General features: G+C 46.1%; 4 protein-coding genes across 6 annotated transcripts; 3 read left to right on the top strand and 1 right to left on the bottom strand.

The window, feature by feature from the left end:
- The first annotated feature begins 21,037 nt into the window (after window positions 1-21,037).
- PLCXD1 (phosphatidylinositol specific phospholipase C X domain containing 1) lies at window positions 21,038-84,276 on the top strand. Of its 2 annotated transcripts, XM_073541442.1 has the most exons (6): window positions 21,038-21,157; window positions 52,324-52,460; window positions 69,239-69,364; window positions 72,498-72,653; window positions 73,836-74,016; window positions 82,203-84,276. In XM_073541442.1, the coding sequence occupies exons 1-6, from the start codon at window positions 21,046-21,048 to the stop codon at window positions 82,457-82,459; spliced, it is 969 nt and encodes a 322-aa protein (XP_073397543.1). In that variant the 5' UTR covers window positions 21,038-21,045; the 3' UTR covers window positions 82,460-84,276. The 2 variants fall into 2 exon arrangements, with proteins under 2 accessions (XP_073397543.1, XP_073397544.1); XM_073541443.1 differs by lacking the exon at window positions 69,239-69,364.
- A 7,059-nt stretch (window positions 84,277-91,335) lies between these two features.
- LOC141046817 (putative GTP-binding protein 6) lies at window positions 91,336-167,503 on the bottom strand. Its single transcript, XM_073541439.1, has 10 exons — window positions 167,152-167,503; window positions 164,712-164,849; window positions 162,175-162,245; window positions 139,310-139,440; window positions 126,162-126,232; window positions 113,594-113,752; window positions 113,270-113,478; window positions 112,057-112,205; window positions 108,746-108,895; window positions 91,336-91,644 (listed from the first exon to the last, which is right to left on the bottom strand). Exons 1-10 carry the CDS (start codon window positions 167,501-167,503, stop codon window positions 91,521-91,523), a joined length of 1,554 nt encoding a protein of 517 aa, XP_073397540.1. The 3' UTR covers window positions 91,336-91,520.
- A 20-nt stretch (window positions 167,504-167,523) lies between these two features.
- Window positions 167,524-170,021, top strand: MRPL43 (mitochondrial ribosomal protein L43). 2 transcript variants are annotated; one of them, XM_073541441.1, is made up of 3 exons: window positions 167,524-167,726; window positions 168,802-168,908; window positions 169,660-170,021. In XM_073541441.1, the coding sequence occupies exons 1-3, from the start codon at window positions 167,524-167,526 to the stop codon at window positions 169,887-169,889; spliced, it is 540 nt and encodes a 179-aa protein (XP_073397542.1). In that variant the 3' UTR covers window positions 169,890-170,021. The 2 variants fall into 2 exon arrangements, with proteins under 2 accessions (XP_073397542.1, XP_073397541.1); XM_073541440.1 differs by having other exon boundaries at window positions 167,524-167,795.
- A 12,609-nt stretch (window positions 170,022-182,630) lies between these two features.
- LOC141046816 (uncharacterized) lies at window positions 182,631-217,959 on the top strand. Its single transcript, XM_073541438.1, has 8 exons — window positions 182,631-182,897; window positions 200,238-200,356; window positions 207,153-207,213; window positions 207,421-207,488; window positions 208,856-208,958; window positions 212,829-212,947; window positions 215,907-216,052; window positions 216,576-217,959. The coding sequence occupies exons 1-8, from the start codon at window positions 182,834-182,836 to the stop codon at window positions 216,676-216,678; spliced, it is 783 nt and encodes a 260-aa protein (XP_073397539.1). The 5' UTR covers window positions 182,631-182,833; the 3' UTR covers window positions 216,679-217,959.
- Window positions 217,960-264,292: the final 46,333 nt, after the last annotated feature.

The raw sequence follows: 264,292 nt of genomic DNA, 5'->3' as shown, positions 1-264,292 counted from the left end.
CCCTGTACACGAACCCGTTAGCTACAATTAAAATTAATGGATTGCTCTCAGACCCCTTTCAGATTCATAATGGAACGAGACAGGGGTGTCCTCTCTCGCCCTTGTAGTACACGGTGGCAATGGAGCATTTAGCGGTAGCGGTGAGGAATAACCCTAGCATATGGGGTATCAAGATAGGTCAGAAGCATTATAAAACATCATTGTATGCAGATGATCTTCTTTTATACATCTCTCAACCTCACATCACCATACCTGCACTAATGTCCGAATTCAAAAAGTATGGAGAGGTCAGTAATTTTAAGATAAACTACACCAAAACCGAGGCACTTAATATCACTTTACCATGGGGGGATGTGGAGAGGGCAAAAGAAAATTTCCCATTCAAATGGCAGACGGGCGCCATTAAATATTTGGGCATACTGGTCCCCTCAGACCTAAACAAATTATACACACTAAATTATGAAACCCTACTGAATAAAACTATAAAGGATCTAAAAAAGTATAATCAGAAAATGATTTTGTGGTTTGGCCGTATAAATACAGGCTGAGTTACAGAACATTGACGAGACCTAAATCACATCTGACTTCCAGATTTAGAGACATACCATCAGGCCTCACAATTGATCCATCTTTTTGATTGGCATTACAGACGGGAGACCAAACAATGGGTTGGACTGGAACAGGAGGGATACCTAGTTCCATTATGAAATCTACCGTGGATAGTGACCAGAGATGGGGAGAAAATAGGGGGGGGGTTGTCGGGATATGATGGCTGGCGAGATTCTTAAGAGTTGGGACAAGCTAAAATATAAGAAAAAATTAATGCGCGCAACTGTTCCATTGTCTCCTATATTCGCTAATCCTGATTTTCCACCAGGCATTCAATGTGAGAGGTTTTTGCGATGGAGGGTGGAATCCGATCAAAGAATATATCAAATAATCTCGCAGAGGGGACTTTCCTCCCTCAACGAGTTACAAGACGATTACCCCACACATACACTATCTTGGTTGGAGTATGAACAATTAAAATCATTTGTCAGAAGAACTTCTGGTGGAGAGAGATCACCACCTTCTCTGACACAGTTTGAGAAGATGTTCGCCCAACAGACACCCCCATTGCACCAAATTTCTCTTGTGTACAAATTACTAAACGATGATACTCCAACAGTAATCCCGGGATATATTAGAGTATGGGAGGCGGAAATGGGGTGCACATTTACTGAGAGGGAAATCACATCGGCATACCGCTGCGCTCATGGGATGTCTCCGGCTAGCCATGCCCAAGAGAAGAATTTCAAAATTCTTACTAGATGGTACCAATACCCTGTGAGGTTGCATGCCATATTCCCCTCGGTGGCGGATGGGTGTTGGCGCTGTGGGAACGCAAGAGGAACCTTGATTTATATTTGGTGGCAGTGTCCAGGGATAGAGAGTTTCTGGGGAGAAGTATTCTCGACTTATAATAAAATATCAGGAGATGATATAAACCCCACTCCACAGATGGCCATCCTGTCCATGTTACCGGGACCAATTGCAAAACAAAAAAAATAGCATCCTGAGATTTTGCCTGACGGCAGCCCGCATGGTTATACCTAGACATTGGGGTACAACGAAAATCCCGTCCATGATTGAATGGCTAACAGAATTCTCACATATCCACCATATGGAGGAATTGTTTGCACAGGCTTTGGGTGATAACTCGAGGTATTTACGGACATGGCAACCATGGATTTTATTCAGAGACTCTGGGAGTTTCGGGGCTCTCATGGAGAAATGGGAAGGACTTTCCCGGTAGTGTGGTTTCTCTTCAGTACTCCTGGGCTGGTTTCAGAGGGCAGTGGATGCATTGTCCTTCCTTTCCTTTCCCATTTTTTCTTTCCTTTTCTTCTTTTCTTCTTGCTCTCACTTTAATTCTGATGTAATAACATAAGCAATCATAACTGCTTTCAGGGATAAATGATGATAAATTGGGCGGATACTATAGATAATTATAGCAATTGGAAATAGATTTCCGCTTAACGAAATAAATATCGAAATGAAGCAACAAGTGGTGAAAACTGCGAAATGCTAGGAAAGAACAGAAGAGCTGAGCAATAAACCTATACAGTACTAACCAGTAAATATGATTCTTTGACAACACCATATTTGCGTGAAGCAAGATGCGCATTATTTTGAGAAGTCTTGTCACTACTTTAGTCTATGTGTATGTATCAGGGGCGTAACTACCGGGGTAGCAGCCGAAGCGGTTGCTTTGGGGCCCGGCCCATATAGGGTCCCCGGCTCCAATCGGTGCTACCCGGGTAGTGCAATATAAACTACACAGCTTGAACTCCTCCTCCTAGCATCATAGCATCGATGTGACTGTGACATGTCTCTTGCAGCCCCGGGCCCCATGCTCCATCATGATCTAAAATTCTCAGCGGCGCCCGCTCATTACCTATGCGCATAAGTAATGAGCGGCTCATTACATATGCACATATGTAAAGAGCGGCACTGGCGGCTCCCTGGCTGGCTGTCTCCAGCGGCGGCGGCGGCTCCTGACTCACTGTGTCTGGTCTCAGGTGACGCACTGACGCCGGCGGTGGTGGTGAGCCACTCTCCTGGGCCCTGACCGCTGCGTGACCTGGCTGGTCCTTCTCTGCTGTCTGCAGACAGTGGTTCGCGCGGGCGGTGAGTCACCGTCCCGGCCCCGTGGGCGTTTCTTTCCTCTCCTCTCTGACTGTAGCGATCCCCTGCTGCTGCTGTGCTGCTGCTCCCGCTCTGTCCTGTCCAGTCCTAGTGACAGTGTCCTGTCACTGTGTGTGTCTCAGTGCCTGACAGACTCTGACTGTGTTACCGTACCGCATCCCTGAGCGGCGCCGTGACTGAGCACTCCACTCCTGTCAGCGGGTCCGGTGAGTACCATGACGTGAGTGAGTCACACTACTAGGCCTAGCATAATACATACTGGCTGCGTCTAGTCCAATGTCCTCGGCTGATGGCTGTGTCTGTGTGGTGATGGGTGGGGGACTCTCTCTGCTCTGCCGGCTGTGTGGTGGTGGTGGACGGTGGTGGTAGACTCTCTGCCAGGCTCCCTGTCTGACTCCTGCAGCCCTGCGGCCTGCTCAGTGCGTCCAGTGTCCTCCTCCTCGGTCATGCAGCTCTGCCGGCTCCCGACTACCGCTGTCCTGCAGTGCCGGACAGTGCCAGACCGGCTGTGTGGTGGTGGTGTTGTGTGCTCTCTGCCGGCCTCCCTGTCTGACTCCTGCAACCCTGCGGCCTGCTCAGTGCATCCAGTGTCCTCCTCCTCGGTCATGCAGCTCTGCCGGCTCCCGACTACCGCTGTCCTGCAGTGCCGGACCGTGCCGGCCTGGCTGTGTGGTGATGTGTGATTGTGTGCTCTCTGCCGGGCTCCCTCTGTCTGACTCCTGCCCTGTGGCCTGCCCTGTGCAGAGCTGGCTAGCCTGGTGTGGTGAGCTGCTCTGCTGTCTCTGCACCCTCCCTGGTAATCGGGCCCCAATGAGAGGAAAAATAGGTTTCTGGGGCCCCACGCTACGGTGGTCGCCCCTATGCTGTGTTAATAGTACGTCACCATCCTCCCTGGAAGTGCCGGCTACCTGATGGGGTCCCACTGAGAGGAAAAATAGCTTTCTGGGGGCCCATGGTTGTCGCCTACGCAGTTTAATAGTATATCATTCTCGTCACCATGCTCGCTGGAAGCTGTGCCGGAGCAGAGGAGGCCATAGTATGCTGCATGGAGGAGCACGGGGGCCATGATGTGCTGCATGGAGGAGCAGGGGAGGCCATAATGTGCTGCATGGAGGAGCAGGGGGGCCATAATGTGCTGCAATGAGGAGCAGGGGGGCCATAATGTGCTACATGGAGGAGCAGGGGGCCCATAATACTGTATGAAGGAGCAGGTGCCCCATAATGCTGTATGGAGGAGCATTATATGGGGCACATAATACTGTATGGCGGACTATGAGGAGCCCATAATACTGTATGGCAGACTATGTCGGTGCTCATAATACTGTATGGTGGACTATGTGGTACCCATAATACTGTATGGCAGACTATGTGGTGCCCATAATACTGTATGGCAGACTATGTGGGTGCTCATAATACTGTATGGCAGACTATGTGGGTGCTCATAATACTGTATGGCAGACTATGTGGGTGCTCATAATACTGTGTGGTGGACTATGTGGTGCCCATAATACTGTATGGCAGACTATGTGGTGCCAATAATACTGTATGGCAGACTATGTGGAGCTCATAATACTGTATGGCAGACTATGTGGTGCCCATAATACTGTATACTGGACTATGTGGTGCCAATAATACTGTATGCAGGACTATGTGGTGCCCATAATACTGTATGGCGGACTATGAGGAGCCCATAATACTGTATGGAAGACTATGTGGTGCCCATAATACTGTATTCTGGACTATGAGGTGCCCATAATAATCTTAATCATAATAATCTTAATCCTAATAATCTTTCTGCAATGGTGTTTGGTATGTTAACAAATCTATTGAGTTCTAGAGGTGGGTGAATGTAATAGAAAGGACATGCCATGTCCTTTCTCTGGGCTGTTTCACACAGGTGATTTTACCGAAGGGGCTTGTGTTGCTGGTATTTTACAGAAATATCTCGGCCCAATCAGTTCTAGTTACGCCTCTGCTGTTACTTAATGTGACTCTAGTATGCATTATCGGTAAGGGGGTGTGTCTTGAAGGGTGTGTGTCTTGAAGGGTGTGTGTCTTGAAGGGTGTGTGTGTTCGAGGGGGCCCCATTTAAAAGTTTGCTATGGGGCCCAATCAGTTCTAGTTACGCCCCTGGTATGTATGTTTGTATTTGTGATATGTTGTAATGTTTTATCACTTTAATAAAAAGAGATTAAACATAAATTAAAGTTATGAAAATCTGTCAGTTGTTTTAGATGCTAGACAATATAAGCATCATCAATGGAATATCTGTGGAGATTTGAAAGTGATTGGTCTGCTAATGGGAATGCAAGGAGGTTTCACAAAATATTGTTGCTTCTTGTCTTTATGGGACAGTAGAAATACAGTACAGCATTATGTTCGTCGTGATTGGGAACAGAGAAACATCTATGCTCCAGGTAGAGACAATGTTCAGCATAATCCTTTAGTTGCTAAAAAAAAATCTTTCTTCCGCGACTACATATAAAGTTGGGATTGATTAAAAACTTTGTGAAAGCCATGGCAAAGACAAATTCACAAGGGTTTCAGTACATTTCACAGAAATTCTCCAGCATTTCACCTGCAAAACTGAAGGAAGGGGTATTTGTTGGTCCTCAGATCAGAGAGCTTATGAGAGATGATGTGTTTGAAGGAACTCTAAATGATAAGGAATTGAGATCTTGGAAAAGCTTCAAGTGGATCTGTGAAAACTTCTTAGGGCTCATACTCACTTGCGAGAGACTTGCACGATTCTCGTGCGAGTCTCTCGCATGAAAACCTGGCACAGCCCACGGCACTGGAACCGGAGTGTGCGGCTACATGTATTTCTATGCAGCCTCACGCTCTGGTCCCAGGGCTGGTGGCAGTGCCGGATGTTCATGCGAGAGACTCGCACGAGTCCAGCTTTCCAGCAAAAGAGTCCAGCATCATGAGTGCAGCTCTACACCATAGCTGCCACTCCACCAAGCCATGCAAGAACTCCTTGACTGACACCATAGCTGCAACTCCACCAAGCTATGCCAGCCCTCCTTGCAGACACCATAGCTGCCACTCCAGGACTCTCACTGAGCTGCCCGGGACTCTCCTTCTGCTCCATCCTTCACCCAGGCTTGCTTGTAACTGAGGACTATTACCAACGTGAGTCAGAACAACTGACACACCTTTATTGTGTTAGTGATTCCCGTGCAATTGCACTAACCACCACCGGGGGCAAAACTATCTCTAAAAGCACCAGTGCAATGACCATTCTGGCCACCGGTGGAAAACTATCTCTAAGCACAAAGCTTAGAGAGAGGAAAAAAAAAGGTTACCAGTATTCTTATCTGACATGATCCCGCCTGGATCATGACAGTACCCTCCCCTTAATGAGGGGCCTCTGGGCCCTCAAAACCGCTCCTCATCAGGAGCTACCCACAGAGGGGATGCCCAGATCCAGAGTTCCCACCAGCAACCACCTGCACTTCAGGTTTATGACAAACGCACCTCTGGTATTGGCAATATAAGTTCTGGAGGCACCACACATTTCCAAAGCGCCGTCCTGGAGAACGAGTTATATATGTGTATGTTTGATATGAGCTGGTAAGACTCCACAACACACTCCCACTAGGTTTTTTTGGTGGGACCCATACACACTCGTTCACACACAGGTCCGGACCTGAACGTTTATTGCCACACATTCGTTTGTCAATAATCGGGGAACTCTCTCTGGGATTGACAACAGAGGCGTCCCCCTGTGTCACCACACTCACACCCTCGCACTCCACCAAGGGGTACACCACCCCCCAACCCTTTCCACCACGAGGTCTGCGCCTCCAGGGTTGGCTAATGGCGAGGGTAGAGACTTGCCCCTTCCTCCCCTGCAGCACACCTGCTGCTCACACCGGTGAGGGAGGGGCCTGGGATATGGAGGAAAAATACACTCCCTGGTCGCCTTCCTCCACATGACCAGGAGGGGACGGCTTCTTCGGTGGTATGGAAGATTTGGCGTGAGCCCCACAGACTAAAACACCAGTCTGCTCACTACCGGGACGTACCCCTTCACCTCGGGGAACCCCAGACAGCACCATGGGGACACCAACTCCACCCACCTGTCTGGGTGCGTCCGCCTGTATAAGCAAGTCCCGCTCCCCAGCAGCGACTCTAGGGGGCTTCATTGCCAGCCGCTATTTGATTTTCCAGTTGAGTCAGAGGGAAGGCCCCAGACCCTGATTACTGCTGCTGGAACTGCTTACACACCATGCAGCTCCTCACTCACCTCAGTGAGGCCCAGCAGCAAATGCTCACAGGTCTGAACATGGCCCGAGGCTCACCAGAAAAAAAAAATGTAGTGGTTGGTGATAATGTCATGGTCACGTGTGGCTGGACACAGCACCTCCAGCAGGGCGGATTTAGATGACACGCGTGACCCTGGATACACCGCCTCCAGTTGGGCGAATTTAAATAATAAAACGTGCAGCTGGATACGCCGCCTCCAACAGGCGAATTTCGGAAATACACGTATGTCTGTAAACCCCGCCTCCAGTAAGGCGAATTTAAACAATAAAAGGGAAAACCTGGATAACAATGGTGGCCCTGCGATAGGGAACGAGGAAGTGGAGACCTCCTGCACTCCCCTGAGTCAGTGTCTCTACACTCCTAACGTTCCCTAGGCCGGTTCCGCACCGGTCGCCGATCAGGAACCTAAAAACCCTGACTCGCCATGCACCTAAACCCTCACTAGTGAAGTGGACGGTGCGGAAACTAATCCCACCACTGCACTAAAACACACATAAGGAAAAGTGACAAAAGAGGGAAACACCACTTAGCTTTGCTCTGTTGCTTACGCTCCCAGCAACAGAGCCCACCACCTGCGTGCATCTTTTCCTCCGACCGGATCCAACACCATAGTGCAGCCTTGGAGCAAATAGAGTCCACCACCTGCATGCAGCTGTCCAGAAATAGAGTCCAGCATATGAGTCCAGCTTTCCAGCAAAAGAGTCCAGCATCTTGAGTCCAGCTTTCCAGCAACTGAGTCCAGCATCATGAGTGCAGCTCTACACCATAGCTGCCACTCCACCAAGCCATGCAAGAACTCCTTGCTGACACCATAGCTTCAACTCCACCAAGCCATGCCAGCCCTCCTCAGACACCATAGCTGCCACTCCAGGACTCTCAATGAGCTGCCCGGGACTCTCCTTCAGCTCCATCCTTCACCCAGGCTTGCTTGTAACTGAGGACTATCACCAACGTGAGTCAGAACAACTGACACACCTTTATTGAGTAAACACACCTGTTAGTGATTCCCGTGCAATTACATTAACCACCACCGGGGGCAATACTATCTCTAAGCACAAAGCTTAGAGGGAGGAAAAAAAAAAGGTTACCAGTACTCTTATCTGACATGATCCCGCCTGGATCATGAAACGCAAGGCAGAAAAATAGACTGAGCAAATGATGGGGACCACACTGACTAGACTAGACAGGACAGGAAAGACACTGTCTGCAATCACGCAAAAAAACCTGCAAAAGTCCAACACGTCTGATGCAAAAAACACTGAAGTCACACGACTTCACCCCCCACTATATCAGCACTTTGGTGTATTCTGAAAGCAAAGCAAAAAGAGACCAATATAAAAGGGGACAAAACAAACTGGAACATGCAGTAACATATGGGCGGTGATTCAGCACAGCCCCAGCCGGAGCTAGATGACCCGCACAAAGCAGAGATAAACAAAACCAGATCAAATGCAAACAGAATAGCAAATGAACCACTTAGCTGAACATGCAGGGAAAGAGCAGGAGACATCAGACCTCAGGAGGCACAAGAAGAAAATCACCAGCAGGGATAGAGGGAGTCAGCTGTCTTAAATCCCAATCAGAAACCCCAGATCTCCAATCGTCTTCCTCATTATCAGGTGGCAAGCCTCTGTCAATCAGATCAGCTCCACTACCTCCAGTAACCACCAGAGGGAGCCCAGAAAGAGAACTCTCAATCTGACCAGCTCCACTATCTTCAGTAATCACCAGAGGGAAGCCAGAGAGAGAATTCACAAGTCTCCCCCTTGTTGGAGACGCCTGATTATCGTGTGTTCTTCCAGCGCTAATCCTGGCCGTGTTGTACGGGTTTTTTTCCCTACAACTTCCATCTTGTGCTCCTTGCTCTGTCCTGTGCTCCTGGTCCGTCCTGTGCCCCTTGTTACGTCCTGTGCTCCTTGCTCTGTCCTGGGCACGTCCTGTACCTATTTTCCCGTATCCAGTGTCCCGCGCTCTGTCCTGTTTCCATCGCCCTGCCCCTGTTTCCCTGAGTCTCATTCATCACTGGCTGTCTGATATACAGTACTCTGATCTCCATCCAGTACCTCCCGCTCTGTTCTATATTCCTTGTCCCGCCAGTAGCTTTCTCCGGTCCCTTGAGCAGCCCCTCTTGGTTCCAGCTATCGCAGTATCTGTCTTCCGAGGGCCTGCCCCTAACGATCCCTGTATAGGGGTCGGTTCCACCTGGCGCGCTCACCCTCGGGAGCTCCAGTTCCGCGATCCAGAGGGTCCACTCTTGGACGTTGCCTTCCCTGGCCATCACAGCCTGATTCAGGAGAAAAGGCAATGGTGGTGGCCCCAGCATCTTCACCTTCAGAAGTATCCTGGGGAATAGGGTGAGCTAGGGCGACAAACAGCATAGTGCCCTGCTGGCCGAAAAGAGTGCTTTTCCATGCAGCTTTCTCAAGGGAGAAATGCAAAAGTGATCCGGCCAGCTTCAATGGTGATCCAGCCAACTGCAAGGGTGATCCAGCCAGCTTCAGAGTGGCGCGAGCATGCTCTAAAGTATAACCTTTTCCCACCACTCGGCCCTAGGCAGCAAACTGTACACTAGAAATAAAGATCCCTATTTTATTGAGAATGGAGAGGATAGATCTTATGATGGATATGTCCTATGATGAGTCTGTTCAATGAAGGGTACGTTGTACGATGGGTCCATCCTTTGACGGATGGATATGTCTGATGATGCCTCTGTTGTTACGGGTGTGTCAGTTGCGACAGTTATCCAGGATTCAGCTGTAGAAGGTCTTTGCGATTAGCTCAAGCACCTTATTGATTTTTGCATCTCTATTATGGAGCGATATCCTTCTCCCGCTAGGACCCAACAGTTACCTCCACCTTCTGCTGCTAATTACACACCTGTGCTGTAGGTTTAAATACATTCAATTGCTGCAGCATGGTGCTGATGTTAGCTCTTACTTGTCTCTGTCTAGTTGGAAATACTAACAGTTGGTTAGTTCCTTCTCAGGGGACTCTTGGAGGATTGCTGGCGTGACATCTTTGTTGTTTTCTCTGCATTTAGTCGTAGTGGGGACAGATTAGTGCCTACCCCATCCCCTTCCTTACCAGGGATGATTAGTAGGGCAGACAGGATGATTTTAGATTTGCCTAGGGGTCTCCACTCCCACTTTCCTAGTGTTTGGGCTCCTCCTTCTCCCTGTTGTTGTGCACTTGTCCTTCACCCAGTGTCACATTCGTCCTATAAAGGATCTGTCCTATGAATGTTCTATGACGGATGTGTCCGTTACATCTTATGAGGTGTTTGGCTTCTGTCCTGGAGATGCCAAATTTAACTCACCAGTGTTATGGCAAACATGGTGCATGTCCCGTATCATCTATGGTTAAAGAAGGACACTACCAATACATCACTAATAAGTTTCCCGTGCATCACTCTGCAAGGAGTCTGTATGTTCTCCCCATGTTTGTGTGGGTTTCCTCCAGGTACTCTGGTTTCCTCCCACACTGTAAAAACATACTGATAGAGAATCTAGATTGCGAGCCCCATTGGGGACAGCGATGATAATGTGTGCAAAGCGCTGGAAAATATGTTAGCGCTATATAAAAATAAAGATTATTATCACTTTGACAATTCTCCCCCACAGCTTAGATGCCTCACGCTGGAAATCCCCCAGTGTGTGCACAGCTGATTTATCCCCACCCCCATGCAGACGTAATGCACAGTTCTTCCTCTTTTGCTACAATAGACACTCTACCGGGTTGATCCATTGTTCGGTTTCTTAGGGGGAGGACCGTTGACATCCTCCTGTATTCTAGAACCACCTCGGTGGAATGAGGGACCGGTGCACGGACCAATCGCTCGTGTGGTGGGCGGCCCCTGTGAGGATGGCTGTGGTGCAGTCCAGGCTCCGGGATGTGCCGGGGCAGAGGCTGAGAGCAGACAGCTAAGCGGCGCTGTGTATCAGGACAGCCTGGCAATGGCCGCGCAGCCCTCACCGAGGTGACTGTGGCACCTGCCGGCTCCTCATCCTGGGCACTCAGCGTTACTTGTTACTAGATCCCTGGTCACACTGGGCTCTGTGCAGTCAGGAGTTGCCACAGTCATACTCTGTGCCAGACACTTGGATTGCTCTTGGTGATGGCAGATTAGTTCTCAGATTAGCCCCATGCTACACATATAGAAGTAATCTGCATTTTCTGGCCCTGATCTGTGCACATAGTGGGCATGCTGCAGGTGATAACATCTGTAAAACCAAGTTCACACCATGAGTATTTGGTTCATTTTTTTCCACAGCTCATTTTTGTGTGCAAAAAACCGCAGCGTCTCAGGCCGTGTGCACATGGTGCGTGTTTTCTGATGCACACGGTGCCGATTTGTGACTTTCAGATCTAAATCTGCAGCTTATTCTTTCACTGTCTTTGCTGCAGATTTCACCAACACTAATGAGTGGAGGGAAATATGCACCAAAAATGCAAGTAAAAGCCGTAGGTTTCTGCCTCTGCGGTGTTCCTGCCAAGAGATGCAGAAATTTCTGCACCAAATATTTTACATGTGCACCTATCCCTATAGTTCCAACAAGGTGGATGGGGGTTTCTCACAATCTTATGCTCACTGTGCTGTAAACTGCCCGGCGGTGGGGTAAACTGCCCGGCGGTGGGGTAAACTGCCCGGCGGTGGGGTAATCTGCCCGGCGGTGGGGTAATCTGCCCGGCGGTGGGGTAATCTGCCCGGCGGTGGGGTAATCTGCCCGGCGGTGGTGTAATCTGCCCGGCGGTGGGGTAAACTGTCCTGCGGTGGGGTAAACTGTCCTGCGGTGGGGTAAACTGTCCGGCGGTGGTGTAATCTGCCCTGCGGTGGTGTAATCTGCCCTGCGGTGGTGTAATCTGCCCTGCGGTGGTGTAATCTGCCCGGCGGTGGGGTAAACTGTCCTGCGGTGGGGTAAACTGTCCTGCGGTGGGGTAAACTGTCCGGCGGTGGTGTAATCTGCCCTGCGGTGGTGTAATCTGCCCGGCGGTGGTGTAATCTGCCCTGCGGTGGTGTAATCTGCCCGGCGGTGGTGTAATCTGCCCGGCGGTGGTGTAATCTGTCCTGCGGTGGGGTAAACTGCCCTGCGGTGGGGTAATCTGCCCGGCGGTGGGGTAATCTGCCCGGCGGTGGGGTAATCTGCCCGGCGGTGGGGTAATCTGCCCGGCGGTGGGGTAATCTGCCCGGCGGTGGGGTAATCTGCCCGGCGGTGGGGTAAACTGTCCTGCGGTGGGGTAAACTGTCCTGCGGTGGGGTAATCTGCCCTGCGGTGGGGTAATCTGCCCTGCGGTGGGGTAATCTGCCCGGCGGTGGGGTAAACGGTCCGGCGGTGGGGGTAAACTGCCCTGTGGTGGGATTTTGAAACCTGCAACGCAGTTTCTCTTGTGGTTTTATGTGTTTTCTTTGTGGATTTTCTCCATAAACTTGAGATACAGAAAATCAGCATGAAAAAAAGCGCGGTCACGTGCGTTCTGCTAACAGCACTGCCACCATAGAATACTCACAGCGCGCAGCGTGATGTGAGGATTCACGTGTCTGCACATAGGCTATAAGTCTGCAGTCACCCTAAGGCCAGACGATCCCTTTTAAGGGAACCTGTCAGCAGGATTGTGCACAGTAACCTACAGACAGGTCAGTTCGGCGCCGTTATACTGACTACAATGATACTTGGTGATGAAATCAGTCTTGTGGTTGTTGTGTAATCTTTATTTTCAGTTTTGAGTTTAATGATATGCTCGTGCTCTGGGACGGCCTGTAGGGGGGTCTCCATGTGATGCTCTGATTAGGTATTAAGACTGCTGAATGCTCACTGACTCACCCCCTAATTTACATAATGAATATTATAAATATATCTTGGGGGGTAAAAAAACCCTTCTTCAGGCTGGCACTGGAGATTGATGGCATATGCAATTTGTTTATAATTTCTTTGCTGTTCTCCTGATACTCCTAAAAATAAAAAAATTAAAAAAAAACTGTTTGAAAATGGCGCTGGCCGCAGGTGATCTGATAGCTGCTGCTGTGCCATCTTGGAGGAGGAATTTATTTTTTTTCTCTAGGAAGATGACGCAGCCTGTGCAGTAGCAGCTATCAGATCACCTGCGGCCGGCGCTATTTTCAAACAGTTTTTTTTTCTTTTGTTTTTTTTTTTAGGAATATCAGGAGAATGGCAAAGAAATTAACTATAAACACATTGCATATGCGATTCGGCTGCAGCGCAGGCACTGCCGCCACCTGCCTGCAGAAGGGTTTTTATTTTTTCCCAAGATATATAGAATATTCATTATGTAAACTAGGGGCCAGATGACTGATGGAGCAGTGACCTGTCAGAAGCCATACAGATGAATTCCTAATCTGAACACCACATGGAGACCCCCATAGGCCGCTCTGGAGCACGGGCATATCATTCACTCAAACTGAAAATAAAGATTACACTTACACAACAACCACAAGACGGATTTCATCACCAGGTATCATTGTAGTCAGTATAACGGTGCCGCCCTGAGCACAATCCTGCTGACAGGTTCCCTTTAACTTGCATAAGTGCTGTAATGTGAGCCGAGTAGCTACATGTCTAGCTTGCTACAATCCAGTTGTATCACATTCCACTATGTTTTTCTTTCTGAAAGAAGGAAAATTAAATTTCCACTCTCAGGCCAAGTTCATAAATGTGTATACAAATCAGCTGGTTTTCTTCCTGGAAAAAAATGGTTTAGGCTATTTGCACACGGTGCATATTCTGTTTAGGAATTTTCCACGCAGAATTCACTAAATCCGCATGTCAAATGACCTGCATTTTTCCTGCGGATTTAGTGCATTTTTTCCTCTTCGCCACGACAGCACCCAATGAGAGAGGGGATCCGCCCCTAGGAACAGGAAACCTACAGAGAGATAAATAGGGCGGTCCCCCTCGCTCCCTCAGTTTGGTTTCCTGTTCCTAGAAGGGAACTTACAGAAGAGGATGCCTGGTCTGGAAGCCACCCGCATGCATAATATGAGCAGCAGGGGCCCCAGAACTGGAAGCAGCGTCGGGCGGAGAGGAGGTCCCCGTATGGCTGGTAATGCAGGTGAGGCCGCGGTAATGAGTGCCGAGGCTCACTGTTTCATGGGGCAGGCTAAGTCCCCCCCCCCACCTTGGAGCTGGACAGACGCATTACTTAAGCGCGGCACCGGGGAAGGTAGCAACGCGCCCCCCGAGACAGCGAGGCCGGGGGAGAGCAGTACCCTGAGATCGTGGTGTAGGTGCCAGCAGCGCTAAGAGGGCGGCATACCTGGGGCATCATATGGCCGGGCGTGGAGGAGATAGCGACAGGCAGAGCGGGAGGCGTCAGCGCTCCCAGCCAGAGGCGACCCGGAAGTTCAGCAAACAGCTTCCGGGGTCAGAGAAGGTAGAAAGACAGCGGTATCACGGGAGCAGGCGGCCGCGCATGCGCAGTACAGAAAGAAGGGGAAAAAAAAAAAAAAGGGGGAGGAGGCGGCACCAGGAAGCTGCATAAAAAGCACCAGTGATAATGTAGAGGTGCGCAGCCATGTCGTCCATAAACGACCCGGTTTCGCTCCCGTTAGTTCAGCCAGGGGAATCCCCACAGCAGCAGAATGAGCGGTATTACAAGAAGGAGCAGCAGCACCAGAAGGAGTAGCAGCTCCAGAAGAGAGTCCAGCGGGCATTCTACGCAGAATGAAGCCTTGGAGAAGAAACGGAAAGAGAAAAAATCGTCCCTCGCCTCAGCCCGAGTCGCAGACCCCGCAGCCGATATTTTTCTGACGAGATTCACGGGTGAGTGTTTTTAGTCAGACTTACAGCTGATGGCGTTTTTTCTGGTCCATACCCTTTTTTAGGCCAAAAGAACGGAGAAGGCGAAAAATAGATAGTGTGCTTTATGTTCTCAGCCCCTCCCAGACGGCCACCCCAAGAGATTGTGTCAGTCTTGTATTGAAAACACCTTACAGGAAGAATCCTCAGGGAAAAAGGAGGATATCCGGGCTATAGTTAGAGAAGAGCTATGAGCCTTAGGCAGCTCCGGTAGTTTGGGGGGTCACTCCTCTGTCAGAGGAATAGCTTCACTGGCATCGGGATCGCCGTCAGAATCTGGGGAGCTAGGCTCGGATAGATCCCAAGAATATTTGTCCTCAGATGAGGAGGAACAAACATGTTTTCCTACGGACAGTGTTAATAACTTGGTGAAGTCCGTCCGGAATACTATGGGGCTCCCTGAGACTAAGGACCCCAAAACTCCGCAAGAGATGATGTTTGCGGGCATTTCCCGGAAAAAGATACGGGCCTTCCCAGTAGTTCCAGCTATAAAGGAGCTGGTGAGGAGGGAGTGGGAGAAACAGGGTCAGAGAACCTTCCTCCCCTTAACGTCAAAACGTAAATATCCGTTTGATGACGAAGATTTGACGTCTTGGTCGAGAGCCCCCAAAGTAGACGCGGCAGTGGCCTCCACGTCTCGCAGATCTTCCCTGCCGGTGGCAGATTCAGGGACACTGTCTGATTCGTTGGATCGTAAGACAGATACCTTCCTTAAACGATCTTGGGAGGTGTGCACAGCAGCTTTTAAGCCAGCAATAGCAGCCAGATGCACAGCAAGGTCAATGTTGATATGGTTGGATGACCTAGAAGGAAAGATTAAAAGTGGAACATCCAGAGATAAGCTCCTTTCCTCCATTCCCTTGATTAAAAGGGCAGCGGCCTTCCTGTCCGATTCCTCAGCGGACTCTCTCCGATTATCTGCTAGAGCAGCAGGGCTAACCAATTCAGGCCATCGGGCCTTATGGTTAAAAGGATGGAGAGGAGATACACAAACAAAGACTAAGCTTTGTGCTATACCCTGCCAGGGTAAGTACCTATTTGGCACGGAGCTGGATGAGATCCTAACCAAGGCGGGTGAGAGGAAGAAAGGTTTCCCTAACCCGTATATTCCCTTCAACAGGAGATCCTTCAGAAAACCTCCGTATGGGAAAAAGGATTTCAAACCTCAAAACCGCTGGGGCAGTAAGGATCCCAAACAGAGAGGAAACCTATTTAGGAAGCGTCCCTTCAGGCCAGGGGACAGATTCCGGTAGCACCAGTTCACCGGTAGGTGGCAGGCTGTTAAAATTCAGCCACCAATGGGGCAAAATTACATCCAACCCCTGGGCCATTAATATCATTTCATCGGGCCTAGAACTAGATTTTGTTCGGCATCCACCGAACTCCTTCCTATTGACTTCTATGAAGTCTCAAACGCAGCTGGAAGCATTGGAGATGGAGATTACAGCGCTGTTAGCCAAACAGGTTCTGATAGACGTCCCAGAGGACGAAAAAGGAATGGGCTTCTATTCTTCCCTATTTTTAATCTCTAAACCTGATGAATCCTTTAGGACAATAATTAATTTAAAAAAGCTTAATACATTCTTGAAGCTGATACCGTTTAAAATGGAGACAATACGTTCAGCAAAGGATGCCTATTACCATCTCCCCATACACCGAGGGCACCAGAAGTTCCTGCGGGTAGCAGTCTGGTTCAGAGGTCGGATTCAACATTTCCAATTTACGGCGATGCCGTTCGGGCTGTCTATGGCTCCTCAAGTGTCTATGGCTCCTCCAAATTAATGCTGGAGGTGATGTCATATATGAGGCTGAAGGACACCCTAGTGGTCCCCTACTTGGACGACCTACTCATAGTAGGAAACTCGGTCTCCCAATGTCAAAAAAGGATAGCTGATATTGTCTCATCCCTACAGACACTAGGCTGGCTGATCAACTGGGGGAAGTCCAGGCTACAACCGGTAACCTGTCAAACGTTCCTGGGCCTCCAAGTAGACTCCGTAAGTCAGAAATGCTTTTTACCAGACACTAAGGCGCAGGCCATAGTTAATAAAATACGGAGAATTACAAAGAAACCCAGAATATCATTAAGACAGGGTATGTCGTTGTTGGGGTCCCTAATATCATGCATTCCGGCAGTACAATGGGCCCAATTCCACTCCAGAAAATTGCAGTGGGCTATTTTGCAGGAGACGGATAGACTGGGAGGACGGTTGGAGGGAAATATGTCCCTATCGCCTGAAGTAATTAACTCCCTGGATTGGTGGTTAGACCTTAATAATTTGTCAAAGGGGGTTCAATGGTGGGTTACTCCCTCTAGGGTAGTTACCACAGATGCTAGCCCCTTAGGGTGGGGGGCCCATCTAGAGGAGGAGATGGTGCAAGGCCAGTGGTTGGAGCATGAAACAGAAAGCTCCTCTAATATAAAGGAACTAACAGCAATTTATTATACTATGTCCAAATTCCTCCTGCAGCTAAGAGGAACCCATGTAAGGATCCAATCAGACAATACCACGGCAGTAATAATAAAGTAACTTGGCACTCAACTGAATAATCCTTTGTAAATTGGATTTATTTTATAATTTATTGCAGTCCAGGACTGCAATAAATTATAAAATAAATCCAATTTACAAAGGATTATTCAGTTGAGTGCCAAGTTACTTTATTATTCACTTTGGTCTGGGTAACCTACTTGCGCACCCTGCGGTAGTGCCACGCTATATTTGACACAATACCACGGCAGTGGCATACATAAACCGGCAAGGAGGCACACGATCAGGACCATTGATGTCTATCACGGAAAAAATCTTAGAGATGGCCGAAAAGCATCTCCACTCCTTATCTGCACTCCATATAAGAGGGGTGGACAATTCTCGGGCATACTACCTCAGCCGCCAAACCTTATATCAGGGCGAGTGGGTCCTCAGCCGGCACATCTTCGAGATGATAGTGGCAAGATGAGGCAGACCGGAGATAGACCTGTTCGCAACCAGAGCCAACAGACGCGTAGAAAGGTTCGCTTCTCTTTACAGAGCAGACAACCCAAACATACTAGACGCCCTCCAAGCATCCTGGACATTCAGGCAAGCCTATGCCTTCCCTCCGATGGTTCTGTTACTAACAGTGGACAGGAAAATAAGGCAGGAGAAGGTGAGAGTCATCTTGATAGCCCCGTTTTGGCCCAAGAGGCCGTGGTTCTCGTGGCTGAGAGCCATGTCAATAACCGATCCATGAATTCTGCCACTACACCAGGACCTTCTCTCGCAGGAACCCTGTTACCATCCACAGGTCAAAGCCCTGCGCCTAGCGGCCTGGAATTTGAAAGGCAGCTATTGAAGCAGAGAGGCTTCTCAAACAACCTGATTAACACCCTTCTACAAAGTAGGAAGGAATCCACAACAAGGATCTACGCTAAAGTGTGGAGGAAATTCCTGGCCTTTCACCCAGCTGGATTGTCCGAGGAAGTACCCATTACGGCCATTCTAGAATTTCTTCAGAGAGGCCGAGAATTGAGGCTCTCAGTGAATACTCTAAAGGTCCATGTGTCGGCCCTAGGAGCCTTGTTTAACCACAATGTGGCAAGTAATAAGTGGGTGACCCGGTTCATTTCAGCCTGTCAGCGGTCAGATCCGGTCCACATTCCTCAGGTACCAACATGGGACCTTAGCCTCGTCTTGGATGCCTTCACACAGGCCCCGTTCGAGCCAATAAATTCAGCATCAATGAAATGCCTTTCATTAAAAACTGTCCTGCTAGTAGCCTTAGTATCGGCAAGAAGAGTAAGCGATCTTCATGCCCTATCGGTAGATTCCCCCGTTCCTGTCAGCGACCCAGGACAGACCAGTATTGAGAACGGACCCATCTTATCTTCCCAAACGGGCTACTAAGTTTCATAGGTCTCAAGAGATCTGCCTACCCACCTTCTATGTGAACCCAACAACACAAGAGGAGGTTAAATATCACACCTTGGACGTAAGGAGAGAAGTGCTAGCCTACCTAGATAGGACAGGCCCCTGGAGGCAGAGTAGGTCTCTTTTTGTCTACTTCCAAGGAAACAAGAAAGGGGCTAGAGTTACGAGAGGTACGCTGTCCAGGTGGATCAGAGATGCGAACACGATGGCTTATTCGGCAAAAGGAGAAGACCCTCCACAGGGTATTAAGGCGCACTCTACCAGAGCCGTATCATCCACCTGGGCCGAGAGGGCGAACGTCCCAATTGAGCAAATATGTAAGGCTGCAGCCTGGTCTTCTCCGTCTACCTTCTATAGTCACTATAGACTAGATTTGTCCTCTACAGAGGATTTGACCTTTGGTAGATCAGTCCTTAACACGGTGTGCCCTCCCAGGTGATTATCTCTGAAAATCTCTCAGTGGGTACTGTCGTGGCGAAGAGGAAAAACCGGATTACTTACCAGTAATACTCTTTTGTAGAGTCCACGACAGCACCCGCTCACTTCCCGGCCAAAAGATTTCACGAGTGGTCCTTCTTGGTGGTGGAGGTTTTAAAGTTAAAAATATTATGTAAATAACTTTAGCAAGCATAGAAATATATTTATCTCTCTGTAGGTTTCCTGTTCCTAGGGGCGGATCCCCTCTTTCAGTGGGTGCTCTCGTGGACTCTACAAAAGAGTATTACCGGTAAGTAATCCGGTTTTTGTGCGGTTTTCCCCTGCGGATTTCTAGAATGGAGCAGCTGGAAAACTGCAGCAAAACTGCAGAAAAGCAGTCACATGCTGCAGTTCTCATTCCGCACCAAATCCTAACGGAAAAAAATGCACCATGTGCACAGCAGATTTTATTTTACATAGAAAAGAATGGCACTGTACATCACATGCAGTTCTGCTGCGAATCCGCAGGGCCAAATCCGCTGCGGATCCGCAGCAGAATCTGCACCGTGTGCACAGAGCCTAACTGTCATCTGTATTGTCATCCATGTTGTCAAACATATGGTATCTGTGTTTAAACATCAGCTGTTGTGAAAATTTGCAAGAGCAAGTACAGTTTCTTATGTTAAAAATTGCAATTTATTTGTAAATATCACGTTACAAGGTCGATCCTCCCCTGTGGCTTCAGCCTCCTCCAGGTGATTGACAGTTCCCTCCTCGTGTACACACAGGTGGGAGAGACCTGTCAACCATCTAGTCTTGTCTCGCCATGTGGTCACTGGCTGGATATTTAGACTGTATTTTGTCGGAATCGCCGGAGTGCCAAACACGATTGATAGCCAAGATATGGTAATATAAAATTGCACCTACAAGACCGGTGGATGCATGTAACTGCACAATGCAAAAAAGCACCAGACGATGTATATATGAGTGTGTGTCTGCCCCACTCACTAGCATACCGGGTTCTCCTACTGGAATCCCTGTGCTATTGTTTCCATGTTTCTCGCTAAGTTATTTTTACTTGTCTTGATGATTTTTTAGGTCCGGTGATGAGTCTGTCATATGGATAGAAACATGTTCTGTCGGGACAGCGATCTTTATATGAGACATGGTATGGACTATTTGACTGGGTCAAGTTTTCAGTTTGGGGGCCCCCACACAAGAAGGCAGTAACCAAAGGTAGGAACTAAGAGGAGACGAGCCATTGCTTACCAGGGAGGACCATGCATCTTGATGAGCCCTTAACATATACTGCACCCTTAGTGACGTAGCGACTTGACCAGTAAGGCTGGGTTCACACCGGCATATATCACGGTCCATATATAGACCACAATGTATGACTGGTGGCGGGTATCCAAACCTGAAATTACACCTTCATATGTGTCTATAAGTTTAGGTTAGGAGACCCATGGTCAGTCTGGTCATTGCGGTTCATAGGTGGAACATGAATTACACTCTTGTGAACTTTGGCCTGAAGAGTGACCCAATTGGTGTTTATTCTGCACTGTTGTGTTCTTTCATTCACAACACTTGAGTGACATTCTGAATTGTTATCGCCACTTTTAGATATCTTCTGCTCTCAGTGCATGTGTACATGACGAAGACTTACCCTGTATACGTATGTCATTTGGTGCTTATGATCCTTTCTTTTTTCTCACCGTGGAGTTACAGGCGTCCGCCAGTTTTGCAGATGTGAGTTTATACACCCACCTTGTATTGTAGGTATCAGTACATGTGGTTTACTGCATATTTGAGTAAAAGTTAAGGTTTATAGTCCTCAGCCAATCACGTGCTTTTTCTGGGCTGACCTGGTGAGTTGAGGCTACTCTTGTGGTATCCATAAGCCTTTTTTTGTATCATTATTATCTCCTATGATTTCAGGCGTATTAGAAATGGAAAACTGTTACATTTCTGTAAAACATCAGATGGCTGAAAACCAACAATGGATGTCCAATCTGAGTGAAGAACTGTGGGATGTTCCCCTGTATAAACTATCAATTCCAGGTATGATTTTGTGTATCTCTGATCTTTGGCTTCATTTTCTATTTGTAATGTGGAAAATCCATCTTTTACCCTAGGGGAAGACCCACCATTTAGCATTTTTGAGGAGTATTTTTAGCTGTCGGAGAGTCCATAATTTGTAATGACTTCCAACAGCAATGTATAGGAATATACAAGCTTAGGAGCTTGCTAGTTATGCAGAAAAACATTCCTACATCTTGTAACAATGCTTCAATGTCTTACATAGAGAACTGAGGCAATTCTAAAGCTACGTTCACACTTTGTGCTTGACTTACTCAAAGCACCCGGAAAGTTCCTAACACACACACTAAATGGGTATATAGCCCAGTATACTGCCAAAAATAGGTATGTAATACTGCAGTAAACTACACTTTTCATCCCATGGGGTCCAATTAGAAAAACATTAAACAAATGGGCACCAATTTATCAAGAATGGCAGTTTTCTTGCCAGTCTTGATGAGTGGACTTGGAGTCACATGCTCCTAATTCATGCTGAGGTGCACGACTCTTCATGAATCTGGAGCATCTGATGAGTGGCGGGCGTCTCCGTGTGCTATACCTGAAATTCCACTCCAGTCTGGCACCATCATGATGTGATGTTTTTTTGGCTGCAGGGACCGGGAAAAAGGTCTGAGTCAGGGAAAAGATGGATGGTAGGACATACAGGGATATTCTAGGGCAAAACCTGTTTCAGTCTGTCAGTTATTTGAGACTGGGACTGAAGTTAGCCCTCCAACAAGATAATGACCCTAAGCATACTGCTAAAGCAACACTAGCGTGGTCTAAGGGGAAACATGTAAATCTTTTTGGAGTGACCTAGTCAAAGGCCAGACCTTAATCTGTGGTCAGACTTGAAGGTTACTGTTCACCAGAGGAAACCATCTAACTTGGAGGAGCTGGAGCAGTTTTGCCTTCAGGAATAGGCGACAATCCCAGTGGTCAGATGTGGAAAGCTCATAGAGACTTATCCAAAGCGACTTGCAGCTGTAATTGAAGCCAAAGGAGGCTCTACAAAGTACTGACTTTAGGCAGGTGAATAGTTATGCACACTGAAATTTTCAGTTATTTTGTTTGCTTCACAAGAAAAAGTAAACCAAATGTCCACAGTTGAAGACATGTTCTTTACATGAACTGATGCAGACTCTCTCTCAGAAAGACAAACCGTGAAATTCCAGGCTGTGAGGTAGCAAAACGTGAAAATTGCCTAGGGGGATGAATACTTTCACTAAGGCCAGCGCCTAGCTGTCATGGTATTGTATACGTTGTGGGTGAAGGAGAGGTTATGGGAATGAACACACACAGAGATCATATCAGTTAAATGCTGCTATCAGACAACAGCCATCAAAACTAACTCTGGTTGCTGCAGGTAGAGGAACAATCAGAGGAAACGTAGAATAGAAACACGTCACCACTTCTGTATTTATCACCCACTCCTGATGGCATGTTCACTATGACATGCTCCCTTTAAATAAAAGTAAGTCCGAACTCTTTATTCAGTTGTTTAATTTTCCACATCTTTCCATGCAGTCATGGAATGGAAGCACACTTTATATTCAGAGACTAAAATCTTGCCCTGAAAATCTGATGTACTGTCTTGGTCAGCAGTTACGATGTAGTTTTTGCCTCTTAATGTAAACAGTTATGTCATCTGTGTGTGGTGGCCAGCTTGCTGACTGTTTCCTATTACAACCAGGAGCTGTGACCGAAGCGTCAGTGCACTGTATAATGCAGTTGTATACAAAAGAACCAAAAGGAGTACAAGACACCTTATAAACCTTATAATTTATTAAATATTAATTTTACATATAATTTTAAAAGAATTCTGTGAATAATGTAACAAAAATGAAGGACATAGGACAATGAATGTGACACACTCACAATATAAAGATAAGGACCGGGGCTAATAAGACCAATTAAAACATAATATTACAGACATAATTGCAATAAAAATTGTTATATCAATATACAAATAGCATTAGACCAAAAGTAGAGATAAATGTATCTCTCTCATTCTAAGTACGGTATAGAGTATAAAACATGCCACTTTGAGATATATATATATATATACAGTGGGGAAAAAAGTATTTAGTCAGTCAGCAATAGTGCAAGTTCCACCACTTAAAAAGATGAGAGGCGTCTGTAATTTACATCATAGGTAGACCTCAACTATGGGAGACAAACTGAGAAAAAAAAATCCAGAAAATCACATTGTCTGTTTTTTTTTTCATTTTATTTGCATATTATGGTGGAAAATAAGTATTTGGTCAGAAACAAAATTTCATCTCAATACTTTGTGATATATCCTTTGTTGGCAATGACAGAGGTCAAACGTTTTCTGTAAGTCTTCACAAGGTTGCCACACACTGTTGTTGGTATGTTGGCCCATTCCTCCATGCAGATCTCCTCTAGAGCAGTGATGTTTTTGGCTTTTCGCTTGGCAACACGGACTTTCAACTCCCTCCAAAGGTTTTCTATAGGGTTGAGATCTGGAGACTGGCTAGGCCACTCCAGGACCTTGAAATGCTTCTTACGAAGCCACTCCTTCGTTGCCCTGGCGGTGTGCTTTGGATCATTGTCATGTTGAAAGACCCAGCCACGTTTCATCTTCAATGCCCTTGCTGATGGAAGGAGGTTTGCACTCAAAATCTCACGATACATGGCCCCATTCATTCTTTCATGTACCCGGATCAGTCGTCCTGGCCCCTTTGCAGAGAAACAGCCCCAAAGCATGATGTTTCCACCACCATGCTTTACAATAGGTATGGTGTTTGATGGATGCAACTCAGTATTCTTTTTCCTCCAAACACGACAAGTTGTGTTTCTACCAAACAGTTCCAGTTTGGTTTCATCAGACCATAGGACATTCTCCCAAAACTCCTCTGGATCATCCAAATGCTCTCTAGCAAACTTCAGACGGGCCCGGACATGTACAGGCTTAAGCAGTGGGACACGTCTGGCACTGCAGGATCTGAGTCCATGGTGGCGTAGTGTGTTACTTATGGTAGGCCTTGTTACATTGGTCCCAGCTCTCTGCAGTTCATTCACTAGGTCCCCCCGCATGGTTCTGGGATTTTTGCTCACCGTTCTTGTGATCATTCTGACCCCACGGGGTGGGATTTTGCGTGGAGCACCAGATCGAGGGAGATTATCAGTGGTCTTGTATGTCTTCCATTTTCTAATTATTGCTCCCACAGTTGATTTCTTCACTCCAAGCTGGTTGGCTATTGCAGATTCAGTCTTCGCAGCCTGGTGCAGGGCTACAATTTTGTTTCTGGTGTCCTTTGACAGCTCTTTGGTCTTCACTATAGTGGAGTTTGGAGTCAGACTGTTTGAGGGTGTGCACAGGTGTCTTTTTATACTGATAACAAGTTTAAACAGGTGCCATTACTACAGGTAATGAGTGGAGGAAAGAGGAGACTCTTAAAGAAGAAGTTACAGGTCTGTGAGAGCCAGAAATCTTGATTGCTTGTTTCTGACCAAATACTTATTTTCCACCATAATATGCAAATAAAATGAAAAAAAAAACAGACAATGTGATTTTCTGGATTTTTTTTTCTCAGTTTGTCTCCCATAGTTGAGGTCTACCTATGATGTAAATTACAGACGCCTCTCATCTTTTTAAGTGGTGGAACTTGCACTATTGCTGACTGACTAAATACTTTTTTTCCGCACTGTGTATATACACTCACTGGCCACTTTATTAGGTACACCTGTCCAACTGTGTGTTAAGACTTAATTTCTAATCAGCCAATCACATGGCGGCAACTCAGTGCATTTAGGCATGTAGACATGGTCAAGACAATCTCCTGCAGTTCAAACCGAGCATCAGTATGGGGAAGAAAGGTGATTTGAGTGCCTTTGAACGTGGCATGATTGTTGGTGCCAGAAGGGCTGGTCTGAGAATTTCAGAAACTGCTGATCTACTGGGATTTTCACGCACAACCATCTCTAGGGTTTACAGAGAATGGTCCGAAAAAGAAAAAAAATCCAGTGAGCGGCAGTTCTGTGGCCGGAAATGCCATGTTGATGCCAGAGGTCAGAGGAGAATGGGCAGACTGGTTCGAGCTGATAGAAAGGCAACAGTGACTCAAATTGCCACCCGTTACAACCAAGGTAGGCAGAAGAGCATCTCTGAACGCACAGTGCGTCGAACTTTGAGGCAGATGGGCTACAGCAGCAGAAGACCACACTGGGTACCACTCCTCTCAGCTAAGAACAGGAAACTGAGGCTAAAATTTGCACAAGCTCATCGAAATTGGACAGTAGAAGATTGGAAAAACGTTGCCTGGTCTGATGAGTCTCGATTTCTGCTGCGACATTCGGATGGTAGGGTCAGAATTTGGCGTAAACAACATGAAAGCATGGATCCATCCTGCCTTGTATCAATGGTTCAGGCTGGTGGTGGTGGTGTCATGGTGTGGGGAATTTTTTCTGGGCACTCTTTGGGCCCCTTGGTACCAATTGAGCATCGTTGCAACGCCACAGCCTACCTGAGTATTGTTGCTGACCATGTCCATCCCTTTATGACCACAATGTACCCAACATCTGATGGCTACTTTCAGCAGGATAATGCGCCATGTCATAAAGCTCGAATCATCTCAGATTGGTTTCTTGAACATGACAATGAGTTTACTGTACTCAAATGGCCTCCTCAGTCACCAGATCTCAATCCAATAGAGCATCTTTGGGATGTGGTGGAACGGGAGATTCGCATCAGGGATGTGCAGCCGACAAATCTGCGCCAACTGTGTGATGCCATCATGTCAATATGGTCCAAAATCTCTGAGGAATGCTTCCAGCACCTTGTTGAATCTCTGCCACGAAGAATTGAGGCAGTTCTGAAGGCAAAAGGGGGTCCAACCCCTTACTAGCATGGTGTACCTAATAAAGTGGCCAGTGAGTGCATATATATATATATTAGTGGTGTAGTGACCACTGTGTCCACTAGGGGGCGCTGTGTGGAAGTCCCAAGAGAACGGATGAGTGGCAGAATCCTGAAGGATGGTAATGTATCTCAAAGTGGTTTGCCTTGAGATGGAGACTTGTGTATGTGTGATCAGCAATATCATTGCTGAGGTGTTGTTTCAAAGTGTAGGGGAGAAGTCTTCAGGTAACTAGAGAGATGGGCGGGTTCTGGTTACCTACAAATCCACGCAGGGGTGTGTCTGAAAATGCCTGTAGTAAAAGGCTATGTGAGTGTGTGAAGGACCGGTGGGCGTGGCTATAGACCATATAATGTGGCCAGGGTAGGTCACATGTGGTGAATGCAGGGACCCGGTTGGTCCAGAGTGGAAGGTCCCGTGCGCAGGATTGTCTCCTGGCTAACAGGCTGTGTGTAATGGCTGCCAGAGCCTGAAAGTTCCCTGGAGGGATATGGACGTCTGCAGCATGAATGCCGGAACCATGTGGAGACCCTGACGTGGGTGAGATAATTAGGAAGGCTGAAGAGCCTGTGTATGCTGGACATTGCTAACAGAGGGAAACTGTGTAATGGACGCTATGCTGGTAATGCTGTTAAGTGAACTTTCTGTTGCTGCTGTGGTTTATGAGGCGTGAATAAACCGCATGGACTGTTTTGATTTGATGAAAATCCTGTGCCTGATGTGATTTTTTTTTTTTTGTGGCTGCAAGCGAGTATCCCCTACTAGATGACAGCGCTACCTCACATTTGGTGGAGAAAGCTATGGGCATTGTTGTAGCCTTGTTGCTGGGAGTAACGGAAGAGGACTGCAAAGTCGGTTGCTAAGGGCAACGCTGAGCCAGGAAGGCTGACGGTTGGGGAAGCCACTGCCCGGCTGTGGTTCTGGAACCGTGGGGCGGCCTAGTGAGTAAAGGCACTGTCCGAATCAGTGAGCCCAGTGCTGCCGTTTCCTCAGGAGAAAGAGACTGGTGTTTACTAGGATACCTCTGCTGTAGAGGGGTCCGAGAACCTGCGCGGCCAGCAGGTGACGGTCGTGAAAAACGTGTTTTACTGACCAGGATCAGTGAGAAAGAGACTGGTGATTGCTATGGGGTGCCTCTGAGGAGAAGAGGTATCCGAGGACCTGTGTGGCCGACACAGGTAACGGACAGGTGTTCGGGTTGTACTGACCTGGGTCAGTGGGAAAGACTGTGTTCCTGGAGGGTTTAGTGAGCAAGGTCCTGGAGGGTCAGTGTTGGGCAGATCCCTGGAGCACGTGGTATGACCTTGGACCTGGTGAGGCGTAAGTGTTGGGCTGTCTCGGGCCGAGAAAGATGTCCTGAATAACACCCGCTAAGCCCCTGGACCTGGTGAGGCCGGTGTGTTGGGAAACCCTGGGAGGAGGGTCGCTCCCTGAATAGCACCCGGTGCGCCCTGTGTGTTGGACGGTCTCAGGCGGAGACGGTACGTCCTGAATAGCACACAGAAAGAACACGTGAGTTTTTGGAGTTTTTTTGTGTGGTGTTTTTCCTTTCTTCTTTTCTCAACTCAGCCTGCGGTGGCTCAGTGGGGGCACGAAGGTGACAAGCGGCTTCCGGTAACTCGGCGGGGTTACGAAGGTGACAAGCGGCTTCCGGTGGATCGGCGGGTCCACGAAGACGGCACAGCAGGAGCTGCAGTGACTCCAGCCGCTGTGTGTGTGAACAGCAGCCGGTGGTGTTGGTGATCGGTGACAGCAGGAGCTGTGGTGGTGCCAACAAGGACTTGTGTGGTATCGTTAAGACATAAACTGTGTTGTGTGAACTGTGGTCTGAGAAGACCGGTAAAACGGACATGGGGAAATCCCGAAAGGGGGCGGTGGCCCAAATCGGAGTGGAGTCCCAGAAGGGGGCGGTGACCCAAATTGGGGTGGTAACCTAAAAAGGGGTGGAGTCCCAGGAGGGGGCGGTAACCCAAATTGGGGTGGTTCAGGAAATGGCAGCACTGGTTGCCTCAGTGGATATGTCTGGAGTACCGCAGTGTATGTGTATGTCTTGGGAGGAATGTGGGATATCCTTTCCGGGTAGTAACGATGGGCCGCAGGTGTGTACCGTGATGCTGTGCCTGGAAGGAGTCCCTGGTAGGCTGGACTCAGAGTCAGGTGACTGACAGGAACTCCGCTCGTTTTATCTCTGACCAAGAAAAACGTCAGAGTTCGCTGCGTCCACGGGGTCGTTGTGAATTATAAGGTGGACAGAGTCCTGATTGAGATTACAAGGGGGGGGAGTGCCAAGGCGGTAGAATGCCACCAAACTTAGGGACTCGGGACTATGTCATATTTGATGATGTGGGGCAGGAGGGTAGAGACGTTTCTACTGTAGGACTAGCATACACTGAGACGCTGACGCCTCCTAACGTGGACAGGCCAGACGTAGGGGCGACTGGAGAAAGAATGACGTCCGACGAATTTACTGACCTGACGTCACCTGAAGAGTACAACAGTGTGAATGAGAAGGGTGTGATAAACAAAAAGAGCGGAGCTGACACACGGATAGAGTGTGTCTTGGGGGTTCACCGTATGGTGTGGTGTGACTGTGTGACGTGTTGTTGCCAGTAGCCACCCATAGGACAGAATCTAGTGCTGTGCTGACTGAAACTCGTGACAGGCCTGATGGTAACCTGATCGAGAAGTTAACGGGAGTAGAGACACAGAAGGTAACTGGGGGGTTCACGCGACTGACGGGACTAACCCAGGGGTACCCTTTGACGATATAATTAAAGAAATAATGGTGCAACACATGCGGGCCAAAAGAGAACAAGAGCAGGAGATACAGTTAATAAAAGACAGTGAAGGAACATCTCGAACGAGAAAGTGTGATGAGAAAACGGCCGAGCACAGAGTGGAGGAGCTCGAGAAAGAAGTCTTGAAGCTCAGAGGTCACCTGTCAACGTGGCACAGCGTGAACAACACCTTAAGAGAGGATGTGGTAGGGCTTGAGAAAGAAGTCTTGGAGCTCAGAGGTCACCTGTCAATGTTGCAAAATGTGAACAAGACCCTTAGGGAAGAGATGGGGGAACTCAGAGGAGTAGTTAAAAGTCTTCTGCGGGAGAAGCTGGACGAAGACTTACCGCGGGTGTGCGCAAGTGATAACCGGACAGAACGGCCAGTAGCCCTTGTGGCAAAGGGTCATGAAGTGATCAAATCGTGTTGTGACGGACTCAGCTTCTGCTGAGCCCATCTTCCTTTTTAGAGTGGATCCTCTGGGCCGTGGCACCCACCCACCTAGGGCGAGCTGACCTAGTGAGAACCCACCCCCTGTACAGAGAGTGTCAGGGGCAAGACCAAGGGGGTGAGCCACCACGACTGATGGGACCAGACGGCCAGCTCAGGGGGACACTACTGGAGTGTCTGACGACCAGGGACAGGCAGGAAACAAGACAAGAGGTAAGTGCAAGGTATCTTCATTAAGATCTTCAGGATCACATTCAGTGTAAAAACGTGAGAACAAGCAAAACGTGCAAAGTGCGTGCGTGGGCACGCCAAGGTCCATAGCATGGTACGTGCCAGGTGGCACGCCTAGGTACAGGTGAAGGCACAATGGCATCGGACTCCGGACCGCTGCCAACGATCGGCATGATCAAGGCATCAGGCTGCGGACATCAGCTCCGGACATCAGGCCGCAGTCATCTATCTTACGATCTCTGGCAGCGATCGGCAGGTTCCGGGCATCCGGCAGGCAAACCAGGGTTCAGGCAAGGAGGCACGTCAGATATCCAGGCATTGTGCGTGTTAGGGAACACGCCAAGGTCCAAGGCTAGGTGCAAGGCTAGGTGCGTGTGTAGGGGACACGCCGGTTCAAGGCTAGGTGCAAGGCAAGGTGCGTGTGTAGGGGACAAGCCAGGGTTCACAAAACGAGAAAGGGAGCGTGTGTAGTGACACGCCAAAGCACAAGGTAAGACAGAGCGTGTGTGTAGAGGCACGTCAAGGCACAAGGTAACAAAGCAGAGTCCTGCGCGTGCAAAGAGGCACGCCAGGGTCAGGCGAGGCAGAGTCCTGCGCGTGCAGAGGGGCACGCCAGGGTCAGGCGAGGCAGAGTCCTGCGCGTGCAGAGGGGCACGCCAGGGTCAGAGTTCCAGGACAGGGTTAGGCCTGTGCGTGCAAGAGGGCACGACAGGGGACATGGCAAGGCCTGCGCGTACTTTTACAGAAGCACGGGGAGGTATGCCATGGGCAGGCGAGGACCTGCGCGTGCTTTAGAGAGCACGCAGAGCACAGTGCGGAAACAGCGTGAAGTGCAAGGGAGCACAGAGGGCACGGCTGGGGCACTGACTAGCTGATCGGGCTGCGGCACTGACAGACGGGCAAGACTCCAGCGAACCCGGCTGAGGCATGGCAGGCGACACAGCTGTCACTGACCGACGAGCACGGCTGAGGCACAAGCAGGCGGGCACGGCTAGGGCAGGCACGGCTGAGGCACAAACAGGAGGCTAGGAAGGCCAGGCGCATGCAAAGGGCACACGAAGAAAGAGCAAGGGAAGACAAGACGAGAAACAAGACAGAGCTTAGGCAGTGTACGGAACCAGGAACGGAAGCATAGGCAGAAACACGGAATCAGGTCAGAGCAAGAACAGAGCTAGCAGCGGAGCGTAGGCCGAAGCCCAGAGTCGGGCCAAGGCAGAGCCTTGGGACTAGACATGGAAAAGAGCTCAAAAAGTAAGAGAGGAGGAATGGTGCGTGTGCAAGGCAGAGCAAGCAAAGACAGAGACCATATGGAGGAACAAGGCCGAGCATAGCGAAGGCAAGACATTTCAAAAACAGGCAAGGCAGAGAATAACAGAAGGACTACAAGTCCAAGCAGCACAAGGACGAACATGGCACAACGGACAAACATAAGACAAGGCACGGGACAACAGATGGAGTACGAGCACGGAGCGTGTGCAGAGATGCACGACAGAGCAGAGTGCAAGGGCACAGAATAGAGGGAGCAACCCCACAGACCAAACAGCCATGCAGAGAAGCAACACAATCCTCAGGCCCTGAGCATAGGAAGGGGCGGTCTAATATAGGGCATAGCACCTCCTCTTCCGGGTCAGGACCAGGGGAGAACTTCCTAGTTCAGATGCGCCAGGATCACAGAGCGCAGTCACATGATCAGGGTTTCAGACATGACGAGATGATCACAGAACCAGACAGTGCAGGATCTTAGGAAACGTCACATGATCAAGGTTTCAGACATGACGAGATGATTGCAGAACCAGACAGTGCAGGATCCTAGGAAAGGTCACATGATCAGAGATTCAGACATGACGAGATGATTGCAGAAGGCAAAGCAGAAACGCAGGCATCTTGCAGCTCAGCAGACATGAGGTGAGTGTGCACACTGCTCTAGGGAACAAGCAGGATAGCAGACATGAGATGCACGTGCACACCGCTCCAGGGTCATGAGGCAAAACAGACATGGTGAGCATGACACGTGTGAAGTTCGTGAGTTAAGAACTGAAGAAGACAGTCACCCGGTCGGCTCAACTGTAGTGAGGGAAGTGTCCATGGTAAAGCTAGAGCCTTCGGTCCAGGAAGAGAGCAAGACCACAACCTTCCAGTTTGTGATTGATGTACCAGAGGACATGCAAGAAGCCTGTGCAGAGGAAGGTGTGCATGAGGCTTTCAAAGAAGCGGTCAAAGCGTGTAAGGTGCGCTGGGCACCTGAGACTCGGCAGCTGGTGCTAGTATCGGACAGAGAAGATACATCAAACAGAGTAGCTGTCCTGAAAGAGATGCATCTACAATGTCTCCCCACCAAACAGCGGGTCAGGCAGAATAATGTGAAGGCTGCTCGACGCCTAGAATTAGCAAGGGAGGCTATGGATCAGCTGGGTTTGCGGAAAGATGTGGTGCCGGTACCCAAAGCTCTGATTGGGAGAATCATTGCAAGATCCGGGAAGGTAATGCAAGACCTTGTGAATATCTCCGGTGTGGTGAGAGTGAGGATCCCTCCTGATGAAGACCAAGTATCCAGTGAAGTGGATAGGATTCCCATCCTGGTGGTTGGCTCCGTAGAGAGCCTGAGAGACTTTCGGATGCTCTTGGAGTATCGAGTGGGGTACCTGCAAGAGATTGAGCAGTTGAGGCAGGACCGCTGGCGAATTAATAAAGAAGTACGGAATACCAGGTGGCGGCCGCCTGCAACCCAACAAGATGTAAGGACCCGAGGAGTTCCGCCAAGAAGTGACAGGGCAGATGGCCGAAGAATGTCAGCAAGTGGTAGTTCGACTGGCAGGATGACGTTGAGAGACCGTAGTTCCTGTGAGACCCTAAATGAGTCAGACTCAGGCCAGACAGTAGGCCTGTTTAAGACTGATGACCGTACCAACCGGGGGAGCTGGTCGGGGAACGGAACAAACAGAGAGAGGAAGGTGGTGACTAGACAGTGTCTGACAGTGTCAGACAGACTGTAACTGGAGGGTCAAAGAGCAGGACCGATATTCTGACCGCTGGGGGTGGGGGAGGCCTAACGTAGGGAGGAGGCAGTATGACAGTTGGAAAAGGTTCTCTCGACCTGTGGGGCAAGGTGTGATGAGTGCCCGGTCTCGAGAGCCTGATGTAATGTTGTGTGTTCAACCCCGCAAGTTTGAACAGAGGGGCGAGGTATGTGGTGTAGTAACCACTGTCCGCTAGGGGGCGCTGTGTGGAGGTCCCAAGAGAACGGATGAGTGGCAGAATCCTGAAGGATGGTAATGTATCTCAAAGTGGGTTGCCTTGAGATGGAGACTTGTGTATGTGTGATCAGCAATATCATTGCTGAGGTATTGTTTCAAAGTGTAAGGGAGAAGTCTTCAGGTAACTAGAGAGATGGGCGGGTTCTGGTTACCTACAAACCCACCGAGGGGTGTGTCTGAAAATGCCTGTAGTAAAAGGCTATGTGAGTGTGTGAAGGACCTGTGATGAGGTCATAGTCACGTGACCCGGTGGGCGTGGCTATAGACCATATAATGTCGCCAGGGTAGGTCATATGTGGTGAATGCAGGGACCCGGTTGGTCCAGAGTGGAAGGTCCCGTGCAGGGCCAGACTGGGACTAAAGTTCAGCCCTGGCATTTGAAGTTACACAGGCCCATTAGTCACATGGTGACTATATAATATTTTTGTACAGATGTAGGTTACAAGAAGTGAGAGAAGATTAACACGACTATATAACATGTAGTCAGAGCTGTGCCCAGTATTTCAGCTCAGTCCTATTTATTGCTTTTAGGTACAGTACTCCTCCTAAAGCTCTGTCCCCTTTTGTATGCACGGTGACAGAATTCCTGGCAGAACTGCTATCCATTGGGCAACCAGACCCCCTGGTCATAGCTGCCCCTATCATACCTCCCAACTTTTGAAGAAGGGAAAGAGGGACGCCGCTGCAAAGTTTAGGCCACGCCCGGCCACACCCATTTCACAACTAGTCACACCCATGTCCACGCCTAATCGCACCCATTTAGCACTGCTAATCACACTGACTGGTACTGAGGGCACAGTGGCTGGCATTATGGGCACACTGACTGGCACTAAGGAAGAGAGAAAACAGAGAGAGAGAGAGAAAGCACAGAGAAAGAAGAAAGAACAGAGAGAGAAAGAAAGAGGGGAAAGAAAGAACAGAGAGAAAATGAGGGAAAGACAGAACAGAGAATGAGAAAAAGAGAGAAATAAAAGATTCTATAAAGATACTATAGCAGCCCGGCTCCCATTGTAGTAGTGCCCACATGAGCCTCCCGATGCAGGACATATCATGATCCGCTCACATGGCCAGCATCCCCGATTCCAAGGCGATCCTGCTGTCTGCGCTGTCAGAGGAGGACACAGTGATGGATCTGAAGCATTCCTGGTTCCGTCACAATCTCCTCAAGAAATTATCTCATTTCCGGTTAGCTTCCAGCACATCACTTCAGGTGGAACATCATGTGTGTGTTTTAAAATGCTCCTCGGGGCTCCGCCGTGTACTCCTGTGTCCATGGGAAAAGCCCGCTTTGTATGCTTCGTACACACTTGGTTCCGCTCCGTACATCCCGTACACATATGGCTCCACTTGCTCCAGACACCTCGTACAAGCGGCTCTGTTCCGTACACCTCATACACACACGGCTCCTCTCCATACACTTCATACACACACGGCTCCGCTCCGTACACCTCGTACACGCGGCTCCGCTCCGTACACCTCGTACACGCGGCTCCGCTCCGTACACCTCGTACACGCGGCTCCGCTCCGTACACCTTGTACACGCGGCTCCGCTCCGTACACCTCGTACACGCGGCTCCGCTCCGTACACCTCGTACACGCGGCTCCGTTCCGTACACCTCATACACACACACGGCTCCTCTCCATACACCTCGCACACACACGGCTCCTCTCCATACACCTCGCACACACGGCTCCTCTCCATAAACCTCGCACACACACGGCTCCTCTCCGTACACCTCGTACACACACGGCTCCGCTCCGTACACCTCGTACACACACGGCTCCGCTCCGTACACCTCGTACACACACGGCTCCGCTCCGTACACCTCGTACACACACGGCTCCGCTCCGTACACCTCGTACACACACGGCTCCGCTCCGTACACCTCGTACACACACGGCTCTGCTACATCTACCCTGTAAACCCCTCCTGACCCCACACATACTTAACTCATCCAGCACCATGACAACAGCACAGCAGAGTCTTGCATACTTCAGATTGCATCATAGTGCTTCATATTACTTCATGGTAATTTATAGTACCTTCACAGTGCTTCAGAGTACTTCATGGTACTTCATAGTACTTCATGGCGCTTCATTGTACTTCATAGTGCTTCAGACTACTTCATGGTACTTCATAGTGCTTCATGGTACTTCATGGTACTTAATGGTACTTCACATTGCTTCAGAGTACTTCATGGTGCTTCATGGTACCTCATGGTACTTAGTGCTTCATGGTCCTTAATAGGGCCTCATATCACTTCAGGATGCTTCATGGTATGATATGGTACCTTCATAGTGTGAGGAGGAATACAGTCAAGAAGTCCGATATCTACCGCAGAGAGAATCCTGCAGAGAGCCAAAACACACCTGTTGTCCCTATTGACCCATTTTTTCAGGGTAATAAACACCTTCAGAGCCTGTTCCTGGTTGCTCTCCATGTCAGAGGAGTGGACAACTCCGAAGCACACCTCCTCAGCCACCCTACCCAACATCAAGGGGAATGGGTGCTCAGCCAGTGCATCTTCAGGATGATAGCGGCTATATGGGGCATGCCGGAGATAGATCTGTTCGATACATTAGGCGGGTTGAAAGGTTCGCTCCACTGTACAGAACAAGACAGTTCGGATGTACTCGCCGCCCTTCTAAACCCTTGGACGGTTCACCAGACCCTCTGATGTTATGATCGCCAGTTGTTACCAGGATGATGAGGTAATAAGGAGCGAGAGTCATCTTAATAGCCTGTTGGGCCAAAAAGCCGTGGGTTTCATGGCTGAGAGCCATGTCATGGGTTCTCCCTCTGGATCGGGACCTGCGCTCACAAAGACCCTGTTACCACTCTCAGGTCAAAGTTCTACGCCTCACGGCATTTAATTTGAGAGGCAGTTACTGAAGCTAAGGGGATTCTCAGATGACTTAATTGGCACCCTCTTGCAGGAAAAACTTTAACTTTCCATTCAGCAGACCTTTCCGGGGAGGGTCTTTATCCTTGCCATATTAGAGTTCCGGCAGGAAGGGCGTGAGTTCGGACTTGCAGGTAACACCCTAAAAGTCCAAGTTTCGGCTCTGGAGGCCAAGTATAATTATGACGGGCGGGCAACGAAGGGGTAGCTCGATTTTTCTCTGCTTGCCAGCAAGCAAACCCGGTTCACATCCTTCAAAAACCACCTTGGGACCTTAGCATAGTCCTAGATGCTATCACGCAGGGACCATTCGGGCCCATACACTTAGCCTCAATAAAGTGCGTTTCATTGAAAGCCGCCTTATTGGTAGCTCTAGCCCTCCGTCAGGCGCAATATAGATTCTCCTCAGTTCATGCGCAATGTGCCTGACAAGCACAGGTCAGAAAACCACCTATAGTAGCTATATATTTCAATTTCAGGACTATAGAAGTAGTCAGTGACCTTCATAGGAATGTATTAAAAGAGATTACACCAAATCAGATGCAAAAAAAAACATTTATTAACCATAAACTTATTAAAACTAAAAGTACCACTTTTCGGTAGTACCGCCAAATAGGCTCCAGTTATCTTTACTTAACTATTGCTTAAATATAAAATTATGGAAAAAAACTTAAAGGATATTGCACTTAGATGTTACTTAATTATTTTCTACTCATCTTCAGTGGTTTCAATTGCAGCAGAAGCAGCACAGGTACACTTAGAAAAGCAAGGCTGGCAGACGAAAGTTGCATGGGAAAGGCAGATTGATTCTTTACATATTTTGCAGTCATATTTAGAAAGCCTTCTGAAACCAGATACAAATGAGCAGGTAGTACAACTGCGTCTTTTAGAAGGTGGTAGAGTCGGTGTTTGTTCTGGAACGTCCTTGGGACGATATCTCTTCAACCGGTGTTGCAGGGCAAGGGGCATTCCAACCGTCTTTGTACTTCTTAGGCTTAGCTCTCCACTCACCAGTTCATTAGCCAATTGTTTTAGGTACATTCTTCTGCGCATTTGTTTAAGTTCATTACCGAGGTAAATTACTTGTGAGTTGATGCCACCCACATTCAGCATTGTAAAGAAGATTACCATCGGCCAGCGTTTGGTATTTCGACTTACATTGAAATTGCCACACATTTGGTCAGCAGTGTCAACGCCGCTTTTGGTCAAATTATAAAAAGTTATGATTTCTGGTTTCCTTAGCTCCCCAGACTCTGGATCAATGGTGTAATCATTATGTAATGAAGAGACCAAAATCACATTTTTCCTCTCGCGTGGGATGTAAGAAACTAAAATCTTTCCATTACTGAACCCAAACATAGTGCTATACTGTTGTTTGCCTTTTGTATATAGAAAATCTGGCGGCAACTGCCTTTTGTTTTTTCTAACAGTTCCCACATATGACAGCTTTTTCGTTTTTAAAAAATCAATCAGATCAAAGTCAGTAAACCAGTTGTCAGCAGTGATATTTCGACCAGATCCAAACATTGGCTCAGCAATTCTCTTTACCACATCACTAGGCTTGTTGCTCACATTGAAAGGACCTGGTGGCTGTCTTCCACAATAAACTTCCATGTTCATAGTGTACATCATCCTTGCATCAACCATGGCAAAAATTTTAATTCCAGATTTGTTTGGCTTTGATGGTATATATTGCCGAAAACCACATCTTCCACGGAAACCTGGAAGCATCTCATCAATAGTGAGGTTTTGCCCCGGGCAATAGCTTTTTTGACAATTCATAATAAATTGTTGAAATATGTCCCGAATTGGTGCAAGCCGGTCATAACCTTTTCGTTCTGTCCGGGTACTTCGATCATCGAAACGGAGGCAACGGATCAGGACTTTGAATCGTTTCAGATTCATCACAAGGCTGAATTTTTCGATGCCATCACCGTCTGTCCCCCACAGCTCCTCCAAACTTTGCCTATTTGCTCTGAAAGCACCAGCTAGGTATAACAAGCCAATAAATGCCTTGAGTTCAATCACATCAGTGTTTTTGATGTCCCTCTCTCTGGAGAATTGCTCTTTGATTGTGTCAATATACTGGTTAGTGAACCGAACAATAGTTTCCAACATGCTATCTGTAATTAGATTACTCCAACATTCCACTGCAGTTTTAGCTTTTCTAGCACTTCCAATAACTCGAGGAAGGTGTGTAATAATATTGTGGGATTCTCTGCGCTGTTTGTTCTTGGGTGCCTTTTTGTTCCACTTTGTATTTTTATCTTTGCCCAAATAATAAGCTAGATCTGTGTCTGTTTCCTCTGTATCAGTGTCATCACCATCCTGCTCTGTTCCAGAATCAGTGTTACATTCTGCTACCTCATCTTCAGATGAAATGTCACTAGATTCCTCTAAATCCTCAGTTACTGCTGGTTCTTCCTCATCATCTTCTAACAAAAAAATCTTCATTTCTTCTAAATGAAGGGGTTTAGATGAATCATACTGTTTTCTGGCCATTGCAGCAGAAAATCTGAAGCAAGAGAGAAAGAGTATGTGTTAGGGCGCAATGTGCCTTAGAAGCCACCCTCCTTTTGTCTAAGAAAACAGTACTTATGTACACTAACTTAGCATTAATCCTTCATAAAACAAGCTAAATACACAATCGTGATGAATAAAAAAAGAAAATACTAACCTTTCAATTTGTGTTGAAATCAGGCGCAATGTGCCTGAGAAGCCAAAGTGTTGATATCTGCTCACTAGAAGGTCTGCCGAGTCACTGTGATATCAGGTTTCACAGAGCCTCTAGAGTCAGGAGATAACTAGGAGGGGTGGGGTTTTCTGATAAGTGGGCAAGGAGAGAGAAGTGAAACTAATTACTGTGTGCCTGTCAGATCTATTGCGCCTGACGGAGGGCTAGTATCGGCAAGGAGGATGCATGATCTCCAGGCCCTGTCAATAGATCCTCCTTCCTGACAATATTTCAGGGCAGAATAGTGTCAAAGATGGACCCGTCCTACCTCCCTAGAGAGGCTGCTAAATTCCATAGATCCAAGAAAACTACCTTCCCTCTTTTTTATGATAGCCCGGCAACACCGGAGAAGGAGAGATAACATGGCCTAGACGTAAAAGGGGCCATATTAGTCTATATAGATAACTCTAAGTCCAGGAGGCAGAGCAGGGCTCTTTTTTGTCTCTTTCCAGGGTAACAAGAAGTGTGGATCAGAAACGCAATTACATTGGCATATTCGGCAAAAAGGAGAAGGCCCGCCACAGGGCGTGAGGGCACATTCTGCATGAGCCATATCTTCTTCCTGGGCCGAAAGGACGGATGTCCCAATTGAGCTAATATGTAAGGCCTCAACCTGGTCTTCTCCTTCTGGCTTTTATAGTCACTACAGGCTAGATTTGTCTTCTTCCGATGACTTGGCCTTTTGTAGATCTGTCCTTAACACGGTGGGCCCTCCCAGGTGATTATCTCTGAAAATCTCTCAGTGGGTGCTGTTGTGGCGAAGAGGAAAAACCGGATTACTTACCGGTAATACTCTTTTGTAGAGCCACGACAGCACCCGCTCACTTCCCTCCCTTGATATATCTACATGTGGTTCACTCTGGTGGGTGAAGGATAGAAGCTGTATATAAATATGTGAAATGTAGCAAAAGATATAAGTATATATGCTAGAATCGCTCACTGAGCAAATTGACTAAAGCATGTGTGGCAGTTCCTCTTGTTCTCTGTAATCCAACTGAGGGAGCGTGGGGGACCCCCCCTTTTATCTCTCTGTAGGTTTCCTGTTCCTAGGGGTGGATCCCCTCTCTCAGTGGGTGCTGTCGTGGCTCTACAAAAGAGTATTACCGGTACGTAATCCGGTTTTTGATTTGATGAAAATCCTGTGCCGGATGTGATTTTTTTTTTTTTTTTGTGGCTGCAAGGAGTATCCCCTACTAGATGACAGCGCTACCTCACAATATATAAAAAAAATATATATATCAAAGTGGCATGTTTTATATTCTATACCGTACGTAGAATGAGAGAGATATGTTTATCTCTACTTTTGGTCTAATGCTATTTGTATATTGATATAGCAATTTTTATTGCAATTATGTCTGTATTATGTTTTAATTGGTCTTATTAGCCCCGGTCCTTATCTTTATATTGTGAGTGTGTCACATTCATTGTCCTATGTCCTTCATTTTTGTTACATTCACATAATTCTTTTAAAATTTATATGTAAAATTGATATTTAATAACTTATAAGGTTTATATGGTGTCTTGTACTCCTTTTGTATACAATTTTATTTGGAGTATACCTTTTATTTGTGGTTATTATAATTTTTTAACTCCCTTTTTTCTGGAATTTTATCACTGTATAATACAGGCTGTAATTCATTACTCAGTAGTAATATGATGTACACACAAAATTACTCACCATTACATTGATAAACTGTAAGTTGGTGTCAATGGTGAATAGGACCAGTGCTACTGTAATATATGGCCAGCCCAGTGGTTAGCACTGTAGCCTTACAGTGCTGGGGTCCTGGTTCATGTATGTTCTCCCAGTATTTGCGTGAGTTTCCTCCGGGTTCTCTGATTTTTTTTTTTTTTTTTTTTTTCCCAGACTCTAAAGATATACTGATAGGTAAGCTAGATTGTGAGCCCCCATGGGGCCAGTTAAGATGATGTCTGTAAAGTGCTGTGGAATTAATGGTGAGTAAAATAAAAAAAATTAAGTAAAATAATCGTCTCAATAATATCTCAGAAAAAGGGTTATTATAATGACACAGCGCAAAGTGTATGATAATTACTGAAGATTAAAAAAAATTACCGTATATACTCGTATATAAGCCGACCCCCCCCAATTTTGTCACACAAACTGGGAAAACTTATTGACTCGCGTATAAGCCGAGGGTGCACAGTGAGTGGCCCCAGATAATGCTGCTAGTGAGTGGCCCCAGATAATGCTGCACAGTGAATGGCCCCAGTTATGCTGCACAGTGAGTGGCCCCAGATAATGCTGCACAGTGAGTGGCCCCCCCAGATAATGCTGCACAGTGAGTAGCCCCCCAGATGGCCCCAGTTATGCTTGCACAGTGTGTGGCCCCTGTTATCTGCACAGTGTGTGGCCCCAGCTTCGCTGCACAGTGAGTGGCCCCAGTTATCTGCACAGTGAGTGGCCCCAGCTTTGCTGCACAGTGTGTGGCCCCATCATATTGCTGCTGCTGCCGCTGCCTCCATTACAAAAAAAAACAAACTGCATACTCACCTCCATAGCTGCCCCCTGCTCATCAGCGTTGCCGGCTCTGCAGTGACTGTGCAGGTAGAGGGCACGATCGCGCCCTCTGACCTGAATGTCACTGCAGAGGACGCAAGACAGCAGAGCGCAGAGACAGGTGAATATGCCTCCCCCTTGTTCATACTCACCCGGTCCTGGCGCTTGTCTCTGCAGTGCAGCCCTTCTTGTTCCATGTTGTCGGCGCTGCTCTTCCTTCCTGCTTCAGCAGTCGTGTGGTACTGCTCATTAAATATGCGCATATTTAATGAGCGGTTACACTTGACAGCTGAAGCAGGAAGAAAGAGCAGCGCCGACAACGTGGAACAAGCGGGGGGCTGCAGAGGGTGAGTATGATCTCTGACACTCCCCCTTCCCCCCCCCCCCCCCGGTATATGACTCGTGTAAAAGCCGAGAGGGGGACTTTCAGCCCAAAAAAATGGGCTGAAAAGCTCGGCTTATACACGAGTATATACGGTAATAGAAATCCCTGAGCGGCAGGCAGGAAAGAATGTGACCTACATTTAGATCCCAGTGCTGACTGTTCTAGCTAATCTCAGTCCCATCTTGTCTGAGACCTGAGCTATTTCTTATAACTGAAATTTAATTCACAATAAGTAGTCTGAGAATCATTGTTCTTATGATTTTTAACATACAGACTGTGATATATATATATATTATTGTAATTATTTCCAACCACATTTCTTTAACCCCCTTCCCAACATGTGACTTACATTTACATGACGCTTTGGGTTTGGGTACATGGAGTGGGATCGGGAGCTGAGTCCATTCCATACTAAGCAAGTGCCAGATGTACCTGCCTCTAACTGCAGTGCAGAGACCAGAATTAGTTTTGATCGCTGTTGTCTGATAGCGGCATTTAACTGTTATGATCTGTGTGAGTTTTTGTTCCCAACAAACCCCCCCCCGACAATGCATACCGTACCATATCTAGGGGCTGGCTTAAGGCCATGTTTGCCACCATCTTCCTGCATCCTTGGCTCCCAGACCCAACCTCCTTCATAGGAGATCATCATTTTTACTGTATAATACAAAATGAAAATATTGCAGCATGTAATAAAATCAAAGGCTCAAGTCCCCAAGTGGACAAAAAAAATTAAAATGGTTTTTAAATGTTGTTTTTTTTTGTTTTACCATTTGTAATCTCTTTTTTACTAATCTGCAAATAAGGAAATAAGCATATTTTAGGTTGTTGCTTTCGTAAAATTGATCTATCAAAATACAAAATTAATTAACCCATTTCATAAGTTCTGTAAAGAAAAAAACATGAAACCAGAATTAATGTATCACTGTACCAACCTTAAAGAATGCAATAAAAAGCAACTTGGCTCCTGTAAAAATCATACTACCCCAATTCCAAAAAAAGTTGGGACGCAGTGTAAAATATAAAGTACAAAAGATTGCAATCATTTAGAAATCTTTTTGCATTTCTTTTGTAAAAAAATAGCTAATATAGAAATTGATGGCAGCAACACGTCTCAAAGAAGTTGGGACAGGACCATGTCTACCATTGTGTCTGGGAAGCGAGGAGACCGATTGCTGGGAGTTTTGGGAGAGGGATTGTCAGGGGTTTACTGCAACAGAGAGGGGCCAGAAGACCGCAGCATCAGATTTTACATACTCTTGCATTGATTAGAAGAACTTCTTCAAATTAAACAGTGCAGTTTTATGTTAGCAGTGCAAGGGTTAAACTGTTCAGCTTAGCGTCTCTGAAGCCTTCCTGCTTGGATGATCTCAGCTGTTCAGTATTGGCCACTCCTCTCTCCTATATATACTGGTCTCTAGCAATCTGGATTGCCAGCGTTAGTCTAAGGCCGTGGTCACACTAGAGAGGAATACGGATGAGTTAGAGGCGTTAAAAGCATGCATTACACACAGACAAATGATTCTCTATGGGGCAGCTCCCATCAGCCGTATATTTCTCGTCTATATTCTACGGTCCGTGCCAATCGCAGCATGCTGCGATTGTCAGCGTACTACGCCTGTAGTACGCCAATGCAAGTCTATGGGTGCGCTAAAAATAAGCATTACACACGGACCAGATGTGTGACTTGCGAGAAATACGCACCCAGTGTCCTTTAGAAAAGCCGGCAATTCAGTGCGCGATACAGTATAATCACATTGACAGGTTTTATAACACAAACGAAAGAATAGATACACATAGAATATATATATATATATATATATATATATATATATATATATATATATATATACGTCATTGACACACACATATATATAAAGCAGAATAGCCGCTAATTCATTGACAAATTACCGCGGGAGCCCACACATTTTTTTTTACAACGAATTAACCCCTTAAATTAACACCTACACCTCCCAAATTTTACACATCAGCCCTCATCTAATTACTAATGAAAGACATACAAAACAAAACATGAAATGAAATGGTTTACTGTATGTAAACCATGTGTCATTTCATGTCGGGTTGGGGAATGATTTGACAAAAGCCGGCAATTGAATTAGCGGCTATTCTGCTATGAAGAACTCTGTGAAATATATAATATATATATATATATATATATATATATATATATATATATATATATTGTGAGGTGCCAAGGGGAGAGGTACTAGAAAACAGGTATATTTCTCCCCGTTTGTATGTGTGTCTCAATGACGTGTGTGTATATATGTATATATATAATGTATTCTATGTGTCTATATCTATTCTTTCTTTTGTGTTATAAAACCTGTCATAGGGCTCCATTATATGTCCATTTTGCAAGCCGTCGAGAAAATCTCAGCATACGGATGGCATACGGATTACATACGGATGCTTACATGCGCAAAATACGCGACCACACCTTGCTTACGGATGACATACGGAGCACTATTTAGTGGTCATTCATCCGTATTACGCCTGTAAACTACGGACCGTATTTTGCGTCGGTTAGTGTGACCCCGGCCTTATACTGCCTGGTGTGGAGTGGAGGTGTCGATTGTTAGCAGAGGCGTTTGGAGTGTTGATCTCTGACTGCTTGGTGTTTCGGCTGTGTTCAATTCCTAGTCCTCTCCTATTTGGTTTTCCTTCCTTTTCTCCTCCAGTGTTCCTCTCTGTTGTCTCTGACTGCATATTTGTATGTTTGATATTTTCATTTATCTCTGTACGTCCGCCCTTGTTAGTCTGGTTTGTGAATATACATACACTATTCTTCCCCGCTTTCTTGGGTGGGGTAGGGAGACAGATATAGGGCTGATTCCGGAGTTCAGCAACGTATGTGGCCTTGGCATCTTCACCATCAGAAGTAATTCGGAGAGCAGGGATAGCTAGGGCGCCTCTAGCATTAGGTACAGGAAAGGAACCCCTGGCCACAGCAGGTATTCCGACAACAGAGTTGTCAGGGATGTTGGCTGTTATGATTAGGTAACCAAGGAGGATAGCAGGTGAATGGGCTAGGTAACCAGATAACCAGAGAGGTTGGTAGCTTAGCGGATTGCAGACCCCTAAACTGACGACACAACTAGGATTAGCCGTGGGACATACCTACGATGCCCTAGACGCCTCGGCACATCCAAAGAATTAACTAAGCCTAAAGAGAGAAATGAGAAAGCTAAACTGCCCCGGAGTAGAACCCCAAAGGAATAGATAGCCCCCGAACATATATTGCCGGTGAGACAAGATGAGGCACAAAACACAGCCAGAAAATAGAGTAAGCAAATGATGGGGCCCAAACTGTCTAGATAGAACAGGACAGAAAAGGATACTGTCTACAATAGGGTGACCGCAAAAAATCGATGTCGCAATTTTGTCCGTCTGGACCCCACAAAACGATTCCCCTTTCCATCAGAGCACGCTAGGGTTGTAAATCCAAAAGTTAGGAAAGAAAAATTAAAAGAGGTAGGAAGTAACCGACTTTGACGACCTTCTGATAAAAGATGAAGAACAGAAGCAATATGTCCTGCAAGTTGTAAGCAAATGCCGAGCATTATATTCTGACGTTTCAAAAACTACTTTAACAAAAGCTCTATAATAGATAAGATAACTATGTAAAATTATCAACTCATGTAGGTTAGCGTGCTCTGATGGTTCATCTGTGCTACTGAGCAATTTATTAGCCATTAACAACTTTTCATTGTCTGTAATGTTGGGATCAAAAAACGATAATCCCACCAACTCTGCATTCAAATACCACAAATGGTTCGAAAATTTGGTCAGGGCTATTTCTGCAATGTTGTTGTCACATTCTTTATAGTCTAACAGACTATGCAAAATACCTAAATCTTAAAATACCTCAATTTGGATTTTTTCAAACTTTGAGCAACGAGCGGCATGGGTTAACGTCGTTTGATCGAGCTGAAATTTTGGCTATCTCAATATCTGGAAAGGGGAATCGTTTTGTGGGGTCCAAATGAACAAGATTCTGACATTTTTTTTCCCCCCCATATGAGATCCGGTCACCCTAGTCTACAATCACGCAAAAAACCCTAAGAAAAATCCAACAAGTTTGATATGCAAAAATACTGAGGCCACACGACCTCTCCCCCACTAAATCAGAACTCTGGTGTGATCTGGACGCAAAACAAAGATACTGATATAACAAGGGATTAGAGATACAGAAAAGACTGACACAAGCTGTGGCATATGAAACAGAGTCTAGCACAGGTCCCAACAGGGAACCCGGCTGAACTCACACCAGCAGAGCAAAAATCAGAGAACAGCAAAAATGAATCAAAATGCAAAAAAGATTCAAGCAGACAAATAACTTATCTGAAAGATGCAGGACGGAGCAGGAGGCAAGCAGACTTCCAAAATGCTCAGGAAGCAAACCAAATCACCAGCAACAACTGAGGGAAGGTTGCTCACTTAAATCTCTCCAGTCTCTCTCAGGTGATTGACTTCTGTCAGCCAGACAAGCTCCATTACCAGCAGCAACCACCAGAGGGAACCCACACTCAGAAGCCAGGCCAAAGGTGTTCACAACAGTTGGCCCATTCTTGTCTGATGTGGGATTCTAGCTGCTCATCAGTCCTGGGTCGTCTTTGCCAAATTTTTTGTTTCATAAAGTGTTTTATATTTATTACTCTTTACTGATCGTGGGGGTCTTTGCAACCTTACTTACACCATTTGAATGTTCTGAAGTGTCTCTGTGACTGACTAAAAGTTTTCTAAACTTTCAGTTTTACTTAAGCAATTAAATAACAGTCTGTCCTTGTGTTTCTATTCATGCAAATTGGAAAAGATTATCACTTTGTATTTATTCGGTCTCCCATGACAGCACCACGAGAGAGGGGATCCGCCCTTCAGGGACAGGAAACCTACAGACATAAAAGGGCGGCACCTCTCTCCCGCATTAGTTGGTTTCCTGTCCTTGAACCTCTTCATGCATACCTGTGAAGAAGGTAAAAGATAGAAGTCATACCCAGGCCTGGTCGGTCGGCTCAGGCAGCGGTGGTCCCCTCCCTCGGCTGGTCCAATGCCCTGGAAGCTCCACAGTTGGTCCAGGGGGACTGCACGTTGAGCGGTAGCAGGCAAGTGGTGTCCAGGTAGGATGACTGGCTTGGGCGTGGTCCAATGCTCAGGTGCAGGTAAATATGCTCAGGGCTGGCGGCGGTGTGTGTGCTAAGGGACTGCGGTTCTGGCGCACGGTGGTGGTACCGCTAGCGGCCGAACAGGCCTGGGTGGCGGTGGCTGGGTGTGCTGTTATAATGAGTCACCGAAGGAGGAAAAAACAAAATACTAGCTAAGTCCAGAAAAACCAGAGAGGTTGGCAGCTATTGGATTGCAGACCCCTGAACCTATCCACAACAACTAGCAGTAGCCGTGGGGGGTTCCTACGGTGCCCTAGACCCCTCGATCACAGCCGGAGAACTACATAGCCTAAAGACAGAAAGGGGAAAAACTAAACTGCCTCAGAGCAGACCCCAAAGCAATAGGCATATAATGACGGTGAAGCAAGATGAAAACACTAACACAGATAGAAAGATAGGTTGAGCAAATGATGGGGCCCAAGCTAACTAAAATAGGACAGGATAGGAAAGCTGCTGTCTGCCATCCGCAAAAACCCTATCCAAAATGTGCCAACCGACTGATAGGAAAAACAGGCCCTGAAGTCGCTAAGCTTCAAAAGAGTAAATCAGCACTCAGGTATATTCTGAAGACAGAGCAAAAGATCAACAGATCAGAGACAAAAATGGAATTCAGCTCACCCCCGGCCGGGGATGGCAGAACTCCCAAAAAACAAGGCAAAACAAAAACAAAACTGAAGTGTACAAAGCAGAGCAGAAAAACTTAGCTTTGAGACGCAGGAATCAGACTGGTCTCCAAGAATCCAGCAGGATCACCAGCAAGGCAGAAGGGCGTCGGCTGCCTTATATCTAGTCCTCAATCCCAGCCACCCAGTCATCATCTAGCTGCCCAGGTGTTTGGTAATCAGCCTCACTACCTTCCTTCACCATAGGAGGGAGTTCATCAGACCTCAACGGTGAAGGGAAAAATGAACTCACAACAGTGTGCCCCTTGTGATGTGGCAGGGACACGTCCTGTAACAGGGCTGGGATGCACCCCCTATGACGCGTCTAGGGTTCCCGAGGATGCGGCAGGTTGCCACGGCTGTAAGTCTGTAGAAGGACGCGATTCCTGGGGCTGTGGGCATGCGCGTCCAGGGGCAGGTGGCGCGCCGGTTGGGGCATGCGGGTCTGGAGCATGGGACCGGAAGGGGGTGTCACCGGCGGTGGGAGTGCCGGGGGGGCGATTGGAGGGTCACGGCCTGCAGATCCCAGGGGAGGAAGCAGTTGGCAGGCCACGTGGAGGACTGTTATGAATGAGTCACCGTAGGAGGCAAAAACAGAAATACTAGCTAAGTCCAGAAAACCAGAGAAGTTGGCAGCTATCGGATTGCAGACCCCTGAACCTATCAACAACAACTAGCAGTAGCCGTGGGGGGTTCCTACGGTGCCCTAGACCCCTCGATCACAGCCAGAGAACTAAATAGCCTAAAGACAGAAAGGGAAATCTAAACTGCCCCAGAGCAGACTCCAAAGCAATAGGCAGCCCCCAACATATAATGACGGTGAAGCAAGATGAAAAAACACTCACACAGATAGTAAGATAGGCTGAGCAAATGATGGGGCCCAAGCTAACTAAATAGGACAGGATAGAAAAGCTGCTGTCTGCAATCCGCCAAAAACCCTATCAAAACAAGAGCCAACAGACTGATGGGGAAAAAAGCCCTGAAGACGCTAGGCTTCAAAAAGACTATATCAGTACTCAGGTATTTTCTGAAGACAGAGCAAAAAGGAATTCAGCTCACCCCAGAAGGGAATGGCAGAAATCCAGAAAAACAAGGCAAAACAAAACCAAAACACAAATGCAAAAAGCAGAGCAGAAAACTTAGCTTTTGAGGAGCAGGAATCGGACTGGTCTCCTAGAATCCCTCAGAGAAATCACCCGCAAGGCAGAAGGGCGTCGGCTGCCTTATATCCAGTCAGCAATTCCAGTCACCCAGTCATCATTCTGCTCAGGTGCTTGGTAATCAGCCTCACTACCTTCCTTCACCAGAAGAGGGAGTTCATCAGACCTCAATGGTGAAGGGGAAAATTAACTCACAACAGAGGACCTTCTGACCCGGTAGTCCGGGGGTACCAGATTGGGGGAGTGGCCTAGGATATTTAAGGCAGGCCAGGGTGAAATCAGGTGCTTCTAAGCCCATAATCCCAGCAAGGAGTCATGGAGTCACCAGAGGAACAGGTGCAGCGTTCACCTGTACAGCAGGAGCCCCACTTGAGAGTGACCAATCGACGGCCGCGTAGCAACGCAGGAGGTGGTCTTATGGGTGAAAAGAGATCCAGTCAGTGAAGTTCCAGCTGACTGGATGAGGTTCCAGCCCCTAAGCAGGATTTTTAGATGTGAGAAATGTCCCCCGCGGATTCCAATACCATTCAGTTACGCTTCACTGGTAAGTGATCTTTGTGATATTTTGCTCGGTGAAGTAGTCTTCCCCTTGCCTCTCCCAAATTTCTGCTGGTGAAAGAAGTGTACCACTAAAGCCAAGCATAAGGAGTGTGCAATTTACAGGGCCTTACTGCCAGATTCCTATGGGAAGAGACTGTGCTAACCATGCATTCAACAGACAGTAGCGGAAGAGACATCAGACTTTGCGTCTAGCCTGAGGGAGGTTGTTAGGGCAGAGGTTAGGGAATCGGTGAGATCTCTTTCCCAGGAATGTGTCAGTAAGGAAAAGATAAGGAAGGCCTAGATCCCCGGTGTCGGACAGTGATAGTGACTGATGAGATTGTTTTGGCCTCCTCTGCTTTGACTTCATCGTCTTCGGTTGCCCGGTCAAGCCGTTCCTGCTTCCCTGTTGACCGGGTGAATAGGCTGGTAAAAGCAGTTAATAATACCATGGGGATTGTTGAGCCCTGGCCACAGAAATCCATGCAGGATTTAATGTTCAGAGGTCTGGATCAGAGAATACACAGGTCCTTTCCGCTGAACGATAAAATCTGCTCTCTTGTTCTACGGGAATGGAAGAGACCAGAAAGGAAAAGCTATTTCCGTCCTTCAAAAGAAGGTATCATTTTGAGGAGTATCCTTCGTCTTTGTGGGATAAAGCCCCGAAGCTGAATGCGGCAGTCGCTAAGGTACCTAGGAAAGCCTCGCTACCATTTGAGGACATGTGAAATCTAAAGAACCCACTAGATGGCAGATACCTTTCTAAAAGGCACCTGGGAAATGTCTGCGGGGTCCCTTAGGCCGGCGGTGGCAGCCACCTGTACAGCCAGGTCTTTAATGGTCTGGCTGGACCAGTTAGTCACAATTAAAGGACAATGCATCCAGAGAAGGCATCCTGACTACTCTCCCCATGATGCAAGGAGCTGCAAGTTTTCTGTCGGTCGTAACGGCAGACTTAATCAGGTGAGCCACTGCCCATTCTAATGCAGCTCGAAGGGCTTTGTGGCTAAAGTGTTGGCCGGGAGACATCCAGGCCAGGTTGAAGCTTTGGGTCATCCCTTGTGAAGGGGAACACTTGTTCGGACCAGTGTTGGACAAACTCCTGGAAAAGGCAGGGGACAAGAAAAAGAAGTTCCTTAACCTGTCGGGCCCTTCTTACTGACGTTCCTTCAATAGAAGATTCAGCTGTAGAAAGTCTTCCAGGGATAAAAGCAGATGGGACGACGGGAAAAGCAAAGGTAGAGGATACATGTTTGGCTCCTCCCGGAATAACAGGAAACAACCCCAATAACTGCCGCCCCAGGTAGGGGGAAGGCTGCCGGATTTCTACCTGACCTGGTCAAAAATATCAAATAGCAGATGGATCCATAATCTGATCAGTTCAGGACTAAGGTTGGAGTTCTGTTCAGTACCTCAGGACAAATTAGATGGTATTCGACGTCAATTTCTGAAGGCAGTGAACAATCCATCTATGTCCCTTAGGAGGACTATGTCCTTTTTTAGGCTCACTCACTTCCTGTGTTCCGGCTGTTTGGTGAGCCCAATTCCATACTAGGGCTTTAGTGTGGGATGTATTACGTAACGACCGCCAGCTTGGAGGGTGTCTGGAAAGGAAAATCTCTGTCCCCCTCTACTATACAGTCCCTCCTTTGGTGGTTAAATTTATCCCTGGGTAAACCATAGCTCCCGGATTGTCACTACAGATGCCAGCCCCATGGGTTGGGGGGCTCATTTAGGGGAGGTGTGGGTCCAAGGGAGGTGGACAAGCAGTGAGCAGGCTGGTTCGTCTAACCTGAAAGAGTTGTTGGCAATGGATCTGGCAACAATAAGACAGCTCCTTATGTCCTTACAGGGTCAACACGTCAGAATACTTTCCGAACATCGGGTAACTATCCTACATCAACCACTAGGGGGGACCCGGTCCACGTCTTTGATGGAAGTGGCGGATCGTATATTTCAGATGGCCGAAGCTCATCTGCTGTCATTAACTGCCCTGCACATAAGAGGAAAGGAGAACATTAAGGCCGACTTCCTAAGCCGCAACCAGTTCAGGCAGAGAGAATGGGTGGTAAGCCAAACTGTCTTCACCCGGATTGTGCGTATGTGGGGATGTCCAAACATAGACCTGTTTGCCAACAGAGGGAACAGGAAGGTGCGTTGGTTCTGTTCTCTAAACCCCAGAGAAGGTCCACAAGCGGTAGATGCTCTGTTGATTCCGTGGAACTTCAATCTGGCATATGCTTTTCCTTCGATAGCCCTAATTCCGTTGGTGTTGATTAAGATCCGGGAGGACAGGGCACGTGTTATCCTAATCGCCCCCTTTTGGCCTAAGAGGCTGTGGTTTTCCTGTCTGAGGAGGATGTCCATCACCAACCCATGGATTCTTCCAGAACTCCCAGCCCTCCTTTCCCAGGGACCAATCTTCTATCCACGAGTGTCTAGTTTACATCTGATGGTGTGGAATTTGAGAGGACGCTATTGATAGGGAAATAGTTTTCTCATAACCTAATAACCATTTAAGAGTAGGAAAGCATCCACAACAAGAATATATGCCAGAACCTGGAACAAGTGTCTCCCTTTGAGCCCATTGAGGTAGCCCCAATAAAAATTCTTTCCCTTTAAATCTGCCCTTCTCGTTGCATTTTACATCAGCCCGTAGGATTAGTGACATTGAGGCCTTGTCCAGAATTCCACCATATACTCAGTTTTGGGAAGATATGAGGAATCTGGCTTCAAAATGACCCTATCTACCAAAAGTAGCCTCTAAGTTTCACAGACTGCAGGAGATAGTTATTCCTTCCTTCTGTGCCAACCCCGGGATTCAAAGGGAAGAGAGACTCCATTCACTAACTGACACTTGTTAAAAGGAGAATTCTTTGTCTCCTTTCAGGGAGCTAGAACGGGGCTTAATGTCTCTAAAAGCACTTTAGCTAGGTGGATCAAGGAAGCAATTTCTTTGGCCTATACAGCAAGTGGCAAGGCAGTTATAGAGGGTCTGAAGGCTCACTCCACACGAGCCGTGGCAACTTCCTGGGCAGAGAAATCTGAGGTGTCGATTGAGGAGATGTCATGGGTGACCGAATAAATGCTTAGTTACTTACTGGTAACGGTGGTTTTCGGAGCCCATGACAGCACCCTTGTATTCCCTCCCTTCACGTATGGGTGAGCACTTCCTTTTTTTTTTTTTTAGCATATTCACGTGGGGAAAGTTATTTTATGTACGGAATAATGTATATATATATTGCTACTAACATGGGAGGTCCTCTCGTGCTCTGTAATCCAACTAATGCGGGAGAGAGGTGCTTCCCTTTTATGTCTGTAGGTTTCCGGTCCCTGAAGGGCAGATCCCTTCTTTTGTGGTGCTGTCATGGGCTCCGAAAAACATAATTACCGGTAAGTAACTAAGCATTTTGTTGCCATTTTATAATTCATGTTCTTAATAAATTTTTTTGTCTCCATTTCAGGAAGTCATGACACTATGACCTATTGCTTAGATAAAAAATCGCCAGTCGATCCTAGCTCTCCTAAGCTGCTGCTGTTTTTAGAGAAATATGTGCCTAATTTCACACGTGCCTTTATTTTGAGATGGAGCGCTACACAGGTCTGTAAGCAGAATTGTTTTTTTTCTTTACAATACTTTTAATGGGGTGTTTTTTTTTTTGTTTTGTTTTTTTTGAACAAATGTATTGTAACAGTTGCTAGTATAAAAGTATTAGGCTAAGTGCACACGTTGCAGAAATTTTCTGCTCAAAAACCTGAATCCCTTCCCAGAAACCGCACCTATTTTTCCGCTTGCGTTTTTTGCGCAGTTTTGATGCGTTTTTGATGCGGTTTTTTTCTGCAGCGGTTTAAAACCGCATGGAAGAGGCCTAAAACGGGGAAAATCCGCAAAATTAATGAGCATGCTGCGTTTTTTACCGCGATGCGTTTTTTTCGCGGTAAAAAATGCATCAATGTGCACAAAAAGTGCAAAATGCATAGAAATGACTGTGCAGCTTATTTTTTAGCGATTTTATAGCGAAAACCGCTAAAAAAACGCTTTGTGTGAACACAGCCTTACAGATTCAGAGCCGCATGGCCTTTTTAGGGTGCCCAACCTAACATTAAATGTGTATTTTAAAGGGAACCTGTCAGGTCCCCCATCCCCCTCCAAGCTTTTTCACCTATGATTAAACTCCCTCCCTAGCCAGCCCTCTATAACATAATTCAGTTAAATAAGTGCTTTAAAAAACATTTACAATGTCCCCATTTGCTATGCTAAAGAGGGCTTTGACTAGTGGATGGGGCATTAGTTGCTGCAGACTAGTGAGCCCTCTTTACATGTTATCATGCCCATTTGCAAATCCCTTGCTCATTTGGACTGCTCATTTTGGCAGCATCACTGCGTCTCTGAAGCCGGGAAGTGTTATACCGTTGCTGGTTAGGCAGGGAGTTTAATCATACATAGGTGAATGCTGCTGGGTTGGAGGGCATGGAGGGACTAGACAGGTTCCGTTTAAGCTGTTTCTTTGCACTTTACTGTTATCACTTTATCTACTGGATATACGTTCTATTTCAGAAAATAAAATATGAAAGGAAAAAGGTGAAAAAGAGAAATAAAAACGCAGCTTATACAATAAAATTCCCGTTTTTTAACCCCTTCATGCCACCACAGTCTGTTTTCACCTTCATGACCTGGCCACTTTTTTTAAAGTCTGACCAGTGTCACTTTGAGGTAATAACTCTGAAACGCTTCAACGGATCCCACTGATTCAGAGATTATTCCATGACATATTGAAATTCTTCAGTCTAAAAACTGCACCCCTCAAGGTGCTCAAAACCACATTCAAGAAGTTTATTAGCCCTTCAGTTGCTTCACAGGAATTAATGGAATGTGAAAGGAAAAAAATGAACACAACTTTTTTCACTAAAATTTTATGTTGGACCCAATTTTTGCGGGCCTTTTATAGCCGTGCGCTTCCGGCACCCTCCAGATCTCTGAGATGGACCAATCAGATCAGGAGAAGGAGGACCTGAGCACGTGACTCCCGATCTCCACTGGGAGATCGTCTCGTGAGCATGCCCAGTAGCGCGGCGAGAGGACTTAGCCTCTGGAGTGGCTTGCTGCAGAGCAGGCTACGCTACTATTGCTGATCCAGAGGTGGCAGCAACAACCAGACCCAGAGAACTGGTCTGAGCAGGGCGTCTGGATCGCCGAGATTGCTGTGCAGGTCCCTGAGAGGTCAGAGGGGAATGGGAGACCGCTGGCTGCATGACTCTGGATTCCTGCTGTGCAGCTGCAGGAACCCGACGCCTAACACTGAGAGTGCGACGTCGCAACTGCGGACGCCAGTATAGACGCTGACTTCAGTGTGTAGAGCACGTGCACTGTGGCGTGCTGAACCACTGGTGGAGACCAATGCCTGTCACTGACTCTGACCTATGTACACCTAAGCCTGGGTGCTTAACAGGCTAGGCTGCACAACACATGCGTACCAACGGTAGGGGTTCTTAATGAGGCATTCACCAGAGACATTCATACATGCATAAGACACACACTCTTGATAGTCAGCTAATGCAGTCTATACTAGAGCTTGGCCGAGCGGCCATGCAAGCCTTTTATAGCCGCGTGCTTCCGGGACCTTCCTGGCCTTTCGGATGGACCAATCCTAGCTGGAGAAGGACCTGAGCACGTGACCTTCGATCTCCAATGGGAGATCACACCACGGGCATGCTCAGTGGACTGCAAGGAGGACTTAGCCCCTGGAGAGACTCACTGCTGGCGAGCCTGCATTGCTAAAGGCAGCAGAAAGCAAGCCCACAGTGCTGGTCTGAGCAGAGCGCTGGGAACGACAAGTCTGCTGCGCAGGCTCCTCTGCGGCCGAAGGAGAATGGGAGACCGCCGAGTGCAAGGCTTGGGATTCCTGCTGTGCAGCGGCAGAAACCCGACGCCTAAGGCTAGTTTCACACTAGCGTTTTGGAGCGCAGTGACGGCCTGCGCACGGCCGCCGCTAAGTCCTGCCCCCTGCCGCGCCTCCGCTGGTAGCTCCGCCTACCGGCGCATGACGCTGCATGAGTCCTGCGTCCCCTATCTTTATCACTGGGGGCGCAGGCCGTGCGCAGTATGCGTTTGGCAGCGCATGCGTCCTTTTGACGGTGCGCCGACCTGCGCCAAACGCAACCTGCTGCAGTTTGGTTGCGCCGGCGCACCGTCAAAAAGGCACATGCGCCGACAAACGCATACTGCGCACGGCCTGCGCCCCCAGTGATAAAGATAGGGGACGCAGGGCACATGCAGCGTCATGCGCCGGTAGGCGGAGCTACCGGCGGAGGCGCGGCAGGGGCGGGGCTTAGTGGCGGCCGTGCGCAGGCCGTCGCTGCGCTCACAAACGCTAGTGTGAAACTAGCCTAACACCGCCCTTTCCTGATCTCCAAAGATTAGGGCCTTGATCACTACCTCCAGGAACTGAAGCGAACAGGAGGAGAACAAGATGATCAAAAAGCCCAAAGTTTATAGTGCAAAAAGTAGCATCTTTATTATTTAATAGGCATGGGGGTGACGCAACATTGAGACACATAAAATCACTTGCAAAGGACTTGTGGAACCCACATGAGCAGCATATTTGATAGCTAGCACATACAAAGATGGTAAATAGAGATATCACCAAAGTCCCACAAAATTAGAGTATATGTAATTTAGACATGGTGTCAAAGGGACCCTAGGCTACCAATGCTGATTAATCCCTGTATTCTGGTGTAGGTAAGAACCACACCATGTATTAATTGATTTAACAGCAGTGCCCTATTTATATAGTATTCCATGTCAAAGTGCAGCTATGCAATAGTGTATCCATAGGGCAAACATCAGATAATCTGAGCACACAGGAGAACAAAAGAAGGGGTTAATGCCTAAAAGGTAGTACCAGTAGGGGATCATGGGGTCTGCTTGTCCGCCTTGATCACTACCTCCTGGAACTGAAGGTACGACATATCTGTCTGGCATGCACATCGTGATAGCACAAAAAAGTGTTGTACATTGCCATTTGTACAATGTGCATGGCCAGCTTCTTGCACCACACCTTGGCCTTTCTCGTGGCACTATACAGCTGGAGGAATTGATCAGCGAGATCAACTCCCACCATTTTCTTACTGTACCCCAGTACATAGACCTGTGTAGAGGTACCTAGTACAGTACTGGGGGTACTGCTGTCACCATGTACGGTGGTCAAGAATAGGGCATCCCTTTTGCCCTTGTACTTGACCACCAGCATGTTGTTGCTACATTGGGCTCTGCTCTCGCCCTTCCTGAGCAGCTGCCCAATTAGCGCCTTAGGGAAGCCTCTCTGATTTTGGCGGACAGTACTGCAGGCTGCTGTAGCTCACGCAGAGAGGGTCTTGAACAGTGGGATGCTGGTATAAAAGTTATCTACGTAGAGGTGATAACCTTGATCCATCAGTGGGTTGCACCAAATCCCACACAATTTTCCCACTTACTCCCAGGACAGAGGGGCATTCAGTGGGTTCACTCCAGGAGTCCTTCCCTTCATAAACCCTAAACTTGTGGGTGTACCCAGAGGTACTCTCACACAGTTTGTACAGCTTAATTCCGTAACTGACCCTCAAAGTGGGCAGGTATTGCCGGAATTTGAGCCTCCCCTTGAAATAGATTAGAGACTCATCCATGCAGATGTCCTTTTGGGGCATGTATACCTCATCTAACTTGATGCTGAAGTGACCGGCCGAACTTTGAAAAATTGGTCAAAGTTGGGGTGACCTCAGGGAGGACATTGTGCATTATTATAATGCAAGAATTTTTGGATGACCTCAAAACGTTTATTGGTCATGGCCATTCAGAACAGTGGCGTGTTATACAAAACATCAACACTCCAATATTGCCAAAGATCTGTCTTCTTCAGGCTTCAAAACGTCATAATTTCTACTGCATCTACAGGAGTACAGTTAAAACATGATGACAGGCAGTTTTGTGACAAATTGCTAGGCGTACACATATGTTTGGCCCACTATGAGGTTTAAAAAATTGAGAAAATGATTTTGAAATATTCTATTTCTCTATCGCCTTATTGGGGGACACAGGAACCATGGGTGTATGTTGCTGCCACTATGCACAAAAAAAGTTAGCTCCTCCTCTGCAGGGTACACCCCACCGACTGGCTCTAGGCTACTCAGTTTAGCTTAGTGTCAGTAGGAGGTGGACATGGGTCTTTCATTAGACCCATATCTACCTCAGTGTGTGTCGTTCCTTTTCAGGTACCAGGAGGGATACAGTGTGAAAGGTCACTACTGTAATCCCACATAGAGACTGAGTACGGCGTGTACTGCCACCCCGTATCCTCATAAGTCTAGCCGGCAGGACCCGAACCTCTAGCACAGAAGCTTGCTTAGGTGATCCAGACCCGGTCCTGGCCCATCATCTCCCACCTACTCGCCCACAAGAGCCTGTTAGTTGGATGAGACGTGACTTCCTGCAACATTTCTTTTCCGGATATCTATCATCACCGGGATGGAGAGGTACCTTCTTTCCTTTTTCCCTAGGTCCCGTCATAAGAAGATGGTCAGGAAAAGTTGAATGGTCTTGGGGACCCCCCTTGTCACCGTTTAGGGACCGGAGCAGCCTCCCACGGTCACCTGTTTAATCTAGGCCCTGTCTTATATTCGGGCCTAGTCCTCCCCTCGTCCTGGCCGCTCTCCTGCCGCACATGTTGGGAGCTCACCTCTCGGCCCCCGGCCGAGTGCCGGCAGATCACGCGCTACAGGCTTCCTCCTACTGGTGCCCTATCCAGCAGACTAGGCCACGGTGGGCAGCAGCCTGCTCTCCTCAGCTCGGTGCCCCCGCCCCACTGCTCCGCTCCGGCTACCTTTCTGGTAGGATCCGGCAGATAGCTCTGGCGATTTTCGGGCTTCCGCACCGCCCCCCCCCTCCGTTGCCGGTCTCCGGGGACTAATCTAGTCCCCGGCTTCTATTGTGGCCTAGTTTCCTCCGTGGCTCCGCCCCCTTCCTCTGAGTCCTGGGATGGGCTTTTCTCCCGCCTGTCTCCCCTCCTCTTCTGCTTTTTGGTCTTGGTGGCTAGCTCCGCCCACTCCACCCAGCCTCAGCAGACAAGGGGCGCAGGGAAGGAAATATTGCCGCCATCTTTCTGCCCCCACACCTGGCGATTAGCTCCGCCTCCTTTCCACCGTTAGTGAGCTGGCTTTTCTGTGCAGCCCAGTCGCCTGCAGAGCGCCCTTTTCATAGCTGACCTCCGGCATCCTCCCTGCGGTCGCCTTTTTTCCCATGTGCGATCCCGGATAGTGGATTCTCTTCTGGACCTGCTCTTCTTCAGCAGCCTATACAGCCTGATAGCAGTCGGACAGGATATTGTGAGTAGCTCTGCTCTGCAGTCTGACTTTCTCCTCTGTTTCTCTCCTGTCCCCTAACCCACTGGCACTCAGAGGGTCTGCTCATCATGCCTAAAGGAGAGTGCTGTCACTCTCCTACCTCTTCCTCCTCCTCTTCTTCTGCTTTGGTCCGTCATTTTGTATGCTCTTCGTGTAAATGCAAGTTTCCTTCGGGTCAGTCCTCTCCCCTCTGTCAGACCTGCAGCATCCCCACTGTATCCACCGCCCAGGAGCCCCTTTCTGTCCCTGGCATCACCGAAGTCCCTATTCCAGGCTGGGCTGCCTGTCTCAGTCTGTGGCGGACCTCATCAAGATATCACAGACCATGGTGTCTGTACTTGACAGGTTGCCCCCTCCTACGCCCGCAGCTGATACTGAGTCACAGGAATTACTGGCCGGGCCTTCTAACACGGGCCGCAAGAGATCAAGGCAGGAGTGCCTTTCTAGGTCCTCTTCTCGCTCCATCTCACCCTGGCCCTTCCCAGCGGTCTGCCTCTCCCCGATCTTCCTCTCCTGAGTCAGGCGAAACTGTTATGAATGGGTCACCGAGGAGGAAAACAAGACCCAAGCCAAGTCACAGAAAACCAGAGAGGTTGGTAACTACGCAGATTGCAGACCCCTGATCCTAACCACACAACTAACAGCAGCCGTGGAGCGTACCTGCGATGATTATAGACCCCTCGTCACAGCCGGAGAACTAAATAAGCCTAAAGCAAGAAAAGGGGAAATCTAAAGCTGCCCCAGAGCAGACCCCAAAGGAATAGACAGCCCCCACACATGTATTGACGGTGAGACAAGATGAAAACACAAACACAGGTAGGAAAATAGGCTGAGCAAACTATGTGGCCCACACTAGCTAGAAAGGACAGGAAAGGAAAGATTCTGTCTGCAATCACGCCAAAAAACCCTGCAAAAATGTCCAACACTTCTGATAGCAAAAATTACCCTGAAGTCACTAGACTTCTCCCACTATATCAGCACTCTGGCATATTCTGAGAATAGAGCAAAAAGAGGCCAATCTAATACGGGACAAAAAGCAAACTGGCACATACAGTGACATAAGAGTGGAAATTCAGCACAGCCCCAGCCGGGGCCACACAAAAAACTGAATAGACCAAACCAATTCAAATGTGAACATTAGCAAAAACAACTTAGCTTGAGAAGGCAGGAACTGAGCTGGAAACTAAGACCTCAGGAGGCAGGAAAAAATCACCAGCATGGGAATAGGGAGTCGGCTGTCTTAAATCCAGTCTGAGACTCCAGATGTCCAATCCTCTTCCTCATTATCGGGTGGCAGGTCTCTGTTAATTAGATCAGCTTCACTACCTCCTGCCACCACAAGAGGGAGCCCGGAAAGAGAACTCACAACTCCTCTGTCAGCACAACCAGCTGCCTCACCAGAAACAGGCAGACCAGAAAATGAGTTCACAACACGAAACGTTCTCGGACGCGCCACTAGAGGATGAATTGGATCTGGATTCGGACCAAACCTCTAATATGAGAGATTTGGTCCAGAGCCTCATTGTGGCGGTCAACCAGACCTTTAACATCAAGGACACCTCTACAGAACCCATAGATCAGGCATTTTCGTTTAGATGGTCAAAACCATCTGCCAAGGTCTTTGCCCCCTCATGGAGAATTTGAGGAGAAAGGGAGAACCTGACCAGACTTTTTCAGAGAGGAAAGCACCTCAGAGTTTTATCTCTTTTCTCCTGATCTCTCTGCTAATTGGACAACTTCTCCAACCATGGGACCCGCCAGTGTCCATACTATCCACCAGCACAGTGCTCCCGCTGGCTAATGGTGCGTCCCTCTAGGACTCTAATGACAGATTCATAGAATCCTTGGCAAAATCAGCTTTCGAAGCGGCCACTTCAACTTTATGTAAAGCTTTTGCTTCCACCTGGGTCTCGATGGCCATTGCCAAATGGGCCAAACGGCTCTGTCATGGCATTCGTGCTGGAGCTCGTCCGGATGACTTGGCGGATCTCGCGGACCAGACTTCGCATGCAGGAAAGTACCTGGTCTCTACCTCCCTGGATGCCGCTTCTTGCACAGCTCAGGCGTCTAACAATATTGTGTGGCTATTCGCCAGACTGTCTGGCTTAAGGCCTGGCAGGCGGACTTATCTTCAAAGAAGTCACTTACCAGTTTGCCTTTTCAGGGATCTCATCTGTTCAGCTCACGACTGGACCAGATTATTAAGGACGCCACTGGGGGCACGAGTTCTTCCCTCCCCCAGTCCAAACCCCGTCGGCCACCTCCGAAGCGGCAGTTTGGACCCTTTTGTCGTTTTGCTTTGAGAGAAGCCTTTTCCCACCAACAGAGGCCGCAGGCTTGCCATGAGAGGAAGACTGTTTCATTTAAAACCACCCCTTCCTGAAGTTCTCGTAGCGCCCAGGGTAGACCCACCAGGTCTAGACCTGGCAGATCCTCCTCGACATGACTAGTGTCAAGATTTCAGCGTAGGCCCCAAGCTGGGCGGTCGTCTTCTCTTTTTCAAGGACGCTTGGCTAGCTTCGGTGGAAGACGCATGGGTCAGGGATATCGTATCCTCGGGATACAAAATAGATTTTGCTTTGCAGCCCCGAAATCGATTCTTCGAATCCCGTCCTCCAAGGGACCCTTCCCTGGTCTCGGGTTTCTTTGCAGTCATCGCCTCCCTTCTCAGATCAGGGGTGATTGTGCCCGTCCCGGACAGAGAACGCTTCACCGGTTTCTATTTGAACCTGTTGGAGGTGCCGAAGAAAGACTGCACGGTGCAGCCCATCCTGGATATCAAGTTGCTGAACAGGAGAGTCCACCTGAGACATTTTAGGATGGAGTCCCTTCGTTCTGCAGTTGCCTCCATGGAGGCGCAGGAATTCCTGTGCTCCATAGACATTCAGGATGCCTATCTTCATGTCCCTATCTTTCCAGGGCATCAGAGGTTCCTGCGTTTTTCAGTACATCAGCATCATTTCCAGTTTGTCGCCCTGCCGTTCTGTCTTGCAAACGCACCGAGGGTTTTCACCAAGATCATAGCAGCATTGATGGCCATTTTGAGAATCAGAGGTCTTGTCCTCATCCCGTACCTCGACGACATCCTCTTCGAGGCTCCATCCGTTTCTCAGGCCCAAGACCGTCTCGCCATCGTTCTCGACACCCTTTCCTGTTTCGGGTGGCTGGTCAACATTAAAAGGTCTTGCCTTGTTCCGACTTAGCGCCTGATCTTTCTAGGCATGCTGTTCGACACCCTCCAGACAAGGGTCTTTCTCCCCAAAGAGAAAAGAGTAATCCTCCAGCAGGGAGTTCGCTCTCTACAAAGTGCTCAGCTTCCTTCCTTCCGTTCAGCCATGAAAGTTCTAGGGAGGATGGTGGTTGCGTCAGAAGCGATCATCTTTGCCCAGTTGCACTCAAGACCTCTTCAGCGCGCCATCCTTTCACAGTGGAACAGGTCTGTTCTCTCCCTGGATCGTACGTTTCCACTCTCTTACCAAGTCAAACGATCGCTCAGATGGTGGCTGGACTCCGCTCTCATCCTCCAGGGCAGGTCCTTCCTGCCTGTTCACTGGCAAGTGGTGACCGACGGATGCCAGCCTTCTCGACTGGGGAGCAGTATTCCGTCATCTATCTGTCCAAGGACGTTGGTCAGTGAAGGAATCCTCTATACCGATCAACATCTTAGAGCTGAGAGCTATTCTTCTGTCCCTCCTCCACTGGGAAACACTTCTTGGGAGCCTGCCAATTCGCGTTCAGACTGACAATGCCACAGCGGTGGCATATGTCAATCACCAGGGAGGGACCCGATGTTCCGCGTCAATGGCCGAGGTAACCAAGATTCTTCACTGAGGCAGAGGCTACAGTTCCGGCAATATCCACAGTGCATATTCCCAGAGAGGACAACTGGGCCGCCGATTTTCAGTCGTGAGGGTCTCGCAGCAGGAGAATGGTAACTGCATCAAGAGATCTTCCACCAGATCTGCATTCGATGGGGGACGCCGGACGTGGACCTCATGGCGTCTTGACTGAACAGGAAGGTCCCACGGTTCGTCTCCAGGTCCCGCAACCTACTCGCGGTGGGTGCCGATGCTCTGGCCATTCCATGGTCCGAGTTTGCGCTTCCCTATCTGTTCCCTCCCCTTCCCCTCCTTCCCGGGCTGTTGAAGATCAAGGTGGAGGGGGGTGCCGGTCATACTGATCGCATCGGATTGGCCCAGAATGTCTTGGTTCGCGGACATCGTCAACCCTCTCGCGGACACCCCCTGGAGGCTCCCAGACAGACCAGATCTTCTGTCCCAGGGTCCAATCTGCCACCAGAATTTTCGGTCGCTCAGGTTAACGGCGTGGCTGTTGAAACCGCAGTACTAAGAGCGTCTGGTCTTTCTGATCGGTGATTCTCACTATGATCCAGGCTAGGAAGCCGTCATCTTCCAGAGTCTGTTATTGCACCTGGAAAGCCTTTTTCTGCTGGTGTGAGTCTCAACGCATTCTGCCCATGTCCTTTTCTCTTCCTTCCATTTTGGCTTTTCTCCAGGTGTGATTGGACGTTAGTCTGGCCTTAAAGGGTCAGGTGTCAGCACTTTACATTCTTTTCCAGAAAAATCTATCCTCCCGCTCTCAGGTCAGAACCTTTCTTCAGGGGTTTGCACATGCGGCTCCCCCGTACAGGACACCAGTGGACCCCTGGGACCTCAATCTAGTTCTTGAGGCTTTGAGGAACCCTCCCTTTGAACCGCTCTGAGAGGTTTCCCTGTCTTTTCTGTCTTGGAAAGTGGCGTTTCTGGTGGCCATCACTTCCATTAAGCGCGTTTCGGAGTTGGCGGCCCTTTCCTGTCGCCCTCCCTTTTTGGTTCTGCACCAGGATAAGGTGGTTTTGTGGCTTTCTCCTTCCTTCCTTCCCAAGGTGGTGTCTGCCTTCCACCTAAATGAGGATATCGTCCTCCCTTCCTTTTGTCCGGCTCATCCTCTGGAGTGTTCATTGAACAAGCTAAACCTGGTGAGGGTCTATCTAGCCAGGACCACCCCCTTTAGGAAGACTGACTCTTTTCGTCATTCCTGATGGTGCTTGAAGAGGTCTTCCGGCCTCTAAGGCTATAATTGCTCGCTGGATCAGAACGGCGATTTTGGAGGCTTACCGGGTCAAGAACAGAGTGCCTCCCACTGGGATCAGGGCTCACTCTACCCGGGCAGTGGGCACCTCCTGGGCGGTGCACCATTGGGCTTCCGCCCTACAGCTTTGCAAAGCAGCAACTTTGTCTTCCATCCACACGTTTGCCAAATTTTACAAGGTCCATACCTACGCTTCAGCGAATGCCAGCCTAGGCAGAAGGATCTTGCAGACGCCAGTGGTGAGTTCTCCGACCTGAATGAAGCTTCATTTTCCCTCCCAGGGACTGCTTAAGGACGCCCCATGGTTCCTGTGTCCCCCAATAAGGCGATAGAGAAAACAGGATTTTTGGTTGCTTACCGTAAAATCTGTTTCTCAGAGCCTTCATTGGGGGGACACAGCACCCTCCCATGTTTAACAACTCTTGTTCTTTCTCTTTGTGTTCTATTGTTCTGGTTTGAGTTGTCTGTTTGTTCCTTTTATCTAGTTTTCTCCTACTACTTTCTCACTAACTGAGTAGCCTAGTGCCAGTCGGTGGGGTGTACACTGCAGAGGAGCTAACTTTTTTGTGCATAGTGTCAGCCTCCTAGTGGCGGCAGAATACACCCATGGTTCCTGTGTCCCCCAATGAAGGCTCCGAGAAACAGATTTTACTGTAAGCAACCAAAAATCCTGTTTTCTGTGAGGCCAGTGGTGTCAAATTTGATTCCGGATTACACCACAAAATCAGGAATTAGTGGCTTATAGTGTTCAAAGGTGAGGTCCACACAGGGTCAGAAACGATGGGTGCTGGTGCAGTTTCTGTCCTGGGGTGTCTACGTGGATGTTTGTTATCAATTGAGGCAGAGGATGGAGAGGAAAAATAAAGGAAGGTGGGATCCTCTTCCTCACTGTCCGTGTCGTAGGCCAGGAACGCGTATGCCTCCTCTGCTGAATACCAGGTTTGGAACGAGCAGGAAATTTTTTTTATGTATGTGATGTTTGCTTGAGTACCAAATTTTATTAGTGTGTATGTGCTGGGTGTAAACTTTCATCTTTTTTCTAAATATAAAATGCACGGATGTGGTGCAAAAAGTGCATTAAAAAAAGGAAAAAAAAAGTCCTTGCCAAGAATGAGCGCTGTGCTAATCAGTGTTGTACACCTGATCAGCAGCACGGTGGCTGTAGGACGCAGATACAGACTAGTGCAAAGGGGAGAGGAAAGGGGGTGAAAAAAGTCAGTGGAAAACAGCGCAGTCACTGATCAGCGCTCGACCGCTGCAGGATGCATGAAAATGGAAGAAAAAAAAAGCCAAAACTCATGCGATCAACAATTGCTCAGTGCTTATCAGCAGAGGAGAGGTGGAGAGGGGGGACAGGTGTACATGAGGTGGGGAGAGGGGGTTTGGGGTGGATGAGGAAAGATCAGGCAAGGATTAAGGATCCTCTTCTTACTTCCTCTTTCTTATTACTTTCTTGAGCAGGAGCAACAGCATCCGCAGCAGAATCTGTGATGTCACAGGCTTCTGTGGCACCACAAGGCCCAGCATTGCACAGACGAACAGAATGACCGTCATATACAAAGCCGAAGCTAGATTGACACTAGTCACTTACAGGTCACTGTGGGCCTGTGCGCTCTAATGGTACGATCGATGTCATTGAGTGCACCAATAAGAGCTGGCCCTGGTGATCCTAGCGTTGCCAGGCCAGGACATCAGTGTTTCAGGCAATCTGAATGCCTGAAACACAGAAACTGTCACGGGGTTACCGTGACAGAGAGGAGGCAGAACACCACAGCATCTGATTGCTCCTACTCCTGCGCTGAATAGAAGCATTTCACCTTTTTAAACAGTGTAAATTTCTTTTGGCAGTACCGTTGTTAATCTGTCATGCTGAGAGCTACAGGTGCTAAGGCTCTCAGCTGAGCACGGTTAGCCACTCCTTATCCCCTATATAATTTGGGGCCTGACTGACGCACATCGTCAGAACTAGCTAATTGTTGTGAATTCGCTTTCTGGCCTCCCTTTGGTTATTACTGAAGGTAGTGGAGCTGGTCAGATCGACAGAGGGGTTGCGAGTTCTCTTTCTGGGCTCCCTCTGGTGGTTACTGGAGGTAATGGAGCTGATCTGATTGACAGAGGCTTGCCACCTGATAATGATGATGGCGATTGGAGATCTGAGGTTTCAGATTGGGATTTAAGACAGCCGACTCCCTCTATCCCTGCTGGTGATTTGCTTCCTGTTCCTCCTGAGGTCTGATTTCTCCAGCTCTGTCCCTTCATGTTCAGCTAAGTGGTTTATTTGCTATTCTGTTTGCATTTGATCTGGTTTTGTCTATCTCTTCTTGGTGCGGGTCAGCCTGCTCCGGCTGGGGCTGTGCTGAATCACCGTCCATATGTTACTGCTTGTGACAGTTTGTTTGATCTCCTATTAGATTGGTCTCTTTTTGCTCTGCTTTCAGAATATACCAGAGTGCTGATATAGTGGGGGGCAAAGTCGTGTGACTTCAGTGTTTTTTGCATCAGACGTGTTGGTCTTTTTGCAGGGTTTTTTGCGTGATTGCATACAGTGTCTTTCCTTTCCTGTCCTGTCTAGTCAGTGTGGGCCCCATCATTTGCTCAGTCTATTTTCCTGCCTGTGATTGTGTTTTCATCTTGTTTCACTTACAATATATGTTTGGGGGCTATCTATTCCTTTGGGGTCTGCTTTGGGGCAGTTTAGATTTCCCCTTTCTTGCTTTAGGCTCAGTTAGCTCTCCAGCTGTGTCGAGGATCATCGTAGGTACGCTCCACGGCTACTGCTAGTTGTGTGGATAGGATTAGGGGTCTGCAATCCACTTAGGTACCAACCTCCATGGTTTTCTGTGGCTTAGCCTCGACCTGCTCTCCTCCAGCATGACCCATTCATAACAGCTAATGCTACATGGCTGGGAAAATAGTAGTTGGTGGTTATGATTAGGCGTTTGGTGGATTTGTTGGTAACAGTTGCTTGAATTTGTGAGTGTGGTAATTCTCTTCCTTCTCATACTTTGGTTTTACCCCATTCTACACTCCTCGATTCATTCCTCAGATATAGTAGTTTATTTACATGCCTGGTATTTTCAGTTTCCTCTGTTCGTGTTACCTTGTTCGTCTGATTGGCGTACTACAGTGCAGTGCTACTCCCCTCTTTACTGGGTGGGGGAAGGGTACAGACAGAGGGCAGATTCAGGAGATAAGGCAAGGTGCATGGCTGAGGCATCTTCACCTTCAGAAGTAACCCAGGGAACAGGGAGAGCTAGGATACCCCCTAGCGTTAGAGACAGGGAAGGAGCCCCAGGCCCCGGGTCACCCAACTACAGAGTCGTGACCCAAACGCTGCGACTGGCTGTTCATTAGTTACGGGGGGCGTTGCTACCCCCAGGGATGACTTAATGTGCCCATTTTCAAGGTGGCACCTGAATTTTAATACTAGCACTGCAGTTGTGATGCCGCATTAAAGATATGACATATCCATACGTGCAAGGTCGCTAAGTACCAGGCAACCTGGACATCTTGATAAGTCTAAGGTCGGAAAGGGGTTAACCCTTCTAACATTGTAACAAAATAAAACGTTTGAAAAGTGATGATGACCTAAAGTAGGCATATGGGAAATTTTCTTTAACTATTTTGCATAGTATGTCTGTCTGGTTTAAGGATATAAGTATTCCAAGTTGAAAAATTTGCAATTTTCATAAAACTTCAACAAATTTCAAATGTTTTCACAAATCGAAAATTGTATCATCCTAAATTTACCTCTGACATAAAAGCACAATGTGTTATGAGAAAAGTGTTAGAATCACCAGGATATATAGAAGCATTCCAGAGTTATTGCCACATAAAGTAACATTGGTCAAATTTTGAAAAATTCTGTAATGCTGTAGATAAGCCCCCGATGTAACCTGAAAGAGAAGAAAAACTAGTTATATTATACTCACCCAGGGGCGGTCCGGGTCCGATGGGTGTTGCGGTCCGATCCGGCGCCTCCCATCTTCTAGCGATGATGTGTGCAGGCGCCGGGAAAGGTCAGAGAGGTTCTCGCCTGCGCACTACAGTACTCTGCTCTGCCCTCGACAGGGCATCAGGGGCTTATCTACAGCATTAGGCTAGTTTCACATTAGCGTTTTGATGCGCAGTGGACGCTCGCCGTCAAGCTCCACCCCCTGCCGCGCCTCCTCCGGGTCAGCTCCACCTATGTGCGCATGACGCTGCATGCCACCTGCGTACCCTATCTTTAGCATCGGGTACGCAGGCCGTGCGCACGTATGCTTTTGACGGTGTGCCGGCCGCACCAAACTGCAACACGATGTGTTTGGTGCCGGTTGGCGCACCGTCAAAAAGGACGCAGGATCAACCCTCCTAAACTGTATATATGGGAATCCAGGTCATAGAAAGCTGAATAAAATTTTACGTTGATATCTGCGATCCAATGTCTCATTCCAGAGAAATCCACTTTCTGTGATATGTAAATGACCTCTTCCAGGCTATGGGGACCGGACACTGATGTCATACTATACCAATATGTCTGACTATACGGATTACCAGTTTCAGAACACAAAGAGGAAACTGTTACGAATGATGAACCCCTGATATAATATGAACATCATAGTGTTGGGCTTCATTAATTTTATTGGGCACATCCTATGACCGATCCTAGACTGTGGATGTGAATTTAGCTTCAGTAAGATGCAAAGTAAAGACCTTTTTATTTCCAGCTTTTGCATTTAGCTCCCACTTAGCATAAATGCTGCATTTAACAACTGAGGAAAAGTGTATGTGATTTAATAAAAATTCCTGCCCACTGTGTTCAACAGTGGTTCCCCGTGTATGTTGACAATTCAGGGGATGAGCATGCATCATACTGAGCATTGGATGGCCTCTTACAGTAGCCACCATAGCTGATCTGCACCCTCTGCTGATAGCCTATTAATGTCGCTGTCAATCTCTAACATTTAAAGCATGTGGCACTGGAGTTGGGTCGCACTGTTACACTTCCAACGCCATCCCCCACGAAACAGTCACATGGTGCCAGTGGGTTCCCATGACATTTAGGGGATCTGCTGAAAGGGTCTGCCATAGATACTAAAGAATGAAATGTATGCTCAAATGCAAAGTGTCCAAAAAGTATTCAGACTTCTGCATTTCATAATTCTCATAGACTTATCTCCTGGGCCAGGACAATACATTTTAGTAATCTAGGCAGAGGAAGCCAATGGCACCCCCCGATGAACGCCAGGAGTAAAAGTACCCCTAACATGCTTCCTCTCCAAGTAGGTCCCCACAGCCGACCCCACAGCTATTCTCACGTTGGTCCCCACAGTCAGTCCCTCTTGGTATGTCTTCCATTCATAGGCAAACTAAGGAGAAAAATAAAAGCTTGTGCTCACCTAATCCAGGCTCCCGTCCAGCGTAGCCTCAGTCTCTTCTGTCTTGTGCAGCAGTGGACGCTGAACAGTGCTATCACGTCACTGCATTGCACCGTCCAACGTCCCCTGCATGCGCCACATCCTTCAGTGCGCAGGCCAGAAGTGCCTGCATTCTGCTGGATTTCCCAGATGAGCAGTGGGCTGCTTACAGTAGCTCTGCTCCTCTCCTGGGTGGCTACGACATCAATTGTATGCACATCCGATAGATGTGAATATAATTGAGTGCAGGGAGGGAACATCGCCAAGGCACAGGCAGAGAAAAGGGGTGAGCGGTGTCAGTGACTGACACTTTTCCCGTTTGACTGCGCCCCAACCTCACTGTGCTGAATGCCTGCGGCTATTGGAAGGCGTTCAGGAATGTCCACTTTTTCACCTAAGGTGCTCTTCCCTCGGAGAGGCAGGGTGTAGTGCCCTACGCTGCCTTTCTCACATCAGTTTTGTATAAAGTATGATCATATATTGATATTTACAGAATATTCTTTGTGTTTGATAGACTTTAAGCGTTACTGAGCAGCTGGATGCAGGAATCCGATACCTGGATCTCCGAATAGCTCACAGGCCTGATGTCTTCTCGAATCTGTACTTTGTACATGGCCTTTATACATCCCGGACTGTGGAAGTAAGGCAGACTGCAGTTCTTCATATTTGTTCCCGCGGCTTGGTCTTTTCACTTCACATTAAAGTGTCTATGCCAGAAATCTGCGGAAGAAATCAAACTTAAAAATTGGTCTGCTCTCAAAATAAAATGGAAGTGCCTGCGTTACTCTCTTCTTTTTCTCCTGATGGATGGACTCTCCTAAGTTATTCCTATATAACAAGCTCATGCTTCCATATGCTATATTTCAGTGATTCAGATATACTGCGACCTTGTGCTAAAGATCTGGGACGAGTCGAAACATCTTCCTTATTTTGCCGTTAATCTGTTTTTAATTGCTTCATGCTTTTTTTAAGTGTACCAAACAAGAAAGTATGGTATCTTGAATATATCGACTTTGAGTGTGGTGGACATTCCTTTCTAGAAATCCCCTGAAAACACTTTTAAAAATCACTACATTATAGCACAATGGCAATGCGTCTTTTCACACTAGCTACGCCAAAGCGGACGGAGCTGGAACGATACGAACATGGAACGTCTACTTGTCTAATTCATGATGAGTTATGGCAGATTAAGCTACAAATCTTACTCCAGTCTCTGGAGTAAGATTTGTGGTGAGGAGAACACCACTTTTAAGACATGTCTGATTCATTAAGTGGCATGCACCTGTTAACATCAGGCACCTCTGACTCAAAGACGTCCCCTTATGAAGACTAGCGTGAACAATGATGAAGTGGGTCAATGTTATGTCTTCCCATTGTTGTCCATCTTCATCCTATAATTTCAACCTTTATAAAAAAAAAATGGATTCAAATGTCGAAGAGTGGTTTTTTTTTTTTTTTTTACTATACAGGTGCTTCTCACTAAATTAGAGTATCATAAAAATGTAATTTATTTCAGTTCTTCAATACAAAACGTGAAACTCCTATAGAGTCATTGCAAAGAGAGTGATCTATTTCAAGTGTTTATTTCTGTTAATGTTGATGATTATGGCTTACAGCCAATGAAAACCAAAAGTCATTATCTCAGTAAATTAGAATAATTAACAAAAAAACACCTGCAAAGGCTTCCTAAGCATTTAAAAAGGTCCCATAGGTCCATGTTTCAGTAGGCTACACAATCATGGGGAAGACTGTTGACTTGACAGATGTCCAGAAGGCAGTCATTGACACACTCCACAAGGAGGGTAAGCCACAAAAGGTCATTGCTAAAGAAGCCGGCTGTTCACAGAGTGCTGCATCCAAGTGTATTAATGGAAAGTTGAGTGGAAGGAAGAAGTGTGGTAGAAAAAGGTGCACAAGCAACCGGGATAACCGCAGCATTGAAAGAATTAAGAAAAGGCCATTCAAAAATTTGGGGGAGATTCACAAGGTGTGGACGGCTGCTGAAGTCATTGCTTCAAGAGCCACCACACACAGACATATCCAGGACATGGGCTACAAGTGTCGCATTCCTTGTGTCAAGCCACTCATGACCAATAAACAGCGCTATAAGTGTCTTACCTGGGCCAAGGAGAAAAAGAACTGGACTGTTGCTCAGTAGGCCAAGGGGCTGTTTTCAGATGAAAGTAAATTTTGCATTTCATTTGGAAAGGTCCCAGAGGAAGAGTGGAGAGACACACACACAATCCAAGCTTTTTGAGGTCTAGTGTGACGCTTCCACATCAGTGATGGTTTGGGGAGCCATGTCATCTGCTGGTGTAGGTCCACTATGTTTTATCAAGAACAAAGTCAGAGCAGCCGTCTACCAGGAAATTTTAGAGCACTTCATGCTTCCCTCTGCCGACAAGCTTTTTGGGATGGAAACTTCATTCTCCAGCAGGAGTGTCATCAAGAGGAAGATGAAAGACACCAGACCCAACAATGCAGACGAGTTATCAAAGCAATCTGGGCTTCCATAACTCCTCAGCAGTGCCAAAAGCTAATCTTCGCCATGCCGCATTGATGCAGTAATTGATGCAGAAGCAGCCCCGACCAAGTATTGAGTGCATTTACTGAACATACATTTCAGTAGGCCAACATTTCGGATTTTAAAATCATTTTACAAGCTGGTGTTATAAAGTATTCTAATTTACTGAGATAATGACTTTTGGGTTTTCATTGGCTGTAAGCCATAATCATCAACATTAACAGAAATAAACACGTGAAATTGATCACTCTGTAATGACTCTAATATAATATGAGTTTCACTTTTTGTATTGAGGAACTGAACGTTTTGATGATATTCTAATTTCGTGAGCCGCACCTGTATGTATGTGCATTTATGTTACAAATATTGTGGCTTTATGATAAATATTTTTTAATGTAGGCTATATTCACACCCTTTGGACATAAAAACAGGACAGACAAACGGATGTGTTGCATAACTGATACAAATGGAGGCAGATGGACACCAGTAGGGTCCAAATGGGTTATTATAGAATCATAGAGTTGGAAGGGACCTCCTGAGCCATCTGGTCCAACCCCCTGCTCAAAGCAGGATTCGCTAAATCATCCCAGTCAGTTGTGTTTCTTTTTTAGAATGGAAGGAAAAGCATTGCATGCAGGACTTTTTCTTCAATTTAAAAATTGACATAATGGAACCCAGGGCCCCCTAATACGACTACTGGGGTTTTCTGTTTCAGTTTGCATCAGTTATGCAACACATCCTTTTTTAACATTAATTCCTTTTGTCTCTTGTTAAAAATTGATAAAATGGACTGAGAACACACGCAGATATGCCATAAATGTTGCATTTGTGCATAGTTCACTTTAATGCTACATTCCCATGACTATTATATAGTGAGTTTATGATGTTTCAGAGTCTCTGTACCTCTTCGGTTTTGTGCATTTTTTGACACTGTGGTTCTTGGTGTCTTATTTTAAATTAAGCTGCTTTGTTTTTGATACTTTCTAATATTTAGCTTTCAGCATCTAATGCAATTCTATGGGGGGGAAAATCCGCACTTAAAACTTTGAAGTACGCACCGTGAAAAAGTCACAATGGGCATGAGATTTTATAAATCCCATCGACTTTACTGAAACTTTAAGACCCTGAGTATTTGACGCTTCATATATTTACTGAGCCAAAAACGCATTGCGAGAACTTAAAGTAAAATGATAAAATATAAACTACTGTGCCTTAAACTAAGCTGATTTACTATATATTTTTTTCCTAGCACACACTACAGGAGATTTCCGACTGGTTGCAGCGGTATCCTCGAGAGGTCCTCATCCTGGGGTGTGATAATCTACAGTCCATGTCCCCACAGCATCATGTGTATTTAATTAACTCCATACACAGGATATTTGGACCCAAACTGTGCCCCAAGCACGTAAGAACATGAAATAAAATCCTAGACTTGTATGTGTTCTGCTATGGAGCGTCACTGCTAAAAGCTTGGGTAAAATGTAGTAAAGCAGAATAAGAAGAAATATATTGGGTGTATTTCCTAAGCCAACATTAGTATTGGATACAATACAATAGAAGTGTAAATGTTCCACTATATTTTTTATGTTTAGAATCCAGTTCAGGTTTTAGTGATGCAAAATAGTCAAGTGTGAATGTGGATCAAGGCTGCTGGTACATTTGTGCTCCCAAGTTACGGCTGCAGTACCCTCACCTCCTGCAGAATAAATTTAGATCACCAACAAAACCTATAGTGATCTATGCAGTTTTTTTCTCTGCAGCAAATCTAGCCATACTCCACATACTGAGCCCCGTATAACCCCGCCAACACCACTGATTGACAGAAAGCTGCTAGTCAGCAGTGAGGGCGATATTACAGAGAAATTGACTAGGAGGCACGAGACACCTAGTCCTGTAGTGATTATCTCTTGCTGATAAAACACTAATGTTATGAAAACGGCAACACCCAGCTTATTAAGTAACATCACAGGAATCAGGATCTCGCCCCCTGCATCATGCTGCTCTGAGATTACATAGCAAAAATCTGATGACAGATTCACTTTCAGTGTGGGAAAGCATAATTCACAGAAGTGCATTGTCCATAAGTTTTTATGTACCAGTTTGCTTGAAGAATCGAGCTTTCCCTCCTATTATCTGGAAACTGCCTTATTCACATGTAGAATGACTTATACCAACATTTTTGGGGGTGTCTGGGTCATTGGTTCTTTGGCTGTATTTTAAATGTTTTTAGCTTATTGTATCCAATATGAAATAAAGGTTTTTTTATTGTCTATTGGGATGTGCAGACCATCATTAGCCTAGTCTTTTTCTCCCCTTTTTTTTGGGTTCTGGTATAATGTCAGTAACTTTTGACAGTGAAAAAAAAAACTCTGCACTTAGCGCTATTCTTCCTGTCACTGACTCTGATGCTCAAAAACTCTTATTTTGGGGTACAAATATTTAGTAAGATAATGAAAAATGGGCACGTTCCACATTGTGACAACATTTTAGGCTTGCTACATAGTCGGCCAGATTAATGTGAACTTCAAGCCGGATCCTTGTAAACATCTGTACGAATAATTTTTATGAATGTTCGCTCTATTTCCAGGAACGGCCAACCCTGAGGAACTTGTGGAAGCAAACTTATCAGGTCATTGTGTGCTATGATGATCCCCAGGCACTGATAATTGACTATCTGTGGCCATCTATGCCGTACTGGTGGGCAAACACAACTAGTACAGACTACTTGCTGCACTTTCTGGAGATGAAAAAACACAGTGGGCGGCCAGGTATCTGGTTCTTCATTTCAATTTTTAACCCAGCTGCAAATTTCTTCGATTACTTGTCTTTTAGGTGTTTATATAGTGTTATTGTTAGCCTAAAGAGACGGTCTTTTCAGTATTTTATACGCTGTATGCTGACATTTAGGGATTATTACTCAGCACATTTTGGCATCCTTACATTAGCAATATCCCATGTACATTTTGAAATAATAAAAGACTATTGTATTTATGCCTTTCTTTATGCTAGTTTTTCTTTATTTTTTAAGCTGTGTTATGTTTTGCGCGTTATTGTTCTTTCTTTTCTATATTGTTCTTGTACAACAGTATAGCGCGAAACAAAAATCAGACTAAAAAAAAATAATGAATTTATTAGGTCTCCAAAACAAAGTTCACTGAAAAAAGCAGGTCCAGAAAGTGTTTTTAGACCTGCAGCTATATAAAACTGCAACTTCACAAAAAATCTAAAATGTGAAACTGTGGAAAATCTCATGTCTTTCTGCAGTGTTGTGTGAATGGGATTCTTAGGTTTTGTCTTTTTCTCCATTTCCCTTTTTTTTTTTTTTTTCTAGAACAAAACAAAAATCTGCCATGACATTCTCCTGTGACACCAGTCCCTCCCTAGGGTATCTTTGCCATTTGGAAGAATACATTTCTAAAATGACCTTAATGTAAAAAAGAAACACTTCTACATAAAATATTTTTCCGTACATTTTCACTTTACATGTTTAAATACATTAACTATAAACTACAGAAAGCAGAACCGACAATAACTATGTAGAGTAACTGCTTTCTCAGGAAAAACGTAGTTTAAAAATTCATCCTATTAAGGCCTATTTCACACTTCAGTTGTTTGGCGTCAGTCAAAATCCGACATCGTGGCGGATTGACAGATCTGCCAAAAATGTGGAAAAAGCGGACGATACGGGTTTTCTGACGGATCTGCTATACGGATCCATCAAAAAACGGATCCGTATCGTCCGTTACATCCATTTTTTCTATCCATTGGATCCGTTTTTCGACGGATCCGTTGCTTTCAGACCTCCCAAATGGGATGCTCCCAAATGTGATTATCTACTGGAAACTGCTCCGAAATGTGATTGGATCCTGGAAAATACTGGAATACTATATATAGGGTGTTTAACACCACATCTTTGAAAGGTTGTAGAGCTAGTGGCAGAGATGGAAGGTGTTATAGCGAACATTGTGAGCATATGTGCGGACTTTAATTTTGAGTGTAATCGTTTGGCAATGATTGGTCGGCACAAGGAGGCGGAAGCAAGACAGCGCATCCTGCGTCGGCGAAGGAAGAGACGTCTGTGGATTCACAGCGATTGACCCTCGGTGTTTTTGCAACGCTTTATCTTGAATTAATGAATAACCCAGAGAAGTTCTTTAATTATGTGCGTATGAGACCAGACCACTTAGAGATTTTGGTGGAGCATGTTGGAGCTCAAATCCCAGAGAAGGGACACCTACTTGCGTTTTTCAATATCACCGGCGGAGCGTCTGATGGTGACCCTTCGGTAAGTTAAATTTTTTTGTAAATGTTTTCTGATTCTGCAGACTTCTAGTGTCATGTTGTTGCTGGTAGTTTGTTCTTAATTTTTTTTTTTTTTTCAGATTCCTGGCAACTGGAGAATCCTTTTCCTCCCTCCATTACCAGTTCCGGCTGGGGATATCTACAATATCCGGAATAGTACAACAGACCTGCCGGGCATTGTGGGATTGTTTACAGGATGAGTACATCCAACACAGGACAGGTGGCTGGCGAGTACTGACAACTTTCAAGAAATCTGACAGTTTCCTAATTGTGTTGGTGCAGTGCATGAGAAGCTCTTAAGGATTGTGAAACCAGTTTGATCTGGTTCAGAATATTTCAATTATAAGAAATATTTTTCAATTGTACTGATGGCAGTTGCTGACTCAAAATGCAAATTCATCGCGGTGGATATTGGTGCGTATGGTCGATCAAATGATTCACAGGTTTTTAAGATGTCTGCAATGGGGTGTCGTTTATATGGAGAAAATTTTCAATACCCACCTCCAAGACCACTCCCTGGAACCACAGGCCCACCAATGCCATTTGTGTGTGTTGGAGATGAAGCATTTCAACTGTCTAAACATCTTCTCAAGCCATACGCGAGTCATGGATTGACGCAAAGGAAAAAAATCTTCAACTATCGCTTTAACAGAGCGCGAAGAGTGGTGGAGTGCGCTTTTGGGATTTTAACTGCAAAATGGCGAGTCCTGTTAACTGTTATAAAAATGAAAACTGACACACTGTTTAGGTGAAGGCGTGTGTGATCCTGCACAATTTTGTCATTTCCAAGGAACCAGTTTCCATTGAGGAAAATGTGTCTGAAACCACCTTGTGGGATTATCAACAGACAAGTGTCCAGAGTACTGTGTCAGCTTCCAAAATGAGGGACACATTTGCGGAATACTTTCTCTCACCAGAAGGAAGAGTTGACTGGAAAGATGACATGGTTTAAATTTTTTTTGGAAGATTATACCAAGGTTCAATTTTTTTATAACAAACATTTTGTAAGTTTTCCCTTTTGGTTTCTTATTTTTGGTACCTTTACACCAATATGTTTACCAAAATTTGTGTTTTACTTGTACACCAATTTGTAACTTGACCCTTTCTGTACCTTTACCAAAAGTTGTTTTTTTTTTTTAACCTGTACCTCAATGTGTACCTTGACCCTTTTTGTACCTTTACCAAAAGTTGTTTTTTTTACCTGTATAACCCTTCTTGTACCAATTTGTGTATGTTTTTAACTTGCCAATAAAATTGTTTTGAACAAAAAATGGTTTATTTACACGTGTAAGGCTAGTTTCACATTTGCGTGTCAGGGCGCACGGCCGCCGCTAAGCCCCGCCCCTGCCGCGCCTCCTCCGGTAGCTCCGCCTACCGGCGCATGACGCTGCATGCGTCCTGCGTCCCCTATCTTTATCACTGGGGACGCAGGCCGTGCGCAGTATGCATTTGGCGGCGCATGTGTCCTTTTGACGGTGCGCCGACCAGCGCCAAACGCAACCTGTTGCAATTTGGTTGCGCTCGGCGCACCGTCAAAAGGACGCATGCGCCGCCAAACGCATACTGCGCACGGCCTGCGTCCCCAGTGATAAAGATAGGGGACGCATGCAGCGTGCTCCCTGCTGGGGCTGTGCTAGACCCCGCTCCATATGTGGCAGCTTGTGTCAGTTTGTTCAGTCCCCTGTTATATTGGTCTCTTTTGCTTTGCTACCAGTTTACACCAGAATGCTGATATAGTGGGGGAGAGGTCGTGAGACCTCAGTGTTTTTTGTGCATTGGACGTGTTGGATTTTTTGGGGGGTTTTGCGTGATTGCAGACAGTGTCTTTCCTTTCCTATCTAGACAGTTTGGGCCCCATTATTTGCTCAGTCTATTTTCTGTCTGTTTGTGACTCATCTTGTCTCACCGACAATATATGTTTGGAGGCTATTTATTTGGGGTTCTACCAGGGCTGTGGAGTCGGAGTCGTGGAGTCGGAATAAAATGGACCGACTCCTAAAATATATAATAAATTGGGTACAGTAGTTCAATGCAGAATGTGCTGAATATTTTTGCAAAGGAATTTGGGAAAGTTATGAAATGTCCTATAAATAGCTTTTCTATTCCTGATCTAAGGCTACATTCACACAAGAACAGGTTCTTGCTATTGTAACGGACAATGCTTCAAACATAAGTACAATTAAACTGATGAATGAGAGTAATGAACAATAGCTAGAAGAAAATTTAGGATTCAGTATGTTTGAGATGTAACTGAGCAACAAACAGATATTACAACAGAAGAACAGAAAAATTATACTTTAGAAATAGATAATCTTGTTGAAGCTGCTTCAAAACACTTTCATATTCATCCCATGCGCTGTGTTGTGCACACTCTGCAACTGGCAATAAGAGAGAGTCTGCAAGAGGGACATGCTGGAAATCTGATTGGAAAAGTGAGGAAATTGGTTATTGCCGCCAGAACCCCTAAAACTGATTCCATCTTGAAGAGAAGTGCTGGGAAAGGGGCAATTGTCGATCAAGCCACTCGGTGGGGCAGCCTCTTGTAGATATGACGAACCCTCAGGTAACCCTAAATGAAGGTTAATGGACACAGGTGGCTGAATTGAAGGAATTGCTTAATCACCCATTTACAGTGACTAAAAAATTACAAGCTGAGGATTTAACTCCTGGCATTTTCATAAGGGAGTGGAGGAACTTGCTATTTTGCCTGTCCCAAAGAGGAGGTTTAATCGCAGGTGGCATTTCTGCTTCAATGAAACGGAGAGACACAGCTATTGGAAAATAAAATTATACTGGCAGCTGTTTATGTGGACCCAAGTCATCATATACTGCTTGATCAACAGCTTACTAAAGGAAAAGAAGCTCTGACTGAGGTAGCAGTTAGGATGAGTGGCCTACAGGAGGACTGCCAGGCGCAAGAGGACTTGGGTCCTGACAGTGCTGCTGCTGCCATATCTTCATGCCCATCAGATGAGGTATTTGACTTTGACAAGTATTTGGATGACATGTAGCAGGCAAAACGTTGCCGCAAGGAAAAAGATTTCACTCCGTCTCCTATAGCAAGCAGATTGACCTTATTTCAGCAAAATGTTTCACTTGCTCTCGAAGTAGAAAAATTCAACTGTTCATCAAAACTGACTGTTCATGAGGCAATTCCTTTATACCCGGAAATTGTTAGAGATGTTGCCCATGTGGTTACGGCTTTGCCTCCAACCCAAGTTAGTGTAGAAAGGTTGTTCTCTAGCCTTAAAATTATTAGGTCAGATTTGAGGCCATCTGTAATGATTAGGTCACCGAGGAGAAGAGCAAGCCCAAGCTAAGCCATAGAAAACCAGAGAGGTTGGTAACTAAGCGGATTGCAGACCCCTGATCCTATCCACACAACTAGCAGTAGCCGTGGAGCGTGCCTACGATGATCCTAGATGCCTTGGCACAGCCGGAGAGCTAACTAAGCCTAAATCAAGAAAGGGGAAATCTAAACTGCCCCAGAGCAGACCCCAAAGGAATAGATAGCCCCCAAACATATATTGTCGGTGAGCAAGATGAAACACAAACGCAGGTAGGAAAATAGACTGAGCAAACGATGGGGCCCACACTAACTAGACAGGACAGACACTGTCTGCAATCACGCAAAAAACCCTGCAAAAAGGTCCAACACGTTTGATGCAAAAATACTGAAGTCGCAAGACTTCGCCCACTATATCAGCACTCTGGTATATTCTGAAAGCAGAGCAAAAAGAGGCCAGTCTAATAAGGGACAAAAACAAACTGGCACAAGCAGTAACATATGGATGGTGATTCAGCACAGCCCCAGCCGGAGCTGGCTGACCCACACAAAACTGAAATAGACAAAACCATATCAAATGTGAACAGAATAGCAAAAAGAACACTTAGCTGAGCATGCAGGGACTGAGCTGGAAACGAAGACCTCAGGAGGCAGGAAAAAATCACCAGAGGGATAGAGGGAGTCGGCTGTCTTAAATCCAGTCTGAAACCCCAGATCTCCAATCGTCGTCCTCATTATCAGGTGGCAAGCCTCTGTTAATCAGATCAGCTCCATTACCTCCAGTAACCACCAGAAGGAGCCCAGAAAGAGAACTCGCAACCCCTCCGTCAACCTGACCAGCTCCACCACCTTCAGCAGTAACCAGAGGTAGGCCAGAAAGCGAATTCACAACAATCATCTATGAAGGAGGATCTGATGGAGGCTATTCTGTTTCTTAGAACAAATTCATAGACTGTACAAATGTTATTTAGTATGTTTTTGTTGAAAACTTTTTTTGCCACTTACATAGTTTATTACATAGCTATATATATTTCACGCATCCGTTCATTCCTCACCCAAGAATCTGCAAAAACCCTAGTCCATGCCCTCATCATCTCTCGCCTTGACTACTGCAACCTCATGCTCTGCGGCCTCCCCTCAAACACTCTCGCACCCCTCCAATCTATTCTAAACTCTGCTGCCCGGCTAATCCACCTGTCCCCCCGCTATTCCCCAGCTTCTCCCCTCTGTCAATCCCTTCACTGGCTCCCAATTGCCCAGAGACTCCATTACAAAACCCTAACCATGACATACAAAGCCATCCACAACTTGTCTCCTCCATACATCTGTGACCTCGTCTCCCGGTACTTTCCTGCACGCAACCTCCGATCCTCACAAGATCTCCTTCTCTACTCCCCTCTTATCTCCTCTTCCCACAATCGCATACAAGATTTCTCTCGCGCATCACCCCTACTCTGGAACTCTCTACCACAACATATCAGACTCTCACCTACCATCGAAACCTTCAAAAAGAGCCTGAAGACCCACCTCTTCCGACAAGCCTATAACCTGCAGTAACCACCGATCGACCAAACCGCTGCACGACCAGCTCTACCCTCGCCTACTGTATTATCACCCATCCCTTGAAGATTGTGAGCCCTCGCGGGCAGGGTCCTCTCTCCTCCTGTACCAGTTATGACTTGTATTGTTTAAGATTATTGTACTTGTTTTTATGTATACCCCCCTCACATGTAAAGCGCCATGGAATAAATGGCGCTATAACAATAAATAATAATAATAATAATAATAATATATAGTGTGTGTATATGTGTGTGTGTATATATATATATAATACACTGTGTAATCGATATTATAGTGTATTACATATTTACAATTTATTAGAGCTACACTGCTCTTTATTTTAAATACAAGTATAGTAGTAAATGAAAAATAAACACATGGCTAAGCACACGCAACAGTCACACAGAAACACGCCACATCACAGTATGAAATAACTGAACTAGGAAAAAAAAAAAAGAACACACACAACCCCCCCCCACACACAGTTGAGACACGCCCAACAGTTAGAAATCCAAATACAGTATGAGCAAAAATAAATACATAAAACTAACACGCACGCACACACTTGACACGCCAAAACAGTTGAAAATACAATGAGAATGAAGAAAAAAAAATGCAACACACACTTGAGACACACCACAACAATTGAAAATACAATTACAGTATGAAGGAAAAAAAAAAGGCAGAACACACACACACACGCTCTGGCAATACTCACACTGGATGGCAGGATCTGTTGATGGCACTGGCAGGCCTCCTGGCAGTCTCTTGTTGCTGGCAAGCAATTCTTGCTGGCAGTCTCTCTCTCGTTGCTGGCAGGCTGTCTCTTGTTGCTGGCAGGATCTGTTGCTTGATGGCTGACATGATGAGGAATGAAGCCCACCTTGCAGGTTTATATAGTTTTGGGGCTGTCTGGAAAAGTATCAATTTTTTTGAGCATGCTCAGTTCAAAAAAGTGGATTCTTCCAAATGGTTGATGGCAACGGATCTGTCGCCCATTATAACAGATGGCGGCGGATCCGCTATGATCCGCCATTTCAGCGCAGACAAAAAAAAGTTATAAAGTCTGTCAACTCCAGACCAGACAGCTTCTGCCAGAAATCTGGCGGATCCGTCGAATGACGGATGTAACGGACGACCATCCGTCACAATCCGCCGCTAATGCAAGTCTATTGAAAAAAGGCCGGATCCGGTTTTTCAAAAAAAGGCGGATTTTGACTGACGCCAAACAACTGAAGTGTGAAACAGGCCTTGGGTAACGCCTAATTACTGAAGTATGGTACTTTTAAAGGGGTTATCCGATTAAAACAAGTTACCACCTATGCAATAGGGGTCTGACTGCTGAGACCCGTACTAATCGGTAGAAAGGAGCTTTTATCCCCATCATAATGTTGCACATGTTCAACCTCAGCTCCGTTCATTATCAACATGCTTGATTAAGTTTATCTGTAGATGTATTTGCTGCAGAAATTTCTGCATAAAATACCATATTTTTCGGACTATAAGACACACTTTTTTACTCCAAAAATGTAGAGGAAGCGGGGGGGTTGCGTCTTATAGTTGGAATGTAACGGCTCTGGCTGTGGTGGGGGAGCGGCAGCAGCGGGTCACAAGAGGCGGCGGCTGCGGCTAACTTCTGGGCCCGCTGCTAAAGAGAAATGAATATACACTGCATTTCACGCCCATGGGAGTGGAGAGCAGTGAATATTCCGTAATCAATATGGTGTATAATACAGTGTTAAAAAAAGTGGACTGAAAAAAATTCTATTTTATTGTCTTTTATCCCAAATGTACTATATTTTACAGATGGATTTTTTGTGGCTGGTCTTAATTTAACGGAGAATTGGTCTTACATCTTAAAACATCCATTTGGTTCCATGAAAAGCATGACTTTGCCTAAACTTCCAATTTTGTATAAATGGGTACAGAAGCAACATCCAGGAGGGAGAGATGGTGACACCAACATTATTGCAGAAGATCTTATTGGATCTGATGACTTTGTTTCTGCGGTGATTAATCTCAATAAGACGCTTTTGGACAGAACTGATGCATTGCTTAGCTAGAAGGCTTGAAATATTGTAGTATTTTGCACTATACAGTTAAAGATGTATGAATAGCAATGTCCCCTATACTTAAAGCACTACTCCAGCGGTTTTTTGTTTTTTTTTATTTCAGCGCTCAAGCGGTGTTGCTAATAGAAGTTCCCTTCCCTAGTCTTATACTTACCAGCCACTGCCTTCATCTGTTATCTGCTGTTCTCTGGTCACTTTTCTGCAGGTTGTGTCTTGCCAGCAGGACCAGATCCAGGTTTTTGTTGGCCCGCGCAAAAGAGTGCTATGGGCCTCTTTAACACATACCACGAATCATGATGCACAAAAATATAGGTATAGTACAGTGCCAAATATTTCATTACTTACATTACATGAGTAATATCAATTGTAAATTCTATAATATCATACATATAGGATAATGCATCCCTTAGTCCTCCTTATAGTATAATGCTCAGCCCACAGTCCATATAGTATAATTCACAGCACGTAGTCCTCCACATAGTACAATGCACCTCCATATATAATGCACAGCCCATAGTCCTCCATATTAGTATAATTCACAGCCCATAGTCCTCCATAAAATATACCCCCCCCCCATTGTCCCTCCATATATAGTGCATGGCCCATAGTCATCCATTTAGTATAATGCACAGTCCATAGTCATCCATGTAGTAGTATGGTCACCGTGTACTCACTGTTAAGAAAAGAAAACTCCTCCCATCCGCTCCCTTGCAACACGGCATCCTCTTCTGAAGCCGGCAGCTGACTTCAGCGTGCAAGCGACGGGAAAGCATGATGTCACTACCACGTCAGCTGTTGGCCTCTGATTGGCCGGCAATGTGTATTGCCACTCCTGGACCCGATGGGTTCCTGTGCTGCAATACACTTCAGCTGAATGTGTGTCCAAAGACACACATCCAGCTGAGTATTTGCGAGCATCGGTGGGCGCCCTTGTGATCGCAGCTGCGACAGCTGTAGTTACACTCCTGGCGACAGTGAGTGGCCCCCCTATTTGTCAAGGGCCTGACCCTTGCCCGGGTGTGCTCGGTGGGGACGCCGGCCCTGCCTGCCATCTTGCTTCAGTGTTTGCTGGGCAATCAGGAAGTCAAAACTCAATGTAAGCTTAAGAGCTTGTGACTGTTACTTCTGACTACTGGTCAGTCAGCAGTTGCAGTCTCAAGATGGCGGCGCAGGACCGGAGCGGTGCCAGGAAGAGGTGAAGCCGGCGGCTGTAAATATAATACCAGGGTTAGGGTACCTACAGTAGTGGCACCACTGCACTGAAATAAGAAAAAAAAATGCTGGAGTGGTGCTCTAATGGGCAGCTATTATCAGTGGCCTATTGCTTAAATCAGCCTTTTGTATGAAATGTATTTTTTTTAGAAAAATATATATATATATATATATATATACACACAAATATACATGCCCACAACTCTATTATAATCTATATTAAAAAAAATATATAAATATTGCGCCATTGACCAATCGGGCTTTTGAAGACTCCAACTTCCTATTGTTTCAGGAAATAACACATGTACATAGCCACAATGATTGGATCCCAACCCCAACGTTTGCATTGACGTGTCTAATGAGCATGAACAACTGTGACATCGCCTATTGTGTATAGTGTTGCTTGTCATTGTACATTGTAATCCTACTTTTGATAATATGGAATTTCACTGTAAACGCTTCCAAAAGGGCTGGAAGTATGAAAAGCCTCATAGGCCAGTGTGAAAAGATTACCATTTTTTTTATTCAACTTTTTATAAAAATTGCAATATAAAAATAAAATTCTAATAAAAAAGCTTAACAGCATTTAAAACAGGTTTGTGTGTTTATAAGTCATTTTCTGAGGCTACACTCCCATTAATTTCTTCCCTCCTAGTTTTGGCCTTCATGACCAACCTCCGTTTTCAAGTCTGACGTGTCACCTTCTTGTAATAACTTAAAGGGGTTGTCCGGTTAAAACCGATAAGTCTGCAGTTAGCCCCAGGCAATGGGCATGGCCTCAGTCCATACACTTGTATGGAGCTGAGGCCACGCCCCAACCAGTCACGTCAGTGGGCGTGGCCGACTAAAAGGCGCAGCCTCGCTCATACAAGTGTATGGAGAGCAAGGCCACACCCACTGGCTCGGGGTACGTATACACTGAAACCAGTGAATCCCCGCAGCGCACATGGAGCGACTTCAGACTTATCGGGTTTGACCGGGCAACGCCTTTAAGAACGCTTCTACATATCTCATGGATTCTTGGATTATTCTTTTTCATGACAAATTATAATTGTTTGTGGTAAATTTAGGTCAATATTTTGCATTTATGAATATTATCTGAAATTTACTGAAATTGTAGAAAAATTACCATTTTTCAAACTTTGGTGTTTTATGCCTTTTAGGGTGCAGTCAGACTGCCATATACGGCCATTCTGAGGATTGTGATGCTATCATCTATTGATGCTAACTGCACCCTAAACTAGATTGTTGCACCACGCAAAAAATGTTATTAAATTCCATGGACCATTATCTACTTTACATCAGCATCATTTTTCCAACCATTTTTTTTATATTGTTAGGATTCTAGAAGACAAACATTTAGCGGTAATTTTTAATATTTACACAGGATTTTCCAAAAGTTATTCACTTTTGAAGCGATTTTGTGGGGCCGATCTTAAAAAGAAAACAAAAAAGCAGTCATTTAAAAAAAAAAAAAAATTGCTCCCCTCAAGATATTCAAAACAGCAATCAGGAAGTTTAACACTTCAGTTGCCTCACATGAATAAACAAAGTGGAATGTATAAATTAAAAAAAAAAAAGTCCTCATTTAGCCCCAAATTTTTCATTTTGATCAGGATAAGAATCTCCATAATATGATATGCACAGTCCAGTGGAGGAGCGCTTTACATGCCATCCAGCCCCCCCGTATTGGGCTTGGTGATGTAAGGCTTGCATGCAGTTGCTAGGTCATGGATTTCCATGCCAGGGTGTTCACAGTGCAGTTTTTGTGCTGGTGTCAATGCCAACAACGCCAGAATTGAAACATTTCTGCACTGACATAGTGACTGCTCTGTCACATTGTGTGGTCTGTCATTTTATAACAGAGTTGCTTTGGGTCCCAACTGCTTCCACTTTTCAACAATATCACTTATAGTTGATTATGGAATATTTAGGAGGGAAGAAATTTCATGAATGGTCTGTGTATGGCCACAGGTCTCCCAACCCAAATTCAAAAGTCTCACAAGCCTATATGAAGATGTTCCGTTCGGGTCAGGAAAAAGGCCAGTCCATACAACAAGGTCCACACACTTAGTTTCATCGGCTTTAATCATATGTGCACATGACTTCTTTTTCAGGTAAGTCCATTCTAGCAAATGTGCCTGAAGAAGTGTTAACAAAATGCTCAAAAGGAGGTATATGTGGAGTTCTATGTAAAAACGATATGCATATGCTCAGTCATTTCAGCCGCCTCTTAACCCCTCAGGCATTCAAAGATACAAAGCAGTTAACAGAAGAGACCTGATCCATTCTTTAACCCCCTTACAACCTATAAGTATATTATAGGTCGCCTCCCCTTCTTTGCTGCAGACTCCGACGTTGAGTCTGCAGCTTTTCCGGCACATGACAGCTGATCTGATCAGCTGTCATGAGCCCCTAACAGCCGCGGGTGGAATCGCAATCAACATGTTAAATGTTGCTGTCAATATCTGACAGCGTCATTTAACAGACGCAAACCGGATGCGCGTCATTAGCTGCACCCATTAGCGCCCTGTCATATGGTTACGGGACGCCGATGGGTTGGCATGACATCAGGAGACCCCTGTGTTTGTCATTGCTGAACAGCTATGAGCAGTGACTGGCACTCACAGCAGACGAGCATTTTTGCTACACAAATTGTACTCACCCGGTCGGGGTGTGTACACACAACTTAAGGCTGCTACAGACCCACGAGGAGATGAAAGCATAAAAAGAAAAAAACAATGGGTAGTTCTGCGCTGCCATGAAAGAATGAGACCTCCAGCAGGCCACAAATGTGCATGTCTGCACAAATGTTTAGAAACCGATTCCATGAGGATGGTCTGAGAGCCCGACGTCCACAGAGGAGGGTTGTGTTCACAGTCCAATACCATGCAGGATGCTGGGCATTTGCCACAGAACACCAGGATTGACAAATTCACCACTGGCGCCCTGTGCTCTTCACAGATGAAAGCAGGTTCACACTGAGCACGTGACAGAGTCTGGAGATGTTGTGGAGAGCGATCTGCCTGCAACACCCTTCAGCATGACTGATTTGGCAGTGGGTCAGTAATGGTGTGGGTGGCATTTCTTTGGAGGGCCACACAGCTCTCCATGTGCTCCGCCAGAGGTAGCCTGACTGCCATTAGGTACCGAGATGAGATCCTCATACCCCTTATGATACCATATGCTGGTGCGGTTGGCCCTGGGTTCCTCCTAATGCAGGACAATGCCAGACCTCATGTGGCTGGAGTGTGTCAGCAGTTCCTACAAGATGAAGGCATTGAAGCTATGGACTGGCCCCGACCGTTCCCCAGACCTGAATCCGATTGGTGGATGGAGCGAGACATGATGTCTCAGATGTGCTCAATGTCATGTTGCACCATAGACTGTCCAGGAGTTAGTGGATGCTTTAGTCCAGGTCTGGGCGGAGATCCCTCAGGAGACCATCCGCTGCCTCATCAGGAACATGCCCAGGCGTTTTAGAGGTCATACAGGCACATTGAGGCCACACAATACTGAGCATCATTTTGACTTGTTTTAAGGACATTACATTCCACTTTAATTTTGTGTGGGACTCCAAATCCAGGCCTCCATTGGTTAATCAACTTGATTTCTATTGATTATTTTTGTGTGATTTTGTTGTCAGCACATTCAACTTTGTATAGAACAAAGTATTCAATGAGAATATTTCAAATCTAGGATGTGTTATTTGAGTGTTCCCTTTATTTTTTTGAGCAGTGCATCTCTCTCTCATCTATATAATCAGCCCAAAGTGCAAAAAATGTCCTCCAACAGCCCCATAACCCAAAAAAAAAAAAAAAAGTTTCAGGTCTCAGAAAGTGACAAAAAGCAAAAGAAAGTGTTTTTCTTCCATATTTCCACTACATAATAAAACTCCCAAAGCTATACATGCTTGGTATCTACATACTTAACTATGTAATGAATTTTGTAAATAAAAAAATTGTGGAATTTCACTTTTTTTTGAGTAGTTTTACCACCTGTTTACCAGTACACTTTGTGGTAGAATGAATTATCATTTAAAAGTACAGTGTGTCCTGCAAAAAACAAGCCGTCATGTTGCTATATTGACAGAAAAATAAAAAGGGGAGGGGAAAAGAGAAAAAAGGAAAAAAAAAAAAAAAATCACCCAGGGGTGAAGGGCTTAAAAACAGACACATCCATGTGGATGGTTTTGTGGCTTACAAGTTATGTACTACTACTAGTTTTATATTTTACCTGCCTGGAACCATAAAACTCCCATTGACTGGATCTATGCTAAATGGAAGTTATTCTTTGAAGCTTATTCGCTTTTGGCATACTTTCTTCATAAGTCAGGTTACTTTAATGGAGCTATTCTATTTTCTGGATATTACTCATATCCGGAAAATAGTTTAATAGTCATATAAAGTACCATTAATATATTACCAATAATGTCCAAAAAATTATCTGTATATAAGATTGCTTTATCTATTCTATTATTTCTAAACACTGTTTTTCAGTGATTACTTTGTATCGCCGTTCATACTGCACCCACACAAAAATTATATATATCATTTGAAAGGAAACTTGCCCCCTTCAGAAAAAAAAATAGTCAAACAAACCACATCCACGATTTGATCACAAAGTACAGTTTAAACACTAATTTTCATAAACCTGCAGTAAGGAAAAATGACCTGCAGGTGGCACCACAGTACCCCAAAACACACTCCCACAAAGCTGCTTACAGACATCACAAACAAATCCAAACAATTGCCTCGGGGGGCTTTCCAGCTTGCCAACTGCTTGCCCAGCCTATTTTAGCCAAATTGGAGGATTGCACACTTCACTGCAGGTGAGGCACATATGCAAACACATTTGTAAACATGCACTGCCTATTGAATTGCACACTAGCTCCGTTCATACTCCACCCACACAAGCAAATGATACACCATTTGAAAGGTCAAATTACCTGCAGGTGGCAGCACACTACCCCAAAGCACGCTGCCACAAAGCTGCTTACAGACCTCACAAACAAATCCAAACATTTGCCTTGGGGTCTTTCCAGCTTGCTCAAGTGCTTACCCAGCCTATTTCAGGCACATTGGAGGATTGCACACTTCACTGCAGGTGAATCACATATGCAAACACATTTGTATACATGCACTGCTTTTTTGCTGATTACTTTGCCCCACACACACAAATGATACACCATTTGAATGGTAAACTTGCTCCCTTCAGCAAGAAGAGACAAACAAACCACACATTCACAATTTTACCACTAAATACACGTTAAACATTCATTTTCATAAACCTGCAGAAAGACACAATGACCTGCAGGTGGCACCTCAACCGGAAGACATTTTTTGGCCTCTACTTATCAAACCAATTTATTGTATTACCAATCTACATATATAAATACCTGTCTGTGTTCATCTCAAATACATTTACATTTGACCACCTTGCTTTTTCTGAAACTGCCTGCACCCCCAACGACCAATGTGTGAAAATTTTGCATTGGCCAAGCTAGTTAGTTCGAAAACTAGCTTTAAATTACCCTATTTTTTGGATAATATTCACTTTTTTTCCCTAAATTGTATTGAGGAAAGTGGAGGCGTGTCTTATAATTTGAATATACCTTACCGCCTGCAGTGCAGCAGGGTCCCAGGGTCACTACCGGCGGAGGCAAGAGTGGGGTTATACGAATATGCAAATAAAGTCCGTGGAGCCTCATTTAAGAGTCTTAAACACGGGACTAGCCAGATCTTCCTCCAGGGAAGGACCCAGCCAAGGGGTAGCTCCTTTCGGAAACCACCATATTAAGTGGCCCTTTAAATCAATATCCAGCTCTTTATGAGTTTACAGATATGACAAGGGAAATACCAAGGCCAGGTATCCATCCACAGACAGCTGTTTCGGGGTGTGGCCCCTCATCAGTGTGGAGTAGGATTCTGGCTAGGTGGGAGCAATACCTAGTAGACCAACATCACAAAACAATCACTGACCTCAGGGAGACCAGACAAATAAAACACTGTTTTGTGATGTTGGTCTACTAGGCATTGCTCCCACCCTAGCCAGAATCCTACTCCACACTGATGAGGGGCAACACCCCGAAACAGCTGTCTGTGGATGGATACCTGGCCTTGGTATTTCCCTTGTCATATCTGTAAACTCGTAGAGCTGGATATTGACTTAAAGGGCCACTTAATATGGTGGTAAAGGTGGTTTCCAAAAGGAGCCACCCCTTGGCTGGGTCCTTCCCTGGAGGCAGATCTGGCTAGTCCCGTGTTTGAGACTTAATTGAGGCTCCATAGACTTTATTTGCATATTCGTATTTCCCAGGGAGCAATGCACCTAGGATTTCACTGTGATTGAGCGCCTTTGCCGGCTGCCGCAGGGTTTTCTTGACTGGTCTACCTAAGGTCAGTGATTGTTTTGTAAGAGTGGGGTTATGCTGCGGCCCGCAGACTGTGAGGGAGGGGGTATTCCGTGGTGCAGGGGCTCCACTGACATTTTGTGGAAGTCAGGAGGCCCCGCACTTCCATGGTTTACATTGCAGTATACTCCGGAAAAATGGCTGCGGGGGCCGGCACAGATGGAGATCTTGGTGCAGAGATCTGGTCTCCTGCTACCTCCATCTGCGCATGCGTCGCCCCCAGCTCCTATTTTCCCGGAGTCTTTCACAAAATGTCAGCGGAGCCCCCGCAACAGTACTCAACCGCAGGGTTGCACCTCCACACCAAACACCCCTTCCAGCCTGGGGTTAGTAGTATTGCCTCACTCCTGCCTCTACCAGCAGCAACCCTGGGACCCCGCTCCACTGTAGCCGCCACCCTCGGTAAGCAATAAAGCACACGGATTATAAGCACCACTATTTTACAAAAAAAAAAAAAAATTATTTCCTATTCTCCCCAAAATTTGGGGTGTGTCTTTTAATCCAATGCGTCTTATAAACCACAAAAACAGTACATAGAGAATTACAGCATGTAAAAGATGATGGTAAAAACGCATTGCATACGCATGTCGTACGGATGCTAGGTGATAAAAAAAAAAAAAAATCATCGCACTGTACTCACATGACACTCATTCTACTTTTCTGGATCAACATCAGACCAATTTTTTTTTTTTTTTTTTATACCCTAGTGTGCTTCCAGCCTAAAAAGAAAACTCCAGCATTTTTTTTTTTTTTTTTATTGTTTTCTTTGTTAGCAATCAAATCAGTAATGGGTTTGTACAGAATGAATTACCAGTCGCCGTCTTCTGCAGTTTCCAATGCCGCTTCGGCACCAGATAAAAGAATTTGTGACCTGTCGACTCACAGCGTGTTTTGTGTGGACCACAAGTCACTTGCTTAGCATAAGTCTGTGAGACTCAGGAGAGCCCAAATGAGCTCAGGGGATCTTCAGCCCTCCACAACAGTACCAGTTCCGTATGTGGCCCCTTGTATAAATGATTTGCCCACCCATGCTTTACAGACATTGTGAACTCCTTTGGGGAAAGTGAGTGATGACCATCTACATTGCCTATCAGTAGGTCTTTGTATGTTCTCCCATGTTTTGTATGGGTTTCCAAACTCCGTGCCTATGTCGTTGCTAGTTCTTGAACACAAAGCGTCTGCGCTCCAGTGCTAACCACACTGTAAAAACCGGATACTTACATACAAAAATGGATAACATTCATTAGTATGAAAATATTTTATTTATGGTAATGATAATTATCTCATTGGATATTGTACAGCGTCCCATATTCCTGAATCTTCAGAGAGATCCATACGGTATTGTCTACAGCCCATCAATAAACAGGATGCTCCCTCGCGTTGCAGCCATGCTGTACTTGGCTAATGTAAAATCCCATTACTCGGAGTTCATTTACAAAACAGTTTTTTGTATTTTCCATACACGGCACTGGTTATCATAACTAGCACATCCGCTGATCCATCTTCTGGTAACACCTTCACTTCTTGTACTGAAGCCTCCTTGTACAGCCAGCTGTCAGACATATGCAAGACATGTTAAGTGAGTATTATTCTAGGAAGGTCCCCATGATAATGAAGTATAACATGTATCTCAAGGTGTACAATAAAACCACTACATTAGTCTTTCTCAATATCACTCTGGAACTAATCTTCTCATAATTCCCTTTTCTGATGGTTCAGAACTAGTGTTGAGCGATACCACCCGATACTTAAAAATATGTATCGGCCGATCTAAAAAAAAAAGTATCGGGTATCGCCGATTCCGATCCCGGAAGTCCCATTCAAGTCAATGGACAGAAATATCGGAATTGAAAAAACCCCTTTCTTGCCTTGTACAGCCTGTTCGGGAGGGGGGGAAGAGTGTGAGCGGTGCGTGGGCAGACACTGTGCGTGTCTGTGTGTGCGGGCGGGGTCTGTACGGGCCTCTCGGGGGCCTGTGCGGCTGTCGGTCTGTATGGACCTCTTGGGGGCCTGTGCCGGCCTGATGGGGGCCTGTGCCGGCTGTCGGTGGTCTGTATGGGCCGGCTGGGGGCCTGTGCCGGCTGTCGGTGGTCTGTATGGGCCTCTCGGGGGCCTGTGCCGGCTGTCGGTGGTCTGTATGGGCCTGCCGGGGGCCTGTGCCGGCTGCCGATGGTCTGTATGGGCCTCTCGGGGGCCTGTGCCGGCGGTCTTGTGTGTGTGCAGGCATCGTCCGATGGGACTACAAGTTCCATCAGGCGATGCCTGCTACACTGACAGTGATTGACACATTAGCCAATGATGGGACAGTAGTAGTCCCATCATCCGGCTAATGTGTTGAATGTAAAAAAAACAAAACAAAAAAAAACATACTACACACATACTACATTCATACAGCATACATACCACATACATGATACATATATACTACATTCATACAACATACATATATGCTACATATATACAACATTCATACATGCTACATATATACTACATTCATACAACATACATATATGCTACATATATACAACATTCATACATGCTACATATATACTACATTCTACATTCATACAACATACATATGTACTACATACATGCTTCATATATACTACATTCATACAACATACATACTACATACATGCTTCATATATACTACATTCATACAACATACATATATACTACATACATGCTACATACATACTACATTCATACAACATACATACAACATACATGCTACATATATACTACATTCATACAACATACATATATACTACATATATATTACATACAACATACATGCTTTATATACTACATTCATACAACATACATAGTACATACATACTACATAAATACATACATAGTACATATACTGTATAATACATTCATACAGCATACATACATACTACATATATACTACATTCATACAACATACATATATACTACATACATACTACATAAATACATACATACTACATATATACTACATTCATACAGCATACATACATAGTACATATATACTACATTCATACAACGTACATATATACTACATACATGCTACGTATATACTACATTCATACAACATACATAGATGCTACAGACATACAACATGCTACAGACATACAACATGCTACAGACATACAACATACATACTGCATACAATACATTCATATAATACATACATATAGACATACAGTACATATAACACATCGTACATACTCACCAATACTTGTCACTTTGATCCCCGAAGCCAGTATCATCTAAGGAAAAATATGAAAATAACAAACCACCAAATACTCCCTGATCCGCAGAAATCCACGAGTGAGTGTCCCACGCAGATCTCCCGTGGAGAGCAGCAGCATCAGCTGATGCGACCGCTCTCTACAGGGCTCAGGAATCCAGTGTCGGGAGGTAGGTATCCCTCCGCACTGTATTCCTCCGCCACTGTAAAAAAATAGTCCCTGGTCTCACTTTATGGCAAATGCTGCGTGGGAACTTTTTCACAGAGCAATGCCAAAAGTGAGACTAGGGACTATTTTTTTACAGTGGCGGAGGAATACAGTGCGGAAGGATACCTACCTCCCGACACTGGATTCCTTGAGTCCCTAGAGAGCGATCGCATCAGCTGATGCTGCTGCTCTCCACAGGAGATCGGCGTGAGACACGCGTGGATTTCTGCGGATCAGGGAGTATATGGCTTGTTTGTTATTTTCATATTTTTCCTTAGATGACACTGGCTTCGGGGAACAATGTGACAAGTATTGGTGAGTATGTACTCTGTTATATGTACTGTATGTATGTATGGTATGAATGTATTGTATGTAGTATGTATTGTATGAATGTATGTTGTATGTAGTATGTATGCAGTATGTATGTTATGTCTGTAGCATGTTGTATGTATGTAGTATGTAGCATGTATGTAGTATATATGTATGTTGTATGAATGTAGTATATATGTAGCATGTATGTATGTAGTATATATGTAGTATGTATGCATGTTGTATGAATGTAGCAAATATGTATGAATGTAGTATATGTAGCATGTATGTAGTATATATGTATGTTGTATGAATGTAGTATATATGTAGCATGTATGTAGTATGTATGCATGTAGTATATATGTAGTATGTATATAGTATATATGTATGTTGTATATAGTATGTATGTAGTATGTATGTAGTATGTATGTAGTATATATGTATGTAGTATATATGTATGTTGTATGTAGTATGTATGTATGAATGTAGTATGTATGTATGAATGTAGTATGTATGTAGTATGAATGTAGTATGCATGTAGTATGAATGTAGTATGCATGTAGTATATGTAGCATGTATGTAGTATATATGTAGCATGTATATAGTATATATGTATGTTGTATGAATGTAGTATATATGTAGCATGTATGTAGTACATATGTATTAATGTAGTATATATGTAGTATGTATGTAGTATGAATGTAGTATATATGTAGCATGTATGTAGTATGCATGTATGAATGAAGTATATATGTAGCATGTATGTAGTATGTATGTAGTATATATGTAGCATGTATGCAGTATGTATGTAGTATGAATGTAGTATATGTAGCATGTATGTAGTATATATGTAGCATGTATATAGTATATATGTATGTATGTTGTATGAATGTAGTATATATGTAGCATGTATGTAGTACATATGTATGAATGTAGTATATATGTAGCATGTATGTAGTATGTATGTAGTATGAATGTAGTATATATGTAGCATGTATGTAGTATGAATGTAGTATATATGTAGCATGTATGTAGTATGCATGTATGAATGTAGTATATATGTAGCATGTATGTAGTAGGAATGTAGTATATATGTAGCATGTATGTATGAATGTAGTATATATGTAGTATGTATGTATGTTGTATGAATGTAGTATGTATGTAGTATGTATGTATGTTGTATGAATGTAGTATATATGTAGCATGTATGTTGTATGAATGTAGTATATATGTAGCATGTATGTTGTATGAATGTAGTATATATGTAGCATGTATGTTGTATGAATGTAGTATATATGTAGCATGTATGTAGTATGTATGTAGTATGTATGTAGCATGTATGTAGTATGCATGTATGAATGTAGTATATATGTAGCATGTATGTAGTAGGAATGTAGTATATATGTAGCATGTATGTAGTATGTATGAATGTAGTATATATGTAGCATGTATGTATGTAGTATGAATGTAGCATGTATGTAGTATGTATGAATGTAGTATATATGTAGCATGTATGTAGTATATATGTATGTTGTATGAATGTAGTATACAGTATATGTAGCATGTATGTAGTATGTATGAATGTAGTATATATGTAGCATGTATGTACTATGTATGTAGTATGAATGTAGTATATATGTAGCATGTATGTAGTATATATGTATGTTGTATGAATGTAGTATATATGTAGCATGTATGTAGTATGTATGTATGTATGAATGTAGTATATATGTAGCATGTATGTATGTAGTATGAATGTATGTAGTATGAATGTAGCATGTATGTAGTATGTATGAATGTAGTATGTATGTATGTATGTAGTATATATGTAGTATGAATGTAGTATATATGTAGCATGTATGTAGTATGAATGTAGCATGTACAGTGGGGAAAAAAAGTATTTAGTCAGTCAGCAATAGTGCAAGTTCCACCACTTAAAAAGATGAGGCGTCTGTAATTTACATCATAGGTAGACCTCAACTATGGGAGACAAACTGAGAAATAAAAATCCAGAAAATCACATTGTCTGTTTTTTTTTTTCATTTTATTTGCATATTATGGTGGAAAATAAGTATTTGGTCAGAAACAAAATTTCATCTCAATACTTTGTGATATATCCTTTGTTGGCAATGACAGAGGTCAAACGTTTTCTGTAAGTCTTCACAAGGTTGCCACACACTGTTGTTGGTATGTTGGCCCATTCCTCCATGCAGATCTCCTCTAGAGCAGTGATGTTTTTGGCTTTTCGCTTGGCAACACAGACTTTCAACTCCCTCCAAAGGTTTTCTATAGGGTTGAGATCTGGAGACTGGCTAGGCCACTCCAGGACCTTGAAATGCTTCTTACGAAGCCACTCCTTCGTTGCCCTGGTGGTGTGCTTTGGATCATTGTCATGTTGAAAGACCCAGCCACGTTTCATCTTCAATGCCCTTGCTGATGGAAGGAGGTTTGCACTCAAAATCTCACGATACATGGCCCCATTCATTCTTTCATGTACCCGGATCAGTCGTCCTGGCCCCTTTGCAGAGAAACAGCCCCAAAGCATGATGTTTCCACCACCATGCTTTACAGTAGGTATAGTGTTTGATGGATGCAACTCAGTATTCTTTTTCCTCCAAACACGACAAGTTGTGTTTCTACCAAACAGTTGCAGTTTGGTTTCATCAGACCATAGGACATTCTCCCAAAACTCCTCTGGATCATCCAAATGCTCTCTAGCAAACTTCAGACGGGCCCGGACATGTACAGGCTTAAGCAGTGGGACACGTCTGGCACTGCAGGATCTGAGTCCATGGTGGCGTAGTGTGTTACTTATGGTAGGCCTTGTTACATTGGTCCCAGCTCTCTGCAGTTCATTCACTAGGTCCCCCCGCGTGGTTCTGGGATTTTTGCTCACCGTTCTTGTGATCATTCTGACCCCACGGGGTGGGATTTTGCGTGGAGCACCAGATCGAGGGAGATTATCAGTGGTCTTGTATGTCTTCCATTTTCTAATTATTGCTCCCACAGTTGATTTCTTCACTCCAAGCTGGTTGGCTATTGCAGATTCAGTCTTCCCAGCCTGGTGCAGGGCTACAATTTTGTTTCTGGTGTCCTTTGACAGCTCTTTGGTCTTCACCATAGTGGAGTTTGGAGTCAGACTGTTTGAGGGTGTGCACAGGTGTCTTTTTATACTGATAACAAGTTTAAACAGGTGCCATTACTACAGATATTGAGTGGAGGAAAGAGGAGACTCTTAAAGAAGAAGTTACAGGTCTGTGAGAGCCAGAAATCTTGTTTGCTTGTTTCTGACCAAATACTTATTTTCCACCATAATATGCAAATAAAATAAAAAAAAAACAGACAATGTGATTTTCTGGATTTTTTTTTCTCAGTTTGTCTCCCATAGTTGAGGTCTACCTATGATGTAAATTACAGACGCCTCTCATCTTTTTAAGTGGTGGAACTTGCACTATTGCTGACTGACTAAATACTTTTTTTCCCCACTGTATGTAGTATGTATGAATGTAGTATATATGTAGCATGTATGTAGTATATATGTATGTTGTATGAATGTAGTATATATGTAGTATGTATGTAGTATGTATGAATGTAGTATATGTAGCATGTATGTAGTATATATGTATGTTGTATGAATGTAGTATATATGTCGCATGTATGTAGTATGTATGTATGAATGTAGTATATATGTAGCATGTATGTACTATGTATGTAGTATGAATGTAGTATATATGTAGCATGTATGTAGTATATATGTATGTATGTTGTATGAATGTAGTATATATGTAGCATGTATGTAGTATATATGTATGTATGTTGCATGAATGTAGTATATGTAGCATGTATGTAGTATATATGTTGTATGAATGTAGTATATATGTAGCATGTATGTAGTATGTATGTATGAATGTAGTATATATGTAGCATGTATGTAGTATATATGTATGTTGTATGAATGTAGTATATATGTAGCATGTATGTAGTATGTATGTATGAATGTAGTATGTATGTAGTGTAGTATATATGTAGCATGTATGTATGTATGTTGTATGAATGTAGTATGTATGAATGTAGTATATATGTAGCATGTATGTAGTATGTATGTATGTTGTATGAATGTAGTATATATGTAGCATGTATGTAGTATGAATGTAGTACATATGTAGCATGTATGTATGTATGTACTATATATGTAGCATGTATGTAGTATATATGTAGTATGAATGTAGTATATATGTAGCATGTATGTAGTATGTATGAATGTAGTATATATGTAGCATGTATGTTGTATGAATGTAGTATATATGTAGCATGTATGTAGTAAGTATGAATGTAGTATATATGTAGTATATATGTATGCTGTATGAACGTAGTATGTATGCTGTATGTATGTAGTATATATGTAGTATGCATGTAGTATGTATGTATGTTGTATGATTGTAGCATGTATGTAGCATGTATGTTGTATGAATGTAGTATGTATGTAGTATGTATGTATGTTGTATGAATGTAGTATATATGTAGCATGTATGTAGTATGTATGTATGTTGTATGAATGTAGTATATATGTAGCATGTATGTAGTATATATGTATGTTGTATGAATGTAGTATATATGTAGCATGTATGTAGTATATATGTATGTTGTATGAATGTAGTATATATGTAGTATGTATGTAGTATGTATGAATGTAGTATATGTAGCATGTATGTAGTATATATGTATGTTGTATGAATGTAGTATATATGTCGCATGTATGTAGTATGTATGTATGAATGTAGTATATATGTAGCATGTATGTACTATGTATGTAGTATGAATGTAGTATATATGTAGCATGTATGTAGTATATATGTATGTATGTTGTATGAATGTAGTATATATGTAGCATGTATGTAGTATATATGTATGTATGTTGCATGAATGTAGTATATGTAGCATGTATGTAGTATATATGTTGTATGAATGTAGTATATATGTAGCATGTATGTAGTATGTATGTATGAATGTAGTATATATGTAGCATGTATGTAGTATATATGTATGTTGTATGAATGTAGTATATATGTAGCATGTATGTAGTATGTATGTATGAATGTAGTATGTATGTAGTGTAGTATATATGTAGCATGTATGTATGTATGTATGTTGTATGAATGTAGTATGTATGAATGTAGTATATATGTAGCATGTATGTAGTATGTATGTATGTTGTATGAATGTAGTATATATGTAGCATGTATGTAGTATGAATGTAGTACATATGTAGCATGTATGTAGTATGTATGTATGTACTATATATGTAGCATGTATGTAGTATATATGTAGTATGAATGTAGTATATATGTAGCATGTATGTAGTATGTATGAATGTAGTATATATGTAGCATGTATGTTGTATGAATGTAGTATATATGTAGCATGTATGTAGTAAGTATGAATGTAGCATGTATGTAGTATATATGTAGTATATATGTATGCTGTATGAACGTAGTATGTATGCTGTATGTATGTAGTATATATGTAGTATGCATGTAGTATGTATGTATGTTGTATGATTGTAGCATGTATGTAGCATGTATGTTGTATGAATGTAGTATGTATGTAGTATGTATGTATGTTGTATGAATGTAGTATATATGTAGCATGTATGTAGTATGTATGTATGTTGTATGAATGTAGTATATATGTAGCATGTATGTAGTATATATGTATGTTGTATGAATGTAGTATATATGTAGCATGTATGTAGTATATATGTATGTTGTATGAATGTAGTATATATGTAGTATGTATGTAGTATGTATGAATGTAGTATATGTAGCATGTATGTAGTATATATGTATGTTGTATGAATGTAGTATATATGTCGCATGTATGTAGTATGTATGTATGAATGTAGTATATATGTAGCATGTATGTACTATGTATGTAGTATGAATGTAGTATATATGTAGCATGTATGTAGTATATATGTATGTTGTATGAATGTAGTATATATGTAGCATGTATGTAGTATATATGTATGTTGTATGAATGTAGTATATATGTAGTATGAATGTAGTATATATGTAGCATGTATGTAGTATATATGTTGTATGAATGTAGTATATATGTAGCATGTATGTAGTATGTATGTATGAATGTAGTATATATGTAGCATGTATGTAGTATATATGTATGTTGTATGAATGTAGTATATATGTAGCATGTATGTAGTATGTATGTATGAATGTAGTATGTATGTAGTGTAGTATATATGTAGCATGTATGTAGTATATATGTATGTTGTATGAATGTAGTATGTATGAATGTAGTATATATGTAGCATGTATGTAGTATGTATGTATGTTGTATGAATGTAGTATATATGTAGCATGTATGTAGTATGAATGTAGTACATATGTAGCATGTATGTATGTACTATATATGTAGCATGTATGTAGTATATATCTAGTATGAATGTAGTATATATGTAGCATGTATGTAGTATGTATGAATGTAGTATATATGTAGCATGTATGTTGTATGAATGTAGTATATATGTAGCATGTATGTAGTAAGTATGAATGTAGCATGTATGTAGTATATATGTAGTATATATGTATGCTGTATGAACGTAGTATGTATGCTGTATGTATGTAGTATATATGTAGTATGCATGTAGTATGTATGTTGTATGATTGTAGCATGTATGTAGCATGTATGTTGTATGAATGTAGTATATATGTAGTATGTATGTATGTTGTATGAATGTAGTATGTATGTAGTATGTATGTATGTTGTATGAATGTAGTATATATGTAGCATGTATGTATGTTGTATGAATGTAGTATATATGTAGCATGTATGTAGTATGTATGTATGCTGTATGAATGTAGTATATACAGTGCCTACAAGTAGTATTCAACCCCCTGCAGATTTAGCAGGTTTGATAAGATGCAAATAAGTTAGAGCCTTCAAACTTCAAACAAGAGCAGGATTTATTAACAGATGCATAAATCTTAAAAAACAAAAAATTATGTGGCTCAGTTAAATTTTAATAAATTTTAAACATAAAAGTGTGGGTCAATTATTATTCAACCCCTAGGTTTAATATTTTGTGGAATAACCCTTGTTTGCAATTACAGCTAATAATCGTCTTTTATAAGACCTGATTAGGCCGGCACAGGTCTCTGGAGTTATCTTGGCCCACTCCTCCATGCAGATCTTCTCCAAGTTATCTAGGTTCTTTAGGTGTCTCATGTGGACTTTAATCTTGAGCTCCTTCCACAAGTTTTCAATTGGGTTAAGGTCAGGAGACTGACTAGGCCACTGCAACACCTTGATTTTTTCCCTCTCGAACCAGGCCTTGGTTTTCTTGGCTGTGTGCTTTGGGTCGTTGTCTTGTTGGAAGATGAAATGACGACCCATCTTATGATTCTTGATGGAGGAGCGGAGGTTCTTGGCCAAAATCTCCAGGTAGGCCGTGCTATCCATCTTCCCATGGATGCGGACCAGCTGGCTAGGCCCCTTGGCTGAGAAACAGCCCCACAGCATGATGCTGCCACCACCATGCTTGACTGTAGGGATGGTATTCTTGGGGTTGTATGCAGTGCCATCCAGTCTCCAAACGTCACGTGTGTGGTTGGCACCAAAGATCTCGATCTTGGTCTCATCTGACCAGAGAACCTTGAACCAGTCTGTCTCAGAGTCCTCCAAGTGATCATGAGCAAACTGTAGACGAGCCTTGACATGATGCTTTTAAAGTAAAGGTACCTTACGGGCTCGTCTGGAACGGAGATCATTGCGGTGGAGTATGTTACTTATGGTATTGACTGAAACCAATGTCCCCACTGCCATGAGATCTTCCCGGAGCTCCTTCCTTGTTGTCCTTGGGTTAGCCTTGACTCTTCGGACAAGCCTGGCCTCGGCACGGGAGGAAACTTTCAAAGGCTGTCCAGGCCGTGGAAGGCTAACAGTAGTTCCATAAGCCTTCCACTTCCGGATGATGCTCGCAACAGTGGAGACAGGTAGGCCCAACTTCTTGGAAAGGGTTTTGTACCCCTTGCCAGCCCTGTGACCCTCCACGATCTTGTCTCTGATGGCCTTGGAATGCTCCTTTGTCTTTCCCATGTTGACCATGTATGAGTGCTGTTCACAAGTTTGGGGAGGGTCTTAAATAGTCAGAAAAGGCTGGAAAAAGAGATAATTAATCCAAACATGTGAAGCTCATTGTTCTTTGTGCCTGAAATACTTCCTAATACTTTAGGGGAACCAAACAGAATTCTGGTGGTTTGAGGGGTTGAATAATAAATGACCCTCTGAATAAACTTTTCACAATTTAAAAAAAAATTAAACAAAGAAATAACATTCTTTTTTGCTGCAGTGCATTTCACACTTCCAGGCTGATCTACAGTCCAAATGTCACAATGCCAAGTTAATTCCGAATGTGTAAACCTGCTAAATCTGCAGGGGGTTGAATACTACTTGTAGGCACTGTATGTAGCATGTATGAATGTAGTATATATGTAGTATGTTTTTTCTTTTTTTTTTTTACATTCAACACATTAGCCGGATGATGGGACTACTACTGTTCCATCATTGGCTAACGTGTCAATCACTGTCAGTGTAGCAGGCATCGCCTGATGGGAGTTGTAGTCCCATCGGACGATGCCTGTACACACACAAGACCCCCGGCAGGCCCGCACAGACCACCGACAGCCGGCACAGACACCCGGCTGGCCCATACAGACCACCGGCAGTCGTCACAGGCACCCGGCTGGCCCGTACAGACCACCGGCAGCCGGCACAGGCCCCCGGCAGGCCCGTACAGACCACCGGCAGTCGGCACAGACCGCGCATCATGATGACTTCATTTCAGCAGCCAATCACAGTCATTCCAATAGTTAACATGCCTAACAGGATGTGCCCACACTTCTGAGGATTCCCATTGGCTGAATCAAATCGAGCAGGCTGATAGCTTTATGGAAACTTCCGATTCCGGTATCCGATACGAAAAAAGTATCGGAAGTCAGTATCGGAATTCCGATACAGCTAATATCGGCCGATACCCGATACTTGCGGTATCGGAAAGCTCAACACTATTCAGAACTGACAGCTCCACATTGAAGTATAAAGAAAGCAACAAAGGGCAAAAGCACACCAGGAGCAATAGACAAAAAGGGCGCACCCGTTAAGGAAGATCTGTCTGGAAAGGTTACCCAAGGCATAATTCACATGTAAATGATATATTATAATCCACAGGTTGTGGTGACATTTCGGTCTGTCTGGACTTTCTCAAACATACCTATATAGGCATGGCAAACTATAGATTACAATATATCATCACACTGAAAAAAAGAAGGGCTCACTCAAAAAGGTTACACTTATAGGGGACTAGACAGGTCATTCAAGCAGAAGTATTTATTCAACTTTAATAAGAGCAAAACCTAGGAGAAGTCATAAACCCCATTTTTCATGCCTGCATACATCCCGAAGGTACTCTTCACGTGCAGTGGCCCATCTCTCTGCACTATAATGATCACCTGGATGGATGTACTCACCAAGAGCCTAAGTGATACCGCAGAGTGCCTACAGTTCTATAATGAAGAGCTAGAAGCATTTTGTGTGTGCTGTAAGGTGCCTTTGCAGGTTTTATATTCTGCACTAGTAGCAAAGATTCTAAGAGAAAAAGTCCTTAACCCCTTAATGACGGGAGCTTTTTCCGGTTTTGCGTTTTTCGCTCCCCTTCTACCCAGAGCCATTACTTTTTTTTATTTTTGTCAATATGGCCATGTGAGGGCTTATTTTTTGCGGGACGAGTTGTACTTTTGAACGATACCAATGGTTTTAACCATGATGCGTAACAGAAACGGGGAAAAAAATTCCAAGTACGGTGAAATTGCAAAAAAAGTCAATCCCACACTTGTTTTTTTACTTGGCCTTTTTTGCTAGGTTCACTGAATGCTAAAACTGACCTGACATTATGATTCTCCAGGTCATTACGAGTTCATAGACACCATACAAGTCTACTTTTTCATCTAAGTGGTGAAAAAAATTCCAAATTTTGCTTAAAAAAAAAAAAAATTTGTACCATTTTCCGAGACTCTTAGCATCTCCATTTTTTGAGATCTTGGGTCGGGTGAGGGCTTATTCTTTTGTGCCAAGCTGACGTTTTCAAGGATACCATTTTTGTGCAGATACGCTCTTGCTCGTCCGTTATTGCATTTTAATGCAATGTCGCGGCGACCAAAAAACGTAATTCTGGCTTTTTTTTTTTTTAATTTTGGCATGCTTCAACAGCCTCCATGGGAAGCTAGAAGCTGCCACAACTCGATTGCCTCTGCTACATAGAGGCAATGCTCTGATCAGGGTGGCGCTCATAGCAATCAGGCATAAACAACCATAGGGGTCACAAGGAGACGTCTGGTTGTCATGCCGACGAACCGATGACCCCCGATCACGTGACGGGGGGGGGGGGGTGTCACTGGTGAGCGCATTTCTGGCCGGATGCGCTTGTTAAATGCCGCTGTCAGTTTGACAGCGGCATTTAACTAGTTAATAGACATGGGTAGATCGCGATTCCTCCCGTTGCTATAGCAGGCACGCCAGCTGTTCAACACAGCAGACATGTCCCGGCTTTGATGCGAGCTCACCGCCGGAGCCCACATGAAAGCGGAGGTGCTTCCATCGGACGTACTATTCCGTCCGATGGCAGAAAGGGGTTAAAGCAGATATGGCATTATATTGTACGGTTGTTATTTAAATTGCATGAAATAAGTTCTGTTTTTCTATTGTATCAAATACTTATTTGGAACAGAAACCTTTGTTTGCAATTACAGGAGGTCAGACGTTTCCTGCAGTTCTTGTCCAGGTTTGCACACACACTGCAGCAGGGATTTTGTCCCACGCCTCCATACAGATCTTCAGATATTTGAGGTTTTGGGGCTGTCGTTGGACAACATTGTGTTTCACCTCCCTCCAAACAATTTCTAATGGGTTCAGATCTTGAGACTGACTAGGCCACTCCAGAACCTTGAAATGCTTCTTTCAGAGCCACTCCTTCGTTGTCCGGGCTGTGTGTTTTGGATCATTGTCATGCAGGAAGACCCAGCCACAACCCATGTTTAATGCTCTTACTGAGGGAAGGAGGTTGTCGGCCAAAATCTCACGATAAACTACCTCATCCATCCTCCCTGCAATACGGTGTAGTCGTCCTGTCCCCCTTGCGGAAAAGTACCCCCAAAGTCTGATGTTTCCCCCACTATGCTTCACAGTTGGGATGGTGTTCATGGGGTTGTACTCAGCCTTCTTCCTCCAAACCTGGCAAATGGAGTCGATACCAAAAAGTTCTATTTTGGTCTCATCTGACCACATGACCTTCTCCCATGCCTTCGCTGGATCCTTCAGATGGTCATTGACTAACTTGAAACGGACCTGGACATGTGCTGGCATGAGCAGGGGGACATTGCTTGCACTACAGGATTTTAATCCATGGCAGCATAGTGTGTTACTAATGGTAATTTTGAGACTGTGGTCTCAGCTCTTTTCAGGTCATTGACCAGGTCCTCCTGTGTAGTTCTGTGCCGATTCCTGACCTAATTCAGAATCATGCTTACCCCATGAGGCACGATCTTGAATGAAGCCCCAGACTGAGGAAGATTGACGGTCATCTTTGGTTTTTTCCAATAATTGAGCCAACAGTTGATGCCTTCTCACCAAGCTGTTTGCCTATCCCAGCCTTGTGTAGATCTAAATTTTTGTCCCTGGTGTCATTAGACATCTCTTTGGCAATGGTGGAGAGGTTGGAGTGTGAGGACAGGAGTCTTCTTTACAAGTAACGAATTCAAACAGGTGCAATTAATACAGGTAATGAGTGCAGGCTTCTGTGGGAGCCAGAATTCTTGTTGGTTGGTAGGTGATCAGATACTTATTCATGCAATAAAATGCAAAATTATTTAAACATCATACAATGTAATTTTTTGGTTTTTATTTTTAGATTCTGTGGGAATGGCTGTATAATCCTTTATGAAAGTTCCCCAGCCCAATATTAACATTAATATAGTCACTTTATCAGTCTAATTGTAGCCGAATTCATAAAATGATCATTTTAACTACTCTGACAACCCTTTCCCAAGCACTCTCCTTCCCCCACAACATGGAATATAATATCGGTTTTCATTTTACAGACACCATTCCAGCAATATCAGCACTGGGTTGGCCAGGGCTCGCGTGACATTGTTACACCATGTAAGCACTGCAGCCAATGGCTACTTCCTTTGCATGAATCTAAGATGTCTGAAAGAAATATGAGAGCTGTAGCCAATGTCAAAAAGCCCAGGGAGCCTTGCACTGATATCACTGGAACAGCATTGTTGCGAGAGGAGAGTATGGGGCATTTTGCATTTTAAGCTAGGGACCAACCCTAGAATGTATGCAGTCTGCATTGCAAAACCCACTTCAATATAAAATGTTATGATACATACCACAAAAATGGCATGTGTGTAGCAGCGCGGACAGCCATTAAGATAATGCAGTTTCACATGGACATTACAAGTCTATACCAAAAACAAGACACAATTTTCCAGCAGAAAACTGAGCAAAGTTTTCTAATACATTAGTTACAATCCGCTCCAAAACTGAAGCACCACTTTAAAAGGGAATCTGTGAGTAGGAATAACCCTTCTAAGCAGTCTGTAAGGGCATGCAAGTCAAAGAAAGTTGAATACAATGACACCTTGATATCGGAGACCAAATGTCTTATTCCTGAGAAATCCCAGTTTTTCTCAATATGCAAGTTAGCTAATAAGATCTATGGGCCAGACATAGATCTCCCTGAAAATTTGCCTACAGCAGATTAGTTGTAGTGGAATGGGGAACTTGTAAAATCAGTCGAGCTAAGTGTTTTTTGTTTTTTTTTTGTTTTTTTTTACTTACGGTACGTTCTGAAGACCTTTCACCATTTTGAGCATATTAAACAAGCCACATCATGGAATGGTGGTCGCAGACCTGAGTAAAACGTTGTTTTTACTTTTCAATTTCTCCTTAGAGATGAGCTTGTAAGTTTAGGTAATATTTTATGTTATAGTTCTACTGGGCGTTGCCAGACATGTTTGTCTGGGGGCGAATACTTCTTCCCCTGCATGAGGTTGACCTGTCATAAGTAGGTTGCGTCATGCAGAGAGAAAAAGAATAGGTCATCCTCTCCTCCCTGATCCCTGCAGCTACTGTGCAAAGATGCATAACTCCGCTCTGCTGTACCATTACAAACACTTCCAGATTTCATCTTAAGCCAGCCAGTGTGGGGGAGGATGAGAGCTGACAGCACAGTGAGAGGGGATCTTAAAAGGGTTATCCACTACTAGGACAACCCGCTTCTTGATCTAAATGTTTGGTCCAGATACAAAAAAAAAAAAAAAAGGATATACTCAATTTCTGTGCGGGCACTGTTCCGGCAGTGTTGCCACTCACGTTCCTGGGGCTCTTTTGCATTTGTGACAAAAAGGGGTTGTTCTAGTAGTGGACAATCCCTTTAAGATATATGTTTTATACAGATATGCAGCCACCATTTCATGATGTGGCCGGTTTAATATGCTCAAACTTGTGAAAGGTACATTTTTAGTGCATGTATGTGACAAAAAATGGTCAGGTAGGTTTCTTTAAAAATTTTGCACCATTTAGCTTTTACATGCTCTATTTCCCTGCACATTTAAATTTGATGTGGTCATAAATCAGCAAAGAGGAGCTTAGAAAAAGACAGATAAAAGTTAAAAACTCCCTGTCAGTCAGTCATAGTGGGCTAAATGACGGATTCTCAGTTAAAGGGGTTGTCCAGGCAAAATTAATTCACCTGTTGCTTGGTATGATAAAAATAAACAATGAAGCTACGGTATGATAAAAATAATAAATGAAGGTACACTCTCCTACTGACACTTTTCGGGATCCAGCAAAGGTCATTTGAGGTTTACATTTACACCAGAAGGAAGTACTCACCATTCACTGTGACAGCAGGACTGCTGGGATGTGATTGGCTGCTGTGTTCAGGTATCATTAGCAGCGTGTTATCAACTAGTGAAGTCACCTAACCAGAACAGCCAATGACAGGTTCCAGCTGCCACAGAGAATGGTGACTACTTACGGTGTAAATACAAACCATGGAGTGACCTTTGCTGGATCCCGATAAGTAACGGTAGGAAAGTATAGCTTAGGCTACTTTCACACTTGCGTTTTTTTGCTGCGCGTTTTTTGCACACAAACGCATGAAAAAAATGCATCATGCGTTTGTGTGGGTTTTTTGCGGGTTTTGGTGCGTTTTTAAAAAAAAAAGCATGCTTTTTTGCGCATACGTGCGCATTACAATGCGCACGTATGCGCACCCATAGACTATAATGGGTGTTTTGCTGTAAAAAAAACAACGCATTTTTGGGGGGCAAGTCGGACGCACAAAAATGCACACTACAAAAAACGCATGCGCATACAAACGCATGTGTATGCGCACCCATGTTAAAGTATGGGGGGAAAACGCATGCTTTTTTTGCGCTAAAAAACAGCGCAAAAAAACGCAAGTGTGAAACCAGCCTTAATTTGTCTATTTTTATTATACTAAGCCACTGGTAAAATTTTAATTTTGCCTGGACGACCACTTTAACTCATTCTGCAGCCAGCGACTCAGTGCAACACAGTGGCTATAAAAGGCAAATGGTGCAAAATTGTAATCAAACTCCATTGCAAAAATGCATTTAAGCAGTTAAAAAAATATCCCCAAAAGGTGGCCAGCTTCTTTAACACTAGATTTAAGCTCCTCCAAAATAATATGCAAGCATGTGATACAGAAATATAAAATGAATGAGGTGCTAAGTTTTGTGACAAGACTAGTCCTGCTGGGCCTACCATGTACTGGGATAGTAGAACATACTGTACCTTAATTGAGGACTTTCCAGGTTTACTCTAATCGTCGTTATCAACCTCTCTGTATTCGTCAACACTATGCTTTCTACGCGTTGTTTCAGTTCATCTAAGCCAACACCAAAAAGAGCAGACACCGGTATGGCGGCATCACCGGGGTCATGGCTAAGAGACACAAAAGAAAAGGTTTTGATTTTAGAATAATTGAATAATACTTATGCAACATGTGAACATACCCTTATTGTTGCCATGTGTGCAGTGTTTCTTTCTGCATTAAACAACTAGAGTGATGGCAGGAAAAACGAACGTTGTGGACGTGGTTTTACAAGGCATTTTTGCAGCGCTTTCTTTCACGAGTGAAAAGTGCTGCAGAAACACTGAAAGAATGGACATACCGCGTCTTGGCAAAAACACAGCTGGGCTCAAAATATGTATAGGAATAATCTGCAGTGTTTATATGAGATTTCAGTGCAGCATAAAGAACAGTAAAAAAAAAAAGTGAAAGTCAACATTTTGTATTTCTGTAACCAAATTTCAGCTATGCTAGTTAGGGTACCGTCACTCGCCAGCGATCCCGACAACGATATGACCTAGTAGGGATCGCTGGTGCGTCGCTACGTGGTTGCTGGTGAGATGTCAAACAGTCAGATCTCACCAGCGACGCAGCAACGATACGTCGGTTGTTGGGACTCTGTCTCTCAGACCTGTAGTATTGAGGTCGTTCAGAGTCGTCCCTGTCAAAAGCAGCGATGCATGCTGGCCAGCGGGACACCAGTGATCAAAAAGTGGCCCAGGACATTCGAGCACGACCAGCGACATCGCAGCAGGGGCCCAATCGCCGCTATGTGTCACACGTAGCGAGATCACTGTTGAGTCACAAAATCGGTGACGCAACAGCGATCTCGCTATGTGAGACGGGGGCTTAAGGATTAGCAATAATTAGCAATAGAGAACTATGAAATATATGATCATGCCAGTCATCAGCAGAGCAGCAGCAGGGTCCAAACCCCCATATGGGACTGGCGCTGGAAACTTGAGACAGTCTGAGAATCCAAATTATTGTGCATCCATTATCTTAAACCATTAAAATAGGTACTTTTTTTTGGTTCCTGTAAAATATCAATACTTATTTTCTACAAAACAAAAGCCGCGGAGACACCATCACATGTTTCTCAACGCAAGCAATGACTAGCAAGGTCTTTCCCCGGGAAGGAACAACCACGGGAAGGGCAGTCTCCAATGAAGGAAACCACCTATGCCAAAACATGGTATCCATCCACAGACAGCTGTTTCGGGGTATTGCCCCTCATCAGTGTGGAGTAGGAAACTGGCCAGTAGGAGCAATGCCTAGTAAAAGACTGTGAAAAATGAGGATGAATGAACTCATGGAGATCAACATCCAACACTGCGGAGACACCATCACATGTTTCTCAACGCAGGGATGGGGGCTTTGCTCAAGTCATTTGTTGTGTTGAGAAACATGTGATGGTGTCTCCGCGGCTTGTGTTTTGCATATTTTTACATAAGGGATGGGGGCTTTGCTCTAGAATCACTGCGTTGAGAAACATGTGATGGTGTCTCCGCAGTGTTGGATGTTGATCTCCATGAGTTCATTCATCCTCATTTTTCACAATACTTATTTTCTAAGCATTAACAATGCATCATAGACCAGGAAAAAAAAAACAACAACACAGGCACAAGAACATGCGCTCAGATACACTTCTTCTAGCAAGATCGGCAAACCATCTTTTATTGTATGTATGGAGGCCTCCTAACCCTCGCCTGGCATCTAAACTTGTCTATTTGATTATATAGATTTGCATCACACAGTTAATATTTCAATCACAGTCAGATTTCACTTCTATGATGTAGGGGCACTTTATAAGAAAGCGTTGTATTATTCATGTATGCAATTTTTGTATATGAATACGGTATATACAGTAGATTTGCATCAGTTTTTTTGTTATGTTTTATTTATGGCCAAATTATCAGAATTTTTGTTGCAAATTGAGTTTTGGTGTAGATTGGTTGTTTTTGGCACAAGAGGTCAAGTCCTTTTCCACCTTAAAGCGGCTATTCACATTTAAATTCTTAGAGCAGCACTGCACCGACTTGGTGCTGAACAAGCATAAATGTTACTCCTTACCCCACCTGTTAGAGGCCTCTTACCCAGTCATATCACACCTCTGGCTTTGCACTGATGAGGGACAAACAATGGTGATGAGCAAACGTGCTGGGAGAACGTGTTATTAGAGCATGCTCGAATGTCTTCGCCATGCTCGAAAAATATGTTCTAGTCCATGCGACGGAATGTATCATGGCAGACAGCCGCAACACATGCAGGGATTGCCTGTTTGTTAGACAATTGCTGCCATGGATAAATGCAGTCGCGTGGACTAGAACATATTATTCGAGCATGCCAAAGTCACTGGGTTAGCACACAACTCAAAACACTTATCACCTTTTCACCCTAACAGTCATGTCACATGCCATGAGGTAGGGGAACTCCATTACAAAATACACTAGTCATCTACTCTATTTACTTTTTTTATCTAATCGATTAGCGCTGTCAAGAGGTGACTCCATCTGTTCTTATTTAAGTGATTTTCAGTTCACATTTGTGGGTATAACTTAATAAATATTTGTTATTCCGGTACGTAATTTGGTGGATTTGCACTCTGTTTATCCCCGAGGAAGCTGACGTGAAACACGCGTCGGGGTTGTTGCATCTCATTGCCAGGTATTATGCACTTAGCACTTTGCTCTTATTTATCTATATTTACATTCATGCGTATTTTTTACTTTGAGTGAGTAGCCTGAACACACATATTGGCTCTACTCTGTTTATTTAGGGGTTCATTAATAATAATAGATGTTATGATCTGTTGGAGTATATGGTCACAGTGCCATTACAATATATAGAATGTTTCCCCAGACTATGAGAGTATCTAGACTATGGTATTTTATTAGTATATGTCTGCAACATTAGCTCATTTTTTTCTGGGGTTATGTTTTTTCTCCATTCTGCATTATTTGATCTGGTCTCCCCTTACTTTTATGGTTTATTCACATGCTATGTAATTTATAGGCTTTTGTGTTCCTGGCCATGTGACACTCTTGATTCTTCTCCTTGTTTTTATACTTATCTGTCTAAATAAAATTTGCTTTTTTATTGCATAGTATTGTTCGCTTTTTACTTCCCTTTCTTTGGATTTACACTATAAATATAGTGCGCAGAGGCAAAAAAAAAAGTTCTGATATTTTACAAATAGAAAAAATAAAACTACTTTTTAACTTCATATTTTATATGGAAACAGTGAACTTACATTTCAATTAAATCAATTTTGTTATGCACCTCTATCATGGTTTCAAGGAGCTTCTGTGGAACCTTCAAGTTCTGAAGAACGGATAGCACACTTTTCTTCTGATTGTCAGCTTCGGGGTGGCTAATATCTCTTACATGAATTAATAAATCCTAATATGTAAAAAACAAAAAACACCATGACATGATGAAAACAGAGCAAGTATGGACTTTCTAGATGAGGTCATGAAAATGGTCAATTATTACCGTAAATTTCAGTCTGTTTATAACTCTTGTAATTACAAATATGTGAATGATGGAATTCCAAATGATAGCACGTTGTAATATTGTGATTTATCAGATGTTTTGATTAATGGAAGTTTATGAGGAGCAATTCTTGATTGTTTATACTTTATAAATTTATGGCAGTACTAGAGCTGAACCAAAAGTTTTGAAGGGCCTGCAGGCGGGAGATTCGCAACAGCTCAGATTCAGAAACCAAGGAAAACCAACATGGCTGCTAGATCAGAGCCGCTGTGAACCTACCTGCAGAAATCTTGGGCACCACTTCTAATTCGTAGGCCCGGCACAAAGAACGTATGGCGTTGTACAGGACATAATATTCAGAAGAGACACTGGGGATTCCTGCAGGTAGAAGGATGATCACTGGGCTTCCCATGTGGCCACTGGACCAGTGTCCCGCTAATTATTCTATTATCTATAGCTCCGTCCAATTACAGAAATAACTACTCAAAGCCATTTTAATAAAATTCATATTATTGCTCTTTGCTGAACATAAAAAATAAAAAAAAAGCCATTAAAATAAAGACTAAGCCATGGCTTTTAGCCTAGTGTTAGAAGGGTTGTCCACTTTCTAAGTCCTTTTTATTAAAAGGCTTTTCGAAAATAAACCGGTCACAAAGGACATCCAATAATCAGCTGTAGTTTATGCAGAAAGCCAGTAGCAAATTCTCTATTCTTTGCAGTGCAACTGCAAAAACAAAGTATCATAGTGTTCATTACTAGCAAAGATTACTTTCAAGTTTTTTACTGCTAAAGAACATCCTTCTCCGGTGGTTAATAGATATAAGTCCTGACTGGGAGACCCACTTCCATGAACACAATATAGATACACTGTAACAAAAAGTTATAGTAATGCTAAGACTTTCCAGAAGACAGAGGTGCCCAGTGTTAAGAGTTTCTAGTGCTGGATTAAGGTATATGAATACAAGACTTACTGAATGGATAACATCTTCCAGTGTGGCAGAAAAGGACTCTATCAAATTGTGAGGGAGTTGAGACAGAAATCCAATAGTGTCCACATAAATCACTGGCATACGGCAAGGAAGTAATCCACCATGTGTGGTGACATCAAGAGTGGCGAAGAGCTGATTTCGTGGATGTAAGCTTGCATCTCCTGTAAGTGCTTGGATTAATGTTGTTTTTCCTGTAATTACACACAGTCAGGATTTAAAAGACTTTTGTTTTAAAAATGCATACATCATCGGAACTGAGACCATGTGGCCCATGCCAGCATCGGACAGTACAATAACTACACTGACCGGAGTTCGTGTAGCCCATTACAGAGATAATTGGAAACTCTCGCCGTCTGCGCTGGGTTCTTAGTAATTTTCTCTTACTCCTCAACTTATCCAGAGCTTTTTTAATCCTCATTTCTCTTTCTTTTAACAGCCTCTGCTGGACCTCAATGAAGGTTTCACCTTAACAGAAAAAATATCAATATTGAAATAATCCAGTTAAATTAAGAAGACATTATTGATCAATATAAAAGGCAGAATAAGGTCCATTAATATCTTAATATTCTTCTTGCAAGAGTCATAACTTATTTTGCACCTAAACAGCTACAGCCATGGCCAAAAGTGTTTGCCCTCTTGAAATTGTTTCAGAAAATGAAGTATTTCGCACAGAAAAGTATTTCAATTAGACATGTTTTGCTATACACACACAAGTTTATTTATTTTTCTCTATCGCTTCATTGGGGGACACAGGAAACCATGGGGTGTATGCTGCTGCCACTAGGAGGCTGACACTATGCAGAAAAATTAGCTCCTCCTCTGCAGTATACACCCCACCGACCAGTGCTAGGATAATCAGTTTAGCTTAGTGTCAGTAGGAGGTGGACACGTGTCTTTCACTAGACTCATATCTACCTCTGTTTTCTTCTTTTTCATATGGATCTTCTCCTTTACCTATGGAGGGATACAGTGTGAATTGTCACAGCTGTATTCCCACATAGAGACTGAGTACAGCGTATACTGCCACCCCGTATCCTCAGATGTCTAGTCGGCAGGACCCCAGCTCCTAACAGTGTTTATGTGATCCGTTTTTGGTCCTGGCCCCTGTCTCCTACCCACTCGCCCACCAGAGCCTGTTTAAGGAGGCATGGATGTCCCTCATACTCACATTCTTGGACGTCGTCAGGATGGAGAGGTACCTCTTGCTCTCTCTCTCCGCCAGATTCCAGTCCAGAGGTGTCAGAGAAGATTTGTGTAATGAAGAAAGAAGAGGATAAGGAAAGATGAAGATAAGAAGACAGAGGAAGATGAAGGAAAACAACAGAAGAGGATGTAGGAGTCTTACCTCCCCTCCCTCTCTTCCCAAAATTTTTATTCAGAGTTTTCTACTCTATATGGAGCCTGGTTCCGCCGTTATTCTGGTTGTTTTCTTGACGGTGTGACAATTGACAGTCCTCAGTACTGGATCTTCGCTTCCCTGTCGGCCGGATTCTTTTTTCTGTACTTTCATAGCTCGGAAAGGCTATATCCAGACTTCCGCGCCACCCTCCCCTGCTCCCAGGGCCTCTTCCACTAATTTAGACCCCGGCTTCAGCGCGACCTAGTCCCGGCGTTTGGCCCCGCCCCCTTCTCAGTGTCTTTGGGCGGGCTTTTCTCCCGTCTGTTGACGACACACCTCCAGTTCCTGGATCTGACGATTAGCTCTGACCACTCCTCTCGGCTCCGTTGAGAGGGTTTCTATGCCTCGCAGGAGTCTCCGGCTGTGCCTACCATAGGCCGCAATAGATCTAGACAGGAGCATCGTTCTACTTCTTCTGCTCCCTTTCTCCCCCTGGCGGACATTTTTTTCCTCGGTCCTCTTCCACAGAGTCAGTGGTGGTGGTTTCGGATGTGTTATCTGAGGAATACTCGAACCTGGATTCTCACCATACCTCTAACCAGACCTTTAACATTGAGGATCCCGCTACGGATCCCGCAGAAAAGGTGGTTTAGTTTAGATCAGTGGTTCCCAAACTCCAGTCCTCGCGGACTCCAACAGGTCATGTTTTCAGGACTTCCTTAGTATTTCACAGGTGATGGAAGTATCATCAAGGCATCAGGAATTATCTCACATGTGTAACATTATGAAAATCCTGAAAACATGATCTGTTGGGGTCCGCAAGGACTGGAGTTTGGGAACCACTGGTTTAGATGGTCGACATCAGCTCGTAAGTCTTTGCCAGTCATACAGAATTTGAGGAGGTACTTTCCAAGGAATGGGACAACCCGACCAGCCGCTTCCAAAGAGGGAAGCACCTCGGTATCCTATATCCCTTCTCTCCTGAGCTCACTGAGAACTGGATTACTTCTCCGACTGTGGACCCTCCGGATTCCAGACTTACCACTAATACAGTCCTTCCTCTCCCAGATGGAGCATCCCTCAATGATACCAACGACCAACTCAGAGTCCTTGGCAAGGTCAGCTTTTGAAGCAGTCGCCGCTACATTGTGCCCTGCCTTTGCCTCCACCTGGGTGAAAAAGTCTATAGACGCATGGGCTAAGCTGTTCCGTCAAGAATTCTTTCTGGAGCCTGATCAGAGGAATTGGCCGACCTTGCAAACCAAATTAATCTAGCAGGGAAGTACATGGCATCCACCTCCCTGGACGCCGCTACATGTGCTGCTCGGGCATCCAGCAATATCGTGGCCATCCGAAGGACCATTTGGCTTAAGGCGTGGCAAGCGGACTTACCCTCAAATAAGTCCCTTACCAACTTGCCTTTCCAGGGTTCCCGTGTGTTTGGCTCCAGGTTGGACCAAATTATTAAGGAGGCCACCAGAAGGAGGAGCCCTCTCCTTCCTCAGGCCAAACCTCGTCATTCTCCTTTGTCACGTGATTTTCGGCACTTTCAACATTTCCCTTCGACAGAGTTCTCCCACCAAGAGAAGTCAAAGGCTCACCAGGTTAGGAAAAAGGTTTCCTTTAAATCCTCCTTCGGGCGTTTCTGCGACACGAGGAGTAGATCCCCCAGGAACAGTCCTGGTGGATTTTCCTCCGCGTGACTCGTCGTGGATCTAAGATTGCTGAACGGAGGAGTCTGTCTTTTCATTCAGTAATTGCTTCCTGGGAACCGCAGGAGTTTTTTGTTCCATGGAAGCCTTTTTCCATGTCCTTTTTTCTTCAGGGCATCATAGATATATGCGATTTAAGAGGGGCAGGTCCATTTTCATTTTATCGACCACTCCCAGAGTCTCGCAGAGTCTGTGACAGTGGTTTTGCACATTCTGTGGATCACAGGTTCAGTGCTCTTCCCTTACTTCACCGATGTTCTCATCATGGCTCTGTCTGTCATTCTTGATTCCCTTCCTTTCATTCGGCTCGGACTCATCCTTCTTAGCGCTCTCATCAGGTTACCTGGTCAGGACGACTTCCGTCCATCCGGCTAAGGCCCCCCCTTTTTTTGGGACCATGCGTATGGAGGTCTTCCGGCCTCTAGGTCAGCGAATGCTCCCTGGATCCGGACTGCAATTGTAGGTTTACCGGGTCAGAGCAAAGCACATTCTTCTGAGTTTAAGGCACACTCTACCCGGGCAGTGGACGCCTCCTGGCCTCCGTCCTGCACCTCTGCAAGGCGATAATCGGTCCTACACATGATTGCAAAATTTTTAAAGAGTCTATGCCTACGCTTCAGCGGATGCCGGCTTAGGTAGAAAGACCTTGCAGGCGGCGGTGGCGAGCTATCCAACCTTCTCGGAGTTGTCTGCTGTTCCCTCCCCTTGGGTACTGCTTTGGGACATCTCATGGTTTCCTGTGTCCGCTTACCGTAAAATCTGTTTCTCTGAGCCTTCATTAGGGGACACAGCACCCACCCAAGTTTAACAGCTCTGTTTATTGTATATTGTTACAGTATGAGTTTCTGTGTTTTCTCTCTTTAACATGTTGCTTCTCCTACTGCTTTCTCAATAACTCAATATCCTAGTGCGGGTCGGTGGGTTGTACACTGTGGAGGAGGAGCTAACTTTTTTTGCATAGTGTCAGCAGCATACATGTGTCACGCAATGAAGGCTGCGAAAAACAGATTTTACGGTAAGCAACCAAAAATCCAGTGTGTGTATCGAAAGAAAAAAAATAAAATATAAAAACGGAAATTGGACATCATTTCACACACAACTCCAAAAAGGACAGGACAAAATTGTTGACACTATTCAAAAATTGTAGGTAAACAGCTTTGTTTCAAGCAGGTGATGCTCGTTCAAATTCGCCTGTGGCAAATAGTGATGAGCAAACGTGCTCGCATAACGTGTTCTCTCGAGTGTTATCCGAGTATCTTGTGTGTGCTCGGATAATATTTTCTACTCCCTGCAGTTGCATGTTTTGCAGCGGAAGACAGCAGGGATTGCCTGTTTGTTAGGCAATGCCCGCATGTGTAGCAACTGTCTACCGCCGCAAAACACGCAGCCGCAGGTATTCGAAAATATTAGCCAAGCACACCCAAGATACTCGGATAACACCACAGCGTGCTAGGATAATGCGCACACTCATCACTAGTGGCAAGTAACAGGTGTGGGCAATTATGAAAATCATACCTGAAACCAGAAAAAAAAAAATGGGAGAAGTTGACTCACTCTTTGCATTGTGTGTCTGTGTGTGCCACACTAAGAATGGAGAACAGAAACAGAAGTTAACTGTCTGAGGACTTGAGAATCAAAATTGTTGAACAATGTTAAGGTTATGAGTCCATCTCCATCTTGATGTTCCTTTGTAAACTATGCACAACAAAATCAGGAAGTTTACAACCCATGTCACTGTAACCAATCTCCCTGGATGTGGACGGCAGAGAAAAACTGATGAAACGTTGCAACACAGGATAGTCCAGATGGTGGATAAGCAGCCCCAATCAAGTTCCAAAGAAACTGAAGCTGTCCTGCAGGCTCGGTGTGCATCAGTGTAAACTATCTGTTATGGACCGACCTAGGTTGTAGTAGTGATATTGCAACCACTAGGGGCAGAACTGGAGGGTAGCTTCGTCGTAGTTTTGATCCAGCCTCACCACGAGCTCCGGCACATCGTAGCTTTGACGCCCATCAGAAAATCCGGTCTAGCCTTCATACAGGTGGGTACACGGAGCAGCAGTGTAGATGGGGGTAGAAGCAGGTAATGTAGTCAGGATATAACCAGAGGTCAATACTCAGAGGTCAATACTCAGAGCTGCAGTAGGATATTGAGGATAAGCAGCAGGTGGGAAGCAGCTAGACTAAAGCCTGGGAGTTCAATAATCTAGCAAGGAAGGAAGCCTGGTTTAAGTAGGGTGTTCAATCAGAAGATCACATGGTTGAGCCAATCAGGACCTCAGGATGGGGTCAATCAGTACCACACAGGTACTAGTATTGGTGACAGACTAAAAAAAAGCTAGACTGCAGTTTGCCAAAATGTATGTGAGTAATCCTAGATCCTTCTGGGAAAGCGTCTAGTGGACAGAAGAGACCAAGATAGAGCTTTTAGGTAAAGCACATCATTCTAGCATTTACTGAAAACCGAATGAGGCCTACAAAGAAAAGAACATAGTACCTACAGTCAAATATGGTGGAAGCTCAAAGATGTTTTGCTGCCTTTGGCACTAAGTGCCTTGACTGTGTGCAAGGCACCATGAAATCTGAAGATTACCAAAATGATTTTTAGTCAATGCAGTGCCCAGTGTCAGAAAGCTGGCTTTGCGTCCTAAGTCATTAGCACAATGACCCCACTCATACTTCAAGAAGCACCCAGAAATGGATGAAAACAATACGTTTGGGCGTTCGGGAGTGGCCAGCAGTGAATCCGGATCTAAATCCCATTGAACACCTATGGATAAATTTTAAAATTGCTGTTGGGAGAAGGCACCCTTCAAATATGAGAGACAGGTGATCAGTTTGCAAAAGAAGAGTGGTCCAAAATTCCAGTTGAGAGGTATAACAAGCTTGGTGATGGTTACAGGAAGTGATTGATTCCAGTTATTTATTCCAAAGGGTGTGCAACCAAATATTAAGTTGAGGGTGCCAACAATTTTGTCCTGTCTATTTTGGGGGTTTTGTGTGAAATGATGTCCAATTTGCCTTATGTTGTTCCAATACAATGAAGGAAATAAACATACGTACAACAAAAAAATGTGCAATTGCAATCATTTTTGGGAACAATCTCAAGGGTGCGAAAGATTATGGTGATATCAACATTTATTTTAATTTTTTATCAGTTTAGTGGTTTAAAAATATTGTTTTGTGTTGCTATTTTCTGAGACTTTTTTGTCAGTTGAGTTGTGCAAGGCCTTTTTGTATGGCAAGCTGTCATTTTAATTGATACCAATTTGGAAGAACGCTTGGTGACCAATAAATTACAATTCTTGAATCTGTATTTTTCTTTACAACATTTAGGCTATGTGCACATGTAGCGGAACTCTCACGGAAGTTACCGTGAGAATTCCGGAATTCCATTCCGCGGGAAAACCGCATTCTAAATTCACGCGATTTTCCCGTGGAAAAATTAGTGATCTGCAAGCGTAATTAGCTTGCAGAATGCTAGCGTTCTCCAAGCGATCTGTAGCATCGCTTGGAGAACGGATTGTCAGATTGAGGAGTGTAACCATCTTTCTACTATTGAGGCTGCCTATGCAGCATCAGTAGTAAGGGTATGTGCACACTTTGCGGTTTCTGCTGCGTTTCCGCAGCGGTTTTGTACAGTACCTTTATTTCCCATGGAAATTAAAAAAAGCTGTGCACATGCTGCGTTTTTTCAGCGCGGTTTTCAAAACGCAGCATGTCAATTGTTTGGTGCAGAAACGCTGCAGTTTTACACCTCATCCATTTAGGTGTAAAACCGCAGCGCTTTGTCCTGCGGATTTACCTGCGGTTTTCTCTACAAAATTCGCAGAGACAAAAAACTATGTGCGCACATACCCTCAAAAGGTCTAATGTTAAAAAAAAATTAAAAAAAAAAATGGTGTTCTAGTCACCTTCCGGCGTCCCACGCAGCCTTCCCGGGCCTCAGCGACGCTTCCGTTCCCAGTAATGCTTTGCGAGACCTCTGATGACGTAGCGTCTCGTGATAATGTAGTGGTCTCGCGAGGAATAGGGACCGCTACATTATCGCAAGACCGAGACGTCATCAAAGGTCTCGCAAGGCAATACTGGGAACGGAAGCGTCACCGAGGCCCGGGAAGGCTGCGCCGGACGGTCAATATAACACCATTTTTGTAATTTTTTTTTTTTTTTTTTTTACAGGGATATGGTACCCACAGCCCCGAGGACAGTCTCCTCTCCTCCGGTCCGTGGGTGCCATCCGCAAATATTATGCTTACTTTTCGCATGGTGGGCACAGCCACATGCGGGAAGTAAGCAGAACAATGCAATCCTATGGGTGCGGGATCGCCGCGATTCCGCAAATTAATGAGCATGCTGCGTATTTTTCCGCGATGTGATCCCGCCGCGGGAAAATCCGCAGCATTAGCACAGCATTGCGGAATCACATAAGATTGCATGGGATGCTGTTTTTTTTGCATGTTCGCGGCAAAATCGCGCGTTAAAAAACGCCGCAAAAAAAACGCGACGTGTGAACGCAGCCTTAATGTATGGGTTAAATGATTTTACATTTTCATAAGATATTGACACATACCTTATATTAAAGTCATATCAAATGTCTTTTTTTATTTTTATTTTCACACAAAAGTGGTGCGCCACTTAAAGGAACCTGTCACCAAGAAAATACCATTCAATCTGCAGGCACCAAATTATAGAGCAGGGGGAGGCAGAGTAGATTGACATATAGTTTTGTGAGAAAATATTCAGTATAACTGGTGTTTTATCATTTAATACTTTTCTTTTTTCAAAAAAACATTTTTTATTAAATTTACACATTCAACTACGTCCTTTCCGCTCCTTGTGACCGGGGTTGTTCCTTCACTACTTCGTCTGTTCCTCTTTTGAGGCACCCGGCTGGAGCAGCAGCGGACTTTCCCCAACTTATCTGCATCTACAACCAGCTTGGCGCTACCCTTGGACCATCTATCTGACTCTGCCTGAGCTGTCTTTGTATACACACTTATACAAGGAAGGCCATCAGTCACTGATAGGACGGCCCACTGGAAAATCGCAGAAAGAGAAGAGGATTAAATGATTAAAACACAGGCTATACTGAATCTTTTCGCACAAAACTACATATCTACTCAGTTCCCCCTGCTCTACAGTATGATGCCTTAAAGGTAAATTTCAATTAATAAAGCTTTAAAAACTAAAAACTTTTGTAATTTAAGTCATGGTAAAATTCCTTACCATTCACGCTGTACTGCAACGTAGGACTCTGCTTACTGCCCCCGCTTCCTATGATGATTTGTTTGAGAATCCCAGTGCATGAAGAGATACTCAAACGAATTGTCATCTGTCGGCAGAAAATGCTCCGTCACTCCCCTTTCCACCCTGAAAAGAAGAGTCATCGGGCGGGGGTTCTGGGACATCCCAACTCTCGTCTTGTGGACCCGAAATAAAGTCATCAAGGACGCTCGTTACAGGGGCTGGTCCCTGCAATGTCTCCCTTGTGCAGTGTCTCGCCAAGTGTGATGACTGCTTAGCTGCATAGTAATACGCCAGCAACAGAGGGGTGTTACTATACCCGGTGTGGAGACCAGCGACGCCCCAGCAGGTGACGTCACTGGTCTCTGTCAGGTAGTGACACCGCTCTGCTGCCGGTTCATTACTATTCCTCTGAGCAAACAACAGACCTGACGCTGATTATCGCACAGGGCACTGATGGACACGCTGCACATGGGAGACACTCGGGAATCAGCCCCTGAAACGAGTCACTGATGATGCTTCGTTTCAAGGATAGGGCAGAGGCTGTCACAGTGACCACAGCCTCTGCCCCCCGATGATATTTTGTGTGTGCATCTTAGCATGCATTGCTGAAAAACAAAAGTGCGCATGCACTGGCAAACGTAGTTCCGATTCATGAGCTGTGTGTCGACAGTGTGTTTGGCTTTGCACGCAGTTGGGCAAAGCGTATTGGCAGGTGCGAAACGCAATACTTCTGAGCAGGCGCGAGATGTCGCACGGCGCAAGAGGCGTTATCCATGAAGTAGGACGGTGAGCAACAGCTGTTGGGAGTGATGTAGAGGTCCGAAACCACGCCCATCGGACCAAACTGAGACGATTACCATATAGCGCCGGAGAAATTAAAAACCGTTTTTATGAGTATATAAGGAGGGTCAGGGGGTTCTATAAGGATTTAGGGAATGCATAGCACACGCTGAATATGGCGATATTTTTAGCTGTTATGTCACAAAACTGGTGACAGGTTCCCTTTAAAAGACAAGGCTGGAAGAGTTTCATTTTGTTTATCCTACCGCGGTAAAAAAAGAATAAAAAAGTGACAAAAAAAAAGTAAAAATTGCCTAGATTCAAAATGGTACCAATGAAAACTACAGTTTGTCCCACAAAAAAAAAAACAAGTCCTCATACAGCTTCCCTTTTATAATACTCATCTAGAGGGCGGTCAGGTCCGGTTAGCATCGTTGTCCTTCTCTGGCGCCTCCCTTCTTCTTGCGATGTCATCCTTCTTGTGTGCTTCAGCATCGCGCTCCTTTGCAGGTATACTTCTCTGCCCTGACCAGGACAGATTAAAGTACCGTAGTCCACATACGCCAGGGTTCTTTGACCTTTCCTGGCACAAGCGCACTGCAGTACTTTACTCTGCCCTGGTTAGGGTAAAGAAAGGTATGCCTGCGCAGGAGCTCGATACCGTGGGCACTGTTAGTGACGTAGGATGCGGCATGGGCACGAACAAGAAGCGAGGAGGCAAAAGGACCAAGACAGCGAAGCCCATCGGACCCGAACGCCTTGTAGGAGAGTATTAGAAAAGGTCCTTTTCTTGTTTTGCAGGCCGGATTGGGGGCATATATACAGCATATTAGAATACTGTATATCAGGGCTGAAAGGTAGTGGTCTTATCTCATTTGGGACAAACCTAGAAACAGGTACCCGTTAGCAAAAAAAATAAGCTCCTCCCCAGCAGACTTTACCTACCATACCAGCACCAAGTGCTTCAGTTTAGCTTAGTGTCACGTCAGAGGCAGACATGGGTCCGAGCTTCGGATAAGTCTTGCCCTTGGTTAGGAACTAAGCTTTCATCATTTCTGATTGCCACTGAACCACTGAACTTTAGTTAAGATGGGTAACATAGCGGATTGATGCTTCTCTGTAGTTAGTGTCAGCCTCTAGGTGGCAGCAGATTTAACCCATGGTTTCTGTGTCTCCCAATAACGTGACTGAGAAAAATTATTGGTTTGTTTTTTAAACTGATCTGGACTGCCCATAGACTTTATAAGTCCTGCACTAACGTTTTAAAACTTCAATGCAATGTAAACAGCCAGCACAAGATTATGTAGCTGTGGCAGAGGGAAGCCAACTGTCAGACACAGCCAGACTTCCCAGAGAGAAGAGAACATGATTTATTACCATGTTTACCTTCCCGATCTCTGTATACACAGAACTGAAGCTGTGTATACAGATTAGGAAGCACCTCCCAATGCCTTCATCCCCTAAAGCAGTGGTCCCCAACCTTTTTTGCACCAGGGACCGGTTTCAAGCAAGACCATTCTTCCATGACCCGGCAGGGCGGGGATGGAGGTGTGACAGGGGCGGGGCTTTGGTCATAAGGGGGCAGGGCTATGGACGCGGTTGTAGTTTAGCAGTACATACTTATAATTAAATGATAACATTTATAATGTGACTCAACTCACCATAGGTTTTGAATGAGTGCTCCATCACCCCCATCCTTGCCTGCTCCATCACCCCATCACTCCCTTCACCCCATCACTCCCTTCTCCATCACCCCCATCATGGCCTTCTCCCATTATCCCCTCATGGCCTTCTCCCATCACCCCAGGCATTATGGCCTTCTCTCCCCATCACGGTCTTCTCCTCATGTCCCCATCTCCTCCAGGGCCAGGCTCCACCTACACAAACCAAAACACACATACATGTACACACACAGACAGACATACATACACACACACATTATATATACACACACCACCTCTCTCCTCTCACCTGTCTGCAGCATCGCCCGCGCTTCCTCGCTCTGACACAGCAGCGGCCACGGCACGCTCCTCTTTGTGTCAGTCAGAGACAGGAAGCGCGGGCGGTGGGCAGGAAGCTGGACGGGTCCTTGCAGCTCCGCTCCTGCTATTCCCTCTTGCAGGCAGCGGAGCTGCTTGGATCGCTCCCTGGCCGCCGCTACACATGAGGGCAGTCTAAGAATTGCTGCACGCCGCCCCCGCTACGCTACTGACCGCTCCTGGCTCCCCTTGTGTCCGCGGACCGGCAAGGGCACTGCAGCCGCCCGGTGATGGGCCGCGGACCGGCGGTTGGGGACCCCTGCCCTAAAGGACCGTCACACACAGCGATGTCGCCAGCGAGATCGCTGATTTTGTGACGCCACAGCGATCTCACCAGCGATATCGCTGTGTGTGACAGGTATCAGCGACCGGCCCCCCTGCTGGGTATTGCTGATCGCGCTCCATCGTCCTGGGCCATTTTTTGATCGTTGGTCTCCCGCTGGCCAGCACGCATCGCTGCTTATGGCAGCGAGAGACCAGCGACGCTGGTTTCCAATGTAAACAGCGGGTATATAAGAGCCGCGCGGCTCTTGGTTACCCGCTGTTTACATTGGAAACCAGCTTGCTCGCAGGAGGGGTTGTCTATTTGACAGCTCACCAGCAATCAGCCTAACTATGTCCCAGCGATCCCATCAATGTCGGTTCGTTGGTGAGATCGCTGGGACATCGTTATGTGTAAGGCCTGTTTCAGACATCAGTTTTTTCTGTCAGCCTACATCTGCCAACATAGCGGAAAATGGATCCGCAGGCGGACTGACAGAAACGGGGGACAGCGGATCGGCGGATGTATGGATCTGCCGATGTTAAAAATTTAAAAGGAACCGCGGCTGGGAATAAAGGAAAAAAAAAAAATCAAAAATTAATACCGGGTGATGTAGTGGGATCCGCGGTTATCTGCGGTGAGCAGCGATGGCATGAGGGAGGAGATCGCACAGTAGCGATCGCGCGATGCGAAGAGATTGGGTGACAAATGAGAGCGAGAGAAATATAGAGAGATAGAGAGAGATTTTTTTCATCCAGCAGCCAGACAGAATTGTGGGTTAAAACACAAAATAGCGGATCCGGAGGGAGAAAAAAACGTTACAGGGTCCGTTCGGTCAGGTCAGCGGATGCCAAAATATTGGCGGATCCGCAAAAATGCGGACGCTACGGACGGCCATCAGTCAAAATCCGCCGATAATGAAAGTCAATGGGGGAAAAAAAACGGCTCTGCAAAGAAAAATGGCGGATCCGCTTTTTTTCCAAAACGGCGGATTTTGACTGATGGTCACAAACGGATGTGTGAAACAGGCCTTACGGGGCCTTAACCCAGTGAAATGTCTTAGCTGGGGCTAATACACCGTTCACAGCTACAGGAGAAAAAAAAAAAAAATGTATTGATATGATGAAAAGTCCACCACCCCCTCCACCCCACCAAAAAAAGTCTTAAGATCTCTGCATTCAAAATGTGCAACTTTAACACGAAGGGAAAAAGACAATAAAAATAAAATACCACATGTGCTGTTTTTGAAGAATTTGCTGCCGAACACCAACAATGAATACCACCAGGTAAAGAAAAGTGACTTGGAAAAAAACATAAAAACAAATGATGAATCAGTGCCACCAAAATGGTGGCTCTCAACGGCTACATTAAGAGAAAAAATAAAAGTTCTAGCTTTCAGAATGCAAAGTTAGAAAAAAAAAAAAAAAACCCCACTTAAAAACACCACTACATCCTTCAGCAGGATAATTTACATTATTTAGGGTGTGCATACCTGATCCCATGATATATCGAGATCCACCACCCTGCTGGTCTAAGTGAGCCGTTTCATTCTTAAGTCTAGTCCTGTGGGAGATATTCCACAATTAATAAACTTTTTCAAGAAATAAAAAACACAGAAGGGCATAATAAATTATTATAGATTCAAAACATTTTTGTAAGTGGGAAGTCCTAAATATCAAAAACTTACTGTCCATCAAAAATTAAAAAAAAAAAAAGGAAATAGTTTTTACTATTAAGTATAACCGCTAAGATAAGGCAAAAAAAGGCAAATTAGAATGTCACCTTTAAAATACATATTAAACAAGTTGATATGGGGACTTACCTCCTATAAAAATTCATACCAGTCCTGTGCATTTTAATTGTACAGTGTCTAATTCATGGCCATCAGCGGGTCCGTGGCATGCTCAGTGCACAGTTATGCCCACCTCAATTAGCATTCCTTCACTTCAGATCAACAATGCACACTTGCCTAGAGTGAGTGCAGCCTGAATTTAGTCTGCAGATCTTTTTTTTTTTTTTTAAATTGTAGTTTATTGAAAATTTCTCTTCAGTTTTTACAAGAAAATTAAAAAAGTAGCCATTTTGAATTTTTCTCTATCATTTATAGGTGGTCAGCCAATATTGTTATATAATACTTTATATATTTGAAAATGTTTAACCGAAAGTTAGTGAAACACACATACTCTGACAAAAGGAAAGGGGGGGGGAGCTTATGTGGAATGTTATGACCTAGTTATATCCATCTCATAGATGTCATATTTAACATGGCCCAAAAGGAATCCCAAGGAGACCAAACAAGGTTAAATCTCTCTACAGTATTGTCATTAAGCGTTGCCCGGTACTCAAAATTCCTGATATCCTTCATGTGAGAATATAGATCTAGTAGGGAAGGTGGAGAGGTTTGCGTCCATTGGTAGACAAACAAACATCGGGATGCTGTCAGCATATGTAAAAGCAATCTAACGGATCTCTTCGATATGGACTCTGGGAAAATATTTAATCGAAAGAGCTGAGAATCTAGAGACATCCACTCCAAAAACTTGCTTAGTGAGGAGCTGGCTTTTCACCCAAACCGGTTTCAACATAGGACAGTCCCAAAAAATGTGAGAAATAGAACCTGTAGATAGGGTGCATTGCCAGCTAAGGGGAGGAATAGAGGAGTCCATTTTATGTTAAAATTCAGGCGTGTGGTACCAGGGATGAATAATTTTGTACCGATTTTCTTTGTATGAAAAACAAGATGCCGTCTTGGCTGCTCTGGTACAAACATTTCTCCACTCTACCACCGTCAGAGTTTTACCCAGATATTCCTCCCATTTGAGCATATAAGAGTGTCTAGTTAAGGAATCTGTGTCTGGAGCCTGCAGAATATTGTAAATACTGGATATTAAACTTCTTGTTGTTGAACTATTCTTGCACAGTCTCTCGAAGGAGGTAGGAATGGAGGTCTGTAGACTGTGGAATAAAGAGGAGGCAAAGTGCCTAATTTTAAATTTAGTGGAATAATGAAAGAGAATGGAGAAAGAACTTTGTTTCCAGCTCATCATAGGAATGTAAAATTCACGTTTTATATTTAACTAGCTGAAGAGCCCGGCGTTGCCTGGGCATAGTAACCAACTGTGGTTAGTATTAACATTAGAATTATATTGCACATAAAAACATTTCACATAATATATTCAATACTACAGATTTTCAACACATCCATCCAGTCTGGCCTAAGCTGTTACTAGTGGTTCAGCCGCTCGACCCTTATTCACATTCACGCCACTTGGCAAGTGAAAAGGTTTTAAAATACTAGAGTAGGGACTGTCCCACAAGGGTTGCCGTGACGTGGCGGGATGGCTTGTACATTTTTTTGATCAAAATCATGTTTACTAAATACCCTCATTATTATTATTACCTTTATGCATTATTTGCAGTATATTTTTTACTTTTTAGTTCAAGATATTTGTGTTTTTTGTTTTCTCAGATTTTCAACACAAGTAAAATTCACGTTTTATATTTAATTATATCAGCAAAGTTAAACAAACTAGACTGAGTGCATACCCCTGTGGCTTAGACTTTCAGGGAAATTAGGAAGGAAGGAAGAGCAGAGTTCGGAGATGTCAGATTGAATTTTTTAGAGAAGATCCTCCATATATTTCTAGTGTGAATCATTGGAAGTAATAGGTCTTTTGAAGGGGGATTGTAAGCCCCATTCCAGATCAGGGAGTTGGGGTGAGCTGGGGCTAACCATAACTTTTCAATATCCATTCATTTTATATAGGCAGGTTTAGAAGATCACGATGGGATCGTGCGGAGGTTTGATGCCCAATAATAATGAACAAATAAATATGTTAAAAAGTGGGCCCAATACTGACCCCTGTGGTACCCCACTGCTAACCATGACCCAGTCCGAGTGTGCCCATTAATAACCACCCTTTGTTTCCTGTCCCTGAGCCAGATCTTAACCCACTTACACATTTTCCCCTATCCCCATTGTTCTCATTTTATGTATCAACCTTTTGTGTGGCATCGTATCAAAACCATTTGAAAAGTTCATGTACACCACACGTCCACTGCATTCCCTTGGTCCAGTCCGGAACTTACCTCTTCATAAAAGCTTATCAGATTAGTCTGACAGGAACAGTCCCTTGTAAACCCATGTTGATACTGGGTCATGAGGTTATTCTTCTTCAGATACTCCAGTATAGCATCTCTTCGAAAACCCTCCAGGATTTTATCCACAGTTGAGGTTAAACTTACAGGCCTATAATTTCCAAGTTCAGTTTTTGTCCACTTTTTGAATATTGGCACCACATTTGCTATACGCCAGTCCTGTGGTCTATCTATGACTGTACTTAATTCCTGCAGTACTTGGGGGTGCAACCCATCCAGGCCCGGGGATTTGTCAATTTTAGTGATTTTTAGACGCCGCTGTACTTCCTAATGGGTTAAACAGGTAATATTTAATGGAGAATTTTTATCACTGATCATGTTATCAGTCATGGGATTTTCTTGTGAAAATACTGTTGAAAAAAAGAAAGTCATTTAGCATATTGGCTTTTTCCTCATCCACCATTTCACCCAGACTATTTTTAAGGGGGCCAATACAATCATTTTTTAGTGGTATTTAAAGTTACTCTGTAGATGATCTAGATGGAAGTCATTTATGTTAAGTGCAAAGGCTTCCGTTTTAGTTGTACATGTTCCGTTTTAGTTGTATGTGTGTGATATATTCTGATAATTGGCCGAATTTTAAAAGCAATGAATGGAGGTTGGGGAGTGATATATGGGGTTTCGTGAGTATTAGGAGAGCATCGTCAGCAAAAAGGGATAATTTAAATTTTTTGTCTTTAACCCGAACTCCCCCAGCATCTGATGATGCTCCGATAGCAGCAGCCACAGGTTCAATGCAAAGGACAAGAAGTAGGGGGGGGGGGGAGCGGGCACCCTTGTCTGGTGCGTTTTAATCATAATTGATTTAGAGGAGTTAGGAGGAAGATATATTGTAGCTGAGCGACTAGAGTATAATCCTTCATTCCATATGTCTCAAGGGCTTTAAAGGGAACCTGTCACCCCCCCTAGGCGTTTTTTAACTAAAAGACCCGCCTTGTGCAGCACTAATGCTGCATTCTGTCAAGGTGGCTCTTATTTGGGGTCCCTTCCACCTCTGAAAATAGGTATTAGACCTACCGGTAATGATGTTTCCAGGAGTCCATCCTGACAGCACTATGGAGGACGTCCTCCTCCTCCTTACAGGGACAGGAAAGCACACGAGAGGTTAAAAGGTCATGTCCCACCCCCTTTCCCTCAGTGATTTGACAAGTACCACAAGGTGGATGATGCTAGTAACGGTTTAATGAAACAGTCATATTACAGCATATGACATAACATAATACAACATAGTATAACATAACAGGGAGGGAACTACCCGTGCTGTCAGGATGGACTCCTGGAAACATCATTACCGGTAGGTCTAATACCTATTTTCCAGGACGTCCACCTGACAGCACTATGGAGAGTACCAAAGCACCTCCTCAGGGTGGGATTACTGCTTGGAGAACTTTTCTCCCGAATGCGGTTTGTTGGCCAGCTAACACATCTAGTTTGTAGTGTTTGCAGAATGTATTAAGACTAGCCCAGGTTGCCGCTCGACAAATTTGATCAACTGACGCCCCTGCCCGCTCGGCCCATGAGGCCGATACCGCCCTTGTAGAGTGGGCTTTTAAGGAATCAGGCGGGCTGGCGCCTTCAGCCTGGTAGGCGTCCGAGATTACTGAGGTAATCCAACGCGCTATGGACGCCTTAGAGGCCTTCTTCCCTTTATTCCTACCACCAAAGAGAACGAACAGGTTCGGGTCGATACGCCAACTATTGGTGGCCTCTAGGTATTCTATAACTGCGCGCCTCACGTCTAGCGAGTGGAGCCGCCGCTCCTTCTCATTTCGGGAATTATCACAGAAAGAGGGTAACACTACCTCCTGGTTCAGGTTTCTTGTGGAGGCTACCTTCGGGGTAAATGCCGGGTCTAACCTAAGGATTATACTATCCTCTCTTATCTGGAGGTATGGATCCTTAGTGGATAGGGCCTGGATCTCCCCTATTCTTTTGGCCGTGGTAATGGCTACTAGAAAGGCCGTTTTACGAGTGAGAGCACGGATGGGTATCTTCTCACTAAGGGCGAAAGTGTCCGAGCAGAGGAACCGAAGTACCAGGCCCAGGTCCCATGGCGGGGTGAGCTGCCTAATCGTGGGACGCAGGCGTTGTGTGGCTTTTATAAACCTTATCACCCAGGGATGTGCAGCTAACTGATAATCAAAGAAGGCGCTCAAAGCTGAAACCTGGACTTTTAGAGTGCTGGGCTTGAGGCCTTTATTAAAGCCTGCCTGCAGGAACCCTAGTATGTTAGGGAGATCCGGGGTACCTGCCACGAGCTCGGACCTGCCACCCTCCAGACAGAATCTCCTCCATATCTTCCGATAGATTGCCGACGTCACCGGCTTCCTGCTGGCCTGTAGGGTGGATATGACCTGCTCCGACAATCCTTTTGCCTTCAGGATGTCCCTCTCAGGATCCAAGCCGATAGATGGAGTCTTGCTGGGTCCGGGTGGTGGATCGGGCCCTGGTGGATGATGTTCTTCCACAAGGGCAGCTCGACTGGATCTTCTACTGCCATGGCTCCCAGAAGGGAAAACCAGCTTCTCCTCGGCCAGTATGGCACTATCAATATCACTCTTGCGTGGTCCTCGCGTATCTTTCTGAGCACTGCCGGTATGAGGGCCAGTGGTGGGAACGCATAAGAGAGGGATTCTCCCCAAGTCTGACTCAGGGCGTCTACACCCTCTGGATGATCCATCGGATTTAAGGAGTAGAATCTGGGAACCTTCGCGTTCTTGCGGCTTGCGAAGAGATCTATACTGGGGTTCCCCCAGCGCTGACAAAGCTGGTTGAAGATCTCTATGTTCAGTTCCCACTCTGTCGGGTGGATCTGTTGTCTGCTCAGGTAGTCCGCCACTTCGTTTTGGGAACCTTCTAGATGTACCGCGGTCACGGATCGAACTGTCCGTTCTGCCCACGTGAATATCTTTTCCGCCAGTGCCTGTAGTGGTTGATGTCTGGTTCCTCCTTGGTGTTTCAGGAATGCCACTGTCGTCGTATTGTCGGATAAAATGCGGACATGACGACTCTTTAGTACCGACCGGTTTCTCCGCAACACTTCCCAGACCGCGAAGAGTTCCTTGAAATTGGAGGATCTGGCCTTGATGCTTGCTGGCCACATCCCCTGGAAGATCTTCCCTTCTATGTGGGCTCCCCATCCCCACGCACTTGCGTCTGTGGTGACTACCACGTATGGAGAGGTTGTCCAATGCACGCCCACCTGAAGATTCCTGGCCTGTAACCACCAGCGAAGGGACTCCTTTACTCGTCCTGAGAGTCTTAGGGGTTTGTCTAGCGACGCCTGACTCCTGCCCCACCTCGCGAGAATTTCTCTTTGTAACAACCGCGAGTGGAATTGGGCCCAACGGACACACTGGATGCAGGCTGTCATAAGGCCCAGGACCTCCATTGCTTCCCTTATGGAGCATTGACGCTTCAACAGACCTCTGGTTCTGGCCTGAATGGACTTCTGCTCGGGTAGCCAGGATATTCTGTCGGCTGAGTCTAGGAGGACTCCCAGGAATACCTTTCTGGTGTTTGGAATGAGGTCCGACTTCTCCCAGTTGATCACCCAGCCCAGGAACTCCAACACAGTAGTTGTTCGGATCCTGTCTCGGATGAGCGCTTCCTTGGATCTTGCCACCAGTAAGAAGTCGTCCAGGTACGGCACAATCACAATACCCTGATCTCTCAGGTAGGCCACCACCTCTACCACCAGCTTTGTAAAGATCCTGGGAGCTGAGGCCAGCCCGAACGGAAGACCCTGGAACTGAAAATGGCAGGTCCGGGCTGGTGAACTGATTGCAAACCTTAGTAGGCTTTGGGATGAGGGATGAATAGGAACCTGATAATATGCCTTTTTTAGGTCTAGGGTGCACATAACTGCGTCCCTGTCTATCAGAGGAATTGCGGATCGGATTGACTCCATCCGGAACCTCCTGTATCTGACCCAAGCATTTAGTGGCTTCAGGTTTATGATGGTGCGGGCCTCTCCGGATTTTTTTGTAATTACAAACAGGGAAGAGTAGTGACCTTTCCCTCTCTCTGATGGTGAAACTGGTATTATGACCCCTGAGTCTAGCATGTCCTGAAGATCCGACCACATTGCGGAGTCCTCCTGGACGACAGTGGGGGCAATATATCTGTCGGGGGGAGGAGAATAGAGCTCTATCCTGTAACCCTCTCTGATGGTTCTGAGAACCCACTGATTGTTGGTGACTCGCGACCAGTTTGCTGCAAAGTGGCGAAGTCTCCCCCCAATGCCTATGGCGTCATTGTCTCCTCGACCTAGATGTCGATGCAAATGGGGGATCTCTGCTCTTCCCACTTTGGCTGAAGGAGCCTCTGTAGGAGCTTCTATTAGACCTCGCCCGGCCCCTAAACTCTGACTGTCCTCTGAAGAAGGAGCCTCTCCGAAAGGACTGGGACCGTCTGGGCTTTTCTTCCGGGAATCCCTTATTCTTATCAGACACCAGCTCAAGGATATTATCCAGGGCTGGACCAAACACCCTCAGACCCGAGAAAGGGATGGCACATAACTTGGCCTTAGAAGGGTTATCTCCCGACCAGGATCTAAGCCAGACTGCTCGCCGGGCTGCATTAGAGAGGGAGCTGTTTCGGGCCGCAAACCTAACTGATTCCGCCGACGTATCCGACAGGAATGCCGTGGCTGATTTCAAAAGAGGAAGAGATGCTAGAATCTCTGACCTCGGGGTCTTGTTGGTTAGGTTTTCCTCCAACTGCCCCAACCACAGGAACATAGACCTGGCCACCGAGGTGGCTGCTATGTTGGCTCTAATCAGGGCCGCCGACGTCTCCCATGTTCTTTTTAACAAGACGTCCGCCTTTCTATCCATTGGGTCTCGAAGACCGGACGAGTCCTCGGCTGGGATAGCCGATTTCTTCGTAACCTTGGCAACCGGGACGTCGATCTTAGGGACCTCTTCCCACGCCCGAGTTTCCTCGGGATCGAAGGGCAGTCTATTTTTAAAGTTTCGGGAGAGTGTCAACCGACGCTCTGCTTCCTTCCACTCCTCCTGGATCAATGCTTTGATGTGCTCGCTCACAGGGAACACCACCTGTTTGCGGGACACCAGTCCTCCAAACATTAAGTCCTGTCTGGACTGTGGCTTAGGGACTTCTTCCATCTGCATGGTATTTCTGACCGCGTGTACCAGCTCGTCCGTATCCTCCAGTCTGAACAGGTACTTTCTGTTCTGTTCCTGACTATCCCCCAGGATCTCGCCTTCTTCCTCCTGATCTGAGTTCCGGAAATCGGATTCCTCGCTAGGGCTCGCCTCTGATACTGGGACTGGTTCCCACCTCGGACGCTTGCGACCTGGCCCAGGGCTGGGGGATCGACGCCGGGACGTAGAGGCCTGAATCTCTTCCCTTATCAGCGACCTCATTTCGGAAAGCAGAGATGGCTGTTCCTCGCCTATGACCCTGGAGGTACAGGGACCGCATAGGGTCTTGCTATAGGTGTCTGGCAGCTTTACTCTGCACACCGGACATCTGACTGATTTGGCGGTAGCTTTCGCCGGGTCCTTCCCCGAGGGGGACTCAGCCGGGGTTCCCTTTTCCTGCTAATATAAGGGGCACCTCATCAGATCTGGGCTGTGGGGACGAGTGGGGAGGGTGGTCTGCGCTATGCGCACTTACCCCTCCACCAGATGCAGTGTTGCCTTCCATCCCCTGGCGTCCGATGCAGTCACACAGCCTGGAACCGCCTGTGACGACTCTGGAGAAGGCTTTGGTCCAGGAGCGCGCGCGCCCTGGATTTGAAACCGGCGTCTGACGTCACCGGATGTGACGCTGGTAAGCCGCGCCTCCACTTCCTGCCGGGCATCTGCGCGCGACCGCGCTCGGCGCGAACCCTCCGGCTTCCACTGCCCAGCGTCAGCGTCGTTCTGCGGGCTCGGCCCGCCGCCCCGCTTCTGTCGGTGCCCGCATGGCCAGCCGCCTGCGGGGAGCCGACCCGTCCTGGAGCCGAGAGCCCCCCCACCGGGAGGAACGGCTCCCTCCAGGAGCGCCGTCCTGCTCCTGGCCTTTGGAACCGAGGGACTCCCCACCGGGAAGTTTCGGCTCCGGGACCTCTTGACAGGGGAAGGATTGGACCGGCCGCACGATCCCCTGGGTCCCTCCGGTAAGCTCTCGCGTGTCCCTCCGTGCAGGGACAGGAAAAACACTGAGGGAAAGGGGGTGGGACATGGCCTTTTAACCTCTCGTGTGCTTTCCTGTCCCTGTAAGGAGGAGGAGGACGTCCTCCATAGTGCTGTCAGGTGGACGTCCTGGAAAGAATCGTTTGTATAATTCAGAAGAGACTGTGGGGCGGGATCTCGGGCCGCGCGTCCAATTAAAAAAAGAATTGAAAATGGTAATTAATGAAAGGATAAGTTCATCTTGGCCAATTTTTGCCATTTGGAATGTTATAGATTACATCCTTAATTTCCTCTTCGGTAATTACATCATTTAATGAGCTTGTTGCTTCTGGGGAAAGAGAAGGCAAGTGACAAGAGTCCAAAAATGAAGCATTGAGGTTACTTCTTTTTACTTATGGTTTGTGGGTTAGATGGTAGGGTAGAAGGAGGAGAGTAAAGTTGTAAGAAATTGTCAAGAAAAATGTCTGCAATTTCTTTAGGGTTATGTGTAATTTGATTACTTTTATTACGCAAGGCATGAGGGGTAGTCTGTCGTATGACCCCCAAGTTGTTTAGCTTGTAGTGTGTGGGGCTAGCCTGCGTGTCTGAGCGTGCACACTAGGGTGACCGCAAAAAATCGATGTCGGAATTTTGTCCGTCTGGACGGTCTGGACCCCACAAAACGATTCCCCTTTCCAGATATTGAGAGAGCCAAAATTTGAGCTCGATCAAACGACGTTAACCCGTGCCGCTCGTCGCTCAAAGTTTGAAAAAATCCAAATTGAGGTATTTTAAGATTTAGGTATTTTGCATAGTCTGTTAGACTATAAAGAATGTGACAACAACATTGCAGAAATAGCCCTGACCAAATTTTCGAACCATTTGTGGTATTTGAATGCAGAGTTGGTGGGATTATCGTTTTTTGATCCCACCATTACAGAAAATGAAAAGTTGTTAATCTATAATAATAAATGCCCTAAGCAGCTTCCGGTTGTAACAACAACAACAAGATTCTGACATTTTTTCCCCCCCATATGAGATCCGGTCACCCTAGTGCACACAGGCACTGTCTGATCCTGGCAGCAGGGGTGTATCGACCGTGTGGTCCTTCGACGGCAGCAGAAATTCCAACTAGATGTGAGTCCTTGGATGCACATCCAGTTGAAGTATATTGCGGCGCACAAACCTGTCGAGTACATGTGCAGCAATACACACTGCCAGCCAGTCAGAGGCCAGCGGCTGACATTGGTGTGCACATGACTGAGGGCGCATGGCAGTGATGTCATGCACTCCCGTCACTTGCTAGCTTCAGAAGAGGACACCACGTGGCGGGGGAGCAAAGGAAAAAGTGTTTTTTTTTCTAGGCACTGAAGAAAAATGGCAAAACAAGGTCTATATACCAGCATTGGACCCAGGATAAGGGACATATCCTGGGGCCCATCTTGGTAATAAGGGTCATATTACCAGGATGGGGTCCAGGATAAGAGACATACAGTGGCTTGCGCAAGTATTTACCCCCTTGGCTTTTTACCTATTTTGTTACATCACAACTTGTGTTTAAATGTTTTTGTAATCAGATTTGTGTGCAATGCATCAGCACTAAATAGTCTAAGTTAAAGAAGTGAGAAAAATAGGCATAAATGAAATGTATGGGATCAAATAACTAAAAATTGGCATGTACATATGTATTCACTCTTCTTGCTATGAAGCTACTAAAAATTTACCTTCATAAGTTACGTTTCGTGAAAGGAAGTCCACAAGCTAAGTGTCACATGGTCTGTCAGTATACACACACCTTTTCTGAAAGGCCACAGAGGCACCACTAATCAAGAGGCACCACTAACCAAACCTCACCATGAAGAGCAAAGATCTACAAACAAGTCGGGGATAAGGTTGTTGAGAAATACAAGTCAGGGTTGGATTATGAAAAAAATATCCCAATCTCTGATGATCCCCCAGAGCACCATCAAATCCATTATCATCAAATGGAAAGAACATGGTACCACAACAAATCTGCGAAGAGTGGGCCACCCACCAAAACTCTCAGCCCGAGCAAGGAGGACAGTAATCAGAGAGGCAGTACAGAGACCAATGGTAACCCTGAAAAAGCTGCAGAGTTCCCAAGCAAAGACTGGAATATCTTTCCATACGACCACAATAAGCCATACCCTCCATAGAGGTGCCCATTATGGAAGAGTGGGCAGAAAAAAAGCCTTTCCTTACAGACAAAAATTGTAAGGCTTGTTTTGAGTTTGCCAAAGAAAAATGTGAGAGACTCCCCAAATCGATGGAGGAAGGTGCTGAGGGGGTCAGGTGACAACAAATTTGAAAGTTCTGACCACCAAGATAAAAGCTATATCTGGTGCCAAACCAACACAGCTCATCACTCCAAAAACACCATCACCACAGTGTAACATGGTGGTGGCAACATCATGCTGTGGGGATGTTTTTCGTCAGCAGGGACAGGGAAAATGGTCCGAGTCGAGGGGAACATGGATGATGCAAAATATAGGATAGGCAAACAAGTTGATTTTAGACTGGGATGAAGATTGACCTTTCAACAAAGCAATGACCCAAAGCATACTGCTAAAGCCACAATCAAGTGATTTAAGGGGAAACAGGTTAATGTTTGGGAGTGGCCTAGTCAAAGACCAGACCTTAATCCAATTGAGAATCTGTGGTCAGACTTGAAGATTGCTGTTCACCAGAAGAAACCATCTATCCTAAAGGAGCTAGAGCAGTTTTGCTTTGAGGAATGGGCAAAAATCCCCGTGGAAAGATGTGGAGATCTCATAGAGACTTATCCAAAGCGACTTGCAGCTGTAAGAGCCGCAAAAGGAGGCTCTACAAAGTATTAACTTTAGAGGGTGTGAATATATATGCACACTGAAGTTTTCAGTTATTTTGCCCTATTTGTTGTTTGCTTCACACTAAAAAGAAAACTAAATGTTCACAGTTGCAGGCATGTGCATGTTCTTTACATGGACTGATGCAAATCCTCATAAAATAAAAAAAAAGTGAAATTCCAGGTCGTGAGGTAGAAAAAAAAAATGCCAGGGAAGTAGTGAGTTGGGGTGAATACTTTTGCAAGCCACTGTATATACCAGGATGGGGCTCAGGCTGGACAGGGGACATACTACACATACACACATGTCCAAATCAGCAGCATGCATAGTGCTGGAATGGAACCTACACAGTATTAATGGGTGTGACGGGCTTCTCTGGTTCCTTTCTGAAACCACTGGCTAACTACACTTTCAAGTAGAACAAACAAATAAAGTTGCTCTCTGTAAAGCTATAGCGTGTAAACATGAAATATATGAAACTGGAATTGCATTACTGCTCTAAAAGATAGGAAAAATGAAGATACTGAAAGAATAAATTAGCCAATCCTTGTATGCCCAGCATGCTATAGAGTTACAGAGTGCAACTTTGTTAGTTCTGTATGGAGATGGCTACTGTTAGTTTGAACCTGTTCAGACCAGTAGTCTGTTTAGAAGTGTCATTCAGTCTTTTGATATTTGTATACACTCTTTAAGTATATCAGTGTAGAAAGCTGCAACCACAAAGAGGAGTCAGGAAGAACGTATCCACCCCCAAAGACATGTGGGTTGAATTTGGGCAGAGCTTTCACAGGGCAAGCAAACGCTGCCAATCAAAAATGGGGCGGAGTAAGGCCACAAAATGATAATTAAGGGGGATGTAACAGTACACTGTGCGGTTGATCACACCAAGAGGACACCAAAGTTCTCTCATTTGCATTAAAATTAATATTCTCAAGCACTGTACCAATAAAATGCACAGTGCTGGTATGATTTTACAAGGGCCAAGTTCACTGTTTCATTGTACAACTAGTTTAAAATGCAGTTCAGGGCCGACAGATTTTCATTAAAGGGTTCTCCATTCAAAAGGTGACTCTCCCCCGTGAACAGTCATGGGGTTAAAAACAATAAAAGATGTTATACATACCCCTAGACTCTGATCCCTGCTTTAGCACTGCAGCTTTGAGGGTCTCTACCAGCCTAGAAGCACCAATGTCACTGGTCATCAGTGGCCACACCAATCAGGTCAATGCTGGAAGGGGCATCACCGCTCCATCCCAGCGGGGACGGTTGGAGAAGAGTGCAGGAGTGAGTATGCTGGATTTTTTTCCCTTACTGTTTTAACCCTATGACTGACCACAGAGAAATGTATCTATTTAGCGGAGAATCCATTTAACAGCACAAGATAGGAGAAAACTGTATATTTACTGATGAATATTTGTATCTTATTGTAAAATATCACTGTAAGAAATTATATATCTGCAGAATGTGAAACAATAAAACCTAGAGAAAAGGGACTACAATTAGTGTCTCCATACCTCAGCAGTGGGAGCTCCGCTAGGGCAATCTGTAACTTGGCTTCTTTTGTGCGTGCATTGTAACGAAAAATACTTAAGACCACACTATATCTGTCATACACCTTCACTCCCCAGCCGGCTTCCAACTCTTTCTGTTTATAGAAAATACAAGAAAAGTAACATTGTCAGAATCAAGGCTGGCATTAAAATAAGAAGAATTTAAAACGTTTCAAATGCTTTGTGCAAAATTCTTACAAAAAGCCTGAAAAATGGCTGAAAAACAGTGTGAACGACAGATGTGATGTTACTGATGCACGATCAGTGTGAACCATTACAGCAGGGAGCAGCAGGGGACTGAACAGCCATGAAAACCTTATTCTAATATTTAAATACTTATTATTTAACATATTTTGTGCTCTTAGAGCCCTTCTGAACAAAATCTCAGATGATCCATTTAAGTAAGGGCTCAAGCACATACATGCCACAGCTGGGCAGTCATAGATGAGCATTTCAATATGAAGGCATAATCAGTGATTTTCTGCAAGATTCCTTAACCCCTTAATGATCAGAGGAATTTTTGGTTTTGCATTTTGATTTTTTGCTCACCTTCTTCCCAGAGCCATAACTTTTTTATTTTTTGGTCAAAATGGCCATGTGAGGGCTTGCTTTTTGTTGGACGAGTTGTACTTTTGAACGACACTATTGGTTTTATCATGTTGGGTAGTGGAAAACAGAAGAAAAAAATTCCAAGTGCGGTGAAGTTGCAAAAAAAAGTGCATTTTTTTTTACCGTGTTGACTAAATGCTAATTCTCCAGGAAATTACACGTTCATAGACACACTACAGGTCTAGGTTTTTTTTTTATTTAAGTGGTGAAAAAAAAAATCCAAAATTTGTTAAAAAAAAAAATAAAAAATTGTGCCATTTTTCAATCCAATACCCTTTTCTTCTGCATTGTTCATGATCTCGGGTTGGGTGAAGGCTCATTTCTTGCGTGCTCACCTCACATTTGTTAATGTTACCATTTTGGTGTAGCTACGATCTTTTCATCACCCGTTATTGCATTATATTGCAATGTAGCAGTGACCAAAAAAAAAAAAAAACCACGTCATTCTGGCGGTTTGAATTTTTTTCTCATTACGCTGTTTAGCGATCAGGTTAATCCCTTTTTTATATTGATAGATTGGGCTATTCTGAACGCAAAAATACCAAAATATGTGTATGTTATTTTGAATGGGGTTGAAAGGGGGGCGATTTGAACTTTTTTTTTTTTTACTTTTGTCATGCTTCAATAGTCTTCATGGGAGACAAGAAGCTGCACTTATCCGATCGGCTCTGATAATATAGGCAATGATCAGATCGCCTGTTTATAGCAGAATTACTCACTTGCTATGAGTGCCGACCACCGGGCGGTGCTCATAGCAACCCGCCAGTGACAACCATAGAGGTCTTCTGGAGAACTCCGGTTGTCATGCCAACCCATTGGTGACCCGCGATCACGTGACGGGGGTCACCAATGGGCAGGATTTCCGGCGCGCTTGCCAGAAGCGCGAGTTAATGCCGCTATCAGAGCATTTGCCGGGTTAACAGTGACGGGTGGATCGCGATTCCACCCACAGCTGACGTGTGCAGGAAAAGAAGTGGGCTCAGCACTGGAGCCCACATGAAAGGAAGGGATTCCAACATTGGCGTACTATTACGGAAAGGGGTTAAATTGGTTGTCCCAAAAACAAAGTACATATTAATTAATAGATCTTCGAATTAAAAGTTCCACAATTGGATGCGTTAAAAAAAATATTTTCGTGCTGAGAAAATCTTATAAAATGTGCCCCTGCTATTTACTGTGTAATGACTGTCCGACCATGCACAGCTGCTCCAGTTCATGATCGGCACGTACCACAGATCCTGGCCAAGAGGGAAAATTAAGAGTATACAGACGCAGCAGGTGCTTCTTTCAGTGAGGTAACACATTTCAATGTCCATTTTATCACTGCAGCATCTCCAGCTCAGCATAGTTCAAGTCAGTGGCTTAGGCGCTCTTACAGCCACTGAGCTCCAACGTCTCAGCCTCAATTTAAGATGAGGTCAGAGACCTGGACACTGCAAATAGTACAGTACACAGCAGGGGCACATTTATAAGATTACCATATTTTTCAGACTATAAGACACACATTTTTCCTCCAAAAATGTGGAGGAAATTGGGGCATGAGCGTGGATTGCGGTGAATATTAATTTCTCTTAAGTAGCGGGCACACATGACCACCTGGCAGCTGAAAGGAGCCAGCGGCTGCCATTGTGCGCACTACTAAAGAGCGAGCAATGAATACTCACTGCCCTCCACGCACATAGTCTCAGCATGCAGAGCAGCTTGTAAGCAGCGCATGACGTCCCTGCCATGCGCTGCTTACAAGCATCAAGCAGCTGCTGTCACCGGAGCAGGACGCTGCGAGGGAGCGCAGAATGGCAAGTGTAATGTTTTTATTTAATGTTTTTTTCTCACGTGGCCATGCATACCAGGACGGGAATGGGGCCAAACATACCAGGATAAGGATGGGGCCCTGCATACCAGGACAGGGATGAGGGGGATAATTACTACCAGGATAGGGATGAGTGGGGCCATGCACACCAAGATTGGGGGGCATGCATTCTAGGATAGGAATGAGGGGGCCATGCACACCAGGATGCGGATGAGAGAACTACATATTTATCAGGATAGGGGATATTAACCGCTTCCCGACCGCCAACGGTAGATAAACATCGGCGCTTGCTGGGGTTTGTCCAGAGCCGACGTTTATCTACTGTCGGCGGTTTAGTGCCCCCCGGGACCCCCACATACCTTACAATGCAGGGATCCCGGTGCACAAAGTTTGCTGCGACCCCCGACCTCATCAAGACCTGTCTGGTTCAGGTCCTGATGACGTCAGCGTCACAGCAGCCAATGAGAGAGCTCGCTGGGAAAGCTTGTTGTTGCCCGGCGATCTGACTCATAGTAATGCGACTTCTCCTCTGATCTCGCACTGACAGGAGATCAGAGGAGAAGCAGCGTTACTGGGTGACAAGATCGCTGCCTGGCACAGCTGTGCCAGGCAGCGATCTTGTCACACAGTAACGCTGCTTCTCCTCTGATCTCCGGTCAGTGTGAGATCAGAGGAGAAGTGGCGTTACTATGAGTCAGATCGCAGGGTTCAGAGGAGAAACAGTGTGACAAGCGCTGCTGGCAAGAGCTGTTCCAGGCAGCGATCTTGTCACAAAAAAAAAGAAAAAAAAAAAAAAGCAGGAACGCAGGTTAGGGGTGTGTTGGGGTTAGGGTTATGGTTGGGATTAGGGGTGTGTTGGGGTTAGGGTTGGAATTAGAATTGGGGGTTTCCACTGTTTAGGCACATTAGGGGCTCTGCAAACGCAACATGACGCCCGCAGACAATTCCATCAAAGTCTGCATTCCAGAACGTTACTACTTCCCTTCCGAGCCCCACCGTGTGCCCAAACAGTAGTTTTCTCCCACATATGGGGTACCAGCGTACTCATAACAAATTGGACAACGACTTTTGGGGTCCAATTTCTCCTGTTACTCTTGGGAAAATAAAAATTTTGAGGCAAAAAGATCATTTTTTTGGAAAAAATATGATTTTTTATTTTCATAAGTCTACATTATAAGCTTCTGTGAAGCACTTGGGGGTTCAAATTGCTCAACACATATCTAGATACGGTCCTTAAGGGGTCTAGTTTCCAAAATGGTGTCACTTGTGGGGGGTTTCCACTGTTTAGGCACATCAGGGGCTCTCCAAATGCGACATGGCATCCGATCTCAATTCCAGCCAATTCTGCACTGAAAAAGTCAAACGGCATTCCTTCCTTTCTGAGCTCTGCCGTGTGCCCAAACAGTGGTTTAGCCCCACATACGGGGTATCTGCGTATTCGGGAGAAATTGAACAAAAAAATTTTGTGGTTTATTTTCTCTTTTTACACTTGCGAAAATAAAAAAAATTGGTTCTGAAGAAAAATGTTTGTGAAAAAAAGTTAAATGTTCATTTTTTCCTTCCACATTCTATTCATTCAGGGAAAGCACCAGAAGGGTTAATAAACTTCTTGAATGTGGTTTTGAGTACATCGAGGGGTGAAGTTTTTATAATGGTGTCACTTTTGGGTATTTTCTGTCATATTGACCCCTCAAACTCACTTCAAATGTGAGGTGGTCCTTAAAAAAAGAAAAAAAAAAAAAAAAAAAAGGTTTTGTAAATTTTGTTGTAAAAATGAGAAATCGCTGGTCAACTTTTAACCCTTATAACTTCCTAACAAAAAAAAATTATGTTTCCAAAATTGTGCAGATGTAAAGTAGACATGTGGGAAATGTTATTTATTAACTATTTTGTACCATATGACTCTCTGATTTAAGGGCATATAAAATTAAAAGTTTGAAAATTGCAACATTTTCTACATTGTCGCCAAATTTCAATTTTTTTCAATAAGCGCAAGTCATATCTAAGAAATTTTACCACTATCATGAAGTACAATATGTCACGAGAAAACAATGTCAGAATCAGCAGGATCCGTTGAAGCGTTCTAGAGTTATGAACTCATAAAGTAACATTGGTCAGAATTGAAAAAATTGGCCCGGTCACAAAGGCAAAAACAGGCTCTGGCACAAAAGGGTTAAGTACAGAATTGACCACATTTTTTGCTTCAATTTTTTTCTACTTTCCTCAACTAAAAACTAGGTGTGTCTTATGGTCCGAAAAATACGGTACATTAAAATAAGATCTTGGCACAGGAACGTTTTTTTTTTTTTTAAACACTTCCAATAATTAAACCTATTATTCCAGGATCTATTGATTAAAATGTACTTTGTTTTGTGGGAAAACCCCTTTAAGCATCTAGAAATAGAAAAAAAAAAATCCATAACGTTCCTTATGAACAGGTGTATTCACCCCTAAAAGTATTGTTTACTGGGGGAAAAAAAAAATCTCTCTGTATGCACAAAGTCTGTTTTTATATGACTTCATATGAAGGAGTGTCACAGGATCTGTGCACAGCTGATGAGAGACTATGCACAGAACACGAGCTCTCACAGCAAGGAAAAAACAAATAGTTCAATTAAGCATAAAATAACAGCAATATACATTACACTATACGCTCCCTGACAGAAGTTATGTTGCTTATCCATGTTATGTATATAAAAGCTTATAACCGGACGTTAAATTCATCCATTGGTTGTATAAATTATTCTTTTGAAAGCTGAAACCCTCCAAAATGTGGTTTAGGTTAAAAAAATAAATTGGCATCAATGCAGAAATATTGATCATTTAATGGACACAGAATGGTCAGATTTTGGCAACACAAAAGTTTTGTCAGCCACAGAAAGTAATGTAAGAGTCAGTGATAAGCGGTCATAAAGGAGCGCTTCGGAAGCAACTCAGGGGCAGACAAGGATGTCAGGTCTCCACCGCAGCTCCAGCCAAAAACCTCCAATGGAGGATAGGAGCAATGAGAAAATAGAAAACGGTCCTAGGAGCGCAGGAAAGAGACTCAGACAAGAGATGGGTTTAAACCACAACGTGTTTCGACGGAGGATCCGGCTTCATCAGGTGGAAGTTTATTAATGACATAGGGGATGGGGTATTTAAATGGGAAGCAGCCAATCACAACAGTCAAAACAGTCACGTTATGATAGTCACGTTACGACAAGATGACCATATATTAAAAAAAAAAAAAAAAAAAAAAAAGATAAAAACAACCTATATAAAATGTGAGATAAAACAGCATGAGGTAAACAAGTTTTAAATGTATAGAATGTGCAAAAAGGAGCAATAAAATAATATAGATAAAAAGGAATAAAAAGGAATAAAATTATTAACAGGTTAGTAGACTAGTAAAAAGACCAAGAACTCGTATTAATAATAAAAGCATGTAAACAATAGCATCTAAGTAAAACGCACTGATGATAAAAAGGCAAATAAAGTTATCTGGTCACTTTATCAATAGTTAAATTCAGACCTTCGGGGCAAGTGTGCCAAGCTTGAATATCCAAAAGCTCTCTCTATTGATTAAACTGTTGAAGCGATCAGCCACGGTATGAGGTATGTGGTCAATAATCGTTAGTTTCAAGGTTTTTGGATTTTTTTGATGCATAGTTAAAAAATGTTTAGAAAGGCTGTGCAGGAGAAAGCCATTTCGGATATTCTGTCGATGCTTGTTCAATCTAGCATGCATCGTTTGTATGGTTCGACCTACATACTGTAGGCTGCAAACACATTCAATCAAGTATACCACAAAAATGGATTGGCAGTTTACAGGTACCTCATAAAATTTTCATGTTGTGTTGGGCAGCACGGTGGCTGAGTGGTTGCAGCACTGGAGTCCTGGGTTCAAATCCCACCAAGGACAACATCTGCAAGGAGTTTGTATGTTCTCCCCGTGTTTGCGTGGGTTTCCTCCCACATTGCAAAGACATACTGATAGGGAATTTAGATTGTGAGCCCCATCGGGGACAATGATGATAAATGTGTGTAAAATTCCTCCTCTGTGTCGGTCCAGATAATGAATAACAGGATTTTTGGGTTGCTTACCGTCAAATCTGTTTCTCGGAGCCTTCATTGGGGGACACAGAGACCATGGGTGTATGCTGCTGCCACTAGGAGGCTGATACTATGCACAAAAAAAGGTTAGCTCCTCCTCCGCAGTGTACACCCCACCGACCGGCAGGGAATTCCTCAGTTAGTGAGAAAGCAGTAGGAGAAGTAACAGAATAGATTGAAAACAGAACAAACAACTCAACTGTAACCAATCAACCAAAGTAAGAACAGGAGTTGTAGAACATGGGAGGGTGCTGTGTCCCCCAATGAAGGCTCCGAGAAACAGATTTTACGGTAAGCAATCCAAAAATCCTGTTTTCTCGTTCGCCTTATTGGGGGACACAGAGACCATGGGACGTCCCAAAGCAGTCCCTGGGGTGGGAAACAAACTTCCATCAGGCCAGTGGACTCACCACCGCTGCCTGCAGGATCCTTCTACCTAGGCTGGCGTCCGCCGAAGCGTAGGTGTGGACCTTGTAGAATTTCACAAACGTGTGAACCGAAGACCAGGTTTCAGCTTTGCAAAGCTGCAGCGCGGAGGCTCTGTGGCGTACCGCCCAGGAAGCACCCACTGCCCGGGTAGAGTGCGCTCTGATCCCCGGAGGGGCCACTCGATGCTTAACCCGGTAGGCCTCCAAAATTGCCGATCTGATCCAGCGAGCAATAGTAGCTTTGGAAGCCGGGTGACCTTTCCGCGCCACATCTGGAATGACGAAAAGAGAGTCTGTCTTTCGCAAGGAAGTCGTCCTAGACAGATAGACTCTCATTGCCCTGACCAGATCCAGCTTGTTCAGGGACCGCTCCCGAGGGTGAGTTGGACTCGGACAGAAGGACGGCAGAACAATATCCTCATTGAGGTGAAAGGAGGACACCACCTTCGGAAGAAAAGAGGGCGGAGGCCGCAGAACTACCTTGTCCTGGTGAAGTACCAAGAAAGGAGAGCGGCAAGAAAGAGCCGCCAATTCTGACACGCGCCGGATGGAAGTGATGGCCACCAGAAAAGCTACCTTCCAAGAAAGGAGAGAAAGGGAAACATCCCTGAGAGGTTCAAAAGGAGAACCTTGCAGAACCTCAAGAACTAGATTAAGATCCCATGGATCCACGGGCGCTCGATACGGAGGAGCCGTGTGAGCCACACCCTGAAGAAAGGTTTTGACCTGAGGGCGGGAGGCCAACGTCTTCTGAAACAAAATGGACAGCGCCGAAACTTGACCCTTCAAGGAACTGAGAGCAAGCCCCGCATCCAGCCCTGCCTGAAGAAACGCCAGAACGGAAGGGAGCGAAAAGCACATGGGCGCGATGTTATTGGCCTCACACCAAGTGAAATAGGCCTTCCAAGTACGGTAGTAAATTTTGGAAGATGATGGCTTCCTGGCTCGGATCATGGTATGAATTACTCGACCGGAGAATCCTGCTCGTTTCAAAACCTCGGTCTCAACAGCCACGCCGTTAAATTGAGCGGCCGAGAATTGGGGTGGCAAATCGGGCCTTGAGACAGCAGATCTGCCCTGTCTGGAAGCTTCCAGGGGGCGTCCGCGAGAAGGTTGACAATGTCCGCGAACCAAGACCTTCTGGGGCAAATCGGGGCGATGAGAATGACTGGAATTCCTTCTGCTTTGATCTTCTTCAACAGCTTGGGAAGAAGAGGCAGGGGAGGAAACAGGTAGGGGAGCTCGAACTGCAACCAAGGAATGGCCAGGACCGTCAGCGCCCACTGCGAGAGGATCTCGAGCCCTGGATACAAACTGTGGGACTTTCCTGTTGAGGCGAGAAGCTAGCAGATCTACGTCCGGGGTTCCCCAACGACGGCAGAGCTGAAGAAATACCTCCGGATGTAGGGACCACTCTCCTGCCGCGAGACCCTCGCGGCTGAGAAAATCAGCGGCCCAGTTGTCTACGCCGGGAATGTGTACCGCGGAGATTGTCGGTACCGAAATCTCTGCCCACTGAAGGATCTTGGACACTTCTGCCAGGGCTGAGACACTCCGTGTCCCTCCTTGACGGTTGACATATGCCACCGCTGTGGCATTGTCTGTCTGAATCCGGACAGGCAGGCCCCTGAGGAGCCTCTCCCAGTGGAAGAGAGCCAGATGGATCGCTCGTATCTCTAGGACGTTGATCGGCAGAGCAGATTCTTGAGTCGACCAACGACCCTGAACAGTGTGATTGCGGAACACTGCACCCCAGCCGAGGAGGCTGGCATCCGTTGTTACAATCTGCCAGTGAACAGGAAGAAAAGACCGCCCCAAGAGGATGAGAGGTGACGTCAACCACCAGTTGAGTGACCGCTTTATCCGGCATGAAAGGCGAACAGGGCGATCCAGGGACAGAGCCGACCTGTTCCACCTAGACAGAATGGCCTGTTGGAGAGGCCTGGCGTGAAATTGGGCAAAGGGAACTGCCTCTATCGCCGCCACCATCTTTCCCAGGACCCTCATAGCTGTACGGAGGGACGGAAATCGTGTGGTCTGCAGCGATCGTACATCCTGCTGCAGGGAGAGAATCTTCTCTTGTGGGAGAAAGACCCTTGACCGACGAGTGTCGAACAGTAGGCCCAGAAACACGTTGAGTAGGGACCAGACAGGACTTTTTCCTGTTGACGATCCACCCGAAATTGGAAAGAGTGTCTAGGACGATCGCCAAACTGAGGCGTGCCTGTTGGAAAGCGGGAGCTTTGATCAGAATATCGTCGAGGTACGGAAAAAGAATGAGACCTCTGATCCTCAACAAGGCCATCAACGCAGCCATGATCTTCTTGAAGACTCTGGGAGCAGTGGCAAGACCGAAGGGCAGCGCGACGAACTGGTAATGTTCCTGGCGAACCGCAAAACGCAGGAACTTCTGATGTCCGGAGAATATGGGAACATGTAGATAGGCATCTTGGATGTCTATCGAACACATGAATTCCTGCTCCTCCATGGAAGCGATTACCGAACGAACCGACTCCAACCGGAAGTGGCGAAGGCGAACCCTCTTGTTGAGCAGCTTGAGATCCAAGATGGGTCAGACCGCCCCGTCTTTTTTCGGCACGACAAACAGGTTTGAATAAAACCCTGTAAACCGCTCCGATTCGGGAATGGGCACAATCACCCCGGAACTGAGGAGAGAGTCGATGGCCGTAAAGAACCCCGGGATCAAAGCTGGATCTTTTGGAGGACGGGATTCGAAAAAACGATCCCGTGGAAGAGAGACGAACTCTATCTTGTATCCTGACGATACAACCTCCCTGACCCAAGCGTCCTCTACTGAGGCCAGCCAGACGTCCTTGAAGAACAGGAGTCGACCTCCCAATTGGAAGGGACCCTCGGGAGTCCGAGGATAGTCATGTTGATGTGGACCGTCCAGATCCGGATCTGGATGGTCTGCCCTGCGAAGAGTGGGAGCGCCAGGAGGGAGTGGGTCTGAAGGAAAACTTTCTTCCTATCTTGGCGTGCCTGCGGTCTTTGTTGGGTGGAGGAGGTCTCCGCCGTATTGAAACGGCGGTAAGCCCAAAAGGGTCGAAACTGACGCCTTATTGGGGGTCTGCGAGGCTTGGACTGAGGCAGGAGAGAACTCGCGCCTCCGGTGGCGTCCTTAATAATCTGGTCCAATTGGGATCCAAAGAGGCGCCCTCCCTGAAAAGGGAGATTAGTAAGAGACTTTTTAGAAGACAGGTCCGCCTGCCAGGCCTTGAGCCAAATTGTACGTCGGATTGCCACAACGTTACTTGACGCCTGAACTGCGCAGGATGCGGCATCCAAAGAAGCAGAAAGCAGATAATCCCCTGCATGGGAAATCTGATTGGCGAGATCGGCCAATCGATCTGGTTGTGCTTTCTCTAGGATGCCCTGACGAAGATCCTCTGCCCAAGTGGCTATGGCCTTTGCTGCCCAAGATGAGGCAAAAATTGGGCATACCGCCGTCGAAGCCGCTTCGAAGGCAGACTTCGCTAGGGATTCTATAATCCTATCATTAGAATCCTTCAGAGACGCCACGCCTGACAGCGGGAGAACAGTGTTATTAGAAAGCCTGGACACAGGCGGATCAACCGAGGGGGAAGCAGACCAGTTGTCCGTGAGCTCTTTAGCAAACGGGTACAGAACGCCGAGACGCTTTCCTCGTTGAAAGCGTCTGGTCGGATCTCCCCTTTCCCTGGTAAAAATCTTTCTAAACTCGGAATGTAAAGGGAATACCCTGGAGGGTGTTTCCTCCTGTCTGAACAAAACCTCCTGATCTGAGGATTTCGCAGGGGGGTCAGCAATGTCGAAGGTCTGATGGATCGCTGCAATGAGGTTCTGCACAGTAACCCTCATGTTCGCATCCTGGTCCGAATCCAGCTCTAAGATCCCCTCAGATGACCTGTCCGAGAGCGCTTCACCTGACTCGGGTGAGGAGGCCCGGGAGGGAGGCTGCCGAGGACTATGTGGAGACATGGGGCGAGGAGAGGATTCCGGCTGGAGATCCTGCCTGGGTCTTTTGCGACTAACGCTGGCCGACTCAGATGGAACCTCTTGAGGCCTGCTGGACCCTGTACAGGTGTCCAGGGGCAATTTATCCAGTACAGCTACCAGGGACTGAGACACCCTGGTGAGGTCTGCTACTGACTGTGATAGAGACGAGGCCCAGCCGGGCATGGGGGGGGGGGGGGGTTCACTCTCGCCTGGGGCCCTAGATGGCTCCTGGGCGGCGTCAGGTTGAATAGGATTGCTACAATCCAGGCAGAGGGAAGTGGACTGACCTGAGGGAAGTTTGCAATTGCAGGAAGAGCATGCAAAGAACTTGACTAGAGTGCAGGGGGAGCCGCAGGGCGGTTACGGTCAGATTTGGAGTTAGACATAGTGAAAATCTGAGGGAGAGCCGGAAGGTTGGGGGACAGGGTGCAGAGAAGGGTGTCAGCCTGCAGATGCAGGGCTACTCACGGTCCGGTGACCCCAGAGACGAAGGTATCCACCACTCTGCAGATGCAGGTCAGAGGAATATACGACGGACAGGCCCAGGGAGCGATGTCTGGCTGACAGGGGCGTCCGGCTGTGCGGCTGCAAAGATGGCGACCGCCTGAAGGAATCAGGGAATACGCGCTCCGAGGGAAAGAAGGAGGGCGGAGCTAACCGCCTGCTGAATCCGGCACCGCCCCTGGCCAGGAACAGGTTAAGAAGGGCGGTGGGAGGGCCTGGAACGGGCGGGAGAGAAGCCCGCTTAGTAGAAAGGGGCGGGGGGCGTGGCCGCGATACCGGAGTAGGCCCGAACTGAAGCCGGGGCCTAAATTACTAGCGGCGGCCGCCTGTCAGCACGGGGTCGGCGCGGAGGTGCCGCAATGCGAGCGCCGCCGCGAGAGAGGACCCTGGGATACCCGATCGGAGTGTCGGGGGAGAAGAGGACGGTGAAGGGGCTGGCTGTAGGAGCAGGATGGGCGCAGGAGATCGCAGCGCCACCGCATCCCTGCTCCAGGGAAGACGCTGCGAACGCGCCCTCGGGGGAGGAATGCTGCTGGCCAAAGGGTCCCAATACTTACCCGTCCCGGACCCGCTTCTTGAAGAAAGTACCTGTACATGAAGAGCCTGCGTCTCATCCAACCGACAGGCTCTGGTAGGAGAGACTGGCGACGAGGACCCTCTGGATCGCTGACACATCTTCGTTTTGGCGTCCGCCTGGAAGGCTGGTGGTCCTGCTACGAAGAACTGTGAGGATACGGGGTGGCAGTACACGCCGTACTCACAGACTCCTTGTGGGAGTACAGTTGTGACCATTCACACTGTATCCCTCCGGGAAAACCTGAAAATGAACGACGCACGTCGAGGTAGATATGGGCCTAATTAAAGACCCGTGTCCACCTCCTACTGACACCAAGCTAAACTGAGGAATTCCCTACCGGTCGGTGGGGTGTACACTGCGGAGGAGGAGCTAACTTTTTTTGTGCATAGTGTCAGCCTCCTAGTGGCAGCAGCATACACCCATGGTATCTGTGTCCCCCAATAAGGCGAACGAGAAAGATCATCTAATCATTATCTGGACCGGCACAGAGGAGGAAGCTTTTGAATTCACCCACAATCTAAATTTGAATGCCTGGGGCCTCCGCTTCACCGCTAATACCTCCACTTCACCGCTAATACCTCCACTACGTCCATCCAATTCCTGGACCTGTTGGTACATGTTGACAAATTGGGACGGTTTTTCGCCCCCACACATTTTAAAGAAGTAGATGTGAACAGCTACCTTAGTTTCAGCAGTGGTCATTTACCCAAGTGGATTCAGAACATGCCATACGTGCAATATTGGCGTATACGAAAAAATTGCGCAGAGGATACTGACTTTATTGAGGAGGCAAAAGTTTTGAAACAGCGGTTTCAGCAGAAAGGGTACCCTAAAATATTGGTCCAAGATGCATTCCTGAGAGCCAAAACTTTCACACAGAGACTGTATAAGCAAGATTATGAATAATAAAACCGCTTGTTCTTCTGGTACGGATCTAGGTAGATGGAGTTTCGTTACCACTTTCAGCCAATCCTATGGGTTGATTAAGAAGCTCCTTACCAAGTACTGGTTCATCCTGAAAGGATACCCAATTTTGACCAAGCATATACCCCCCGACCTAGAACGGTATTCCGCAGAAACCGCACGTTACGGAACTTGTTGCACCAAGCAACATCACCTTGAGTTCAGGCTCCCTATCCTCTCTCCCAATTTCTCTCAACCCTGGTTACTATGCATGTAGAGCTCCCAAATGTCTTTGCTCCACCTCCATTTTAAATGGGGTACATGAATTTAAATCCAACACTACAGGTACCTCATAAAATAAATTTTCATGTTAACTGTCAATCCATTTTTGTGGTATACAGTATGTAGGTCGAACCATACAAACGATGCATGCTAGATTGAACAAGCATCGACAGAATATCCGAAACGGCTTTCTCCTGCACAGCCTTTCTAAACATTTTTTAACTGTGCATCCAAAAACTTTGAAACTAACGATTATTGATCACATACCTGATACCGTGGCTGATCGCTTCAACAGTTTAGGCTATGTGCCCAGGTTGCATTTTTGAAGCAGAATATTCCTGAGCAGAAACGCACACCCTTTGCCGGGAAAACGCATGCGTTTTTTGCCGCGGTTTTGTAAGCGATTTTGCCGCGTTTGTCATGCGTTTTAACATGCGTTTTCCTATGCGTTTTTGCAATACTAGTGTATGTATGCTGAATCGCACGCGATTCCACAAAATTAATGAACATGCTGCATTTTTTACCGCGAAGCGATTCCGCAGCGGTAAAAAAAACGCACAATTAGCACATGTGCAGAATCAATTAGGATTGCATGGAATGCTTTTTTAAGCGTTTCCGCGGCGAAATTGCGCATTTAAATTTGCCGCGGAAACGCTAAAAAAAACGCTACGTGTGCACACAGCCTTAATCAATAGAGAAAGCTTTTGGATATTCATGCTTGGCACACTTGCCCCTGAAGGTCTGAATTTAACTATTGATAAAGTGACCAGATAACTTTATTTGCCTTTTTATCATCAGTGCGTTTTATTTAGATGCTATTGTTTACATGCTTTTATTATTAATATGGGTTCTCGCTTTTTTATTGGTCTACTAACCTGTTAATAATTTTATTCAGTTTTATCTATATTATTTTATTGCTCCTTTTTGCACATTCTATACATTTAAAACTTGTTTAACTCATGCTGTTTTATCTCACGTTTTACATAGGTTGTTTTTATCTCTTTTTTTTTATAATATATGATGTCATCTTGTCGTAACATGCGAATATCATAACATGTGACTGTTTTGACTGTTGTGATTGGCTGCTTCCCATTTAAATACCCCATCCCCTATGTCATTAATAAACTTCCACCTGATGAAGACGGATCCTACATCGAAACGCGTTGTGGTTTAAACCCATCTCTTGTCTGAGTCTCTTTCCTGCACTCCTAAGACCGTTTTCCATATTCTCATCACAAAAAGTAATGTGATATTCAAACAATCAATTAACGTAAAATACAAATATATGTTGCATAACATTGGTGAATGAAGTTGTGGTGCTATTAGTCATTTAATATTTTGTGTGACTTCCATGAGCTTGAAGGACTGCATCCATGCAGTTCAACAATGATTCATACAATTTATTAATGAAGTAATCAGGAATAGCAAAGAATGCAGTCTTACATGCCTCCCAGAGTTCATCTAGATTCTTTGGTTTTGTCTTCCAAGCTTCCTCTTTCATCCTACCCCAAACATGCTCAATGATGTTCATGTCTGGTGACTGGGCTGGCCAGTCCTTGAGCATCTTGATCTTTTTTGCCTGGAGGAACTTTGTTGTAGAGATGGATGTATGAGATGGAGCACCATCCTGCTGAAGAATTTGACCCCTTTTATGACTTGGAATATAAGAGATAGCTAATACTTCTTGATATTTAGGCTACTGATATTGCCTTCCACCTTGCAAATGTTTCGCACACCCCCATACTGAATGTAACCCCAGACCATGATCTTTCCACCACCAAATTTAACTGTTTCCTGGGTGTATTTTGGATCCATACGGGCTCCAGTAGGTCTCCTGCAGTACTTGCAGTGGCTGTGGTGTAATTCTACTGAAGATTCATCAGAGAAATCCACCTTCTGCCACTTTTCCAGCGTCCATCTGTTTAGCAGGCTGTGGGACTTTGCAAATGCCACACGGTTTTTTATTTTTTGTTTAGTGCTGGCTTCTGGGCACTGATTCGACCATGGAGGCCATTTCGAGACAGAATCCTATAAACTGTTCTAGTTGACACAGGGACGTGAGGTGACCAGGCCTGTTGGAGCTCTGCTGCAGTGGAAGAGAGGCTTGCTTTGGGTTTTTCTAACCAACAAACATTCCTCCTGAGCAGTTGTCTTGCGGGGTCTGCCGGACCTGGGCTTGTCAAACACATCTCCAGTCTCTTTGAATCTTTTTTAAATTCTTTGTACTTGACACTGAGAAAGATTAAAGGTGCCAGCCACCTCTGCAGTGGATCTGGACTTCAGCCTCTTGATAATCCAGGCTTTGGTCGCAGGGTGGATTTTTGGCATGTTGTCAGAGCTCATGTTGCAGCTCAAGTGAAGGTCTGGGGTGCTGGGTTTCTTTTTATACACACCCACTAATTAATCGATCATATACTGAGCACAGGTGAGGATGTAAACTAGGATTGGGTGCATTATATGACCTGGCGACAAAACTTTTGTCTTGCCAAAATATGACCATTCTGTGTCCATTAAATGATTAATATTTCTGCATTGATGCCAATTTATTTTCTTAACCGAAACCACATTTCGGAGGGTTTCAGCTTTCAAAAGAATAATTTATACAACCAATGGATGAATTTAACGTTAGGTTATAAGCTTTTATTTATCAGAGACATAACTTGTCAGAGAGTGTACATTTACAACTGAATTCAATGGTTGTCTCATCTTATGAATGGGTGAAATTGCAAAGTCCTTGTACAAAAAAAAGATGGATTTTTAGTTCTTACCGTAAAATCTCTTTCTTGGAGCCTTCATTGGGGGACACAGATTACCATGGGGTGTATGCTGCTGCTAGGAGGCTGACACTATGCAAAACAAGAAAGTTAGCTCCTCCCCGGCAGTATACACCCACCGACAGGCACCGAGCACCTCAGTTGGTGAAAAAGCAGTAGGAGAAGCAACGAGAAAACTCTAAACATATGTACCAACCCAACAAGGGACTCTAAGACCCAACACGGTACAACTTAAACAGGGAGGGTGCTGTGTCCCCCAATGAAGGCTCCAAGAAAGAGATTTTACGGTAAGAACCAAAAATCCATCTTTCTTTATCGCCTTATTGGGGGACACAGATTACCATGGGACGTTCCAAAGCAGTCCCAAGGGTGGGAACAGCAAAAAGGGAACGAAAGAATCGGAAAAAGGCTCAGGTTGGCCGGTGAGCCACCGCCGCCTGCAGAACCTTCCTACCAACAACTGCATCAGACGAGGCCTGGGTATGAACCCTGTAGAACCTCGCAAAGGTGTGCAAGGACGACCAGGTTGCGGCCTTGCAAATTTGCATGGCCGAAGCCTGGTGACGAACCGCCCACGAAGCCGCCACAGCCCGGGTGGAGTGAGCTTTTACCCCCGGAGGGGGCCGTTTTTCCTGAAGTCGGTACGCTTCCAGAATGGTAGAACGAATCCAACGAGCGATCGTGGATTTGGATGCCGAAAGTCCTTTCTGGCGACCTTCAGAGATGACCAGCAAGGAATCGGACTGACGAAAGGAAGAGGTCCTGGCGAGATAAACACGCAGGGCTCTAACTACGTCCAGTTTGTGGAGAGACTTCTCAAGCGGATGAGAGGGAGCCGGACAAAAAGATGGGAGAGTGATATCCTCATTGATATGGAAAGAGGAAACCACCTTTGGAAGAAAAGAAGGAACGGGCCTGAGGACGACCTTATCCTGATGGAGAATCAGGTAAGGGGAACGACATGACAAGGCCGCCAATTCAGAAACTCTTTTGATGGATGTAATGGCAATCAAAAAGGTGACCTTCCACGAGAGAAGGGACAAAGGAATGTCCTGGATAGGCTCGAACGGCGCCTTCTGGAGAGCGCTAAGAACGGGATTGAGATCCCACGGGTCTATCGGCAAATGATGAGGAGGAGCCACATGGGAGACCCCTTGGAGAAAGCTTCTCTACCACAGGTCAAAACCTCTCTTTGGAAGAGGATAGAGAGAGCGGAAACCTGGCCCTTGAGCGTACTGAGGGACAGACCCGCTTCTAAACCAGACTGAAGAAACCCAAGGACAGATGGGATAGAAAAGGACATTGGGAAGACTTTTTTATCATTGCACCAACGGAAAAACGCCTTCCAGTACCTATGGTAGATGCGGGAAGAGGCTGGTTTCCTGGCTCTGATCATAGTTTGAATAACCTGACTGAACAGACCTGATTCCTTCAGGATTGCGGTCTCAACGGCCATGCCGTCAAACTCAGAGACTAAGAATTCTCGTGGCAAAGGGGGCCTTGTGAGAGAAGGTCTGGACGGTCTGGAAGCCTCCAGGGGACGTCCGCGAGCATGTTGACCAGTTCCGCGTACCAAGGCAGTCTTGGCCAATCTGGAGTGACAAGAATCACTGGTACGCCTTCCGATTTTATCTTTTTGACCACTCGTGGGATCAAGGCCAGAGGCGGGAACAGATAAGGAAGTTGAAACTGGGACCACGGAATCACCAGAGCGTCGCACACGATGGCCAGAGGGTCCCTGGACCTGGCTACAAACAGCGGCAGTTTGTGGTTCATCCGAGATGCCATGAGATCGACATCCGGGGTGCCCCAACGGTGGCATATCTGATCGAAGACTGTGGGGTGCAGGGACCATTCGCCGGACGCTAGGCCCTGACGACTCAAAGTCGGCTGCCCAATTTTCCACCCCTGGAATATAAACGGCGGGGATTGCCGGAACGTAACGTTCTGCCCAGCGGAATATCTTGGCCACTTCCGACATTACTTGCTTGCTGCGCGTGCCCCCCTGATGGTTTATGTACGCTACGGCCGTGGCGTTGTCCGACTGAATATGGACCGGCTTGCGGGAGAGGAGAGGCTGCCAGTGAAGAAGGGCCAGGAAGATTGCTCTGATCTCCAGAAGATTGATTGAGAGGAGAGTCTCCTGTGGGTTCCAGCGTCCTTGGGCCGCTTTCTGATGGAACACGGCTCCCCATCCCAGAAGACTGGCATCGGTGGTGATGACTTGCCACCGAGGCGGAAGGAAGGACCTCCCTTGGAGAAATGACGCCGGCAGTAACCACCAAGTGAGAGATTGCCTCACTGAGAGGGAGCCGAATAGGACGGTCCAAGGACATCGTGGTCTTGTCCCAGGCTGAAAGCAGAGACAGCTGGAGGGGGCGAAGATGAAACTGCGCAAAGGACGCTGCTTCCATGGAAGCCACCATTTTGCCCAGAACCTTCATGCAGGACCGAATGGGAATGGGAGTTGGCCTCTCGAGAATTCTGATGCCCTTGGAAAGAGCCGCAATCTTTTCCCTCGGAAGAAACACTCAGGCTAGCTCCATGTCGAATTCCATGCCCTGAAAGGTCAGACGCTGAGTGGGGAGCAGAATGGACTTCTCCCTGTTGACTAGCCAACCGAGGCGGCCGAGAGTGTCCAGAGTGATCTGAAGACTCTGGAGGCAGGCCTGACGAGACGAGCCCTTGATCAAAAGATCGTCCAGATAAGAAATGATGAGAATCCCTCTGGAGCGAAGGACGGCCATGACGGTCACCATCACTTTCGTGAAAACACGGGGCGCTGAAGCTAGGCCGAAAGGAAGAGCCGTGAACTGATAGTGGTCTCCCTGAACCGCAAAACGAAGATACTTCTGATGTTGCACACAAACCGGAATGTGCAGATAGGCGTCTCGAATGTCCACAGAGCAGAGGAATTCCTCGGGCTCCATGGAGGCAATCACCGACCGAAGAGACTCCATTTTGAAATGAAGAATCTTCACGTGGCGATTGAGCAACTTGAGGTCCAGAATTGGACGAAGGGAGCCGTCTTTCTTCGGGACTACGAAGAGATTCGAGTAAAACCCGGAAAACCGTTCGTTTGAGGGAACGGGAACAATCACTCCGGCGGAAAGAAGGGAGGCAATGGCCTGGAGAAACCCCAGAGTCTGGGACCGCTGCCGCGGAGGCAGAGACTGGAAAAAACGTCTGTTCGGGGGAGAAGCAAATTCGATCTTGTAGCCGGATGCGACGATTTCTCTGACCCAAGCGTCGTCGACAACAGACAGCCAAGCATCCACGAAAAAGGAAAGTCTGCCTCCCACCCTGGAAGAACTTCCAGGTGGGGGTGACCCGTCACTTGGAAGAAAACCTGCCGGAACTGGTGCCTGAAGCCCTGGAATATTGTCCTCTAGATCTCCAGTGGGGAGCTGGTTTGTAGGATGGCTTTTTCTGATCTCGCTCTCTAGTGGCCGATGAGCGATCCTGCTGGCCAGATCTGTCCGTGGACGAGAAGGGACGAAAGGGCCTAAACGGGCAAAAACCCCTTCTATTAAGGAAACGTCGAGGGCGAGACTGGGGAACAGAGGTGCTTTTACCACCAGTGGCATCGGAGATCAGCTGGTCCAGCTTGGCTCCAAAGAGAGTAGAACCGTGGAATGGCAGATTAGTAAGGGACTTTTTTGAAGTGGTATCCGCATTCCATGACTTTAGCCAAAGAACTCGGCGTATAGCTACTATGTTGCTATTTGCCCTGGCCACGCACCCAGCTGCATCCAAGGAGGCGGCCAAAAGGTATTTACCCGCATGGTTAATCTGATCTGCGAGATCTGCCAACTCGTCCTGAGGAGCTGTTGCCAATATGCCCCTGCGAAGGATTTTTGCCCAAGCGGATATGACTTTCGCTACCCAGGATGATGCGAAAATAGGACAGAGAGAGGCGCCGGATGCCTCAAAAATTGACTTAGCCAGAGATTCGATCTGCCTGTCCGTAGGATCTTTAAGCGATGCCCCATCTGGTAGGGATAGCACCGTTTTGGAGGCTATCCGGGAAACCGGGGGATCCACCTCAGGAGCCTTGGCCCATTTTGTGAGCAGGTCTGCCTCAAAAGGGTACAGCACGTCTAAGTACTTACGGCCTGAGAAACGTTGCTCAGGGCGCTCCCAGTGTTTGGCCAAAGTAGTATCGAAGTCTTTGTGATTGGGAAAGGTCCGAGACGGAGGTCTTGCTCGTTTAAGGAGTACAGAGCATTCCTGAGGGGGAGCCTTGTCCTGCTTAATTTTAAGGGTTTGAAAAATAGCCGAAATGAGACTATCGACCATGTCCCGCATTTTAGAAACATTGTCTGCCTCTGAACTCGATTCCGATTGAGAGTCATCGCCAGACCTGGAGTCGCCATCGGAGGAAGGAGAACGCAATCTGACAGGCTCAGAGGGACCCTGCGAGCTAGAGGACGAGGTAGACAGAGCCCGCTTCCTAGAGCTCCTGCTTTGTCTGTCTCTCGGAAGGTCGCGGTCAGGAGCGGACGACTCACCCTGAGAGGCGGTCGGCGCGCAGGTGGCAGTAGACAGCTGTGGAAGTCGTTCCAAGACCTGGACCAGCGACTGGGAAACCTTAGTCAAGTCAGAGACCGACTGAGACATTACAATGGCCCACTCCGGGGGAGGTTGAGCGTCCTCGGCCCGGGACTCTGCGTGCTCCTGGGATGCAGACATAGCGGAAGGACTGCAGGACGGGCAAAAGGGGGACGGGCGACCCGAAGCCCACTTCTTCTTACAGCGCGCACAGGCGTAATGAGTAGCGGTGGGCCTGAAGCAGAGATCCCTTGAAGGATTGGGCATAAGTAAAAATGCGTTGAGAGACCGCAATAGGTCGTGCGAAAAACTGCAGAGGGGAGCTAATTAGCACCACAGTGTAGAGCCTACCCAGATTCAGATGAGCAGCCGAACGCTGAAGTGTCCCCCAAACAGCGCAGGAAGAGAGATGAGGAACCAGGAAACACCCGATTAGGAAGGAGGGGCGGAGCTTTGCAGCCGTGCCGCGATTGGAGAAAGGCGGAGGAGGCTGGAGTAACAAAGTGAAAGGAGCCCTGTGATGGGGTAGAAAAGGGCGCGCAGGAAAGCGCGCTCAGAACAGAGGAGGAGCGCGCTGAGGCGCCCGAACGAAAGTGAAAGTGAAACTGACCCGGACTCCGGACTGCCTGAACCGGTGAAGCCACTCCGGGGGGGGGGGGGGCGATATAAGCGCCGGTATGATACTGCGCTGATGGCGACGACTCCCCCTATGATCACTGACCTGTCCCCTCTCACCGGAAGGGAGACGCGCGGCTGAGAGGTCGGCGCGCGGCATGCAGAGAAGGGACGGGAGATTCAAATCTGGGATGCAGAGGTACGCTGGCTGGCAGGCAGCTGGGTATGATGTGGGGCCTGGAGGGATCGTACAGGCACTTACCTGACGTCCCTGAAGAGGCTGTCACAGGGGCCCACGATGAAAGCCACTGGGGAAGATCCTCTATGCCCACATCTTGCAGAAGACGGCGTAGACCTCCTGCGACCGCCGTCTTTCTCTCAGCCCTGTCCAGAGAGAGGGGTGAGGAGGGTAATTGGCAAGGACTAGCCACCGGTCCACAGCCCCTAGCACCGGAAGGTGATAGGGCCAAAGTCCTGCCTGCGGAACTGAGAGGTGCGATGTGGATGACACCACACTGCTCGCTCAGCCGCCTGATATGGGAAATCAGGGTGAAGCTACACCCTGTTTCCTGACGGAGAACCTGAAAAATAAAGCGAAAAGATTAAAAGGTTCGACTGGAAACCTAAAAGAAAAAAGGGATATTAATAAGAGCGGATCTGGGGAGATCCCGGTCCGCCTCCTACAGACACCAAGCACAAACTGAGGTGCTCGGTGCCTGTCGGTGGGTGTATACTGCCGGGGAGGAGCTAACTTTCTTGTTTTGCATAGTGTCAGCCTCCTAGCAGCAGCAGCATACACCCCATGGTAATCTGTGTCCCCCAATAAGGCGATAAAGAAACAACTTTGCAAATTGCCTTTCATTAAAAGATACTCTCAGTTCTCAAGATCGGAGTGACTTGATTATATTGTGTACTGCTCATTTATTAGGTTATGGGCCAACTCAACAGTCTCAAAGGTGGCCACTTCCTAGACCAGGAGCACGTGCTTACATGCTCTATGCCTTAGAGCCGGCAAGCGCTGCTCTGAAGCTGGCCAGATCACCGGATCTGGCCACCTTCAGTGTCCATGCTGTAGAGACAAAGCTGCCGATGCTATCAGCATGGGAGAGCAAGTGCTCGGACCAGTGCCACGACCATGCTGTTGGTCTGAACTGTCAATCTATCTTATTGAGCAGCCCCTCCCCCCCCCTCCCTCATTACCATCCCCAGCAGGCGGCGAGTTTGGAAGCGGTGCAGCTCTGGAGAGAGAAGATATTTTACCTCAGTATTTGTAAGCCAAAATCAGGAGTGGAACAATCAAAGGAAAAGTATAATAGAAACACGTCACCACTTTTGGCTTTATCATCCACTCCTGGTTTTGGCTTACAAATACTGATGTGAAATACTGACCAAATACTGACTGTGTGAACGTGACCCAAGAGTCCTTATTCTCCTGATGAGAATAGAAATGAGGCATGCCCCACAGTTTCCCTGGTGAAAACAGCAGATTATGGGGGTCTCAGAAGTGTTTTAAGGGCTTGTCCAGACTGGGCATCCTTATTTGAACAATCCTTTGCTGTAATCAGAGAATATATTCGTTGCTGTGGCAAGGAGGATGAGGTTGAGAACCTTTATGCCGCTATGATTATGGCTTCAACAAGACATCTTGTAAAGCACAGTCATATCATACAGTTCAACAGTACCTCACTCAATGACGAAAGTCTTTCAACATTCAGGAAAACTGCTGTGAGCTGTGGAAGGCCTTTAATAGTTTCTGTAAGACAATAAATGGAATATATAATAGAGGGGTGAACATTTAGCGATGCCATCCTTTAGATATACCACGACACTGATATGGAAACCCTCTTTTTGCCTCTGATGACAACAAAAATGTCAGCACTGCTTAAAAAAACATGCATTAAAGGCATTATACCAGGAGTGGGAAACCTCCGTCCCGCAGGCCGCTCATGGCCCACCATCTTCTTTCCTGTGCCCCAGGGACAGCGGCTTTGAGCCATCGGCCTATTAGTCTGTCCTTACACTGTCAGCATACACATTTAGCATTCGTTACTGAACGCCGTGGCACAATGCAATATTCTTAGACTTAAGAACAAAAGATTTGCAGAACCTTGGTGCAGCAGCAACGTTGGCAATCCGTGGCCCCTGGACCACAGGACTGTGAACCCCCTTCTACCTGTGGCATCCCCGATCCTCTAACAGCTGAATCGTAGGATTGTGGAGATTTGGGACTCCCACAGTCTGACATAGGTGGACTAACTTAAGGATGGGCAATCAATATAGTGATCCCGAACAGGCTGGGAATCTTAAAGTAAATTTGTCAGCAGATTCATGCAGCTCAAACTGAGGGAGGCATGAATCAGAGCCTGGTTGCACAAATGCAGCAAAGCTCCATCTTTATCTGAAACTTTCAGGCATTTCAGAGAGAATATACACTAAAGATCCCAGCAGAAACTATAGGCAGAGAGAGACTAGTCCGACCCCACCCAGCACTGCTAGAGGCGATTTAGGCCTCATTCACACGTCAGATTTTTACGTACGAGTGCTATTTGTTGTTTTCACAAATAGCACTAATATCCATGATGTTCAATTGGACCATTCACATGTCTGATTTTATCCTTGGACCGAGTGGTCAATAGCATTGATCTGAGGGTCAATCAAAATCAGCAAAACAAGTCAACGGGTCGGTGATAAAAATGGGACCACACATAGATGATTTCCCACCACATATGGGTATGATCTGTTGCCGTCTGATTATTACGGACTCTCAGAATGGAGAACTTGGAGAAATTGTTTTTGGTGTTTTTATTTGTCCACGTTCAAGAAAAATCAGATGTGCGAATGAGGCCATAGGCCACTTTCATATATTCAGTATTTGGTCAGTATCTGTAAGCCAAACCAGGAGTGCGTGATAAATCCAGAAGTGGTGACGTGTTTCTATTAGGCTGTGTTCACACGTAGCTTTTTTTGCGTTTTCACGGCGATTTTAAACGCACTATTTTGCCGTGAAAATGCAAAAAAAAGCATCCCATGCAATCCTATGGCATTCCGCACATGCTGTGGATTTTTCCGCAGCGGAATTGCATTGCGGAAAGATACGCAGCATGCTCATTCGTTGTGCGGAATCGCAGGAAAATCCGCACACATAGGAATGCATTGTTCTGCTTACTTTCCGCATGTGGCTGTGCCCACCATGCGAAAAATAAGCAGAACATTTGCGGATGGTACCCACGGTCTGGAGGAGAGGAGATTCTCCTCCAGGCTCTGGGTACCATATCCCTGAGTTAAAATAAAAAAATCATCATATTCTCACCTTCCGATGTCCGGAGCAGCATCAGCAGGCCTCAGCGATGCTCCCGGCAGGTCCTGTTCCCAGTGATGCATTGCGCCAATGACCTCTGATGACCGTAGCGGTCTCACGAGAGCGCGATGTCATCAAAGGTCATTGGCGAATTGCAACGGGAACGGGACCTGCCGGGAGCATCGCGAGGATCGGGAACGCTGCACGGGACGTTGGAAGGTGAGAAAAAACACGATTTTTTTTTTTTTTTTTTTTTTTAACATTAGATCCTTTCACTACTGATGCCGCATAGGCAGCCTCAATAGTAAAAAGTTGGTTACACTCGTCAAACACTATGCTTGACGAGTGTGACCAACCTGTCAATCAGTTCTCCAAGCGATGCTATAGATCGCTTGGAAAACGCTAGTATTCTGCAAGCTAATTACGCTTGCAAAGCGCTAGTTTTTCCGCGGGAAATAGGCGGGAATTAAAATGCGGTTTTCTCGCATATTTTCCGCGGAATGGAATTCCTGAATTCCCGTGGAAATTCCGAAACGTGTGCACATAGCATTAGAGCTTTCCTCTGATTGTTCCTCTCCTGGGTTTAGCTTATAGATACTGATGTAAAATACTGACCGTGTGAACATGGCTATACGGATCTTTGGCTATGGAAGCGACCTGTCGATCACATGCATGGGTGCTGGGAGAAGCCGGACGTTGCTTCCTATGGACTTTGGTAGGATCTTTAAAATATTGCTTATCTGAAGTGCTGGGAGGTGTCAGAGAAATTTGCAATTGTGCAGCGAGGCTGTGATCCCTGCTGCCTGCGGTTTGGGTGGCATGAATCACGTGACAGGTTACCTTTAATATCCTGCTGATGGCAAATGTAAATAGGGTACAATATATCAAGGAGGCAAAGTAACGATACAGTATAGACAGTACCTGTAAGAAGCTGAAAATTCCCTTTGCCGAAAATGTGTTTACTATCAGGCGTTTTTGTAGACATGATAATCTGATCCACAACTATCCAGTTAGGAATGCTCTGTACAAGAGCCACAGCCTCCGCGACCTGCAAATCCGCTAGGAGAAAGCAGAAGCCATTATAAAGACTAGAACAAACATGTCCCGTCCACGCCGATCTCGAGAACCATCTGCATGAGAGAGGAAAAACCCAAACACTGAGTGGGATACTGCAGCTGCATCCCCCTCTTCTCCACCTAGTACTCACTGATTTACAGCTGTGATAAGTGTATTCAGTGGGAAAACCCCTCCGACCCCTGAAAGTGGAATACTTAACCTAAGGATAGGCCATCAGTATCTAAGTCATCAATATCCGATTGGTGGGGGTCGGACACTTGCAGTGCAATCAATTTTTCCAAATAAAAAAATGAGTTAATTTAGAAGGTGCGGTGAGCCCATATCTTTCCTGGGACACATCAGCTATTTTGAACAGCTGACATGTGCCCGGAACAGTGGCATTTAACAAGCGTTTCCGGCAATCAGGTCGGACATCTCCCCATCGGTGACCCCTATTAAGTGATCGTGGGTCACCCCCCTTTTGCCCCATTCAAAATAAAAAAAAAAAAAAAAAAATCAAACACATATCTGGTATCGCCTTGTTCAGAATTGCACGATCTATCAAGAAAAAAAGGATTAACCTGACTGCTACAACGCGCAAGGGGAGACGGGGGGGGGGCGGGCGCTACAGCGCGCCAAGGCGAGACGGGGGGGGGGGGGCGACAGGCGCTACAGTCCACGGGGGGGGGGGGGTGTCATGAAAATATGAACCATTTTCCAGGGGTTCGAGTACACTTCCAAAACTTTCCGCTGCAACTACTGGGACTCACACACTGCCCCTCCCCCCATTATACAGTACACACAAGCTGCAGCGTCCACTCCCCTCCTTCTCTCTCTGCATGTAGGTAAGTCGATCCCACTCTTTCCCCCCTCCCTCGGGAATGTGGTGTGATCAGAAATCAGCCTTTGTCTAAAAGCCCATGGTTCCTTTATGTATCTCAGATCAAATATAATGGTGCAGAATATTCATAGAAGCAGGAAGCTTATATTTCTGGAAACTGCAGGGTAAGAGCTATCCACCAGTGGGTATTGAAGCTTTGGCGCCTATCCGGAATCAAGAAAAGGGTTCCCGCTGTCCACTAGCCCTCAGGTAGTTCATGTTTGGTATCAAAAGAACGGTAATTTCATAATATGAAAAATGATAGTCCTGCCGTCATCCTACGAGCCTCGTGGCCAGAATTATAACACTATTGAATTTTAGTAACTTTTGAAAAGGGGAGTACATTCCATAGCTTCGCCCACCCAGTGAGGTCACCCAGGGAAAATCAGGCTAGGAGACTCATTCAGGCTGTGTTCAGACCTTGGGGAGACAGCATGTACCATAGTTGCTGTGGACTGAATCCTGGTCCTTGGGAACTCCCCTCATCGCATGACAATGGCTGAGATAACTAAGTTCCTTCTTTTAATCCCTGTTATTTTGTCATTGCCTGTATATATTGTAATTGTCTCGTTTGTAACATCTCTTTTTTGTAAACACCGCCTATCTTTTCTGGAGCAAAACTAAAAAAAAATTGCTAGCTTCGTTTTCCTTGCTTGCCGCATCCTCCGTGCTAAAACTACGCTACTGTTGGGTTGGCTCCTGACCTGATATTGATTTTAATATCCAAACTAAGAGCTGGAGGCAGCAAAGTGTGTCCTGGGGGATTTGGGAGAATCTGGCAGGGACGGAACGTAGGTTTTATGTACGCATTACCCGCCTGAGACTGGGGACATACATACCGACCAGGCAGACCTTCTGGCGACTACTTAGGCCTCTTTCACACTTCCGTTTTTGACCATCAGTCAAAATCCGCCAGTTTTTGAAAAAAACGGATCCGCCATTTTTTGGGGCGGATCCTTTTTTTTCCCCATTCAGTTGCATTACCGGCGGATCTTGACGGATGGCCATCCGTTGGATCCGTTTTTTTGCAGATCCGCCAAAATGTTTGTGTTTTACAGTGCACATGCACGGAGAAAGGAAGTCAGCCGGGGATTTAACCCTAAAATCCTTTCTGGCAGTGGAAAAAAATTCTCATTCTCTCGCTCTCTCTCTCCCGGACTGCGGTTCCTTTAAAATTCTGCATTCAACGGATCCGTCAAAAAAACAGTCCAGTGGCATCCGTTCACATCAGTTACAAATGGATCCGCTTTCCGCCATTTTGGCGGATTTTAACTGACAAAAAAAAACGGAAGTGTGAAACAGGCCTTATCCTAGGTGTAGTTCCCTGACTGACCTAAGGGTAAGGGGGCACCAGAGAGCTGCAAGTTCCAAACCAGGAACTGAAGGGGGGGTTCGTGAAATTGGATCCCTGACAGGGGGCATTACCTGTGGTGCTGCGCTGCTTCTTCGCCCCCCACTTCACATCTGGGTGCACTATTAGGATCCGCTGAGCCCCCTGAAGGGGCGTGGCATAAGAGACTAAGAGATCCCCATCCTCATCCTCGTCGTCAGTGTCCTCCTCTGTGGAGCTCCAGCCTCCGCTCCCTCCTCCCTGCCGGCCCCCAGGTCCCTTGGCGCTGCAGTGGTATGTGCCGCTCCACAGGCCCCGCGGCCTCAGTGCATGGTACACGTCTCCGCCGGCGGGGAGCGGGAGGCGCCCGGCACAGACTCCCCTCCCAGCAGTGACGCCGCGGCAATGACATCTGACGAGACTCCAGACCGTCCGCGGGAGCAGCATGCTTTCTGGTGCCGGGTCACATGACCTCAAAGCACAACAACTTGCAAATATGGGCGTGTGCAGCGAGTCCTCTCCTCCCCTTCCCGGCCGGTCACGTGACAGTGACGTCACGTCTTCTGCCTGGGTCACCCCGGGAAGCTGGAGGTCAGCGGCAGCTGAAGATGACAGCGCGGGGCTCCCCCAGCCGCTTCCTGCAGAGTGTGCTGCAGAATGGAGTCGGCAGGTACGTGTGCCAGCTCAAGAGGCTCACTCTGGTATTCAGCAAGGACGCACAGCCCTCCCGGGGAGCCAGGTATGTCTGGCCGCCATGTGCTTCTGTGCACTAAGGAGGTCTGCTTCATTCATGGATTATTGTTTGTGTCCAATTCATGGCCAGCGTCCTTCCTACTCATTCTAGCCCCTCTGGCTGTTGTAACTTGCTGTAGACATGCTGCATAGTCCTAGGTATCATTACTAAGGAAGCTTAGCCCACCTTAGTCTCCAGTTCACTAATATTCTGGGGTTTGCCTACTGCATCTGCATTCTTCAAATCCCGCCAAAGATTTTCTCTGGGGTTCGTGTCACGTGACTGTGATGACCACTCCAGAATCTTCCAGCACGTCTGTAACCAAGCTTTGGTGGACTTTGAGATATGCTTGGGATCTTTGTCCTATTGGACAACTTCCTGATGATTGAATTAATCTTTCCCTCCAGATGCTACAAGTTCCCAGGGCCGGAGGAAGCAACGCCATCACTGAGCCAAAGAGCCACCATCATGCTTCACTGTAGGCATGGTGTTCTAGTCAGCATATGCTTCATTCTTCCTCCCCTAGATTGATCCATAGGTGTCAAAATAATTGTGTTTCATCACTCGCCATACTGGAATTCCCAAACTTCTGTGGTTTACGTCTACTGCTTTCAGTATTTTGAAGAAACTCTGCTCGTGCTTTTTTATCATTAGAAGCGGAATAAAAATGCAAACTATACTAGTATGCGTCATTGCTATAGGTATTCACTAGAATCTCAAGCTGGTCGGAGAGATTAAAGTCCAAAATCCAAATTATTTTAATTGTGTATAGGCACAAAAATAATCATTCCCCATTATGTAAATCTGGCACCGCTGAAGGATAAAATATCTTGCGATGTGTGTGAAAGGTGAATATACAATATTCCTATCTTCCATATCTGGCTATGCTCTCATTATAAGAAACCAGCCCCCTTCTGTCGATCAATCAGCAGTGAGGGGCTGGCTTATCTACTTTATGAAACTAAATTTGGGAATCAGAATGACCTATTTGTCCATTTTATTTTTTTTTCAGGGAATATATTGAAGAAAAAGTAGTTGACTTCGCCAATCAGAATCCTGGTATTGTTGTGTATATTAGTCCCAAGCCATGCAGAGTACCCAAACTGGTGGCAGAATATTGTAAGTGCCTGCACATTACACGCTTAGATTTTATTTCCTGGAAGATTGACCACAGTTTAGTAAATGAAGCAACATTTTTCATGATGAATTTTCCATTATGAAGTTGTTTGTAGGTTGTACTTGCCTTGTACAGATGCTTCTCACAAAATTAGAATATCATCAAAAAGTTAATTTATTTCAGTTCTTCAATACAAAAAGTGAAACTCGTCTCTTAGGCTAGTTTCACATTTGCGTGTCAGGGCGCAGCGACGGCCGCCGCTAAGCCGCGCCCCCTCTGATAGCTCCGCCTCCGGGCGCATGACGCTGCATGCGTCATGCGTCCCCTATCTTTATCACTGAGGACGCAGGCAGTGCGCAGTATGTGTTTTGGCGGCGCCTGCGTCCTTTTGAAGATTGCATTTGGCGCTGGTCGGCGCACTGTGAAAAGAACGCAGGCGCCGCCAAAACGCATACTGCGCACGGCCTGCGTCCTCAGTGATAAAGATAGGGGACGCATGCAGCGTCATGCGCCCGGAGGCGGAGCTATAGGAGGGGCAGGGCTGACACGCAAATGTGAAACTAGCCTTATATAGAGTCATTACAGACAGTGATCTATTTCAAGTGTATATTGAATACACAATCAGGTAGAATAAATTGCCACGTGACACTGTACCATCTTTGAGCATGTACCATTACAAAAAAGATTGCCTTCATCAATGTCTCTACTAATTTGGAATATCTCACTTATTATATTTTTGTCTTGTGTCTCCAGTGAATGGAAGCATCAGAGAAGAGCCCATCAACCGCAAGACTGCTGAGGAAATAGCACAGCTCATACAGAAAATGGCCAACCAGTCTGGTTTGGATATCATCCGTATCCGCAAACCCTACCACACAGACAGCCCAAGCATTCAGGGACAGTGGCACCCTTTTACCAACAAGCCAACCTCTATGAACCTCCGGTCTTTTGATGCCATCAGCCAACAGACGAACTCTCCATGAGAGGCTGAGGCCAGAATTTGGTGCTCTCTTTTAGCCTGCGCCAGACTGAGAGGATTCATTACTATTTTGGGAGGTTTCTGGATCAACTGCTTAGTGGATGGAAAATGTCTGAATTAAATTGCTTTTGATAAATGTTTCTTTGGTTTTTCTTGATAATTTGCTAGTCCTAAATGTATACAAAACAAATTTGAAAAAATTAAACAATCTTCTTTTCTTTATGGGAGGCCATATAAATGTGACAGCTGTCAGCCAAGCGCTTATTCTGCTGACTGCTTTGTCACACGTCACCTCGTATAACATCCGCAGATCATGCGTGTGGCGGCGACTGTTTTTACTTATCTCTCTCGGCCTGTACTGCTGAAATCGGTGGGTTTGGCCACCATTAGTATGTACAAAGCACAGCTCTAAGGCTACATTCACATAGTTTTTGCAGAGTTTTTTCTGCAGTCAAAACCCGCTCTCTTGACACTGAAAATTCTGCATTCAAACCTCAGGTTGTGCATAAATTTCAGTTACGTTTTTTTTGTGCCTATTACATGTGATTTTTCTACAGTACATGTTTAATAAACTTTGTTTCATTTACCAAAAACACCGCAAAAGTACAGCAATACCTTTATATCTGCGTCTTTTCAACATTTTCGCACTTTGATTGCTTTTTAATGGTGAAAAAATGCTGAAAAAACACTGAAAGTATTGACCTGCTGCTGGTTTAAAATATATGTTGCAGTGTTCAAATTCAGTTAGGAAAAAAAAGCACATACATGAGGTTTCTGAAATCTCAGCTTTCCTGGTACTGTAAGGCTGAGTTCACACGTGGCGTTTTTTTCGTGTTTCCGCGGCGGTTTTAATCGCGCGATTTTGCCGCGAAAACGGCATTCCTATGGGATTCCGCAATGCTAATGCTGCAGTTTTTACCGCGGCGGAATCGCTTCACGGTAAAAACCGCAGCATGCTCATTAATTTGCGGAATCGCGGCGATCCCGCACCCGTAGGAATGCATTGTTCCGCTTACTTCCCGCATGTGGCTGTGCACACCATGCGAAAAGTAAGCTGAACAATTGCGGATGGTACCCACGGTCCGGAGGAGAGGAGACTGTCCTCCGGGCTTTGGGTGCCATATCCCTGTAAAAAAAAAAGAATTTAAAAATAAAAAATATTGTTGTTCTCACCTTCCGGCGTCCCACGCAGTCTTCCCGCCTCTCTCCACGCTCTCGTTCCCAGTAATCCTTTGCGAAAATGCCCGCGATGACGTCCGTTCTCGCGGGATCGCGAAGTCATCGCGAATCACCACGAGACATCGCGATCCCACGAGAACAGATGTCATCGCGGGCATTTTCGCAAAGGATTACTGGGAACGGCTGCGCGGGACGTCGGAGGGTGAGAATAACACTATTTTTTATTTTTTTTTGCATTTTATCTTTTACTACTGATGCTGCATAGGCGGCCTCAGTAGTAAAAAGTTGGTCACACTTGTCAAACACTATGTTTGATGAGTGTGACCAACCTGTCAATCAGTTCTCCAAGCGATGCTACAGATCGCTTGGAAAACGCTGGCATTTTGCACGCTAAATACGCGTGCAAAATGCTAGTTTTTCCGCGGGAAAATCGTGGGAATTTAAAATGCGATTTTTCCCGCAGACTGGAATTCCGGAATTCTCGCGGTAATTTCCGCGAGAGTTCCGGTACGTGTGCACTTAGCCTAAAATGTAGCTTCCGATTTGCGCACAAAAGCTACGTGGGCGCATAACCTTACTGTCCACATAAAGGAAAGTGCTGCTGTGTATTGTGTATATGTTATACCTTTTCATTTACTACTTTAGAGACAGAAAAACAATGGGCAGATTTGCTATTGTGTGTGCCAAATTGTTTAATAAATTGTCGCATCTACAGTAGTTTTAGACGATTGTGCATTCAAAACCCAGGATTGGTAAGTCTCTCGTAATGATTGCGTGGCTACAGCTTTCAGTTTTATATGGTAACCTAAACCATGTTACCAGGGGCATAGCGCTAAAATGAGTGGCAGTAACACACTGGCCTTGAAGCCTGGAGAGGGGGTGGGGAGACAATAAGTTCTTTCGTCCAATTTAAGAATACAAATCAATGCTATTAAAGATTTATGATAGTTGCATGTCCTGTTGGAGATCTTGTGCTGGAGCCTACAAGGTTCAAGTTACACCACTGTTTGTGACGTTTTCTATTCTACAGAATCTTTCGGAAAATCTAGTAGGTCAGCCTAGTGTTACAGTTGGCATGTGTATAATATGACACTTCTGCGCCCTTTTGTCCACTACCTTACAGTACTGAGCATTCCGATGCCTGCTCAGTTGTGCACAATGACAGTGCAATCTCTCGCCGGCTCTGATCACAAGTACCAAGGCTGTAAAAGAGTGCACTGTCAGTGTGCAGCGTAAGAGGATTACCGGGCGTGCAAAGATCAGCTCCGCCTCGCAAGTGATGTCCCTTACAGGGGTAGCACTGGTATCTGAAAGTCTGGTATTCGAATATCTTACAAAATGTATGAGAAGGGTGCCCTACAATCAATACGCTAAATATAAATACAGGTGCTACATCTAGTAGTTAATCAGAAATGTGAAAGAATAGGGAGACGAAAGAACTACATGATGATGTGCACACACATTAATATGCAAAATTACAGCTCTGGCAAAAATTAAGAGACCACTGCACAGGTTTATAAAAAGCAGCCTCTCTACATGTCTGACAGCCATTCCAATCCAGTGTCAGTTGAATTCCAACCAGAGTACACCTCATTATACTTAATGTGTTTCTGATTAGGTGATCACCTGGACCAAATCTTATTTAACGAAGGAAAGTATAAAAAAAAACCCTGCTGTGGTGTTCACAATCCTCTTGCAATATGACAAGCTGGATGGCAAAACAAGTGCTAGTAATATCTCAAAAGTAATAGGAATGAAAAAATAACATTTAACCATGACAAAGGAGTTGAAAAGAAAAGTCTTGAGTGAGGAAAAGAAGGGCTCAATTCTGGCTTTACTAGCAGAGTGATACAGTGAGCGTCATGTTGCCTCCATCCTTAAAATTTCTAAGATGGCAGTACATTACAACAAGGTCAAGGAGCAGACATTGGGGAGAACAAAGCTACAGACCAGCAGATGGCGAAAACGACTCCATTGACCGGGATGACCGTCATCTTATTCGAATGTCACTCAGCAACCGCATGATGACATCAAGTGACCTACAAAAGGAATGGAAAATGGCTGCTGAAGTGATGTGCACGGCAAGAACAGTTCATAACAGGCTCCTAGAGGCAGGGCTCAAGTCATGTAAAACAGGAAAAAAGCCTTTCATCGATGAGAAGCAAAGGAAAGCCTGGCTGAAGTTCGCCAAAGACCATATGGATTTGACCATAGTGGACTGGAGAAAGGTAATCGTCTGAGTCTAATTTTCAGCTTTTCACAACACCTGGTCTAACGGTTAGATGGAGACCTGGAGAGGCGTACAAGCCACAGTGTCTTGTTTACTACTGTGAAATTTGGTGGAGGATCGGTGATGGTTTTGGGATGCTTCAGCAAGGCTGGAATTGGGCAGGTTAATCTTTGCGAAGGACTTTTGAGTCAAGCCGCATACAAGGTTATCCTGGAAAAACAGTTGATTCCTTCTGCTCAGGCAACGTTCTCCAACTCTGAGGACTGGTTTTTCCAGCAGGACAATGCGCCATGCCACACAGCTAGGTCAATCAATGTGTAAATGAAGGACCACCACATCAAATCCCTGTCATGGCCAGTCCAATCTCCAGACCTGAACCCCATTGAAAACCTCTGGAATGTAATCAAGAGGAAGATGGATAGTCACAAGCCATCGAACAAAGAAGAACCGCTTACATTTTTGTACCAAGAGTGGCATAAGGTCACCCAAAAGCAGTGTGAAAGACTGGTGGGGAAGCATGCCAAGACGCATGAAAGCTGTGACTAAAAATCATGGATATTCCATAAAATATTGACTTCTGAACTCTTCCTGAGTTAAAACATTAGTATTGTTTCTAAATGATTATGAACTTGTTTTCTTAGCATTATTTGAGGTCTGCAAGCACTGCATTTTTTTGTTATTTTGACCATTTCTCATTTTCTGAAAATAAATACAAAATTTAGTACTTGGAAATTCGAAGACATGTTGCCAGTAGTTTATAGAATAAAAGAGCAATTTACATTTTACTCAAAAATATACCTATAAGGAGAAAAATCAGACAAACTGAAAATTTTGCAGTGGTCTCTTAATTTTTGCCAGAGATGTATATTTAATGTTTATTGGCAGAAAAGACATACATTAAAAAACAAGTAAAACCATACAGATGATCCAAATCCTAATGCTCTACATAATTCTATTGTGCAAACTAAGCCATATGCTCCATTATTAGAGATCCATGTGTCCTATTGCTGTCTGAGGACAATCCTATTCTGGGTGCCAGTAGGTATATCCTTCCTTGTACCTAGTTCACTTTCATCATGTTCCCAGCATCTCACTAGGGGCTGACCCCATATTTCACAGGCTTTATTGCACTTTATTCCATGTGCCATCTCTTTCAGCCTGCATATTCCTCCTTTCTCTAGTGCTAGCAGACATACTGTACATACAGATGCATCTCAGAAAATTAGAATATCATCAAAAAGTTTATTTCAGTTCGCCAATAGAAAAAGTGAAGCTCATTATATAGAGTCATTATAAACAGAGTGATCTATTTCAAGTGTTTGTTTCTGTTAATGTCGATGATTATGGCTTACAGCCAACGAAAACCTAAAAGTCATTATCTCAGTAAATTAGAATACTTTATAACACCAGCTTGAAGAATTATTTTAAAATCCAAAATGTTGGCCTACTGAAATGATTGCTCAGTAAATGCACTCAATACTTGGTCGGGGCTCCTTTGGCATCAATTTCTGCATCAATGCAGCATGGCATGGAGACGATCAGCCTGTGGCACTGCTGAGGTGTTATGGAAGCCCAGGTTGCTTTGATAGCAACCTTCAGCTCGTCTGCATTGTTGGGTCTGGTGCATCTCATCATTTTCTTGACAATACCGCATAGATTTTCTATGAGATTAAGGTCAGGCGAGTTTGCTGGCCAATCAAGCACAGTGATATTGTTTTTAAACCAGGTATTGGTACTTTTGGCAGTGTGGACAGGTGCCAAGTCCTGCTGGAGAATGAAATTTCCATCTCCAAAAAGCTTGTCGGCAGATGGAAGCATGAAGTGCTCTAAAATTTCCTGGTAGATGGCTGCACTGACTTTGGTGTAGATAAGACACAGTGGACCTACACCAGCAGATGACATGGCTCCCGAAACCATCATTGATTGCCGGGCCATTACGGCCATGTGAGCGGATCATGATATGTTTCTAGCTCTCTCTCTCTGTTCTTTCTTTCCCCTCTTTCTTTCTCTCTGTTCTTTCTTTCTTTCCCCTCTTTCTTTCTTTTCTCTCTCTGTTCTTTTTTTCCCTCTTTCGTTCTTTCTCTCTGTGTTCTTTCTTTCCCTTCTTTCTCTCTTCTTTCTTTCCCCTCTTTCTTTCTCTCTGTTCTTTCTTTCCCCTCCTTCAGACCTACTGATGACTACCCATTCCTGCTAACACATGTGGGGACAAATGACACAGCAAGAAACGACCTGGAAACCATCTGCAGTGACTTTGAAAACTTAGGTAAGAAAGTGAAAGAACTGGGAGCGCAGGTGGTCTTCTCTTCCATCCTCCCAGTGGATGGCCATGGAACAAGGAGGTGGAATAGGATTCTGCAGGTGAACAACTGGCTACGTCGATGGTGTCGTCAGCAAGGATTTGGATTTCTGGATCACGGAGTGAATTACCTATACGATGGACTCAGAGGCGTAGCTAGGGTTTCGGTTGAGGGGGGGGCGAAACTTCTGAGTGGGCCCCAAACTAGGTAACTTTGATTACAACTCAGTGACGCACCCTAATAGTGGATGTAGGAGATGACTGCGCTGTTACTGAAAATAATCCCTATATAAAGACCAACGTGGATATTACCGCAATATGGTCAGTGATAAATCCCAGTCCTGCAAAACATATGTGATTACTGCACAGGTATAGTTGGTGTCTTACCGCTGACGTTCTTTCTGATGGAATCGGTCACTTTTCACGTCTTTTCCATCTGGCCCAGACCGACATGACAACTCCTCCAGCCAGGACTCGGCTACAGAGAATACAATAACGACACGTTTCACTTCTCATATTCCAGCCCCATCACCATGTATCCCCAACCTGCACAAACCCATCATCCTGCTGATACCCCAATGCTGAGCCGCTGCTGCCGTATGTGTCCCTATTAGAGCACCTGATACCCCAATGCTGAGCCGCTGCTGCCGTATGTGTCCCTATTACTGCACCTGATACCCCAATACTAAGCCTCTGCTGCTGTATGAGGCCTTATTACTGCACCTGATACCCCAATACTGATCCGCTGCTGCCGTATGAGCCCCTATTACTGCACCTGATAAGCCAACACTGAGCCTCTGCTGCCGTATGTGTCCTTATTACTGCACCTGATACCCCAATACTGAGCCGCTGCTGCCGTATGTGTCCCTATTACTGCACCTGATACCCCAATACTGAGTCTTTGCTGCCGTATGTGTCTTTATTACTGCACCTGATACCCCAATACTGAGCCACTGCTGCTGTATGTGTCCCTATTACTGCACCTGATACCCCAATGCTGAGCCGCTGCTGCCGTATATGTCCCTATTACTGCACTTGATACCCCAATACTGAACCTCTGCTGCCGTATGTGTCCCTATTAATGCAGCTGATACCCCAATGCTGAGCCACTGCTGCCCTATGTGTCCCTATTACTGCACCTGATACCCCAATACTGAGCCACTGCTGCCGTATGTGTCCCTATTACTGCACCTGATACCCCCTATACACACACGGCTCTGCTCCACATCCTCTATACACACGCGGCTCCGCTCCGTACACCTTGTACACACCTGGCTCCGCTCTGTACACCTTGTACACACACGGCTCTGCTCCGCACACCCCGTACATACGCAGCTCCGCACCATATACCTCGTACACTTACGGCTCAAATCCGTACACCTTGCACACACGGCTCCACTCCGTACACGCCGCACTCACACGGCTCTGCTCTGTACACCCCGTACACACACGGGTCTGCTCTGTACACCGCGTACACACTTGGCTCCGCTCCGTACACAAACAGCTCTGCTCACCCCATACACACACGGCTCTGCTCCTCTGTATACCTCATACATGCATATCTCTGCTTCGTACACCTACACACACGGCTCCGCTCTGTACACCTCATACACACACAGCACTGCTACATCTGTAGGGTCGGTAGGCCGGGCTGGGGGGGTGATCCCTCTGTATACCACGCAGTGACGCACAGTCAAAAGGTGGAGGAAGATTTCGGGTGCAACAGGTCCAAGTTTATTTCCCGCCGTCCGACTGACGGCCCTCACGATACACCGCAAATTCTCTTCACGGCCCTCCGTGTCCAGGCCCCGTTACACACACACCGTACTTATCACCAGGGACATAAATACACGTACCGTCCCTTTTCGCTTAACGACGTTCCTGTCAGCTCGGTCACTGTGGCCGCCTTAGGCCCGTTCACCAACAGTAATTTTTCTGGTCAGGTATCGTCTTCAACACGGTATGTGCTGCCCCGGGACCTCGTCTGTACTGCGGTACTTTATGTCAGGACCACCCCCCGACTTCCTTTCTCCTCAGTCCCCTGGTTAGGTTTTTCCTCACAGTGCAGCAACTGTCACAGTCTCCTCGTCACTTGAGCTCCCCCTGGGGACTGGAATCTTCTGGAACCCTCCTGTCAAATTTATAGCTTTCCCGGTTCCCTGTAACCCCGCCCCCATGACCAACGGTTTCTTAGCCCTAAGCTGATGTCAAGTCCTATGCTCACACTCCTCCCTGCCCTCTAATGTCAATTCCAGGTACTGCACGCCACCTACACTTTCCTAGCTGTTTTCCCTTCTGTCAGAACTGACATCCTGCCTGACAAGTGCAAACCCCTTTGAAACCTGACCAGTCAGTCTGTCCGTCAGGTCACCTTCCCTACACATCCACCCTGTAAACCAATCCTGACCCCACACAGAAACTTACTTCACCTCATCCAGCACCATGACAACCAGCACAGCAGAGCCCTGTGCTGAAGCCCCTGATCATGTGACCCCCTGACTCCGCCCCTCCTATGACCTCATCACAGGTCCTGTGCGCACAGAAAAGCTCATAACGACGTTGCTGGCTGTGAGGTGGGGGGCCCACTGCTGGCATCGGGGCCCCCCACCGCCTTCTCAGGGGCCCATAGCGGCTGGGCGGCAGAGTAGGGAGATCGATTTTCCCTGCTCAGCCATAGAATGTAACTGTATGGGCGTGCTGTGCACGCCGATACAGTTACAGTAGTGTAGCTCACCCCCTCTGCGCCACCGGTAGATACGCTACTGGATGGACTACTTGCTAAAGATGGGGTGCACTGTTGTGAATGAGTCACCGTAGGAGGCAAAAACAACTGCTAGCTAAGTCAGAAAACCAGAGAAGTTGGCAGCTATCGGATTGCAGAACCCTGAACCTATCAACACAACTAGCAGTAGCCGTGGGGGGTTCCTACGATGCCCTAGACCCCTCGATCACAGCCGGAGGACTATATAGCCTAAAGACAGAAAGGGAAATCTAAACTGCCCCAGAGCAGACCCCAAAGCAAAAGGCAGCCCCCAACATATAATGACGGTGAAGCAAGAAGAAAGAACACTAACACAGACAGAAAGATAGACTGAGCAAAGACGGGGCCCAAGCTAACTAGATAGGAAAGGACAGGAAGGCTGCTGTCTGCAATCCGTGAAAAACCCTATGAAAATAAGAGCCAACAAACTGACAGTGAAAAAGGCCCTGAAGACGCTAGGCTTCAAAAAGGCTATGTCAGTACTCAGGAATATTCTGAAGACAGAGCAACCGGCAAAAGGAGATTCAGCTCACCCCAGCAGGGAATGGCAGAATCCAGAAAAGCAAGGCAAACAAAAACAAAACACAAATGCTAACAGGCAAATCAGAAAACTTAGCTTTAGAGGAGCAGGAATCAGACTGGTCTCCTAGAAGTCCACAGAAAAATCACCCGCAGGGCAGAAGGGCGTCGGCAGCCTTATATCCAGTCTGTGACTCCACTCAGCCAGTCATCATCATTAGGTTCAGGTGCCTGATAATCAGGCTCATTACCTTCCTTTACCAGAATAGGGAGTTCACCAGACCTCAGTGACGAAGGGGAAAATGAACTCACAACAGTGCACCTTACGAAGACTGGAAAACATGTATTTGGAAGTCGCCTTGCTACACTTATAAGGAAAGCTTTAAACTAGAACAATGTGGGAAGGGAAGCAAAAGGCCAGAAAAAGCCATACACCTGACAAATACTATTGAGAACTCTGCTATTTGAAGTAGAAAGGAAGAACAAAGACAAAAGAATCTAAATAATAAAAATATTGGAGAAAGAGAAACCAATCACAAACTAAAATGTTTCTATACTAATGCACAAAGCATGGGCAACAAACAAGGAGAATTGGAACTACTAACGCAAGAAAAGAAATATGATGTCATTGGAATCACAGAAACGTGGTGGGACAATACACATGATTGGAATACAAGGCTAGAAGGATACAACTTATTTGCAAGAAACAGACTTGATAAACGAGGAGGAGGTGTCGCATTGTATGTTAGAAACACGTATATCTGCACAGAGACTGGGAGTTCTGTGGAAACTGTTTGGGTAAGAATACAAGGACAGAACAATGGAAAGGACACCATTGTAGGCATTTACTACAGGCCGCCTGTGCAAGCTGAAGATATGGATGAACTCTTTATGCATCAAATGGCCGAGTTCTCCAAAAAATATGACATAGTTATCATGGTAGATTTCAACTATCCAGACATTTGTTGGGAATCTCTCTCAGGCAAAACTAACAGGTCAAGGAAATTCTTATCCTCTCTTGCTGACTTTATCTTCCAAAAGGTAGGGGAGAAAACAAGGGGAACTGCTACCTTGGATCTAATCCTTATAAACAGGGAGGAAATGGTTGAGGAGGTAAAAGTGGCTGGGACCCTAGGAGGTAGCGACCATGCTATTTTAGAATTTTGGATAACTAGAGGAGGAAGACCTGTGAAGACTCAGACGTCAAGGTTAGATTTCAGAAAGGCAGATTTTAAGGGATTCAGAAAGAGATTTGGAGGGATCCAATGGCTGGATATCCTAAAGGACAAAAATGTCCAGGAAGGATGGGAAATCTTGAAAAATGAAATTCTCAAAGCACAATCGTTAACAATTACGAAAAGAGGGAAGAATAGGAAGTATTTAAGGAAACTAGGATGGATGAACACAGAACTTAAGCACATGCTTAAAAGGAAGAAAGAAATGTTTATAAAATGGAAAGAGGGAGGCATAACTAAAGAAGAATATAATGCTGTCTGCAGAACCTGCAGGGCACGAATCAGATTACTAAAGCTGACAATGAATTGAGGCTTGCAAGAGACGTCAAAAGCAATAATAAAGGATTTTGGGGATATGTCAAAAGTAAAAGAAAAGTCAAAGATGCTATAGGATTTTTACAGGATGAAAATGATGAAATGGTAAGACAGGATGCTGGGAAGGCCGAACTTTTTAATTCCTACTTTGCATCTGTTTTCTCTCAGAAAGGAAATGTAACATCAACTATTCTTCAGTGTCCTATTAAGGGAATAGAAGAATCGAGGATATCTATAAACAGAAATATAGTGAGAAAACACTTAGCTAACCTAAATGAATTCAAGTCTCCAGGTCCAGATGAATTACACCCCAGAGTACTGAAGGAGATAGCAGAAGAAATTTTTGAACCGCTCTCCATAATCTTTGACAATTCGTGGAGAACAGGAGAAGTCCCAGAATACTGTAGAAGAGCAAATGTTGTTCCAATCTTCAAAAAGGGGAAGAACGTGGACCGAGGCAACTATAGGCTGGTGAGTCTGACTTCGATACCAGGAAAGATCTTTGAACAAATTGTTAAACAACATGTATGTCAGTACCTGGATAAGAATGAAGTGATTAAACAGAGTCAGCATGGGTTTGTAACTAATAACTCATGTCAGACTAACTTAATTTCCTTCTATGACAGAATCACTGATTGGGTGGATCATGGAAATGCTGTAGATATAGTATATCTTGACTTCAGCAAAGCATTTGACAAAGTATCTCACTGTATTACGCCGGAAAATACAGTACTGATGTAAAATACTGACCAAATACTGAACGTGTGAATGTGGCTTTAGGCTAGTTTCACACATCCTGATATTTCCGGTACCGGAAAAAACGGTACTGGAGATATCCGCGTGTGTAATACGTGTGGCAACTGTGTGCCGCCCATGTGCCGCATCAGTACCACACGGACGGCCGCCGAGGAAAAAGTGCTACAATAAGCACTGTTCCCTGACCAGGGGCGCACCTAAAATGAAGCAAGTTGATCACTTCGCCTCAGGCGGCATTGAGTCCCTGAAGACAAGTGTAAAGATCGATGTTTCAAATATATTCCTGTTTAAAAGTGTATGTATTTTACATGTGCGTCAGGATAGGCTAGTATAGAGTAAACCAGATTTATTTATACTGATTTTACTATGGGGGGGACATTTTGTAGTTCGCCTCAGGCAGCAGAGAGGCTAGGTTCACCCCTTTCAGTGTGAGCCGAAATGTCGCTACGCCATGTGGGTCTGAATAAATCTACTCTTTTACCTGAAGTAAATGGAGTGTTGCCTTCCTTTCTGTGGACTTGCGCAAGTATTGGATGAACTGCGGAGAAGGCCTGTGCACCCACAATAGTAGTGTTGTGCTGTTACATTTTTTTTTTATCTATCTATCCAGTGTCGGACTGGGGTGCCAAGGGCCCACCAGTAACAGTGACTTTGGGGGCCCAATTTTCACTTGCGTACTAATATTACACTACCCTCGTTCACAAATGTACCTATATCTCTATATAATAATAAACTGGGTAGTTTGGTTAATGAATGATGAGATGCTGCGTTTTTCTGTACAGAATAAATCATACAAATTATACCAAGTACTACCCATATAGTGAGGTTGGGGGCCCAAGTCTCCACAGGTGCCCACCAGGGGATTCCCCCTGTTCCCCTATGGGCCAGTCCGAAGTCCGAGCCTGTATCTATCTATCTATCTATCTATCTATCTATCTATCTATCTATCTAATATCTATCTATCCCATAGCTATCTATCTATCTCTCTATCTATCTATCTATCTATCTATCTATCTATCTAGACCAGCACCTCCTAGTGTGAACACGTGCAAGCTACAAAAACTGCACAATATAGAGAAAAAGAATACAGCAGCACATGTACATGAATCTAGGCCATGTGAAAACACAGAAAAACATTAAAACCATTCAATTTAGATATTGAGGATTATTATCTAAATTGAATGGTTTTAATGTTTTTCTGTGTTTTCACATGGCCTAGATTCATGTACATGTGCTGCTGTATTCTTTTTCTCTATATCTATCTATCCCATATCTATCTATCTATGTATAATCTATCCCATATCTAGCTCTCTATTTATCTATCTATCTATCGATCTATCTATCTATCTATCTATCTATCTATCTATAGAGCTCAAGGAGGTTGAAAGAAATCTACAGTGTTAGAAGCTGAAGTGCTTTTCTTTCTGCTTCATCCTTTGTTCTGAGGCCAATGTATCTGAGCACAGAGCATGTCTCTGTAGATGAGCAGCCATTGGCTGACCGGCGTTCATCTCAGCATCATCAGCCGGCTGTTAATACATCCCCTCAGCACAAGATACGCTCAGCATTCCTGGTGATGAGCTGCACAAAGCCCATGGCTTCCATGCCCTTCTTGGAAGAATTGTCCTCCTCTCTGTAATTTGTGCCTGGTTTAAGGATGGCAGCAGTGAGCCAGTCTGAGCCCCTGCGCCAGCCCTGCCTCTACCACTCCAGCAGCAAAGGTAGATACTCTGCTAATTCAGCATCTTGCCTGTTTCTGCATTTGATGTGTCATTATTGCATCTTTGTTGTGATGGTGCACAATGTTATGCGTAAAACCATGATATACCCTGAAGCGGTCAAGTTTGTCACAGAAGTGTACAATAGATTGTGTAACACAGAAGCTTCCTAGCCCTGATTTCTTTCAATGTGCCAACATATTCTGCGAACAAGCATCTAAAATTGACCATTTCACACGTTGAGGATTTCTTCTGGTACCTGCTATTTAAGTTAGTGCTTTTAATCAATTACGATCCCAAAAATGTTCTTGACATGTCGTGATTTAGTATCTTCTGTACAGTATGTCTTTATTCCTTGTCTGCAGTTACCTAGGCTTGTGTCATGTGTTTTAGGGAATATGTGCTCAAGAAGAACTTACCTAGATGTGACTATATCCTAATTCTGAAAATTGGAGATATTCTGATATAGCGCTTCATGGCCCCTAATCAGTTACCTTTTTTTTGTCAGTTACTTTTTCTTCTCCTTTTCTTTGTTGCTCTTTTTGTGGGTTTATGAATTTTGTGCAAAGATTCTCTTCCTTTTCTTTTACCTTTTTGCAACTTTTTTAGAGTAAAAAGTGTCATGATGCTTTTAAAATGCTAATATAAAAGTCTTCAACTGTAAAACAAAAAATTGCAACGTTTCCAAAAGTAACAAATAATTAATTAGGCTAAAAGATCTGGACAAGGAAAACTATACATACTGACACAGTAACATTAAGCTAAAGGGGTTGTCTGGAGAAAAAAGTTATCATCTGTTCTGTAACGTAGCTACCAGGGTGGCAGAGGGTGCGGTCACCCCGAGCCCACTGCTCACAGGGGTCCACCTGGAGCTACACTACCCTTAAAGGGAACCTGTCACCAGGTTTCGCCAATATAAGATACAGCCACCCCCTTTCAGGGCTTATCTACAGCATTCTATAATGCTGTAGATAAGCCCCCGATCCGACATGCAAGAGAAGAAAAATAACTTTTATTATACTCACCAGGGGCCGGTTCAGTCCGATGGGTGTTGCAGGTCCAGGTCCGGCACCTCCCATCTTCTTGCGATGCCACCCTCTTGCTTGCTTCATGGTTCTCTGGCATTGCGCTCCTGCGCAGGCGTACTTATCTGCCCTGTTGAGGGCAGAGCAAATTCCTGCAGTGCGCAGGTGCTGGGCCTCTCTGACCTTTTCCGGCGCCTGCGCAATGCAGGTGCAAATAAAAAAGTCACTAACGTATCAAAAATTGGTCCCATTCTCATCCAGATAAGTGGTATAATTTTCTCTCACTTGTCATCTATGTGCTGTCCGTGTACCATCCGTTTGTTTTACTCAGCAGCTATTAATCATTTACAGGACCATTTACAGTTTCCTATGGTACAGAATTGTAATGTATCAGTAAAAATGGGATGCCACTCTGATGGTTCATATGGTATATGCAGATCTGCACTGCCTCATTGAATAACATTGGTCCGCATGCAATCCCTTTTTTTCTCGCATTGCACTCGTCCAACATATACTCTAGTGTCAGCGAGCTCTTTCAATCAAAAGGCACAAAAACTGGAGTATCTTGAAAGGGACAAAACAGATGGGGGTTAACTTTTCCCAATGCTTGTATTTATTACTTAGCTGCCCAAATCCAACAGTTGAAAGGATGGTATCAGGGAAATTACCAGGTGAAAAGTGGACATTTAGTCAAACAGATATCTCCTTGGCATATATCTATTTATTTTGTAGAGGCGGGAGGGCGGGAGCAGGACAACAACATCCCATTTACCACCATTGTCAATGATATATAAAGTGTGGGACAGAGGGAAGAATTTGCCAAATGGTAATGGTTACACAGTGGTCATGCCACTCTGGTACAATCCCCTGTTGCCAGAGTTCATGAAGCTGGAAGGTTGTTCTGAGTGGGAAGAGAGCAGGATTGCTACTCTGGCTCAAATCCAATCCGGTAATATTTTGAAGAATTTTGTAGATTTCTGCAACTCAGACATGCCTACACAGCTCATCCTAAGGCTAAAGACCAGGCCGTATGGCATAAACATATGGTTGAATGGGCGTTGGCGGAAGGACAACGAGAGGCCTTATTTCTAACGTATATGAACTTCTGTTAACTGCATACCTAAATAAGTTCCCTCTTACTATTAAACCTCAATGGGAAGCCGATGTGGGAGCGACACTGGAGGATCAGTAGGACTCCATATTAGGCTTAGCACCTCTTCTTTCCGAGGCTCAAAGGTTGGTGCAATTATATTTGATTCACAGAAAATACAAAACACCAAAATTTCCACATCGAATTGGCGTAACAGAATTATTGGTATAGTAATAAACCCAAAATATGTAAATGAGGAGTCCTGATGAAGAGGTCTTGCGCGACCTCGAAACGCAGTGACCCTGTAAATCTGTTTTATGAATACATTTTTATCTACTGGAAACCATAGTGGATTCATCAGCAGCAGCGCAGGAGTGACAACTCCCTCCCGATCGTTTCGCATTTTTTGGTCTTTCTAGTGATCGATGTCCTTTCAACAGCTGATATCTTTCTCATGCCAGTTACATGTTGCTCTGTAGCTGTCATGGTCACGTGTGTCTGGACGCAGATGTTTCCGCAAGGCGAACCCATAACACACGTGACCCTGACATTATCACAGGCCCTACAGTTTTTTTTTTCTGGTGAGCCTTGGCCATGTGGAGACCTGTTAGTAATTGCTGCCGGGCCTCACTGAGGTGAGTGGGGAGCAGGCCCGGATTGGCAATATAACCAACCGGGCATTTTCCCGCTGGGCCGCTGTCACGTGGGCCGCGGGTGGCCGCTTGCCAGCTGCTGCGGCCACTGTTGCTCCTGCCGCCGGCCCTCTGCGGGCACGGCGGTGATAGTTTCAAGTTCCTCCCGCACTGCAGGGAGATAAGCCGCCACGCCTCCCCCCACGCCTTAGCATGAGACCCCCTCCCCTCCGCAGCCACTCACAGCGTCGCACTCGCTTGCCTGCTCCCTCTGTTCGCAGGACCTGTGATGAGGTCACAGGAGGGGAGGAGTCAGGGGGTCACATGATCAGCAGGAGCCTTTGTCCAGACCCCCGATCATGTCACCCCTGACTCCGCCTCTCCTGTGACCTCATCACAGGTCCTGTGCGCTCAGCCTTGCCTCTACCGTCTGCAAGACTCTGCTTTGCTGTTGTCATGGTACTGGTTGAGGTATGTATGTGTGGGGTCAGGATTTACAGTGTGGATGTAGCAGAGCCGTGTGTGTACGAGGTGTACGGAGCGGAACCGTGTGTGTACGAGGTGTACGGAGCGGACCCGTGAGTGTACGAGGTGTACGGAGCGGAGCCGTGAGTGTACGAGGTGTACGGAGCGGAGCCCTGTGTGTACGAAGTGTACGGAGCGGAGCCGTGTGTGTACGAGGTGTACGGAGCGGAGCCGTGTGTACGAGGTGTACGGAGCGGAGCCGTGAGTGTACGAGGTGTACGGAGCGGAGCCGTGAGTGTACGAGGTGTACGGAGCGGAGCCCTGTGTGTACGAGGTGTATGGAGCGGAGCCCTGTGTGTACGAGGTGTACGGAGCGGAGCTGTGTGTACGAGGTGTACGGAGCAGAGCCCTGTGTGTACGAGGTGTACGGAGCGGAGCCGTGTGTGTACGAGGTGTACGGAGCGGAGCCGTGTGTACGAGGTGTACGGAGCGGAGCCGTGAGTGTACGAGGTGTACGGAGCGGAGCCCTGTGTGTACGAGGTGTACGGAGCGGAGCCCTGTGTGTACGAGGTGTACGGAGCGGAGCCGTGAGTGTACGAGGTGTACGGAGCGGAGCCGTGAGAGTACGAGGTGTACGGAGCGGAGCCGTGAGTGTACGAGGTGTACGGAGCGGAGCCGTGAGTGTACGAGGTGTACGGAGCGGAGCCGTGTGTGTACGAGGTGTACGGAGCGGAGCCCTGTGTGTACGAGGTGTACGGAGCGGAGCCGTGAGTGTACGAGGTGTACGGAGCGGAGCCGTGAGTGTACGAGGTGTACGGAGCGGAACCGTGAGTGTACGAGGTGTACGGAGCGGAGCCGTGAGTGTACGAGGTGTACGGAGCGGAGCCGTGAGTGTACGAGGTGTACGGAGCGGAGCCGTGAGTGTACGAGGTGTACGGAGCGGAGCCGTGAGTGTACGAGGTGTACGGAGCGGAGCCGTGAGTGTACGAGGTGTACGGAGCGGAGCCGTGAGTGTACGAGGTGTACGGAGCGGAGCCCTGTGTGTACGAGGTGTACGGAGCGGAGCCGTGAGTGTACGAGGTGTACGGAGCGGAGCCGTGAGTGTACGAGGTGTACGGAGCGGAGCCGTGAGTGTACGAGGTGTACGGAGCGGAGCCGTGAGTGTACGAGGTGTACGGAGCGGAGCCGTGTGTACGAGGTGTATGGAGAGGAGCCGTGTGTACAAGATGTACAGAGAGGAGCCGTGTGTACGAGGTGTACGGAGAGGAGCCGCGCGTGTACGAGGTGTACGGAGAGGAGCCGTGTGTACGAGATGTACGGAGCGGAGCCGTGTCTGTGTACGAGGTGGAGCCGTGTGTGTACGGGGTGTACTTAGAGGAGCCGTGTGTATGAGGTGTACGGAGCGGAGCCGTGTGTGTGTACGAGGTGGAGCCGTGTGTATGAGGTGTACGGAGCGGAGCCGTGTGTATGAGGTGTACGGAGCGGAGCCGTGTGTATGAGGTGTACGGAGCGGAGCCGTGTGTATGAGGTGTACGGAGCGGAGCCACGCATGTACGGAGCGGAGCCGTGTGTGTACGAGGTGTACGGAGAGGAGCCGCACGTGTACGAGGTGTACGGAGAGGAGCCGCACGTGTACGAGGTGTACGGAGAGGAGCCGTGTGTACGAGGTGTACGGAGAGGAGCCGTGTGTACGAGGTGTACGGAGAGGAGCCGCGCGTGTACGAGGTGTACAGAGAGGAGCCGCGCGTGTACGAAGAGGAGCCGCGCGTGTACGAGGTGTACGGAGAGGAGCCGCGCGTGTACGAGGTGTACGGAGAGGAGCCGTGTGTACGAGGTGTACGGAGAGGAGCCGTGTGTACGAGATGTACGGAGCGGAGCCGTGTGTGTGTACGAGGTGTACGGAGAGGAGCCGTGTGTACGAGGTGTACGGAGAGGAGCCGTGTGTACGAGGTGTACGGAGAGGAGCCGTGTGTACGAGGTGTACGGAGAGGAGCCGTGTGTACGAGGTGTACGGAGAGGAGCCGCGCGTGTACGAGGTGTACGGAGCGGAGCCGCGCGTGTACGAGGTGTACGGAGCGGAGCCGCGCGTGTACGAGGTGTACGGAGCGGAGCCGCGCGTGTACGAGGTGTACGGAGAGGAGCCACGCGTGTACGAGGTGGACGGAGTGGAGCCGTGTGTATGGAGTGGAGCCATATGTGTACGGGATGTACGGAGAGGAGAAGAAGCCGCCCTCCTGGTTGTGTGGAGGCGACCAGCGAGTGTATATTTCCTCCATTTCCCGTCCCCTTCTCCTCCTGGTGTGTGCAGCAGGTGCGCTGCGGGGGAGTAGGGACAAGTCTCAACCCTCACTATTAACCAACCCTGGGAGGCGTAGACCTCATGGTAAAGAGGGTTGGAGGGTGGTGTCCCGTGGGGAATAGCGGGGGTGTGAGTGTGGTGACACAGGGGGACGCCTCTGTTGTCGAGTCCAGAATGAGTTCACGAGTGTACGAGGTGTACGGAGCGGAGCCGTGAGTGTACGAGGTGTACGGAGCGGAGCCGTGAGTGTACGAGGTGTACGGAGCGGAGCCCTGTGTGTACGAGGTGTACGGAGCGGAGCCGTGAGTGTACGAGGTGTACGGAGCGGAGCCGTGAGTGTACGAGGTGTACGGAGCGGAGCCGTGAGTGTACGAGGTGTACGGAGCGGAGCCGTGTGTACGAGGTGTATGGAGAGGAGCCGTGTGTACAAGATGTACGGAGCGGAGCCGTGTGTGTACGAGGTGTACAGAGAGGAGCCGTGTGTACGAGGTGTACGGAGAGGAGCCGCGCGTGTACGAGGTGTACGGAGAGGAGCCGTGTGTACAAGATGTACGGAGCGGAGCCGTGTGTGTGTACGAGGTGGAGCCGTGTGTGTACGGGGTGTACTTAGAGGAGCCGTGTGTATGAGGTGTACGGAGCGGAGCCGTGTGTGTGTACGAGGTGGAGCCGTGTGTATGAGGTGTACGGAGCGGAGCCGTGTGTATGAGGTGTACGGAGCGGAGCCGTGTGTATGAGGTGTACGGAGCGGAGCCGTGTGTATGAGGTGTACGGAGCGGAGCCACGCATGTACGGAGCGGAGCCGTGTGTGTACGAGGTGTACGGAGAGGAGCCGCACGTGTACGAGGTGTACGGAGAGGAGCCGCACGTGTACGAGGTGTACGGAGAGGAGCCGTGTGTACGAGGTGTACGGAGAGGAGCCGTGTGTACGAGGTGTACGGAGAGGAGCCGCGCGTGTACGAGGTGTACAGAGAGGAGCCGCGCGTGTACGAAGAGGAGCCGCGCGTGTACGAGGTGTACGGAGAGGAGCCGCGCGTGTACGAGGTGTACGGAGAGGAGCCGTGTGTACGAGGTGTACGGAGAGGAGCCGTGTGTACGAGATGTACGGAGCGGAGCCGTGTGTGTGTACGAGGTGTACGGAGAGGAGCCGTGTGTACGAGGTGTACGGAGAGGAGCCGTGTGTACGAGGTGTACGGAGAGGAGCCGTGTGTACGAGGTGTACGGAGAGGAGCCGCGCGTGTACGAGGTGTACGGAGCGGAGCCGCGCGTGTACGAGGTGTACGGAGCGGAGCCGCGCGTGTACGAGGTGTACGGAGCGGAGCCGCGCGTGTACGAGGTGTACGGAGAGGAGCCGCGCGTGTACGAGGTGGACGGAGTGGAGCCGTGTGTATGGAGTGGAGCCATATGTGTACGGGATGTACGGAGAGGAGAAGAAGCCGCCCTCCTGGTTGTGTGGAGGCGACCAGCGAGTGTATATTTCCTCCATTTCCCGTCCCCTTCTCCTCCTGGTGTGTGCAGCAGGTGCGCTGCGGGGGAGTAGGGACAAGTCTCAACCCTCACCATTAACCAACCCTGGGAGGCGTAGACCTCATGGTAAAGAGGGTTGGAGGGTGGTGTCCCGTGGGGAATAGCGGGGGTGTGAGTGTGGTGACACAGGGGGACGCCTCTGTTGTCGAGTCCAGAATGAGTTCACCAAATTTATGACAAACAAATGTGTGCAATAAACGTTCAGGTCCGGACCTGTGTGTGAACGAGCGTGTATGGGTGCCACCAAAAAACATCTTGTGGAAATGTGTTGTGGAGTCTGATCAGCTCTTAGCAAACATGCACATACATAAACTCGTTCCCCAGGTCGGCGCTGTGGAGATGAGTGGTGCCTCCAAAACGAACTTTATTGCCTATACCAGCGGTGTGTTTGTCATAAACCTGAAGTGTCAGGTAATGGTGGGGTGAACTCAGGGTCTGGGCGTCCCCGCTGTAGGTGTTTCCCTAATGAGGGGTGGTCTTGAGGGTCCAGAGGCCCCTCATTAAGGAGGGGGTACTGTCATGATCTGACAGTTTTATATTGCACTGGGTGAACTTTTTTTAGGCCTCTTTCACACATCAGGTTTTCGGCGTCAGGCGCGATCCGGCGCTTTTGACAGAAACCGGATCCGGCGAAATGCAATGCCGGATCCGGTTTCCCCCCCATTGACTTGCATTTGCGCCGGATCGCGCCGGATGGCCATGCGTTTCATCCGGTTTTCGCCGGATCCGGCAATGTGTCGCGATCCGGCGTCTGGAAAAAACGGCTACTGTAATGTTTTTTGTCTCCGGCGAAAAAGCCGGACACGCCGGATCCGGCGCGTCCGGCTTTTTCACACAATGAAAGCCTATGAGCGCCGCAATGCGCCGGATCCGGCGAAAGCCGGATCCGGCGGCCGGATCCGGTTTTTTGGTCTGAGCATGCTCAGTAGCTCTGCCCACAAGACATATATAAAAGCAAGACAGTGGGACCCACAGCCACACCCAACATGCCACCCAAGAAAGCAACCAAGCGAAGCAGGAGAAGGCAGGAGACCACTGCAGCACCATCAGCACCACCACCACCCCAAATGGAGCAGCAAATAGAACATGCTGAGGAGGGGAGGCCAGCAGCAGATGAGAGACGGTAATTATCAAATCACCCATTCCTCCAAACTAGGGCTATTGAATATCAAGATATTCATTGGCCCTTTGTTTCTCTTTATTCAACAGCCGCCCAATAGATGCAGCAGCAGCAGCAGCAATGGCAGCAGCTGGAACACCACTCACAGGCATGGAGTGTGGCCACCAGGAAGACAGCACATCATCTTCTGGGAGCCCTCCCTCGCATCGTCAGCGTTTGACGGTAAGTTTTTATTTCCAAAATCCATCTTCTCTGTAATATATGTCTATTCATTGCCTTTTATTTCAAAACAGGAATCACAAGATGAAGAGGAGCTCCCAGAAGAAGAAGGAAGGGGTGGACAGACACCTGGAGTGGGCTCACAATTGGTAAGTTTTTTGCATCAAACGCAGAAACACAACATCACACTACACACAACACATAGAAAACAATGTTCTGCAGACCACACACAGCAAACAAATGCCTACATCCAAAGACATAACATTTTTTGTTTTCTTCTCTAGTCTTCCCAATCTGGTGCTCGGCCAAGAGGTCCTCGCAGTGCCTCCCCGGGTCGTCGGCGACAGCAACGCGGCGGTCACCAGCGTGTAAGTATAAATATTTTTGCTTTGTTTTTTTGCACTTTTTATTTCATTTCTTATGTGGAGGCTAATTATGTTATTTTTGTCTTTTTCTTTAACAGCCTTCACAGCGTGCTCCCGACTCTGACGGTGAGGATGGAGGACTCGATGTGGACCACCTCATCGATCTCGTCAGAGAAAGGGAGCCGCTCTGGAATATGGCTGACCGCCGCCACGCTGACCTTATCGTTACCCGACGACTCTGGGAGGAAATCTGTTCGCTCCTTGTGGGCCGCTGGGAGGACCTCGATGTTCGGGCCCAGATTACAGAGCGTAAGTATATACAGTACCGGTTGCTTGATGTAAACCAGTGTTTCCCGAACTCCAGTCCTCGTGGTCCCCACGGATCATGTGTTCAGGATTTCTATTTACTATGGAAATCCTGAAAACATGACCCCTGGGGACATGAGGACTGGAGTTTGGGAAACACTGATGTTGTATACTAACCACTCCTTTCTCGTTTCAGGGAACAGAATTGTGAATCGGTGGCGGTCTGTGAGGGATCGTTTCAAGAAGAAGTTCAATAAAGAGATGCGGGCCCCGAGTGGATCTGGAGGACGCAGGAGCAAGTACAAGTACGCAGAAGCCCTGTAGTTCCTCCGGGAAACAATGGTCACCAGAGGGTACTGGGCGGCAGCGGCAGAGGGGTCAGGAAAAGACTTATGCGCCAGAGTTCTTGCATCTGAATGCATCTTTCCAGAACTGTCTAAAAGTCTTGTCAGAGCAAATCTCCGCAGGCTATCAGCAGATCAACTCCAGCATTCTGGAGGTGAAGACACTTCTGCAAAGCATGCATTCAGAAGCAAGATCTTCGCCAAACCACACCTTTTTCAGGTCTGTTGTGGAGCGCATGGAAACGCTCTCTCCTGCCCAGCAGATGCATGTAATGCATTCATGCCACGCTGCTCTCCAGCAAGTTACCTCCCAACCTCCTCCTCCCACCACAGTAGTTCCTCCACCTGCACCCCCTCCAACCACTTTCCATCCTCCCCCTCCTATTACATCTACACCCCCTCCAGCCACTTTCCATCCTCCCCCTCCTATTACATCTACACCCCCTCCAGCCACTTTCCATCCTCCCCCTCCTATTACATACCATCCACCTCCAGCCACTTTCCATCCTCCCCCTCCTATTACATACCATCCACCTCCCCAGCACCATCCACCTCCCCAGCACCATCCACCTCCCCAGCACCATCCACCTCCCCAGCACCAGCAACCTCCCCAGTACCAGCAACCTCCACAGTACCTGCAAACTCCCCAGTACCAGCAACCTCCCCAGTACCAGACATCTCCCCACTTCCAGCAACCTGCCCGTACCAGACATCTCCCCACTTCCAGCAACCTGCCCCGTACCAGACATCTCCCCACTTCCAGCAACCTGCCCCGTACCAAACTCCTTCCCCATACAACTTGCCATCAACATCATCTGCTCCTACAGTCCCTGCCCAACCCTCCACTCCACCACCCACCACCTCTTCTGCTTCCCACATGTCCACCCATTCTGTAGTTTTTTCCACACCTTCACCTCTAACTGTTCCTTCCCCACCACGATCCCAGTCCTCTCTCCACACTCCCAGTGTCGAAGTGTCCCGCAGCCCCTACAGCAGTATTTCCACCACACACTACACAGATTTATAATGTGTGTATTTAAATAAAAATGACCAGTTTTATGGTTTCAGTTTTATAGTTTCAAAGTTTTATTAAACAAGTTTATTAAAATTTTAAAAAAGTTTACTAAAAAAAACATTTTTCAATAAAAGTTAAATTATTTTACACTGGTTGTCTGTCATTTCTTTCTGCGGCGAAAAATGTTAAATACAGGGTATTTAAAAGGTGAAATGGTATTCAAAACTAGGTATATAACTGTGGGTAAATTTTAGCTTTTTGCCACAGTTGTGTTCCTGGTTGTGTTTGAAGCAAAGTATTTCAAATAAAAAGTTGTGTTTATTGTTGGTGATTTCCTAACAATGTACACAACTTTTGTTAAAAGGTGAAATACTTTGCATAAAACACAACCAGGTACACACCTGTGGCCTAAAGCTAAAAATAGAGACCATGACAAGATAGCCAACTTTGGTTGGCAAAGGTATATACTGTTGGTACAGAAGGTACACAAGTTTGGTTGGGCACAAATCTTTCACACTCTGTCATCCTGCCAGTGTACTCTGCCTTGAGGTGACATAAAGTATAGTGCAAAATTGTCCCTCATTACTGAAACCGTCACAGAACTTCTAGTGGTAATGTCATGGTAATCTTGCAAGGTGGTTTCTTCAGAGGTGTCCTCAATGGAAATGGGTTCCTTGCAGATAACAAAATTGTGGAGTACCATGCACGCTTTGATCACCTCGTCCACAGTTTCTGTCTTGAGGTTGATCGCAGTCAATAGGATCCGCCATTTGGCTGTCAGAATACCAAAGGTACATTCAACCATTCTTCTTGCTCTTGTGAGGCGGTAATTAAAAATGTGTTTTGGTCTTGTCAATCCTCTGCTAGAGTACGGTTTCAAAAGGTGTTCTGACAGCTGGAAGGCTTCATCCCCTACACAGACAAATGGCATAGGTGGACCAGATGTTTGCGGCAGCGATCTAGGTGGTGGGAACTGGAAGGTGTTTCCATACAGTTTACGCCCCATGGCAGACAGTTTGAAAACTTGAGAGTCATTGGAGCGGCCATAGGCCCCAATATCAACCGCAATAAATTTGTATTCCGCGTCAGCGATGGCCATGAGGACAATTGAAAAATATTTCTTGTAATTGAAATATTCCGATCCCGATCCAGCTGGCTTTACAATGCGGATATGTTTCCCGTCCACAGCGCCCAAGCAGTTTGGAAACTGACATATCTGTTGAAACTTGTCAGCAATTTCAATCCACCTCTCTGTTGTGGGCTCTGGTAAAAACTCTTCAGCTAAGGAGTCCCACAGTGCACGGCATGTGTACTTCACAATTCCAGATATGGTGGAAATCCCGAGTCTGTACTGGAAATGCAGTGACAAAAGGGATTCTCCAGTTGCAAGAAATCTGTGGGGAATTAAAAAACAATAAATTAGTTTTAAATCACAGCATTACATACCAAAACTGACCTATAACACTTGGAGATACAAACTACCACCAACAAGATTGCAGTGAAAGTGTGCTCTGATGCGATCATATCCAATAAATGTGGCTTACCTTAAAGTCACCATCAGACGCTCTGCGGGTGAAACAGAGAAGCGGCAATAGGTGTCCGCTTTTCTTATGAGGTGTGCAATGCGCTCCACCAAGTAATCAAAATTCTCCATTTTCATCCTAACATATCCAAAAAATTTATCCGGGTTTCGTCGAAGGTCCATGCATAGTGTAGAATAGACCCCACGCGTCATTCTCTTGGCTGTGATGGGGTGGATCCACAAACGTCATCTACGATGCCTGATGCGCTGCTGTCTCGCTCTCTCCTTCTCCAGAACAATCACCCTCAAACGATTTGCCTCCGCTGTAAAATCCGCCAAATTCTTCAAAATATTTCCAATGACAACATCCATCTTCGCCAGTAACTTGCTCTTCTCTCCAACCTGCACTTTCTCCTCTACAACCTGTCAAAGAAGGGCTGTAGGAACATGCTATATATAGTTTTCCAGTAGCCAATCCCGTTCGGAAGGCCACAAGGGTCAATTTTAAAAACCGGATCCGGCGTAATCCGTCGAAAAACGGATAGAAAAACGGATGAACCGGATGAGACGGATCCGGTTTTGTCTGTCAAGAAAAAGACGGATCCGGCAGAAAACCGGATCCGTCACATCCGGTTTTACGAAACATTTGCCGGATCCGGCGTTCCGGCACGACGCCGGATCGCGCCTGACGCCGAAAACCTGATGTGTGAAAGTAGCCTTACTTTGGAAAGTTCCAAGGTGTCTTGACTGTCCCCGGTGGTGGTTAGTGGTATTGCACTTTAGGTTTTTGTGCACGTAATTATGTATCAGGTGTGACACCCTATAAAGGTGTGCTAGGGGTGTGCAATCACTGCCTGTGATATTGTGAGATTGTTTTCACTCTGGGGGAGAGCCTGGAGGAAGGATGGAGCTGGTGAGGAGTCCTGCGCAGCTTAGCCAGGGGGGACGTGTTTCAGCTATGGTGTCTGGACGAAGGGCTGGCATGGCGTGGTGGGGTCGCAGTGATGGTGTCAGCGGGAAGTGTCTGCATTAGTGTTCATAGAATCATAGAATCATAGAATCGTAGAGTTGGAAGGGACCTCCTGGGCCATCTGGTCCAACCCCCTGCTCAAAGCAGGATTCGCTAAATCATCCCAGTCAGATGTCTGTCCAGCCTCTGTTTGAAGACTTCCATTGAAGGAGAACTAACTTGCTGTATCGGAATTCCGATACCGACTTCCGATATTTTTTCAATATCGGAAGTCGGCATCGGAATCGGAAGTTCAAAGTTGATTGACAGCCTGATGTCATCATGATGCGCGGTGTGTGCGCATCATGATGCGCCGTCATTTCGGGCCTTCCGGGGGTCTCTGCCGGCCTGCCGGGGGGCTGTGCCGGCCTGCCGGGGGGCTGTGTGGACTGCCCGGGGTCTGTACCGGCCTGCCGGGGGGCTGTGCCGGCCTGCCGGTGGTCTGTGCACCCTGTGGGGGTCTGTACCGGCCTGCCGGGGGGCTGTGCCGGCCTGCCGGTGGTCTGTTCACCCTGTGGGGGTCTGTACCGGCCTGCCGGGGGGCTGTGCCGGCCTGCCGGGGGGCTGTGCTGATGTCCGGGGGTCTGTGCAAGCATCGTCCGATGGGACTACAAGTCCCATCTGGCGATGCCTGCTACCATGACAGTGATTGACACATTAGCCAATGATGGGACAGTAGTAGTCCCATCATCCGGCTAATGTGTTAAATGTTAAAAAAAAAAAAAAAAAATACTACATACATACTACATGCATGCTACATACATACTACATGCTACATACATACTACATACATACTACATACATACTACATACATACCACATATATACTACATACATACTACATACATAACATATATATACTACATACATACTACATGCATGCTACATACATACTACATGCTACATACATACTACATATATACTACATGCATGCTACATACATACTACATGCTACATACATACTACATATATACTACATACATACTACATACATACTACATGCATGCTACATACATACTACATATATACTACATGCATGCTACATACATACTACATGCTACATACATACTACATATATACTACATACATACTACATACATACTACATGCATGCTACATACATACTACATGCTACATGCATGCTACATACATACTACATGCTACATGCATACTACATGCATGCTACATACATACTACATGCTACATACATACTACATATATACTACATACATACTACATACATACTACATGCTACATACATACTACATATATACTACATGCATGCTACATACATACTACATGCTACATACATACTACATATATACTACATGCATGCTACATACATACTGCATGCTACATGCATGCTACATACATACTACATACATACTACATGCTACATACATACCACATATATACTACATACATACTACATACAATACATTCATACAATACATACATAGACATACAGTACATATAACATAGAGTAACATACTTACCAATACTTGTCACATTGTTCCCCGAAGCCATTGTCTTTTACGGAATAAATATTAACATAACAAACCACAAAAATACTCACCCACGATCCGAAGCAGTCCACGAGTGTGTCCCACGACGATCTTGGGTAGAGAACTGCAGCATCAGCTGCACACAATGGCTGCACACAATGGCTGCACACAATGGCATAAAGTGAGACTAGGGACTTTTTTTTTTTTTTAAGTGGCGGAGGAATACAGTGCGGAAGGATACCTACCTTCCGTCATTGGATTCCTGCAGCCCGTAGAGAACGGCAGCAACAGCTGATGCTGCAGTTCTCTACCCAAGATCGTCGTGGGACACACTCGTGGACTGCTTCGGATCGTGGGTGAGTATTTTTGTGGTTTGTTATGTTAATATTTATTCCGTAAAAGACAATGGCTTCGGGGAACAATGTGACAAGTATTGGTAAGTATGTTACTCTATGTTATATGTACTGTATGTCTATGTATGTATTGTATGAATGTATTGTATGTAGTATGTATGTAGTATATATGTGGTATGTATGTAGCATGTATGTAGCATGCATGTAGCATGCAGTATGTATGTAGCATGCATGTAGTATATATGTAGTATGTATGTAGCATGTAGTATGTATGTAGCATGCATGTAGTATATATGTAGTATGTATGTAGCATGTAGTATGTATGTAGCATGCATGTAGTATGTATGTAGTATGTATGTAGTATATATGTAGTATGTATGTAGCATGTATGTAGTATGTATGTGGTATGCATGTAGTATATATGTAGTATGTATGTAGCATGTAGTATGTATGTAGTATGTATGTAGTATATATGTAGTATGTATGTAGCATGTAGTATGTATGTAGCATGCATGTAGTATATATGTAGTATGTATGTAGCATGTAGTATGTATGTAGTATGTATGTAGTATATATGTAGTATGTATGTGGTATGTATGTAGTATATATGTAGTATGTATGTAGCATGTAGTATGTATGTAGCATGCATGTAGTATATATGTAGTATGTATGTAGCATGTAGTATGTATGTAGCATATATGTAGTATGTATGTAGTATGTATGTAGCATGCATGTAGTATATATGTAGTATGTATGTAGCATATATGTAGTATGTATGTAGCATGTAGTATATATGTAGTATGCATGTTGCATGCATGTAGTATATATGTAGTATGTATGTTGCATGTAGTATGTATGTAGTATGTATGTTGCATGTAGTATATATGTAGTATGAATGTAGCATGTATGTAGTATGAATGTAGCATGTATGTAGTATGCATGTTGTATGTATGTAGCATGTAATTTTTTTTTTTTTTTTTTTTTTTTACATTCAACACATTAGCCGGATGATGGGACTACTACTGTCCCATCATTGGCTAATGTGTCAATCACTGTCATGGTAGCAGGCATCGCCCGATGGGACTTGTAGTCCCATCGGACGATGCCTGCACAGACCCCCGAAGCCTGCACAGCCCCCCGGCAGGCCGGCACAGCCCCCCGGAGCCTGCACAGCCCCCCGGCAGGCCGGCACAGCCCCCCGGCAGGCCGACACAGCCCACCGGAGCCTGCACAGCCCCCCTGGCAGGCCGGCACAGCCCCCCGACAGGTCGGCACAGACCACCGGAGCCTGCACAGACCCCCTGGCAGGCCGGCACAGCCCCCCGAAAGGCCCGTACAGACCCCAGAGAGGCTGTACAAGGGAAAAACAGGATTTTTCTTATTCCGATACCGGAAGTCCCATAGACTTGAATGGGACTTCCGGTATCGGAATCGGCGATACCGATACTTTTTTTTAAGATCGGCCGATCCATTCCGATCCGATACTTTGAAGTATCGGACGGTATCGCTCAACTCTAGTCTGCATGGACTGGTGGAGTGGCGACTATGGAGAGTGGCACTCACCATGTGGGACTTGGCTGCTGAGCTGGACTCAAGCATGCTTGACTTCGTGTCAGAAGCTGAACTCATCCTTGGGACTCTGGTACTAAGCAGCTGCAACTGGTGGTGGACTCTGCTCCGAGGCTGCACTAAGGTGAAGGATCCTGTTATGGTGATGGATCCAGGTGGAGGAGAAGATGCACGCAGGTGGTGGGCTCTGTTGCTAGGAGCGTACGCAACAGAGCAAAGCTAAGTGGTGTTTCCCCTGTATTGTCTCTTTCCCTCATGTGTGTTATTAGTGCAGTGGTGGGATTAGTTTCCGCACCGACCTATTCCCTAGTGAGGGTTTAGGTTCAGGGCGAGCTAGGGCGTTGAGGTACGCGTGCGGCGCCCGGTGCGAAACCGGCATAGGGAACGTTAGGAGTGCAGGGACACTGGCTCAGGGGAGCTTAGGAGGTCTCCACGTCCCCCATTCCCTATTGCAGGGCCCACCATTGTTGATGTTTCCCAGGTCCCCCTTATTATTTAAATTCGCCGTACTGGAGGTGGGGTTTCCAGATTTTATGTATAACGTGTAATTCCCAAATTCGCCAGGTGGAGGCGGCGTATCCACCTGCACGTTTTATTATTTAAATGCGCCCCACTGGAGACGGTGTTTCCAGGGTCACGTGTGTTATGGGTTCGCCTTGCGGAAACATCTGCGTCCAGACACACGTGACCATGACAGTAGCAACTATATAAGGTGAGTGGATCCCATTCCTTGCCACCTTTTTGTTACCAGTTAAAGACCCTATTGTGCTTTCTTTCTTTCCCAGTTTCATTGTTTGTAACACAATTAGGAAACACAGATGCCTAACATTGTACCAGTCAAAGATTTTACAAAGATTCCCTAATTCTAGCATCATTTGTCACCCATAGGGATCAAGCATGTGTTTATCTACGAGTCATATGTGTGTAATAAGTGGAAATGAAATGACTTTGTCTTAACAGTCAAATTATGTTTGTCTTGAAGTCATTGTCAATGTGAAGAAACCGCTGCAGCCCGTTCAGATGAGTTGTAAGCAAGTTGCACTGGAAATGTTTTCTCTGTGTTCAGAGCTTGATATTTTGATCAGAGGAGAAGTCCAGCAGGTGAGTACGGGCAAAACACATTGCAATGATACAAATGTAAGGTTGCTTTCTTGACTACGTTGACCAATGTGCTTTTTAGGCTATTTTCAAATGTTTGTAATAGATTGTATTATTTATTCTCTTTCTATTTAAAAGAGCATTGCTGAAATTGCTGTTATTTATTATGTTTACTTATATTGCGCCACAGCGCTTTATAGACATCATCACTCCCAGGGGTCCCCAACCTGTAGCTCGGAAGCCACATATGGCTCACAGGTTCGTTATGTGTGGCTCACGACTGTCTAACAGCTTGGTGCACTAGCAAACAGCTGTTAAAGGGAATCTGTCACCCATTTTTTGTGATATCAGGTAAAGATATCACACAATTGTGCGTCCCATAAGTATTCTAGTAGTACCTTCCATAGCCCCGACCCCCCACCTTTGATGCAAAAATACCTTTTTAATCTGTCTTTCGGTGTATGCAAATCTCCGCGGTCCGGTCTGATGGGCGGGGCTTATTCTCCCCCCCCTCCTGTCTTGCCCTACACACAAACCGGTTTGTTATCCGAAGCTTCCGGTGTAATGTGCAGGGCTTCAGTAAGATTTCTGGTGTCCAGGAGCAGACAGCTTGCCTTGGAAGACTCCTGGGGCATAGAAAGTGATGCAACATACCGGTGCATGCGCAATACTAATTTTATGCTTTTTCCACACTTGGGTAAAGCATACTGCGCACATGAGAGGGCCCTTTTCAATGCTCACGCGCAGAAACCCAAAGTGAACGCAGTAATAAGAAGAAACAAGTGTGTAGGACAGATTAAAAAGGTATTTTTGCATCAAAGGTTGGGGGGTCAGGGGCTATGAAAGATACTACTAGAATACTTATGGGATGCACAATTGGGTGATATCTTTACCTGATATTACCAAAAATGGGTCACAGATTCCCTTTAAGAGCAGATCTCCAGATGGTGACTTTTGTGTGTAGCCCTGCACAGAAGAGCAGATCTAAATGAGGGTAAGATAGGAAACCCTGAAGCTTGGCAAACTGCCCTGCTGTGATTTAAGTGGAAAAGCTTTGATTGTAATTATACCGGTAATGGAGGCTCTGGTTGTCACTACTGTGAGTGGGGCAGAAGCTCACGACCCTCTTTCATAAATGAATGTGACTCTCAAGGCCAGAAAGGTTGGGGACCTCTGACTCACCCCATCGGAGCTCACAATCTACAGTCCCTATTGGTATGCCTTTTGAGTGTGGGATGGGAGGAAAGCAGAGAAAACCCAGGGAGAACTCCTTGTATATGTTGTCCTTGGTAGAATCGCTGAGCCACCATACTGCCTATGTTCCTCGTAGTGTCCCATTCAGGGGTTTACTACTGGTTGGGGCTTAGTAATAAGTGGGATGTCTTGAGCTAAACAAGCCACTTCGTCTTAGTCCTCATACATATATATCAGTAATATTTTTGGTTATGAGAATAAAAGACCATTTTCATCATTCTGCTGGATCTGTATTTCCTCTACAGTCACTTGCAAAAGTACTTAAACACCCCTCCCTTGGCATTTATCGCATTTTCCTACCTCACAATCTGGAATTTCACTGGCTTTTTTTATGGTTTGCATCAGGTTTGCAGCATGCATGCCTACATCTGTGAACATTTGGTTTTCTTTTTATTGAGAAGCAAACAACAAATAGGACAAAATAATTGAAAACTGAACCCCCCCTAAATTAATTCCTTGTAGAGCCTCCTTTTGCAGCAATTAAAGCTGGAAGTCGCTTTGGATAAGTTTCTATTTGCTTTCCACATCTTCCCTTGGGATTTTCGCCTATTCCTCAAGGCTAAGCTGCTCCAGCTCCTCCAAGTTAGATGGTTTCCTCTGGTGAACAGCAAGCTTCAAGTCGGTCCACAGAATCTCAATTGGATTATGGTCTGGACTTTGACTAGGCCACTCCAAAACATTTACATGTTTCCCCTTAACCTCTTAAGTGCCGAGCCACTATGTAGGGTAATGACCGGGACTCATTTTTTAAACCTGACCTGTGTCACTTTATGTGGCAATAACTCTGGAACGTTTCAACAGATCCCACTGATTCTGAAAATGTTTACTCGTGACAATTTGTACTTCATGATAGTGGTAAAATTTATTTGATATGACGTGTGTTTATTTGTGAAAATTTCGGATCTTTGAAGAAAATTTTTCAATTTTCAAACTTTTAATTCTTATGCCCTTACACCAGAGTTATATCATACAAAACAGTTAAAGAATAACATTTTCTACATGTTTACTTGACAACATCACAATTTTTGAAGCATATTTTTTTTTGTTAGGAAGTTAGAAAGATTAAAAATTGATAATTTCTAATTTTTCCAACAAAATTTACACAACCATTTTTTTGGGACCACATCACATGACTTTGGGTGGGCTATATGACAGATAATACCCAAAAGTGACACCATTCTAAAAACTGCACCCCTCAAAGTCCTGAAAATCAGATTCAAGAAGTTTATTAACCCTTCATGTACTTCACAGTAATTAATGGAATGTGGAAGGAAAAAATAAACATTTTATTTTTTTTTTCACAAAAATTTTACTTTAGCCCCAAACTTTTTACCTTCACAAGGGTAACAAGAGAAAATGTACAGTACAATTTGTTGTGCAATTTCTCCTGAGTACGCCGAAACCCAATATGTGGAGGAAAACTACTGTTTGGGCGTACAGCAGGGCTCGGAAGGGAAGGAGCGTCAATTTGACTTTTTAAATGCAATATTTGCTGGAATAATTAGCGGACACCACGTTGCGTTTGGAGAGCCAGTGATGTGCCTAAACAGTGGAAACCTCCCATAAGTGACCCCTTTTTGGAAATTAGATCCTTCAAGGAATGTATCTAGACATGTGGTGAGCACCTTGAAATCCCAGTTTCTTTAAAGAAGTTTATAAATTAGAGTCGTGAAAATACAAAAATCTAATTTTTCCCACAAAAATGTTATTTTAGACACAATTTTTTAAAAAGAGCAACAGGAGAAAATGTACAATACAATTTGTTGTGCAATTTCTCCTGAGTATGGCGATATCCAATATGTGAAGGAAAACTACTGGTTGGGTGCATGTCTGTGCTCAGAAGGGAAGAAGTGCCAACTGACTTTTTGAACGCAAAATTTGCTGGAATCATCAGTGGACGTCATGTCGTATTTGGAGAGTTTCTGCTGTGCATAAACAGTGTAAACCTCCCACAAGTGACCGCATTTTGTAATCTAGACCTCTCAATTAATGTATCTAGTTGTGTGGTGAGCACCTTAAACCCCTGGTGTTTCACAGAAGTTTATAACGTAGAGCCGAGAAAATAAAAAAATAACATTTTTCCTGCAAAAATGTTATGTCAGCCCCAATTTTTTATTTTCACAAAGGTAACAGGAGAAAATATGCATCATACAATTTGTTGTGCGATTTCTCCTGAGTACGTTGATACCCCATATGTAGTCGAAAAATACTTTTGAGGCACAGTACAAAGCTCAGACGAGAAGAAGTGCCATATTGGAGTTCAGATTTCGTGGAATGGTTTGAGGATGCCATGTCACATTGGCAGAGCCCCTGAAGTGCCAGAACAGCAGAAATTGCCCATAAGTGATGTAATTTTACAAATCACACCCAGTCTCAATGAATTCATCGAGGGGTGCAATGAGCATGATGACACCATATGTGTGTCACAGAAATTTATACTATTGGGTGGTGAAGAAAGAATAATTACATTTTTACTGCTAAAATGTTGTTTTAGCCCCAATTTTAAAATTTTTAGAAGGGCTCATGGGAAAAATAGACCTCTCAGTTTGTTGTGCAATTTCTTCTGATTGTGCCATTACCCTACATTTAATCAGGAAATACTTTTGAGGCACAGTACAAAGCTCAGAAGGGATGGAGCACCATATTATAGTGCAGATTTTACTGTTATGGTTTGCGGATGCCATGACCCATGTACAAACTACACCTCTCAATGAATTAATCTAGCGGTGCAATGATCATATTGGCTCCACGGGTATGTCACAGAATGTTGCACTATTGGGCAATGAAGACAAAATTATTCAATTTTTACCACAAAAACTTAGTTTTAGACCCAGATTTTACATTTTCACATAGGGAAATGGATTAAAATGGCATCAAAATTTGTCACACAATTTCTGCTGAACGTGGCAATACCCTATATATGGCTGTAGGGACGGAGTGCTCTTTGCCTATTGGTGCTCAGATTTTCCTAGAATAGTTTGCGGACTCCATATACAGAGCACATAAGTGCTAAAAGAGCAGAATACCCCAAGTGACCCCATTTTGGAAATTATACTACTTTGGGAATTTATCTACAGATGTAGTGATGATATGACTCCATGGGTGTTTTCCCGAAACAAGCAGCAGTAGATATTGCTGAGTGAACATCTGTTATTGAGGTGCCCGTACATTGTAGTGTGAAGTACATTGTAATGCCTAGTATGTTATTCCCAGCTTGTGCTTTTGGAGACATGCCCCCAAAAATTAGACGGACTCTCATCGCTACAGAAATGCCAAACATGTGGCTTAGGCCCACTGTGGGTCTCAGAAGGGAGTGGGGTATTTGGATTTGGGAGTGCAGAATTAGTTGAATTTCTTTTGGCAAGTGAGGAGACATAGCACTTTTCCAGAGTCTTTGTGCTACCAGTAACATGGAAGCCCCCTATATTTCTGTTAACAGATGACAAAACTGAGTCAGGGCTTGCTTTTTTGTGGATTGAGTTGACGCTTTTATTGGAAACATTTTATATGGGACAAGATGTTGCTTTCAGTCATACCATTTTTATTTACATTTGTCTTTTTGATCGCGTTTTATTCCACTTTTTTTTTCCCAGTGGTATGATGGAAATGCCTAATTTGCCATGCTTTGTTATTTTTGTACGGTGTTAACTGAAGGGGTTAGCTAGTGTGTCAGTTTTATAGATCAGGTCCTTTCAGATGCAGCAATGCCAATTAGGTGAACATTTTTTTTTTTTTTACTTAGTCATTTGATGGGATTTTCATACATTGCAATGCATTATACCGATACGGAAGCATCTAAATGTTGCGATCGCTATTGATCGCAGTATTTAGGAGGTTAAACAGCGAGGGGCAGTCCTAGCACTGCCTCTGGTTGTCACAGCAGGAGCTCAGTCACTAGCATTGCTGAGCTCCTGCTGTGATCATGCAGGAGTGCAGGTGGTGCTGATATTTCAGAGATCATGTTGAGATCCGTCATACAGATTGATGGGCTGCTTTGCCTCCTTGTAGTGCTCAGAAAGAGTAATGATATAGGATATATTTCTTAATCTGAAAATAGGTGTAGAAATAAAGAAGTATGGTTTGAACCCCTAACAGACTATAGGTGTCAAGGGTTTACTGCGACAGAGAGAGGCCAGAAGACTGCAGTGTCTGATTTCTCATACTTCTGCACTGATTTGAAGCACCTCACCTTCATATTAAACAGTGCAGGTTTCTGCTAGCAAATCAGGGGTTATTTTTTGCAGTTGAGAGCTCTTGGAAGCTTTCCTGCTTTGATGGTTTCAGCTGTTCAGTATTGACCACTCCCCTCTGCTATGTATACTCTCCTCTGACAAGCAGGGATTGCCAATGTTAGTTTTATACTGCATAGTTAAGGAGTGGGAGGTGTTGGTTGATAGTAAGCATTTCAAGTGTTGTTCTAAATACTGTTGCTTGGTGATTTGTCTGTGTATATCCTCATCCTCTCCTTTTTTTTCCTCAGTTTACTTCCCTGTGTTCCACTTTGTAATTTGTGAGTGCATATTTGTATGATTGGTATTTTCATTTATCCCTGTACATCTTCCCCTGTTAGTTTGGTTACTTCCCACTTCCCTGGGTGGGGGAGGACTGATTTAGAAGCTCAGTAAGGCTTGTGGCCCGGCGTCTTCACCATCAGAAATAATCCGTGGAGCAGGGATAGCTGGGGTGCCCCGAGCTTTAGAGATAGGGGAGGAGCCACTAGCCCCAGAATCTCTTACAACAGGTCTGAAAATAGGTCTTGTACTACAGGTCTATACAACTCCCTGCAAGAAGAATAAGACTGTATGTATCATAACCTGAAGATGAATAAACTTTGTAATGCACATGATGCAAATTGCCACTATTTTGAGACCGCTGCAGTGTGACGGATGAAGCTCTTCTATACAGTCAGCATTACAGACAAGCATAAAAGAATTACAACATGACTTCCATACAGCTGTGCTCCTTTAAGTTCTCAGTTTTATATAAAAGACATTGTAAAGCTCTGCATTATTTTTAGAATACATTAACAATGAAGGAATAAAATCATATGCTGGCATCCAGAGTTGAAACTTTACAAAATCTGTAATAGTATCCCCAACAAGGGCTGACATACCGTTGGTGCAACCTGTGCAGCCGCACAAGGGCCCATGAGGTAAAGGGGCCACTTCTACCTCCCTCCAAAGCAAATGTAATTGTGCATTATGATGGGAATTTGGACTGCAAAAAAACCATAAATTGTTCTTGCATAGGGGCCCTTTTCTGCCGGAGTTCACCAGTGGCCCCTAAATACCACATTTTATTTATAGGACCGTTTTCACAATGTTGGACCTTTTGAGCCCAACGTTCGGGTGTTCTACAGTTATTCTGCGATCTCAGCCTATTTGCAGTATATACACTTCATGTTATAAAATCACAGATGTCCGAGGGCTGAGTGGATCTGGAATACACAGAATCACCGATCTTTTGTATGTATTGTGTGGTATATTCAAAATGTTTTCTGCTGCTTAAATTTTTACTTTAACTTAAAATCTAACTTTTTCAATAGTTACAGGATCAAGTTGCGGACGGTATGGTCTTTGGGGAATCTGCCATATTTCACATATTAGGTGAGTAATAAAAAAAAATTTAATTGGCTACCGTAAATAGCTTTCATTTGTCTACAAATAACATCTGTGTGATGACATTTGGTGAAATTTGATAAGTAAAATGTAATATGTACTTTTGATATTTTTGTGATCTATATATAAGATGTAAAAATATAACCAGAAAAAATAATGTTAAAATTACACCAAATTGTTTTCCCTTCAATCTAGGTTCTGAAATCGTTGAAAGAATGAAGGAGTGTTTAAGTCTCTTACCTGAGCCAGCACCTGGCCTAGAGGTTGGTATCACTGCAAAAACTACAATATCAGATACCTTGGTCCTCAACATGAAGCCACAATGAACTTACAATGTCAGAGATATCCAAGAAGTATCATTTCTCCTTGCGGAGAATAACATGCTAAGCATGTCGAGGTGAGGAGACTTAGAGCCGCAATGCTCCTCTGGGAAATATGCTAATTATGCAAATTGTCTCTTCAGAGAGGAAGAGAACTAGAACTCTAGTGCCACCTATTGGAGGTAGCAATCCTAAAAGTCAATGTTGACCCTTTAACGAGCCTAGTTACATGACTTAGGATAAAAGCCAAGCCAGAATCTCCATTTGCAGACACTGTGTTTCGGGGTACTGCCCCTCATCAGTGCAAAGTTGGAGAAGATCTGGTTTGGCTGTGAGAGAGGCGTCTGACCGATATCCAAGAAGTATCATTTCTCCTTGCGGAGAATAACATGCTAAGCATGTCGAGGTGAGGAGACTTAGAGCCGCAATGCTCCTCTGGGAAATATGCTAATTATGCAAATTGTCTCTTCAGAGAGGAAGAGGACTAGAACTCTAGTGCCACCTATTGGAGGTAGCAATCCTAAAAGTCAATGTTGACCTTTTAACGAGCCTAGTTACATGACTTAGGATAAAAGCCAAGCCAGAATCTCCATTTGCAGACACTGTGTTTCGGGGTACTGCCCCTCATCAGGGGGGCTCACTAGGCTCGTTAAAGGGTCAACATTGACTTTTAGGATTGCTACCTCCAATAGGTGGCACTAGAGTTCTAGTCCTCTTCCTCTCTGAAGAGACAATTTGCATAATTAGCATATTTCCCAGAGGAGCATTGCGGCTCTAAGTCTCCTCACCTCGACATGCTTAGCATGTTATTCTCCGCAAGGAGAAATGATACTTCTTGGATATCGGTCAGTTGCCTCTCTCACAGCCAAACCAGATCTTCTCCCACTTTGCACTGATGAGGGGCAGTACCCCGAAACACAGTGTCTGCAAATGGAGATTCTGGCTTGGCTTTTATCCTAAGTCATGTAACTAGGCTCGTTAAAGGGTCAACATTGACTTTTAGGATTGCTACCTCCAATAGGTGGCACTAGAGTTCTAGTCCTCTTCCTCTCTGAAGAGACAATTTGCATAATTAATGTCAGAGATAATGTCAGTAGGTGGCACATGCGATTTAGAGGAATACCCAGGCATTTCAATGGTAAAACTACCTTGAATGAGGTGCATCGAATTGGGGAAATCTCTTAAAGGTGGAAGTGCTTTAGGTATTTCTTGTAAGATATTTATCCCTAAACATACAGTATACTATATAGTGAATATACACATCAATGATATTGTATATTCAGTATACCGTACATTTCTTTTTCCTGCAGGACTATCTTGACACTTCAGGGTTATCTGTACTGTTCCCAAGGGTTGAGATATACATTATACACGAGAGACCTGTTGATATTTTAGAGAGACCTCCAATGGATGGTAAGTTTTTAAGAGGCAGAGTGTCTGAATGATCCCCATTTACTATGTGACACTTAATAATAATAATAATAATAATAAATTTTATTTTTATAGCGCCGACATATTCCGCAGCACTTTACATTTCAGAGGGGATTTGTACAGACAATAGACATTACAGCATAACAATAATCACATACAGTAGATTATAACAAATAACAAGAGGAGTGAGGGCCCTGCTCGCAAGCTTACAGTCTATGAGGAAAGAGGGAGACACGAAAGGTGGGTGGTAACAGTTGCCCTGATTGTATGGACCAGCCATAATGTTAAGTGTGTAACAGTACAGACACAGAGGGCTAATGGATGCATAAAGCATGTGGGAACATAATGCTGGGAACCTGGTTATGGTAAAACTTTTGGCTCTGCCACACAGGGATAGGTTAGGTTAATGTGTTGAGGCGATAGGCCAGTCTGAATAAATGCGTTTTCAGGACTCGCTTAAAATTGTGGGGATTGGGGACTAATCGTATTGACCTGGGAAGTGCATTCCAAAGAATTGGCGCAGCACGTGTAAAGTCTTGGAGACGGGAGTGGGAGGTTCTGACTATTGAGGATACTAACCTCAGGTCATCACCAGAACGGAGGGCGCGGGTAGGGTGGTATACTGAAACAAGGGAGGAGATGTAGGATGGTGCTGAGCCATGGAGGGCTTTGTGGGTGAGGGTAATAAGTTTATACTGAATTCTGGAGTGGATGGGTAGCCAGTGTAATGACTGGCACAAGGTAGAGGCATCGGTGTAACGATTGGTGAGGAATATGATCCTGGCTGCAGCATTCAAGACAGATTGGAGAGGGGAGAATTTGGTAAGAGGGAGACCGATTAGAAGAGAGTTACAATAGTCGAGACGAGAATGAATAAGAGAAACAGTAAGAGTTTTTGCAGAGTCAAAAGTAAGAAAAGGTCGAATTCTAGAAATGTTTTTGAGGTGCAGATGACAAGAGCGAGCCAGTGATCGAATGTGGGGGGCAAAGGAAAGCTCGAAATCAAGTATGACCCCAAGACAGCGGGCATGTTGCTGGGGAGTAATAGTGGAACCACACACAGAAATATCAATGTCGGGTATAGGTACATTAGTAGCGGGAGGAAACACCAGGAGTTCAGTCTTTGACAGGTTCAGTTTCAGATATAGTGAGGACATGATATTAGACACAGCGTTTAGACAATCGCCAGTGTTTTCTAGAAAGGCTGGCGTGATGTCAGGAGAAGAAGCGTATAATTGGGTGTCATCAGCATAGAGATGGTACTGGAAACCAAATCTACTGATTGTTTGACCAATAGGGGCAGTGTACAAGGAGAAGAGGAGGGGGCCTAGAACCGATCCTTGAGGAACCCCAACAGTAAGGGGAAGGTGAGAGGAGGAGGAACCGGCAAAAGAAACAGTAAAGGAGCGGTCGGAGAGATAGGAGGAGAACCAGGAGAGAACGGTGTCCTTGAGGCCAATGGAATGGAGCATAGTGAGGAGGAGCTGATGATCCACAGTGTCGAATGCTGCAGAGAGATCTTAATACACTGTTAGCTTTCTTTTGTGTCAGAGCTATCTGCCATCTTGTGCAGAAAGACCCAAGTGCTACCTTTGACAACATTTTAACTTTTTTTTTAGTTGGTACTGTAGATGAACGAATGGATTCACAAAACACTAGTCCAGCAGCCATGTCTGTAGCCACTGGACGAGAGCTCTGCGAACCACATTCTATCTGCATTCCTGGTGGCTCGCTTGATGAGTAGAACTGGTGCGACGTCATACATGCATCATGCTGCAACAACGTATTTGAATCTGGCCTACAAATCAGAAGAGATTTTAGAGAGTCCAGCAAATAGGAGACAGTCGCCGAGCTCCCATCTGGTGGCCACGGACTACTGACATAGCCGATGGACCAGAGATCTGTAGATTGTTTGATTCATCTCTACTTGACAGCTTTTCAAGATCCTTTGGTTAGTTTCATTGTTTTTATCATTGATTTGGTTATTTTGCAGATGAATTTAATATACCGGTACTTTTAAATAGTTTATAAGAATGAGATGTTACAAACCTTCAGATAAATGAATGATACAACATCAGAAGCATAGGTTTAAGAAGGAAGCAAACAAGGTCATTTTCTTTTCTGATTATTGTTTTTGCAGTAATTTACAGTGGACACTTTTGTGTAGGGAAGAAAAAAAAGCAAATAAACCAATGCTGTCTGGTGCTCCAATCACTGGTCCAACCGGCTGGCCAGAGCTGAGCGTACAGGGATCCTAATATACAGACATCCACACTGTAGTGCAGCAGTATCACACTTATGCAGTGATGAGGCAGTGACCCAGGAAAGTTCAAAGCAAAACGTCTCTTTAATGTTCAGCTCAGCAAAACACAGCTCGATTTCCTCCGGATCGCAGCCAGGAAACATATCCTCTGTATTACAGTCACTAAACATGCCAGTCCTTCTCTGGCAAGTTGCCATCGGCTTTACACAGAACACGATATCCTCCGGATCACAGCTGGGAACCATATTCTTCAGTTTACAGTTAATCGCCAGTCCTCATCCATGACCAGATCCGTGGGTGACTACACCGCTGTGTACACTATGGGTGCCAGGCTCTTCAGCTGCCTTGGCGGTTTGACTCTGCAGGCCTGTGTTGCCTCACACAGGTGGAACTCTGCAAAGCTGACTTCTCTGCACTCTAACAAACACCAACTGGCTCTGGGCCTGATACACCCAAACCCTATACTGCAGGGTTTTTAACTAGCAACCAGTAGCCTTCAGCCACATGGAAAACCTGGCCAGGAATGAAATGGACTGCAACACTACCATCTTGCAGTCTGTTTCAAAACACAAACCCAGAGCAGGTTTTCCCTAAATCTGCCTTGGACAACCAGCATGTCCAAGACCTAGACTCACTTTTAGTCTGCATTGCAACCACAGCTATTCCTGTAACTGCAATGCACCCTCATGGCCTCAATACGCCTCCATGCGCATCCTAGGGGAACATAGTCACCCTCACATGTAACACCAGTCACTGCCTCACAACACACAAATCTCTCACAAAATATACTTGCCTACTTTTCATGTTTCTAAGCTGTAATAAGCAATTGTTTTAACATATGCCTGCCCTTTATGAAGGCCATGCTCCCAAACACCTCCAGCTATACGTTTTACATCACACCCCCAAATTAAAAAGAAACACAGATCATATCCCCTAGTAAAAACAGTCCTGTGACTAAATTCTGAAATAAATATAAGTTCATATAGGTGTAATAAATACAGATGCCAGAGCTAAAAAAATATGCACACCCCACAAAAACAAACGTTCCCTAAATAAACTCCGACCAATGACGAAAGAAAATGTAGGCACCATACCAGACCCTTAAATAAACACAAACTCCAGACATCTCCTTTGTGGAATCTTGAGGGTTTCCCATGGCTTCAGGATCCCTGTCATACATTTGGGCAATAGTATCATTGCACAGTACAATGGATGGATTTTTTTCCGACAGTTTGTAGGAAACATATGACAAAAACTCAATGACCATCACATTCCTATAATTATTTTGTTCCTAGAATTGCTCGCTGTAATTCCTGTTGCCAGGTGGGACCCCCAATCGGTTGCCTACCATACCTTTAGCATGGCTCACTTCTATGGCGCTTTTGAGTCCTATAAACAAACTAACACTGATAACGACTGGAATTTAAGTAACAAATCTGCCACACATGAGTTCACCTTTATAACCCAGGTAGTAAGAGATAAATCCTTAACTATGGGAATGCCATTGGTTGTGTTGTAATCTAGAAACCATGCAGCAATCTCTTTTATGGCTTATTTATGCTACTGCTGTGCTTGGTTTTTTTTTACAGACTACTATGCTCATATAGGCAAACTTAATCAGCTGTTGGTTTTGAGCCAACAACTCGAAGACGACGTCAAGCACTTGGGAAGCCATAAATATGTAGCTCATCAGCTGTCGGTGTTGTATGTGAGTAATTTTCTCTATTGTTTATTACCATACTTCATATTTGTCAGAGATTGTGCTATTTTATTTGCTTTGTATACAAGGCATTGTGCTAAGAGAATTGCTTTCTTCTTTTGCTGAGGCACCCAGGGAAATCAGTAAAACGGGATTGACTATTATAGTCCCCTGGACAAAAAAAAAGGAAATAGAAAGGATGGCCCTGTGGCAAGTGCTCTTTAAAAATAGAAATCCAATGAAGTATTGTGTAGTTATCCCATCACTTTAAATCCACCCCTCAATATTTCATGTTTTACCTCCTTCACCATACTATAGTATACGTATTATTGTCCTATACTTGCACAATAGAAGATATGCCTGCCGATCTATGAGAACATGAACCTTGACACTGCTTGTTGCTTTCACCTTGTCTAAATAAACACAGTACTGTGCAAAAGTTTTAGGCAGATATGGAAAATGCTACAAAGTGAGAATACTTTTTCACATAGAAGTATCAATAGTTTGTTTTTATCAACTGAACATTAGTACTGTCACACTTAGCGATGTACCAGCGATCCCGACCAGCGATATGACGCGGTCAGGATCTCTGGTACATCGCTAAGTGGTCGCTAGTGAGCTGCCACACAGGCAGATCTCACCAGCGACATCACTGGGGATGGGGGTCGCTACTTACCTGTCACACCAGGCGATCCTGCGTCCTCCCGCCCGGCTCCACGCGTCGCTCGTCGTCACAGCAGGAAGCGCCGCAGGAAGCTGACGATGAGAAACGGTCCAGGACGTTCTCGCGCGATCAGCGATAACCAGCGGGGGAGCGGGTTGTAGGTAAGTATCACACACAGCGATATCGCTAGCAATATCGCTATAACGTCACAAGTTATAGCGATATTGCTAGCGATATCGCTTAGTGTGACAGGCCCTTTAGAGATCTAAATCAAATCGAAATTTGGTGCTTGCCTACACAAAGCATCAAAGTATCAATTCTTCTAGATACACTTGCACTCAGTTTTTTAAGGAACTTGGCAGGAAGGTTGTTCCAAAAGTCTTGGAAGATTAACCACAGATTGTCTATGGATGTAGGCTTACACAAATCCTTATGTCTCTTCATGTAATCCCATACAGACTCAATGAAGTTGAGATCAGGACTATGTGGGGGTCAAATCATCACTTCCAGGATTCCTTGTTCTTTTAAAGATTGAAGATAGTTCTTAATGGTATTGACTGTATGTTTGGGGCCGTTGTCCTGCGGCAGAATAAATTTGGAGCCAATCAGATGCCTCCATGATAACATTGCATGATGGATAAGTATCTGATTGTATTTGTCAGCATGGAGAACTCCAAGAAACGGGCAATGTTGAGTACCGTAAACTCACTGGTCAGCCAAGGAATCTTAGAGTAGCAGATGAAAAAACTATATCTTTGTCATGTAAACAAGGTCAACTATGAATGAAAACATAGGAACTGGGGTGCAAAAAAATGGCCACAGATGTAGACAGTTTGTTCACCCAATATTTGGAGAGCGGTACAATAATGAGTGTCTACAGGAAACAGTGGAGGGTGGGGGAGGTTCATTGCAAGTTTGCGACTGCATTTCAGCAGATGGCGTTGGGTATTTCGTCAGCATGAATGGTCTGGTCTACTCAGTCCTGAGAAATACAGGCAGATTCTTATTTATCAGACAATATCATCAGGGAGCCATATGATTGGCTCCAAAAGTATTCTGGAGGAGGACAACATACAGCCTTCAAAAGTTTCTTCAAAAACTGTCTGCAAGTGTACCAAGAAGAACTGATGCTTTGATGCTGTTTTGAAGGTAAAGAATGCTCACTCCAAATATTGATTTGATTTAGATTTGTCTTTTGTTCATTCATTTTGCATTTAATTGATAAAAAAATTAAACATTAATGCTTCTATTTTTAAAAGCATTCTTACTTTGCAGCATTTTTTTCATACATGCCTTAAACATTTGCACAAGAATGTTTAGCTAGAATATTTCCTAGGATCCAGACAGGTAAATTATGTAGAAATATTAGGCATAGCTAAGCAATGGTCTGAAAAAGTTGGGTGACAATTAAGTTGGCAGCACAATCAGTTACCATACATTATTTCCAGAAAAAAAAAATTAAGAAACAGCTGAAATGAAAATTTACTTAGGGCACATACACACATCATCTTTTAAATGATGGCGTACTGCTGAGTTTTTGATGCAGAAAATGCTTCACGAAAATGTCAGCGGTGTTTTTCCTGAAGCATCTTCTTTGGTGTCTTTTGATAGTTTTTGCGTCATCTCTTTTAAAAAAACTATCCATCAAAAATTGAAAGCAGCATGCCTTTTGAAAAGTATGAAGAAAATTTATTCAGCCCATCAGGCTATGTGCCCATTCAGTGCAACGTTTCGGTCCAGAAAGGGAGCGAACCTTTCTCAAGCAGCCTTTCTGGACCGAAAATGTTGCACTGAATGGGCACATAGCCTGATGGGCTGAATAAATTTTCTTCATACTTTTCAAAAGGCGTGCTGCTTTCAATTTTTGATGGATGCTTTAAAGGTTTGGTCTATACCTGGGAGCGTGCACCCCCTTTTTTCTTATATTGTTTGTGCTACTTTTTCAACTTTTTAAAAAAACTATATATACCGGTACTTTATGAACTAGTAAGCAGCTTCCAAAACTAAAGCCACCTAAAGACAGGACAGGGCCACCTGAAGACAAGACCGGTCACTTCCTTTAGCTCCTTCACTACTTTTGAAGCGTGAAGTGGTTAAAAGAAGCTCAAAAAGACTGCACACATGCACAAGTGGTTTTGACATTGCAGCGCATGTATTAATTCTTTGTAGTATTTTTAAGTGCTTTTTCAGGTGTATTTCGGGGGTAATCTGCCTGAAAAATATATTGCGTGCACAAAAGGTTACTACTAGGAGATGGCAAAATATCTCTTTCTCTTTAATAATTTTCTTTGTTCTTTTTCCCAGAAAGTTCTCAGTTATTTTAATGGATGCCTATACTTGGATGTTCTAAAGAGAGATATTGAAACCAACTTTAAGTCTGTGAAAACCGCACTGACTACTTGTGAGGGGACAAGACAGGAACCCCTCTTACCAGGACATCTTCTTGCATGGTAATATAATTTGAGTATGTAATTTCCAAAACTGTAAAAAGATCACAAAGCGGAGAATGTTGACCATCACTGGGCTGTGAAGACAATGCCATTTATAGTTCCAGTTGTCTGTCTTCATTGCAGCACGTTACAGGGCCAGTTTACAACACATGTAAGTGATAACTCATAACATAAAAGAATAGAGGATTGCTGGAAATGGAATTCTCTAAGGCGTAAGCAAATATTTACCATCTGTCATAACATTTTAACATTGATAAATGAATATCAGGATCAGACTGAGAGTGATCTTTGCACTTTGCACTGAAGGTCATGGGCCACTAAACCAACCTAATAATAAACCTAAACTTTAAAGAGTTGTAAATGACTAAGAGGTCTTGAAGCCTTACAGTCCTTGGCCCATGGACACTGCCCTAATGCACAAACTTTGACCAGTAAAATATTCTAAACCATTTTATTGTACATTTTGAATACAGTAGAGTTTAAATATCTATGAATTGACCGACTTCGTATTCTTTCTTTCCAGGTTGCTAGGACTAACTCAAACAATTATTACAACAGTCTCCTTACTTCCTGAAGAGCTTACTGGTGAAATAATGTCTGTTCTGGCGTTCTCTTTATCATACTGATTTTCTGTAATTTTTGAAGCCAGTTTCATACAGTATATGCTGAACTATCACAGGATTCTCCAGATATCAAGTCTTGGTCAAAATTAACAACTCTGCAGAATCTAGTCTGACAGCCCAAACTGACAGTATAAAGTAAGCACACAGCCTTGTAGGGGATGAAGCCCCTATAAAAAATTACATCTTCAGTGTTCTTATCCCTGTCTCCGTTTTGCATAAATTGAAGATTAATAAATTATGCAGATTATGGTGCTTGATGCTCCCTTGGTGTCCTTTCTGGTTTAGCATGTCCCCGTCTCACTCAATGGTGATGGACAGCGCTGGCTTGCCTGACCTTTCCTTTGCAGAGTTCTCGCTTCAGACAACCAGCGCTGTCAATCACCACTAAGGGAGTGGGGACAAACAAAATCAGTGTGCGGAAAGATGCATTCAACCTCTTGGCCACACCAAGGGTGCACTGAGTGACATTACTAGCATATTCAATTAGTCTTCAGTTTCTGCAGAATGGAGTCAGCAATTTAAGCACTAGTGGTGCTATTTTTGTATTGGCTGTATCCCCTTCCAGGCTATGTGCTTAGTTTATAACGTCAGTTTGGACTGATTGATTCCATTTAAAAGTTGTTAAATTCTGTGCTCAAATGTAAGAAGAAAAAATAATAAATTGTATTTAATGTGATTAAATGTATTGTAACAACTCAGGCATGCTGGATGTCTGATGAAGTATATAGTGCCACTTATTGTGTAACCTGTTTAGATAAAACATCTGGAACAAGATAGGAACCATTTAGCATGACCCGCATGAACTAGAAGAAGACATCAGCAAGGTGGGAGGAGAAAGGGCATCCTTCGAGCCTTCCTTTTGACTTCTATTCTAAAGTATAGCGTGTCTTTTGAGCGGACAACGCTTGAAGCATGTGGTCTGCTGACTTCTCTAAATCTTGACGTCCTTGGTATCCCAAAGCTGTTAGGAAATGCATATGTTCTGTCTCTTGAGAGTTTAGATAGGGCTTTCTCTAGGAAGTTTTCGGAGCAGAATCCGCTGGAAAAAGAAGTGTGCACACTCCCCTGCTCTGAAAAACTGCACAATTTCAGAATAATTGTTTGAAAATGAACCAGAAAGGAAGAGAAGTGTCAGGTGCTTGGTACCGCCTCTGTCTTCTTCCTGTTGGACTTAGCCTGATTGACAGGTTTTTCCTTATTTGTGTGTAAAGATACTTTACGATCAGCTTACTTAAATTTGCATAAAAACAAACACAAATAAATGAATAGGAATTGAAGAAAATACGCCTCGGCTGTTATGAATGTTCTTGCTGCGGCAGGCTGCTTCAAAGACATTGGTTTGTAGTAGTATCTGTGAGGGGGAAGAAAATAATGGGACACATTATTCCTCCTAAATGGTACATCCACATTAAATTATCATTACCTGAAAATGATTGGAATTATTTGTTGATCTACTTGGTATGAGGGCAGCCCAAACTGTACAATATGACCGAGGGAAAGAAGGGGATATTAGTAATGGTCTCTGAAGGTTGCCATTTGGAAAACAATGAAACAAGTTAAAAAAGTAAATTATGGATCAACTTCTGATGATGAAATTTAGATGTGTTACGGAGCAACTTCGCAACAACTGCATATCGAAAAATGCTGAAAATAAAATGACACTGCAAACCACATTTCATATACGGTAGATATCAGCCTCCAATTAGCACCTGTCACACTCATTCATGTTGTGAATAGGCACTGACGGGTGCAGAAGATTTTCTAAATTGGCGTTTATGAATGTCTAAAATCTCTAGTGTATAGATAGCCTTAGACATGTTGGATTTCAACATGTTTGATCTTGGACCTTCTCGTTTACGCTAATCAGAACTAAGCAAAAAGAAGCGGTACATAAAAAATGTGCACTAATGACCATTATCCTTCATGAAAATGATTGCATTTGGCCCAACTTGCTGATATCGGCAGGCTCAGACGACAGTCTAATGTGTATGGGGCCCTCCCGACAAAGGATATCAGGGAAGATAAGTATCTGTCATGTCCTATTTTGGAATGGTGATCATTTTGTTTTCGGTGAGATAAGCAGCCACCAAAACAGTCCAGCAGCGCTCCCTCAGAAAACCAGGATCTGTCTGCAGATTGTTCCTGTGTATGGAAGGATCGGGAGAGATGGCTGCTGGACAAACCATCATTGGTCTAACAGCTATTGTGTACGGGTCGCTTTAGTTTCTTGGATGTGTTCATTACCTGACGAAAATGTAAATTGTCTCTTCAGAGAAGAAGAGGACTTGAACACTATAGCTTTGCTTGTTGTAAGCAGCTTTCCCACAAATCACCATGAACCCTTTAATGAGCCTTGAAATGTGACATAGGATATAAGCCAAATCAGAATCTCAACTTGCAGACACGGTGTTTCAGTGTATTGCACCTCATCAGTGCAAAGACTGAGAACTGATTTGGCTAGGTGAGAGGCTCTGGACTGAAGTCTAGGGAGTAACAGTTCCCCTTTCAGAGAGTGACATACCGGCTACGGCATGCCAAGGACTCCCATCCAGAGACAAAAAGCTGCTTGTACTGTGAACCTTCATATATCTACCAATAAAGAAGTGTTGTGTTTAGGTTATGTTCACACATTCAGTATGTGGTCGGTATTTTACCTCAGTATTTGTAAGCCAAAATCAGGAGTGGAACAATCAGAGGAAAAGTATAATAGAAACACGTCACCACTTCTGTATTTATCACCCACTCCTGATTTTGGCTTACAAATACTGAGGTAAAATACTGAACAAATACTCAACGTGTGAATTTGGCCTAACACCATAATATGGAAGGATCATATGTTTTATCCCTTTTGAATTACCTTTCTCTCTGGCAGTCCTGTGCCAATTACTACTGTGTAGGTTTAGTAGATGTTAGATGTTTTACTTTGGGACGGCAATCATCATTTGTGTGTGAACACTAGTCCCATATCTCATCAGTAATCCTACATGGCTTGGCGCCATAGAAAATTCTATCAGCAACAGTCAGCTAATGCATCATGTGACTATAAAGGCTGTGTCATGCTTGCACCTTGGCTGATTGGCGCGGGCCGGGGGGTTGTGGCCCCACTGTGCCACAGACCAGACTACCCTGGAAGGGGCATGACTAAGACAGCTGTCTTGGTCTTCTCTGGAGCCTCCAATGGTGAGGTCAGGGTTGTGCTGCAGGCAGCTGCCAGGTACCACTCCAGGGTGGTGTCTGGCTGTGGCTGCTGATCTCACTCGGGGACAAGTCACTAGGACAGGTGCGACTGATAGGCAGGTAGGCACGGCTAGTACCAAGGCAGGCACGGCTTGAGACACAGGGCAGGCTGGAGTGATATATGAAGGAACAGGTAGAGGCCTCTTCACCCCTCCTGTCTGTTCCAGTACTAGCACCCGCTGTGTGGAGTATGACAGAACAGGGTTGGACCTGTTCACACAGGAGGTGCAGGTACGGATACAGGCAGGAGTGCGGAGCAGGTGGAGCCGCAGGAGCAGGCAGAGCCGCAGGGCTTGCAAGGGTGCAGAGCACAGGCAGGGCTTGCAAGGGTGCAGAGCACAGGTAGAGCTTGCAAGGGTGCAGAGCACAGGCAGGGCTTGCAAGAATGCAGAGCACAGGCAGGGCTTGCAAGGATGCAGAGCACAGACAGGGAGGCAAAGGTAGGACAGAGTTCAGACAGGGAGACAGCACGAGACAAGGTACAGGGTCCAGGAAATGCTGCCTCCTGGAGGGCGGAAGATTAGGTATAAGACAAAGCTAGGACGGAGACACAGAGACCAGGATATTCTGCCTCCTGGAGGGCAGACATAGAATACTAAGCAAGGCTAGGAGTTTTCCTCCAGAGAAGGAGGAGATACACAGGAGAGGACCTGGCAGGCTCAGTAGCAAGATGCTAACTAAGTTTAGACAATACTCAGGCAATGTTCTAGTGGGTCAGGCAGCCCTAAATAGTAGAGAGCTCTAGGTAATTGGTCAGGGACACATTAGACAGGTGCACCCTGACTGCATAAGAATCAGAGAGTTCTGGCGCTGCCCCCCTATACACACACACAGCCAGGAGGCATGCAGGAGAGCAGAGGAACAGAGCACACAGCTGGCAGCAGACAGAAATCACAGCATGGCTTGGAGCAGTGAGCAAGTTGGTGAGTGGGGAAAGGGAGGCCATGCAGCGATGCCAGCAGGGTTGTTACAGGCTGGTGGGAGAGGTCACCACCCACATCAGCTGACCAGCAACACAGCAGCTTCCAGCAAGGAAAACTGATATTAACCCTTGCTGGCACGAAAGGAAAAAACAACATTTAAATTAAACCAGAACCAGACGTGTCACGAATCCAAAAATGGATCGCGACACCCGCTGCATACAATGGATTTTTCAACGTTCACAGTGGTGGTCCAACATCCCAAACATCAGGGTCCTCTGCCATTCTAGCGTCCTCTTGTACAATGAATGGTCCCCTCCTGACTTGCAGTCCAGGCCCTCTCTCTCACTACGCCCTCTTGCACAATGGATGGTCCTATCCAGACATGCACGCCGGGCGCTTGCTCTTACAGTGTTCATTTGCACAGTGCCCTTCTGGACTTCAACCTGCACCAAAGACCCTCGTCCCTACTTTTGTTACTCTCTCGGGGCTTTTGGTTTGGACACTCGCCAGTAGCGTAGCTACTGTGGGGGCAGAGGGGGCCTTCGCCCCGGGCCCTGTCACATGAAGGGGCCCACTGAGAGCCGGCACTGCCACTTCAGTGATGAGGCACAATACAGCACAGGAGGAGAGCAGTAAAATACCTGCCCCCCTACCTGACTGAGATTCTGCACGCTGGTAGAATTGTGCTGACTGACCTCAGGAGCTTCTCCCAGGCTGCAGTTTTCTTCACTTAATGAGTCCACATGCATGCAGGGATTGCCTCAGGACAGGCACGCTGGGTCCTAGTGCCCACCCACATTTCACTCAGATACTTCCTGGTCCTGCTGCAAACTTCATCGGTAAGGCTGGTTTCACACTAACGTTTTTTTGCGCTGCATTTTTGCGCATACATGCGCATGCGTCCTTTTCCCCTATCTTTAACATGGGGGCGCATGGTCTAGCGTTTGCACGCGTTCGTACACGTTTTATGTGCGCATGTGTTTTTTTTGTAGTGTGCGCCCAGGCGCGCCGGACGCTACCTGTTACATTTTTGGTCCATCCGACCTCTCTCAAAAAAATGCATGCGCACGGAATGCGCAAAAAACCAGATTACAGTCTATGGGAACGCAGATGTGCGCATGGATATGCGCACGTCTGCGTTTAAAAACGCATACATTTTAAGAGTAAAAATGGCTAAAAAATGGTTAAAACACATGCACAAAAAGCAGCAAACGCATACAAAACGCATGATGCTTTTTTTGTATGCGTTTGCACTGCGCAAAAACTAAGCGCAAAAAAACGCTAGTGTGAAACTAGCCTAAGTGGGGATGAAATGTATTAGATTGATAGGCATGTCACAGTCACTGGGGGGTAAATGTGAGAGGATGGGGTATTGTGGGGGCTGAGGTGGAGGAGGGGGACAGGGCACTTGGGTGTGAATGTGAAAGGATGGGGGTGTTTGTGGGGGAGGGAGAGGATGAGGGTATTGTGCGGGATGGGGATGAGGTGAGGGAGGGTCAACAAGGCACTGGGGGGTGAATGTGAGAAGACAAGGGTATTTTGAGGGCTGAGGTGGGTGAGAGGCAACAACACTGGGGGGCTGATTATTATACGGTTTTGTTATGAGATTATATGCACTCCAACACATGTAATAGTTGTTCTCTGGGATGGGGAGGTCTGGGGCTTTTCATACTTAACAACTGGGTAAGCCATGAGCTGCATCACATTTAAAGCACCACTCCAGCATTTTTTTTTATTTCACCACTGGAGTGGCGCTTTAAATCCAAGACCGACTGTCTGATACTCACCTTCTGGCGATTTCATCTGTTTTCGCCAGCGCACTGCTCGGCTCCATCTCCTGCAGTTTGTGACCTGTCCGCTGCCCCAGTGTGTTATGGAGCGGTACGGAGGTCACTAAATCAATTTGAGTCTATGAGAGCCTCGTTCTGGCCTCTTTCTCGCCTCTTCCTGGCCCTCATAGACTTATGTGGTGCCCCCAGGGGTATGGTCGCCACAGTGGCTTTGCCTTCCTCCAGGGGAGGGTAATGCCAGGCTTGGAGGCAATGATGGGTCTCTCTCGCAGTCAATCTATGCATGCAACACAGTTCCACTCCAGGCCAGCAGGGGGAACTCTGAACCGGGATTAGGGGGAGGAGTGCTCTCTGAGGGCCAAGGGGAAGGAGTGGTTAGTTAGTCTGCGGAGGGTGAAGTGTGCAGACGTGTGGAAGGAGCGCTGAGATAGAGCTGAGAGCAAGAGCTCATTTCTGGAGTCTGGAGAGAGCGCATGAACTGGAGCCTGGTCTCCACGGTTGTACGGATACTAACGGTCCTGCAACTGACACCAGAGGAGTAGGAGGCTGTAAATGCCCTACTCCCATCTAAGACTTGAGGGCACAACAGCAGCTTGGATAGTGAGCCGAGACTCAGGAGAGAGGAGCCCCCGAGATAGGCTACAGCTGTCTGCCGTTCAAGTGAGGTTCTTGAGAACATCTGACAGGAGGAACTTCAGTGAAACTCGGTACTGGAGATCCCGCAAATAAGCGCTAGTAAGGAGACTGCACAACCCATCTGCTGAGAGAGAATCCCTGAATTGCTTCCAGGCTAGCCTGCTCCAATACCATCTGTAATCAGGACCCTGGACTGCAGTTATCAAGTAAAGGTACAGAAATTGCACCCCGCTGTGTCTTGTCTGCTTCCTACCTTTCCGTCACTGCTACATCCCCGTGCCAACCACATCTACACTGCCCTGGGACTATAGCTTCACCTGTGGGGAGCTTTTACATCTTTGCTGCACCATACCATCAGTCCAAGCAGATCTGCATGCAGCGTCAGCTTAACACCTCCCTTGCTGAGCACCACAGGTGGCGTCACGAACTATTCATCTAACTACATTCCACCATTCACATCTTCCTATTACTTGGGCGCCAAGGGCCACGGTCCGGGTCACCGCTGCTGTGACACATCCCACTGATACCGGCCCTGTACCGAGTACCCCACAGCCCTGGGAGGGCGACCCAATTTGGCGCCACAAACAGGCTTACGGAGCCCGGTACCCCCCGGGTCCTGTGTGCCATAGACTGTGTTTGTGTAAAAGACTGTGTGTGATATTGGCGCCAATTGCCGCCATTGCCGCGCTGTTTGGCGAGCGCGGGAAGAAGAAGGGGCAGGCCTTCGTGGGCGGAGCCTGCCACAGAGCGCAAAGAAGTGAAGTGCTGCGTGGGAAGAGAGGACAGTGTGTGAGTAGGGGAGGAGCTGAGGCCTACAGCCCGGAGCGTCGGGCCTTCGAAGCGGTCGCCGGTGAGCTCACACAAACCCCGGCCCTGGCTAACGTTAACTGGGGGGGAAGAGAATGCCCGCGCCACACGGTGATGCAGCGGCGTACGCTGTTGCCAACCCCGCGGCGCCGCAAGGAGGAGTGTCCGCCGCAGCGGTCCCCATAATGCCGCTATCTATGCCATACATACCGGGAGCGGCCTGGCTACTGCAGTACTCGGGTGAGTCACATACCCTGAGTGAATTTAAAGAGAGACTGTGCAGTTTGTTTAAAGTCTACCCTCTAAGAGAGCCAGAAAGTGAATATCCTGATTGGACAGTTACGGGTGCAGCGCAGAGAGAAGTGAAAGCCTGGCAGGACACTGATAAAGAGACTGTTGCGAAGATCCTGGCGAAGCTGAGAAGCACCTTTGACACTCGCCCTGCAGCTGAAATCAAGATGAGGTTCTTTGGCTGTAAACAGAAGGCGCAGGACAGTATAAGGGACTATGCTGTCAACCTGCAGGAGGCGCTGTGAGCAGTTAAGCAAGTTGATCCTGACAGTGTGAAGGAGGAGGATAAGCTGTTAAAGGAGCAGTTCATTGAAGGACTCCTATCCAGTACCCACAGAGGACAGTTGCGTATCATAACCCTGCAAAACCCTGATCTGGACTTTGCTGATTTTAAGGACAGGGCTATTCGGGTACTGCAGGAATCAACTGACAGCCGCCCAGTGCCCTCTAGGCGCCCAGCAATCACCTACCATCAGGAAGCAACATCCTTTCCTTCCCTCCCTGCAGAGGCTGATGCACAGATTCTGGATAAAGATCCAACTGAGGAGCTGCGTCTTCAAGTCCAGGAGTTGACCAGAGGGATGGCTGCACTTACCAAAACTGTGCAGTCCCTGCAGGTGTCCTCCAAGGAAAAGATCCAGCTTTCTTCCAGCCCAGAGGATGTAGCGTGGCTCCGGAGGAGGAGAGCCCCGCCACTTCGAGGGAGGAACAACGATCGCTATGACCAGGACGGACGTCCCATCTGTCGTCGCTGCTACAAGGCTGGTCATCTTGCAAGATTTTGTCCTTTAACCCCTTCCTGACATGAGACGTACTATCCCGTCCACGGTACCCGGGCCCGTATGACCGGGGACGGGATAGTACGTCTACCGCGATCAGCGGCGCCCACGTGGTGAGCGCCGCTGATCGCGGCCGGGTGTCAGCTGATTATCACAGCTGACACCCGGCACAATGTGTCAGGGGCGGTCACGGACCGCCCCCGACACATTAACCCCTTGCACACCGCGATCAAACGCGATCGTGGTGTACCGGGAGTTAAAGGGAAGCATCGGCAGGGAGGGGGCTCCCTCCGTGCTTCCCTGAGCCCCCCACGGCAGCGCAATGTGCAGCGCTGCTGCGGGGGACTCCTATCCTCCAGGCCCCCGAATCCAAGATGGCGACGGGGGCCTTCGGGGGCCTGGGGAAGCTGGCTTCCTCAGTGCCTGCAAAGCGCAGGCATGAGGAAGCCTTGTGCACTGCCTGTGACAGATTGCTGATCTGTCACAGTGATCTGTGATGTGACAGATCAGCGATCTGTCACAGGACAGTGATGTCCCACCTGGGACTATGTAATAAAGTAAAAAAAAATTTAAAAAAAAGTGTAAAAATAAATTTAAAAAAATCGCCAAATAAATTAGTAAAAAAAAAAAAAAAATATTCCCCAATAAATTCATTTTTTTAAAATAATAAAAAAAAAAAACAATAAATGTACACATATTAGGTATCGCCGCGTCCGTAACGACCTGCCCTATAAAACTGTCCCATTAGTTAACCCCTTTAGCGAACCCCTTAAAAAATAAAAATAAAAAACGAAGCAAAAAATAATGATTTATTATCATACCGCCAAACAAAAAGTGCAATAACGCGAGATCAAAAAGACGCATATAAATATCCATGGTACCGCTGAAAACGTCATCTTGTCCCGCAAAAAACAAGCTGCCACACAGCATCATCAGCGAAAAAATAAAAAAGTTATAACTCGCAGAATAAAGCGATGCAAAAATAATTATTTTTTATATAAAATAGTTTTCATTGCATAAAACCGACAAAAACATAAAAAAACGACCTAAATGAGGTATCGCTGTAACCGTACTGACCCGAAGAATAAAAGCGCTTTATCAATTTTACCGCACGCGGAACGGTGTAAACGCACCCCCCCCAAAAGAAATTCATGAAACACTGGTTTTTGTTCATTCTGCGTCCCAAAAATCGGAATAAAAAGCGATCAAAAAATTTCACGTGCCCGAAAATGGTACCAATAAAAACGTCAACTCGTCCCGCAAAAAATAAGACCTCACATGACTCGGTGGGTCAAAATACGGAAAAATTATAGCTCTCAATATGTGGTGATGCAAAAACTATTTTTACAATAAAAAGCGTCTTTTAGCGTGCGACAGCTGCCAAATATAAAAACCGCCATAAATAGTAAATCAAACCCCCCGTTATCACCCCTTTAGTTAGGGAAAAATAATAAAATAAAAAAAATGTATTTATTTCCATTTTTCCATTAGGGTTAGGGCTAGGGTTAGGGCTAGGGGTGTGTTGGGGTAGGGTTAGGTTAGGGTTAGGGCTAGGGTTAGGGTTAGGGCTAGGGTTAGGGTTAGGGCTAGGGTTAGGGCTAGGGTTAGGGCTAGGGTTAGGGCTAGGGTTAGGGGCGTGTTGGGGTTCGGGTTGGAGTTAGAATTGGGGGTTTCCACTGTTTGGGCACATCAGGGGCTCTCCAAATGAAACATGGCGTCTGATCTCAATTCCAGCCAATTCTGAGTTGAAAAAGTCAAATGGTGCTCCTTCCCTTCCAAGCTCTGCTATGCGCCCAAACAGTGTTTTACCCCCTCATGTAGGGTATCAGCCTACTCAGGACAAATTGCAAAACAATTTTTGGGGTCCAATTTCTCCTGTTACCCTTAGGAAAATAAAAAATTGGGGGCAAAAATATCATTTTTGTGGAAAAAAAATGTTTTTTTTTATTTTCACGTCCGAGTGTTATAAACTTCTGTGAAGCACTTGGGGGTTCAAAGTGCTCACCACACATCTAGATAAGTTCCGTGGGGGGTCTAGTGTCCAAAATGGGGTCACTTGTGGGGAGTTTCAATAGTTTAGGTACATCAGGGGCTCTCCAAACGCACATGACAACCGCAGACCATTCCATCAAAGTCTGCGTTCCAAAACGTCACTGCTTCCCTTCCGAGCCCCGACGTGTGTCCATACAGTAGTTTTCTCCCACATATGGGGTGTCAGCGTACTCAGGACAAATTGGACAACAACTTTTGGGGTCCAATTTCTCCTGGTACCCTTGGGAAAATAAAAAAAATGGTGACTAAAAGATCATGTTTGTGGAAAAAATACGAATTTTTTATTTTCACGCCCGGGCGTTGTAAACTTCTGTGAAGCACTGGGGGGGTCAAAGTGCTCACCACACATCTAGATAAGTTCCTTGGGGGGTCTAGTTTACAAAATGGTGTCATTTGTGGGGGGTTTCCACTGTTTAGGTACATTAGGGGCTCTCCAAAGGCAACATGACACCCGCAGACCATTCCATCAAAGTCTGCATTCCAAAACGTCACTACTTCCCTTCCGAGCCCTGACGTGTGCCCATACAGTAGTTTTCTCCCACATATGGGGTAGCAGCGTACTCAGGACAAATTGGAAAACAACTTTTGGGGTCCAATTTCTCCTGGTACCCTTGGGAAAATAAAAAAAATGGTGACTAAAAGATCATGTTTGTGGAAAAAATACGAATTTTTTATTTTCACGCCCGGGCGTTGTAAACTTCTGTGAAGCACTGGGGGGGTCAAAGTGCTCACCACACATCTAGATAAGTTCCTTGGGGGGTCTAGTTTACAAAATGGTGTCATTTGTGGGGGGTTTCCACTGTTTAGGTACATTAGGGGCTCTCCAAAGGCAACATGACACCCGCAGACCATTCCATCAAAGTCTGCATTCCAAAACGTCACTACTTCCCTTCCGAGCCCTGACGTGTGCCCATACAGTAGTTTTCTCCCACATATGGGGTAGCAGCGTACTCAGGACAAATTGGAAAACAACTTTTGGGGTCCAATTTCTCCTGGTACCCTTGGGAAAATAAAAAAATGGTGACTAAAAGATCATGTTTGTGGAAAAAATACGAATTTTTTATTTTCACGCCCGGGCGTTGTAAACTTCTGTGAAGCACTGGGGGGGTCAAAGTGCTCACCACACATCTAGATAAGTTCCTTGGGGGGTCTAGTTTACAAAATGGTGTCATTTGTGGGGGGTTTCCACTGTTTAGGTACATTAGGGGCTCTCCAAAGGCAATATCACACCCGCAGACCATTCCATCAAAGTCTGCATTCCAAAACGTCACTACTTCCCTTCCGAGCCCCGACGTGTGCCCATACAGTAGTTTTCTCCCACATATGGGGTATCAGCATACTCAGGACAAATTGGACAACAACTTTTGGGGTCCAATTTCTCCTGGTACCCTTGGGAAAATAAAAAAATGGTGACTAAAAGATCATGTTTGTGGAAAAAATACGAATTTTTTATTTTCACGCCCGGGCGTTGTAAACTTCTGTGAAGCACTGGGGGGGTCAAAGTGCTCACCACACATCTAGATAAGTTCCTTAGGGTGTCTAGTTTCCAAAATGGTGTCATTTGTGGGGGGTTTCCACTGTTTTGGTACATCAGGGGTTTTCCAAACGCGACATGGTGTCCGATCTCAATTCCAGCCAAAAACGTCAAATGGCGCTGCTTCCCTTCCGAGCTCTGCCATGCGCCCAAATAGTGGTTTACCCCCACATGTGGGGTATCAGCGTACTCAGGACAAATTGCACAATAACTTTTAGGGTCCTGTTACCCTTGGAAAAATAAGAATTGAGGGTGAAAAGATCATTTTTGTTTAAAAAATATGATTTTTTAATTGTATGGCTTTATGTTATAAACTTCTGTGAAGCCCATGGGGGTTCAAAGTTCTCACCACACATCTAGATAAGTTCCTTAGGGTGTCTAGTTTCCAAAATGGTGTCATTTGTGGGGGGTTTCCACTGTTTTGGTACATCAGGGGTTTTCCAAACGCGACATGGTGTCCGATCTCAATTCCAGCCAAAAACGTCAAATGGCGCTGCTTCCCTTCCGAGCTCTGCCATGCGCCCAAATAGTGGTTTACCCCCACATGTGGGGTATCAGCGTACTCAGGACAAATTGCACAATAACTTTTAGGGTCCTGTTACCCTTGGAAAAATAAGAATTGAGGGTGAAAAGATCATTTTTGTTTAAAAAATATGATTTTTTAATTGTATGGCTTTATGTTATAAACTTCTGTGAAGCCCATGGGGGTTCAAAGTTCTCACCACACATCTAGATAAGTTCCTTAGGGTGTCTAGTTTCCAAAATGGTGTCATTTGTGGGGGGTTTCCACTGTTTTGGTACATCAGGGGTTTTCCAAACGCGACATGGTGTCCGATCTCAATTCCAGCCAAAAACGTCAAATGGCGCTGCTTCCCTTCCGAGCTCTGCCATGCGCCCAAATAGTGGTTTACCCCCACATGTGGGGTATCAGCGTACTCAGGACAAATTGCACAATAACTTTTAGGGTCCTGTTACCCTTGGAAAAATAAGAATTGAGGGTGAAAAGATCATTTTTGTTTAAAAAATATGATTTTTTAATTGTATGGCTTTATGTTATAAACTTCTGTGAAGCCCATGGGGGTTCAAAGTTCTCACCACACATCTAGATAAGTTCCTTAGGGGGTCTAGTTTCCAAAATGGTGTCATTTGTGGGGGGTTTCCACTGTTTTGGTACATCAGGGGTTTTCCAAACGCGACATGGTGTCCGATCTCAATTCCAGCCAAAAACGTCAAATGGCGCTGCTTCCCTTCCGAGCTCTGCCATGCGCCCAAATAGTGGTTTACCCCCACATGTGGGGTATCAGCGTACTCAGGACAAATTGCACAATAACTTTTAGGGTCCTGTTACCCTTGGGAAAATAAAAATTGGGGTGAAAAGATCATTTTTGTGGAAAAAATATGATTTTTTAATTGTACCGCTGTACGTTATAAACTTCTGTAAAGCCCTTGTGGGTTCAAAGTTCTCACCACATATCTAGATAAGTTCCTTGGGGGGTCTAGTTTCCAAAATGGGGTCACTTGTAGGGGGTTTCCACTGTTTAGGTACATCAGGGACTCTCCAAACGTGACATGGCGTCCAATCTGAATTCCAGCCAATTTTGCATTGAAAAAGTCAAACGGCGCTCCTTCCATTCTGAGCTCTGCCATGCGCCGAAACAGTCGTTCCCCCCCACATATCAGGTATCTGCGTACTCAGGACAAATTGCACAATAACTTTTGCAGTTCAATTTCTCCTGTTACCCTTGGTAAAATAAAAAAAATTGAACCTGAAGTATTTTTTTTATGAAAAAAAGTTAGATGTTCATTTTTTTTTAAATATTCAAAAAAATTCCTGTGACGCACCTAAAGGGTTAATAAACTTCTTGAATGTGGTTTTGAGCACCTTAAGGGGTGCAGTTTTTAGAATGGTGTCACTTTTGTGTATTTTCTATCATATAGACCCCTCAAAGTGGCTTCAAATGTGATGTGGTCCTAAAAATAAAATGGTGTTGTAAAAATGAGAAATCGCTGGTCAACTTTTAACCCTTATAACTTCCTAACAAAAAAAAATTTTGGTTCCAAAATTGTGCTGATGTAAAGTAAACATGTGGGAAATGTTAGTTATCAAGTTTTTTGTGTGCCTTATCTCTGTGATTTAAGGGCATAAAAATTCAAAGTTGGAAAATTGCGAAATTTTCAAAATTTTCGCCAAATTTCCGTTTTTCTCACAAATAAATGCAAGTTATTTGAATGAAATTTTACCACTAACATGAAGTACAATATGTCACGAGAAAACAATGTCAGAATCACCGGGATCCATGGAAGCGTTCGAGAGTTATGACCTCATAAAGGTACAGTGGTCAGAATTGTAAAAATTGGCCCGGTCATGAACGTGCAAACCACCCTTGGGGGTGAAGGGGTTAAACGAGCAAACCCTGGGGCAGAGGGCCAACCCCCAGGAGTAGGACCACAAGGCCCAAGGAACTGGCGAGCCAAGTATGTGGGAGGGAGACCGATCCTTTCTGTGGTGATTGACGGCATCCCCATGAACGAATTGCTGGACACTGGCTCCCAGGTGACCACTATGCCGTATATTCTTTACAAGAGGTATTGGGCTGATTCAGAACTTACCCGTGGCCCAACTGATGAACTGACAGTAGTTGCCAGTAATGGTCAGTCTTTACCGCAGATAGGATGTAAAGAAATTACTGTTAAAGTGGGTCGGGTAGAGCTAAAATCTCAAGGTCTGATAGTTGTTGATATTGATCGATGTGAATGTAATCCCATGATGACTCTTGGTACAAATGTAATTGAAAATTGTCTTTCCGAGGTTATTGTCTTGTTGCAACAGGTGGCTGAGACTGCTGGTTCTAGTGAACAACAAGTCCTGCAGAAGGAGATCAGAGCCCTGATGCAAAGACAACAGGTAGAACTCTCTGGTGGAGAAATTGGCAGTTTCAGAGTGAGTGATCCCTTCCCCATTGCAATACCCCCCAGATGTGAAATGTTGGTTTGGTGTCGGGCAGCTATAGGTCTTAGAGGGAGAGATTACCAGGCATTGGTAGAACCAGTATACTCCGATAGCAGGCCCACTGTCCTGACAGCCAGAGGGGTGGTTGACGTACGAAAGGGGAGAGTACCTGTACGCCTTTTGAATTGTGGGGAGGAGGCGGCCACGATACCTCGGTACGCCACAGTTGCTAAGCTGCTCACTGTCAATAACAACTCTTTGCAGGCAGCAGAGCCCTTGGTCTCATCCGATCAGGTGGGGGACAATGGCCCCGTGAAGCAGATGGAGGAGTGGTGCCAGCAACTGCAGGTGGGAACTGACTCCATGCCCTCCTACCAGAAAAATGGGGTTTACAGAGTGACACAAGAGTATGAGCGGGTATTCAGCAAACACCCACTAGATTTTGGGCAGGCAAAAGGGGTTCAACATCATATCCCCACTGGAGACCATCCACCCATAAAGGTGAGGTACAGACCTATACTCCCAACACAATACCAATGTGCTAAGAGTATGTTGAGGGAGATGAAGGAAGCTGGGGTTATCAGAGACAGTTGTAGCCCCTGGCAGCTCCCATAGTTTTTGTAACGAAAAAGGATGGTACCATGAGAATGTGTGTTGATTACAGGAAAATTAACAGCTTTACACATAAAGACGCCTACCCACTACCTAGAATTGAGGAATCATTAGCTGCACTTAAAACTGCTACCTACTTTTCCACCTTAGATCTCACTAGTGGGTATTGGCAGGTTCCTGTGGCAGAGGCAGACAAGGAGAAAACGGCATTTACCACTCCAATGGGTCTCTGTGAGTTCAATTATATGCCATTCGGGCTCTGCACAGCCCCAGGAACATTTCAACGGCTGATGGAGTGCTGCCTGGGACACATGAACTTTGAGACGGTCCTGTTGTATCTGGATGATGTCATTGTTTTCTCCAAAACCTATGAAGATCATCTGGAACACCTGGCTGAAGTGTTTGAAGCTTTGTCCAATTTTGGCCTGAAGGTGAAGCCCTCCAAGTGCCACCTCCTGAATCCCAAGGTGCAGTATCTCGGTCATGTGGTCAGTGCAGAAGGTGTGGCACCAGATCCTGATAAGGTCACAGTCATTCGACACTGGCCGATGCCCAGCAACCTTCATGAAGTACGCCAATTCCTTGGACTGGTAGGCTACTACCAAAGATTCATCAAAGGCTTTACTGAAATAGCCACCCCTATGCAAAATCTTCTGGTGGGGCAGTCCAAGAAGTCCAAACGGAAAAATTCCACCTTTGAATGGACTGAAGAGTTGGAAAGGTCCTTCACCAGATTGAAGATGGCTCTCACAGGAGATGAAGTTCTGGCCTACCCAGATTATGACAAACCCTTTGTGCTGTACACTGATGCCAGCAACGTGGGACTAGGAGCAGTACTGTCGCAGGTACAGAATGGGAAAGAAAGATTGATCTCCTACGCCAGCAGGAAGCTGCGCCCCACTGAAAGGAACCCTGACAACTACAGTTCTTTCAAGCTGGAGTTCCTTGCCATAGTCTGGGCTATCCCTGAAAGGTTCAAACATTACCTAGCCTCCGCTAAGTTCACTATCTTCACGGACAACAACCCGTTGACGCACTTGGACACTGCAAAACTAGGTGCACTGAAACAGCGATGGATGGCTCGGCTATCTAACTATGAGTTTACCATCAAGTACCGGGCAGGACACAAGAATGTCAATGCTGATGCGCTGTCCAGAATGCCTAACCTACCAGATGCAGGAGAAGACCCTGAGGCTCTTGAAGAAATAGAGTTACCTCCCTTCCACCGGCCACTTGCGGCCCAGCGTGCTCAAGGAGTGAGAAACAGATGGTCTGGCTTGAAGGAGGTCACCCTGAATCCATTGCCCCATCATGACTGGGCAGAAACGCAAGATAGTGACCCTGCAGTCCGCCTGGTGAAGGAGCTACTGTCACAAGCTGACTCACGCCCAGAGTCGGATGCTCCTGAAGAAACCCAACAGTTGTGGAAGGAGAAAGGCCGGCTGTTCATCTAAGAAGGAAAGCTGTGTTGGAGGAGTATCAATGCCCGCACTCATGAGCTGGTTTGGCAGGTGATAGTCCCAAAGAGAGAGGCATCAATGGTCCTGGAAGCATACCACAATGGAGCTGGACACTTCGGATGGAAGAAGTTGGAAGCATTGCTCCAGGAAAGGTTTTACTGGGCTGGTATGAGGAAAGCCATTGAGAGGTGGTGCCGGGAGTGTGGACAATGTAACCTACGCAGAAAGGATCGAAACAGCCAGAGAGCTCCTCTACAGCCAATCATCACCAAACAGCCCCTTGAGTTGGTAGCCCTGGACCATGTGAAGCTGGTTCCAAGCCGGTCCGGCTACATCTTTGCTCTTACCATTGTGGGCCACTACTCAAGATTCCTGGTAGTTGTGCCTGTCAAACATCAGACAGCCAGGACAGCAGCCAGAGCGTTCCAACAGAACTTCTGTAGACCGCATGGATATCCTGAAAGAGTGCTTACAGATCAAGGTCCAACTTTCGAGGCAGAAGTGTTCCAAGAATTCTGTAACTTGAATGGTTGTAAGAAGATCCGGACAACACCGTACCACCCACAGACCAATGGCATGTGTGAGAAGATGAACCAGGTAGTGATTGACCTACTGAAGACTTTGCCCTTGGAGGAGAGGAATCTGTGGCCAGAGAAGTTGCCAGATCTGGTGGACCTCTACAACCATACTCCAGTGAACTCCACCAACTGTACCCCAGCCTACTTAATCAGAGCAAGACCTGGTAAACTGCCTATTGATTTGGACATGGGAGTCCTTACGCCCGAAGTAACGTCACCAGATGCTGACTGGGATACAGAAAGACAACAACAGTACAGAAGAGTTCAAGAATGTGTGGAAAAGAGTCTAGCCCAGGCAAGACAAAAGCAGGAAAAGCTTTACAATCAAAACACACCTGCCATTCCTTTGTCTTCGGGAGAACAAGTCCTAAAAATGAAGAGAAGATTGCACAAATTGGATGATCAATGGGAAGCTGAACCTTATACCATTCTGCCCTCAAACCTTGATAATACCAAGGTATGACTTATTAGCAAAGATGGAGGAGAAACCTCAGCAGCAATATCAAGAGATCACCTGAAACTACGTCCTGACCTGCTGAAGGAAATAGTGGAAGAACCAGATAACATCCAACCCATAGAGGAAGAAGAGAAGGTCAGCACAATACTTGGGGAATTCCCTGCAAATTGGACTAAAGTAAATGATGCTATAGTGGTGCTGGTGTTGACATTTCCCCAATTGGTAGCACAGGAAGACGTGACTCAAGGAAATCCTGAGGATCAGGAAAATCAGGCAGCAGATGCCACACCAGCAGTGGAGCCAGAGAACCCTCGCCCTGCCAGTGGTGAACCTGTTATGCCCCTGGTGAGTCTAAGAGTTCACCGACAATCTAGGATCCCTGTGCCATGCAGAACCCCCAGTAGTGTATCCAGTACATTAACCACTACACCAGTATTACGCAGGTCTACCCGCATTACACAAGGGATACCACCCATCAGATATCGCATATAGATAAATGTAAATGTTGAAATTGTATGTGTATATATGTAACTATTTTTCAAGTTTTGTGCCTACAGGTAACCTGTAAGAGTTTCCTTTGGATTTGCCAGTTTTGTTTTATGGACATTGTACCACAGGACTTGTGTGGTCAAAACTTTCCTGTATATAGTTCACCATTTGCCCAGGAATGGACCATGGACATTGATGCTTGGACTTATCATCATAGGACCATTTTTGAAGCTCTTGGTTTTTGTAACTTTTTCATTTTTAACTCTTGTACAATTATTATTGTTTAACTGTTTACATGCTTCATGTTTTTGTTCAGCCCAGGAGTGCTGACTTGCACTAAGGGGGAATGTGGCGCCCCCAGGGGTATGGTCGCCACAGTGGCATTGCCTTCCTCCAGAGGAGGGTAATGCCAGGCTTGGAGGCAATGATGGGTCTCTCTCGCAAGTCAATCTATGCATGCAACACAGTTCCACTCCAGGCCAGCAGGGGGAACTCTGAACCGGCATTAGGGGGAGGAGTGCTCTCTGAGGGCCAAGGGGAAGGAGTGGTTAGTTAGACTGTGGAGGGTGAAGTGTGCAGACATGTGGAAGGAGCGCTGAGATAGAGCTGAGAGGAAGAGCTCATCTCTGGATAGAGCGCATGAACTGGAGCCTGGTCTCCACGGTTGTACGGATACTAACGGTCCTGCAACAGACACCAGAGTAGTAGGAGGCTGGAAATGCCCTACTCCCATCTAAGACTTGAGGGCACAACAGCAGCTTGGACAGTGAGCCGGGACTCAGGAGAGAGGAGCCCCCCGAGATAGGCTACAGCTCTCTGCCGTGCAAGTGAGGTTCTTGAGAACATCTGACAGGAGGAACTTCAGTGTAACTCGGTACTGGAGATCCCGCAAATAAGCGCTAGTAAGGAGACTGCACAACCCATCTGCTGAGAGAGAATCCCTGAATTGCTTCCAGGCTAGCCTGCTCCAATACCATCTGTAATCAGGACCCTGGACTGCAGTTATCAAGTAAAGGTACAGAAATTGCACTCCGCTGTGTCTTGTCTGCTTCCTACCTTTCCGACACTGCTACATCCCCGTGCCAGCCACATCTACACTGCCCTGGGACTATAGCTTCACCTGTGGGGAGCTTTTACATCTTTGCTGCACCATACCATCAGTCCCAGCGGATCTGCCTGCAGCGTCAGCTTAACACCTCCCTTGCCGAGCACCACAGGTGGCGTCACAAACTATTCATCTAACTACATTCCACCATTCACATCTTCCTATTACTTGGGCGCCTAGGGCCACGGTCCGGGTCACCGCTGCTGTGACACATCCCACTGATACCGGCCCGGTACCGAGTACCCCACAGCCCTGGGAGGGCGACTCACTTACATTGAGCGCTTGTGATGTAGCTTCGAATGTCTAGACAATCAGAAGCTGCGCTCAAAAGATGGTGCCGCGGGATTGGAGCGGTGCCAAAAAGTAGTGAATACGGCAGAGGATGAGTATATGACCGGGGCAGGAGACTTGCGCTTAAAGCACCACTCCAGCAGTGAAAAAAAATCCTGCTGGAGTGGTGCTTTAATAACTTAATAATAAACAGACTGCCAAATCATGACAGGGAGCGCCTGCTGCATGAGACCCCAATATCACTGTATTTATCAGGCGGTCATGGACCCCACGTTTGACATATACTTGTGTCGACTAGAAAGGTTTGGTTTCTTTCAATAGAAGAGAATTGAGAGAATCCGAAAGAGTCGTCACTTGACTGCCTGCTGACATCAGTGATGCTGAGGCCATTGTTACTGTACATTAGGGGACTCAGGGGACACTATTAAATGTCAAGTCGGCACTTAAGAAGCATTATTTATAGGGGCACCAGTGCGCAGCTACTGGGTGGTAGAGGCTGCTGAGCCGGCTGTCAGTCTGGGTAAGAGGTGCAGTTACAGCTACTGCTCTCTATACACAGAGCAGTGACTGAAACCGTGCTGGTCCTGACGCCACCCCCGAGGCTGCAGTGATGAATAAAGTTAATTTACTCCTGGCAGTGTTACTCTCAGTGCAGGTAACGCATGATGTCAGAACACTATTAACTATTATACTGTGTTTTGGGGGACCAGTGGGGACATCATTCTATGTATAGGGGAACTCTAATGGACATCATATGGTATGTACGGGAGCTGTGGGCCCATCATCTAATATATAAAGCTCAAGTGTGTGTGTGTGTGTATGCATGTATGTATGTATGTATGTCCGGGATTGGCAACCGCACCGTTGCAGCTACAGCCACAAAATTTGGCACAGTCACACGTCTGGACCCCGAGAGTGTCCTAGGCTATGTTGTGAGGCGAAAGTTTAACCCCGCGTGCTCCAATTCACCAAACAATTTTGCCCCTATCTACATAATGGGGAAAAAGTGTTTGTGTATCAAGCCCCGCCCCTCATTATGATGTCATAATGGTTGCCATGGCGACGCTGATGTCATCATAGGTTGCAAGCCCCGCCGCTCATTATGATGTCATAATGGTTGACTATGGGATGGAGGATGTGTGATGGGTATATGGGCTCTGGACTATGGGATGGAGGATATGTATGACGGGTATATGGGCACGGGACTATGGGATGGCGGATATGTATGATGGGTATATGGGCACGGGACTATGGGATGGCGGATATGTATGATGGGTATATGGGCACGGGACTATGGGATGGAGGATATATATGATGGGTATATGGGCATGGGACTATGAGATGAAGGATGTGTGATGGGTATATGGGCACTCAACTATGGGATGGCGAATATGTATGATGGGTATATGGGCATGGGACTATGGGATGGAGGATGTGTGATGGGTATATGGGCACTCGACTATGGGATGGAGGATATGTATGATGGGTATATGGGCACGGGCCTATGGGATCATGGATATGTATGATGGGTATATGGGCACGGGACTATGGGATGGAGGATAATTATAATTTGCTATAACTAACCACAGTTAGTTACTATGCCCGGGCAGCGCGGGGCTCTTCAGCTAATCTAATATATAAAGCTCAAGCGTGTGTATGTATGTATGTATGTATGTCCGGGATTGGCATCCGCACCGTCGCAGCTACAGCCACAAAATTTGGCACAGTCACACGTCTGGACCCCAAGAGTGTCCTAGGCTATGTTGTGAGGCGAAATTTTAACCCCGCGTGTTCCAATTCGCCAAACAATTTTGCCCCTATCTACATAATGGGGAAAAAGTGTGTGTGTGTCAAGCCCCGCCCCTCATTATGATGTCATAATGGTTGCCATGGCGATGCTGATGTCATCATAGGTTGCAAGCCCCGCCGCTCATTATGATGTCATAATGGTTGACTATGGGAAGGAGGATGTGTAATGGGTATATGGGCACTGGACTATGGGATGGAGAATATGTATGATGGGTATATGGGCACGGGACTATGGGATGGAGGATGTGTGATGGGTATATGGGCACTGGACTATGGGATGGAGGATATGTATGATGGGTATATGAGCAAGGGACAATGGGATGGAGGATGTGTGATGGGTATATGGGCACGGGACTATGGGATGGAGGATATGTATGATGGGTATATGGGCATGGGACTATGAAATGAAGGATGTATGATGGGTATATGGGCACTCGACTATGGGATGGCGAATATGTATGATGGGTATATGAGCATGGGACTATGAAATGAAGGATGTGTGATGGGTATAGGGGCATGGGACTATGGGATGGAGGATGTGTGATGGGTATATGGGCACTCGACTATGGGATGGAGGATATGTATGATGAGTATATGGGCACGGGCCTATGGGATCGTGGATATGTATGATGGGTATATGGGCACGGGACTATGGGATGGAGGATAATTATAATTTGCTATAACTAACCACAGTTAGTTACTATGCCCGGGCAGCGCCGGGCTCTTCAGCTAGTACTGTATATAAGGGATCTTTGGGCCTACCATACTGTGTATAGGGGAGCTGTGAGCATACCACACTGTGTATAGAGGAGCTGTGGGGGCATTTTACTGTGTATAAGGGAGCGGTTAGCCCATTATACTGTGTACAGGGGAATTGTGGGGGACACCATACTGTATATATGGAAGCTATGGGCCCACCATACTGTTTTTAGGGGAGCTATGAAGGCATTATACTGTGCATAGGTGAGCTGTTGGCCCATTATACTGTATATAGGGAAGCTCTGGGGGGCATTATACTTTCTATAGTGGAGCTCTGTCGGCATAAGACTGTGCATAGAGGAGCTGTGGGCTCATCATACTGTGTATAGGGGAGCTGTGGGCTCATCATACTGTGTATAGGAGAGCTGTGGACCTACCATACTGTGTATAGGGGAGCTGTAGGATCATCATACTGTGTATAGGGGAGCTGTGGGCGCATCATACTGTGTATAGGGGAGCTGTGGGCGCATCATACTGTGTATAGGGGAGCTGTGAGCTCATCATACTGTGTATAGGGTAGCTGTGGGCTCATCATTCTGTGTATAGGTGTCACGTGGACCAGTCCTGTGTGACACGGCCCGCAGGCCGGTACTAAAACAACAAGACACGGGGAAAGGGGCAACAGTTACAACGGTGGGCCCTGCGATAGGGAACGGGGACGTGGAGACCTCCTGCACTCCCCTGAGTCAGTGTCCCTCCACTCCCTAGGCCGGTTCCGCACCAGGCGCCGATCAGGATACCTGTCACCCTAGCACACCCTACACCTATGCCTTGCTAGGGAGCAGGGTGATGCAGGCACTGGCCCCACCACTGTACTAATACACACCAGGGAAAAATACAAACAGGGGAAACACTAAAAGACTTATCTTGCTCTGCTGTAGCACCAGGCAGCAGAGTGCATAACCGGATTAACTTTTCGCAGTGGCTTGACATCTCAGAGCCAGCTGCCACCTTCACCATCTCACTCTGCTGTGGACACCGAGCAGCCAGAGTTCAACACCAGTTTCAGCAGTGGCTCCAACCTTCAAGCCAGCTGCTTACTTCACCAGGTTTCTGCAGTGGCTTCACACCTCAGCCAGCTGCTCCCTTCACCGTGGTTGGAATCCCAAAAAGACGCTATCACCAACACCTGCTCATAGACCATGTGGCCCTATATAGGAAAAGGGAATGGTCAAATGATCAGGGGCTAAAGGCTGCTATAATCCCAGTGACCACCGGGGGCAAAAGGCAAAGCAAAGAAAACATCAAGTGCAATGACCCTAACGGCCACCGGGGGCAAAACTAGAACTGGAACCACCAGCGCGCAATGACCTTAATGGCCACCGGGGGCAAAACTAGAACTGAAACCACCACAGTGCAAGAAAAAAAAAGGTTACTAGTGAATTTTATCTGTCATGATCCAGCATGGATCATGACAATAGGGAAGCAGTGGGGACATCATACTTTGTATAGGGGAGCTGTGGGATCATCATAGTGTGTATAGAGGAGCTGTGGGGGCATTATACTGTGTATAAGGAAGCTGTGTGCCCACCATACTGTGTATAGTCGAGGCTGTAAATGGGGGCTACTTAGGGGACTTTATTAAATGTTAAGCGGGCACTTAAACATTATTGTTGTAGGGGCACTCAGAGTAGTGTGACCATCAAAATTGCATACGTGGTATTATTACTTTCTAGGGACAAAATGTGGAGGGCACTAGCCCAGGGCATTAATGTTTTCTAGGGGTGAATTTTATTATCTAGAGATACAAAGGAGTCATTATTATTATGTAAGGGGCACAGTGATGGCATTACTATGTGGGGCGGTACCATTATTGTACCACACAGCAGGTACTGTAGTACAGATATGGCAGCAGCGGCTCAGTATTAGGGTATCAGCAGAATGAGGAGTTTGTGCAGGTCTGGGAATAGATATGGACAGTGCAGGAATTATGAGAAGTCAAATGTGTATTTGTGGTAATTTCTGCAGCCGAGTCCTGGCTGGAGAAGTTGTCATGTTGGTCTGGGCCAGATGGAAAAGGTGAGAAAAGTGAACGATTCCATCAGAAAGAATGTCAGCGGTAAGTCACTATTTATAACTGTACTGTGATCTCCTATATGTTCTGCAGGACTGGTATCTACCACTTTATGGTCGCCATATAGTAATATCAGTGTTCGTTTTTGTATATAGATTTTCAATCAGCACGGTCATCTGCTGATGTTCCCCCATGCTCACAATTAGGGTGCACCACGTAGCTGTAGTAAGGATTACCTGGTTAGGGGCCCACTCATATTTTTCGCCCCCCTAAGCTGAAACCCTAGCTACGCCTCTGACACTCGCCTATCTGGTGACCCCTCTGCATCTCCCTCGCTGTCACTTAGAGGTCAACTTCTCACTTTACGGCCCAAATAGCTTCTTCAACAAGGGTCAATTACAGGCGCAATATGGCGCTGTCATGGGGCAGTTCGGTGGGTCCGTGCAATTTAGTAGCTGTGGGGATAATGTGATAACTTTTGGGGGCACAACAAGGAGAAAGTCTGACTAACACTCTAATTGTATAGCCAGTCTGTCACTTCTAGGGCAATGCCATTATAACTCGTGAGCACAGTGTGTTTGGAACTTGAGGGGAAAAGCAGTATTGTTGGCACTGTTATAGATCAGTATGACTGGCACTAGGCAGGACGTGTGACTGGCACTGCTGTAGGACCGTGTTGTTGGCAAGCACTACTATAGCACAGTGTGACTCCCACTTGTATAGGACCGTGTTGTTGGCACTGCCATGGGACAATGTGACTAGCAATGCTATAGCACAGTCTGACTGGCACTACTGAGTATATTGTGGTTGGCACTGCTATAGCACAGTGTGACTGGCACTACTGAGTATATTGTGTTTGGCACTGCTATAGGACAGTGTGACTGGCACTGCTGGGTATATTGTGGTTGGTACTGCTATAGGACAGTAAAAAAATTTACGCAGAGTAATTGAGGTAAAATCATTAATTTTTTTGCAATCCAGGCACTTTCCTTGATTTTCATGCTGTAAAATCACTAATAATGTCACTAAAGTCCAATTCACGTAGTATACAGTATCTGACTCAATGCTCATGATAGCCAAATTTACAAGTCGTTCCTGCTTCATGGATGTCCTTAATCGGTTTTCAACTAATTTAAGTTTTGAGAAGGAACGCTCACCATTTCAGTTTGTTACCATCAAAATTAGATATATCCTTAGAGCTATCTCAATATTTGGAAAGTGTCCTGCACACCCTTTTCCATGATAAGCTTGTACACGAAAAGTTCAGTGTTGATATCTTTTGGCTCCTCGTCTGTGAATAAATTGGCAAATGTTACAAGCTGACACAGTTCATCGATAAATATAATGTCCAAGTCATCTGAATAAGACCTGACAAGTTGCTCTGATTTGGCCTTAAGGTCGTCTGAAGACAGTTCTTTCAGATGGCTAAAAAAGCTAAATTTGCTTGATATATCATTATATGCTTGAAGATGTTGGTCAAGAGAAGCGATAAACCGATCAATGATGGGCAAGAAAGTTTCTGTTCTGTATTTTTCAGAAGGGCTGAGTTGTACTTCTTCGGTATGACCATAATCCAATGGATTGACACACACGTTTCGGCGCCTGTGTCGAGTTATCGTTTGAACATACTCAGATGAACCAGACAGCTCTTTGCCTTGCTTCTCATAAATTTTGAAGGAGTCACGCTTTGATGCGACATAGTTTATTAGGCTGGTAAGTGACGCCACAGCAGTGTTTAGATCGAGTTTTGTGTGTTGTAGATTTTTACTAGTAGCATCTGTTCTCTGCAAGATATCATTCCAGAAAGTAGTGTTAATACCAATTAAAGCCGATTCATTTGTATTCATTTGGGCTGAATAAAGTGTATACACGGCACTATACTGTAAACAGGCCCACACTATATACATACGGTATACACAGACACACTGTAATGCAGGATAGAGTGTGGACCTGTATATACAGTATGGTACTGTGTAGGACAGGAGCTGCAAGAAAGATACACACACACATCATACTCACCCACCGAAACACTGTGAAGACTGAACTACTTCACCTCTGGATCTTCAGTGACTGAAGATCCATTCCAGAGTGAAGTCCAGCCGTGCTCAGCGGTGGAGAATCCGCTTCTCACGCCAATGTGGTAGGGGCCCAGATTGGTGGGTGGTCCACTGCTTACCACGACCGGATGCGCCAAAGACGAGTCGGAGGCAGAATTCAGTTGTAACAGATCCGGGTTTATTTGCCGTCCTCCTGACGACCTTAGCCATGCACCGCAGTTCCTTTACAGCTCTCCATTTCCAGGCCCGGGTACCTTTTACCTCTCCTTTAGTCGTGATGACGTCCCTCACGGATCTTTCGCTGGGGCTGTCCTAAACCAATCTACTGCCAGTGCTTCACCTGCCCGAGGTCGTTGTCCAGTCGGTATTCCCGGGGCCTCGTCTGTCCTGCGGTACGTCGTGTCAGGGCCACCCCCTTGTCTTCTCTTATCAGTCCCCTGGTCGAGTTCTTCACCGTTCTCCATCTGTCCTGAGTCCTCCTCTGTTGAGCTCCTCCCGGGACTAGCCTAGCCTCTGGAACCCCAACCAGTCCTATTTATCCCCTCTCTAACTGGGAATTTCTCTCCTGGGTTCCTATCTCCCCGCCCCCCATGACTAAGCAGTTTCTATAGCAGTAAGTTGATGTCAAGTCCTGAACTACACTCCCTCCTGCCATCTTGTGGTCAAATCCCGGTATTGCACTCCCTTTTCTGTCTTTCCCTGCTGTTACCTTTCTGTAATTGCCAATCTCCGTCTGTAGTGCACAAATCGTCCCCTTCTACTTCCAGTTAAGTCTGTCCGTCAAGTCACCTTACCCACACCGACATTGTGGCTCCGTCTCCTTCCTCGAAGGTAGCTGAGCAATCTCTCATCTGATCTAATCTGAGGGAGCGATCATATAGCTGAATAGGTAGCGCCTAGAAGCTTCTGTTTGGATAAGAGAAGGCTGCCGCATGCCATAAGCTAAGCATTAGGTATAGGCTACTAAGGAAGTCTGGTTAGCCAGGTTAGTGGATGCTGATGAAGATCAGGTGCCATGACTCTGCCGCTCTGCGCCAGCCACTGAGATGTAGGACCGTAGCTAGGTCCCTACACTTTCAATAGTTTCTCTTTTGTTAAATGTTCCTTATCATTAGAAATGGTTCACAGCAAAGAGACGTGTATTTTACATGTTTTGAGATATTTATCCCTATATTGGTGAGAGGCCCCCGCTTGGTAGCCCCCCCTAAATCCGGGCCTGCTGCTATATGTAGCACAGTGTGGTTGGCACTGCTATAGGACAGTGTGACTGGCACTGCTGGGTATATTGTGACTGGCACTGCTATAGGACAGTGTGACGGGCACTGCTGGGTATATTGTGACTGGAACTGCTATAGCACAGTGTGACTGGCACTACTGGATATATTGTGGTTGGCACTGCTATAGGACAGTGTGACTGGCACTGCTGAGTATATTGTGGTTGGCACTGCTATAGGACAGTGTGACTGGCACTGCTGAGTATATTGTGACTGGCACTGCTATAGGACAGTGTGACGGGCACTACTGGGTATATTGTGACTGGAACTGCTATAGCACAGTGTGACTGGCACTACTGGGTATATTGTGGTTGGCACTGCTATAGGACAGTGTGACTGGCACTGCTGAGTATATTGTGGTTGGCACTGCTATAGGACAGTGTGACTGGCACTGCTGGGTATATTGTGGTTGGCACTGCTATAGGACAGTGTGACGGGCACTGCTGGGTATATTGTGGTTGGCACTGCTATAGGACAGTGTGACGGGCACTGCTGGGTATATTGTGGATGGCACTGCTATAGGACAGTGTGACTGGCACTGATGGGTATCTTGTGGTTGGCACTGCTATAGGACAGTGTGACGGGCACTGCGGGGTATATTGTGGTTGGCACTGCTATAGCACAGTGTGACTGGCACTGCTGGGTATATTGTGACTGGCACTGCTATAGGACAGTGTGACTGGCACTGTCGGGTATATTGTGGATGGCACTGCTATAGGACAGTGTAACTGGCACTGCTGGGTATATTGTGGTTGGCACTGCTATAAGACAGTGTGACTGGCACTGCTGGGTATATTGTGGTTGGCACTGCTATAGGACAGTGTGACTGGCACTGCTGGGTATATTGTGGTTGGCACTGCTATAGGACAGTGTGACTGGCACTGCTGGGTATATTGTGGTTGGCACTGCTATAGGACAGTGTGACTGGCACTGCTGGGTATATTGTGACTGGCACTGCTGGGTATATTGTGACTGGCACTGCTATAGGACAGTGTGACTTGCACTGCTGGGTATATTGTGGATGGCACTGCTGGGTATATTGTGGTTGGCACTGCTATAGGACGGTGTGACTGGCACTGCTGGGTATATTGTGGTTGCACTGCTATAGGACAGTGTGACTGGCACTGCTGGGTATATTGTGGTTGGCACTGCTATAGGACAGTGTGGTTGGCACTGCTATAGGACAGTGTGACGGGCACTGCTGGGTACATTGTGGTTGGCACTGCTATAGCACAGTGTGACGGGCACTGCTGGGTATATTGTGGTTGGCACTGCTATAGGACGGTGTGACTGGCACTGCTGGGTATATTGTGGTTGCACTGCTATAGGACAGTGTGACTGGCATTGCTGGGTATATTTTGGTTGGCACTGCTATAGGACAGTGTGGTTGGCACTGCTATAGGACAGTGTGACGGGCACTGCTGGGTACATTGTGGTTGGCACTGCTATAGCACAGTGTGACGGGCACTGCTGGGTATATTGTGGTTGGCACTGCTATAGGACAGTGTGACTGGCACTGCTGGGTATATTGTGGTTGGCACTGCTATAGGACAGTGTGACTGGCACTGCTGGGTATATTGTGGTTGGCACTGCTATAGCACAGTGTGACTGGCACTGCTGGGTATATTGTGACTGGCACTGCTATAGGACAGTGTGACTGGCACTGCTGGGAATATTGTGGTTGGCACTGCTATAGGACAGTGTGACTGGCACTGCTGGGTATATTGTGGTTGGCACTGCTATAAGACAGTGTGACTGGCACTGCTGGGTATATTGTGGTTGGCACTGCTATAGGACAGTGTGACTGGCACTGCTGGGTATATTGTGGTTGGCACTGCTATAGGACAGTGTGACTGGCACTGCTGGGTATATTGTGGTTGGCACTGCTATAGGACAGTGTGACTGGCACTGCTGGGTATATTGTGGTTGGCACTGCTATAGGACAGTGTGACTGGCACTGCTGGGTATATTGTGGTTGGCACTGTTATAGGACAGTGTGACTGGCACTGCTGGTTATATTGTGGTTGGCACTGCTATAGGACAGTGTGACGGGCACTGCTGGGTATATTGTGGTTGACACTGCTATAGGACAGTGTGACTGGCACTGCTGGGTATATTGTGGTTGGCACTGCTATAGGACAGTGTGACGGGCACTGCTGGGTATATTGTGATTGGCACTGCTATAGGACAGTGTGAACTGGCACTGCTGGGTATATTGTGGTTGGCACTGCTATAGGACAGTGTGGTTGGCACTGCTATAGGACAGTGTGACGGGCACTGCTGGGTACATTGTGGTTGGCACTGCTATAGAACAGTGTGACGGGCACTGCTGGGTATATTGTGGTTGGCACTGCAATAGGACGGTGTGACTGGCACTGCTGGGTATATTGTGGCTGGCACTGCTATAGTACAGTGTGACAAACACTGATGGGTATATTGTGGTTGGCACTGCTATAGGACAGTGTGACGGGCACTGCTGGGTATATTGTGGTTGGCACTGCTATAGGACAGTGTGACTGGCACTGAAGGGTATATTGTGGTTGGCACTGCTATATGACAGTGTGACGGGCACTGCTGGGTATATTGTGGTTGGCACTGCTAAAGGACAGTGTGACTGGCACTGCTGGGTATATTGTGGTTGGCACTGCTATAGGACAGTGTGACTGGCACTGCTGGGTATATTGTGGTTGGCACTGCTATAGCACAGTGTGACTGGCACTGCTGGGCATATTGTGACTGGCACTGCTATAGAACAGTGTGACTGGCACTGCTGGGTATATTGTGGTTGGCACTGCTATAGGACAGTGTGACTGGCACTGCTGGGTATATTGTGGTTGGCACTGCTATAGGACAGTGTGACGGGTACTGCTGGGTATATTGTGGTTGGCACTGCTATAGGACAGTGTGAACTGGCACTGCTGGGTATATTGTGGTTGGCACTGCTATAGGACAGTGTGGTTGGCACTGCTATAGGACAGTGTGACGGGCACTGCTGGTTACATTGTGGTTGGCACTGCTATAGCACAGTGTGATGGGCACTGCTGGGTATATTGTGGTTGGCACTGCTATAGGACAGTGTGACTGGCACTGCTGGGTATATTGTGGTTGGCACTGCTATAGGACAGTGTGACTGGCACTGCTGGGTATATTGTGGTTGGCACTGCTATAGTACAGTGTGACTGGCACTGCTGGGTATATTGTGGTTGGCACTGCTATAGGACAGTGTGATGGGCACTGCTGGGTATATTGTGGTTGACACTGCTATAGGACAGTGTGACTGGCACTGCTGGGTATATTGTGGTTGGCACTGCTATAGGACAGTGTGACGGGCACTGCTGGGTATATTGTGGTTGGCACTGCTATACGACAGTGTGAACTGGCACTGCTGGGTATATTGTGGTTGGCACTGCTATAGGACAGTGTGGTTGGCACTGCTATAGGACAGTGTGACGGGCACTGCTGGGTACATTGTGGTTGGCACTGCTATAGAACAGTGTGACGGGCACTGCTGGGTATATTGTGGTTGGCACTGCAATAGGACAGTGTGACTGGCACTGCTGGGTAAATTGTGGCTGGCACTGCTATAGGACAGTGTGACTGACACTGATGGGTATATTGTGGTTGGCACTGCTATAGGACAGTGTGACGGGCACTGCTGGGTATATTGTGGTTGGCACTGCTATAGGACAGTGTGACTGGCACTGAAGGGTATATTGTGGTTGGCACTGCTATAGGACAGTGTGACGGGCACTGCTGGGTATATTGTGGTTGGCACTGCTAAAGGACAGTGTGACTGGCACTGCTGGGTATATTGTGGTTGGCACTGCTATAGGACAGTGTGACTGGCACTGCTGGGTATATTGTGGTTGGCACTGCTATAGCACAGTGTGACTGGCACTGCTGGGCATATTGTGACTGGCACTGCTGTAGGACAGTGTGACTGGCACTGCTGGGTATATTGTGGTTGGCACTGCTATAGGACAGTGTGACGGGCACTGCTGGGTATATTGTGGTTGGCACTGCTATAAGACAGTGTGACTGGCACTGCTGGGTATATTGTGGTTGGCACTGCTATAGGACAGTGTGACTTGCACTGCTGGGTATATTGTGGTTGGCACTGCTATAGGACAGTGTGACTGGCACTGCTGGGTATATTGTGGTTGGCACTGTTATAGGACAGTGTGACTGGCACTGCTGGGTATATTGTGGTTGGCACTGCTATAGGACAGTGTGACGGGCACTGCTGGGTATATTGTGGTTGACACTGCTATAGGACAGTGTGACTGGCACTGCTGGGTATATTGTGGTTGGCACTGCTATAGGACAGTGTGGTTGGCACTGCTATAGGACAGTGTGACGGGCACTGCTGGGTATATTGTGGTTGGCACTGCTATAGGACAGTGTGACTGGCACTGAAGGGTATATTGTGGTTGGCACTGCTATAGGACAGTGTGACGGGCACTGCTAGGTATATTGTGGTTGGCACTGCTAAAGGACAGTATGACTGGCACTGCTGGGTATATTGTGGTTGGCACTGCTATAGGACAGTGTGACTGGCACTGCTGGGTATATTGTGGTTGGCACTGCTATAGGACAGTGTGACGGGTACTGCTGGGTATATTGTGGTTGGCACTGCTATAGGACAGTGTGAATTGGCACTGCTGGGTATATTGTGGTTGGCACTGCTATAGGACAGTGTGGTTGGCACTGCTACAGGACAGTGTGACGGGCACTGCTGGGTACATTGTGGTTGATACTGCTATAGCACAGTGTGACGGGCACTGCTGGGTATATTGTGGTTGGCACTGCTATAGGACAGTGTGACTGGCACTGCTGGGTATAATGTGGTTGGCACTGCTATAGTACAGTGTGACTGGCACTGCTGGGTATATTGTGACTGGCACTGCTATAGGACAGTGTGACTGGCACTGCTGGGAATATTGTGGTTGGCACTGCTATAGGACAGTGTGACTGGCACTGCTGGGTATATTGTGGTTGGCACTGCTATAGGACAGTGTGACTGGCACTGCTGGGTATATTGTGGTTGGCACTGTTATAGGACAGTGTGACTGGCACTGTTGGTTATATTGTGGTTGGCACTGCTATAGAACAGTGTGACGGGCACTGCTGGGTATATTGTGGTTGGCACTGCAATAGGACAGTGTGACTGGCACTGCTGGGTAAATTGTGGCTGGCACTGCTATAGGACAATGTGACTGACACTGATGGGTATATTGTGGTTGGCACTGCTATAGGACAGTGTGACGGGCACTGCTGGGTATATTGTGGTTGGCACTGCTATAGGACAGTGTGACTGGCACTGAAGGGTATATTGTGGTTGGCACTGCTATAGGACAGTGTGACGGGCACTGCTGGGTATATTGTGGTTGGCACTGCTAAAGGACAGTGTGACTGGCACTGCTGGGTATATTGTGGTTGGCACTGCTATAGGACAGTGTGACTGGCACTGCTGGGTATATTGTGGTTGGCACTGCTATAGCACAGTGTGACTGGCACTGCTGGGCATATTGTGACTGGCACTGCTATAGGACAGTGTGACTGTCACTGCTGGGTATATTGTGGTTGGCACTGCTATAGGACAGTGTGACTGGCACTGCTGGGTATATTGTGGTTGGCACTGCTATAAGACAGTGTGACTGGCACTGCTGGGTATATTGTGGTTGGCACTGCTATAGGACAGTGTGACTTGCACTGCTGGGTATATTGTGGTTGGCACTGCTATAGGACAGTGTGACTGGCACTGCTGGGTATATTGTGGTTGGCACTGTTATAGGACAGTGTGACTGGCACTGCTGGGTATATTGTGGTTGGCACTGCTATAGGACAGTGTGACGGGCACTGCTGGGTATATTGTGGTTGACACTGCTATAGGACAGTGTGACTGGCACTGCTGGGTATATTGTGGTTGGCACTGCTATAGGACAGTGTGGTTGGCACTGCTATAGGACAGTGTGACGGGCACTGCTGGGTATATTGTGGTTGGCACTGCTATAGGACAGTGTGATGGGCACTGCTGGGTATATTGTGGTTGACACAGCTATAGGACAGTGTGACTGGCACTGCTGGGTATATTGTGGTTGGCACTGCTATAGGACAGTGTGGTTGGCACTGCTATAGGACAGTGTGACGGGCACTGCTTGGTATATTGTGGTTGGCACTGCTATAGGACAGTGTGACGGGCACTGCTGGGTATATTGTGGTTGGCACTGCTATAGGACAGTGTGACGGGCACTGCTGGGTATATTGTGGTTGGCACTGCTATAGGACAGTGTGACTGGCACTGATGGGTATATTGTGGTTGGCACTGCTATAGCACAGTGTGACTGGCACTGCTGGGTATATTGTGGTTGGCACTGCTATAGGACAGTGTGACGGGCACTGCTGGGTATATTGTGGTTGGCACTGCTATAGCACAGTGTTACTGGCACTGCTGGGTATATTGTGGTTGGCACTGCTATAGCACAGTGTGACTGGCACTGCTGGGTATATTGTGGTTGGCACTGTTATAGGACAGTGTGACTGGCACTGCTGGGTATATTGTGGTTGGCACTGCTATAGGACAGTGACGGGCACTGCTGGGTATATTGTGGTTGACACTGCTATAGGACAGTGTGACTGGCACTGCTGGGTATATTGTGGTTGGCACTGCTATAGGACAGTGTGGTTGGCACTGCTATAGGACAGTGTGACGGGCACTGCTGGGTATATTGTGGTTGGCACTGCTATAGGACAGTGTGATGGGCACTGCTGGGTATATTGTGGTTGACACTGCTATAGGACAGTGTGACTGGCACTGCTGGGTATATTGTGGTTGGCACTGCTATAGGACAGTGTGGTTGGCACTGCTATAGGACAGTGTGACGGGCACTGCTTGGTATATTGTGGTTGGCACTGCTATAGGACAGTGTGACGGGCACTGCTGGGTATATTGTGGTTGGCACTGCTATAGGACAGTGTGACGGGCACTGCTGGGTATATTGTGGTTGGCACTGCTATAGGACAGTGTGACTGGCACTGATGGGTATATTGTGGTTGGCACTGCTATAGCACAGTGTGACTGGCACTGCTGGGTATATTGTGGTTGGCACTGCTATAGGACAGTGTGACGGGCACTGCTGGGTATATTGTGGTTGGCACTGCTATAGCACAGTGTTACTGGCACTGCTGGGTATATTGTGGTTGGCACTGCTATAGCACAGTGTGACTGGCACTGCTGGGTATATTGTGGTTGGCACTGCTATAGCACAGTGTGACTGGCACTGCTGGGTATATTGTGGTTGGCACAGCTATAGGAAAGTGTGACTGGCACTGCTGGGTATATTATGGTTGGCACTGCTATAGGACAGTGTGACGGGCACTGCTGGGTATATTGTGGTTGGCACTGCTATAGGACAGTGTGACGGGCACTGCTGGGTATATTGTGGTTGGCACTGCTATAGGACAGTGTGACTGGCACTGCTGGGTATATTGTGGTTGGCACTGCTATAGGACAGTGTGACTGGCACTGCTGGGTACATTGTGGTTGGCACTGCTATAGGACAGTGTGACTGGCACTGCTGGGTATATTGTGGTTGGCACTGCTATAGGACAGTGTGACTGGCACCGCTGGGTATATTGTGGTTGGCACTGCTATATGACAGTGTGACGGGCACTGCTGGGTATATTGTGGTTGGCAGTGCTATAGGACAGTGTGACTGGCACTGCTGGGTATATTGTGGTTGGCAGTGCTATAGGACAGTGTGACGGGCACTGCTGGGTATATTGTGGTTGGCACTGCTATAGTACAGTGTGACGGGCACTGCTGGGTATATTGTGGTTGGCACTGCTATAGGACAGTGTGACGGGCACTGCTGGGTATATTGTGGTTGGCACTGCTATAGTACAGTGTGACGGGCACTGATGGGTATATTGTGGTTGGCACTGCAATAGGACAGTGTGACGGGCACTGCTGGTTATATTGTGGTTGGCACTGCTATAGGACAGTGTGACTGGCACTGCTGGGTACATTGTGGTTGGCACTGCTATAGCACAGTGTGACGGGCACTGCTGGGTATATTGTGGTTGGCGTTGCAATAGGACAGTGTGACTGGCACTGCTGGGTACATTGTGTTTGGCACTGCTATAGGACAGTGTGACTGGCACTGCTGGGTATGTTGTGGTTGGCACTGCTATAGGACAGTGTGACTGGCACTGCTGGGTACATTGTGATTGGCACTGCTATAGGACAGTGTGACTGGCACTGCTGGGTATGTTGTGGTTGGCACTGCTATAGGACAGTGTGACGGGCACTGCTGGGTATATTGTGGTTGGCACTGCTATAGGACAGTGTGACTGGCACTGCTGGGTATATTGTGGTTGGCACTGCTATAGGACAGTGTGGTTGGCACTGCTATAGGACAGTGTGACGGGCACTGCTGGGTATATTGTGGTTGGCACTGCTATAGAACAGTGTGACGGGCACTGCTGGGTATATTGTGGTTGGCACTGCTATAGCACAGTGTGACGGGCACTGCTGGGTATATTGTGGTTGGCACTGCTATAGGACAGTGTGACGGGCACTGGTGGGTATATTGTGGTTGGCACTGCTATAGGACAGTGTGACTGGCACTGATGTGTATATTGTGGTTGGCACTGCTATAGGACAGTGTGACGGGCACTGCTGGGTATATTGTGGTTGGCACTGCTATAGGACAGTGTGACTGGCACTTCTGGGTACATTGTGGTTGGCACTGCTATAGCACAGTGTGACGGGCACTGCTGGGTATATTGTGGTTGGCACTGCTATAGGACAGTGTGACGGGCACTGCTGGGTATATTGTGGTTGGCACTGCTATAGGACAGTGTGACGGGCACTGCTGGGTATATTGTGGTTGGCACTGCTATTGGACAGTGTGAATGGCACTGCTGGGTACATTGTGGTTGGCACTGCTATAGCACAGTGTGACTGGTACTGCTGGGTATATTGTGTTTGGCACTGCTATAGGACAGTGTGACTGGCACTGATGGGTATATTGTGGTTGGCACTGCTACAGGACAGTGTGACGGGCACTGCTGGGTATATTGTGGTTGGCACTGCTATAGGACAGTGTGACGGGCACTGCTGGGTATATTGTGGTTGGCACTGCTATAGGACAGTGTGACGGGCACTGCTGGGTATATTGTGGTTGGCACTGCTATAGGACAGTGTGACTGGCACTGCTGGGTACATTGTGGTTGGCACTGCTATAGCACAGTGTGACTGGCACTGCTGGGTATATTGTGGTTTGCACTGCTATAGGACAGTGTGACTGGCACTGCTGGGTATATTGTGGTTGCACTGCTATAGGACAGTGTGACTGGCACTGCTGGGTATATTGTGGTTGGCACTGCTATAGGACAGTGTGGTTGGCACTGCTATAGGACAGTGTGACGGGCACTGCTGGTTACATTGTGGTTGGCACTGCTATAGCACAGTGTGATGGGCACTGCTGGGTATATTGTGGTTGGCACTGCTACAGGACAGTGTGACTGGCACTGCTGGGTATATTGTGGTTGGCACTGCTATAGTACAGTGTGACTGGCACTGCTGGGTATATTGTGGTTGGCACTGCTATAGGACAGTGTGACGGGCACTGCTGGGTATATTGTGGTTGGCACTGCTATAGGACAGTGTGGTTGGCACTGCTATAGGACAGTGTGACGGGCACTGCTGGTTACATTGTGGTTGGCACTGCTATAGCACAGTGTGATGGGCACTGCTGGGTATATTGTGGTTGGCACTGCTACAGGACAGTGTGACTGGCACTGCTGGGTATATTGTGGTTGGCACTGCTATAGTACAGTGTGACTGGCACTGCTGGGTATATTGTGGTTGGCACTGCTATAGGACAGTGTGACGGGCACTGCTGGGTATATTGTGGTTGACACTGCTATAGGACAGTGTGACTGGCACTGCTGGGTATATTGTGGTTGGCACTGCTACAGGACAGTGTGACGGGCACTGCTGGGTATATTGTGGTTGGCACTGCAATAGGACAGTGTGACTGGCACTGCTGGGTATATTGTGACTGGCACTGCTATAGGACAGTGTGACTGGCACTGCTGGGAATATTGTGGTTGGCACTGCTATAGGACAGTGTGACTGGCACTGCTGGGTATATTGTGGTTGGCACTGCTATAAGACAGTGTGACTGGCACTGCTGGGTATATTGTGGTTGGCACTGCTATAGGACAGTGTGACTGGCACTGCTGGGTATATTGTGGTTGGCACTGCTATAGGACAGTGTGACTGGCACTGCTGGGTATATTGTGGTTGGCACTGTTATAGGACAGTGTGACTGGCACTGCTGGTTATATTGTGGTTGGCACTGCTATAGGACAGTGTGACGGGCACTGCTGGGTATATTGTGGTTGACACTGCTATAGGACAGTGTGACTGGCACTGCTGGGTATATTGTGGTTGGCACTGCTATAGGACAGTGTGACGGGCACTGCTGGGTATATTGTGATTGGCACTGCTATAGGACAGTGTGACTGGCACTGCTGGGTATATTGTGGTTGGCACTGCTATAGGACAGTGTGGTTGGCACTGCTATAGGACAGTGTGGTTGGCACTGCTATAGGACAGTGTGACGGGCACTGCTGGTTACATTGTGGTTGGCACTGCTATAGCACAGTGTGATGGGCACTGCTGGGTATATTGTGGTTGGCACTGCTATAGAACAGTGTGACTGGCACTGCTGGGTATATTGTGGTTGGCACTGCTATAGGACAGTGTGACTGGCACTGCTGGGTATATTGTGGTTGGCACTGCTATAGTACAGTGTGACTGGCACTGCTGGGTATATTGTGGTTGGCACTGCTATAGGACAGTGTGACGGGCACTGCTGGGTATATTGTGGTTGACACTGCTATAGGACAGTGTGACTGGCACTGCTGGGTATATTGTGGTTGGCACTGCTATAGGACAGTGTGACGGGCACTGCTGGGTATATTGTGGTTGGCACTGCTATAGGACAGTGTGAACTGGCACTGCTGGGTATATTGTGGTTGGCACTGCTATAGGACAGTGTGGTTGGCACTGCTATAGGACAGTGTGACGGGCACTGCTGGGTACATTGTGGTTGGCACTGCTATAGAACAGTGTGACGGGCACTGCTGGGTATATTGTGGTTGGCACTGCAATAGGACAGTGTGACTGGCACTGCTGGGTAAATTGTGGATGGCACTGCTATAGGACAGTGTGACTGACACTGATGGGTATATTGTGGTTGGCACTGCTATAGGACGTGTGACGGGCACTGCTGGGTATATTGTGGTTGGCACTGCTATAGGACAGTGTGACTGGCACTGAAGGGTATATTGTGGTTGGCACTGCTATAGGACAGTGTGACGGGCACTGCTGGGTATATTGTGGTTGGCACTGCTAAAGGACAGTGTGACTGGCACTGCTGGGTATATTGTGGTTGGCACTGCTATAGGACAGTGTGACTGGCACTGCTGGGTATATTGTGGTTGGCACTGCTATAGCACAGTGTGACTGGCACTGCTGGGCATATTGTGACTGGCACTGCTATAGGACAGTGTGACTGGCACTGCTGGGTATATTGTGGTTGGCACTGCTATAGGACAGTGTGACGGGCACTGCTGGGTATATTGTGGTTGGCACTGCTATAAGACAGTGTGACTGGCACTGCTGGGTATATTGTGGTTGGCACTGCTATAGGACAGTGTGACTTGCACTGCTGGGTATATTGTGGTTGGCACTGTTATAGGACAGTGTGACTGGCACTGCTGGGTATATTGTGGTTGGCACTGTTATAGGACAGTGTGACTGGCACTGCTGGGTATATTGTGGTTGGCACTGCTATAGGACAGTGTGACGGGCACTGCTGGGTATATTGTGGTTGACACTGCTATAGGACAGTGTGACTGGCACTGCTGGGTATATTGTGGTTGGCACTGCTATAGGACAGTGTGGTTGGCACTGCTATAGGACAGTGTGACGGGCACTGGTGGGTATATTGTGGTTGGCACTGCTATAGGACAGTGTGACTGGCACTGAAGGGTATATTGTGGTTGGCACTGCTATAGGACAGTGTGACGGGCACTGCTGGGTATATTGTGGTTGGCACTGCTAAAGGACAGTATGACTGGCACTGCTGGGTATATTTTGGTTGGCACTGCTATAGGACAGTGTGACTGGCACTGCTGGGTATATTGTGGTTGGCACTGCTATAGGACAGTGTGACGGGTACTGCTGGGTATATTGTGGTTGGCACTGCTATAGGACAGTGTGAATTGGCACTGCTGGGTATATTGTGGTTGGCACTGCTATAGGACAGTGTGGTTGGCACTACTATAGGACAGTGTGACGGGCACTGCTGGGTACATTGTGGTTGGTACTGCTATAGCACAGTGTGACGGGCACTGCTGGGTATATTGTGGTTGGCACTGCTATAGGACAGTGTGACTGGCACTGCTGGGTATATTGTGGTTGGCACTGCTATAGTACAGTGTGGCTGGCACTGCTGGGTATATTGTGACTGGCACTGCTATAGGACAGTGTGACTGGCACTGCTGGGAATATTGTGGTTGGCACTGCTATAGGACAGTGTGACTGGCACTGCTGGGTATATTGTGGTTGGCACTGCTATAAGACAGTGTGACTGGCACTGCTGGGTATATTGTGGTTGGCACTGTTATAGGACAGTGTGACTGGCACTGTTGGTTATATTGTTGTTGGCACTGCTATAGGACAGTGTGACGGGCACTGCTGGGTATATTGTGGTTGACACTGCTATAGGACAGTGTGACTGGCACTGCTGGGTATATTGTGGTTGGCACTGCTATAGGACAGTGTGACGGGCACTGCTGGGTATATTGTGGTTGGCTCTGCTATAGGACAGTGTGAACTGGCACTGCTGGGTATATTGTGGTTGGCACTGCTATAGGACAGTGTGGTTGGCACTGCTATAGGACAGTGTGACGGGCACTGCTGGGTACATTGTGGTTGGCACTGCTATAGAACAGTGTGACGGGCACTGCTGGGTATATTGTGGTTGGCACTGCAATAGGACAGTGTGACTGGCACTGCTGGGTAAATTGTGGCTGGCACTGCTATAGGACAATGTGACTGACACTGATGGGTATATTGTGGTTGGCACTGCTATAGGACAGTGTGACGGGCACTGCTGGGTATATTGTGGTTGGCACTGCTATAGAACAGTGTGACTGGCACTGCTGGGTATATTGTGGTTGGCACTGCTATAGGACAGTGTGACTGGCACTGCTGGGTATATTGTGGTTGGCACTGCTATAGGACAGTGTGACGGGTACTGCTGGGTATATTGTGGTTGGCACTGCTATAGGACAGTGTGAACTGGCACTGCTGGGTATATTGTGGTTGGCACTGCTATAGGACAGTGTGGTTGGCACTGCTATAGGACAGTGTGACGGGCACTGCTGGTTACATTGTGGTTGGCACTGCTATAGCACAGTGTGATGGGCACTGCTGGGTATATTGTGGTTGGCACTGCTACAGGACAGTGTGACTGGCACTGCTGGGTATATTGTGGTTGGCACTGCTATAGGACAGTGTGACTGGCACTGCTGGGTATATTGTGGTTGGCACTGCTATAGTACAGTGTGACTGGCACTGCTGGGTATATTGTGGTTGGCACTGCTATAGGACAGTGTGACGGGCACTGCTGGGTATATTGTGGTTGACACTGCTATAGGACAGTGTGACTGGCACTGCTGGGTATATTGTGGTTGGCACTGCTATAGGACAGTGTGACGGGCACTGCTGGGTATATTGTGGTTGGCACTGCTATAGGACAGTGTGAACTGGCACTGCTGGGTATATTGTGGTTGGCACTGCTATAGGACAGTGTGGTTGGCACTGCTATAGGACAGTGTGACGGGCACTGCTGGGTACATTGTGGTTGGCACTGCTATAGAACAGTGTGACGGGCACTGATGGGTATATTGTGGTTGGCACTGCAATAGGACAGTGTGACTGGCACTGCTGGGTAAATTGTGGCTGGCACTGCTATAGGACAGTGTGACTGACACTGATGGGTATATTGTGGTTGGCACTGCTATAGGACAGTGTGACGGGCACTGCTGGGTATATTGTGGTTGGCACTGCTATAGGACAGTGTGACTGGCACTGAAGGGTATATTGTGGTTGGCACTGCTATAGGACAGTGTGACGGGCACTGCTGGGTATATTGTGGTTGGCACTGCTAAAGGACAGTGTGACTGGCACTGCTGGGTATATTGTGGTTGGCACTGCTATAGGACAGTGTGACTGGCACTGCTGGGTATATTGTGGTTGGCACTGCTATAGCACAGTGTGACTGGCACTGCTGGGCATATTGTGACTGGCACTGCTATAGGACAGTGTGACTGGCACTGCTGGGTATATTGTGGTTGGCACTGCTATAGGACAGTGTGACGTGCACTGCTGGGTATATTGTGGTTGGCACTGCTATAAGACAGTGTGACTGGCACTGCTGGGTATATTGTGGTTGGCACTGCTATAGGACAGTGTGACTTGCACTGCTGGGTATATTGTGGTTGGCACTGCTATAGGACAGTGTGACTGGCACTGCTGGGTATATTGTGGTTGGCACTGTTATAGGACAGTGTGACTGGCACTGCTGGGTATATTGTGGTTGGCACTGCTATAGGACAGTGTGACGGGCACTGCTGGGTATATTGTGGTTGACACTGCTATAGGACAGTGTGACTGGCACTGCTGGGTATATTGTGGTTGGCACTGCTATAGGACAGTGTGGTTGGCACTGCTATAGGACAGTGTGACGGGCACTGGTGGGTATATTGTGGTTGGCACTGCTATAGGACAGTGTGACTGGCACTGAAGGGTATATTGTGGTTGGCACTGCTATAGGACAGTGTGACGGGCACTGCTGGGTATATTGTGGTTGGCACTGCTAAAGGACAGTATGACTGGCACTGCTGGGTATATTTTGGTTGGCACTGCTATAGGACAGTGTGACTGGCACTGCTGGGTATATTGTGGTTGGCACTGCTATAGGACAGTGTGACGGGTACTGCTGGGTATATTGTGGTTGGCACTGCTATAGGACAGTGTGAATTGGCACTGCTGGGTATATTGTGGTTGGCACTGCTATAGGACAGTGTGGTTGGCACTACTATAGGACAGTGTGACGGGCACTGCTGGGTACATTGTGGTTGGTACTGCTATAGCACAGTGTGACGGGCACTGCTGGGTATATTGTGGTTGGCACTGCTATAGGACAGTGTGACTGGCACTGCTGGGTATATTGTGGTTGGCACTGCTATAGTACAGTGTGGCTGGCACTGCTGGGTATATTGTGACTGGCACTGCTATAGGACAGTGTGACTGGCACTGCTGGGAATATTGTGGTTGGCACTGCTATAGGACAGTGTGACTGGCACTGCTGGGTATATTGTGGTTGGCACTGCTATAAGACAGTGTGACTGGCACTGCTGGGTATATTGTGGTTGGCACTGTTATAGGACAGTGTGACTGGCACTGTTGGTTATATTGTTGTTGGCACTGCTATAGGACAGTGTGACGGGCACTGCTGGGTATATTGTGGTTGACACTGCTATAGGACAGTGTGACTGGCACTGCTGGGTATATTGTGGTTGGCACTGCTTTAGGACAGTGTGACGGGCACTGCTGGGTATATTGTGGTTGGCTCTGCTATAGGACAGTGTGAACTGGCACTGCTGGGTATATTGTGGTTGGCACTGCTATAGGACAGTGTGGTTGGCACTGCTATAGGACAGTGTGACGGGCACTGCTGGGTACATTGTGGTTGGCACTGCTATAGAACAGTGTGACGGGCACTGCTGGGTATATTGTGGTTGGCACTGCAATAGGACAGTGTGACTGGCACTGCTGGGTAAATTGTGGCTGGCACTGCCATAGGACAATGTGACTGACACTGATGGGTATATTGTGGTTGGCACTGCTATAGGACAGTGTGACGGGCACTGCTGGGTATATTGTGGTTGGCACTGCTATAAGACAGTGTGACTGGCACTGCTGGGTATATTGTGGTTGGCACTACTATAGGACAGTGTGACTTGCACTGCTGGGTATATTGTGGTTGGCACTGCTATAGGACAGTGTGACTGGCACTGCTGGGTATATTGTGGTTGGCACTGTTATAGGACAGTGTGACTGGCACTGCTGGGTATATTGTGGTTGGCACTGCTATAGGACAGTGTGACGGGCACTGCTGGGTATATTGTGGTTGGCACTGCTATAGGACAGTGTGACTGGCACTGCTGGGTATATTGTGGTTGGCACTGCTATAGGACAGTGTGGTTGGCACTGCTATAGGACAGTGTGACGGGCACTGCTGGGTATATTGTGGTTGGCACTGCTATAGGACAGTGTGATGGGCACTGCTGGGTATATTGTGGTTGACACTGCTATAGGACAGTGTGACTGGCACTGCTGGGTATATTGTGGTTGGCACTGCTATAGGACAGTGTGCTTGGCACTGCTATAGGACAGTGTGACGGGCACTGCTTGGTATATTGTGGTTGGAACTGCTATAGGACAGTGTGACGGGCACTGCTGGGTATATTGTGGTTGGCACTGCTATAGGACAGTGTGACGGGCACTGCTGGGTATATTGTGGTTGGCACTGCTATAGGACAGTGTGACTGGCACTGATGGGTATATTGTGGTTGGCACTGCTATAGCACAGTGTGACGGGCACTGCTGGGTATATTGTGGTTCGCACTGCTATAGGACAGTGTGACTGGCACTGCTGGGTACATTGTGGTTGGCACTGCTATAGGACAGTGTGACTGGCACTGCTGGGTATATTGTGGTTGGCACTGCTATAGGACAGTGTGACTGGCACTGCTGGGTATATTGTGGTTGGCACTGCTATAGGACAGTGTGACGGGCACTGCTGGGTATATTGTGGTTGGCACTGCTATAGGACAGTGTGACGGGCACTGCTGGGTATATTGTGGTTGGCACTGCTATAGGACAGTGTGGTTGGCACTGCTATAGGACAGTGTGACGGGCACTGCTGGTTACATTGTGGTTGGCACTGCTATAGCACAGTGTGATGGGCACTGCTGGGTATATTGTGGTTGGCACTGCTACAGGACAGTGTGACTGGCACTGCTGGGTATATTGTGGTTGGCACTGCTATAGTACAGTGTGACTGGCACTGCTGGGTATATTGTGGTTGGCACTGCTATAGGACAGTGTGACGGGCACTGCTGGGTATATTGTGGTTGACACTGCTATAGGACAGTGTGACTGGCACTGCTGGGTATATTGTGGTTGGCACTGCTACAGGACAGTGTGACGGGCACTGCTGGGTATATTGTGGTTGGCACTGCAATAGGACAGTGTGACTGGCACTGCTGGGTATATTGTGACTGGCACTGCTATAGGACAGTGTGACTGGCACTGCTGGGAATATTGTGGTTGGCACTGCTATAGGACAGTGTGACTGGCACTGCTGGGTATATTGTGGTTGGCACTGCTATAAGACAGTGTGACTGGCACTGCTGGGTATATTGTGGTTGGCACTGCTATAGGACAGTGTGACTGGCACTGCTGGGTATATTGTGGTTGGCACTGCTATAGGACAGTGTGACTGGCACTGCTGGGTATATTGTGGTTGGCACTGTTATAGGACAGTGTGACTGGCACTGCTGGTTATATTGTGGTTGGCACTGCTATAGGACAGTGTGACGGGCACTGCTGGGTATATTGTGGTTGACACTGCTATAGGACAGTGTGACTGGCACTGCTGGGTATATTGTGGTTGGCACTGCTATAGGACAGTGTGACGGGCACTGCTGGGTATATTGTGATTGGCACTGCTATAGGACAGTGTGACTGGCACTGCTGGGTACATTGTGGTTGGCACTGCTATAGGACAGTGTGACTGGCACTGCTGGGTATATTGTGGTTGGCACTGCTATAGGACAGTGTGACTGGCACTGCTGGGTATATTGTGGTTGGCACTGCTATAGGACAGTGTGACGGGCACTGCTGGGTATATTGTGGTTGGCACTGCTATAGGACAGTGTGACGGGCACTGCTGGGTATATTGTGGTTGGCACTGCTATAGGACAGTGTGGTTGGCACTGCTATAGGACAGTGTGACGGGCACTGCTGGTTACATTGTGGTTGGCACTGCTATAGCACAGTGTGATGGGCACTGCTGGGTATATTGTGGTTGGCACTGCTACAGGACAGTGTGACTGGCACTGCTGGGTATATTGTGGTTGGCACTGCTATAGTACAGTGTGACTGGCACTGCTGGGTATATTGTGGTTGGCACTGCTATAGGACAGTGTGACGGGCACTGCTGGGTATATTGTGGTTGACACTGCTATAGGACAGTGTGACTGGCACTGCTGGGTATATTGTGGTTGGCACTGCTACAGGACAGTGTGACGGGCACTGCTGGGTATATTGTGGTTGGCACTGCAATAGGACAGTGTGACTGGCACTGCTGGGTATATTGTGACTGGCACTGCTATAGGACAGTGTGACTGGCACTGCTGGGAATATTGTGGTTGGCACTGCTATAGGACAGTGTGACTGGCACTGCTGGGTATATTGTGGTTGGCACTGCTATAAGACAGTGTGACTGGCACTGCTGGGTATATTGTGGTTGGCACTGCTATAGGACAGTGTGACTGGCACTGCTGGGTATATTGTGGTTGGCACTGCTATAGGACAGTGTGACTGGCACTGCTGGGTATATTGTGGTTGGCACTGTTATAGGACAGTGTGACTGGCACTGCTGGTTATATTGTGGTTGGCACTGCTATAGGACAGTGTGACGGGCACTGCTGGGTATATTGTGGTTGACACTGCTATAGGACAGTGTGACTGGCACTGCTGGGTATATTGTGGTTGGCACTGCTATAGGACAGTGTGACGGGCACTGCTGGGTATATTGTGATTGGCACTGCTATAGGACAGTGTGACTGGCACTGCTGGGTATATTGTGGTTGGCACTGCTATAGGACAGTGTGGTTGGCACTGCTATAGGACAGTGTGGTTGGCACTGCTATAGGACAGTGTGACGGGCACTGCTGGGTACATTGTGGTTGGCACTGCTATAGAACAGTGTGACGGGCACTGCTGGGTATATTGTGGTTGGCACTGCTATAGAACAGTGTGACTGGCACTGCTGGGTATATTGTGGTTGGCACTGCTATAGGACAGTGTGACTGGCACTGCTGGGTATATTGTGGTTGGCACTGCTATAGGACAGTGTGACGGGTACTGCTGGGTATATTGTGGTTGGCACTGCTATAGGACAGTGTGAACTGGCACTGCTGGGTATATTGTGGTTGGCACTGCTATAGGACAGTGTGGTTGGCACTGCTATAGGACAGTGTGACGGGCACTGCTGGTTACATTGTGGTTGGCACTGCTATAGCACAGTGTGATGGGCACTGCTGGGTATATTGTGGTTGGCACTGCTACAGGACAGTGTGACTGGCACTGCTGGGTATATTGTGGTTGGCACTGCTATAGGACAGTGTGACTGGCACTGCTGGGTATATTGTGGTTGGCACTGCTATAGTACAGTGTGACTGGCACTGCTGGGTATATTGTGGTTGGCACTGCTATAGGACAGTGTGACGGGCACTGCTGGGTATATTGTGGTTGACACTGCTATAGGACAGTGTGAC

Source organism: Dendrobates tinctorius, unplaced genomic scaffold, assembly GCF_039654945.1.
Source record: "Dendrobates tinctorius isolate UK_male_01 unplaced genomic scaffold, ASM3965494v1 ptg000121l, whole genome shotgun sequence".
NCBI classification, from domain to species: domain Eukaryota; kingdom Metazoa; phylum Chordata; class Amphibia; order Anura; family Dendrobatidae; genus Dendrobates; species Dendrobates tinctorius.
The sequence above is the reverse complement of the archived record's forward strand: the minus strand, read 5'-3'. Positions and strand labels throughout refer to the sequence as shown.

Coding starts and splice junctions, on each gene's coding strand:
- LOC141046816 (XM_073541438.1), top strand. CDS start 182,834: ATGGCAGCAGTGAGCCAGTCTGAGCCCCTGCGCCAGCCCTGCCTCTAC. Junction 212,948..215,906: donor ATCAGCTGTCGGTGTTGTAT/GTGAGTAATTTT, acceptor TCTTTTTCCCAG/AAAGTTCTCAGTTATTTTAA. Junction 216,053..216,575: donor CCAGGACATCTTCTTGCATG/GTAATATAATTT, acceptor CTTTCTTTCCAG/GTTGCTAGGACTAACTCAAA.
- LOC141046817 (XM_073541439.1), bottom strand. CDS start 167,503: ATGCTGCTCCCGCGGACGGTCTGGAGTCTCGTCAGATGTCATTGCCGC. Junction 139,441..162,174: donor GACTTTCGTCATTGAGTGAG/GTACTGTTGAAC, acceptor TTCTATAAACAG/AAAGAGTTGGAAGCCGGCTG. Junction 108,896..112,056: donor AAAATTGATTTAATTGAAAT/GTAAGTTCACTG, acceptor TGTGTCTCTTAG/CCATGACCCCGGTGATGCCG.
- MRPL43 (XM_073541440.1), top strand. CDS start 167,524: ATGACCTCAAAGCACAACAACTTGCAAATATGGGCGTGTGCAGCGAGT. Junction 167,796..168,801: donor CAGCCCTCCCGGGGAGCCAG/GTATGTCTGGCC, acceptor TTTTTTTTTCAG/GGAATATATTGAAGAAAAAG. Junction 168,909..169,659: donor CAAACTGGTGGCAGAATATT/GTAAGTGCCTGC, acceptor TTGTGTCTCCAG/TGAATGGAAGCATCAGAGAA.
- PLCXD1 (XM_073541442.1), top strand. CDS start 21,046: ATGGAAAACTGTTACATTTCTGTAAAACATCAGATGGCTGAAAACCAA. Junction 21,158..52,323: donor GTATAAACTATCAATTCCAG/GTATGATTTTGT, acceptor TCTCCATTTCAG/GAAGTCATGACACTATGACC. Junction 72,654..73,835: donor CCAAACTGTGCCCCAAGCAC/GTAAGAACATGA, acceptor CTCTATTTCCAG/GAACGGCCAACCCTGAGGAA.